Below are 264,019 nucleotides of genomic sequence, written 5' to 3'. Positions count from 1 at the left end.
ACGAAGGCTTTTACCTGTTCTTTTAAAGTAAAGTTGGTCAAAAGGATGTTAATATCCCTGTTGAAAAGACAAGCATTGCTGTTCACCAGATTATGTTGTGTTTTGGATGCTGATCTGGTGTTGGTGTCCTTTACCAGACTTCTTAAAAGGATAGTTCACCCATAAATGAAAATTCTGCCATCATTTACTCACCCTCATGCCATCCCAGATGTGTATGACTTTCTTTCTTCTGCTGAACACAAATGAAGATTTTTAGAAGAATATTTCAGCTCAGCATCTGTCATACAATGCAAGTGAATGGTGGCCAAAAAAACTGAAGCTCCAAAAGCACATAAAGGCAGCATAAAATGAATCCATACGACTCGAGTGGTTTAATCCATGTCGTCAGAAGTGATATGATAGTTGTGGGTGAGAAACAGATCAATATTTAAGTCCTTTTTTAATATCAATATCCACTTTCACGTTCTTTTTTTGTTTTTCTGATTCACATTCTTTGTGTATATCGCCACCTAATGGCCAGGTAGGACAATTTATAGTCAAATAAAGTACTTAAATCTCGATTTGTTTCTCACCCACACCTATCATATCGCTTCTGAAGATATGGATTTAACCACTGGAGTCGTATGGATTACTTTTATGCTGCTTTTATGTGCAGTTTGGAGTGTCAAAATGTTGGTCACCATTCACTTGCATTGGATGAACCTACAAGACTGGGATATTTTTCTAAACATTTTCATTTGTGTTCAGCAGAAGAATGAAAGTCATGCACATCTGGGATAACATGAGGGTGAGTAAATGATGGCAGAATTTTCATTTTTGGGTCAACTATCCCTTTAACTAGCAAGGCTTCAAAAGAAAGACCGTGCCAATCTAGGTTTGTACAATAAAAGTCTTTTGTTTTGCCAAACCATCCTCTGAAATCTGCCATCATCAAAGCCACAACAGATCATACGCTTATGCCCTGGTGTGTAAAATAAACATTTTTCTCAATTGGCTTGACATATTACTCTAATTTCAATACTGTCAAAACAATAAAACCAGCCATCAAAACAGATTTTAATTTACCCAAATATCAATACAAAATGTCTACTACATTTCAGAATATATCAGTTCTTTCTTACATAATTTAATCTTAAAAACATGATGCCATTATATATGATATTTATCTTGGAAATTAAGTCATAAAGGTTAACTGGCACTGGTGGAGAGATAACAATGAAGGCAAGAGATGCAATAGTGATTTAGCCAACCAGGGACTAAATAAATATAGGCAAATCCACTGCATGGCTTTGTGCCCACGAACCAGTGATTGCCTAGTAAACCCTTGGCTACAGACTGCAAAGTCTACTTGAAGTTCTGAGTTTGTGTGGGAGCAGACCACAGGTTGCAACAAAATCTGAAGTTTGCACATCATATTTGTGTTCAGGATATTTCTTTAAAATCCATTACACTCCGATTTCCTAATGCTTGCAATGTAGACAGTTTTATTGTTTACAATAGGAATCTAGTTTTGTCATGTAGACATGGTGTAATTCTAACAAAGTGAAATAAAGGTAAGGCAACTCTTGTGATGTAATAATGATAACAAGAGACTACAGGTGGTGCCGCTTAATTTAGAAAGAGAAGAATGAGCTCACCAGGGCTGGGCAGAATGCACAATAAAAAAATTGTCTCCCTTTCAATTCATGAGTTGGAATTTTAATTGTCCATGCCTCATAGAAATTTGAATTTGAATTGGCCCTGCCCACAGGAAGTTGAATTGGAATAGAATTAGCCACGTCCCACAGGAATTTGAATTAGAATTAATTTAGTCATGCCCCATAGAAAGTTGAAATGGAATTTGAATTTAATTGGCCACACGCCACAATAAATTGATGTGGAATTTGAATAGAATTAGCCATGCCCCACAGGAAGTTGAATAAGAATTTATTTAGTCATGTCCCATAGAAAGTTGAAATGGAATTTTAACTGAATTAACCATGCCCTACAGTAAGTTAAATTGGAATTCAGATTTAATTAACCACACTCCACAGCGGGTTGAATTGGAATTTTAATTTAATTAGCCATGTCCCATAGGAAGTTGAAATGGAATTCAACTGAATTAACCACGCCCCACAGGAAGTTCAATTGGAATTCGAATTTAATTAACCACACACTACAGGAAGTTGAATTGGAATTAGAATTTAATTAGCCATGTCACACAGTAAGTTAAATTGGAAATAAAATTAATTTAGCCATGTCCCATAGGAAGTTGAAATGGAATTTGAATTGAATTAACCACACCCCACAGGAAGATGAACTGAAATTAGAATTTAAATACTGTAGCCTTATCCCTCAAATAGGAATTTGAATTTAAATAGCCATGTCCCACAATAAGTTGAATTGGAATTTGATTTGAATTGGCCACGCCCCACAGGAGGTTGAATTGGAATAAGAATTTAATTAGCCGTGTCCCACAGTAGGTAAAATTAGAAATAAAATTAATTTAGCCATGTCCCATAGGAAGATGAAATGGAATTTAAATTGAATTAACCACGTCCCACAGGCAGCTCAATTGGAATTGGAATTTAACTAACCACACTCCACAGGAAGTTAAATTGGAATTAGAATTTAGTTTGCCATGCCCCACAGGAAGTTGAACTGGAATTAGAATGAATTTAGCCATGTTCCATAGAAAGTTGAAATGGAATTTGAAATGAATTGGCCACACAGCACAGGAGGTTAAATAGCAATTTGAATTGAATTGGCCATGCCCCACAGTAAGTTAAATTGGAATTTTAATTGAATTAACCACGTACCACAGGAAGTTGCATTGAACTTTGGATGGAATTAGCCACGCCCCACAGGAAGTTGATTTGGAATTAGAATTAATTTAGCCATGTCCCATAGAAAGTTTTATTGGATTTGAATTTAATTAACCACGCCCCACAGGACGTTCAATTTGAATCTGAATAGAATTAGTCATGCCTCACACGAAGTTGAGTAAACACCGTGAGGCTGAGTAAATGATGACAGAATTTTCATTTTTGCATGAACTGTTTAATATGCAAATAATAACCTTATGCAGAACTGTCTGTTTGCTTGCCACCCTCATTAGTTACTGTACATAGAGACTGTTGGCATCCAGACAGATCAGGAGGTTTGTGAGTTCTGTAGAAAATAACTACGTATAATTAGTTGTCTGATAAGTCTGCACATTTGTCTGCCAAGATGCCCAGTCATGTTGTCCCATTCCATGAGCAGAGCCTGATGGGAATGAGGTCACCATTAAAGTGGATGGAGAGATTGGCCAGGCTAGAGCAGCTGCCACAAGCCATTGTTCCTCCTCAATAAGATGTCACGGTAAGCGTTTTTTTTCACAATAATTTGGCAGGAGGTGCCAGAGGGCCCTGGCATGAAATCAAGAGCTTTGTGTTGGTTACATAACAGTGGCCTCTGATCAGGACGGATACAGCCAGAGGGCTACAAAATACTGAGGGCTCTCACAGCCTCTCGTATATTAAGGCCTCTGAAAGCAGCCAACTGTATGGAGCTAAATTCTTGACTAAAGTCTTTTAAGCGTAAAGGTATGTTGAATTGTTCTAATCGAAAAAAATAAATGCATTGTATTATCAGTGCTTGCATTTAAATGCGTTGAATTTACAGTGTTTGCATTTTGGGAGGCTGACATTTAACATGGTTGTATTTTTAAGCATTGAATATTTCATTTGGAAACTTTTCACAATTTCATTTTTAAAAATTCAACGATAAATATTCACCTTCCAAGATTTTTCGACAGGTAAAATTCAGCCCATTCTATTTCACTTAACAAAATTCGCTTCCTCAAATGGTTCAATTTGAGTTCAAATTGGGTTATAAATTCAACCTTCCACATCCAGGAACTGCTGGAAAATCAGCAAAGTACTGATGCACAATCTCAAACTGGTGCTATTCGGTGCTAGCTTTTTTTTGATAGTTTGTTTTTAAATTTGAAAAAAAAAAAAAGATCAAATTAAATAAATTAATATATTACAATAAAAATAATAAATGAATGAATGAAAAATTAATTAGGCCTAAATCAATAAACAATAGGCTTACTTTTGTGCATGATGCAAAGTGGGCGCATGATATATAATGTCAGTGTTATACTGTATCTACGGGGAAATTGTCTATCTTAACGTGTCTTCCCACATTTCCTCTCTTTACAAACTCTCATCTTCCTCTCTGACACCGAAGGGCACTGTCATGTGAACATTGTTATGCACTGATGATCAGTTTGGGTGCAAAGCACAGATCTCCTCTTAATCAGTTAATGTTTGTACATTAATGTAAATTAATGTTAGTGCTTCCACCGCCCTATTGTGCACATGAAACAGGCCTGCCCTCTTAAGAGCTAAGACCCATGGTTATCAGAAAAGCATGTATGCCTTTGATTCTTATGATCAACAGTGGTGCCTACAGCCGTACGGCTGTACACACTGTGCATACCATGAGCACTCTGACTGACCTGAGAAAAATTTACTCTCAGAATATTTAATCAATCATGAAATGTGTCCCGTATTTCTGTTGGCTGTTTAAAAGAAAAACTAGAAATGCCCAATTTGCGAATGCATAATTATTTTGAGTCGGTTCTTTTCAGTGAATTGGCCAAACGGGCTTGCAAAATGGTCTGAATTGATTCGTGATTCAGTACAATTCATTCAGAGCGCTCTCTCACTGAATCATTTGGAGTGGTTTCTCACACAGTAAAACAGTATCGGGATATTTACAAATACAGAGAATAAACAGCGCTGGATACAGTGTAAATTTACCTACAGTCAACTGAAACAAAAGGCTGTCTTTTTGAGAGGTAACTTTGAGAAACTTCAGCTAGTGCTGTGTCATGTGAACAAGGGACTGTTCAAACTGAACATCCGCTCGTGCTGTTTTTCAATCATTTTCCATGTAAACATTCACTATATAGATGTGTTTTGACAACTGCGTCACATTTCACTGTGTTTTTAGCATCTCTCATGGGAGCGCTGCATTTATAGACACTGTCAAGTTAAAAAAAACTTCTTCAATTGATAAAAACGCGTCTCAAGACACCTGTGTTCTGCTCTATTCGTTGTGGTGCGTTTTGCTTTTTTAGCATGAAAATGCTTCTTTCTGAACGGTTACTGGAAGAAATGCTGTAGCCATTAGTTACATGAGCGCTACTCATACTCAAATAATAGGTTTTATCACTTTATCAGATAACAAAATGTTGTTTAGAAGTTACCAGGCTACAACAATGAGCACTTCTGTGGAAGAACAAGTCGAAAACTACTTGACTTTTGATTAGATTTGCCAAAGCTTGCAAAAAACAAAAACAGAGGGCCTCTCAATGTCTAGAACAGGCCCTGAATCACTGATTGCTGTGTAGGTAGACATATGGATAATGAAGTAGGGTTTATTAACAGTTCATTAAATTAATATGCAAGATGCAATTATTCCTTTAATATGATTTGCTGGAACATATATATTTTTTTATTTAACACTGTACCATGGTGAAAACTGAGCCTTGTTTATTTATTTATTTGTGTTTCCTGAACTACGTCAATATCTGTGTATTAATGTCCGGTGCTGAAGTAAATAATTTTACACAGACTTCTACACAGTCGAGGATTTTTTCAATCAGAAATGTAATTGACATATATAAATTTTTTTATAAACATTCAATCTTATCTAGGCTAACAGTATATTAATTTCTAGCAGAGACATATCTGCCTATCTTCATTTGTAAAAGTCGAATCTCAGTTTTCAGCTTTTCTAATGTTAGATAAAAATAATAATAATAATAAAAAAACATGTTCCTAGTACCTTCGTGACCTTACATAGAATAAGTTGGAATAAATTAATGTGTATTTTTTATTTATTAATTAATTAATTAAAATTCGTCACGGGAGCTGTCCGGTCCAATGCTGAAACCTTGGCCAATATGTCCAGGAGTTTGTTTTCTAAACATGACAATAATGCGGAAATACTGACAAGCATGGAAATGATATGTAACCTTGTCGAGATGCCGAAAGTTAATGACGATCATAGCATTTATTTAGATAAATAATGATGACTTTGGTAAGATGGGGTTTCAGATTGATGCTCAACTTTATAGAGATTAATGATAGAAATGCATGTATGTGAATGCACACAATGTGAATAATAATAAGTGTCTCTAATGTTGCCAAAAGTATGTTTCTTTTGCTGGAAACTGAATGCACATGGTATTGTCATTTTTCTATTTCATAAATGCTTCACACATTTATTTAGTTTCCTAAATGAAGTGGTGTAGTACTTTTTGTCAGTTAGTGCAAATTGTCCCTTCATTTACCTGTGCATTTGTCTTCTGGATTTTGGAAAATAATTATGTAACATTCTAAAATAATTTAATCACATTTCATGACTAAATATTAAGCCTAATATTTGTGCCTCAGGAAACCCAGCCATGGACAAATAAATAAAATGAGACAAAAAATGTTTCCAATTCGGGACTGGTCACTCTGCTACATTATACGCAATGTCTACCTACACAGCAATCAGCTCTTCAAACGTCTGAGTTATGAAATAACCTGGACAATGTATAAGCAATCTTTTTATAAACATACTGGTCTGTGCTTCACTACAACGGTCCCTGACTAGTACGGTTTGTGTCACAGGCATTCCTTAGTCCAGTTGCTTAATGAGAGAGAAATAATATGTAGTTGCATTAAAGTTGAGCAGTGGTGGATAATTATTCTGTTGCACGGCATTGAGGAACTGATGATGACGCGGGCTGACCAATCAGTGGAAAGGTATGTTTCATGCCCACCCACATGTGCAAATCAAATATGTGTCTATTTTCTACCCATGAACAATTTTGAAAAACAAAATATCAAAATGTACATGCCGGTTCTCTTTACCTGTAGCTTTGGTCTTCAGCAGTCAACACCCAATTGCATTGCACCACCTACTGGTGAGAACGAATAGCACCAGGTTGAGATTGTGCATCTGTACTCTGCTGCTTTTCCTGCAGTTCCTGGATGTGGAAGGTTGAATTTCCAACCCAATTTGAACCATTGAATATGAGGAAGCGAATTTTGTTAAGCGAAATAGAGCGGGCTGAATTTTATCTGTCAAAAAATCTAGATGGTATTTTCAAATGAACTTAATATTTTGGAAATTAACTTTGGAAGGTGAATATTTATTGTTGAATTTTTAATAATGAAATTAATTGTGAAATGTTTCCAAATAAAATAGTCAATGCTTAAATATACAACCATGCTAAATTTCAGCCTCCCAAAATGCAAGCACTGTAAATTCAACACATTTAAATGGAAGCACTGATAATACAATGCATTTATTTTTTCGATTAGAGCAATTCAACATGCTTTTACGCTTCAAAGACTTTAGTCATGAATTTACTTCCATACAACTGATTCCAAACAAGAAGAGAAGCCTAATCAGACATTGAGTATATAAAGTTTATTACCACATGGTAAATAAATAAAATTTATTTTGTGTAGCTGTTTTTACGCAAAATACTCAAAGGTGGGTTATTTGTCTGTTATGTGTGTCCCCATGACTTATTACATATATTTAACAGGATACTGAGCTTAGTCACATTATTTAATAGATTTAACTAGGGCTGCACGATATATAGAATTTATCAAAATATCACAAATATAAATATCGTGATATGCATATCGCAAGGACTTGCGATAACGGAATGATATTTAATACAGGACAGATATTTTTATACAATAACGTTCAAGGCAACGCAGATAGCAGAGAACAGACTGGACACACGATTGTCACCTGGTGGCGCTGTCTCAAATGATGGACCGTGTCACAATTTGTACATACAGTATGTAGCTGTAACTTGCATTGTCTTGTGCTTTCACTCGTGTGTGTGTGTGCATATAATAATGAGACCAGACGCCAGTATACAAACTCAAACTTGGCTTGTTTATTGGCTGCTGTGATCTGTGTGTATATATCCTGGGTTTCAATTAATGGATTGTCCCGTGAAATCATTCCTCTCAATCTCAAGTTAAGCGCAGACTCACAACATGCACGTTAAACCAAAGTAGAAATTGAATGTCAGCGTTTCCAAGTATAGCTGAAGGCCAGAGACCTCCAAATGGGGGTGGAATCTCCAAAAGAGGGCAGTGTTACTCCAAAAGGGGGCAGGGTAACTCCAAAAGGGGGTTGTGCCAACTCCAAAAGCGTTAAGGTTAGGGAAAGGGTAAGGTTAGGGGCTCCCTACATCTTTTATTGTGATTTGCAGCTCACGCCCCATTTGGAGCAATTCCTATAGCTGTACCCAATAATTTTTCAAAATAAAAGTCGCACATTGACTGAACAAATTTTAAAATGAACAAGAACATGAATTACAGTGTTTAAATAAAATAAAATATTTAACAACAGACTCTTTTAGGATTTTTCACAATATGGTGAAATTTACTTTATATTCATATACTTAAAATATATATATATATATATATATTATTGAAGATTAATTTCAATATCTGTTCCATAGCTAATAAAACTGTACATGTTATACACAGTCTATATGCAATTTGGAATAAAAGACAACATTGTTGTGACCTCTGGGATAGATGGTCCTTTTTTATTTCAATAAACTTCAATTTATTTGGGCGGTTATTTTGGTGTAACCTTAAAACATGTAACATCTCAGATCATTTGGAGTACATTTCAGTCTGAGGATGACATATATGTTTATAATCCATCTGTAATCTTTGGGCACATTGATTTTTCTTTGAAATTCCTGCAACAAGCACCACTATTGATGTAAAAAAAAAAAAAAAAAAAAATGAGAGTCAGCACTGATTGGCCAAAACAACATCTAACTTGATGATCAGGGATAATGTTGGACAAATCGCAGAACAGAGTTAAAAGTCATATCACCTGATGAGGGTCTGGTGTCTGTCTGTGGGTGTATGTGTACCTTTCCTGCTGCTTACTGAAAGAGTCCACTAGTTCAAAGGCCTCCATTTGTTTAAATGAGGACAAAGGTTATGTGATAGGAAAGACCAAACACACTCAAAAATGTCATTTGTCAGTATAACGGAGCTCTTTTCTGTGACCTCAAGACTCTAAGGGGCCGTTTACACGACAAGGTTTTCATCTAAAAACTGAAAACTTTTTTATGCGTTTTGGCTGTTCGTTTACACGACAACGGCGTTTTGGGGCCTGAAAACGCAAACTTTTGAAAATGGGTTTCAAAGTGCAAGTTTTTGAAAACGATGCCATTATCGTCTCTGTGTAAACATACAAAAATGTGAATTTGTGAAAACGATGACGTCATGCGCACGCAAATTACGTGTTCAGTCTATAGGCATGCACGCGAGTACTTCAAAGCAACGCGCGAGACATTCAAAACTACAATGGCGGACTACAGGACTGTGTTTGTGCTGCTCAAGATTTTAAGTTTATTGACACATCTCCAGCAAAGTGTGGATTTACTGCATCACAATTACGACCAGCGATCCCCATCTTCATTGTTTGTATTCACCGCTCTGTGGAAGAATGCTTATGTGCGCAGGCACGTAGTGTTTCTTTACAAAGTGACATCACCATCTACTGGCCTGGCATGCATAATACAGCGTTTTTAGTCATTTTCGCGGATCCGTGTGAACGGGGATCATTTTGACAATGTTGTCGTCTGTACTCGAAACGTTTCAAAAACAGGAGAAGGAGAAATTTTTCCATTTTTAGTACGTCGTGTAAACGTACCCTCAATGTGCTGAATCTGCCTCTTAGAATAGCAGACAAGAGACATCTTGCATAAGTTTGTTTATCCCATAACAGTTAAATTATTGTTGGGTAAAAATTTAAGGAAGGTTCTCGGCTCTATACAAGTTAAGCTTTATCGAAGCATGCCACCGAGAATAATTTTGACTCGTCCCTCAGCTTGTAAAAACAAATAAAAAGTATGTCCCAGCAAACACAGTACGTTCTGATGACGTCGCCTGTTAGTTGTCTTTTCATCAGCGCGACATTACTTTATAACAATGTTGTGACAACGTGACACCATGGTCTCCAGATAATTTATACAATCACTTTGTTGAGGCATAGGCTATGATATTTGGACACCATATGGCAAATCTCTGCCAAAGGGAAATGTACTACATCTGCCATGCATTTTACTTAAATTAATTGACGTTCTCTTAATTGTTTTAATTTTGTGGAGACTTTCAACACTATAGACCATTTCAACAGACTCGTTTGAGATGCCAAACACTTTGCCTTGAAAGTAGACGAGAGCAGACAGCTGCAGTCAGAGGAGGAGTGAAATACATGTTGTCAAATCTCACATCTCGTAGTGGATCGGACACCTACGAGATCAAAGGCAGATATCGCGGGATTCATGTTCATGCGCTCTTGCTGATAAAGTTGCTATCATTTAAATTCTGTTGCATTAAATGAAAATAAACATGATGAAAAAGACACTCAATGTACCTGTTATTTAATTTCACCAATAAGACGTGTCTTACCATCCATTTTTAGTTTAATAAAGACACGTATTTTAGATATTTCAGAAATATGATAAAAATCACATATCCTATACAGAGATCACACAGTTAGAGTGTTGGGAATATTCACATATAATTTATACACATAAAACATGATATTAGAGATTAGAGAAAAGAACGAAACATCACATCATGATTTTTTTAAATGTATTTTTTTTTATTCATTCAATGCCATACAAAGAGGTATTTATACATAGTCACCATAACAATATAAGCTATATTGCCAGACACAATATTTTACATACATTTTAGTTCTTTTAAAACTTTACATGTTTTCAGTGCTTTTTTGTTATTTGTTTTTCATCACGGTTGTTTAAGCCAATGAGCATTAAGCTGTGTCATCAGCAAGTCATTTCCCATCATGCTTGCAGTTTGCACTGCTGGAAAAGTCAAACTGTGCCACCTTGATCTCAGGAGACTTTTTTGGCATACGTCACTATGACATCACAGCAAGTCAGACAGATTTGTAACTGGCATGCACCTGCCGCTGATCACCGGTGATCGGTTCTGCGCAGAAATTGCTCATCTCAGACGAGTCTAAGGACTGTTCGTTGGTGACGTCAAGTGACGTCACTGTCCCGTGAACATTTCCTGCTTGTCAAAACAGAGACCATTTAGCAGAGATGGGCCACTTCTATTAAAATGAATGGAAGAAACTGGAATGCCCAATAGCATCCAACGGTCAACAAAATAAATACAGCCTCATCACCGCTGCCCAAACTGCCCAAGAGCATTCCAAAAATGGCCGCTGGGTGGACGTGTTCCTTGCCACAGTCGACTTTGGCTTGCTCACTGGGGTTCTAAATACAATTATTATTTAATTATTTCATTTTATTTATTATGCTGTGGTCACTGCTCATATACGAGTTTTCAATCTTCACCATCACTGACCTAGAGAGGAGGATCAGCTGCTACCTAAGGAGATGGTTGGGGCTGCTGAGAAGCCTAAGCATCATTTCCCTGTATGGAAACACCTGCAAACTTAGACTCCCCTTGAAGACCACTGAGGAGGAGTTCAAGGTTTTGCGAACGAGGGAGGTGCTGCAATACCGAGAGTCAGCTGCCCCAAAAGTCTCTGGTGCAGGGGTAGCAGTCAAGACCAGCAGAATGTGGAGAGCAGAGGGAGCAGTGGATCAGGCAGAGTCACGACTACGCCATAGACTGCTGGTGGGGGTAGTGGCCAGGGGAAGAGCTGGACTGGGAACTTTTATAATTCCCTGTTATGACAAAGCGCAGGGAAAGGAAAGATGGAAACCCATCCAGGATGAGGTGAGAGCAGCAGTTTAAGAGGAGAGGGCCAGCAGAGTAGTGGGAATGTGACAGCAAGGCGCCTGGATGAGATGGGAACAAGTTGTGGAGAGAAAGATCACATGGTCTGACCTCTGGAGGACCGAACCACACCATATCAAGTTCCTGGTCCAGGCAGTCTACGATGTCTTCCCAAGTCAATCAAATCTGCACCAGTGGAACCTGGTGGATTCACCGCATTGCCCTCTTTGCCCAAGGAAGGGGACCCTTGAGCACATCCTGAGCTGTTGCCCAAGGGCACTCGGTGAAGGAAGGTATCGGTGGTGGCACGACCAGGTGCTCAAGACCATAGCAGAGGCCATCTGCAGTGCCATTACTAGCAGCTGGAAAGAGAATTCAGAAAAACCAGCAATCAGCTTTATCAAGGCTGAAGAGAAGCCGAGTAAAACATCTAAAGTGGCAGCAGGGCTTTTATACACAGCTCAGGACTGGCAGCTGATGGTGGACCTCTGAAGGCAACGTAAGTTCCCACAGCATGTCGCCAAACCACTCTCAGGCCTGACATTGTGCTGGTGTCGGAGGGAACCAAGAACACGGTTATGCTGGAGCTCACTGTGCCTTGGGAGGAGAATATGGAGGAGGCTTATGAAAGGAAGAAAAGTATGAGAGCCTAGTCAGCGATTGCCATAGACAAGGTTGGAGGGCAAGATGCTTCCCAGTAGAGCCCGGGTGCAGAGGTTTCGCTGGGAAGTTATTTTGGTATGTCGCCGCGACGAATATGGTTTCGTCTGTATACGTCTTCACAACGTAACTGTGTTTGCTGGGTTAACATATGTAGTATGTAATTTCTGCGCCACTACACGGAATTGCAAAAATAAACAATGTTTTCAAAACAGCTTTCTGAATACACCTCCCATCTGCAGATGTTCAAACAGTCAGATAGTCCTGCCCCCAACTCATGCCAGTGGTTGAGTAACATTGTTGGGGCGGGTCTAAGCGGATCACTCTAAACAAACAGGATTTTTATAGCGCCACAGAGACACAGTGTTTACAGTTTTTAAGAAAATTAACCTATGATTGGCTTAATAATAATTGTCTCTGCATATTAAGGGATAGAAGAAAGTATTTTAACAATGAAAAAGACAGACAAGGTAACTAAGTGACACTTATCACTTATCACACTATAGTCTCTTGTGAACATGTGCAATGTGTACGTCTTGTGGCTATGTGCATATTTTAATGTTTATTGTACTTCCATTTTATGGGCGTTACTGTAAACATGATTTTTGCTTACAAACTGATGGATGACTATTTTATGTGGTAATCAACAGTCACAGATGCAGTTAATTGAGCTTAACATGTATTGAACCCAGAACATTCCTTTACAACAAGCCCAGTATCAATTATTCAGAAAGAGACCAGATTCTGTCACAAGGTTATAATACAGTAGTTTTACATTTTTTATTTAGTTTTTATTTCCATTTCGTATTAAAATTTTTGCTCCAATTTAGTTTAGTTTCGTTTTGTTTGTTAGTTCTTTGTTAGTTTTCGTTTTTATCCTGTTGACGCTCATTGACCCCACCCATGGGCCTGACTTTAGTTTGCTTAAATGAGTTCACATTTACTATATAGTGTGCTGTTCAAAATTGTTCATAATGTTGACAAATTATACATCAACAGGTTTTTATATTTTATAGTTTTTATTTTAGTTTTTATATCAAGTAATACATATAGAATGGGGAAAAAAGGCATTTGTGCAACGTGGGTCGTGTAGCTGGACACCCAAATGTACAGTTTGTAAATAATACTTATAATATTAAAAATCTTCATTTTAATAAGACCAAATGAATTTCATTACTGATAATACAGTAGAGGAAAACACATAATTCCGATTTAAGAATGCTTCTTTTTTTATTTAACTTTAACCACAAAGTCCTCTTTAGTGCATTTGACATGAGAAAGTAAGTCTTATCGCAACTCTGAAAACTGAACATCAAACAAAACTCTATACCAATTCCAAATGAAATGAGTGAGAAAGTCCGAATAAATTACTGGATATTACATTGTTTCTGTTCTCTTTGATTTAACATCATCATTGGCAACACAACGAACAGTCATTCCAATAAAGGTTCAAATGTGTCATAATTGAAGTCCCAGACACGGCTAGGGTGTTTCCTATAAGGTGACCACATTTTGAAATTCTCAAACTGGGATACCTGGGGGGTTCGTGATACATGCATATGCAGCTCTTGAAAAAATTAAGAGACCACTGCAAAATTATCAGTTTCTCTGGATTTACTCTTTATAGGTATGTGTTCGAGTAAAATGAACATTTTTGTTTTATTCTATAAAGTACTGACAACATTTCTCCCAAATTCCAAATAAAAATATTGTCATTTAGAACATTTATTTGCAGAAAATGACAACTGGTCAAAATAACAAAAAAGATGCAGTGTTTTCAGATCTCAAACAATGCAAAGAAAACAAGTTCATATTCATTTTTAAACAACACAATACTAATGTTTTAACTTAGGAAGAGTTCAGAAATCAATATTTGATGGAATATTCCTGATTTTCAATCACAGCTTTCATGTATCTTGGCATGCTCTCTACCAGTCTTTCACACTGCTGTTGGGTGACATTATGCCACTCCTGGTGCAAAAATTCAAGCAGCTCAGCTTTGTTTTAATGGCTTGTGGCCATCCATCTTCCGCTTGCTCACATCCCAGGGGATTTCAATGGGGTTCAGGTCTGGAGATTGGGCTGACCATGACAGGGTCTTGATCCGATGGTCCTTCATCCACACCTTGATTGAGCTGGCTGTGTGGCATAGAGCATTGTCCTGCTGGAAAACCCAATCCTCAGAGTTGGAGAACATTGTCAGAGCAGAAGGAAGCAAGCTTTCTTCCAGGATAAACTTGTATGTGGCTTGATTCATGCATCCTTCACAAAGACGAATCTGCCTGATTCCAGCCTTGTTGAAGCATCCCCAGATCATCACCGATCCTCCACTTGGTCATCTAATGGTTAGACGGAGACCTGGAGAGGTCTTCAACTCACAGTGTCTCACACTGTAAGGGGGTTCAGTGGAAAGGAGGAGGCGAGAACCAGCTTGACAACTTAAATAACAATTTATTAACCAAAAAACCACAACCAAAACACACAACTAAAAACACAGCACAGCTGTCTGTAATTCTCTCTCTCTCGAACTGTCATCCCCGGCCGCCTTTATCCCTCGCGCGCCCCATCAGGCTGATTGGGACCGGGTGTGTCTCATTCCAGCCCGGCCCCGCCCTCCTCGGCTCTACACACACCCACTGTGAAATTTGGTGGTAGCGGCACGTCTCTGTCCGGCAAGTAGCAGGCTGTGGAACTCACGCCCTGTTCATCTTTCTTAGCCGTGTCAACTAACGTCCACACTGGCTGGAAGAGCATACTCAGCGCCAGGCCAAACTGGTTCAGTATTCCACGTGATGACGGTGCTCCAAGATTTCCAAGCTAAGTTCCTCAAACAAATGGATAAGCAAGGCTACGATCCAGAGACGTTAAAAGAGCTCCGCACCACTACAGACTTAGCGCTGCAAGCCACGAAAATCACTGCACAGGCCACTGGCAAGTCAATTAGCAACCTGGTGTTTTTGGATCGTCACATCTGGTTGACCCTCACAGAAATGCGTGCAGGAAAAGGCGCTTTATTTGATGCTTTTATCTGATGCTCAGCCGGCCTTTTCGGAGGCTCTGTGAATAGAATTGCTGAGTGCTACATCACGACTCAGCGACAATCACAGGCTATGAGACATTTCATGCTAAAACGGAGCAGTACTTCATCACAACCGGCTCGCTCCCGCTCAGTCTCAGCCCAGCGCCTGGCTAAAAAACCACACAACAGCTGCCTCAGCGGCGCCAAATGACGCCGCCAAGCCGCTTGTAAAGCCACGCAAGCCGTGGCCCAAATGAAGGCAGCCATCTCATTGCAAACCCCATGCAGATGGGAACCCCCCCCCATGTTTTTAATTACCTGAGCAATTGGTTATTACAAGCCAATCAGAGGCACTACTGAGCGAACACAGAGATTTGCTGCTTTGCCATATGGAAAATCTGGTCTAATGTCAACTGGCGAAAAGCACACTTTTCCCCAGCTAGTAAATCTCCTTTTTAGGAGTTCATGCGTGCACACCTCACAAATGAGCGCATACAGACCATTCTTCGGTGTCTGTTTCAGTTCAAACTGAAAAAACATTACCACTGAAGTCATTTCATTTTCATGTGCATTGTGGTAACTCACCACTGTCTGGCTGCTCTAGCACCATGGACAGTGCCAGCCTTCTACCAACAGGGTGTTATGCTGGGTCAAGTTTTCAGAAAGAAAGTGCTGACCACAAATACATCCAACACAGGCTGGTGTGCGGTGTGTAATGGACGCCTGACTTTCGACACCTGGAAACAAGTGTGAAACGGCCATGACATGTCAACCGCCTAAAGCTACTGGCTGTCTTTCTAGCTTTGAGAGCTTTTCTTTCCGATATTATGATTCACCACATTCTGATTAGTTCGGACAACACTACAATAGTGGTGTACATATGTCACCATGACACGCTGGCCCATGTATGACTGGCGAAACGCAAGGATGCACTTCCCCCGGTGCACTTCCTTCATTCTGTCATCAGCAAAGTCAGAGTTGACATGGAAACAGTTCTGTTAATTGTGTCAAAATGGCCCAATCAGCAATGGTTTCTGGAAATGAGAGAGATGTTATACAGCTCGTCATGGGAAATACCACTGAGGAGGGATCTCCTCTCTCAGGCGCAAGGCACAATCTGGTTTCTTCCCTCCTCCATTTATTTCAGATGAGGAACAGTCCTTCCATTTATTATGCCCTGTACGGGCACTACATGCATACATTGAGTGCACCCGCCAGCTCAGACTGTCTGATCAGCTCTTTGTGTGCAATGGAGGATGCATGAAAGGAATGTCCGTCTCCAAGCAAAGACTTTCTCACTGGATCATTGATGCGACTGCCCTGGCTTATGAGTCATAGGGTAAGATCTGCCCAATTGGTGTTAAAGCACACTCAACTAGGAGGGGTCACGTGACGCCATGCGAGAAGCAGACATGTGAGCGGTTAGTTCTTTGCACTTTGTTGGTTTTTTGCTGGTTTTTTGAATTTCATGTTATAACCGGTGAGATTTGATACACCCAGTTACATATTTGCTCTTTGAGGTAAACATGGCAAAAAAGTCAAAATCCTCAGACTCTGGAGACGTTAAAAGACACTTACGTGTTCAAGCTGCGGCCTCTAGTGGCCCTGCGAGCCGGGGCTCGATTTGTATGGCACGTCGGGAGATGAAATCCAGCGTCAACTGTCCAACATCTCGGTGATGCTGACGTAGGTTGTTGCTGACTTGGAGGATCTCGCTGTAATACGTAGATCGATTACGGTGATGGAAACAAAATTCTCTGAGCTCATCACAAGAGTAACAGATGTTGAGAAACTAATCGGTTATCTGGAATCATCAGAAAGGGAATTATCCGCTAATCCACCCGCATCCAAAACAGAATTGGAATTTATTTTGGAAAAACTGGAAGATCTTGAAAATAGGAATCGAAGGAACAATATTCGAATTGTTGGAATTCCTGAGCGTGAAGAGGACAGAGATATGGAGAAATTCCTGGACGAGCTCTTCCGGAGTCTGCTCGACATAACAGGCCACAAACTGGAAATCGAGCGAGCTCACAGATTACCGGCTTGCAGATCTGCTGAGGGAGACAGGCCCCGATCAATTCTGGCCAAATTTCTGAGATCATCAGATAAAGATCTCGTGTTGCGCCAGGCGATGAGCAAAGGAAAGCTTTCTTGGAAGAATCACAATATTTTCTTGTTCCCGGATTTTGCGAATTCGACAAGAGAGAAACGCGATCGGTCCAAGGAATGTAAGAAACTCTTACATCAATGGAAGATCGCTTTTGCACTGATGTTTCCGGGCCAAACTGAGAATAGACACCAAGGACGGCAGCAAAGTATTTTTATGGCCCAAAAAGGCACTGGCCTTCATACAAACTATGGGTGAGTAAACCATTGGGCATTTCTTATGTGAGTGGACTGACTCGCTGTTCAGTGTCTCGGCTGTCTGGGAAAATTGGCCGGCATTTTTTGTTTCTTTCTGCGTTGGCTCCGCCTGGCGGCTGGAGTTTGTTTTGTGGCATGACACTCCAAGAAACGTATGCATTGACGGAAGATCGCTTTTACACTGAAGTTCCAGGCCAGATTGAGAGTGGACGCTATGGATGACCGCAAAATATCTACATGCTCACATAAAGGACGTCTTTTATAAAGTTGACGGTCTGAGTAAGTCATGGTGTATTTTTTTTTTACGTGGCCTCCGAGTGAATTTGACTCGCTCAATACACACTTGATCATCCGAGGAACCAGGATGCCTGTTTTGTTTCTTGTGCTGGCTTCGCCTAGGGGCTGGAGTTTGTTTTGTTGAATAATAATCCTTCGGGTCAGCTGTGGATGAATCTGATCTTTCTTTGTGCTTACGCCTCCTGTTGGCTGGAGTTTGTTTTTGAGTATTTTTAAGGGACATTAGAATGATTACATCATCTGCTGCACTCATAACAGCTGGCTCACTGAACACTTGTCTGTCTGTCCAAGGAAACTGAACAGCTTTACATCAGCTGGAAGTTCTTTTGTGGAGGAACACACCTTCAAGACAGTTCTGTGAATGAATCTACATGTTCTTTGTGTTTATTCTGCCTGTTGGCTGGGGTCTGTTTTACAAAGTATTTTCTGTTATGTAATTTTGCCTCACAAAATTTGTGCAGTCGCACCGGACTTGAGCAATCCGACAGCAAAGTTGTCGTGGGGGCTCTTGTATGCGTTCATGGATCTTTTGAGTTTAGAGGGATTGACGCCGGTTGGCGCTGTCGTGCGCGGGTTAATGCACACGTTTTTCTTTTTTCTGTTTGTTTTGTTCGGGGGGAAGTTCGGGGTTTGATTGTTGCATTAATGGGGAATGTGGTCTGTATAATCTTGCTTTTGATACACAATTTTTTTATTATATCAATGTGTCAGTTGTTAATATGAGTGGATTATCTCTCTCCACATGAAATGTGAATGGGCTGGGGCACCCCATAAAAAGAAGGAAGGTTATTTCTTTTCTTAAGCGTAAAAAAATATGATATAGTGTTTCTTCAAGAAACGCATCTCTCCCTGCAGGAAGCTGAAAAATTTGGGAAGATATGGGGTGGACATGTTTAAGAGTAGGGGAGTCATTATACTGATTAATAAACATCTACAATTAAAATTTCTCAAACAGATTAAAGATAAAATAGGAAGAGTCATTATTGTTTTAGCAGACATTCAGGGGCAAAGGTTAATTTTGGCTAATATTTACGCACCTAATGCTGATGATCAGGGCTTTTTTATGGATCTTGAAGGGATGTTGCAAGCTGCTGGCACCCCTCATGATATAATATTGGGAGGAGACTTTAATTTTTCGATGGACTCAGTCCTTGATCATAGTGAAGCAAAAGTGTGCAAGCCCCCTAGAGCAACATTGATGCTTTACAGAATGTGTAAAATCTTGGTCTTGCAGATATCTGGTAACTTTTGAACCCGTCTGGTAGGGACTATAAATTTTTTTCATCAATTCATAAGATTTATTCTGGAGTTTTTTTTTTTTTTAATATCTAAATCCCTCATTTCATCTGTTGTTGACTGCTTAATTGGAAACATCTTAGTCTCAGATCACGCCCTGGTAAGTTTAGAGATGTTGCCACATATGGAGAAAAAGAAATCATATAGTTGGCGCTTTGATTTCAGTCTTTAGCATTTGTTGGAAATCAGGATTTTGCAAAAGGGATACATTAATGTTTATATGGAGACCAACTGGTCCTCAGTATCCTCTGTGGGCATGGTTTGTAAGGCACTTAAGGCAGTCCTTAGAGGCAGGATCATACAATATGTCTCATTCACCAAAAAATCCAAAGCACGTGAACTCGTGGTGTTGGAAGAGAATATTAAAAGTGCAGAGGCAGAGCTGAAGCACCAAATGTCGTCTGATGGCCTCAGAGAATTGACCCGATTGAAATACAGATATAATACTATTTTGTGGCAGAAAGTGGAGTTTTGGTTATTCAGGGCAAGATACAGTCTTACTTTGAGTCGGGCGACAAAGCAGGGAAGCCTCTGGCTAGATATATAAATCAGAGAGAGTTTTTTTCTACCATTCCCACAGTGAAATCTGCTGGTGGTGAAATATTTACCTCAGCCACTGATATTAATAATGCTTTTAAAGAATTCTATCTTGATCTTTATAGTTCCACATCTTCGTCTACTGATGAAGATATTAGAAAATTTGTGGAACCATTAGAACTCCCTAAATTGACGACTGAGCAAAAAAATAACCTTGGAGGAGCTTGATGAGGTAATTAAGGCCTTGCCTACAGGCAAGTCTCCAGGGCCAGATGGTTTTGCTGCTGAATTTTTTAGATCTTATGCTGCAGAACTGGCTCCACTTTTGTTAGAAGTTTATACGGAATCATTAAAAGATGGAAAGCTTCTGCCAACCACGACACAAGCCCGGATCAGTCTGATTCTTAAAAAGGACAAAGATCCAAGCGAGTGTAAGAGTTACCATCCAATTTCCCTGATCCAGCTAGATGTAAAAATATTGTCCAAAATTTTGGCTAATCGATTAAGTAAAGTTATGACATCTCTTATACATATAGATCAGGTGGGGTTTATTCGGGGTTGTAGCTCTTCTGACAACATTAGGCGTCTCATCAATATCATGTGGTCAATGGCAAATGATCAGTCTCCAGTCGCTGCCATCTCACTTGATGCCGAAAAGACATTTGATATGGTAGAATGGGATGATCTTTTTAAGATTTTGGAAATATACGGGTTTGGGAGTACATATATTGGTTGGATTAAGTTACTTTATAGACACCCAGTAGCGGCGGTACAAACAAATGGATTAATTTCAGATTATTTTTCTCTGGATAGGGGCACTCGGCAGGGTTGCCCTCTTTCCCCATTATTGTTCTGTCTTGCCCTGGAACCATTAGCAGCCGCAATAAGAAAGGAGGATGATTTTCCAGGGGTGGTGGCGGGAAGTATGGCACATAAGCTTTTGCTTTACGCAGATGATATTTTATTATTCGTCTCTGACCATACTAGATCTATGCCTTGCCTCCACAGAATTATTAATTCCTTTTTTACATTTTCAGGATACAAAGTTAATTGGTCTAAATCCAAAGCTTTGGCTTTGACAGCGTACTGCCCAGTAACGGCTTTCCAGCTGGGCACTTTCCAGTGGCCCAAACAGGGCATTAAGTATTTGGGCATTTTATTCCCAGCAAAATTGTGTGTTGTAGTTAGAGTAAATTTTAACCCCTTAATAAAACGGTTTTCGAGCGATGTGGACAGGTGGGCTTCATTGCATTTATCTATGATCTGGAAAGTTAATGTTATTAATATGAATTGTATTCCAAAATTCAATTACTTGCTGCAGTCTCTCCCTATAGATGTCCCCCTCTCTTATTTCAAGCAATTTGATAGCATAGTGAAGTCCTTCATTTGGAATGGTAAGCGTCCCAAATTACATTTCAATAAGTTACATAGGCCGATTGACAAAGGTGGGCTAGGCCTACACAAGATTTTATTTTATTATTATGCATTTGGTCTCAGACATTTGGCTCATTGGTCGCTTCCACCTGAGAGAGCCCCTCCCTGGTTCTGTATAGAACAGGAAGTTCTTGCCCCTATTTCACCATTGCAGAGCCTTTCTATCAAATTAATCGGAGAAGTTAAGTTACACCCCGTTATCTCGCATTTGCACGCGATATGGACAAAAGTGTCCAGAGTGTTTAATTCAGACATTTATTTAAATGTTGCCTCGAGCATATGGCTGAATCCCAAATTATGCATCAACAAGTCCCCTTTTTGCTGGTCAGAATGGATTGGGAGGGGGTTACTACACTCTGTGACCTATATGAGAGTGGAGCGTTGAGATCCTTTCAAAATTTGGTTCAGCTTCTTGGGATTCCCAGATCTCAGTTCTTTAAGTATTTACAGTTGCACCATCTGCTTTGTACTGTCTGGGAGTGGTGATTACTGCTTTTGGAAAAGGTCATGAGGCATCGATGTATTACTCCCTGTTAATTCAGAGTCTGGGGACGGAACTTCAGCTTCTCTTAAGAGATTATGGGAGAAAGATCTAAACTTGGTATTGGAGGAGGGAGTGTGCTAGGATTCTAAAAAACGTCAAATCTGCATCTAGAGATGCAAGGGTTCGCCTTATGCAATTTAAGATTTTACATAGAGTCTATTGGACCCCCTCTAGATTGCATAGGCTTGGTCTTAAAGACACACCCACCTGCTGGCGATGTCAATCAGAAGATGGAGACACAACCCCTGTCTTTTGGAGATGTGTTAAGATTCAAGAGTTCTGGTTGAGGATTCAGAGTTTTATGTGCGAGGTTTTGGCCTCTCAAATTTTATTCTGCCCCAGACTCTGTATCTTAGGAGATGGGGCAGTCATTAATTTGGAGAATAAGCATGTGAAAAACTGGGTCCTAACTAGTATTATGATTACCAGACAGATTATTTTAAGGAGTTGGAAGTCAGCTGGAGTGTTCAGAGGTGGCCAGAGTGGCAGCTCTTGAGGAGGGTATATCCAGAAGACTGGGGAGTCTAGACCTGTTTGGGGAGAAATGGGGCAAATATCTGTCTTTTTTGGAGGGCTCTCGGGGAGGGACAGTGGAGAGAGGTGTAGGGGATGTGTGTGATTAGTTTATTATTTATTATATATATATATATGTATACACACTTATTTTTGTGTGTGTCTGTAATTATGTCTGTAATGATGGGGGTCAGGTGGGGGATTGGGGGGGATAGTTAGGGTTAAATATTGATTCTGTATGTATATGTTTTGATGTTCCTTTCTAATAGATGAATCAATAAAATTGTTAATCGCAAAAAAAAAGCACACTCAACTAGAGACATGGCCTCGTCAAGGGCATGGACGAGCGGTGTGTCTTTAAAAGACATACCGTATGTTTTGCAAAAGAATGGTCTTCTCAAAACACATTCGAAAGGTTTTACAACCTAGATGTAACGTCTCTCTCTTCACAAGTCCACTCTGTTTAGAGTGCTTGCTATTTTGTTTGCCAAACATATACTTATGCCCCTCCCCTTAAGTACGGGCTCCCCATCATTTTACACAACCGCCTGCATCAGGCCATTGTAATTTACCAGAAAGTCACAAGCACTTTCATTATAAATAAACTCCCTTCCTGACTGGGGTCATGAAGAGGTTAATTCATACTGTATGACTATAGTTCTATAGCTCCCCTCCTGGCCCAACATAAGGGTCACTCAACTGTGGCATACTCATGTCAGTCGCCGTCCCGCGGGACTGCGACGTCATGTTTCCTCTCTGGAAGGTTATGTTGTGTAGTGCGGTGTGATGGGATTCTGTTCCCTATATGCATTAGCATTGTCAAGTGTACTGAGTCATAAGGGAACGTCTCGGTTACGTACGTAACCTCGGTTCCCTGGGATGAAGGGAACGATACATTGTGAATGCTGGCCGCACTACAAGACTCAGAGTTCTTCTGAGTTGCGAGCGATGTGCTCCTTGTCCCTCAGTCAGAAAATTCTGAGGAATGGTGTTTGTGCACCTGCTTTTATAGCGGACAGCTTCGAGCTCAAGAGGGCGGGGCTCAAACACCATAGCCAGTGTTGGAATATTGGTGTTATTGTAGAGAGGTTTCAACTAGGTCGTGTGGAAGGACACTCCCCATATGCGTTAGCACGCAATGTCTCGTTCCCTTCATCTCAGGGAACTGAGGTAATGTAGGTAACAGAGACGTTTTCTATCTGCTTTGCTACTCTCTATGATGTAATTCCCTCCTGCTCTGTCTTTGCTAATGTAATGAGGGCAATAGGCCATCTGCTAGTGCTATCGCCGCCTTCTGGCATCGTCATGTTAAAGTGATAGCGGGTTTAAAGATTTAAAAACCTATCGCAAACAAAAACTAAATATTTCTTAAGATTGTTTATTTTATTTTAGTTTAAGAAAATTGATTTTTTTTTACATTTAGTTTTAGTTTACGATAATAACCTTGGTCTGTCAATAAGAACTTGGAAATCAAAGCAGCGAGTGAATTAGCTGAAATTAGTTTTCTTGAATGCTGGTGGCTGAAAGGAAAACATTTTTATTTTTAAAGTTGGCACTCCTATCGTCTGAGATTTTAATTAAAAAAGTATAAAGTCAAGCCAAGTTATGTAAAAAATTTAAAAGCTTCTGATATGGATCACAAATGTAAAGATTTTTCCAGTTATGAGTTTGAGTCTAAGAAAAAAAGATCACTCTGCTATGTCTGAAAAGTTTGTGGATTTCATTTTGATAGCTTTACATACAGTATTTGCTGCCCCCTTCCTGTGAAACCTGTTTCTGAACAAGTCATTTCCTGTTTAGGCCTTCATTGGGTCAAGCTTGTGAAAACTGGCTCTTATTTAATGCCAAAGTTGGAAAGGTTTAAAGTTAAGCTAAGCTTTTTTAATATTTAATATTTAGTTAGTTAACAAAAATACCAATTCTCTCATCAATTACTCACCCTCATGCCAACCCAGATATGTATGACTTTCCTCAGCAGAACACAAATGGAGATTTTTATTAGAATATCTCAGCTCTGTTGGTCCACACAATGCAAGTGAATGGTGGCCAAAACATAAAAGCTCCAAAAAGCACATAAAGGCAGCATAAAAAATTACTTGAATATAGACGTTTTTCACCCGCAACTATCATATTGCTTCTGAAGACATGGATTTAAACACTGAGCTCATATGGATTACTTTTATGCTGCCGTTATGTTCTTTTTGGAGCTTCAAAGTTTTAGTCACCATACACCAATATTCCTCTAAAAATCTTAATTTGTGTTCTGCAGAAGAAAAAAAGTTGTTCACATCTGGGATGGCATGAGGGTGAGTAAATGATGAGAATTTTCATTTTTGGGTGAACTATCCCTTTAATGACATTACTTTCTAAATTAAGTAGTTTAATAAGTTAAAATAACCTTACTGTACATTCAATTAATTATTTCTGTCTAATTCATGCCTAACTAGTGCATTATTGTGGACCCTTAAAATAAATTACCAAGAATCCTAAAGGTCCTAAAATAGACTTTCCTTTTTGATTTTGGAGTGAAATATGACCCAGACATGAAATTCACCCACTATCCTTTTATCCTAGTACTCCATGTTGATTGACAGTCATCAAAAACAACACATACAATTCAAGTGGCATCATCATCACAAGTTTATTATGTGACTTTATACAATAAAAATGAAAAAATGAAAACAAAAAATTAGGCTTTTTTTTTTTTAATAAAAAGAATTTAAGAAGTACATGACTGAAAGCTAAATGTGGTATGGCGGGAGGCCAGCTCTGGGTGGGAACTCAGTGCCTAGATAGAGAAAAAAAAACAAAAAAAACAACATAACTGGCCAATAATGCCAGCTCACTGTCAGTAACATGAGAAAAAAAATGAACACCCAGTGGTCATCATTAGATGAGAACAAATCACTTTAAAAAAGCCTCATAATGCATCACAAATCCTCGTAGTATCTGCATAATCACGTCTCACAATGGAGGATTATCTGACATATCATGTGACAAATGATGTGCTACCTTGTAAAGGAACAGTTCACCCAAAAAGGAAAATTCTGCCATCATATATAACCGAATTTCTACTTGTTGGTGTACTATTCCTTTAATAACGATGTCTCAGTAAACGAACAGTAAACTGGAACATTAAATGAGAGAACAAAATAAACAAATATCACAAAACAAAAGTAACTGATGTTATGTTTCCTGAAGGTAAGGTCCATGGCTAAATAATTTAAATTACACAAACATTGGAAGAGCTTAACATTTCTGGAAGGGAAAAAGCCACAAAAACGTTGTTTAACAACAGAAATGCCTGAGGTAAGATTCAGCCTTTTATTGATGTGGTCATTCAATATGCAGTTGGAAAGCAGGAAGTGACCTCTGGATCTAAATACATTAAACAAATACAAATGAGAGGATGGGACTTGGTCGGCTTACAAAACAAATCCAAAGTGGTTATTCTTTCAAACAATATTGCATATCTCTGGGATGTTTTTTGTAATGTTTGAATTCATAGGTTATGTGAGCTACAGAGTATCTCAGTTTCTCAAGTCCAGCAAATGAATGTCTAAAGCCTTTAGATGTAGAAAAAGAATGCAATGGGCAGACAGGGTGAAGTGATTCCAGGTCAATGAGGTGTCCAGAGGTGTGTGACGCTCAAAGCTGTCCTCTCATATGCCAACAGGGAAAAAACAAGATTGAATAAACAAAAAAACAAGGGGCTGTATATAAATGTATGGGGTGTTTTTTTTGGTCGGCAGACAGACTGAGGGTCCAGACTGGTTGAATTGGTAACTAGAATGTGGTGATGGTCCCAGTGTTTTAAAATATCTTTTTCTTTTTGTTCTTTTCCAAGGTCCTTTTGGATTGAAGAGAAAATGAGAAAGAGAAAAATTAGTAGGAGAAAAAAATAAATAAATAGTCAATAGTCACATGTGTATTTGTGTGTGTGTGAAAGTCAGACAATGGCTCTGTTTGAAACCCTGTTGAGCTGCCTTACTGTATGATGTCTACATAGGCAGCTACCTTCAAAGGCAGCATCCTAACCCAAATGGAACCTCATTAGTGACTGAACGGAGACACTCGTCATAAACAGCAGTTCTATTGTTTCACTGTGTTTCACCTACATCTCCGTTCTAGCTCTTCCTTTTCTCAACAAGTTTGGAACTATGTAATGTGGCACAAGGGATGTTAATGAATAATCGATAATTCGTCATTAATAATTTGATCGATTAAGCTTATCGATCATCGATTAATCAATTTCAGCACAAATGTGTTCAGTAATCATGCCAGCAGATAGAGAAAAGACTGTCTATACAGTCATCCGCCACTAGCCCTTTTCCACCAAAATGGCGATGGTTCTCATGCCGAGGCTGTGCTCGGCTGGTTCACAGCTGGGGCAGTCTGGAGCGCATTGGCAGAGCGGAAGCTTCGCTTAGTAGTGTAAGACAACTTCCGCTGCAGTTTCAATGACAGTGCCCACAGCACGGAATTATTATGGACAATTTTATGTGCAATTCATCTCAAATACTTCATCTAAACAGACCTACCTCACCGCACAATCATTACTCAGGAATGACTAAGTCAAGAAAAAAGGTGTCATGTTTTTTTATTATTTTAAACAGGATGTGAGCAGGGAACACGTTATTCTATGCGGCATCCACGCACAACTCACCACGCACCCCACCGAGAGCGAACCACAACTTCTTGCCGTATCTCCTTGTAGACCTTTTTTCCTTTGCGATCTCTCCGGTTTATATCGCAAGTAGAGATCTCATTTTCTCATGTTTCCTGAACGCTTTTGACGTCTGACATTTTTGTGGGTTTTTTATTGTTGTTATAGAGTGAAAATGTACACCTTGCTGCAGACGGTAGCTACTGTACCTGGTGACCAAACATTATCCCTCCCTCTGCTCCCTGATGTAATCGGTTTCTGCATAGAGACCAGCAAGCTTTTGGCGCCAGTGCGCAACCTGATTTTCTAGTCCGGAATGGAAATGTGCGGAGCATTTAGAGAACTTACACCAGCCCAAGAACCTGCCCTCGAACAATGTAGGTGGAAAAGGCCTAACAGTGTGTTGAAGTACAACATGACAACAAGCAGTGTTGATCTGCTGTATCATCCACACCGACAATCAAGTCAGTTCTCACCAGGAGATCATAAGGTTCATTAGCCTGAAATCTCAGTCACCAGTATAGAGTAAAAAATGTAAAATATCCCACGATCTACAACGTGAAGCTTTAATGAACTTGAATCTGTATCTTCTATAGAAGTTATTATTAACAGTAATACATTAACGGTGCATTAACAATTCATAAATTCATTCTAAGACTGAATATATTAAAAATACACACTGAACTGAAAATAAAGGAAAACAGCAATACTCACATTTCTAAAAGCGGCACTACGTAAGATTTTTTTTAATTACAATTAACAAAAGTCTATAACTGAGTAAGTGCATAAAAATACACTGGTTTCAGCACAGACTCATAAAAGTCATTCGTTCGGGAATCGCACTACACTGGTCAGGCTGTATGTTTTGTGCTGCTGATTCAATAGCGGTGTTGCAATGCTGCTGAATGGTAGTGCAGGAAACACTTACTGTGTACTTTAGTACAAAGTTGCGTCTGCATCAACGGAAAAATGCACGATTGAGAACTGTTAATGGAACTGAAAATCATTCGGTTCTGGTATTTAAAAATAAAAAAAGAAAAGAAAAAAAGAACCGCTTCTGAATAAGAAATTACACACTTCAGCTTTAAGGCAGTGTAAATTTGCTGCTTTCTGTTTAAAAAAAGCCTTTCGCATCGGGAATGTGCCAATTATGCCTAAAAATGTTCCCTCGCTAGGCAGCTCACTAGGTTTTGGAACAGAACTGGTGTGTTTACCTGGAAGCGTCCAGTTTCTGCTGCTCCAGCAGGCGTTGTTGAGCCTCCCAGCTGATCTTCTCCTCCTCAAACTGACGTCTCTTCTCCTCAAGCTCCTTGTGCTGAGCCTCCAGATTCTTCTTCATCTGCTCATGACGACGCTGCAGCTAAAGAGAACAAAACAACACCAGAAGACTCAAACTCACCATGGAATACTAGAATACGTACTTATTTCCTACTGTGTAGAATATACTGTAAACTGCATACTTTGTTTTAAAAAGTAGTACGTAAAACAGTACATTATATGCACTTAGAATTGCAGGGGGTCAGGAATTGGCTTGTTAGCCCCTGCTGGTAGATGCTGGAACTACATCCTATGATGGGGAAAATCATGTTTCTCCGTTGAAAGCCATTTAAAAGTAGTTGTTTTTTGACAAAATGTTTTGTTTTCCAAAAAACCATTTGTCAGAATTATTAAATTCTACATTTTCCAGAGACAGATTGTTTTGAAGGGTTCTTAAAAGCTTGAAATGGACTTATAATTGTCCCTATCTGCTGCAATTGAAAAATGATGAGTCACGTGACAAACGATCCCGGAACTGAGCGCCCATGAGCGAAAACGGCAGCTGCCAGATTATGTACTTCCGTGGAACCCTGCGTTAGCAGAGCACTCCGATAGAGTTAAATTGGGATGCTAACAGATAGCTGTGCACAGTATAAAGTATTATGCCATTTCAAACATAGCCCAAGCTCAGACACATATGAGGTGTATAGATTTGCATAAATGATGACCAATAAGATGAATTATGACAGAAGTCATTTGTTGAGACAAATACTTGAAGGTTAAATAAATGTGAACCACCACAGCGGTTTCCACAACATGGTCAAGGATGATGTTTTAAGTGTTGGGTATGTGTGTGATATACCTCTGCCTCAGATTCTTTGAGTTTCTGGATCTTCTCTTTGACCTTCATCTCAAACACCTGCTCCATCTCCATCTCCATCTTCTTCATCTTTGTCACATGCTCTCTTCTTTCCTCCTCCATTTGTGCCAGGGGGCTCCTACATTCACGAACACATACACAAAGGTGTACAGGCAGATGCAAAACAAACACATTCATTAGATTGTCATAAAGAGCGACTTTAGAAACATAAATACACCTGTGAGGCAGGAAAGGAGCTTGAAGGAAAGAGGACACCCTGGTGTGAAAGGCTTTAGGACCCAGAGCAGTGGAACTGTCCGACGAGTGAGTGTTAGTGAAGCTGAATCGCAGCTGTGTTAGTGTGCAGCTGCAAGTTTAACACTGCTCAAGTAGCACAGGGACCCACAGAGCCCTGGGTTTCATTGGTTTTCATTCAATTAAACACTTATCATAACTAATTAATAAATACAGCTAATCTGGAGCTGGATTAATTAAGGCCTGTTCACACCAAATCAGATTTGAATAAATGGCACCACAGTTCTTAGATTATTTTTTGCACAAAAACTGTTTGCACACACTGAGTCCAATAAGTTTTTGTTTTCATTGAACACATACTTTAATAAAAAAAATCAACACAAAAACAAAACCAAACACACACACATGCAAAGCAAAGCAAAAAACAAACAAAAACACACACACACACACACACACACACACAATGCAAAATAACAAAACAACCAAACAAGAACACAAAAGCAAAAAAAAAAAAGTAAACCCACACACACAACAAAGCAAAACAAAAACACACACAGCAAAACACACACAAAGCTAAACAAAAAGACAAACAAGAACTCACATAAAGCAAAACCAAACGAAAACGCACACAAAGCAATTTAAAGACACAAAGCAAAACAAGCCAAACAAAAACACACAAGACAAAACTTCTGAAGAGGTTCTCAGAATAGCCATTTAATTATAAAATCTTGTCGTGCAGAAAACTTGTGCTGAAAATACGAACTTAGTGTGAACAGGCCTACACACATGCCAGGCAGCATCCAAAACAGATTACAATGGAAACCTGTCCTGAGTTGCTAATCCTGTTAGTAACATTTATTCACTTAAGAAACCCTTTCATGAGTGTCGTTAAATTTACTACATAAAGGAGGACATCTAAGGCATGTATAGAGAACTACACCACAGAACAGTGATTTGACAGAGTTCCTAACACTGGACACAAAGCTGGAACTGTAGTTTGAGACATTAAGGAACATCTGAAAAGATGCAGGACTCTGAATGTGGATAGACACAGAGGAGGAGGGAGAAACAGAACAGAGGAAAGTACGAGGCAAATGTGAACTTGTGCATGACACTTACATGCCTTCACCTGTGTCAAATCTAAAATCAAGAGAACACATACACTTAGCATGCTCACACTGTTCAATGTGTTAAAGAAAAACACAACGTTAGCAGCAGAATGTTTTTCTATAGTCCCCTTTGTGTTTGGTTAAAGGTGCTGTAAGTGATTTGTTTTATTAAATGACATTCAGAAAACATCCTTATTACCTGTCAGATATAATTGAAATGTGTCATGAAATATCACACCTGTCTCTGTAACAGCCCTAAGCTCGGTAAACAGTGAGGTTAAGATATCAGTTGGCCGCAGTCAGATCGTTTGTTTAGCCAATCAGAAGACTTTCTGCCTGTCAATCGTTCTGCGCATTAACAGGGCAGCCCATAGATGCTTGTATAAGTGCCGGTAAGCTGTCCCCCGCTCCATCTGTCCCAACACAATGGTTTCCAAGTGTGTCTGTGTGTGTGCGTCTTTGGAGTGCGGGTTTTGGAAAGAGGGGGCGTAGCTAAATCAACGGCTAAGTCTGGTGGAAATTCCAGAATGACTCAAATTGTTTAAAGCACCTTTAAGATGGGGACTCTTCAGATAGACACTCTTTAGATATACATACAGTATGTGAGGGGGAATGTGAACGGTTGGTTAGCGTGCGTTTGGACTATATTTGAGTGTACGGTTAGTAAGCTCTGTGCTAAGGGTGAACAGCTTCGCTGGCTTTAGTGTTTTAGTGTATGTCATTCTGGCTGTGGGGTTAGGGGTTACGACCTTGGCACTCTGATCCATTGCCTCCATATAACAAACACAGACATGAAAACATGATGATCTACTTCATGTATTGTTAACTGACATCAGAAACCAGAATTGGTAATGTTTGTGGATGCCTATTTACAGTATTTTCTTGGGTTTTGATTAAAGAAGGAACAGAATAAGACACACAAACAAACTCACTTCGTGAGCTGTCCTTTGCTCTTGTTGTTGTCTACCCCATTGTAGGTGACAGCAGCCAACTTCCTGCTGCGGTAGTTCTCATAATGCACATTGTTGGTCACGTCCTTCAGGTCCTGCATGTGAGTTCTGATGGGGTGGAAAAATAAATGGATAAGTAACAGATTCATACCTCAGCCTGTACACAAAGAGCCATTTATTGGAATTGTCTCTGTCAAATATGGATGCTGGGATGGTCTGAACAGGTAAATTGACTGATCAGGGGTCAGTTTGAAAGAGTTATGTGAATTTCAGCTCACTCATCTGGTATTAGTTTAGGTGATAAAACACAGTTACATACCTGATGAGCATGTTTCGAAGGATTGTGAAGTCACAGTGTTCGCCATTCTCCACTAGAAACAGAGATGATGATGATATTTACAGCATCACAAACAAAGTGTCTTAAGATGCAAAATGACTGTTTTTACACTACAATGTGCAGAAAACTTTCTTATCAGGAAGTTGTATCAAGCCAATATATATATGATGAACACCATTTTGAATATCATCCGTCCTATATAGTATGCTTAGGATTAGTATCCCAAATAATCGTACATTGACAATAACATGATGAAGGACCCTCAAGGTTTAATATTTCCAGTGGGGTTGCCACGGTGTACGGTTTTACTGGTTTTACTTGGTACAAGTGACAACACCGGTGTGAAATTTTATACCGGGTAAAAATGGGAAACATTATGAATGGAACTTCCAATATCAATACAATAGCCTAACGAATAGAATAGCCTTAAATAAAGAATAGTTACCTAATGAAGAGTTTACGACACATGATAGATGAACCTAAATAACGCATTGAAAGCCAAACGTTCTTAACCAACGTATCAAATTACATAGGAGGCAAAGTACGCACACTGACGGAAGACTTAAGACAGAAGTTTAATTGCAGGTAGTGAATATAATGTGCATGGCGAGTAACTGTAAGCCGTCTCGGATTTGGAATGACATAAAAAATGCTGTTAGACACACAGACACGTGCTTGAAGAAACACACTTTATTATATTTAGAACAGATAACAGAAAAGCCTTCTATACGCATGTCTGATGCGCTGTTTGTTCAGAGGCGTGCAGTCTCACTCTTTCTTTGTTTCAGTCTTCTGAAGTTTTTTTGCAAGAACAGTATCATCTATGAGTGCTGCAAATGACCTCAGACCATCTCAGCTCAAGAGGTGTTTTGAGTTCAGTTCACTTTATTTCCACAGAGCAGTTTATTGTGACCACAACTCTGCAGCCTATACATCTGTGATTAAAACATAAAATAATACAACACGTTCACCCCGAACCGTGATTATTATCATCATTATAATTATTATTTTTACATTTATAATTGTTTTTAGATCTTAATATGTATTAGTAATTTTCAGCCTGTTGTCATAGACGGATACTCGCTTGATGGTAAATGGAAAGGTGCTTATATATATATATATATATATATATATATATATATATATATATATATATATATATTTTTTTTTTACCACTTTGTGTTTATTGATCATTCATCCATCCTAACTACCCATCTACCTACCAATCCATTTACGAGGATTGTTTTGCAATGCTTCTTTAATGGTGTAACAAAACGCAATAGAAAGGCATTATATTTGTCTTAATCCATTCTTAGCACTATAGCGCTGCCATCATAGTATGCACTTTACATACTTCTATTGAGGCATTTATTAAGCAGTGCTCCGCTAACTGACATAGCAATACAAAAACCGTCCAGCAGGTGGCATCAGAGCTGGCACTGACTTGTGTCCCCTGCTGCGTATGCATCACTTATCAGATGAATGGAGCAGACCCAGCCCTTCTTCCTAACCACATGCAAACTGTGTGCTCATCCATCCATCCTTATTAAGTACCCATCTACCTAACAATCCATTTACTAATACATCTTTTTTTCTATCTACCCATCCATCTACCTTTCTACCTATCTATTTACCTATCTGTCTATTTTACCAATCCATCCATCCTTTCTAAATACCCATCTACCTAACAATCCATTTACTAATCCATCTGTTCATCTTTCTACCTATCCATCCATCTACCTCTCTACTCACCATTTACATATCCATCTACCTTTCTACTTACCTATCTGTCTATTTTACCGATCCATCCATCCATCAATCTATCCATCCATCCTTTCTAACTACCCATCTACCTACCAATCCATTTACTAATTCATCTGTTCATCATTCTATCTATCCATCCATTTCCCTATCCATCTACCTATCTGCCTATTTTACCAATCCATCCATCCATTTATTCATCCATCCTTTCTAGCTACCCATCTACCTACCAATCTATTTACTAATCCATCTGTTCATCTTTCTGTCTATCCATCCATCTCCCCCCATCCATTTACATATCCATCTACCTTTCTACCTATCTATTTACCATCTGCCTATTTTACCAATCCATCCATTTATCCATCCAACCATCCATCATTCCATCCATTTACTTACATTTCCATCCACATACATTTTTTTCTATCCATCCATCTACCTCTCTACCCATCCATTTACCTATCCATCTACATTTCTACCTATTTACCTATCTGCCTATTTTACCAATCCATCCATCCATTTATTCATCCATCCTTTCTAGCTATCCATCTACCTACCAATCCATTTACTAATCCATCTGTTCATCTTTCTATTTATCCATCCATCTCCCTCCCCATCCATTTACATATCCATCTACCTTTCTACCTATCTCTTTACCATCTGCCTATTTTACCAATCCATCATCCATCCTTTCTAACCCATATACCTTCCAATCTATTTACTAATCCATCTGTTCATCTCTCTATCCATCCATCCACCTCCCTACCCATCTATCTTTCTACCTATCTATTAACCTATCTTCCTTTTTTACCATTCTATCCATCCATCCATCATCCACCTCCCTACCCATCCATTTACCTATCCATCTATCTTTCTACTTATTTATTAACCTATCTTCCTTTTTTACCATTCTATCCATCCATCCATCCTTTCTAACCCATATACCTTCCAATCCATTTACTAATACATCTGTTCATCTTTCTATCTATCCATCCATCCACCTCCCTACCCATCCATTTACCTATCCATCTATCTTTCTACTTATTTATTAACCTATCTTCCTTTTTTACCATTCTATCCATCCATCCATCCTTTCTAACCCATATACCTTCCAATCCATTTACTAATACATCTGTTCATCTTTCTATCTGTCCATCCATCCACCTCCCTACCCATCCATTAACCTATCCATCTATCTTTCTACCTATCTATTAACCTATCTTCCTTTTTTACCATTCTATCCATCCATCCATCCATCCATCCTTTCTAACCCATATACCTTCCAATCCATTTACTAATACATCTGTTCATCTTTCTATCTATCCATCCATCCACCTCCCTACCCATCCATTAACCTATCCATCTATCTTTCTACCTATCTATTAACCTATCTTCCTTTTTTACCATTCTATCCATCCATCCATCCATCCATCCATCCTAACAACCCATATACCTTCCAATCCATTTACTAATCCATCTGTTCATCTTTCTATTGATCCATCCATCCACATTCCAACCTTTCTACTTTTCTGCCTACCTAACTTTCTACCTACCACTCTACCTATCTGACAAACACAGTGGCTACTATGACTCTAAACTTGGACACTGCACCCTGCTCTGAGTTCAGGTTACTGAGTAGATTAGGATGAAACAAGTCTGGTGTTATCACAGGTCAAGGGTTCCAGGAAAGAAGAGCAGATCTGGCCTGACATCAGCTCCAGACAATTCGTTTTAGTAAACCCTCTGGGTGCAACAGGAAAATTTACAAGAAGTGCAAACGTGATCTGACAGCTTTTACAGTGATTGGAATGGAGTGAGCAGAAGTTAATAGGCGTAACATCACAGCTAGCATCCTAAGCTTCTGCTTAAAGTGCATGAGTATCATATATCTGTGGACTTTAATCTTCAAGCTTAATTTATGGCTCCAGCAAAGCTCATATTTCAAACTGTATGTTTATGTGCGTCATGTGACAAGCCCTACAGGAAAAACATCAAAAGACACACACTTCCTGTTTGCAGGCTCACTAACCGCCCAACCCACTGCACACCCTAGAGTCATCATCACATGACCTTAAATACACTGTGAACACAATCACCTTATAATGCCTTTATAAATGTCTTAATGTTTTCTTTTGTGTCGAGCCCTTTATTTAAATCACTAGGACTTTAGTTTAGACCTGAAATCTTCCATTTCTTTATTACATCAAGAACAATCCCTTTTTTCCTTCCAGCTTGTTTTCATCAACAAACTTCTTGTGAGAATGCCAGCCATGCTATTTAAAGAGATACTTCAACCAAAAATGAAAATTATGAATTTTCATGTAAAGTTAAACTTTTTAATTAAGGAAAAATTACTGAGTGCACCTTTAACAATCATTTGGTTTTCCACTGTCACAAGTCTTTCCTGAATGGATTTACTGGAGGCTAAACATCATCTGGTGAATGTGTCACAAGTAAAGACTTCTAGTAAAGTCGTGATGACTCCAGCTTAGAATAAAGCTAAAATAAGATGTTTAACTTTGTTCTAGAGGAACACACATCACTTAGACTCTGCATCATTGTGGCATGGGAAAGATCTGCTGTGTAATAGAGTACAACAACACCCTAAGGGCCTGTATTAACCTACAAACACACTCAGTGACCTTTCACCCCTTACCTTCTGCCACGCCCCAGGGGTACTGCCTTCCCCGTACACGCTTCCCATTGACCTCTATGATGGTGTTGCTGCCCACCACAGCCAGAGGCAGACGGTCCTGAAGGGCACAAAATCACACAAATTCATATTTACATATGTAACATGCAAAGATGTTCAAAATCAGGCAGCTGATATTGACTCATAATCATAGTCTGTGTGTGTGTGTCAGTTTAACCTATTTTCCTCATGGGGCAAAATTTATGAGCCGATCTTTGATCAGTTAATGCTCTGCGAGTGTGGACTGCGTTTCAACTTTGAAAAAAACAAGTAAACTGCAAAATTTCAGAAGTGACAATCGCATTTAAACTTGGGAATGAATCCCCTAAATGACTGTTCCAAAAGTCACACCCAAATTTTTGCAATGGTTGACATAGCAACATTTATGTTTTGCGGCTATAAACAAGAAACATGAACAACAACAGTTAAACCTGTTTGCTGTGAAACTGTTGCCGCAATTTTTGACCAAAGGGTTGTTGACAAATAAAGTCGCCCAAGCTGATAAAACTAAGAACTCTAGCTTAAAACACGTCAAGTTCTTAGAAATTTACTCTTTGTTGATTACATACATTTTTGAAAATCATCTATAGCATTTTCTACACAAAAATGTAATCAAAGAATAATATAAAAAAAGTGATTTAAATTACTTGACTTTTGTCATGAATTTGAGTATATTAATATTCATACATTTTCTCAGGGTTACTCCTTTGACATTAACAAAATGTGCCTTTTCATTAAGTATTTGTTTCAGCAATGAGGCCCTTAAGGGATTCTCACTGTTTCATGTTCTTTTTGTCACATGACAACAGAATGGCTACCTGCATGTTGGTTACATAATATTTTAAAACAAAGCTTATTTTTGTAAAGAAATAATAATAAATGATTATTTAAAACTACTTATGACAACATTTTCTGGACGGTTATACCACTTTTACATTTTTTACATAGGCCCCAGAAGAAATATCAAAATAACCTTGAGCTCAGAAATTAAAACATGTTCATCATAGCAGATGTGTATTCAAGTAACTGTTTAGTGATAGTGGCACCTGGTGGCTGAGGTTGGTACCACATGCTAATTGTTAGCTTTTCTCTCATGTGTTGCCTCTTGAGGAAAATAAAATTCAGAAGAAAAAATATTTGAGATAGAAAAAAAAAAAATTCAGAGAGAAAGAAATAAACATTTTCAGAAAAAAAAAAAAAAAAACGTTTTGCCCAAGAGCAAAAAGAAAATTCAGAGAAAAAAAAGATTTCAGAGAGAGACAATTTTTTTTTCCAGAGAAAATAAATTTAATTTCAGATAAATTGTTTTTTTCTTTTTGTTTTAGGACAAAGGACACAGGAAGGCACTAAGAGACCTAAAAAATATGTTTCACCTACTGAATTTTTTTTTTTTTACCTTGCGGTTCAGGGCTTCCATACTAAATATATAGTCTGCATGTGCTGGGTGCTTCACATTGAATGTGTGCTCTGCTCTGTCATCTATTACAACAAATTCAGATGCTCATAATGTGGAGTTGTGCTTATGAGGATCGGCTAGCTTTATACATTTACTTAGAAGCATGCAGCACATGCAGACAGTTTATTTATGTAAATCACAGCCTCTCGTGGTTTATTAATCACATTAGGACATATCACGATTCATGTGTGAGCATTTAAAAAGCAGTCGTGTGTCAGTCAGACACTGTGCAGGTATCAATCCAGTCAGTGATTAGTACTACTGGTATTGCAGAAACACTGGTATTGTTACATCTTTTATATTTTACTATCAAATTGGTACCAAAGTACTGGTACTTTTGACATCCCTACTTTTGTCAGACCTTATTCACAGCAGAACCATCTTTGATTTTTGACAGGAACGACAACGAGGCTGTGAGGGATAGACTTAGTCTCTTCAATGGTTTGTACTGTTGTTAAAAATGTTTTTGTATTGTTCCACTGATGAAAAATTGAAAAAATATATTTCCTAGAAATTTCAATGAACAAAAAACTACAGACAATGATGAGCTGTGGAAAATAAGATGCAATTTAGGAACTTATTTATAGCTTTATACAGTGCATGTCATTGAAGAGACGGTAAGTCTATCCCCCACAGCCTCATTTTCGTTCCTGTCAAAAATCAAAGATGGCGCTATATTGTGAATAAGGTCTATTTGGCAGCATTTTGTTTTTGTTCTTTCAGCTGCTGTTTTTGAACAGCATTCTCTCTCTCTCAAGTGCTATGTTGCCCTGAGATCGCAGGGCTGGTGGGAGCAACTGGTAGCAAAAATTTGCAATGTTGACAAGACACAAGACACACATCTCAGATGAGCAGTCAGTCAGCATCTAAAAGAGAGGCATGACTGCAATAACAACCTGTTGTTTAGTACTCACTCCTGAACATAGAATTCAGTGTGTACAAAACAGGAATAAAAAGAGGACTTACAACTATATTTAGCTTATAATTGTCAGAACAGAGTAAATAATTCATCAACTGTGGAGAACACACACAAACCTTGATCTTCTTCACTAGCTTGCTCTCCTCCTCATCATCTGTCTCTGGGAACTCATAGATTTTGATCTTGTGTTCCTGGATCTCTCTCATTATCTGGGAAAAGAGGAAAACAAAAAGACAGAGTAAGGCATAAAGAATAAAAATTGTTCTGACAAGTAAAAAACAGATGGGTATAGCAGCTTGGTATCTCCCAGCAGACTCTATAGACTCTCAGTGTCACTGGTTTGGGATTGCACCTTTCATGTGAAGTGGAGATCTGCTCCCAAAATAGTCAGCGAACAGATTTATGTCCTCTTATAATGTGTTTTCACTACAGACAATGTCTTCAGCAACACTTAAACAATGTTATACGCAAACCAGTCTCTTCAGCTGTTTTGGAAATGTTAAACTATCCCACATGGATTGTTTTAAACAATGGGAATGCTTTTAGGATGGTGTGATGTGTGACATAACTCCAGAGTTTCAATGCAAGGTCAATCAATATCAAACTGAATGGAGAGTGAAAGCTTTTCATGCAACCACATTTGTAACAAATTTACCTTAAAGGTGACATATCATGGAAAACCAGTGTTTGGTCTTACTAAAATACACTAAAAGCCATTTTAATTGTAAGGGTCAGCGAGGATGAAATCCGGTCATGTAAAATTAAATTAGGACATTTTTTGTGGACCTCAGGGTACAAAAGGAAATGGAACAAAAGTGTGAAATATGGCCCCTTTAAACAAACTGAGAATTTATTTTCGCACATGAACACTCTCACCTGCTTCTTGAACTGTTGGCACTCCTCTGGAGTCATTGTATCTGCTTTAGCTATGAGCGGGATGATGTTCACTTTTTCATGTAACCGTTTCATGAACTCAATATCCAGTGGTTTCAGTCTGACAGAGACAGAGAGAGAGGGAATGCAAGGGTTTAAGGTTTCAAATTCAACTCGGAGCACGAGTCCAAAAACAGCCCCACAGGTCTCTACACCACAGTAGTGAGGTATCACATTCATACTGCTGTTTGGCAGCTTGGCTTGTAGTAAAGTTACATGTGCTGTGAAGAGCAATAAATAAATGGCAGGAAATTAATCTGTGCCTGTCCGCTCAGACAGTGTGACTTTAAAGGACTTATTCATTACACATAAATACACATATGCACACACATTGCATTCTTTTCAGCAGTTTCTTTTTGGTCTTCATCCAAATATAGGCAAATTAAGGGAATAATTATTCCAAACTGCATAATTTTTATTATTATTATTATTTATTTATTAAACACTCTTATTGTATTAGGGTTATTTTTGACCCCGGACAAGTAAAGAATACTTTATATTTTGCATTGGAACCAAAGACTGAACAAACCATTTTGTCAAGACCATCATAACAAACAAAATAAAAAAAGAAAATTCACTTTTGTAAATAACTGTTTAAGAGAAATAAAAAGTTAAATCAAACTCTTCCTTCCATTGTCTTAATGAGTCAATTTTGACCTGTATGGGAAGAAACAGTTGTGACCTTTTACCTTCTGACTTTCTGGATGTTACAGAGCTTTAAATAGTTTTTTGTACATCTATGAATCAAATTTAACCAATTGTTTTTTCAAATGTTCTCAAATTTAACCCATAGCCCCATACTGTTCTCTAGCTCCCCCACCTGCTCTACTGGGTACTGCATCTTTCCCACAAATTGCACACTTTCCTCCCAAACAGGGTTTGAGCACACATACTTGTCCACACACTGTATTTGTATTTTTTTTTTTTTTTTTTACAGTTTTGAACAGGTAATATGTTACATAATAAGTGTACTTACTTGATTTTATATAATAGGGTACAATGGGGCCAAAGGCCCCCAAATGGAAAAAGACCTACTAAATATAATTGTCACCTAAAACATTAGATGGAAAAAATAACTATTACAGCACCTTCCTAAACCCCTGTAACACTGCATCAAATTGTTTGACATTAGTGGAAGGCATGGATTTGTTGCAATGGACAGGCAAAGTGGGCCCATTTTGACTGCTGGAAAAATCAATAGAGATTCATTTACTTAAATTGCAACTATAAAATGTACAATTTTCTACAAGCAGAAAAAATCAGAAATTGTTGTTGTATAGTTAAGATATTATAAAATGACAAAAGTGATTGAAATAAATGTAAATTGAAACATCCTTGGACAATGTTTGCAAAGTTTTTAAACGTTTTTTTTATTATTTTTATTATTATTTAAAAATTATGTTACTCCATTAATATTCAGTGTTTTGGTAATGGTTTATCTTACGTCTGTTCTATCCAATACGTGAAACAGCCTACATCATGCGGGTATGCAAATTGAATTTGCTTTATTGCATATAAGCAGCCGGGTGTTGTACGATAAGTTCGGCTTAAACTGATGTGGAAAACGAGCGATGGAGGTTTGTGCTTCTATTAACATCTATGTGATTTAATATGAAATGTCCTTACACATTATTATGATTATATACAGTTAACTGATGAAGCACAATCCTCCATCACTCGTTTACCACGAGGATTCAGATAGATTATTGATTCAAGCTGCTCAGACTGATATGATCCTAACAGTCAGCGATCTGAATCCTAATGATAAACGAGTGATGGAGGTTTGTGCTTCTTCAATTAACATCTATATATTATGATTTAAGGTGCAACGTCCATGAAAACACATGATAATAATCACAGCTTGTTACAGTTTAGAAGCCTAATCATGCAACACCATATCGCCATTTTTAATGCAACTACATGGATAACTATGAAGCTAGAAAAAAAGTGAATTACAATTTTGTATCTTTGAATTTTAGGCATGTGGCATTTAACAAAATTGAATTATTTGAATTGTATTTTATAGATTTGCAATTTTTTATTTATTTTTTTCTCCCAATTTGGAATGCCCAATTCCCAATGTGCTTTTTTTAAGTCCTTGTGGTCACATAGTGATTCGCCTCAGTCCGGGTGGCGGAGGACGAATCCCAGTTGCCTCCACGTCTGAGACAGTCAACCCGCGCATCTTATCACGTGGCTTGTTGAGCGCATTGCCACGGAGACAGCAACCATGCTCAACTCACCATATGCCCCACTGAGAACGAACCACATTATAGCGACCACGAGGAGTTTACCCCATGTGACTCTACCCTCCCTAGCAACTGGGCCAATTTGGTTGCTTAGGAGACCTAGCTGGAGTCACTCAGCACGCCCTGGGATTCAAACTAGCACACTAGTGAACTCCAGGGGTGGTAGCCAGCGTATTTTACCACTGAACTACTCAGGCCCCATAGATTTGTATTTTTAAACAAATTTTGTGTTCTGAATTTTTTTAGAGGTGAAATTAGCTGTAAATATTCTGATTATAAAATTACAGCTGAAGAAGAAATTCAATATAGAATTCAATATTCTAAAATTCAAAACGCAGAAATTCAGATCTTACAGAAAGTAGGCCAGAGGTCAAGCTTCCGGGTTCCACAGGGAAAAGTAGAGGATTTCAGTCGAACGGAGCATGGCCAATCACAGAGCTACTACATGTTTCTGACCTCCGTGAAGTTGACACCCCAATAAATCATTACCAAAACTATAGGCTACCATTAGTTTGTGCTGCGTTTGTGCTGATTTGTGCTGGTTTGGTGTTTGAGATGCGTGATGTCACTTTCCACCCCATGTCGTCCAAATCGCTCCAAACTGGTGTCTTTAGTTTGTGCCGGTTTGTGCCATTTAAAAGAAATACAGTAACTATTTCCCTTTCTTAGATACAGCAGGAAAACTTTCTGGGAACAGAGACATCACTCTCAACCCCCTGTCGTCCAAATCGCTCCAAACCGGTGTCTTTCGTTTGTGCTCGATTTGTGCTGGTTTGTGCCGTTAAAAGAAACACTGTATCTATCTCCTCTTCTTAGAAATAACAGCTTGTATTCGGGAGCGGTGAGGTCACTCTCCACCCCAGTGTCTTTCATTTGTGCTGCTTTGTGCTGTTGAAAGAAACATCATAACATTTTCCTTTCTTTGTATTTAACAAGATCGCTTTTGGGAGCCGTGTGGTCATACAGGCTACACCCCATGTCAATCACTCCATCGTTTGTGCTTGCTTGGTGCTGGTTTGTGCCGTGTTTGGTATCGTTAAAGCATTTATTATTGGCAAACTTGAGTTTGTACCACAAATTATGGTTTGGTCATATGCTATATGTGACATTGCAGAACAAAATACATCATGTTTATAAAGACTAATTATTCAGAAGTTTTTTCACAAGTTAACAGTCACAGTATTCAGCTTTGAATTTGCTTTTATTCATTTTAGTTTTGCTAGAAGCTTGCCTGACTTGCGTTGACGGCGTTTGTATAATTTTATAGGCCTAAATGGCAGCTAATGTTCAAAGTATTTGTTTGAAATTTCAGCGCAATGTTTGATAACTTGTAAGGGGCCATTAACATGGGGAATGTGTTGGGAATGCGCTAAAATTAGATGCAGCGCTACGAAAAGAGCAAAACTTTTAACAGTTTAGGTTCTTTTTAACTTGACATAGCGTCTTAAAATGCAAACAAGCTGGTAAAGATGTCTGTCTAATGCACGTTTACATTGAAAAACAATTAGAAAATGGGTTCAATGTGAACAGCCCCTCAGTGTTAGACTAGAACAGTGCATGAACATGCCGTTTGTTTGTTGTATACATCGCTGAACCAAAGTAAGCCTACCTCATTTATTATTGGCAAAGACTTAATCTTTCACCCCATCAAACTCCAAATGCAATAATGATGTACACTGTTTGTACTGCAAAGGTTATTTATTTATTTTATTTTTTTTGCCTTTTGTGGATGGATGGTTTCAAATAACAGACAATCTATGAACTGAGATTTCCTCACTGACTTACAATATAGCACTGTAACTGCTCTTGTTTTTGTACTATGTAATTGGCTTGTATAAAAGTGCAGAATATGCCCATGTGAGGCATCTGAGTCTGAAACTTCATTTTCCCAATAAAAGGAATACAATGCATGAATGAATAATGTAAATAATCTCAAGATGTGTTGTCTATTTTCAACAGTTAATGTGTGTTTTTAGTACTGTCACGCCATTAAACTTGAAATCTACAGTGTTTACCTTGAGCACTGTGTTGTGGGAAACAGGACTGCCTGTCTGTGTTAAAAGGACCGTTAAACTGTGCTTGAGTTTACAGAAAAACATACTTAAAGAAATGGTAAGCATAGACATTAACATTTTTATTAGTATTTGGCATTACTTAACTGTAAAAAAACAAAAAAAAAAAACAAAAAAAAATCAACATATATGTAATTACCTAACATTATTTCAATCCTGCATTTATTCACTCATAGCACCCATTAGGAAAGACGGAGTCATTTCCACAGACAACCCAACTTGGAGTATGAACTGCTGCAAATACTAATTTCATTTGAAATTATTGTTTGTCAAAGAAAAAGACCAACAATAAAGCCCACTGTTCAGAGGCACATAGTTATTCTAGATTTATCTACAGCAATAGCAAGATACAATAAAAATGAAATTGATAAATAGTCAAAGTTAGTAAATAAAATTTATATAAAAAACATATAAATATAAAATAAATATAACCTTTACTACCAGCCTAAAGTCTGGACACTGACTAAGTTTTTTTCTCATAAGCTTAAAACCTTGTGATCTAAAGGCTTATGTTCAAATGTTTGGGATTAATCCTGTACACAAAATTAAATTGTGTATACAAACCAAATAAAAACAAATATAGCCAACAAGTGTCCAGCATACATGGGAAAACATTCAATACCGTTTAAAAGGAACCCAGGATTAAAAGTCGACTGATAGTGGATTTTGCAGATACCAATAACTAAGGTGGTGGAAAAGGCCCATAACCGATTCATTGGCAGATGGATTTTAAATTAGATTTAAAGAATGTTAAAAACAACTATTTCCTTACTATAACGGGCACAGACATAGAGGCTACAAGAGTCCAAAATTAACAAAATCCCAGATTATGTTTATTGTTCAACCAAAATGCCCAAAATAACCAGAAAAAAATTAATAAAAATACTATTTGGTGCATAATGTGGGACTTTTAGCTATAAACAATCCCAAAACACACAAGGAGCTCTTAATTTGAAATGACGGAGTCTTGGCTCTGTTACAAAGCTCTATATTTAAGAACTTAGCAAATTAAAATTTTTAGAGCTGATATATTCACCAGATGAAGAGTTTGTTTAAATATTTCACCAGATGAGGTTTAATTAGGAATATTTGAATATTACTCACAAGAATCAAGTTTCCATATTGTCGCATTTTTCTTTGCATGCCCTCATTTCAATTTAGATTACTTGATTATCTAATCAAAATAGTGCCGACTACAGAGGAACTCAATACAATTTAAAAAAAATCTATCAGCATAGATTTTTTGCCGATAACCGATAGTTCCAAAAAGCAACTATCAGCACAGATTAATCAGTCTACCTCTACCCAGGATGCACCTCATGAAGTGTGCAGAGCTAAAAACTAGACAAAAGGCTACATTGAAAAAGCTCAAATAAAAGATGGTTCTGATTTCATTTGTTTTGGTCACTGCATAATTTCCAAACTTCCATTTGTGTTCCTTTATAATTTTGATGACTTTATACTCTAAATTCTAAAATGTGCAGGAACAAATAATAAAGAATAGGTAATTGTGACCAAACTTTTAAAAACAGGTGCTGTATGGAAGTAATAGAAAAAAATAAATAACATAAATGAAGTTCACAGATGTTTGCTCTCTGGTCATGCCAGGCAGAGTGATGTACCCTTACAGTATTTATTACTAATATGGTTTGTTGCACCTTTATAAATCATAGTAAGAACAAGTTACAATCCCTCTATCGCGACGCATTAAGAAATATTCCCTGCCCCATTACTTAGCATACTGCTTTGTAAATCTCGCGAGTTCATAAAGGTAATTTTATGAGGTAGGCTTACTTTGATTCAGCAATGTACAATGACACAACAAACAAACAAACAGCATGTTCATGCACTGTTCTAGTCTAACACTGAGGGGCTGTTCACATTGAACCCATTTTCTAATTGTTTTTCAATGTAAACGTGCATTAGACAGACATCTTTGCCAGCTTGTTTGCATTTTAAGACGCTATGTCAAGTTAAAAAGAACCTAAACTGTTAAAAGTTTTGCTCTTTTCGTAGCGCTCCGTCTAATTTTAGCGCATTCCCAACACATTCCCCATGTTAATGGCCCCTTACAAGTTATCAAACATTGCGCTGAAATTTCAAACAAATACTTTGAACATTAGCTGCCATTTAGGCCTATAAAATTATACAAACGCCGTCAACGCAAGTCAGGCAAGCTTCTAGCAAAACTAAAATGAATAAAAGCAAATTCAAAGCTGAATACTGTGACTGTTAACTTGTGAAAAAACTTCTGAATAATTAGTCTTTATAAACATGATGTATTTTGTTCTGCAATGTCACATATAGCATATGACCAAACCATAATTTGTGGTACAAACTCAGACAACCCGTAAGCTTGACCTCTTACTTTCTGTAAGATCTGAATTTCTGCGTTTTGAATTTTAGAATATTGAATTCTATATTGAATTTTGAATACTGAATTTATTCTTCAGCTGTAATTTTATAATCAGAATATTTACAGCTAATTTCACCTCTAAAAAAATTCAGAACACAAAATTTATTTAAAAATACAAATCTATAAAATACAATTCAAATAATTCAATTGTATTAAATGCCACATGTCTAAAATTCAAATTCAAATCTTTTTGTCATTTTTCTAGCTTCACAGATACTGATGTCCCAGGTGTCAGTCTTCAAGGTTTAAAAGCGTTTTTAGATGGTTTCCCCCTCACCATGTAAGCGAACATAATACAGGGAGCACCAGAAAGGAGAAAGAGAAAAACGTGCCTTTTCAGCACGATGGATCGAATGTCCATTTGCGTGAATCTGCTCTGCATGAGAGAAAATTTAAGGTTACTGATGTTTATGATAGTGTTCTATATATAATGCTGAATATTATGTAAAATAATGCTATGGGGGAATATAATCCTAATGTCAAATGTCATGTCTGTTCATCAGTAAATCTAGGGCCTTCATTATTTAACTGGATAAGCATGCACTTCTATTAAAAATGTATTTTTGAAGAGAATATTTTAGATGTAATCAACACTATTTTAGAAATTTTCAATATTAATTTAAAATATTATAAATGTATTTAATCAGTGACAATGTGAAAGCATATGTAACATAATTCTGTATTTTCAGCTAAGAAGAATTTTGAATATTTCCATTTGGTGTCACCATTGCCCTGTGCTGGTCTGATTTTTTGTCCCAGTACATCTCTAATGGATCACTTAACACTTTAATGAACAGTACTTTTACTTGTTTTACTAGTAAAGGAACTATTTTGCAAATGTCTTAAAAGTAATAATAATAAAAATAAAAACTTCTTGATTCAGGCTTTGTTTAAAGTATTGTGAACCAAACTGAACAGTGAGATAAGTGAATCGTTACACCCCTAACCAGCACCACTCACATTTTCTTCAGAAAATATCAACACTTGTTCAAATAAACAATGCACAATATTATTATAACATTTTCCAATGGATACTGTACTCTGGATAATTATCATTACATTTCACCAGGCTGACATTCTGAGGAATTTGGGGGGGAAGAGTTTCAGAGGAAGGATTAGTGATTTTTGGCATTGCATACTCCGAGAAACACAAACAGACACACAAATGAAAATTACACTAATGTTTCGCCATCTTCTTAGTGTTTCTTGCTGCATGTGTTATAAATATAGATAAAGTTTAAGAGTTGGGAATTCATAAACAGGCACATGGCAAAAGACCCAAACTCTGTTTTAGGTCATGTTTTGTCTATTGACCGCTGGATGACTCTGAGATTTTACTTATAACAACGTAAGTAATCGGAGGATGCTTAAGACTTAAACTGTTGCTGACAGTTGCTGCAATAAATCCTGATGTACTTGGCATCACTTTAGAGTGTACAGAAACGCCTCCCACAGCAAAAAAATGCATGCCAGAACTGCAGAGAATTTGAGTGTGTGTGTTTATAAAGGGATAGTTCACCCAAAAATCCCCCTCATGTTGTTACAAACCCGTGTGACTTTCTTATCAGACAGAATGTTCAGTCTCAGCCACCATTCACTTTCTTTGCATGAAAGGATGCAATGAAAGTGAAAGGTGACTGAGGCTATCAGTCCCTAACATTGTCAAGTCATACAAAGTTTAGAACAACAAAGTGTATAAATGACGAAAGAATTTTCAATTTTTGGGTGATCTATCCCTTGAATGCTTGAACCGGAGTACCTACCCATGTCCAGAGGGGGCGATGAAATACAGACAGCAGTGTACTCTGCTGTCGGGCATCTGGCGTCTGTTCACGCGTGACTCTGCATTGAGGTAATCCTCAAACTTGCTGTCGATATGATCTGTGACAGGCTGCCAGCTGCAGAACACACCACCAACATTTAGTGTCAGTAACATGCTGTGAGAACTGTTATCTCACACACACCCACACACACACACAATGCAGAGATTCTATATAGAAAATACACAGTTCATACCAGTTGCTGTTATCCACGGCATCTCCGAACCCTGGCGTGTCCACTATGGTGAGCAGCAGTTGAACTCCGCCCTCTTTTATCAACACCTTAGACTGCTCCACCTGAGAAACCATGACAACAAATAGTAAGTCACATGAACACAATCCATCAGTACACAATGAAATAACTATTAGCTAATAACTATTAGTAAAATCATAAGGAATTTAATGATTCCAGTCCTTCTCGATTCTTTTAGTACTTTGGAGGAAGAAATATTTGGAAAAAAGAAATTCTTTTTGGATTTACTGCCCTCAGCAGTGTTGGTCTGATTCAGTCTGAAGGCCTCGATATACTTGCAGAGAAGTTCTTATTCGTTCAGGGATAAAAAGAAGTTCTAAACTGCCGAGCAACAGTATACTGTTTCTGAACATTCAGACACCCGCCACACCACTGTGGGAGGCGTTTAGAAGTACATTTAAATATGGAGGACGCTCAGTAAAACTTGAACTAATGCGACATTAAAATGTGTTATCAATAGCCTAGTTTCCATCCACTTTTCTCGCTATTTTGTTATCGACAAAGTGAAAATGCGTAAAAAATGTTTTGCAAAATTTGCCATCTTCTGCCTGTTTCCATTCAAGTGGCCTTTTATAGATAAAAATGGTGGGTATGATGACGTCATGCCTAAAAAAAACACATTGTCGCATAAGTTTTGGTTTAGCGCAAAAGAAATCTGCCCTTAAGCCGTTTCCATACAGAAATGTGTGTTTATCACTAATTCGCCTCCCAGATGTCCCTAATTTTTTTCCTCCCAAGTTTTGGTAAAATGGGGAGAGTATTGAGACAATTCATTGAAATTAGCCAGCTTACTGTCATTTTAATTTCACAAATAAATGCAATCAGAAGAGGAGGAATTGCGATTAAAGGGAGCAGTTGCCCTTCTGATAGGACTGTATTATTGGTCCTGATGTTGCGCCTATTGCAGGTTACCATCGGTTCCGACCCGAAAGCGAATCGTCATGGCCCTGTTCAAGCTGGAAACCTGCACCAAGTAGTGGGGGAAACTTTCGGTCTTAGTTTAAGGACCATCCATACATGTGTATATGCTGTGTGCACAGCTATTAAAGAAAAACCGATGTGGTGTAATATCACGGTTTACATATATGATACATTCCTGAAATTCAATAGGCTGTTTTGAACAATCATCTAATCTAAAGCATCACAACTGCATTATGTCCTGTATATTTATCCAACAACATTTAATGACCAACTGAATTTGATTATCATCCAAAATTAATTTAAATGTCATAATGCAAATGACATTTTCTGAAGTAGCTCGGCAAATGTGATCTGAGGTAAAGAGGGTTAGATTTAAAATATTTAACAGTTTTAAAATGCTCAAAAGCTCGTTTTCTGAAAGTGAACTCCGCATTGGACAAATAGTTCTGATAGTTTATAGTCTTGAAGTGTAGACTGTGATTCAGCTGACTTTATTCGTCTACAGAACAGAGTGTGGCTAATTTAAGTTTGTGTAAAGAAAAGGCATATATAGATCTAAAAACTTTGGTAATTTTCTTTTTTTTAATTTAATGTGTTTTTCGTTTGGTAATTTATTTAATACAGGGAATTTTGCCAGCATTTTTTCAAAAGCTAAACAATAATTTTACAGAATTGGGCTATAGTGTTAAAAAAAAAAAAAAAAAAAAAAAAAGCACACTGAAGCTTTCCTCCTAGTATTGTGTATTTATTTTTAATTTAAAACATCTTTGTGCACAGAAATGATATGTTTTTTTTGTATTGTGGGCTAATTCCGTGACTGCCGTCTATTATTTTGAATGGTGTGGAAAAGCAACTTCAATAAATAAATGGATGTCTACCTTGATTAAATTAATCACAAACAGTTGCCATTCATTTGTTCTCTGTGCACTTGTCAATGTGAATGATATGAGATATGTGTGTTGGCACTCCTGGAAGTGTCATGTTTGCAGTGATCGGATCTTTATGCCGTTAAGATCAATCCATAATCACGTACAATAAATTGGCTTTCAAGGATGTATACTGTCATTATGATTAACACAGGCTAACGATTGGGGCAAATTCTGTCATGTGAAACTACATTTTTGCATTAATGCCCAATTATCTCGACAAAAAATGTTTCCAAACCAGTTTTTCGTGACATCTGATGTATCAACATAGAGTTTATACGCTAGAGTTAAACGGAAAAATATTATGTCGACACTTGTGAAATTTTAGCGATAATTTGCGTTTCCATCAGCTTAATTTTTGATGTGCTAAAAATTTTTTGCTAACAATCCTTGGATGGAAACATAATGACTTTATGCCTCATTCTATGAGTAGACTTCACATGAGGTCAGTAAAAAAAAAAAAAGTTGTTTTAACCACTCTATGATGATTTTAAGAAATAGTTGTGCTCAAAAGTTTGCATACTCTGGAAGAAATTGTGAAATTTTGGCATTGATTTTGAAAATATGACTGATCATTTATTTAAGGATAGTGATCATATGAAGCCATTTATTATCACATAGTTGTTTGGCTCCTTTTTAAATCATAATGATAACAGAAATCACCCAAATGGCCCTGATCAAAAGTTTACATACCCTTGAATGTTTGGCCTTGTTACAGACACACAAGGTGACACACACAGGTTTAAATGGCAATTAAAGGTTAATTTCCCCACACCTGTGGCTTTTTAAATTGCAATTAGTGTCTGTGTATAAATAGTCAATGAGTTTGTTAGCTCTCACGTGGATGCACTGAGCAGGCTAGATACTGAGCCATGGGGAGCAGAAAAGAACTGTCAAAAGACCTGCGTAACAAGGTAATGGAACATTATAAAGATGGAAAAGGATATAAAAAGATATCCAAAGCCTTGAAAATGCCATTCAGTACTGTTCAATCACTTATTAAGAAGTGGAAAATTCAGGGATCTCTTGATACCAAGCCAAGGTCAGGTAGATCAAGAAAGATTTCAGCCACAACTGCCAGAAGAATTGTTCAGGATACAAAGAAAAACCCACAGGTAACCTCAGGAGAAATACAGGCTGCTCTGGAAAAAGACGGTGTGGTTGTTCGTTCTTCAATTTTGTATTAAGTATATATCTGGGCCTTGATTCTTGCAAATGGTGTTTTGATACAGACTTTTAAATTAAGTTATTTTATTCATTCATTTTTATAAAATACCACTAATTACAACTAAAGGTGTGTATCTTTAACTACACATTGTTATATCAGCAACGATTAAGTAATTATTCTGAATTCTTGGTTCATTTCAAGATGGAAATGATGAAGTGAATGACTCAGTGAGTACAGTTTAGTGAGTTTTTGAGTTACTAAAAAGAACCAGCTGGTAAGACTCATTTAGCAGGAAGGACTATATTTTTTTGCAATGTGAATTCAAAAGAGCGAGCGCATTAGAAATTATTTGTTTGGGGAATCGGGCTACGCTGCTCGCACTCTAAGTTTTGCACTGAGTATTTTAGCATGGTGTTGCGGCCACATCGGTGGAAAACTGCATGTTTGACAACTGTTAAAGGAAACCAAAATCTTGATCAAAAACTCCACAGATTTAATATTAGCAAACTATAGTTTTGGCAAGTCGTTTAGGATATCTACTTTGTGCATGACAAGTAATTTTTCCAACAATTGTTTACAGACAGATTGTTTCACATTTAATTGACTTAGACAATTAGCTTCTGACAGGAGGTGTACTGAATTGGAGGTGTACCTGAGGATGTATTTTAAGGCCTACCTTTAAACTCAGTGCCTCTTTGCTTGACATCATAGGAAAATAAAAAAAAATCAGCAAAGACCTCAGAAAAAAACATTTGTGGACCTCCACATGTCTGGTTCATCCTTGGGAGCAATTTCTAAATGGCTGAAGGTACCATGTTCATCTGTACAAACAATAGTACGCAAGAATAAACACCATGGGACCACGCGGCCATCATAACGCTCAGGAAGGAGACGCATTCTGTCTCCTACAGATGAATGTTGTTTGGTGCGAAAAGTGCAAATCAGTTCCAAAACAGCAAAGGACCTTGTGAAGATGCTGGTGGAAAGGTAGGCAAGTATCTATATCCACAGTAAAACAAGTCCTATATCAACATAACTTGAAAAGCTGCTCAGCAAGGAAGAAGCCACTGCTCCAAAACTGCCATAAAAAAAAGCTAGACTACAGTGTGCAAGTGCACATGGGGACAAAGATCTTACTTTTTGGAGAAACGTCTTCTGGTCTGATGAAATAAAAATTGAACTGTTTGGCCATAATGACCATTATTATGTTGGAGGAAAAAGGGTGAGGCTTGCAAGCCAAAGAACACCATCCCAATCGTGAAGCATGGTGGTGGCAGCAACATGTTGTGGGGGTGCTTTGCTGCAGGAGGGACTGGTGCACTTCACAAAATAGATGGCATCATGAGGAAGGAAAATTATGTGGATATATTGAAGCAACATCTCAAGACATCAGCCAGGAAGTTAAAGATTGGTCGCAAATGGGTTTTCCAAATGGACAATGACCCCAAACATACCTCCAAAATTGTGGCAAAATGGCTTAAGGACAACAAAGTCAAGGTATTGGAGTGGCCATCACAAAGCTCTGACCTCAATCTGATAAAACATTTCTGGGCAGAACTGAAAAAGTGTGTGCGAACAAGGAGGTCTTCAAACCTGACTCAGTTACACCAGTTCTGTCTGGAGAAATGGGCCAAAATTCCAGCAACTTATTGTGAGAAGCTTGTGGATGGCCCCCCAAAACATTTGACCCAAGTTAAACAATTTAAAGGCAATACTACCAAATACTAACAAAGTGTATGTAAACTTCTGACCCACTGGGAATGTGATGAAAGACATAAAAGCTGAAATAAATCATTCTCTCTACTATTATTCTGACATTTCACATTCTAAAAAAAAAGTAGCGATCCTATCTGTCCTAAGACAGGGAATGTTGTCTATGATTAAATGTCAGGAATTGTGAAAAACTGAGTTTAAATGTATTTGGCAAAGGTGTATGTAAACTTCTGACTTCAACTGTAGATACTGTATATATAAAACACATTCATATTTTACTGCCAATTGCTTGTCAAATCAGATCTTTCCTTTTTGCTTAATGGCTGCAACTATGGCTTACAGCCATTTTTTTTTTTTTTTTAAACTCGACCAAACAACAAACACAGTACAATTTTTTTAAACCTCGTGTGAAGCAGTTCATCATCTGTTTTTTGAAAACTTTGTCAAAAAGAAACTTTGTTTCTTTGAAAAAGAACATTCAGACTTGGTGTGAATAGGCCTTTAGCCTTTAATCATGATGCTAATGCTAAAGGACTAAACTAAGAACAGCATGACTGAAATATGACAAAAAATAAGAACATGCATGGGTAAAACATCAGATTTATATGAATAAGGCATTTTCAGATAACTGAGGAGCCCTTCTCAAGGAGATCTCAGTTTCAGACATGTGATATGCAATCAGCAAGAGGGCCAACTCTCATGATGAGCACATAGACTAAGGTTTTCATTCAATCATGAAGTCAACATCAGGGCCTGCAGGACTCAAAACAAGCATTCAGAGGTTCTCGTGTGCACATTACAGAGCAGCTCACTGGAAGGGCTTTGCATGAGGAAAAGCAAACATTTTCCTGCTCCTTGTATGAGCCAGAACAGTGAGTAATAGGGATGTCCCGATAATACGGTTTCACTATTAACCGCAATTAAAAATGTCATGTTAACTCAACCGTAAAATCAATGGTTAAAAACCCTGAAATGTTTTATTTAATTGTGAGAAAAATATTATTTAAAATAATAATAATAATAACAATCATTTACGTTTTTTCCAGTGTAAGCCTAAATGTGAACATTTCTTGTGCTTGTGCCTGGTTGGTAAGTGCAGCTGTTACTAAGGTACGAACAGTGTCCTCGTGGTTCTCGGCCAGGTATCGCGGACTGAACGTGAACTTTCAAATAATATGAAACGGGCTACGCATGAACTCCAAAATATACAGTTGTGCTCAAAAGTTTGCATACCCTTGGAGAATTGGTAATATATGTACATTTTTAAAGAAAACATGAGTGAGCAGGCAAAACACATTTCTTTTATTTCTTATGGGATTCATATTCAACTGTAGGTTATAACAGAATGGTGCAATCATAAAAAAAACATGGCAACAAAATAAAAAATGAAATGACCCCTGTTCAAAAGTCTGCATATCCTTAGTTCCCCTTTAGCATCAATGACAATGTGCAGTCTTTTGTAATAGTTGTCTATGAGGCCCCAAATTCTTGCAGGTTGTATAGCTGCCCATTCGTCTTGGCAAAATGCCTCCAGGTCATGCAAAGTCTTTGGTCGTCTTGCATGAACTGCACATTTGAGATCTTCCCAGAGTTCGATAATATTAAGGTCAGGAGACTGTGATGGCCACTCCAGAACCTTCATCTTTTTCTGCTGTAACCACTGGAGGGTCAACTTGGCCTTGTGCTTAGGGTCATTGTCATGCTGGAAAGTCCAAGAGCGTCCCATGGGAAGTTTTCGTGCAGAAGAATGCAAATTGTCTGCCAGTATTTTCTGATAACATGCTGCATTCACCTTGCCATCAATTTTCACAAGATTCCCTGTGCCTTTAGAGCTCACACACCCCCAAAACATCAGTGAGCCACCACCATGCTTCACAGTGGGGATGGTATTCTTTTTACTATAGGCCTTGTTGACCCCTCTCCAAACATAGCGCTTATGGTTGTGACCATAACATTCAAGGGTATGTAAACTTTTGATCAAGGCCATTTGGGGATGACTTATGTTATCATTATGATTTAAAAAGGAGCCAAACAACTACGTGATAATAAATGTCTTCATATGATCATTATCCTTAAATAAAAGACATGATCATGATTTTTTCCATGATCAGTCATATTTTCAAAATCAATGCCAAAATTTCACAATTTCTACCAGGGTATGCAAACTTTTAAGCACAACTGTAACAGAAGAAGACGATCTACCACACTCACATCCATCAAAAAAAAAAGCAACTTAAATCTGCTGTTTGGGAGCATTTGAATGACTGAGGGTTACTGAAGATGACAGATGTAAAATATTTAGAAGTCATATAAAAAGTTCAAATCCTAAAATGGGACAGGATGTTCCACTAGTCTTCCAACAACAAACTAGTAAGTTTAATATTTTTAGCTGTGGTGCTTTTAACCTTCCTAAATCGTTCGTTCATTTTTTACCAAATTTTTTTTCGATGTAATAAAATTGAATACATAAAATTTTATAAAATATAAAATTCGTAAAACCGGTTAGCCGCAAATTGTTCTCAGAAGGTAATCCCTACTGAGGACCTCATCACTTTTCCAATATGAATGTGGCACTGGAGTTGAATTCAAAAAGAGTGAACAGGTGTTTGGTTGAATATCTAATCCAATTATTAGTGGTGTTTGCTAAGGCAAGAAAATGGCCTTTTATGGCATTTTTAGTGTCCAAAATTTCAAGTAGGTATAGCTGCATGCCGGAGACCTCTAAATGAGGGTGGAATCTCCCAAAGAGGGCGGGGTTACTCCAAAAGGGGGTTGCGCCAACTCCAAAAGGGGGCGTCACTTCCACTCACGGTAAAGGTTAAGGAAAGGGTTAGGTTTGGGGCTCCCTATATCTTTAATGGCGATTTGGAGCTCACGCCCTTTTTTGGAGCTATGCCTGCAGCTATATCCTTCTCGAAAATTTGGTGCACCCCTAATGATTTTCTTTAATAATTAATAATAATTTCATCAAAGCCAGTTTGTGATGGCATTAAGATGGACTCAAAAGTAGGAGTAAGACTTGAAAGAAAAGACAATGAGGAGGCATATTTGTTTATGGGCATATAGTAACAGTTACATCACGACTTTGTATGGGCCAATCTATTTTAGCTATCCTATTAATGAAAACAGCTTTAAAATGGCATTTCACATTTTGAGACATTTCAAGAGGGTCAGCCCACATGTGTGTAACCTCAGCTAAAACAAGCTCAACCTTCACCTTCCATTTAAACTGTGACATATAACAGTTGTGGTCTGAGACTATGACTTCTGGGTTTGGGCTGTTCCGGGCTGCATTTTATGGTTTCCTCCTTAACAGCATTCCACAGCTCAGGCGGACACCACTAAACCCAGTGCAGGATATTTATTTCATAAATTACTCACCAGCCAAAAAAGAAACTTCGCCAGCTTCTTCTTCCAAACAGCTGGGATACAGGATCTACGCTCAGCCTGAACTGTGGCTGTTTTAAGACAGCTTGTATGTTTAAAATGATGACTAATCATTGTATTGAAAACAAGCTGATGTCAATTTGTGTGTCATTCATGGGGCTATTTACTGTGATACATATTCAGGCTGTTTTTTATATTTGGGAACATGTACTGTTCTATGTGTTAAAGGGATAGTTCACCCAGAAAATGAAATTTTGTCATGATTCTGTCATTCAGAAGACTTGAGAAAAAAAAAAAAATGTAACTTGAGACCACACCTGCAAGTCTTGCTACATAACTTCCATCTCAGAAGAGGTGCTGTTTTCAAAACCATTAGCACTAGCTAAGGAGAGGTCACGGCATGCCACAGGGATGTTTTGGAAACATGAGCCAGAGGATACTCAGAGGAATACGAGCAGTCACCACAGATCAGTCATTCAGTAAATTACACACAAACACAGGGAGAGGTGAAGGAAAAACAATGAGCAGAAAAACAGATGATTGAGGCCAAGAATCCAGGAGACACATGGAGAAATAACTCCATCAAGGGGTCATCAGCTCTGGAATGCAAACAGTCTCTTCCAGGCGAGCGTGACGATGCCTGCTGCCTCACACCTGTTGTTGGGCGTGTGGAGGATTGCTGTGCGTTTTATAGTTTTATGTTGAGCATGTGACCCCATATTCATTAAACTGTACCGCTGCAATGTACATTACACTCATGTTTCCCTATGACCTCCGTGAGCACTTACCAGCATACATCACGATGCACAAATCATTCTGCTGACCTCTGACCTTTAGTACTGACTACTGGCAAAAGTGTACAGACCACTAATCTAAATGGCAATAATAGCAGGTAAATCACATTCTGAAAGACATTTTGCATGTGAGTAACTAGTTTAACATAGTAATAGATTGCTATACCAGCCAGGCAGAGTAATCAGACAATCTTTGGGCATTTTGAGTAAGGATTGACCTACATATCAGCCAGGTTGGTTTAATCAGAAAATAACTGTCTAATTTGAGTACTGAGAGACCGATACATCTGCCAGGCTGATTTCATCATAAAATAAGTGACTATGTTGAGTACTGAGAGACCGAAATATCGGCCGGGCTGATTTAATCATAAAATAAGTGACTATGTTGAGTACTGAGAGACCGATACATCTGCCAGGCTGATTTCATCATAAAATAAGTGACTATGTTGAGTACTGAGAGACCGAAATATCGGCCGGGCTGATTTAATCATAAAATAAGTGACTATGTTGAGTACTGAGAGACCAATACATCTGCCAGGCTGATTTCATCATAAAATAAGTGACTATGTTGAGTACTGAGAGACCGAAATATCGGCCGGGCTGATTTAATCATAAAATAAGTGACTATGTTGAGTACTGAGAGACCGATACATCTGCCAGGCTGATTTCATCATAAAATAAGTGACTATGTTGAGTACTGAGAGACCAATATATCGGCCAGGCTGATTTCATCAAAAAAGTATTGGCCATTTTGAGTAGCAAAAGACAGATATATTGGCACGGCTGATTTAATAGGAAAATAACTGTCCAATATGAGTACAACATGACCGATATATCGGTCAGGCTGACTTGATAAATCAAAAAATAATTTAACACTTTGAGTACTGAGAGACCGATATATCGGCCAGGCTGCATTATTTAGAACATTACTGGCCATTTTGATTACTGCTAGATCAATTTATCTGCCAGGCTGATTTAATCATAAAATAATTGACCATGTTGAGTACTGAGAGACCAATATATTGGCCAGGCGGATTTTATAAAAAAAAATCATTGGCCATTTTGAGTACCAAAAGACAGATATATTGGCAAGGCTGTTTTAATAGGAAAATAACCATCCAATTTGAGTACTGAGTGACCGATATATCGGCCAGGCTGATTTAATAGGAAAATAACCATCCAATTTGAGTACTGAGTGACCAGTGTATTGGCCAGGTTGGTTTAATCAGAAAATAATTTACCATTTTGAGTACTGAGAGACCGATACATTGGCTAGGCTGATTTAATCAGAAAATAACTGGCCATTTTGAGTACCAAAAGAATGATACATCGGCAAAGCTACTTAAATCAGAAAAAAAAAATCCAATTTTGTGTACTGAGAGTGCTGGAGAGTCTCCAGGAATGGTTCGAAAACCCCTGCGATAAACTGCTATATTACCTAGGCTGAATAATCGGCCGCTATTTGGCCAATCTGAGTAAGTGATAGACTGATATTTAATCTTATTAATCAGCCAATATTTGTACAACTCTTGCAAGTTGCATAAACTGTCAGTTTAAGAATTAAAAATTCAGTTTAAAAATTGTACCTTTAAGGGTACAACATCCTGTCATGGGGGCAATACCATCAAAGGTACACCCACTGTACCCTTTACATGAATCGGAATGCATTTGTACTGTCTGATCCGAAAGGGTACATATTAGTACAACAAGTGTTTTATCTGTCCCTAAAGGACACATATTAGTACCTTAATGTGTAAAGAAGGTACATTGGGTATACATTTAAGAGTACTGCCCCTGTGACAGGATGTTGTGCCCTTAAAGGTACAGTTTTAAAACTGAATTTTTAATTCTTAAACTGACAGTTTATGCAGCTTGCAAAAGTCAGGGTGTGCAGACTTTAAACATGTTAGCAGGCAGATACAATGAGCAAATAAACTAGTTGCTGAATTTGACAAAGTTTGTGAAGACATTCAAGACATCCTTCAGTATCATGACATATTGCCCTGTAATGCACTGCCAATTTCCATGGGCAATGATCCCAAGCATCAAAGGGGAAGCTGTGGTTCTGAATTTAGTTCTAGCCAGCTTCTGTACATCATTTCAAAAAGGGTTCACTTCCCTGAAAACAGTCTAATTCCGCTCAATAAAATTTGCCAACATTACTCACTTCAAAAGAGGCTCGCTATTTTGGTTGAAGTAATGTCCTCATATGCACTCCGTCCTACATTCGCTATGGCAGGTTACAATAGACTTTGGTAACTTGCAGAATGGGTTCCGCTGAATACAAATAAACCCCTTTTCTGCCACAGTGGTGCTGGCTCATGTACCGGAGCCGGTGCTCACTGGAGGGAACTATGGACCGCTCTCAGAACTGGTCCACGTTGCCACTAGTCTTGGGATCGATGCCGATTTCACTTATCGATTATCTATATACAGTACATCAGAATTGTCTTTTCAAACATTTCTCAACACAACTTTGGTAAAGTTACCCTGCCGCTCACAAGTTCACACACAGCGCGGACTTGCCGTCTCCAGAGGCTGTTAAAAATTTTGCAGCGCCACGGAGCTCAACTCCCCTAGTTTTCCACGGAATTCGATCAAAATCATTATCAAACGACAGATTATTTACTCTAGCCATCACTGGATGATATATTGTGTATAAGTATCTTTCATATAGCTTACACAATGTATTTTTAGTTACAAGTATGTCTTTTTGTGCTTTGACAGCTTAAATGAAAGACCTATTCAAGGCTACATACAGAGAAATTGCATAATAAATGTTGCAATTTCTAATTGTTCAGTTTGCGCAGTTGCATCAGTTTCATACAATAACCTGCAAACTCATCAACGTCACTTTGTCCATTCTTGAAGTAGTACAAAAACCTCTGTAACTTTGGACTGCCATTAGCTCCTAATGTGTGTGATATTTGTGCCTTGTCCATGCCGTGACCAGCTTCAGTAAATGTTATGTCGGCCCCTTGTGGTCTCACAACACGTCAGACTACATTGAACGGAAGGCAACTGGCAGTGAATTGAAAGCACACATATTAGGCATCTAATTTAAATTTATAAAATAATGTGCCGATCAATAATCAATATATCGATATTTTATGACATCCCTAATTTCCACTGACTTGAGAGCCGATCAGTGACGTAACTGACTGTCGTTACTACACAACCTGCCTGCAAACAGACATAGTGCATTGAGGTCTTTGAATGTTAAAATGTTTTCAAAACATGTAAACAAAGTAATTTTTTTTTTCAGCATCTTTAACACAAGCTGCTTTTGATGCAACTGTCATTTTTTACAGTGATTTGTATATACACACCGAATATACACAGGCGGCCAAAGGTTTGGAATAATGTACAGATTTTGCTCTTTTGGAAGGAAATTGGTACTTTAATTCACCAAAGTGGCATTCAACTGATCACAAAGTATAGTCAGGACATTACTGATGTAAAACAACACCATCACTATTTGAAAAAAGTCATTTTTGATCAATTCTAGAAAGGCACCATTTCCAGCAGCCATCACTCCAACACCTTATCCTTGCGTAATCATGCTACATTGCTAATTTGGTACAAGAAAATTACTTGCCATTATATCAAACACAGCTTAACATTGTCTTTGTGTTTGTTTTTGAGTTGCCAAGATTTCATACAAAGGTGTACACTACAGTCTTCAAAGACAAAGGAGAACTGGCTCTAACAAGGACAGAAAGAGATGTGGAAGGCCAGATGTACAACTAAACAACTAAACTAGAGTCTCTAGTTTGAGAAATAGACACCTCACATGTACTCAGCTGACAGCTTCATTGAATTCTACCCGCTCAACATCAGTTTCATGTACAACAGTAAAGAGAAGACTCAGGGGTGCAGGCCTTATGGGAAGAATTGCAAATAAAAAGCCACTTTTGAAACAGAAAAACAAAAATAAAAGGTTAGAGTGGGCAAAGAAACAGACACTGGACAACAGATAATTGGAAGAGTTTTATGGATCTTAACCCCATTGAGCTTTTGTGGGATCAGCTAGACTGTAAGATGTGTGAGAAGTGCCCGACAAGACAGCCACATCTAGGGCAAGTGCTACAGGACGTGTGGGGTGAAATGTCACCTGAGAATCTGGACAAACTGACAGCTAGAATGCCAAGGATCTGCAAAGCTGTCATTGCTGCACGTGGAGGATTTTTTGATGAGAACTCTTTGAAGTAGTTTGTTCAAATTGTAGTAGTAATTTTTCATGTTATTAATGTCCTGACTATACATTGTGATCAGTTGAATGCCACTTTGGTGAATAAAAGTACCAATTTCTTTCCATAAGAGCAAACTCTTTACATTATTCCAAACTTTTGGCCACCAGTGTATAACACAACACATAAAAAATTCAAAAGAACTGTCTCATGGGAACAATCCGTTCGAAAATCGAACTACACTGGTTACGATTTGAGTAATAGATTCAGTAGAGTAACAGCGCAGCAAAAACACTGTCAAAGTATTTCAATACGGTGTTCCATCAGCATTGTCGCAACAAATGGATCTCCCAAGGAGTTAAATAGAACCAAAAGTCATGAAAATCATTCAGTTCCAGTATGTTTTTAGAAAAATGGAACCGGCTCCGAATAAGAACTGGTTCTCAGTTCCCAACCCTACATGGTGCGGACAAGAACTCCCTTTTTCTGCTGTGGAAACACGTGGAACGGATATTGGGCACTGGCACTCTGGCGGTGGACAAGGGGCATTTGAAATGATCCAGACCTTGAAAAAAATAAAATAAATGTGCTTCAGTATAAGAAAGAGACGTACGGAACATGTAGTGACATGTAAATGCTGGAGCACCGCTGTTATCCGGCTATGCTGAGAAACCTGAAAGACAGCATTTTCTCAACAGACTCCATCCCTTCCACATATAGATAAGTTAAGAAACACGCTGCAGGCAACAAATAAAAAACATTTGGCTCGGCTTGACACTGTGGAACACTCAGACAGAATAACTGTGGTGCTGTGATGTCTTTTTAAACATGAGCCGCTGTTTGGTTTTGATTATCCATTTGTTAAGACTTCAAATGTTCATTCATATGAGAATGTTTAGAAAGGGACATATATCACAAATAACTGATTGGGGGCAATATACACCTTGCCATGTCATAACCTGCCTTTGCCAAGAAACCGCAAGACTAGCAGAGTCAAAGGTACTTCCTCATACCACTTCCTGTGTGATTTTACCTCTGAAAGCTGCCCGTCTACAGACTTGCTAGCCTGAAATAACACTCAGAATAACTCCAGAAAGCAGCTGGTTTGACTCTGTGAAGCTCTCTTTAAAATTATACTTTCAAAAACAGAAGTAACCAATTCAGTGAAGTTTTACTGTAAACATCCCAGTCTATTACCACACCATTTCTTAACACAAGTCAAACTAAGCAATATAACCCACTATTAATAACTATAAATAATGCACTGCTCTTTCTGTCTTGCACCTGTCTATTGTAGGCAAAATACAATACAATAAGGTATTTAGACTTTGTTTGGCTTGTCATTCTTTGGTACATTTATGCAAACATCAGAATGTTATGTTAGACTTATGTGGCATGATTGTGATAGCTCCAGTTTTTTTATTTCCATTTTAAGACACTGTTGTTTCAGGCAGTTGCTTTAACAGTGCTGGGAATCTGGGACACATTTTTTTTTTTATGAGTTTTAAGTAATGGGGGGTGTGAGCACCAAGCCCTTATCTTGACTCACTAAACAATTCCACATCGATGACACCATCATTATATGGCCACGCCAGCATAATCACTATGCAACCATGCTGTCATTCTGTACAGCATAACAAACATTTCTAGGAACATACTGAATTTAACCGTATAAAATTCCATTCATGACTTGACTCTGCAGTGAGGTGGGAAACCAAACCAAGTCATGATTTACTGGTTTTGATTGGTCTATCACTTTTTCCATTCACATAGGCAGTGATTTGTTTCTGGTATTCAGCAGCAGGTATAGCTGTCCGTACCTGATGCACTGAAGGAAGGAGGTGAGATGATCTGCTTGAATAACTGAAGTGATGGGCTATTAGAAAATGGCATGTAAAATTATGTGGGCAACTGCAACCAAGCAACTCTCAACAAATTTGATCAGGATGAGTTCAAATAAAGTTATTAATTTGGGACATGTTTTAAAACAACATGAAACAGCATTGACAACACATTTAACTTCAACTGTAATGTGACACACTGATGAGCCAAAACATTATGACCACCTGCCTAATATGCTGTTGATCCTCCGCCTGCCGCCTTAACAGCGCCAACCTGCCGAGGCATGGACTCTACAAGACCCCTGAAGGTGTCCTGTGGTATCTGGCACCAAGACATTAGCAGCAGGTGGAGCCACCATAGATCAGATTTGTTGGCCCAGCACATACCTCAGATACTCAATCGGATTGAGATCTGGAGAATTTGGAGGCCAGGGCAACACCTTGAACTCTTCATCATGTTCCTCAAACCATTCCCAAACAATGTGTGCAGGGTGGCAGGGCGCATTATCCCGCTGAAAGAGGCCACTGCCATCAGGGAATACCATTGCCATGAAGGGGTGTACCTGGACTGCAACAATGTTTAAGTAGGTGGCACGTGTCAAATTGACGTCCACATGAATGGCCGGACCCAGGGTTTCCCAACAGAACATTACCCAGAGCATCACACTCCTTCCATCGGCTTGTCGTCTTCCCACAGTGCATTCTGGTACCATCACTTTCCCAGGTAGATGGCGCACATGTGCATGGCCTTTCACGTTATGTAAAAGAAAATGGGACTCATCGGACCAGGCAACCTTCTTCCACTGCTTCAAGGTCCAGTTCTGATGCTCATGTGCCCATTGTAGGCACTTTCGATGGTGGACAGGGGTCATCATGGGCACTCTGACTGGTCTGTGGCTACGCAGCCCCATTCGCATCAGTCTAAGTGTTGACACACATTCCTCCCGTATCAATCATTAAAATTTCTTGCGATTTGTACCATAGTAGACCTTCTGTTGGTATGGACCAGACGGGAAAGACTTCATTGCCCCTGCGCAACGATGAGACTTGCTGGTTTGTGGTTTATCCCTTCTCAGACCACTGTCGGTAGGTATTCTACCACTGCTAACCTGACTGGGAACACCCCACAAGCCTTGCCGTTTCAGAGATGCTCTGACCCAGCCATCTGGCCATAACAATTTGGCCTTTGTCAAAGTCGCTCAGGTCTTTACTTCTGACCATTTCTCCTACATTTAACACGTTGACTACGAGAACCGATTGTTCGCTTACTATCAAATCTACCCAGACCTTGACATGTGCCCTTGTTAGGAGATGATCAACGTTATTCGCTTCACCTGTGAGTGGTCATAATGATTTTGCTCATCTGTGTATCTGTATGTATAGTGTCAAATAATGCATTGGCAATGTACACTTAAGTTTCTCTTGCCAATAAAACTTGATACAAATTAAATCTGCCCATATGATCCTATTATTAAAGTCCGCTGGAAAATGCCAGAAGATTTTTCCTGGATTCACTCACCGGAGAATCTGACATTTTTTAGCATTGACATACTGCTTTGATTTAGTACAAACTGACAAATTGTTGTATTGAGGGAGTGAAACACACACACTTCTTTAATCCTGTCATAATTTATTCACATCTCAATCACACACACACACAGAGTTAGAGGGCTGCCAACTTCAAATGACTCACATAAACAACAATTACTCTCAATGAGCATTCCCAAACAAGTACACACACACACAAACACACACACACGCAGGCCTGAAATAGTCAGGGCACTGGAGCCAGGCCACAGAGTGGATGGTTAGTGTGTGCAATTCTCCATATCATAATCAAAGCACTTCCACACACACACACACACAGGCCTGAAATAGTCAGGGCACTGGAGCCAGACCACAGAGTGGATGGTTAGTGTGTGCAATTCTCCATATCATAATCAAAGCACTTCCACACACACACACACACACACACACACACTCCAACACTGTCAAAATACACACTCCCACTCTGCCCCACCCACACCCAAATCCTATGCAGTTTACTCCAAAAAAAAAAAAAAAAAAGTGATGTAAACTCAATCTTGGACGTGATCAAGATTTCTCTTTTTCCTCCTCAAACACAAACCACTGTGTAACATAGTGACTCTCTGATTCACTTTCCAGAATCTGGCAAGCACACACATATTCTTTGTTATTGTGCAGGACAGAACAGAGACCAGAGAGATATGATCAGTCTGATCTGACAGCAGAGACTTCAGATTCTTTGCACAGTATTTCATCAGAGCCTATAAACTCAAAGACATGTTATACATTCGTCATCGACTTCCAATCAGAGTACAGACATTGGAGCTCATATGATTCACCTTCTGATTAGGGCTGAGTGAAAATATCGATTTTCCAATGCATCACAAACTTCATTTGAATGATCCTGATATACATTTTTAAATCCCAAGATCGGGGCCTGGGTAGCTCAGTGGTAAAATACGCTGGTTACCACCCCTGGAGTTCGCTAGTTCGCTAGTTTGAATCCCAGGGCGTGTTGAGTGACTCCAGCCAGGTCTCCTAAGCAACCAAATTGGCCCGGTTTCTAGGGAGGGTAGAGTCACATGGGGTAACCTCCTCGTGTTCGCTATAATGTGGTTTGTTCTCGGTGGGGCGCATGGTGAATTGAGCGTGGTTGTCGCGGTGAGTGGCATGAAGCCTCCACACGCGCTATGTCTCCGTGGCAATGCGCTCAACAAGCCACGTGATAAGATGCGCGGGTTGACTGTCTCAGACGCGGACGCAACTGGGGTTCGTCCTCCGCCACCCGGACTGAGGCGAATCACTATGTGACCACGAGGACTTAGAGCGCATTGGGAATTGGGCATTCCAAATTGGGAGAAAAAGGGGAAAAATCCCCCCCCCCAAAAAAATCCCAAGATCGATCATTAATTCTATGTGCAATCTACAATGCAAGTAAATAATTTGCATATGCAACCACATTTCACGCTTTGGGCTAAAAATGTCTGTGATTATAGCCACTGGCTGGTTCATTTTCAGATTTCAATATAAATTAGTATAATAAAGTATTTTAGCAAAGCAGTTCAGCACAGAGATCCTTTCACTGTGTATTGAGAGTAAAAGTTTGGTTTGACTTGCTCTGTGTAATCCGTGCCCAAAGATGAGATCCACGCAATACATTTGTCACTGAATAATGTCAAATCAGTCAGTTGTTGATCAAAAACAACAAAAATAGAAATATTTAATTCTAATCAGACATAGCACTGATTCGGTAAAGAAACCGTGCGACTCCTCTCTCATTGAACAATCTGTGCTCAACCAAAAAACACTGATGCTCATGGAACTGCCAGTATTCTTAAAGAGAAAGTACCGTTTTAGCACTTGTTCTATACATATCAATGTGAATACTTGTAAATGAATCATGCCCTCGGACCGTTATAAGGAATATTCCTGCCATTGTAGCATTTCAAGCTTGAAGTACCATTTTCATGTTTTCAGCAGGGGGCAACAAGCACAAATCCTAGCCGTAGGGTTGTCCCGATACCAAAATTTCAGTAGTTGGTACCAGAGTTTGTGAGCAGAGTGGAGTGGAGGCGGAGTAAGGAGCAGCATGATTTTGCCTGGGAAGGAAATCTGAGCGTCATTGTTTCTCCATGAACGCTCCATAATGAGTGTATCACCTGTTAATGGCCCATAATGCAGCATGAATTCACCATGTGTTAAACAGTGTTACACACTATTGACATGAAACAAAGATTGTAATCATATTACAATCTTTTTGTAATTTGTAATTGTAATTACATTACAGCCTGTTGTGGTCTGTGTCGACGCGACGCGCAGATACATATTTGAAGAGTTGCACGTCAAGCTTTGAACTGTGCAGCAGTGGTCTTTGCCTGGAGAGAGATGGATTTTTAAACCCATTTACAGTACTTCACAACATCCACTTCTCATCTGCCTTGGATCCTAGATAGAATTAAGGCCTATTCTCGCAAAGTCTGAATTATCGACATGAGAAACATGCACGACTTTAAATTTAAAATGAAACAACGGATCACTTTGAACTTCTTCACATCAGGTCCAAAATATCATATTGGAATGATCCGAAAAAATTTTTCTTTCATTCTAAGTCAACTGTTCTGATGCAGAACAATTCAGGTATCTTAGCCTTTTCCCAGATAATGGTAAAAACAGCATGGGATCTAAATAGTTTTGGTGCAAAAAAGCAAAAGACTTCAGTGTTGTTTGGTTGCATCGACAGACTTCATTTGACCAGGCCTTTCCTGTTTATCCAGTGCATTCAGATCACCCTCTATGACAGACTTGTGATAACATACTTACGTAATGTATCATCAACGAAAGCATCTGAATCCAGATAACACAATGGTCTGCACAATAACATAGCGGGTGCACAATGCAGTGTTCCACACAGACATACCAATTTATCACATCTCAGATACGCAACTACCTCTTTAAAGTGAACTGCTCAACCACAAAACTGGATCATTAATTGTTGACTGTAAAAGCACCATGCAGCCTGTGTGAAAAAATTGGTGCTAAAATCGTTGTAATTTACGGTGGATGACGTACCACATACCATAAAGCCTGAGATGAGGTGTGCTGGGCTACACCTGTGTCTGATGCTACTACTGACAGTGACTGACAACGCCTGTCAATCCAGTTCTAACAGTGGCTTGATTGGCAGGTGTTGACAGACACAGTTTGGTTATTCAGCTGCAAGCCAAGTCACAACAAGCCCTTTTATTCAGATCAGGGTAACTCAATTTTAGATATCTCAGGGACCCTTTTACAAATGTATAAAAAGAAAAAAAAATTGCGACGTGGATATACTACAGTATAAACGTTGTAGCCAAATCTCTACCGGTTGACACATTTACAACCCTGCTCTTTATTAAAAAGATAAGACATGTTTGTGATTACTGCAGTAGTGGTTGCACGATGACAATCACCACAAAAAAAAACTAAACAAAAAAAACCTGTCTATAAGTAGCACTGCTTTCGATAAATGAGAAGTAGTCTTCAGCATGAGTGTTACTGGCCTTCTAAATAAACTTTTTGATATTAGGCCAATACTGGAATACTGCTGACTCTTCAAGAGATCGAACTTACAGGGGTCTGGGTAGATCAGTAGTAAAAAGACACTGGCTACCACCTCTGGAGTTCGCTAGTTCGAATCCCAGGGTGTGCTGAGTGACTCCAGCCAGGTCTCCTAAGCAACCAAATTGGCCCGGTTGCTAGGGAGGGTAGAGTCACATGGGGTAACCTCCTCGTGGTCACTATAATGTGGTTCGTTCTCGGTGGGGCACATGGTGAGTTGAGCGTGGATGCCGCGGTGGATGGCATGAAGCCTCCACACGCGCTATGTCTCCGTGGCAACGCGCTCAACAAGCCACGTGATTAGATGCGTGGGTTGATGGTCTCAGATGCGGAGGCAACTGGGATTCATCCTCCACCACCCGGACTGAGGCGAATCACTATGCGACTAAGAGGACTTAAGCGCATTGGGAATTGGGCATTCCAAATTGGGTAAAAAAAAAAAAAAAAAAGATCGAACTTACTTGTGGCAAACTAAAGCATATGTGATCCAGCTGCTACAAACCAAGCTTTAAAAACCTCTATTGTGAACATACAGTAACGTAAGAAACAAATACATCCCTAAGAGGAGCTGATCTTACCTGAACAGTCTTCTTGATTCTGTGAGAGGGTCCGGGATACTCTGGAGAATACAAGTCTGTCAGGAACAAAGAGTTGATGAGTGTCGACTTCCCCAAACCTGATTCCCCTGCAGAATAAAGATGGAGAGATTACGTCAGAGATTTCAAGACATGTCTCACTTATAAGGTCTGTTGGCGTCTTGTGATTAGGCCTACACAGAATGTGCAGAAAGCTCTAATTTATAAAGTCCTACACATTCCCCACTCCTTGCATGTTTGTTTTTTTTAATATTTTGGCTAACTGGTGATCAATATTACTATGTATTTCTCAATCCTACGACACCAGTTGTGCTATGGACATGAATAGCCACGTTTCCACTATCAGGCCAGAGCGAGCCAGGGCTATAAACTGGTCAGCCGGGGCCAATAGCCTTGGACCTTGAGCCACGAGACCAAAATCGATCTCCACTCCTCCCATCGGGCCAATAGTCCCACAGTGTTGGCCTAAAACCTGCCCTGAATACGCCACCCTGGTGCCAACGTCACACACCCCACCCATTTCAGAAGCAAGAGGGAAGCTCAAGCTGAGGTATCAGACTCTGGAGACTAGCTAGCCCTCCAAATGAACACAAATTTGTACCGTGTACACAATTTTTTCTGTGTACAACTGTACCGTTGTCCGCTGGATACACAACTTGGCAAGTTCGGCGACAACATAATTACTCGCGTCTTCGTTTTCGGCAGTCGCTATCGCTCTGACGTTGAGCATTTTCATCAAATATTCAGAAGAGCCCTGATTTTGTCTACTGACCAGTACTGACGAGTCTCCATTCTCTGTTGATCTATTGAGGTAAGCTGGTAGCTAGATATGAAAAATTGGGAAATGAGTATCTTGGTGCTGAAACCTCTGACCTGACTCAGTGAAACTCCACTTTGACACTGACCCTGCCTCAATCCCCAGTTGTTCTTCTCTGGCTTGGCCCCGAAGAAGCACCGAGGATGCATGATGGTGTCCCGGAAGTGACAATGGGAACACAACTGGCCCTGGCACACAGTAGCATGCCCACATTTGGCCCGATAGGGGAAACGCGGCTAATGATACCTCAAATTATGTGGCTTGTAGGGGAAAGATGTGCTATAACCATACTTTTCTAAGACATCTTACTTGCGTTTTATGCCTTGCAAAAATAAAAAATAATAATAATAATTTTAAAAATCCCACAGACTTACACTGGAGGGGCCAAAGCCATCTCAATGGTATAGAATATCATGGAGACTTGGGGAGGGGCTCTTTTGATTTGGATCAGCAAGAAACTGTATTGTAACCACTCAGCAACACACTAGTATCGTGGCAGTGAGTTTTGGATGGGCAAGCACCACTCACATTTTCTTTAGAAAATGTAAAAATTTCTATTCCGCAGATTTCCCCTCACAATTAGCACAGAAAATGTGCATAAAAGTGGGCTGATTCTGCATGGGCCTACTTATCACTGCAGATCTATCAAACTCTCAATGCCTGAAGGAATTTTCCAGGTTAAATGTAAGTGAAGCCAAATCGACAGCATTTGTGGTATAATGATGGTTATCAAAAAAAAAATAAAAAAAAATAATTTTGATTTGTCCCTCTTACATAAAAAAAAAAAAGCAAAAACTGGGTTACAGTAGCCACTTTTCCACTATCGGGCCAGTGTGAGCCAGGGCTATCATCTGGCCAGCCGGGGCCAATAGCTTCGGAGCTCGAGCCGCTTTTCCACCATCATGCCAATAACCCTGCAGTGTTGCCCTAAAAACCAGCTTTAACACACCACCATGGTGCCAACATCACACACTCTGCCCACAAGCATGTTCACTAGTTAACTAGAATATAGACTTTACATTGTTTGTAAACATTAGCTAGCAAGATAAGTTAGTGTTGACAACTCAGCGACTGTAACTGCCATGGTGTCCTGAGTGGTCTCTCCACTAACAGTGGAACGATGTCTCAGCACACAGTCCATGATCTCGAACCATGGGAAGTTCTTTCTTTGGGACCGCTTTGACCATTGTGCGTTTTAACAAATTTGTACTGTACCCGCAATTTTGTAATTTTTCCCGATCCTGTACTGTTGTGCGCTGTATACACAACCTGGCAAGTTCAACGAAACTCCGACTTTGACATTGACACCGCCTCAATTTCCAGTTGGCCTTGTTTGGCCCAAGGGCCCCGAGAAAGCCCTGAGGTGGCACGATGAAGCCCCGGAAGAGACAGTGTGAAAGCAACTAGCACTGGAAACACGGCCAGTCAGGCAAATTACAATGGAATTGAATGGGGCCAATCTGTAAAAGATAAAATACTCACCGTTTCAAAAGTATAGCCACAAGATGTAAACAATGTGTGCTAACATTTTAGTGTGATAAAATCACTTACTAACCTTTTCTGTGTAAAGTTATATCCATTTTTACAACTTTGCTGCCATGACTACGTAACGCCATCAACCCTAAAAATTACTATTTAAACAACTTTACAGCTGAAATAACACTCAACTTTTAACAGAACAATTAATGTAACTGCATTTAAACCCCCCAAAAATGGGCCCCATTCACTTCATTGCAAGTGTCTCACTGTAACCTCTATATTTGCTTCTTATTTATTTTTTTAAAAGGAGAGACAAGTCAAAATTATTTTTTGTGGTAATTAACATTATAACACAAATGCTGTCAATTGAGCATAACTTGTATTGGACCCAGAAGTTTCCTATAACTTAACTCAGAAAACAGGAAATCAGCCTGAAGGAGTGGCCTAATTTGACCAGCTTTGACATGAACTTATATGGGGTCGTTCCCTGCCTGCATGCTAGGCAATTGTAGCTGGCATCTAAAAAATATTAGGTAACTTATTAGAATAATATTATTTGCTCCCAGTTCATACTAAACAAAAGTATTGCTGACATTTGATTTCCACAAACTTCCAATGCTCTCCCACAATGCATGTCTCCAACAAACAACAAGTGACATTTTCACAGAACAATTCCTCCAAGCATCCGAGAGCGATCTGTCAACTGGATGTTAGGCAAAGTGGTTTCTGTAAGACCTGAAACAAAGAGGACAGTGTGAAGGAAACTGGGTGCATGCTGGCACAGAGCAGCGCTAGGCTTCTCTCCTGACCTTTAACAAGTGCCCAACCCTGTGCCACTTACACAGCCAGCTGAAGAACCAGCCACTGCACACTTCAAAACAGGGAGAGAACCTTTCAACAAAGAAAACTCTCTTTCAAATCCTAAATATTTTTCAAAGGGTAGAACAACACTGACCTCACCATCGCAACAGAAACCTTTCCACTTTTTTTTTGGTCTGTTTCTCACACAATGCTAACATATGGCTTCAGAATACTTGGAATACTGCACAAAAGTCAGATGGACTACAATTATGTCTTTTTTTTTTGTCGTTTTTGGAGCTCAGCAGTGTCTGCAATCATTTGCTTTCATTATATGGAAAAGAGCAATGTGAATATACTAATAATAAGACTAATTTATGTCTCCCAAAATGAACACTCGCCAAGCACTAAATGTGTTCTCCGCGTCTTGCGGGTTATTCCAGGATTTTTGCAGAAAGCGCCGTTTGCTTAATGTGGCCAAGTAAACACATAAGTGGCATTCTAACAGATTTTTGAAGAGTGCGCATGTGCGTGAACAGACCGGAGCTCAACAACAAGTAAACAAAGTGGAAAAGAATTCAACATTTCTGAGAGTTCAGTGGGAAAAGCACATACACATTTATAAACACCTATGTAAAATATAGACAGTCCCTCACGTTCAGGTATGTGCGCTCGTACATTGGGGGAATCCCGGAATTTTATGTAAGAGGGGAAATCCTACTATTGCAGCGCAATTCCGCTGCATATCGCGATGGAAAGTTAAGGAAACAAACACAGCAACAACTCTGGAGTATCTGAAAATAAAGCAAAGCATCTGGGAATAAAAAATACCGTGTACCGGATATCATGTTTGTTATTTACACAAGCACTGTGGGTAAATTACATTGCTGTGGAGAAAGCTGCTTACTGACCGAGCTGCATGCATACAGGAGTAAAGTGTACGCCGCTGATACAATGCATGTAAATCAGAACACTGATTTCTCATAGTATGCCACTTTCTCGCAATAAGCGGCATTCTGGTGTCCATGTAAATGTAGTCACTGTTAGACATTGTTAGTAGAAATAGAGGGTGGAGTGTGAAAAAAGTTTAAATGAGACTTAACTTACTAGAAATCTACAGTGCTAAAAGGGCCCAAAGTTAAAGAAACACCCGTACATAATTATAATTCTCTAAAATATTTATTTTTATCTCCAGAACTCCATGTGGCACCACATAAGTAGAATATTCCTTGCATTCATCCACTAAAATACAACATGGGGAACACAATGATTCTTTCAAATCCTAAATATTTTCCATGAGGGCAGATTAACAGTGACCTCACTATCACAACAAAAACGTCTTCCACTCATGGCCTGGAGAGATGCAAAACCTTTTCTTTGAGTCAAAGAAAATGCGGCTCACAGAATGTGTTCTTTGAAAACAGGGGGCAAAATACAGTCTTCTTAAAAGTGTCATTATGAATTAGGGAAACAATAAAAGTAGACAGCAAGTGGCAAGCTGTGCTGCCTTTCTGCTGCGTCTTTGAAGTGAAACCAGTGCAGCTGAGTGACTCATGATGGTTGAGTTGCTGCAGTATGACACATGATACTGAATGCAGGTCGACCAGAGAGAATTTCATTGCTGCATAAAATTCACATATAATGCAGAAGCACCGTAACTTGCAGCTGTGCGAGGAAACTCATTTGTATAAACTGGAATAGTTCACCCAAAAATGAAAATTCTTTCATCATTTACTCACATCATTCCAAACCTGTATAACTTCTTCCGTGAAAAACAAAAAAGGAGAAGTATAGCAGATTGTTCATGCTGCTCTTTGTCTTATGAAAGTAAATGGTGATTTCATGTCTTCCAACTATGCGTGAGAAACAGACTAAGATTTATGCTTTTCAGTCTTTCGGTATTTGCTGAAAATCTTAAGCACAGTGGGTCAAATAGCTTTTGTAAGCAATTTGGAATGCCCAATTCCCACTACATAGTAGGTCCTCGTGGTGGCGCAGTTACTCACCTCAATCCGGGTGGCGGAGGACAAGTCTCAGTTGCCTCCGCTTCTGAGACAGTCAATCTGCGCATCTTATCACATGGCTCGTTGTGCATGACACCACAGAGACTCACAGCATGTGGAGGCTCAGGTTACTCTCCGCAATCCATGCACAACTTACCATGCACCCCATTGAGAATGAGAACCACTAATCGCGACCAGAAGGAGGTTACCCCATGTGACTCTACCCTCCCAAGCAACCGGGCCAATTTGGTTGCTTAGGAGAACTGGCTAGAGTCACTCAACACACCCTGGATTCTAACTCGCGACTCTAGGGGTGGTAGTCAGTGTCAATACTCGCTGAGCTACCCAGGCCCCCACTTTTGTACATTTTTAAAACATCCAATTCCTAATCAAAACAATAATCTGATGGCAAAATATGGTGGGTGTGTGGCAAAATAGCTATACATGTACAGTGGCAAGAACAAGAATGTGAACCCATTGTAATTAGCTAGTTTTTTGCATTAATTGGACTAAGACAATATGCTTAAGCTAAAAACACACAAACAATTATAATCTTTCATGTCTTTATTAAACATCCTGTTAAACATCCCATTAAACATTCAAAGCACTGTGGAAAAAGTAAGAGAACCCTTGGATTTAATAATTGGATGATCCTTTGGCAGGAATAATCTCAAACAAGCATTTCCGGGAGCTGTGGATTAGATTTGCACAATGTTCAGAAGGAATTTTGGACCATTCTTCCTTACAGAACTGCTTCAGCTCAGCCATATTCTTGGGATGTCTGGTGTGAACGGCTCTCAAGGTCATTCCAGAGCATCTCTATTAGGTTTTGGTCTGGGCTCTGACTGGGCCACTCCAAAAGGTGGAATTTCTTTTTTTTTAAGCCATTCTGTAGTGGATTTACTTCAATGTTTAGGGTCATTGTCCTGCTGCATCACGCAACTTCTACTGAGCTTCAGCTGGCACACAGCCACCCTGACATTATCCTGTAGGATATCTTGATAAACTTGGGAATTCATTTTTCCCTCGATGATGACAAGTGGTCCAGGCCCCGAAGCAGCGAAACAGCAAAGCAGCCCCAAATCAAGATGCTACCTCCACCATACTTCACCGCTGGGAGGATATTTTCAAGTTGGTATGTGGTGCCATTTTTTACACCATACATAGTGCTGCGTGTTCTTCCCAAATGATTCAACCTTAGTTGAATAGTTCAACCAGAAGTGTAGTGGAGTGTCAAGGTGGTCTTTGGCAAACTTCAGGTGCGCAGCAATGTTTTTGTTGGAAAGCAGTGGCTTCCTTCGTGGTGTCCTGCTATGTCTTCCATATAGTAGACTCATGAACAGAGATGTTAACCAGTTCCAATGATTCCTTCCTTGAAGTCTTTAGCTGCCACTCTACTTCTTTCGTACCTTATTCAGCATTCTGTGGTGTACCTTTTGAGTCATCTTGGCTGGACAGCCACTTCTAGGGAGAGTAGCCACAGTACTAAATCGTCACCATTTATAGACAATTTGTCTGACTGTGGACAGATGAATATTTAAGCTCTTCGAGATAACTTTTTCCAGCATTATGCAAAGCAACAGTTCTTGATCGTAGGTCTTCTGAGATCTCTTTTTTGTGAGGCATGGTTTACGTCAGCAGATGCTTCTTGTGAATAGCAAACTCAAAATGTCTGAGTGCTTTTTATAAGTCAAAGTAGCTCTAACGCATACCTCCAATTTCATTAAATTATTATAATTTTTTTTTGGATTTTCTCCTGTTTTCTCCCTAATCTGGCATGCCCAGTTCCCAGTGCGCTCTAAGTCCTCGTGGTGGCGGAGAACGAATCTCAGTTGCCTCCGCGTCTGAGACCGTCAATCCACGCATCTTATCACGTGGCTTGTTGAGCGCATTACTGCGGAGACCTAGCGCATGTGGAGGCTTCACGCTATTCTCCGTGGCATCCACGCACAACTCACCACGTGCCCCACCGAGAGCGAGAACCACATTATAGCAACCACGAGGAGGTTAACCCAACGTGACTCTACCCACCCTAGCAACCGGGCCAACTGGTTGCTTAGGAAACCTGACTGGAGTCACTCAGCACGCCCTGGATTCGAACTTGGACTCCAGGTGTGGTAGTCAGCGTCTTTACTTACTGAGCTACCCAGGCCTCCCCCAAAATCTCGTTTCATTAATTGGATGTCAGGTTTGCCAACTCCTGATTCTAATTAGCTTTTGTTGACGTCATTAGCCTAGGGGTTCACACACTTTTTCCAACCTACACTGTGAATGTTTGAATGATGTATTCATTATGTACAAGAACAATGCAATAATTTGTGTTATTAGTTAAACAGATTGTGTTTGTTCATTATTGTAACTTAGATGAAGATCAAACTAGATTTTAAGACAAATTTATACATAAACGCAGGTGATTCCAAAGGGTTCACATACTTTTTCTTGCCACTGTATGTATATTTTTTTTGGTTAATCCATATTGGCCAAAAATCTGCATGCCTTCTTTTGTGTCACTTTTAGAGAATCACAGCCCCAGACCACATTATGAAAGAGCACTCTGGATATTTAACAATATTTCTTCTTTAGTGTTCCACAGAACAAATAAAGCCGTTGGAATGGCATTAGAGTGAGTAAATAATGACAGAATTGCATTTGTTTTGTGAACTATCCCTAGAAGTAGTGAGGCTCTGAATCACAACTGTGAGCAAGAGTTTTATAGAGTCCTTCATTTAATTCTGCCAGTTTCAGCAATGATGACAGATCATGGCTTTCCTGTCAGCTGCCCAAAAATGCAAAACAGTGGTATCTGCAACCCGCCCTGTCTCATTGCATTACGAAACTCAGACTCACTGTTTGTTCGGTTTCAAATCCTTTGTTTAAAAAAAAAAAAAAAAAAAAAAAAACACATTACACACAACAAGCATCCATTTAACCTTCAGTATTTCACAACAGACCTGCTCAAAACACAGTAAAATACTACTATGCTGTTGCAATCAAACCAAGTGCAAGTCACTGCCAGTGGAGCACAGCCGCCCCGCTCAGAACAAACCACAGCAGGCGGATCGGTGAGAGTCCAGCTCACTTCCTTTAAAGGAAATATCCCACAGCTGTTTAAACCATCGCATGATTGGGGTGGGGGGGAGCTGGAAGCAGGAAAAGCTCGGGCCTTTGCAGGGAGGGAGAGAGAATTTACCACAAACTCATCCGAAGAACTTTCACTTGCATGGATATAAACAGAACGTGGGAAAGAGAGTGGGCCAGTTGGAAGATGGAGAACTGTATGTCGACTTCTCCTTTAACTGAATCTAAAGCTCAACTGCAAGGCATTGTTTGCTGCAGAATTTTCCCCCTACCCCCAAAATTGGTCATAACTACAAAACTAAACAAGCAAACAAAAAATGTTGTAGCAATGTTTTATTGAATTATAATACCATTCATTACAACAAAATTATTTTGTGAAAGTGTATTTTACACAATATGCTATTTAAACATCTAGTCAATGGTTGAGTAAATATTAGGAAATAAGTATTGCCATTCTTATTGGATTTACTGCCCTCAGCAACCTTTAATCAAATTATGATTTATCATTTCATTATTTTAACAGAACAGATTGTTGGAAATGGTCCTTTTCCAAAGACTTTTTATTAAGATATTTTATCATTAATTTGTATACATTTCCACTAAATACATCAAAACTCATAATGTGATTGTGTATCTTTAACTACACATTGTCATATCAACAACCATCCACGTATAACTCTGAAATCAAAAGTTCATTTCAAGACGGACATGACTAAATAAATAACTTGCGATACAGTAAGTTTTTCATCCACTAAAAAGATTGGGAGTCATTCCTTCAGGAGGAAGCGGTGTATGTTTTGCGGTGTAGATAAAAAAAAAAAAACAGCTCATAAGAGTCATTCATTTGGGAATCAGACTACACCGGTCACGCTGTATGTTTCACGTAGTAGATTCAATAGAACTGGCTCACAAAAGTCATTCTTTTGGGGATCAGACAACACTGGCTGCGCTATTTAGTTTTGTGCAGTAGAATTAAAAGAACCGGTTCATAGGAGTCATTCATACGGGAATCAGCAACACTGGTCACGTTGTATGTTTTCCGCAGTAGATTCAAAAGAACCAGCTCACAAGAGTCATTCATTGGGGAATCAGAATACACTGGTCGCGCTGTATGTTTCACGATGTAGATTCAAAAGAACCAACTCACAAGAGTCATTCATTTGGGAATCAGGCTACACTGGTTGCGCTGTATGTTTCATGCTGTAGATTCAAAAGAACCAACTCACAAGAGTCATTCTTTTGGGAATCAGACTACACTGGTCGCGCTGTATGTTTCATGCTGTAGATTCAAAAGAACCAACTCACAAGAGTCAATCATTTGGGAATCAGACTACACTGGTCGCGCTGTATGTTTCATGCTGTAGATTCAAAAGAACCAACTCACAAGAGTCAATCATTTGGGAATCAGACTACACTGGCCGCGTTGTATGTTTTGTGCTGCTGATTCAGTAGTGGTGTTACAGTGCCACTGAACGGTAGCAGGAAACACTGTCAGCATGGTTGAATGCACATTCAAGAACCGTTAACGGTACCGAAAGTCAAATTGCTTAATGTTGCAGATTGTTTGGGGAGTGTAAACTCCCTTTTTATCAGCCAAAAGCTCAAAAAAGATAGAGAGAGCTGGTTATGTTTGACAGTCGCTGCACTTTTTCAATTACTCTGTGATTCTTATTACATGCTGTATAGAAAATTGGCATCTAAAAGCCAGTTTCCTGCCTAACATGAAGCAGAGTGGGGAAACTCCAGGGCGTAGCAACACAAACACTCCTCCCAAACCCTGTGGAGCTGGAACTGTGGAATACTGACATTTCAGTCCTTCCCAATGCAGCTTCTGCTCTGGATTACATCTGGAGTGTGCAGGACACAAGGTGACCCCAGTAGGTGTCAGATTCAGGTTATGTTGTGGTTGGAATGTGTGTAGGGCTGAAAGTGGAGGTAGATACGAGCCTTCAGGACAAGCTGAATGAATGAGATTACAGGAAACTTCCTACCCGCTAGGCCAGCGTTAGGACACACACACACACATTCCAAAGGAGGGGGAAAAACCCCGGCTCCGTCAAGAAATGGGAAGCACATTTGTTTTAAAAGTGCGTTTCTTCGAGCTCTGCTCCCTCGCTCTGTTCTGCTCTGTGAAATCCATCGCTAATGCATTTTAGCAGACAGCTGCCAGTGCCTGGCATGAAGCTGTCCGTGTGAAACTCTATACTGCTAGACACATGAGAGTGTATAATCCACATACCGCTACATGTTGGGTCACCCCCCCCACCCCCCGACCCCCACCATCCCTAAACATAGCACTTTCATCAACATTTTACTCTCAAGCTTTGCTCCATATGTTGCAAAATTCAAGAGACAATATGTTTTTAAAGGAATAGTTCACACAAATGAAAATGTTTTCTTCATTTACTCACCCTCATTCTGTTCCAAACACACATGACTTTCTTCCGTGGAACAATAAAGATGCTTAGCAGAATATCTACAGAATATTTTTCAACATACAACAGAAATAAAAATGGGGTGTCAAGCTCCAAAAATGCAATAAACACAAGTACAAAAGTGAATAAAGTGCAGAAGTCAAATGGACTACTTTTATGATACTTTATGGTGCATTTTATTGTTACATTTAGGAGCTTGACAACCCAACTCCCCCTTTTTTTTTTTCTATGAAATGATTCTTTGATTCTTCAACAGGTGGGTCATTGACAAATTAGGTTGTCCAAGGTGATAAAAAATTAGAAATCTAGTTTAAAACATGCAGTTTTAAGTTCACAGAAATAACATTTTTGAGTCAATGTTGGTTTCACAAATTTCTGAGAAACATTTATATCTTTTTCTACAAAAAATAACAAATAGTGTTAATGACTTAAATGTCATGTGGTATAACCATTAAGTATAAATGTATTAAATACTTTCCTTGCACATTGAAAATATGTGCAATGTGCACATATGAAGAGTGAGCTTCATTAATTTCAAGAAAGTTTTCAAACATATTTTTCAAGGTGAAATTTATTTATTTTTTTCACAAATATCATGAATGTTTGAGTCAAGAATATCAAGATGTTGTTTCAGGGTTACACCAAAAGACCTGAACAAAACGTGCATTTTCAAACAATGTCTGTATGACTTTTAAATAAAAATATATATTTTTTAAACTTCACAGTCTTGGGGGTCTAAAGAGATCATCTCTGTTTTGTTGTTGTTGTTTTTTGTCATATGAAAACAAAATGGAATTAGTTGAAAAACTATTCCTTTAAAATGTCTATCAAAAGTTAGACAAAAAAAAAGTTTGAGCTTCCAAAAGGCTTGTTTAAGGCTATTTGGTTATCAGTCCTGCAAATGACAAATGAGCTGGTATTTGCCAGAGGGAAAGAGAGGAATTCAGTGGGCAGCAGTGGAATAAACATGATAGAAGTTACTCACCAACAACCATAAGAGTAAACTCGAAGCCTCTCTTCACAGACTTTCTGTACACTTGGTTGGGGAGGTTGGCGAACCCCACGTACCCCTCAAGGTTCTTCTGTTGCTGTAGACCAAAACCAAACACAGTCAATGACTTTAGCATCTGGCACGTCTGTCTGACAAAACACTACAAATGAGAAACATGTAGGTGGCCATGCTCCATGACTAGACGAACATACTGTTAAAAGAAAAGCCTTTGAAAACAGAGAAAACATTTTCAAACTAATGCATAGTAACCTGGTTAGACTAAAGCAATTGGCAACTGCACCCCTCTCCTTCAATATTAGTCTAAATGCGAACAGAGCGGGATGAGTAACATACAGAAGTTTGATCATTTCTAAACCTATACCTATATTAGGTGCAACAAAAGTCATAAAAATGCTGTTGAGGTGTTTGAAATGATTGCATGCATACTTACTGCTACTTTGGAGAGCATTCAGGTTATGTTGTTCCACAGATGAATAGATGGACAGTGATGAAGAGATGACCAGATTCCACCAGGCAACAGATGCAACCAGAACCAAAAGAGAAAGAGAATGAGATTAGGATATCAGCTCAAGTTCATGAAGAGCTTTACTTCTATAATTGTTTCCTTGTGATCCTCAAAGATTTTCACTAAGGCGACGGGATCTGACCGCTCAATCTCAGCTGTCAATCAAACCCACAATGATAACACAATGAGCAACTGCACGGTCTTTGATAGTTATTGCATTCTCCAAATCTGTGAGGCCACAAGTGACTCTCCAGCCTGGTTTACACCTGGTATTAACATCCGTCTCAGTCCGAGTCAGAAACTAGAAATGACACACGTCTCTCTCACACACAAGGCTCTGTTAATATCAACCTGCTTTTGTCCCCATAAATACAAAAATGCACTGCCTGTAGTGTTTGTCAAATGCTGCACAACATTGTCAGAAATGAACTTATTCTTTAATAAGGGGCCATTTTTTGCTACATTTTAGTAAGGACACATTTTAGATACAGTAATTATCCATTCCCCCTGTTAGATTATACAGGTCTCTGCTATCTACCATCATAATTTTGATATATTTGAGCCCAACAATATGAAAGTAAAAAAATCTAAATTTAATTTTCCATAGGCGAATTGATATTTAAGTATTATGAACCTTTATATACAGACCTAAGCTCAAATCATGAGCTTTTCCCGACATCAGCCATATTGCCTCTATGCCATTTTAAATTCTATTCAAAAGTAATGTATCTTTTGAATGCTTTGTATGATTAAAAAAAAAATTGGCATGCATCATCGACATCATGTTCCACAATTTTGTGTGCCGACTCTAAACTTGGCATGTCTCTTTGCCATCAGTGAGACATGTCAACTGAGTGGTGCAGTGTGTACATTTCTGGACAATAGTTCCAAAGGTTCGGGGTTTGATCCCCATGTAGCCAAGTCTTACAGTTGAATTTTTGTTGTACTGAAGCTTTTTGTATTGTGCTTACTGAATAGTTGCAGGGCTTGTCCCTGATCACTGCTGCTTGCAAGTAGCCTATTCTTATTGGTCATCTTCCTCTTTTTCCCCAACAGGAGTTTAAGGTAGCACTATGAACCTTACATAGGAAAATGATGTTATTTGGCACACTGATAGGGGCTGGAACTAATAGCCCCTTGACCAAGTTTGGGGTCCCTGGCCAAACTCCATAGCGCCACCACCAGTTCAAACATTCACTTTACTGTTGCACATAACATTTGAACTGTTTGGTCCACAGAAAAAATTCTTGCTTCCTCTGATGATTGGAATGGTACTCTTCTATGATGATTGCAATGTTCCCCTTACATTAAAACGGCCTATTACGGTGCCGGTTACTTTGGATTGTGACATTGATTGTTTTTTAGCTACTTCAACAAAAAATGTCTCAGATGAACTTCAGAACAAGCCGTACAGAAATGACATGGAATTCCAATTTTCATCTTTGTTGCAAAGTTACATTAGCTAATTAGGGATGTGCAAAACCACCAATTTTCTTAATCAACTAGTCGGTCGGTTGTATTAAATGAAATAAATTTAATATACTAACCTTCTGGAATTATAAAAGTCTGCTTTTCACTTCAAAATGTATTGTTAATCACCATAGTAACTTCAAAAGGTCACACGATGACTTGAAGCTTATCAAGAGTGGCCCTTCCAGGAGCAATAATTAATACACATGTAGAGACAGTGTGTATATAATAATAATAATAATAATGATTTTATTTATATAGGTGCTTCACAAAACATAAAATCAAAAACACATACAATAAAACCCAACAAATTCATATAGTAATAAAAGCCAGTCTATACAAATGAGTTTTAAACGAGACTTAAAAACAGTCACAGATTCAGCAGATCTAATGTCCATGGGCAGGCTGTTCCATAATCCTTGGGCCTTCACTACAAACGCTCTATCACCTAATGACAAGAAGATCTAAGAGGCCTAACTGTTTCATAAGGTCTTAAAAGTTCTGCTAAATATTCAGGCGACAACCCAAGTAATGCCTAGGGCTGGGCGATATGACGTTATAAATCGTAGTTACGATATAAAGTGTCAACCGATAGAGATTTTGCTATATCATGTATATTGCAGTATGTAAATATCCATGTATGCAGCGTGGGCTTTATCTATCAGTGAGCATGGCTTCACGTGAGACTGAGAATTGAAGAAACACTGACAGGGTTTTCTGGCATCGAACATTTTTCTGTGACCACCCAAGCAAATTTAATGATCTTCATTGTGCATTTGGTGCTTTAAAGGTGCTAATTATTCTTCTCATCTGACACGCGAATGCTTCACATGACTGTGGCACCCTCTTTCTTTGGCGCTCCGAAGTGCACACGAATCCAGCAGGATTTCTGATATTTCTGCTCCAGAGACGGGAGAGCTCAGAGCGGGATCACTCATGCTACTCAATCATTTTTGACCCAGGAAAACCCCAAATGGAGAACGAAATCTCCACAGAATGGGACGATTTTACATGTCATCAAATTTATATGGGAAATTACATGCCAACCAATTTATATCTGCTATGCACTCTTAAAGAACATTTCAATTACTCAGATCATTGGGATTGAACAACAAATACAACTGCAGGTCATCTGCATAGCAATGAAAATTAACCAAGCAGTAGCATATATTGTGAAAACAATTTTGGCCCTAACAGGGATCCTTGCGGGACACCACAATTCATTTTTGAAGAGGAGGACATCTCATCTTCAACAGACACTACACATTTCCTATTTGTCAAGTAGGAAACAAACCAGTCTAAAACCACCCCAGATATTCCCACCCATCTCTTTAATGTTTTGATTACAACTGAATGATCAACTGTACCAAACGCTGCAGTTAAATCAAGCAACACTAAAATGGAGCATTCTCCAGCATCTTCCACCATCAAGAAATCATTGGTCACCCTAAAGGCCAAAGTATACTTCGGGTGTCCGCGTTAAGTATCACTCCGTGCACAGTATGTGTGATGCACAGATTTTCTTGACCCGCGCATGCGGTCCTCAGCTGTGCACGTCGCTGATGCATGCGCCTGCTATTGACTGTACTAAAAGTTCATCAAAAAGAAGTTGTAGTGGGCATGCATCAAACGCGTTCGTATTCACTCGCAGCCAGAAGAGTATACTCACAAACACAACGCAGTCGACCAGGCATGAGCTGATCTGGAATGCGCAAATCGAAGTATACCTGGGCCATAAGAAGGGCAGTTTCTGTACAGTGATATTCTCTAAAACCTTAAACTTATCCTTCACTACCTCCAACAGTTGATTATCTACTGCTTTCTCTATTATTTTAGAGATGAAAGGTAATTTTGAGATTGGTCTATAGTTATTTGTAACCAAAGGGTTTAATGAGGGTTTCTTCAGAAGCAGTTTAACTCCTCTGGGACACAACCTGACACAAGCAAACTATTTACTCTAGACAAAAAAAGAAGGACCTAAAGTCCCAATAACTTCCTTGAAAAGTCTTAAAGGAACATCTGTATGACAACTAGATTGTTTCAACTGTTGTACAATTTTATATAGATAATGCTCTGAAATAGGTGACAAAGAATCCAACAAACTGTCCCTACAAGCCGATTTTCCACACATGGTAAAAGAGGAATAACTGATGCCCTTATGTTAGAGACATTATTAACAAAAAAAGACAAAAGCGTGTCTATCGGACAACAAGCAGCACTAGACACGGGGTTGATCAAATTATTAATTGTGTTAAATAAAAACCTAGCGTTATGGCAGTTATCAGTTATTAGTGGAGAAAAATACACAGTTCTAGCAGCTTTAACTGTCTTACTGTAGAGGACTAAGAGATCCTGAAGTTTACTTGATTTCCCAGCATGTTTTGCTTCCTGCACTTTTTCCTTAAAATGTGAATATCATCGTTTATCCAAGGTGATTTATTCTGCTCTAGTTCTTGTTTTGACAGGGGCAACTGAGTCTAATATTGACACACACACAAATTATTGAAATCTTTTAACTGATCAGCATCATGAGCCCAGTTATTAGATGAAGCCGAAAAAATGGCTTATTGAGTTATTCAACCCCAATTCCAAAAAAGTTGGGACAGTATAATATTCACCCATTGCTATATTGAAAGCTCTATAACTACACATAATATGATGTTTTACCTTGTGAATTTCATTGTTTTTTTGTTGTTGTTTTTTTATATACAGTCATTTCAAATCAGATGATTACAACACGCTCAAAAAAAAAGTTGGGACAGTTGAGTGTTTACCACTGTGAATCATCACCATTTCTTCTAATAACACTTATTAAGCATTTAGGCACTGAAGACACAAGTTTGTTAAGTTTAAAAAATGGAATTTTCCCCCATTCATCCATTATGCAGGTCTTCAGCTGCACAATTGTACGGGGTCTTCATTGCCGGATGGTGTGCTTCATAATGCGCCACACATTCTCAATTGGAGATGGTCAGGACTGCAGGCAGGCCAATCTAGCACCCGCAATCTCTGCTTACACAGCCATGCACTTGTAATCTGGGCAGTATGTGGTTTGGTGTTGTCCTGCTGGAAAATGCAGGGACATCCCTGGAAAAGACAGTGCTGGATGGCAGTATATGTTGCTCCAAAATTTGTACAAATCTGTCTGCATTCATGGTGTTCTCACAGCTGGCCGAGTTACCCATGTCATGGACACTGACACACTCCAGACACTGGCTTTTGGACCTGACACTTATAACAGCTTGGATGGTCCTTTTCCACTTTGGCCAGGATAACATGATGGCTGTGATTTTCAAAAACTTTTTGAAATGTGGACTCTTCGGACCAAAAAACACAGTTCCACTGTTCTACTTTCCATCTAAGATGAGACCGAGCCCAGAGAAGTCGGCAACACTTCTGGACAGTGTTGATGTAGGGCTTCTGCTTTGCACAGTAAAGTCTTAACCTGCATCTGTGGATGCAGCAGCGAATGGTGTTGACTAACAAAGGTTTACTAAAGTAATCCCAAGCCCATGTTCATGATATCCATTACAGATAAATGCCTGTTTTTTAAGACAGTGATGTCTGAGGGATCAGAGATAACGTGCATTCAGAAGTGGTTTTCATCTTGCCCTTTACGCACCGAGATTTAACCATATTCCTTGAATCTTTTAACTATATTGTGTACTGTAAATGGTGAAATGCCCAAAATCCTTCCAATTTGTCTTTGGGGAACATTGTTCTCAAAGTGCTGGATTATTTGCTGAAGCATCTGTTAGCAAATTGACAAGTCTTGAACAATCCTTGCTCTTGAAAGACTAGGCTGTTTTTGGAGGCTCCTTATACAGTATACAGGACACAATTGCCTCACCAGTTTAACTTCTCCCATTTCACATCACCTTGTTATTTTAACTCGTCAAATTGTTATTAGTCTTAAACTGCCCCAGTCTCAACTTTTTTGGAGCGTGTTGCAATCATCTGATTTGAAATTACTGTACATTTTCAAAAAAACAATGAAATTCACAGGGTAAAACATCATATAACGTTTAGTTGTGGTGCTTTCAATATAGCAAAGGGTGAACATAATTCACAAATCACAACTTTTTGTTTTTATTAGCATTTTTCATATTGTCCCAACTTTTTTTGAATTGGGGTTGTAGTTCGAGAACAATAGGAGCAACTTGTCCTACTTTTATCTGTAGTTAATACTATGTCAAAATAAATGCTATTATTAAACACATGAACACAAAACATCAGAGTAACACATGTGACACTAAAATAATGCAATAAACATTAACTAAACTACATAAAATATAACACAAAATCCCACAATATACATAACTGATATTAAAAATAAGAAGAGAAATATTCCCTTAAAATAGTGAAATGAGATGGGTCATGCAGGGACTTCTGGAAATGCCCGATTATTGTTTTAAACCGTTCTGTAAACAATAGTTTACAGAAAAAAGTGCATTTATTCTCTTGTTAAATATCCTAGGCCTATACATTTTTACCAATAATTATCCTGTAAAATTATACTTTTTACACCTAAAAAAATGTATTGTAAAATATTTTACAGTAAATTTACATGTATTTTCTTGTTAAACATTATTATTTTTATAGTTAAAATACTGACATTTTTTAACAGTGTAGATAGACAACGTCAAGACAGCAAATAAAAGTACGTTGTCACTAAACCCATAACTAGATAGACCCAGAATGGAATATGAGATTAAAAGCTAATAACAGACAACAGGTGAAAAACTGGAATTTACACACTGGTATTCAAAATATCTGAGGCATATTTTTTACTTTAGGTGCCATTTTAGATCTGAGCTCCGGTTAAATTCTGACCCTGCTGCAGAACCGAACCACTTCTTTAAACATACAGAATAACAGGAAGGTCAGAAATGGTGCTTCATTACACTTCCAGTAAAACTGACAACTTTATTAAAAAATCCTCTCACTGAATAAATCAGGCCTTTCCCTGAATACCATTTCATTCAAAGCACTGATCTGTGATTGCAGCCCATAATAAACTGATTTGACTCTCAAAACAATCACACTGTTCCGCTCACCCTAGAAGGGGAAATGGTCTGGAGGAACATGAATCCAGCTGGATAGACACAAGTTTGTGATGATAAAAAAAAAAAAAAAAAAAAATATTGAATCAACAGCCTCATTTGTGATGAGAAAACCAAACAGGTGCTCATATTAATGAGTCATTAGGACTCTGTTGAAAGTATTTCTCTATTTTCCACCACCCACACACAGACTAAGCAATGCTTTTCATTCTTTAAACTATAAATGAAAGTCTGTAACAAATATTCTCCACCACTTCCTGCTGCTGTTATTGACTGGCTGTTCTTCTAGAGGACAGGCACACACAGGGGAAAGTCTGACCTAACTGACATGAGAAGCTGAGAGGACCTGAATGCTCCTACTTCCGGGCTAAAAGCCTCCAAACACAAAACACTCAGCATATTTGAAGGGGAACATCAGAATGCGGGAATACTGTAAATGCCCTGATGCAAACAACACCAGAGACAGATTTAGAGTACGTTTACACGACAACAATGTACTAAAAATGGAAACGTTTTTTCTTTGCGTTTTTGAAAAGTTTCGCGTACAGACGACAACATTGTCAAAACGATCCCCGTTCACACGGATCCGCGAAAACAACTAAAAACGCTGTATTATGCATGCCAGGCCAGTAGTTGGTGATGTCACTTTGTAAAGAAACACTACGCGCCTGCGCACATAAGCATTCTTCCACAGAGTGGTGAATACAAACAATGAAGATGGCGAAAGCATCGAGCAATTTTGTCTGGACAAAATCTTGAGCAGCACAAACACAGTCCTGCAGTCCGCCATTGTAGTTTTGAATGTCTCGCGCATTGTTTTGAAGTACTTACGCGCATGCCTATAGACTGAACACATAATACGCGTGCGCATGACGTCATCTTTTTCACAAATTCACGTGAAAAAACATCCCTATGCTCTATTCCCTTCTAAGACAATCACCATCCACAATGAGAGCTGTGAGGTCTGAAAGGTGATAATGGATATTCACAACTCACTTTTTATGTGATTCTTATTGCGTGGATTGTGCTCCTTTTGAAGTGCCCTGTGAAGGCATCACGTAGTATTTGATTGATCTCGTCTTTGGACAAACATCACACGGAACAACTTTTACTCTCAACACGCAATGAAAGGATCTCGCTGCTGAATACTCCACCACTAAACTACACAATTCATTCACTGGTGAGTGAAATCTAAACATTTACCAGCCAGTTGCCATATATGTACATTTTTAGTTGCACAGCGCGAAATTTGATCTCATATGTGAGTGATTTCCTCTCACTGTAGTGGAGGGTTGTGCATAGAGTTAAAGACTGATCTTGGGATTTAAGAATCAATATCGTTCAAATTAAGATTGCGATGCATCGGAAAATCAATATTTTTACCCACCCCTAATCATTTTTACAGTCATTTTATACTGTAAAAAAAAATTTCAGTTAAATTTACAGTAAAAAACTGGCAGCTGTGTTTGCCAGAAATGATAACCACGCTTCAGGCTTTACGGGATGTAACTTTGATGCCTGTATATTTTACGGTGCATTACCGTTTATATTATTAAATGATCAAACCTTAATATTTTAACCTTCTGAAACTGTAAAAATCTGTTTTTCACTTTATAATGTATTGTTACTCACCGTAGTATTTACAGAAAGGCACATCAGAAGTTCATCAATAGCAGCTCTTCCAGAAGCAATGACCAATAAACATGTAGAGACAGTGTGAGCAGTGTCACTCACACAAACACTAAACACCATCAGGGTAACACATGTGAAATTAAAATTATGCAATATACATTAAACTACATTAAATATAACACAGAACACCCCAAAGTACATAACTGATATTAAAAATAAGAAGAAACAACCATATTCTCATAAAATATAATGAAATGTGATGGGTCACGCAGGGAATTGTGGGAACGCCCGATTATTGTGGTTTTACCATAGCTTTAACAATAATTTACCATAAACAGTACATGTACTCTCGTTAAACATAATATACATTTTTACAGTTAATTATACGGTAAAAAAATCATACTTTTTACATCTAAAAAAGGTCATTTTTATAACATTTTACCATAAAATTACATGTATTGTCTTTTTAAATATATTACCATTTTTTACCGTAAATTTTAAGGTAACTGTCCGTTAACCAACGAAGTTGTAAAATTAGATATAACTTTACACAGAAAAGGTTAGTAAGCGACTTTATCACTAAAATCATGTTAACGCACATATTGTTTACGTCTTGTGACTATACCTTTGAAACAGTGAGTAGTTTAATGTTTACTGACTGGCCCCATTCACTTCCATTGTAAGTGCCTCACTGTAACACAGATTTGTGCTTTTTTTTTTTTTTTTTTAAAGGAGGGACAAGATGACATACATTTTTGTGGTAATCAATATTATTATATAATATTGTATTTATTATACAATACTGTTGATTGATCTTAACTTGCACTGAGCCCGGAATATTCCTTTAAGATTTGATCATATGAACTGGCCAGATCTTTTGACATATGCCGTATGCCCTCCTATCTTTCTAAGGATTTTGGGTATGTTCACCAATAACGAATGATGATGATACAAATGTTCGCCAGAATAACAAGTAGGCTTTTAACTTTTGTATCTACTAAGGCATATGCCGCAGCACCGTTGAGTGAGGCGGGAGCACTGACCTGAGTGAAATAGACAGTCCGACTTTAGCTGAGCAACCAATCAGAACTTTCGTTTCTGCAGCGATGGGAAATTTACTAACTAGTCATAATTTGAGTTACAGTAGAGGCGGGACATTTTAGCATCTTCAGTGAAATCTAAAATTTGCAGCAAATTTGCCACTCGTTATTTTCACATGCAAATGAGCTTTTGATTCACTGCAAATGTTTGCCAGAAGTTTGCAGCTCTTCGCCGGTACACATGAACCTCCGGCAAAACTTTGGCAACAATGGACAATTTGCCGCAAACTCATTTTCACGTGAAAATTATCAGTGGTGAATTTGCGGCAAATTTGCCATGAACTCTAGACTGTTTGTAAGGGTGCTGATGTGCCAGCAGTGCAAGAGTTATCATAATTTGCACTTTACTTTGCTGCTAAACTTGAACATATTTATGCATTTAAATATAACTTATACTATTAAACTTTTAAAAATACTGACTGCCCCCTTTCTAGTATTTGATTATCTTCACAGATGCTGGCCAAGTTATCGGAGTTTTACAGTAACATTAAATGTCTTTTTTTTTCTGCCTTTTACTTCGGTAAGTGGAGCCTTTTGTATCATGAGATGAAATCATTTTAATTGATTTTTCTTAGTAAGAAAACAATTTCACTATACACAGACAAGCACATTATAATACACAAAATAAATTAACAGTATGCCCACCTCTTCAGTCACTACACTACACCAATGCCCTACATGAAATAATGTAATAATTTGTAATATATTTGAATTAGCGCTGTCAAAATTAACGCGATTAACGCATTTACCATTAATTCAGCATAAACACTGGTTGGGAGGGCAGAAACTTTGCGATGTGTCTGCCCAGAGTCAATAAAATGATGCACACTACACAACACACACAACAGCCGTATCAGTGATTAAATGATGCTATTAACGCTATTTGATGTACAAAACAAGAAATCAAGTATTTTTCAGCCTAAGCAAGGTGGATTTTAATGACCTCAGAAGCACGTCAAGTCTTAACTATCCAAAACACAGAATGAGCCGTTTTTATCTGCAAGCGCTTTTCATGGTGAGTTCAAAGCAAAGCTGACACGAATCATGACGCAGCTTCATGATTGCTGTAGGACAGTGGATAGCCACAGTCTACTGGCAGATGAATATTGTGGTTGATGAGAGTTTAAGAGATTTAAAGCCCATTGCAATGAAAATGCAACCTATGTGGAGACTAGTTCTTTCAATTAGTCAAACTCCCACTTAGACTTTGGGAAATGTTTAATGTTACTTGAATTGGTGCTATTTTAGTGCATTTCTATCTTTATACTGTGGAAGGCTTTGTTTGTAAAATGTCAATAAAGCATTATAGTGTTACATATAGTTCTGTTTTCTTTCCTATGAAAGAAAGAAATGCATTTTGCAAAAAAAAAAAAACAACAAAAAAAAAGTAGTATATATATAAGTGTTTCAGGAATTTCAAAATCTGCAATTAATCATGATTAACTGTGAAAAATAATACGATTAATCACTATTTAAAATTTACGAACCAAAACCATTACCTTCCACCAGAGACCTAAAGACCCTGTTTCCACCTGGTATTAAGATGCATCTTCAGTGATGCGATCACATGTGGTCAGGCGAGACACCTGGTTGCTTCAACGTTTCTCCTGTGACCAGGACCTAATGTATATTAACCTGAGCTTCAGATGTTTGTGCTTCTTATCTGTGTTACTGCATGCTGATTCAGAAGATCCGTGAAGTACTCGTGTTTGTGCATGTATTCGCCTTTTCAAATTTTTGTCCCGCTCGTAGCCGGCAAAGTTGAAAGGTGAGCGGTGGTGCTTCGCTGTTTCCAGGACACATTCAGGACAGATAGTGTTTACACCTCAAGTGCGATGTGGTCACATTATTTTTAGACTACCTACAAAAGTGGTTTTGTGGTTCGATCACAAACTGTTTTAGATGCTTTTTAGACCTGTATTTAGCACTGACCACATGTGATCTAATCCCCCAAAATGCATCTTAATACCAGGTGTAAACGGGGGCAAAGGGACAGCGGAAACAGTAGTAGAGCAGGAGAGAGAGAGAGAGAGCTGCACTGCAGTACTGAAAGCAGTAAGATGTTTTTGTGTGTGGCTTAACTGCCGGAAGAGATGTGGTAGCCTAAAAGTCAAGCAGTAAAAAAAAAAGAGTGAGAGAGAGAGAGAGAGAGAGAGAATCAATGATAATGAGAAAATGGTTTGAGTTGCTATGAAATCCCTTTTTAGAAATAACACTTTTTTTTAACCAGAGATTTTCAGGACATGATTGACTCGTAAGTGTCAGACAGTGTCCAAAATTTACTTTTTGTCTCAAAAACATTTAGTGGCCATAAATGTCTCTTACAATGAAACCCCATGACAAAAAACATTTAGCTCTCATACAGGAACAGGTTATATAGGCCTATAAGGTCTGGCCATTCAGTGACATGCCAGTTTGCCAGACAGTTACACAACATGACCAAAAGTTTGTGGACACCCCCTTTTAATTGACAGGTTTGGCTCTTCCATTAATTCCAGTGAAGACAAATCTTAATGCTTTTTAGTGGCATTCTTAAGAATTGTGTGCTTCCAACTTTGTGACAAAAGTTTGGGGAGAGGCCTCTTCTGTTTCAACACGATGTTATAGCAGCAAAGAGGATTAACCGCTATGGTTTTGAAATCAAATGTTCAACAAGCACATATGAATAACTGTGTTCAGTAGTCCACAAACTTTTGGCCATATAGTATGTGGGTAGCCAAAAACAGAGATCTTGTTTCTTAAAGGAATAGCTCACCCAAAAATGATCATTCTCTCATCATTTACTCAACCTTATGTTATCTTAAACTCATTTGACTTACTTTCTTTAAAAAAAGTAATACAAAAAGGACATGGGTAGGGTTAGGGTTGGGTTAAAGATTCTTCGACCAATCGGGTATCGCTTTCCTCATGAATCTGTATAGACCCATCCCCTTGCCAGCCTACATCTCGGACATTCGACCCTGCGCACTGTCTGATGCCTTGTTTCTCTGTGCGTGCTTGTGTGTGTGTGGTAAGAGCACACTTTTGATCTTATTTTATTACTGAAATAGGGAATCTCTTTCAAAACTCACTTTATGTCCACACAATCTCGCTACGAGGTCCTCCTATCAGCTCATTACCTGACACGCACTGATGGGAAACAATGTTGTTGTTTAGAACATCAGAGAGCATTCCCTGCCATCGGTGTCCCGTCATTCCAGGCTAACCCATGGAAAACCACACGGTCACATGTGAGCAAACAGACGGGCCAAATTCAAGCATTAGCCATGTGATACAAACATGATACCAATGAATAAAGCACTGTGCAAGAATTATTATGAGATCTACAGTAAGGAGACAATGCAGATCTCATGGATGACGAGCTGTGTGTTGCAATCACACATATTTCTTCTCATACTCTTCTATAAAGAGATCTTGCAAAATGTTACATTGCTCAAAAGGAAAGGTAAAATCAGATAACACCATGTGACATCTAAACAATGAACAAGACAAGTACAAACCCAAATACTTGGTAAGTGTGTGTGACTTTCAGTGGAGTACAAGAGGACAGACACGTTCATAGTGGAGGTACCTAATCATCACCAAATGGCATTTGACAAACCGAGTTAACATGTCATAACAGATCTGAGATCTCACAACTGTTTATTATTGCCAGCCATAACTGTGACCAGTTCTTTCCAATATTGATCTGTCCGTCAATGTAGACTCTTAGACTCTTTGATTAATGTGACTATTAATCATTTAGTTTCCCACAAACATGTTTGAGTCTCAGACACTCAATTCACATAGATTTGATTCACATCCTTCAACACTGCTGAGACTGAAAGAGACAGAAGGTGTTTCAACAAGCGCTGCTGTTCATTCACTAAGCCCACCCTAACCAGTACTGTAGTATTTTCATGGTTTTTAGGACATGGTACCACTGTAACACCATGTTCCTTGGACATATATCATGGTGATACTATGGTTTTATTTCAAATACCACAGCACATGAATATGGTAATCATTCTGTCCCATCATATCCTATCACTGTAACGTCATGGTACCGCCAAAGCACTTCCTCATAAGTGTAACCATTCAGTTAAAGTGATTTACATGAAGTGAGACACAACTATTGTCAATATAATTACATAAAGAGCGAAGAAAAGAGAGCTCGTGCAGATCTGTTGAACAAACACACACTCAGGAAACGGACCTACCGCGCGCGAGCATTCAAAATACCACCATTTTAAACACACTACGCATCAAACCAACATATCTACATACAAACAAGTCTCATAAACCACATCGACGGACTATGAGTTTAATAAAGCAACAGGGACTGAATACTCACCCATTGTGTTGACGCTCCCGGCCGCCTCTATAAACGATTTCTCACCGATCGACATTCCCTTTCTCCAGCACACGGTACAGCCCACAGGCGTACGTCACATTTCTTGCGTAGTCTCCCTTGACAACCATAAGAGTGACGGCCTTGGCGTATCTTTGGTGAATAGCGTCAGCGCAAATCTCGCGATAGTTCATTCAAGCGACACCTTTTATGATTCAAATGTGGCGTGAATATTAAAAATAAGTTTGTTATTGCATTTGCAAATATGTACGATGCTGCTTGGACACTAGTTTTGGAATGGTTGACTTTGTAGACAATAATTAAAATATAGTAGGCTATAGCCAAATAAATAAAACAAACAGACAACACTAAAGCAAAGAACAAGGTATTGTTAATGCAGAATTTACCGAGAAAAATAGTTTTGGTCATTTAAAGGGATAGTTCACCCAAATATGAAAATTATCTCATCATTTACTCACCCTCATGACATCCCAGATGTGTGTGACTTACTTTCATCTGCTGAACACAAACAAAGGTTTTTAGAAGAATATTTCTGCTGTGTTGGTCCATACAATGCAAGTGAATGGTGACCAAAACTTTGAAGCTCCAAAAAGAACATAAAGTCAGCATAAAAGTAATCCATAAGACTCCAGTGGTTTAATCCATGTTATCAGAAGTGATATGATAAATGTGGGTGAGAAACAGATCAATGGCTGTGTCTCGTTTGGAAGGCTGCGTCCTCCGGAGGTCGCATTTGTCGGCCAAGGCTGTCTCGTTTCAGAAAAGCCAGTAGACACTTCAAATGCAGCCTTCGAATGCGACCTACTTTCACGGGATTTCGGAGGATGCATGAGGTGTATCCTTTGTGGGCACTCACAACCCACAATTCTTTGCTTCAACGGAAATGTCTAAAAAAATAAATAACGCAAATTTGCCCGTAAATATGATGTTCAAACGCAAGGAATGTTAATTCCCAAGTTGAAGTACCTCAGTAGATGGGTGCAGAGTATATAATATGTGTAATTATATTAATATATAATTAAAATAAAGTATTAGACTAAAAGTACAACTGTAAAATCTATTTTCTTTTCTCTACATCATTATAACTCTCCTAAAATTTACCTCATACATTCCCTTCTAAAGGGACTTTGTTACCTTCTCACTCAAAGTGCTGGCGCTTGTTAAAGAGTGGCATGCTGTCATAGCAACCACGTTACGTTACGTTCCCGTTCATCCTACGAAGGCCATCTCGTTTAAACGAGACTTGTTTAAAGGAGGACACTCTGTATACTGCAGCCTTCAAAGGATGCGTCCTACCTAGCATACAGCCTTCGAAATGAGACAGACAATATTTAAGTACTTTTTTATCATAAACTCTCCTCCCTGCCCAGTAGGTGGCAATATGCACAAAGAATGCAAATTACTGAAAACAAAAGAATGTGAATGTGAAAGTGGAGATTGATAGTAAAAAAGGACCTAAATATTGATCTGTTTCTCACCCACACTTATCATATGACTTCTGAAGAAATGGATTTAACAACTGGAGTCATATGGATTATTTTATGCTGCCTCAATGTGAATTTTGGAGCTTCAAAATGTTGGTCACCATTCACTTGAATTGTATGAACCTACAAGACTGAGATATTCTTCTAAAAATTTTCATTTGTGTTCAGCAGAAGAAAGTAAGCCATACATGTCTGGGATGGCATGAGGGTGAGTAAATGATGAGAGAATATTCCTTTTCATCATATGCCCGTTCTCTGCACTTGTTCAAACCATAGATATACACATAGGTAGATGCCTCATTCGGCTGGTTCAGATACGTCAACCGTGGCGCCATCTTGGAATAGTCAACAAGGAGAGCTGTTTGAATGTAAAAGAATGCAGGAGAAGCCTCAGACCGCTGCATAAACTGCTTTTGTGTGGAAACAGTTCATCAAGTAATGAACTGACTGACTGGGTGTTATTTTCAGTATGTTTGAATTGATATATTCATTTGTAGAGGACTTAATTTGCAGTTTGCTACAGGGAAAAAAACTGCATCTGAAATATTGCCCAATGTTTGTGGAAAATCAGATAATCTGAAAGTTGGCTGGAAAAGACAATAGACTTTTGTAGACCGTATCTGTCAGTTTACATTCATGTGTTGACGGACTGCTCTTGACCTATCCAATATGGTGGCCGTGTAGACATATCGCGGACCATAGAAACAGCTGCTAATAAGGTATCTATATATAGATATCTATAGTTCAAAGCCCCCAGCTCATACCACTGGTCAAGTAACATTGTTGGGGCGGGTCTAAGCAGGTTGCTCAAAACAGAAATTTTATAGCACCACAGAGACACAGTGTTTTCCGTTTTCGAGAAAATTAACCTATGAATGGCTAATTTATAGTTGTCTCTGCATATTAAGCTGAGATAGAAGAAACTATTTTAACACCCAATAAGTTACATACTTCAGTTTTACATTCTACACAAACAAGTTGACAAATAAAATGTCACTTGAAAATTGATCTGACATTATAGGGAAGTCTTTTCCAGTGTCAAGGGCCCCCAATGTAAAGGCTTTTCTTTAGTTTTACATCTAGATCATCATCAGACAGCATTCAGAGATGATCTAAATAAGAGGTCTGGCAGTTTGGTGAGATCTTAGCAGTTCTGTTACAGTTCTAGGGCGTTTTCCAAACGGCATTTTTGCGAGAAGAGGACGCCACTCAAAGTATCATTCCAAACGAAAGTAAGAAAATGATTGATTTTTTCGAAAGGCCCTTGCACAAGACTGTTAGCAAAGGGTACATTCCTACAGTAATGTCATGCTCCCTTAAGACTGCCCACAACATGAGCTTTGTCCTTCGGAGTGAGTAGGGAATAGAGATGATCACTTGCTATTGGAATTTGCCCCTGTCTACCTTAGCATATATTTTTTGGAGCCATACCATACAATGCGTTAATTAATGCTGTAAATAATATCTAAATGTAATCTAGCTAAATAATAATAATAATAATAATAATAAAAGATTGCGTTGATTTAACTACTGTGCTTTATTTACAGAAATACTGCCAGAGCTATTTGACCTGAATGGCAACAGAGAAACAAGGCTTCCACCTGCTGGTCACAACAGGTGGTGAGCTTATTTTTAAAGGAATAATTAGAAAATCATGTGTTTCACTTAAAATTTGACTTGATGTGGATGTACAAGGGCATGCACAAAATGCTTATTTTCACAAAAGTCATCTTCTTGTGTTAAGTCAGGTCTTTGTTATTACAATATGTAACAAAGAACACTCTTTTAGGCCCAAGAGGTATTTAAGATTGAAAGTAAAAATGGATTTAAATATTGATCTGTTTCTCACCCACAACTATCATATCACTTCTGAAGACATGGAGTAAACCACTGGAGTCTTATGGGTTACTTTTATGCTGTCTTTATAGCATTTAGGAGCTTCAAAGTTCTGGTCACCTTTCACTTGCATTGTATGGACCTACAGAGCTGAAATATTCTTCAAAAGTCTTTGTGTTCTGCAGAAGAAAGAAAGTCATACACATCTGGGGTGGCATGAGGGTGAGTAAATTATGAAATAATTTTATTTTTGGGTGAACTAACCCTTTAATTTCTTACCCTGAGACCAACTTCTTTTCTTTTTGGGGCATGTAAAAATAATAATAATAGCCTAATTCTGAAATCAACTTCTTATTTTCCATTCAAACTCTTTTAATATGTTCTCCTGACCTGATCGACACCAAACATATCTCGAGGTAATGTAACAATTTCCATGAATGATTTTTGAAACTCTTAACATTATAGGAAAAGTCCACATTAGATACATTTTAACTATTAGATGTGGCTATCAATTAACACATTAAAATAGATTTAAATGAGCTCTTACCATGGCAGTCAGATCTTGAGCCGCTATTGACTCGAATCCTGCCATGAGTTTTGTTGAGTTGACTTTACTTTGATTGTGTGTGTGTTAGTTTCCAGCTGCAAGCAACATCTGAACTAAACCCGTATCAGTGTATAAGATAAGGGTTGTGTGTTTTATCTCAAAGATTATCGATTATGTTCATGATTCTACAAGAATACTGAAACTTTTCAGTCTCATTGATTGAAAAGTTTGCCTCCTCTTTCGTGTGTAGGTGGCACCCGTATCCACATTTAAACCTTTTAGTAGCAGAGAAAATTAGTTTAAGATTCGCATTTGCAGTGCATTGCTAGATAAATAAATATATATATATATATATATATATATATATATATATATATACAATTTTGGGAGGAGACTTTAATTTATTGATGGATTCAGTCCTTGATCATAGTGAAGCAAAAGTGTGTAAGCCTCCTAGAGCAAATATCTTGGTCTTGTAGATATCTAGTGACTTTTGAACCCATCTGGTAGGGACTATACATTTTTTTTCATCAGTCCATAAGATTTATTCTAGTATATATATATATATATATATATATATATATATATATATATATATATATATATATATTATAACTAAGTCCCTCATTTCATCTGTTGTTGACTGCTCAGTTGGAAACATTTTAGTCTCAGATCACGCCCTGTTGAGTTTAGAGATGTTGCCACATACGGAGAAAAATAAATCCTACAAAATCCTGAATTTCAACAAATGTTAAAGGCTGAAATCAATGTTTATATGGAGACCAACTGGTCCTCAGTATCCTCTATGGGTTGGGAGGCACTTAAGGCAGTTCTTAGAGGTCGGATCATACAGTATGCCTCATTCATCAAAAAATCCAAAGCACGAGAACTCATGGAGTTGGAAGGGAACATTAAAAGTGCCGAGGCAGTGCTGAAGCACAGAATGTTGTCTGATGGCCTCAGAGAATTGACTTGATTGAAATACAGATATAATACTATTTTGTCACAGAAGTTGGAGTTTTGGTTATTCAGGGCAAGACAGTCATACTTTGAGTCGGGTGACAAAGCAGGGAAGCTTTTTGCTAGATTTATAAAGCAGAGAGAGTCTCTTTCTACCATTCCCTCAGTGAAATCTGCTGGTGGTGAAATATTTACCTCAGCCATTGATATTAATAATGCCTTTAAAGAGTCCTATCTTGATCTTTATAGTTCCATGTCTTCGTCTACTGATGAAGCTATTAGAAATTTTGTGGAACCATTAGAACTCCTTAAATTGACGATGGAGCAAAAAAATTCTCTTGATTCTGAGATAAACTTGGAGGAGCTTGACGAGGTAATTAAGTCCTTACCTACAGGCAAGGCTCCCGGGCCAGACGGCTTTGCTGCTAAATTTTTTTGATCTTTTGCTACAGAACTGGCTCCACATTTGTTAGAAGTTTATACTGAATCATTAAAGGATGGAAAGCTTCCCCCAACCATGACACAAGCCTGGATCAGTCTGATTCTTAAAAAGGACAAAGATCCAAGCGAGTGTAAGAGTTACCGTCCAATTTCCCTGATCCAGCTAGATGTAAAAATGTTGGCAAAAATTCTGGCTAACTGATTAAGTAAAGTTAGGACATCTCTTATACATATAGATCAGGTGGGGTTTATTCTGGGCCGTAGCTCTTCTGACAACATTAGGCGTCTAATTAGTATCATGTGGTCAGTGGCGAATGATCAATCTCCGGTCGCTGCCATCTCAATTGATGCCGAAAATGCGTTTGATATGGTAGAATGGGATTATCTTTTTAAGATATTGGAAATATATGGGTTCGGGAATACTTTTATTGGATGGATTAAATTACTTTATAAACACCCTGTAGCAGCGGTACAAACAAATGGATTAATTTTAGATTATTTTATTCTGAATAGGGGCACTCGACAGGGTTGCCCTCTTTCCCCATTATTGTTCTGTCTTGCCCTGGAACCATTAGCAGCCGCGAGAAGAAAGGTGGATGATTTTCCAGGGGTGGTTGCGGGAGGTGTGGCGCATAAGCTTTTGCTTTTTGGCAGATGATATTTTATTATTTGTCTCCGATCCCACTAGATCTATGCCTTGCCTCCACAGAATTATCAATTCCTTTTCTAAATTTTTAGGATACAGAGTCAGTTGGTCTAAATACGAAGCTTTAGCTCTGACAGCGTACTGTCCAGTAACGGCTTTTCAGCCGGGCGCCTTCCAGTGGCCCAAACAGGGCATTAAGTATTTGGTTATTTTATTCCCAGCAGATTTATGTGATTTAGTCAGAGTTAATTTTGACCCTTTAATAAAAAGGTTTTCGAGTGATGTGGGCAGGTGGGCTTCATTACATTTATCTGTGATTGGGAAGGTTAATGTTATTAAAATGAGTTGCATTCCAAAATGTAACTACCTGCTACAATCTCTCCCTGTAGATGTCCCCCTCTCTTATTTCAAACAATTTGATAGCATAGTGAAGTCCTTTATTAGAATGGTAAGCATCCCTGGTTACATTTCAACAAGACACATAGGCCGATTGACAAAGATGGACTAGGCCTACACAAGTTTTTGTTTTATTATTATGCATTTGGTCTCAGACATTTGGCTCATTGGTCGCTCCCACCTGAGAGAGCCCCTCCCTGGTTTTGTATTGAACAGGAAGTTCTTGCCCCAATTTTGCCATTGCAAAGCCTTTCTGTCAAACTAACCGTAGAAGTTAAGTCACACCCCATTATCTCACATCTGCACCTGGTTTGGACGAAAGTGTCCAGAGTTTTTAATTTGGACATTTATTTAAGTGTTGTCTCAAGCATATGGCTGAACCCTAAATTATGTATCAACAAGTCCCCTTTCTGTCGGTCAGAGTGGATTGGGAGGGGGGTTGCTACACTCAGCGACCTGTATGAGAGTGGAGTATTGAGATCTATTGATAATTTGGTTCAACATTTTAAGATTCCTAGATCCCAGTTCTTTAGGTATTTACAGCTGCGCCACTTGCTCTGTACTATTTTTGGGAGTAGTGTACACCCCCCCTAAAGTGGCAGATACTCTGGAAATGGTGATTACTGCTTTTGGGAAAGGTCATGAAGCATCTGTGTATTACTCCCTGTTGGTTCAGAGTCTGGGGGATGGAGCTTTGTCTTCTCTCAAGAGATTATGGGAGAAGGATTTAAATCTGGTATTGGAGGAGGGAGTGTGGGCCAGGATCCTAAAAAGCATCAAGTCTGCATCTAGAGATGCAAGGGTCCATCTGATGCAATTTAAGATTTTGCATTGGTTCTACTGGACCACCTCTAGATTGTATAGGTTGGGTCTTAAAGACACACCCACCTGCTGGTGGTGCCAATCAGAAGACGGGGACACAATACATGTATTTTGGGGATGTGTAAAGATCCAAGAATTTTGGTTGAGGGTTCAGAAATTTATGAGTGAGGTGTTGAACATTGAACTTTAATTTAGCCCCAGACTCTGTATCCTGGGTGATGGATGACTCTGGACATTGGGGACAGTTATTTAAAAAGTTGGGTCCTAGCCGGAGTCATGATTGGTAAAAAAAAATTATCCTCAGGGGATGGAAGTCGGCTGGGGCACCCTCATTTAGGGAATGGTGCGGGGAAATGGGCGAGGTGGCGGGGTTTGAGGAGATGTTTTTTAGAAGGCTGGGGAAATGGGATTTGTTCGTGGCCATTTTTCTCATGTTTAGCCTATGGAGCAAATACATGTTTTTTTTCCTATTTTCTGTATGCTGTATTATAAAGCACTGCAGGCCAATTTAATAAATGATGCAGCTAAACTTGTGTGGGTGTGTTGGTATGGATGTCAGAGTGTGTTTTGGATGTGTGTACTGAGAAATGTGTGTGTGTGTGTGTGTGTGTGTGTGTGTGTGTCTGTGTGTGTAAACAACAGCAGTGGCATTATGTAAACAAACTGGCATTTAAAGGGTTAAAATCCTGAAAATGAATGAATATTTGGTAGTTATGATCAGGACTGATGCTGGTTAAAAAATCTATGTCAGTGAAAGTGGAAAATAATATTAATATATAATATTTTTATGGTAGTTTTTTGACGCCGACATTTTTGTCCTCTAAGGTCCTGAGTGTGAGTTAGCTTTTTTTCTTTTTTCTTTTTTTTAATCTGACATGGTACAAAAAATAATAATGCATCAAAATCAATGTTGTTGCTAATCACTGACATATCCCAGACTGTGATAATCCAAAAAATAAATAAATAAAAAATAAATAAAATAATATGTATATATATATATATATATATATATATATATATATATATATATATATATATATATATATATATAATAATAATAATAATAATAACAATAAAAATCCCCTTAGCATTTAGTATATGGAAAATAATTAATTTTTTGTGTGTGTGTGTGTTTTTTTTCTTCATAAAAAACAACAGTGGCATTAAATAAACAAACTGGCATTTAAAGGGTTAAAATCCTGAAAATAAATGAATATTTGGTAGTTATGATCAGGACTGATGTTCGTAAAAAACAAAATTAATAAATAAATAAATAATTGAAAGTGGAAAATAATATTAATATATAATATTATTATATTTTTTGACGCAAACATTTTTGTCCTCTTAGGTCCTCTGAGTAACTTTTTTTTTATTGACGGGTTAAACGACAAAAATCTTCTGTCATAAGGATAAAATGAGGCCAGGTATGTGTCTACTTGTATGATGTATATAAGACTCACACTCTGAAATACTGAAACGTTGTTGTTAATCAGTTATCATTTGTCAAAACTTTTATTTTTGGTTTTCCATGTTCGTTTCTCGTTTGAGCCAAACAGTCGCTCTTGGACCTCACCGCTCATGAATATGTAATTAGCGCATCGTTACGTAGTAGCAAGGCGGAAGTGAGCATTAGTCAGCTGTAGCAGAGAGGATCACAGCGCCTTTACAATGTTTAACAGCAGTCTATTTATCATTTCGGGGACAACAAGACAAAAGGAATACATAATCTGACGTGGACCCACGCAGAGGACCCGTTCCCATCGATTTAACAAGTATGTATTTCCAAGAAAAATGAAGCACTTGAATAAATAGCCTCCAATGAGTTAGTGACTGGGACAATGAAAGTATATTTACTCTCTGTATTCATAATTTGCTCAGTTATCTTCGAGAGAAGAAGTTGAATATGTGGAAGTCACTTTTAAAGCACAAATGGTTGAAGTTTTATTTAATTAGTTAATGAGTTGTATTTAGCTCTTCATTTGCATTGATAAAGGACAATTACATCATTAAAAGATGGATGACGAGATATTGGATCAAAGCATGCATGTTGTTCATCAACTGGTGTCTTGGATCGCATCTGTCGCCATCATATTTGGAGGAGTTGTGCCATACATCCCTCAGTACAGGGATATTCGCAGGACTCAGAATGCTGAAGGATTCTCCACCTATGTTTGCCTGGTACTGCTGGTTGCCAACATCTTAAGAATACTGTTTAGGTGAGTTATTCTTTAACCATCATGCCTGTGGCCATAACGACTTTCAGTAAGACAGCTGCTATATGAGGGAACAATGTAAACCCATGATGACATATGTCACTATAATGTGTGGACAAAGAGGCATTGGATGATTGACATGTGAATGGTGACCATGTCATATAAAGCAAATCAGTAATGTGGTCATTTTGGATGTTTATAACATTTTTCAGGCTGTACATGATAATTATAAAAAGTGTTATAGGGACAGTTCACCAAATATTAAACATACTGTTGTCAGTTGTCATCACCCTCATGTTGTTCCAAACCTGTTTGACCTGGTTTTTTTCTTCTGCAGAACAGAAGAGATGTAATGAAAGTGAATAGTGACTGAGGCTGTCAGTCCTTAACATTATTTCTAACATTTATTTTTATGTTCCACATAAGAAAGAAAGCCACATGGTTTTTGAACAACTTGAGGGAGAGTAAATGATGACAGAATCTTCATTTTGTGGTGAATTATCCCACTAATCAACCGTTTCTCCAATCAAAGATGTTAACCTAAGGGTTGCCACGGTCTGGGAATTTTTACATTGTGATTTCCAGGCCTGAAAAAGTCATGGCAATTCTAAAATGTATATAAATGTTTGTGCTATTATTTTTCAAAAATATTTCATTGGCTAGATATTGCGCTCTGAGCAATTCCCACACTGAACCGCGTCTTTGGTCTTACTGAAAACATTTGGTATAATAATAAGAACTGTTTAAGAATTGTTTAAATCAGTTTTTCCAAGGACAGGTTTCACTCAAATGGTAATCTACCCCAGAAATACCTAATTAAAGAATTGGGGTCATTCTTTGTCAAATCAACCAGAGGTCCCAGGCTCAACTTTATTTTTGATCATTTTTTTTTTTACCGGTGTAAGATAAACATAAATGATGATGAAAGCCAAAATATTAAATGCCATTGATCAAAATGTACTGAGTAATCCATTATTTTGTAATCCATTATCTTTCTAACCGTAGAAAGATGGCAGCATCATTATTCAATTTTTACACAGTGACGATCTATTCAAGGTATAGTTCATCCAAAAATGAAAATTCAGTCATTGTTTACTCACTCCTGTGTTGTTATAAAACCAAATGAAATTTCACAAGAAATTGTGAAAAAGTGTTGTTATCAGTGATGTCATACAATGGCAGTTTATGGTGACCACATCTTCAAGCTTCAAAAGTATAATTCAGAAGTCTAATAAATTATTCCATGAGACTTGTGATTTTTATGAAAGCATATGAAAAGGTTTGGTGAGAAATGAACCGAAATCTAATGTATTTTTTAGTAAAAATGTTCACAGACTGTTGATCTCCTGTGCGCGTTCATGAGAGCAACAGTTCACGCAGTCCCCTTTCGACATTGGGGCGTTCAAGAGAAAACTTGTTTGTTTATCTAAAAACAGGTCCTCCACAGCGATAGCAACAACAGAACACAACACAGCTGCACACAAACAGAGAACAGAACTTACTAAACATGTCTGTTTGTAGTCGAAGAATTGATGCATTTCTATGCCCAGCCTTATTTTTTTTTGAAAGTTTTTAGACCGGCGCCAGTTCACAGTGAATGGTTACACGCGCAGTGCCGAAAATAGAAATCAAGCCATCGATAGAATGCACCGCCGCTTGTCACTGCTTGTTAGGACAAAAACTAAACCAATAGAACTCTAAATACCATAGAAAAGAGACCTTTTATCGCATGTCGTTTGCTGTCAGGTTAGGACACAGTGTGACTGTGGCTGCCTGTAGCCTCCTCTATGTTTCTGTTTGATTTCCGAGTACTTTGTTCAAAAAAATAAGGCTGGGCATAGAAATGCATCAGTTCTTTGAATACAAACTCTTCAGACAAAGTTCAGAAGTTCTGTTCTCTGTTTAGTGTGCAGCTGTTTTGTGTTCTGTTGTCACAATCGCTGTGGCAGACTTGTTTTTAGATAAATGAGTTTTTGCTTGAATGCCACAATGTTGCGAGGAGGCTTCGTGAACTGTTGCTCTCATGCCCAATCGTGAAGATCAACGGTCAGTGAACATTTTTGTTTCGCACCAAACCTTATCGTATGCTTTCATAACAATCATGTAATAATTTATTAGACTTCTGAATTATACTTTTGCGTTCTTTTGAAGCTTGAAGAGGTGGTCACCATAAACTACAATTATATGACATCACTGAGCACAACATTTTTTCACAATTTTTCACTGTTAAGAAAAAGAAAGTCATATGGGGTGAGTAAACAATGACTGAATTTTCATTTTTGGGTGAACTAATCCTTAAATATTATCTGTTCTATATGCCAATGGTGTGAGTCCAGAAATGGAGAAAAAAAGCACTTTTTTGTTTTATTTGTCCAAAGTTGGAATGCCCATAACTCCAGAAGTGTTAAATATATCTTAATATCCTTTTAGATTCTGGTTCAGAATAAACTTTTATTTTTGCATATTTAAGGCTGCATATGGTTAAATCCCAGAGATATGGGGCTCTCGATGTGACTTGATGCTTAAATTGTAATATTTGACCTATTTTAAATGGTCAAAAACCAAATGTGGGTCACATGGAAAGAAGCTAGTTTTTCTTGTCCAACAAGACAAAGGTCTGAAGTAAAAATCATGTTAAAACTACAGTAGATTATAATAATAAAAAAAACTTTAATTGTTATTTATTTACTTAATTATTTTAGTTGATTTGACATGGAGCAACCTGTTGGTCAAAAGTTGTGGGAACTCTGCATCCTAGAATACAGGATATTTTGCCTTTGATTGTTCTCAGATCAGTTTATATGTGTTTCTGTTTGTTTGTTTGTTTTGCAGGTTTGGACATTACTTTGAGACTCCTTTGCTTTGGCAGAGTATAATCATGATCATCACCATGTTAATCATGCTGAATCTGTGCACCAATGTCCACGTGGCCACTGAACTCAACACCAAACGCCGCTCGTTCACAGGTGTGAATCTATAATCTCTTTGACACTTTATTACACATCCTCATTGTCCCATTGAGTGATTGCGAGACTGTTTCCAGCAATATATCAGAGGGAGTATTTGAGTGTTTATGCAATAAAATAATGTGATTAGATTACTTCCTGTTTTTAGCAAGATATTTGCCGTCTGCCTCAAATGTTTGAAGTTGTTCTTGATCTCAATTAGTTGAGAACTGACTGTGTGATTGCAAATCAAACTTATTGAATTACAATAAATGATACAGTCACATGGTCAGGGTCTTCCTTTGGGCCTCTGAAGTGGATGAGCCATGCGAGTCAAAGCTTCATTGGTTTATTTACCCTCAGTGTTTGTTACAAAGTTGATGTTGATCTCTTAAACTGCCATCAAGTATCCAGATAATGCTGAACTTTTAAACACTGGAATAAGCATGTATTGTATACCACATACTGATTTTAAAAATTAGTATATTAAACAGTATCTCAATATCATTTGACCAGAGAACTATAAACCAATTTGCAAGGCCAGAAACGTTCTCTTCTAGTGTTCAATACTTTTATTACAGACTTATATAGGTACATGCATACTCCGGTTTACACTCCTTGGACAAAGTTGATCGAACCTTAAACTAATAGTGTCCACCTTATTCTGTTTGTACAGAAGTGAAGGATCCTGTTTTAAAGGCGGTTGTTACTGCTTAGGGCAGTAAATGTGATGTCATTCTCTACATGGAGTAAAAATTGATATTGTATGGCAGTCCACAAAAGGTCTGAGGGGTTTTAATTATGACATCAAAAAGAGTTAAATTCACAGAGTTAACTTCTGTACATAACACAGCCGTGTCGCTTGCAAACTCTACAGCAGGACATAACAGATTGGGAATGTTCAGCCCAGAAAAGGTAGGCTACTCTGTAAATGGGCAAAGGAAGTTCTTTCCTTCTCTATGTTGAAGGAATATTACTGATTCAATACAAGTTAAGCTCAATCAACAGCATTTGTGGCATAATGTTGATTACCACATAAAATGATTTTGTCTCATCCCTATTTTATTAAACAAGAGTGTTTACAGTTAAACATTTACAATGGAAGTAAATGGGGCCAGTCCACAAACACTAAAGTACACATCGTTTTAAAAGTATAGCCACAATACGTAAGCATTATATGTAAAATCACTTACTAACCTTATCTGAAGTTATATACCAGGATTTCAGAGTTTCACTGTCATTGCAACAAAGTGTTAATATTGGATGCAGCTTTACACAGATAAGGTTAGTAAGTGATTTTATCACACTCAAATCATGTTAACACTTATAATTTTACATCTGGTGGCTATACTTTTAAAACAGTGTGTATTTTAATGTTTATAGACTGGCCCCATTCACTTCCATTGGAAGTGCTTTACTGTAACCATAAATCGTGCTTTAAATAAATAAATAAATAAAGGAGGGATGAGTCAAAAATATGTTTTGTGGAATCAACATTATGTGTGAATAGAAAGCCACTCAGTTGTTATTTCTATAAAATAGCCAAGCATTTTAAGCATTAGTTCACCCAGAAATGTCAGATGTGTATGACTTTCTTTCACATCTGGAAGATTTTTAGAAGAATATCTCAGCTCTGTATGTCCATACAATGCCAGTGAATGGTGACTAAAACTTTCAAGCTCCAAAAAGCACAAAGGCAGCATAAAAGTCATCCAAACGACTCCTGTGGTTTAATAAATGTCTTCTGCAGCGATCCAGTTGGATTTGGGTGAGAACAGGCAAAAATATAACTCCTTTTTTACTGTATATCTTGACAGCAGTTTCTAGGCACAATCATGATTTCAAGCTCAATTACACTTCATAGTGCTTGACGCACGCTCATAGCGCTAGATGGCGCTAGGAAGTGTAATCGAGCTTGAAGTCATGATTGCCAAGGAGACTGTTGATGTCAAGATTTATAGTGAAATAGGAGTTTTGGGCCCCATTTCCACCTGGTATTGAGATGTGTTTCGGGTGATCTGATCACATGTGGTCAGGTGAGACACATGGCTGTTTACACCTGGGTGTTTAAATGCGTCTCCTGTGACCACTTGTGATTGGATTTGGAGAGGAGGGTCTCTGTTTCATGACAACATACATCAGTCACTATGTCAGTGTGTTACTGCGTGATATTAAAACACAACAAATTCAGAAAAGACAAAAAACAGCTGACAAAAAAACAGTGCACTGTTTCTCCTAGATGCAGTAGAAATTTAATCTAAGCAGAATTATCCGTTATTTTAGTGGATTACCTGTATTAAAGGATATTCAGGTGTTCGTGCATTTCATCTGTGTTGATATCAGATACACCAAAGAAGATCTGTGAAGCTCTCATGACTGTGTATGTATTGTGTACATTTTCCGATCGGACGGTTTATAGCCAAAGTTTAAATTCTTGTTTTAGTGCAGCGGTTTATTGACAGGTGAGGGGTGGTGCTTCGCTGCGGCCGGGACACATACAGCACGGAGCGTTTACACCTCAAATGTGATCCGATTAAAAAAAAATTCGACCCCATTTAGACCTGTATTTAGGGTTGACCACATGTGATCGGATCACCCAAAACACATCTTATTACCAGGCGGAAACGGGGTCTCGGTCTGTTCTCACCCAAAACCAACTGGATCGCTTCAGAAGACATGGATTAAATCACTTGAGTCGAATGGATTACTTGTATGCTGCCTTTATGTGCTTTTTGGAACTTCAAAGTTCTGGTCACCATTCACTTGCATTATATGGACCAACAGTGCTGAAATATTCTTCAAAAAATCTTGTGTTCTGCAGAAGAAAGAAAGTCATACACATCTGGGATGGCATGAGGGTGAGTAAAAGACTAGAGAATTTTCATTTTTGGGGTGAACTATCCCTTCATAATTTCTGCTTTTGTGTTCCATTGAAGAAATGAAGTTGGGTTTGAAACCGCATGACAGTAAGTAAATGATGACAGAAGGTTCGTTTTTGCAGGAACTACTACTTTAATGTACAGTGGTGTGAAAAAGTGTTTGCCCCTTCCTGATTTCTTATTTTTGTCACACTTAAATGTTTCAGATCATCAAACAAGTTTAAATATTAGTCAAAGATAACACAAGTAAACACAAAATGCAGTTTTTAAATGAAGGTTGTTATTATTAAGGGAAAACAAAATCCAAACCTACATGGCCCTGTGTGAAAAAGTGATTGCCCCCTAAACCTAATAACTGGTTGGGCCACCCTTAGCAGCAATAACTGCAATCAAGCGTTTGCGATAACTTGCAATGAGTCTTTTACAGCGCTGTGGAGGAATTTTGGAGGGTTTTCGAGCATGAATTGCCTTTTTAAGGTCATGCCACAGCATCTCAATAGGATTCAGGTCAGGACTTTGACTAGGCCACTCCAAAGTCTTCATTTTGTTTTTCTTCAGTCATTCAGAGGTGGACTTGCTGGTGTGTTTTGGATCATTGTCCTGCTGCAGAACCCAAGTTCGCTTCAGCTTGAGGTCACGAACAGATGGCCGGACATTCTCCTTCAGGATTTTTTGGTAGACAGCAGAATTCATGGTTCCATTTATCACAGCAAGTCTTCCAGGTCCTGAAGCAGCAAAACAGCCCCAGACCATTACACTACCACCACCATATTTTACTGTTGGTATGATGTTCTTATTCTGAAATGCGGTGTTACTTTTACACCAGATGTAATGGGACACACATCTTCCAAAAAGTTCAACTTTTGTCTCGTCAGTCCACAGAGTATTTTCCCAAAAGTCTTGGGGATCATCAAGATGTTTTCTGGCAAAAATGAGACGATCCTTAATGTTCTTTTTGCTCAGCAGTGGTTTTCGTCTTGGAATTCTGCCATGCACGCCATTTTTGCCCAGTCTCTTTCTTATGGTGGAGTCATGAACACTGACCTTAACTGAGGCAAGTGAGGCCTGCAGCTCTTTAGATGTTGTTGTGGGATCTTTTGTGACCTCTTGGATGAGTCGTCGCTGCGCTCTTGGGGTAATTTTGGTCGGCCGGCCACTCCTGGGAAGGTTCACCACTGTTCCATGTTTTCGCCATTTGTGGATAATGGCTCTCACTGTGGTTCTCTGGAGTCCCAAAGCTTTAGAAATGGCTTTATAACCTTTTCCAGACTGATAGATCTCAATTACTTTCTTTCTCATTTGTTCCTGAATTTCTTTGGATCTCGGCATGATGTCTAGCTTTTGAAGATCTTTTGATCTACTTCACTTTGTCAGGCAGGTCCTATTTAAGTGATTTCTTGATTGAGAACAGGTGTGGCAGTAATAAGGCCTGGGTGTGGCTAGAGAAATTGAACTCAGGTGTGATAAACCACAGTTAAGTTATGTTTTAACAGGTGGGGCAATCACTTTTTCACACAGGGCCATGTAGGTTTGGATTTTGTTTTCCCTTAATAACAACAACCTTCATTTAAAAACTGCATTTTGTGTTTACTTGTGTTATCTTTGACTAATATTTAAACTTGTTTGATGATCTGAAACATTTAAGTGTGACAAACATGCAAAAAAATAAGAAATCAGGAAGGGGGCAAACACTTTTTCACACCACTGTATCTGTTTTTATAAGGTGTTTTGCCTAGACTTACAGACAAGTGACTCAAGATATCAATTCAAGTGAATCCTATTCTCAAATTCAAATCTAAAGGCTCCCATGATTTTCTTGACAACACAAATTTTTTGGTAAATGTGTAAAAATTACCATCAAATGTAACTTTACTTGTTCCAGAACAAGGTGAGATCAAATCTATTTTTCTCTCTCTTTTTACTGTTCTTATTGTTTATTTTTTATTTGTCTGAAGCAACAGACAGTAAGGACGAGGAAATCAAAGTTCCTAAAAGGCTCTTTGTGGGTATGTACTTATATAATGAGCACAAAACACTCATCATCCATCCCACTCATTTTCCTCCTTTAGCACTTTGGCTAATATCATCAGCCCTAACCCGGGTCGAACCGCAGACTCCTCTAATCCTGCCATAAATCTCTCTATTAACCCTGAAATTTAATTTGCATATGTCTTGACATATGTATATGCCAAGAATGAATTAGAAATGCATGCTCACGTTAGCATGTCATTTTGCATGTTTTGCATGAGGAAATTGCAGTGTTGCATGCTAATAGATGATCATTAATTGCTTTTTTAAATGAGATCTGTTTGTGTAAGGCTCACATGAACTGTTCAAAGGAAAATGCATGTCTTACAATGTCCTAACAGTGCTTAATGTCCTAAAAACGGATTATTTTTACAATTCCGTTTGGTGATGTTAGTGGCGCAGAAATTACACACTTCAGCTTCAAAAGAATATTTTAGACTATTGGATTATGTACAACATTTTAATGCTGACTTCAACTGTTACTAACTTGCTTTCATTATGATCTAACTCTGACAAGTGATGCATGGCTTTGGGTACTGCACTGATTTATGATTGCAATGACAGATAACAGTCTGCTAATAGTTAACTCTGAGACACACACACGCATACACGCATACATATTATTCTTGCACTGGCATTTAAGAAAAAAAAATTCTTTAACCCAATTAGTTTAATATAATCTTTGACATTGTTTTCCTGGTTGGTGTTGCTGTTGCTCTGCATGAACAGCAGGTGGCGTTAGTAATGCACTTAAATCTGAGCTGCTGTTTTACAGTCTGATTGTTCCTACTGTATTAAATCTGAGTTTTTGTACATGTCCCTAAATGTTACGCTGTACTGTATATAGATCCTGCACCTGAGAGTATATGAAGATTTTAGTGTTTCATTTTGGTCAGTAGATTTTGTATATTCATTGAATTGGTTATTTATCATTGATTTTCAAAAAAATATCATGTCAGAGTTTTGCAGCACTTGTGCTCAGTCAGGGATGTTTTTATTTTAGCCTGATCATCAGATCCAGTTGTCAAGCTGTCCCATCTCTTCTGAGCTCAGTGGACCATTCGTGAGTGCTGCCTTACATTTATTCGTTTGGTAGACATGACAAAGGTGCATCCAAGTAATATATTTTATTAGTTTGTGTGTTCCCAGGGAATCAAACCTACTTGCTGCTAGTAAACCAGGCACTCACATAGTTCAATAGAACCTGACCAGCTCTGTGGAATTAAAAAAAAAAAACAGACATAATGCAAAGTGGACAAATAGTATTGACCCTAACTAGAATATATTGGAGAGCTTCAGCTAGATTACTAGAGGTCAACTGGTCAACTCAAGAGTTACCACTGCCTTTTAAAACCAGTTTGGACCAGTTTATTTTGGGATGGTGTAGTTAGTAATGGAATAATTTACTCACCCTCATGTCATTCCATACCCGTAAGACTTTCTTATGGGAGCACAAAAGCTTACTAACTCACTTTTAAAGCTATAAAGAAATCCATGCGTCATATTCCAAGTCTTCTGAAGGCATACAATAGGTTTTGGTGAGAAACAACCCAAATAGTAATTTTTCAGAGAAAATCTTTACGTTTGTTGCACGTTTATGAGAGCTATGAGAGAAGCTTGAACATAGTAGCTCACATGTTTACACAAGATCTTGTGTTGTTTTCGTATGAACACTGTAAGTCACTATAAAGGTGTTTGCTAAATGACTAATTACTTTTTTTAGGCCCAGTGGTAATTTTTAAAATTTGTATTTTTAGTCATTCATTTATTTTTTGCATCTTACGAAAATAACTTGTAAATAGGGATGCTCCGATCAGGATTTTTACAGTCGATACCGATCACCGATCTTTTTTTTCACGATCGGCCAATACCGATCATTTTCACCTCTTATCAGGATCTCTAACTATCTCATAACTGGTTATATGTAAGCTTTATGCACTCTGTCACTATTTATTGAATTTTCCTCTTCCCAGTATTGTCACTTTGCCTAGATATTGCTGAGCAAAAAAAAGGTTAAAAGGCTTTTTTTATTTATTTTTTTATTTTTTTATTAAGACTTTTAAAAAAGTATAGGCTAACAAAATATTCTTTATATTAAGATAAATAAAAAAAAAATTAAACTTCGATTTAAACTGAAGACAAACTGATGACCCATAGGTGCAGTTAAACTTAATGTGACATTGTTGGTTATTGATTCATTGTCATATAATTATTATTATTCCTCAATTTATTTCTATTTTATTTTTGCATTATATTCAGTACATTATATAATAGTATCTTAATATTGTATAAAGAATTATTATATTTATAAATTCTTTCCCTGTCTTTTCATTTAGTTGGATGATTGTATTAATAGTACATTTTTCACTTGTTGCTGCTTGAACTTTAATGAGGGGAACACACACTCTCTCATGAGGGCAAGAGATGAAAGGAAAGCAGAGAAAGAGCGCATTTTTCTGGACTCTACAGGTGCTGTATTGTTAATGTTGTGTAATAGAGAGATATTTAATATGTTACCACATCTTGTAATTCTCGTTATTACTGAGATGCCTATGCCCGCCGGAGACTGAGAAGCTGTTGCCATGAACAATAATAAGGACCTTTTTACAGCTCGCCTCTGTTTTCAAGTCTTAAAGGAGCCACGTGTCTTTTGCTACATAAGCGATCGGTTTATGCGATCGGCCATATTACCGACCACCGATCGAGTCATAGGATGTGAATATCGGCCGATACAGATTGGTGGCTGATAGATTGGAGCATCCCTACTATGAATAGCATATAATGAATGGAAGTAAACAGAAGTACAGTTTTAGCTGATACTGAAAACAGCTAATAATTCACAATAGAAAGGTTGCAGAAATGCTGCGAATACAATGCGTACTTGTGTTATTGGACTGCAACACCTCAATCGAACTTGAGTTGCTTGTTTGCATTCTTGCACTTGTGTACTGTAGATGTTTTGGACCATTTAGGGTAAAATAAATTTAAATCTGTTTTCTGCTAGAGCTACTTTTTTTCTCTTCTTGCTGTAGATTTTTCTTATAGAACAGTAGATTTTTTTGGGCTTTTTTCTCGCATTGTTCACACTATTGACCACGTATGCCTGACAGCCCTCTCACGCCTCATTAGAAGTGTGTTCATTAGAAGCTGAGAGGTGTTTTGCTAATTGCTGCTTTGCTTGCGAGCTCATTGATCGAATGGACCTGAAAAAATGAAGTTGTGCTCTAATCTATCCCAGGGTCAAAGGTCGAGTTGGAATGGGCTGTTCGCTTGTTGGGGGCAGAACAAATAGAGTTGTCACTTTGCTCTTCGTCCTAAGTGATGTCCAAACACTCAATAAATCAGAGCTTGTATTGCAGTGCTGCTGACTGCCAAACGTGCTTTCAGATTAACCTTTGTGTCCCATATTGGTCACACTGGTGCCATTATGTCCGTCATTCAAGCTTGAAGCAGGTGGCAGTTTGTCACCGCTAATGGTTCTATTCACTATTATTCTGTCTAGGTGCGGACAGATATTTATAAATGTATTTTGTGTAGGGCAAGACTGCTGGGGTCTTTGTGGTTGTACAGTAATGGATGTAAATGGGTGGCCCCTCCTACATGGAGTCTCGGCTCTGCTACTTTATCCCTACAGGCGATCGCAGCAGCCTCAATTAGCATCTGATCACTACTCTATCAGAGAATGGGGCCTTTCAAATAAATTGAGAGTATTTTTCCTTAAACATTCCAAAGAACGTGACTGGAATGTGTTCTTATATTGCTAACAGCGAGACAGACTAAGGACCAAACTTTGGTGACAGATACAAACATGGGTCTTGAACATTGTGGGGTAAATTATTCAAAAAAGTAATCCACTACAAATTACTAATCACTTCTGTAAAACGGTAGCAGATTACTTAAATTATTACTTAATCGAAAAAGTAATCACATTACCTATTACTTTTTGTTACTTTCTAAAACACTGTTTTCCACTCAATGAATTCAAAATAATGTCTAAATTTCCTCCTTGTTCATTGTCGCATACAAGTCATACACTCAGCACCACTCGTTTCTTCCTTACAGTGACTTGTTGGGGGGGCACGCCCCTCAGCTTTCACAAAAACGCAAACAGACATACAGTTGAACATAATTCATGTTTTAAATGTTTTCTACATAAATAATATTGTTTAACCCAAAATAATATGTTAGACTACTTTTGACTAAAGTAATTAAAATACAGTCATTAATTACTTTGTAATTAGATTACCCCCAACACAGGTCTGAAATATTTACATTTACTTTTAGTCATTTAGCAGATGCTTTTATCCAACGTGACTTACAAATGAGGAACATAGCAAGCAATTTGTTCAACAACATCTACAGTGTTGTACTGCCAAGCTCTCAAGGTGGCTGGAGTAGTATAGGTGCTAGTGCAGAAGAAAGAGACAAAAGTATTTTTTTTATTAATGTTTTTTGTGTATAGTAAGTGCAATCAGTGTGGACTGGTTAAGTGCTCGTGCAACAGATGTGTTTTCAGCTGGTTCTTGAATGTTGAGATGGTATCACTGATCGTGTGGATGTTGGAAGCTCATTCTACCACAGTGTAACAGAGAAAGTGAAAGATAGAGAAATAGACTTTGAGCCTATTTGTGATGGGACCACCAGGCACCGCTCGATCATAGATCGCAGAGAGTGAGTTGGAGCATTGACCTGGAGAAGTAAGAGGGTGCGGTTCCATTGGCTGTCCTGAAGGCCAGTGTCAAATCCTTGAATTTGATGTGGGCAGCTAATGGTTGCCAGTGAAGTGAAATCAAAAGTGGGGTGACATGAGCCCTTTTTAGCTGATTTGAATACCAGACGTGCTGCTGCATTCTGGTCAATCTGCAGTGGCTTAATTGTGTTAGCTGGGAGGCCAGCCAACAAAGCATTACTGTAGTCCAGTCTTGAAATGACCAGAGCTTGGACCAAGAGCTGTGCAGCATATATGACAGAAAAGGTCTGATTTTACTGATGTTGTAGAGAGGAGGAATCTGCAAGACCGGTCGGTTGATGAGATGTGGATGGTAAAATTAAGCTGGTCATCTACCACCACTCCCAGGTTCCGAGCTGTTCTGGTTGGTGTTAGTGTAGTTGAACCAATATGAATAGTGAAGTTGTGGTCAACAGATGGGTTGACTGGGATCACGAGGAGTTCTGTTTTGGCAAGGTTGAGCTGAAGGTGTCGTTTCTTCATCCAGGCCGAAATGTCCGAGAGGCAGGCAGAGATACGAGCTGAGACAGTAGGGTCATCAGGCTGGAACAACAGGTAGAGCTGCGTGTCATCTGTGTAGCAGTGGTAGGAAAAGACATGTGCCTCAATGATCGGTCTGAATGATGTTGTGTATATTGAGAAGAGGAGGGGTCCAAGCACTGATCCTTGAGGAACACCAGTGGTCAGCTGGTGTGACTTGGACACCTATCCTTTCCAGGAGACCTTGAAAGATCTGTCAATGAGGTATGATTCAACCCAGCCAAGTGCAGTTCCTGTGATTCCCAGGTCAGAGAGGGTGGACAGGAGAATCTTGTGGTTTACTGTGTCAAAAGCAGCAGACAAGTCAAGGAGGATGAGGATGGATGATTTGGAGTTAGCTCTTGCCAATCACAGGGTTTCATTTACTGACAACAGGGCAGTGCATATCAAAGCATATATTTTAGCATAACTTAAATATAAAACTTTAACCAGATTATCAAAAGATTCATAACTCCAAGCATGTAAAAACAATTTTTTTTGGCTCACACAAACCGTATTGAGAGGTTAGTGATATGATATTTTGATGTGTTTTGAAATCGCTGTATCAAACCGAAAGCATGGTCACACACAGATGAAGTTTTGTTTTCCGTTTTGGCATGTGAATTCAGTCTGGCATGTACAGCAACGATAGCATCTTAATCAAGCGTTTGATGCAGACCGCCTTTAGCTACTGTTGACGGTCTTGCAGATTGGGCGGCAGTCCGTACTGGAAAGACTTTCGATTGAACAGATTGTGTTGATCTGGATGAAGACCAGCACAATCAGAACTGTCATTAATTTTTTAACTGTTCAAAAGCCTCTTTCACAAATCATTCCATTTCACTTAGTTGTAATTGGAGCAGGGAACTGACAAATCTTTTGGCGTGTAGGCTGAAGCCATGCTGAAAGAAGAAACGGGTTGCCAGTGATGCCATTCTGTTAGCATGTCAATCATTCTCAGCCCCCAGCCTGAACAGCTTTTTTCTCCAGTATAAATGGAGGGAGTGAATGTACACAAAGTGGTTCTGAGGGAGGAAAGAGGGAAAGACCCTGGGGAAAATGGAGTGATTTTAGGAAGATTTCATTTGTTGCTTTTAGAAGCTCATTCTGTAGAAAGTGTGCAGCCATTTGGAATAATGTATTGCTTTGTAACTTAAGGGGATGAATAGTCTTCTGCCATCAACCACATTCATCTGTACAAACAATAGTAAGCAAGTATAAACACCATGGGACCATGCAGCCATTATACCACTTAGGAAGGAGATGCATTCTGTCTTCTAGAGATGAACGTAGTTTGGTGCTAAAGTGCAAATTAATCCCAGAACAACAGCAAAGGACCTTGTGAAGATGCTGGAGGAAACACAAGGGGACAAAGATCTTACTATTTGGAGAAATGTCCTCTGGTCTAATGAAACAAAAATTGAACTGTTTGGCCATAATGACCATTGTTATGTTTGGAGGAAAAAGGGTGAGGCTTGCAAGCCGAAGAACTTCATCCCAACCGTGATGCATGGTGGTGGAAGCATCATGTTGTGGGGGTGCTTTGCTGCAGGAGGGACTGGTGCAATTCACAAAATAGATTGCATCATGAGTAAGGAAAATTATGTGGATATATTGAAGCAACATCTCAAGACATCAGACAGGAAGTTAAAGCTCGGTCTCAAATGGGTCTTCCAAATGGACAGTGACCCCAAGCATACCTCCAAAGTTGTAGCAAAATGGCTTAAGGACAACAAAGTCAAGGAATTGGAGTGGCCATCACAAAGCCCTGACCTCAATCTGATAGAAAATTGTGGGCAGAACTGAAAAAGCGTGTGCGAGCAAGGAGGCCTTCAAACCTGACTCAGTTACACCAGTTCTGTCTGGAGGAATGGGCCAAAATTCCAGCAACTTATTGTGAGAAGCTTGTGGAAAGCTACCCAAATGTTTGACCCAAGTTAAACAATTTAAAGGCAATGCTATCAAATAGTAACAAAGTGTATGTAAACTTCTGACCCACTGGGAATGTGATGAAAGAAATAAAAGCTGAAATAAATAATTCTCTCTACTATTATTCTGACATTTCACATTCTTAAAATAAAGTAGTGATCCTAACTGACCTAAGACAGGGAATGTTTTCTACGATTAAATGTCAGGAATTGTGTTTAAATGTATTTGTCTAAGGTGTATTTAAACTTCTGACTTCAACTGTATATTTCAATCGTGAAACTTTTAGAATGTATTTTCAAGTATTAAAATGGATAAGACAAGTTAGTAGGTTTGGTCTTGGTGGACTAATTCTGCATACTCTGCTGCTGCACAATTAGACATAAGACATACTGCATCAAGCAAGTAAAATATGCTGCTGCACAATTAGAAGTATAAACAATCCCCTTAAAGCAGATCTAGACAGGTGTTGCAGGGGATGAGGAGGTTTTCTGAGAGAGAACTCGTAGCTTGCTGCAGTAAAGCTGGCTTACCTGCAAAAAACTGAGTGCAACAAAGTTGGCAACTCAATTAGCTAACCAGTTACATGTTCAAAAGACCTACAGTAGGTAGGAAAAAAATTACCCTTACCGCTATGTGTATACTCTTAGAAAAAAGGTACCATTTATGGTACAATGGCCTTGGTGGTATCCTAAAAGGGACCTTTTTTGTACCTCTAGTTAAAATGTGTAGCTCGATTTGGGTACTTAATTGTATCCTAAGGACCTACTGTATACCTTTAACCTCTTCACCTCTGCGAACCCGTCGGCGAGTCCAAAAGGGGGCGCTATTTGGCGAAAAAATTTACACTAGTCTCAGAATACATAAGTCAGACGTGTGGTATCGTTTGAAAGCTCAGAATCTGAACTTTTCATAGATAGCCATCACTTCTGCATTTGTAGCATAACACAATGAAATAAGGCCTGAAAAATTTTGTGTCACAAATCAGCACCACCAAGAGGTCATGTGGTAGAATTATTAATATGAATATAAAAGTCTTTCAAATAGCACTTAAATCATATATCAAATTAAAGCTCTCATTCTCAGGAATGCGACTGCACATTTTTTGTTGCCCTCGTACCATAGTTCGAAAGATTTTCAAAAGAATCATAAAGCGTCTCTTATGCGCCAGTCATTGCTGCTGTATGCTCCAAATACCTAAAAACTTTATATCTGCTTTTACCTTAGGCAGTTTTCAAAAAAAGTTGCCATTTTTTACTTGTCTGTGAGCTTACTTGTGTGAATAATCTTAAATGTCCAGAACAAAATATGCGGTACAGCAAGAAAAGCATGCAAAAAAAAATATATATATATAAATAATTGGAAATATATATTATCGACTATGGATGATAAACTGTTATACATCATCACAAAGGGGAGGATCTCAGCATTCTAATGACACCTAGATTGAGCTTCTGGTCCACTCAAAGGCCGAGATATTTGATGAAACAACATGTGTGGTGCTTGAACTGAAAATTATACTGAATGTCTATGGACGAGCACATCTGTGAGAGCTAAAATGCATTAGAGTGTCACCTACATTCCAGATCGGCATTTTGTGATGGAAGTTGATAGAGGAAAAAATCTTTTTTCTAGTACTTGCTGCCATCTAGTGGAATAAAATAATACTTTTTTTTTTGTAGGGAGAAGGAGTGAACAGAACCATAAAGACATCCTTACATATTTAGGAGAAAAAAAAAAATCTATCATAAGATTGTAAACATATACAATATTATTTATGAATAATTGGAGTCTTTTTTTAAATTATTTGTGGGGGTTGGGGATGAGACCTATTTTTGGCAATTAGTCCACAAATGGTCACGCAAATGGTGAGCTTTTAAATTTGAGTGTGAAAAATTGCAGGTGGCAGTGCTCAATATTTGAAGAGGTTAAAAGTTAATTTTATGTTTATGTTTTAAATTTTCCTTTTTGTCTCTTTAAGAGTACAAATATGTACCCAAAACAAGGGTAAAGCCCAGTTTCTGCTTTGTACCTTAAACTGTAAATTTGTTCTGATAGTCTGCCACCGCAGTAAAACTAAATTCAAGTCAAACAAGTCTTGTTTGCAAAATCAGGAGGTACAAAGGGTGACTTTTGCACCTTTGTTGAGTGTGAAGAAAGTGAGAGTTTTCACTTTTATGAACAAATATTATTGTTTTGTTTTTTTATATGTACATTATTTGTACATTTTGATTTGTGAATGTTCATCAAACATTGCAATGAATTAATTTTTGCATTCAATTAAAACTTATGAACTGAATGTTGGCACAGTATAATTTGGAAAAAATCAAAAAACATTTCAATAAATGCAAACTGTTTTGTCATAGGTATTGGTTAATGGTACCATCTTCTTGAAAATACCTTGTGAACAATCATAATTAGATTTTTATTTTTAGCTATATTAAAATAACAATTATTCATCAAATTAAAGGAATATTCCGGGTTCAATACAAGTTAAGCTCAATCAACAGCATTTGTGGCATAATGTTGATTACAACAAAAATACATTTTGACTTCTCGCTCCTTTTAAAAAATAAATAAATAAGAAAAAAGAAGTGAATGGGGCCATTCCATAAATGTTAAAATACTCTTTCAAAAAGTATAGCCACAAGATGTAAAAAGTATGTGTTAACATGATTTTAGTGTGATAAAATCACTTACTAACCTTTTCTGTGTAAAGTTATATCAAATTTTACAACTTTGTTGCCATGATGAAGTAACGCCAAAAACAAGCATAAAAATGATGATTTAAACAACTTTACAGCTTAAATAATACACGATTTTTAACAGAATAATTGCTTTTAGTGATTATATAATGTGCTTTTATAAAAAATGTTCCCTATTCCCTATATTTTCCCCATTCACTTACATTGTAAGTTCCTCACTATAACACATGTAGTATTTATTTATAAAAAAAATTAAGAAAAGGTGGGACGATTCAATTGTTTTTGTGGTAATCAACATTTTGCCACAAATTCTGTCGATTGCGCTTAACTTGTATTGAACCTGGAATATTCCTTTAATGGTGGCATTATCTCCTGTTATAACTGACCTGATGAGTCACTAGTTGTAGACTAACATAGCATGGTTTAATTGAAACCCTGCTTATAAGCGTAATGAAATGTTCATTTATTTTTGTTGGTATTGTGTGTGTGACATGCATTTTAAGTTAGCTGTATCAGCTTGTTCCATTTAGAGTTTCATGATTGAATTTAAAGTCATTGTCATATCAGGGTAAGATAGGATAATAACTATTACAGATCTAGTTGAAGAATACTTTCGTCTGTAAAAATAAACCCAAAACCACTCAAATTTGAGTGCTTGGTTAAACGAAAGCTTCATTTTTAACCAGATTTGCCTGAGAACGCATCAAAATTTGGCTTCACTTGTGGCAGAAAATTCAGAGTAATTTGCAACGCTCTCCTCTATTTGCTGCACCGTATCTGCGTGTTGCAGTTGTCGCTGTGTGTGTAAGACTGTGGGTGTGAGCTGAAAAAGAGGATGAGTTTGCTGGGGTTGCTGTTTAAAAGCCGTTGCAGTCTTTCCCACACACTGCCCTGCTGGCAGCAGCGATACACACATGCACATGTACAGCACTGGCACAGGGCTCAATAGACACGATATAGTGTGGCACGCACAACTGCCACTTTGATACGGCCCTCTCCACACACACTGCCTCCAGCGCTACAGAGCCCTTTACCTGAGCCCTGCGCAGGCACAAACACATAGAGGCTTTGCATATGACTGTGTGTGTGTGTGTGTGTGTGTGTGTGCATGGCTTTTTGTGCATTTTGTCTTTATCTGAAGATGCATTGCACCATTCTTCCAGCTCTGCTGTGAATAGTGGCTTAGACTGGCATATATGGATTTGTGTACATGTGTTATTTTTGTCTAAAAGCTGCCAACCATTTTTATACAGAAAACCCACAATACATTAACATGTATTGTAACTGAGTTATAGAGTTTGTAACAGAATAGAATGAAATGTGTCCAACTTCAAAAGTCTGCAGCTAATCTTTGCGCATAAATGGTCCCTTTTTGGTATTCTAGCATGCATAGTGTAAAAGATACTGGGTTTACCAACTTTACATACTCATGACAGGAGTTGAAATATTGGATCTAACATTAGTAATGTAAACTAAGTTAGAAATGATTTATCACACTAGTCTCATGTAAACGTATATAATGGCGATTGGACGATGTAATTGGATATCAACAATATCTGACAAATATCACGATGCTGATTGCGACACTCATTGACAAACGATTCAAAACCATGAAGCTGGGAAGTTACCAAATATATTAAACAGCAGCACAGGGAATTAAATTGGCACCCGCCAAATGCGGATCTCAGGAGGTGCTCGAAGCTTAGTTCGCTTTATTTCTGCATTGTGAACGCAACTCTACAGGTTCACTTTATAGCCTATACATGTGTATACAACCTACGCAAATTCACCTTAAACCTAAAATGTATTTAAATTTAAATTATTATGATCATTATTATTATTATTATGTTTAAATTTATAATTGTCTTTAGATCTTAATTTTCCACCTGTTGTAGACAGATAGTTGCGTGACGGCAAATGGAAGGGTGGTTATATACGATTGTTTGACCACTTCGCTATTGTAATTGCTTTTCATTTAGTTTGAAGTGCAATTTGAATTTAGAAATATCTTTTGGTTTAAGTTTTTGATGTTTCAATAAATGAAAATCATTAAAGCAAGAATATTCAATGATCCCTCGGCAAGGGGGTTGACGATGTAATCGGATATCATGATATTTTTTTTTATAAAAATATCATAAACATATTTCTTTGATATAGGCCAGCCCTAGTGTGTATTTTATAGCCTGATCTCATTAAAATGACGTGACTGTGGCGACAATTTTGCAAAGTGCAATCATTTCTTTATACGCATCTCAGCAGTTCTGAGGTGAAATGTCCACTGTGTGGCGCTAAAAGCGTGTTAAATGTTCTCCCAAACAGATGAGGTTTTTAAGGTTAATGCTCTATGAAGTTTTAATCAGCAAAATCAACCTCTTTATGCCCTGTCTACACCAGCTTGCCTATTGACGAGATGCGGCCACGCAAATGTTCTAAATTATTTATTTGACTTGTTGTCAGTGCAAAATGGAACGTTTACTGTCTGTGCAACGCGCCATTCCCCAACGGACGCTTCCAGTGTAGACAGCTTCTTTGATTATAATGGGATCTATTTGCTTTGGACTGGACACGTCACTCTCGTCCAGTGTAGACAGGGTGTTAGCCTAAACTGGGGGTTTTCAAAGTCTTAAACCGTTAGACCCCCTCAGACCAACTTTACAAGACTGCACCACCCCTTCCTCCAAAAACAGCAGTACATTGTGGACACTTATTTGAAGTTTTATCAGGTATTTTCCTCTAGTGTTATATTATAAAATTTTTCACCTATATGTGTGATAAACTAGCATCACATGAGCCAGTCTTCATCCCTATGTGTAACTGCGCTTGTCACACACACATAAGGACATGTCGACCCAATATCATGTTGAACTCTTAATAATGGACATGTCGTGACGAATAAACAGAGGCAGAACATTATGGCTTTATAATTGAGTGAGAGCATGGAGATTTCATAGAGCAGCGTATATTTGAGAGCGCACGTCCAGTTTTGGAGAGAGCGAAGAAAAAGATTTGCACAACTGGTGCATGCATGCGCTCTCACATGATATGCATGTGCTCTCGACATTTAACAATATTATAACGTCTTAGAGCTATGGTCTAATAAGCTTACTGTCCTTTAAGCTATTCATTTTTATTTATCTTCACAATACATTTTTATTGTATTTATCTATCTTTTTGATTTTACCTGGTGAATTTATCATCAATCTCTGCACCTCCCTGACATTCTCTGGTGCCCCCCTGGGGAGGCGCACTTTCCAGTTTTGAAAACCATGGGTCTAAACCTTAAAGGTGCACTCAGTAACTTTTGCCTTTGTGTCATCTTGGACTTGGACACTGACACCTAGCGGCTTGGCAGCATCATTTAAAATCAACAGTTTTCAATTTCAGATGTCATTGTAGACATTTAGTATTCACAGTCAACCATGATTACTTTAATCAATGAGTGAAAGTGACAAATAACAGGATGGTTACTGAGATTAAGAGAGTAGTATTTGGCTGGTCATGTGATTCTAACATGGCATCCCCCATGTGCGGACCCTTTCCGTGTAGAATAAAACAGCTTTATAAGGTTACAGATATGACTGGAGTCTTCATAATAATGTGAGTGGTCATGATTTCCTACTTGATTTCATTTAATGTCTTTAGGAGTTATACTTTATTGATGAGGAACAAATTACTGAGTGCAACTTTAAATCTAACCCTAACTGATAGTGTCCAAAAAAAAAAAAAAAAGAAGCAAATGAGAGATGAAAAATGCAGTTGTTGAAGTAATCACTTTCGGCTCACATTTCGACTCTTGTGCTCTTCAGGGGCCAGTTGCACCAGCCATGTGTTAGGTACAACTAGTTAGTACAAATAATGCACTACTAAATATGTGATCGTTGCACCATTACATTTAGGTGAAACATAACCCAATGTGTAAACTAAATATTTAAGGAAGCCTCTGACCAGGAGTAACTGTTGGAATGAAAATGCTAACTTATTAAATTACATCAATTACAATATTGAATCAATCCTCTCAGGACCAGATCAGGTAGTGTGTCTAAGCCTAGCAGTGTTTTTGAATGCTGAATGTAGTACTGGCCATTTTAGGCCTGCTGATTGGCATGTGGTCATGGCGTAGCTTGTATCACAGACCTCCCGTTGATTCGAAGCCCTCTTCTTCTGCAGGTTGTTTCTGTTATCTGTGTTTTCCAGATGGCCCTGGTTCCTACAGTGATGCCTGCCACATAGAATGCTATTTACAGTCCATAATTCCTTACTCACACGTGTGCCCACCGATGGGTGCGAGACAGGGCTGTGATGCGTGTTCTCTTTATGATGAGCCATGAGACTGGACAAGGTTCATGCTAGATACCACAACAGATCTGATACGGTCACAACACACTTGTCACTTTTGAAGGATGTCTATAAATATCCTGCCAAAGGTTTTTTTTTTTTTTTTGTAGTAGAGGTATAAAAGAAAAGGTTAGCAGCTTTTGTGAAAGGACAGTGTGAAATGGTCAGCTAGAGATGGTACATTGACTTTCTCGACTAGCCAAAAATGGGTTGCAGGTCTGATCGACTGATTGAGGACGATTGATCTCATTCAAATTACGTGACTGTGGCAACATTTTTGCTAAATTAAATTATGTGGTTCATTTTATGTATCACTGCAATTTCAGCGTAAAATGTCCACTGAGGGGCGCTAAAAGTGAGTTACATTTTCCGATGTTTTTAAAGTTAATGCTCTTTTAAATTCCCCTGACCTAAACCTTTAACAGAAACCTAATCAATAGTGTAATAAAAAGCGACTGAGTGCGGATAGAGCATTAACCTTAAAACTTTCATCTGTTTTTGTAGTTTGAAATAAACAAAACCAACGTCCCTACCTAAATTCTTCATCATAACCTAGCTTAACCGATAGTGTCATAAAGCAAACATGAGGTGAACAAAACGGACCTCTCTACCCTAAAGCCATTGTTGAAAACCATTGATTGCTCTTGGCTGGATAACTTTAGTAGCTTTAAAAAGTACTGATGTATTTTAAACATACAGTGAAGACCTGTACTTTTTCAATTTCTCAATTTTTACCTTAAAACTTGATACTGCTGTTAGAAACTTAATTTGTTTCTTTGTTCTTATTATATAACTAACTGTTTCCTTGTCTTGAATAATTACTTGATGACTTGAAACAATGTTAACCTAATTAACAAATGAGTTTGTATTAGTTTTAACATCAAAAACCCTTTAAATATATTGACTTATGTGTTGTTTGGCCATTTATCAGACACACTCTTATTACTGATAACTTCAATGATGTGCTGTATTTGAAAAGCTTTCAATTTAGAAAAAAGACTTTCAATTAAAATATCATACAAGTCATATTCTTTAGTTTTCTCATTTTCTTATGCAAAATTTCCTTTGCTCTTTTGTAATCTTTCCATCAAACACCTGTCTCCTCCAGTCAAGCTGCAGACAAAAGCAAAGTAATTGATCTGATTTTCAAATGTCATCTGAAATGTCACTGTCATTAATTTTCAATACTTCAATAAATCCTTTTGAAATGTCATAAACTGGTCATCATTCTCCTCTGATGGTGCTTTAGATAACCGCCTGCCAGGTCGGAATCAATGTCTCTCAAGTCGTCATAGTGAGTAAGCCAGTACAATAACATTTTACATTTATGTATTTTTCAGACGCTTTTATCCAAAGCGACTTACAGTGCCCTTATTACAGGGAAAATCCCCCCGGAGCAACCTAGAGATTAAGCGCCTTGCTCAAGGACACAATTGTGGTGGTTGTGTGGATAGAACCGGCAACCTTCTGCTTACCAGTTCTGTGCTTTAGCCCACTACGCCACCACCACTGGCATAGTGGTGTTTTATGGTGGTAATAACACTGCTAGTTTCATCGCAATGTAATCTCAGACCTTAACAGGTCAATCCAAGTCATATTTCACCCCAAAATTAAAATAAATTATAATTTAAATAAAATGTAGACTATTTTTAGGAACATTTAAGATTTTTTGCATTGTGACATTATTGTGACAGCTTATTTTCTCCAAAAATTTTCTTTTACTGTAACTGTGAAAAATAAATCTCATTCTCATACTGTAATTAAAAAAGAAAGAAAAAAAAAGGTATACTAGTCACTTTCCCCACATAAAGTCCAAGTACTTTTAGGACCTTTCTAGAAAAGAACTCTAAAGAGGAGTTGCACACCCTAAGAGAATTTTCCCTCTTGCATTCGCACACAAAAGCAACCCCCATAGTGACATCATCTAGTGTCGACCTTTTTTCTTGTGACGTTGTTTGCACACGTGATTTTGTAGCAACAACAAAGGGTGTGTTCCATTCAGAAGTGATTATCCCTATGCCCTAAAAGACTTTACCATCCACTGTGAGAGCTTTGGAAGGCTGAAAGGTGAGGGGCTCAATAATAACATTTATTCTGAACTTTCCTTTTGAGTCATTTTTATTGGAAATTCAGTTTAAAGCAATCTCACAGCATGGCAATCATGATTGTTCTCTCTTCTAAGTGCCCTTTGGAGGCTGATTTAGCCAATATGGAACGCAGGGAAAATCAACAATGCCGATAGAGGATTCCAGAATCGAAGCTACACTTTTGTTACGGCTGTTTTACACAAACTGTGTCTTCAGGTTACAATCTTTTAGGCATGTCATATAATGATGATATATCGATTATTGATCGGCATGTTTCGAAAAAATTACATTTTTAAGGCATCAATATGTTAATATAAGCCGACATTTAAATTTGAAGCCTAATTTGCATGCTTTCCAATTCACTGTCGGTTGGCCTTCTGTTTAATGTAGTCTGGTGTAATAGCGTTGGGAGAGTATAACATTTACTGAAGCCGGACATGGGTAGGACAAGGCACAGATATCTCACACACACATGATGCGACAATACGGCAGGTGGCAGTTGTTAAAATAGTCAACATACACACAAAAGTTACGAAGGTTTTTGTTCTTCAAGAATGAAATTGACTGAGTTTTTAACTGCAGGTTAGTGTATGAAACTGGTGTAACTGCGCAAACATAAAGATTAGAAACGGTTAGGCTTATTATGCAATTTCTCTATATGAATAGGTTTCATACAAGCTGTCAAACCACAAAAAGACGTACTTGTAACTGAAAATACATTGTGTAGGCTATATGAAAGATACATATATACAATAGATCATCCAGTGATGGCTAGAGTAAATAATCTTTGTCCTTTTGATAATGATTTGAGTCAAATTTAATGGAAAACTACAAGTTTCTCTCCATAGCGCTACAGAATTTTGAGCTGAAGCTGGCCGCTGCTGACAAACGACAAGCTGCGGTGTGCGTACCTTCAAAGAAAATTATTGTTTTGAATTTTAGAAGCACACAGCACACACTGAACTCAACAGAAAACATTGAAAATCCACTGTTAACCTATTTATCAACAAAATCTTTTACAATTAAGGCTTTTAATGACTCAACAAAAAATACTGTTCTGAACTGCAAGTAACAGGCACACTTTCCTCTTGTAGATTAGATTTCATGACAGTTAAGTTTAAAATATTAGAGATTTCAAATACCCACTCTCGATAAACATCTTATTATTTATGTCCGTTATCCCAGGAAAAATTAAATGTAGTAATCCAGAAATCACTTTATTTTCTGAATAGTCACACAGTACAAACAGTACAGATGCGATAAACTCAAACCGCTTCTCCTGTTACGCAGCAGCTCCTCACACACACAATATATAAAACAGGCGATACTCTTTGGATACTGTTTAATGGTTTTACGTTATTTCTGTTAATGGAATTGGAAAATTAGTGCAATCCTAGTAGCAGCAGGCTAGCTACAAGTTTGTTTACTCATGGTGGCTGTCGACTCTTCGCATTTCTCATTGTTTTGTGCATCATATGTGTTTGACCAATCACAGGCTGCAGCATCTCCCACAGTCCCACTTCTCCCAAAAAGTACCTACCCTGGGGTAGGAGCAAAAAAGGTCACAATGGAAAATGTTTGTTCCGAGCAGGGACCAAAACGAAATGTTTTTCATTTTGGTTCGTTCTGAGCAAAAACTGTTTTTTTTTTTTTTTTTTGTTCCGGTTCAAAAGTTCCGCAGCCTCCTTTCCAAATAGTTACCGGTTAGAACAAAATAAAAGAACCGTTAATAACTTTCTTTTTAAAATGACAGTATTCTGCGCTAATGGGTGGGTGAAATACCAATTGTAGTGTTGCCAGATCTCACAAGAGAAACAAATAATCTATTCTGGAAAAAAAAAAACTCAAAATAAGCCACTTGCCTCAAAATAAAAATAAAAATAGCGATTTATCTCAGTAGAAATCATAACAAGCATACAGTTAATTGTATCTGGATTAGCCGTGCATGTATATGTAGTAATTATACATAGTTGTTAAAAATACGACATCCACAACGGACAATTAGATAAAGAAATGTGTGATGCAACAGTTTCTTTCGGGATCAAAGCACGTTTCATTTTTTATGTTTTGCTAAAAATTTTGCTTGTTTTCATTTTCGTTCCTTGAAATGTTTTTAGTCCCTGTTCCGAGTAAAAGTACTTTAAATGGGCTTTAGTTCCTGCTGTGGGAAAGGGACTATTATTAGGCCCTTTCCCACTTACAGTCCTGGTACTTTTCCTTTAGTAACTTTCTAGATGAGATCTCTTACGAGGAGAGGAGAACACCCGAGGAGACTTTGCATTCGCCTTCACAAAAGTAACCACCGTAGTGACGTCATCAAGTGTCAGCCATTTGTCTTCTGACATGGTTGGCACATGCGATTCAATAGCAACAACAACGAACTCAACACCAATGGAGGACGCCGGGATCAGATCTACATTATACACTTTTGTTAGGGCTGTTTTACACAAGCTTTGGCTGCATCCGAAAATGTAGGCAGCTGCCTAATCAGTTAATGGTTTAAACGACAGCATTTTTGGATGAATGGAACTCTTAAGGGAACTGGTCACAGAACACAAAAAGCACCTTATTTCATCCTAACTCCTTATACAGCCCCCAAAGGCAGCATTTTCCAGTTTTCAGATGCAGTCCATGTCTTCAGGTTACAGTTATAGACTGGGCACGAGAGCTGTGCATGTGGAGCTCTGTGCTGCTATAGCCGGAGTGAGAGATGAGACGAGCGGTCAGACCACCACGCAGCATTTACTGAATTTAGTGGGCAACGTTAAAAAATTCACTATAAACCTATTTATCAACACAATCTTTTACAATAAAAGCTTGTATGACTCAACGTAAATTTAAAAAAACATACTCATTTACTTAAAGATGTCTTGATGCAAATTACCACACAGTAACAGGCATGCAGTACTTCCCTCATGAAAACTAGATTTCATGAGGGTTTAGTGTAGAATAGAGTTCAGTGTGTCTCCCGATGAAGTTACACACACACACATACACACGCATATACACGCATATGTGAAATGGGTGATTTAAGTTTTTATTTTATTTATTTTTTTAATCCCCTTTTTCTCCCCAATTTGGAATGCCCAATTCCCACTACTTAGTAGGTCCTTGTGGTGTGGTTTACTCACCTCAATCTGGGTGGCGGAGGACAAGTCTCAGTTGCCTCCGCTTCTGAGACAGTCAGTCTGTGCATCATATCACGTGACTCATTGTGCATGACACCGGAGACACACAGCATCTGGAGGCTCATGCTACTCTGCGCAATCCACGCACAACTTAGCACACGCCCCATTGAGAGTGAGAACCACTAATCGTGACCATAAGGAGGTTACCCCATGTGACTCTTCCCTCCCTAGCTGGAGTCACTCAGCACACCCTGGATTCGAACTCGCGACTCCAGGGGTGGTAGTCAGCGTCATTACTCGCTGAGCTACCCAGGCCCCCGTGTTATTTATGCTAAGGGAATTGTCAAATTAGCACAATCCTCTGAGTAGCAGGTTAGCAGCTAAAAGTTAGTTTACAAATGGTGGCTGCGGACTATTTGTGTGTGATAGGTATTTGACCAATCACAGGCTGCAGCACCTCCCACAGTACCTACTCTGGAGTAGGAGCTAAAAATCCACCTAAAACGGCTCCGAGGAACTATAGTTCCTCAGTTGTGAAAGCGATGAAAGGTACTAGTCCGGGGAGAAGTACCTAAAACGGGCTTTAGCACTGCCAGTGGGAAAGTGCTTATTATTGAACTTGTAGAGTACTTTCTTATACATCAGTTTAGTACTTTAATTCAGGATGCTTTTTTTTTTTTTTTTTTAAATCACTGTAGTATAAAAAAACCAAATTCCTCTAATTTTTTTTCTGTCACTTAAAAAAAAAAACTGTATTTACATGAATAAGAATCAAATTAGAATTATCATTGAGAAAAATTAAAATAAATAAATAAATAAATAAAACATCCGGAGACATTAAAGTAGTGAGAATTGTGCTCCATTGTTTTGAAAATGTTACAATGCAACTATCTATATAAAAGGTAATATTAGTACACTTTTTGAACTCTGTAACTTAAAAAAAAAAAAAAAAAAAAAAAAAGGGTAAACCAGACTTTCATATATGCTCTGGTCAAGCTTAGTCACTTAAACTTTTATTAATTAGCTTGATTTACTTATTTCCACAAAGGCAAGAACTCATAGGATTCCTGACAGAATGGAAACAATAAGCTTAAGTTAGCCATTTCTCAGTAAGGCATTATGAATCGTCTTTCTTAATGTCAAATTGTGATAATTTTGTAGCAATATTTTGTAATTTTGGATATTGTTTTTATCAACTTATGTAATTTTATCAAACAGGATGGAATTTTTAGAATGAAACACAATTTTATTACACAAATCGTCAGAATTCTTTTAAAAAACATTGTAAATACTTACTGATGTTTGTGTGGTTGTTTTTCCACCAACGAGTATGTCACAAATTAAAAAAAGACTGACAGGATGAAAAGTTATAATGAAGGCTTAATTTTACTTATGCAAAATATATTTTTTATAGTCTTTTTTTTGTTTTGTTTTGATTTTGGGATGAAATTTGTCCCGGATGTGTTTTTTTGAGATTCACTGTCATAGAGCTTCTTTGTGATGACATGATCGAAAAGAGATTTTTGCAGTTCTTTGACTCTAATGACAGTAAATTGCAGAGTGATGAGACCGTTGCAATATTTCTCTCCTGACCTGACCAGCTCAAATCTCATCTTTTAAACTAAGTGTGAATAAATTCAGAATCTCAGTTTTGCTTGAAAATGTTATGAAATGCTGTAGATATCCCTTTTAACGTTGAAAATGCCATTTCCTTGTAGTGGTGATCAAATTGGCTTCTTCTGTTACCCATAATGTGTATTGAGTTTCTCTTCCATTATCCACTTATTATCTGCATCAAATATAACAAATGTTTTTCATTGTTGCTTTGTGGGAATTAATGGCAAGTTGATTTTCCAGAACTGGTTTGGAAGAACAGTAAAGATAATAACTCATTGTACAGTAACTTGTTTGGAAATCTTGGCAATGCGCTGTCTGTGCTCAGCAGTCACGCTGTTGTCTGTGTGGGTTGTGATGACTCGACCGGCGCACTGAGAATCCCACTCTGGCCACAGTCATTAGTGTAATCCGGCTGACCTCGTACTCAATGTGAGGACAATTAGTCATTCATGCCTTTTCTAAATGTGGTCCTACAAGTTCACTTGTTCACTTTTGCCTTGCTGAACTTTTGCTATAAGTGATTGATTTTTTTAACTCTCCTCCTAAAAGTAGATATTTACATTTTCTGATGAAAATGTGAGTGCTGTATGTTTGCTCATGCAAACCTCACTGCTAGACGCTAGGGCGTTGTGGGAGGTTGCTAACTGGCCCAAGTTCAAAAAGCCCACCCCTAAATCTGGCTTTGTTCACACTGCACAATCTGCGATTTGTTTTTCAAAGCTATAAGGCTGACTGTCGCCACTGTCATTTTGCGGGAAATGAGATGCTCATTTATTCTTTACACTTCAAGGCAGTGCAACATAAGTGGCAAAGGTATTTTGCAGACCTGCTCAAAGCCTATAATATTCTAGTTCCACTAAAAAAATGGCTCTCTGGCTGAACTTGATTTAATCGTGGACAGTAGTTCCACATGTTTGAATGGAGTTTTCTTAAATTAAATGTACTATGTTATCTCAACACAAACACTGCGTAGAAAGAACCTAGTTGAGTTGGGTAAACCCAACAAAATTAGCCATGTCAATGTAACTCAAATAAATCTTATTTCTTTATGTACTAACTAGTGAAAGTGAATGTTAGCGTGCTAAATACATGCTGGTTGGAAGCACTACAGAGTGTAGTTTAGTAACTATGCTATATGGTTAGCACATCATTTGCTTAACGAAGCGAGCAATCAATCTCATGTGTGACATCTACCTGTCCTCATTGTTAGCTCAGGCTTCACCATAATGGTAACCCCCAAAACCTCAAAATAACAGAAACTCTTCTAAATATCAACATAACAAAACATTAAACACTAACAAGTATCCCCCTTTATATTCATCTTGCACAAAAACACAGAAAATAACAGTTAATTTTAATTTTTACCCTCCATATCGAGTCCCATGCAATGTATGCTGTGAAACAGAAATCCGCTGCATCAATGCTTCATTAACACCACAAAAACTATTCTTGTAGTCCCAACGCAAATGGTTTAAGTAAACTTCCATTTTACCAATTTAAATGGATAGAACACAATGAAATCCAGTTGTGACAAAATGTTTTGCTTTATTTTAATTGAGTAAATTGAACAGGCAGCTAAAATTATTGTTTTGAGGGTATGACTCCTTCTGTGTAAATCTGCCAAGCAAAAAGCCTGGTCGCTTTGAAAGTCAACTTGCTGCCCAATTTGAGTTACCTTTCATATACATAGCACAATATGTTTTCCTGGCTTCAGTCCAGCCTAGACCAATGATAGTAATGCTTTGGCCTCTGTTCATTTGTGTCAATGTTCTCTTTCAGCTTTGTCCCTTATTCCCTGACATTTCCTCATGCCACCATGACATGGCCCTTGTAATGCAGTTTCAGCCCCTGCTTGTCCTTTGTTGCTTTGACATTTCCATTGCCGTTTATGAGAATAACCATTGTGGAAGCTCCCAGTGTCCTTTGATTTTAAATGCCGTTCTCTTCCACCAGCAGACAGGCAGAGAGCTGACTTGCAGGCTTATGAGCTCGCAGAGTTCAGACTAAATCCACCTGAGGTCAGAAATAATTGGGAAAAGTGGATTATTTTGGGTCAGAATCATCCATCCTGAGTTTCTGGAGTTCTGAAAACTGAATGATCATTTCAAAGCTCTTGCATCAGTTCCTGTGTTGGAGATCTAAGTGGGGTTTCACACTAGAGCTTTTGGTGCAGACCCGAGTCTGTTTTATATCAAAATTAATTTTGTTTGTTTGGTATAAACATGGTTTTCCGAATTCAGATACACATCACAAGCTGCACCGAGTCCGCTTGAAAAGGTGGCCTTCATTTGAACTTCAGTGCATTTTGCTATTGGTATTGTGGAAGTGAACCGCTATTGACTATATATAATTTGCATCTTTGCATGCTCCTGGTCATGCTTATTATTATATAATGCATTTCTAGCTAGTACCTAGTAGTGTATCACCCCCTTGAGTTCAGAGGTTTGTTAATGCCACAGTAACACATGTTAAATATGTACAATGTGACCCAGCGTCCCATTGCATTTGCAGTGCATTGGCCAAGTGCTTGCGTTTCTGTTTGTATGATTGCATAAAGTGTGTTTTTGGTCTGAGGATGCAAATGCTCTGCAGTTTAGACATACATAGCACAATTAGTATGTTTACATTCACCGTTATAATCACACTTAAGCAGGATTTTGCGTAGTCAAGCCACAGCCTTCATTTGTCTGTCCAAGTATACTACATGACACAAAACATAATAGAATATTTAATGGAACGCAGGCAAAAACAACATGTGTTAATGTGAGTCACAGTGGTGTAACTTGGATCTTGTGGGCCCCAGTGCAAAAAAAACGTGATGGGGCCCCTTGCCACCCCCACCCACTCGTAGCCTACAAGAATTAACTTAATATATGACATTATAATGTAATTTTTTTGTTTGCGCAATATTGTCACTAAATGTCTCAATAGATTTGATCCTCTTAAGGCACCTTTTCAGAAATTATGAGAAATATCTTATTTATCTTAATGTTTTTCTTAAATTATTAAAATGGAATTCCACAAATGAGTTGTGCTATTTATTCTGAAAGGCTACATTTGACTTTAAAAAAAAAAACAAAGAAAAAAAAGCTACATTTAAAATAAAAACAATTATACCAGTAATCCATCTGATCATAGTCATGTTTTTGGAACTAAAATAATTTACTCTCAGTTTCTTTATGACACTATTATCAGCTTTCTACTGAACAAAACGACAGGATACTTCAAGTTTACTTGACATCACAGACATGGTTTGCTTGATCAACTGAACTTTCATGCTGGAGATGCCCAATAATAGTTTCACTGATGCTTCATGCTCTTTCTCAGCACAACTCTTTCTGCTTTATAATATCATTAAATATATTATGTCTTTGACCGTGACACTGCATCATCGATACTCTGCAGCTCTTTAGCGACTTAATGCAGGGTAGAGATGACGGTTTCTCATGGAAGAAGAAACGAGTTTGGGACTGCAGAGAAAAAAATTTAGCGGTAGCCGTAAAAGCTCAGGGATGACGCTTCGTTCGCACTGAGTAATGATGTCAGACGCACCACACTGGCTCAGTAAGATTTCCCAGGAATCCATACGATGTCAAACAAAAAATGCAGAGAATCGTTCAATGTATTGCTTAAAATTAGTAATTTCAAATTAAATATTCTAATTAGTGTTAGAGTAAGATGTTAAATACAAAGCAGTTCCATCTGAATATCTTTGGTAATTGCATGCGTTGTATGCTGACGAAGGTGTAATCAGTTAAACTGTGCAGACATTTTAACTTTTTAAGGTAGGGCCCTGTCATCACGGGCCCCCTTAGACCTTGGGCCCCATTGCGGCTGCCCCGCCCGCATTGCCGGCAGTTATGCCACTGGCGAGGCACCTCTGTCTAATGTGACTGTTATCTAAGTTTGTCACCTAAGCGTTTACATGACATTTTAAAAAGACAGAAATCATATGGTTAAAAATGCTTGTAAATTAACTAAATTTCAAATGAGACCTGCAGGGGGTGGGGGTAGATTCAAACTCTGGTTCGAAACCAGCCTTAGAGAGTCTTTGGTCTAATGTCTACTATCTGACATTGTTTCAACTAGGGGTGGGTAAAAATATAGATTTTCTGATGCATCGCGATCTTCGTTTGAACAATCTCAGTATCGATTCTTGTTTCATTTTCTCCCCAATTTGGAATGCCCAGTTCCCAATGCACTCCAAGTCCTCTTGGTGGTGTAGTGATTCGCCTCAATCTGGGTGGCGGAGGACGAATCTCAGTTGTCTCCACGTCTGAGACAGTCAATCCGCTCATCTTATCACGTGGCTTGTTGAGCGCGTTACCGCGGAGACGTAGCGCATGTGGAGGCTTCACGCTATTCTCCGTGGCATCCACGCACAACTCACCACGCGCCCTACCGAGAGCGAACCACATTATAGTGACCACAAGGAGGTTACCCCATGTGACTCTACCCTCCCTAGCAACCGGGCCAATTTGGTTGCTTAGGAGACCTGGCTGGAGTCAAAAATCGATTCTTAAATCCCAAGATTGATCTTTCACTTTGTGGCAACCCTCTATAATTCATATAAATCACTTGCATGTGCGACAAAATCTTGATATAAATGTAAATACTTCTAAAAAGTACAAATTATGCAAGTAAACAATATAAATTTGACAAAAATATACAGTATATGCAACATAATGTATGCAATTTCAAGACATTAATTGATAGAATAGTTAAAATATGACCAATTTGATGAAAAACCAATGATAAAATATAATTTATGAAATTAATGTTTTGAAATTGTACCAAGAAGGGTTGCCAAGAAGGTACCTTTTATAATTAAGAGCACTGGCTGAGAGAGAATTTCTTTCATATGTTAGCAAAATGGACATTGTAATAGAAATGTACCCATATGAATCTGATTGTGAATTGTGAATCGGAATTGAATCGGGAAACCAGTATCAATACCCAGCCCTAGTTTCAACCCTCCATCCATACTTAATATACTGTTGAACATTATCCATGCATATATATGTGAAATGTTTTCAGTTTTCTAAGAAGCCAATTGTTGAAAGGAGTGACTTGAAAAAGATGGGCAAGAAGCTTGGTTTAACATGTTAATTAAAGTGTAATGAGAAATTGCCTCTAATATCATTACTTCCCAAAAGTGCCTCTGATTGTTAAGTTAACTCCATTCAACAAAGAAAAATTGAAGTTTTTTATTCAAATATTACTTTTAACACTCTCTTTCTGAATCACAGACTTTGACTGGAACTACTTCTGGTCTTGGAGTCGATTTGTGGATTACCTGCAGTGTGTTCTGGCTTTCACGGTGCTGGCAGTCTACGTGACGTATCTGATGCTGGACTCTGTTCTGTTCGTAGAGTCCCTGGGCTTCCTGGCCGTGTTCACTGAAGCCATGCTGGGAACTCCACAGCTCTACTGCAACTACCAGAACAAATCTACGGAAGGCATGAGGTTAGAACTACAGATGTTCTAGTAAATGGTCACTAAAAGGGAAAGGGAAATGTGGCCTGAAAAAAAAAAAAAAACACATTACACCATGGAAAGTGATGATGTAATTTGGTAATACCAAAGACTTTCTAGCAAGGCAGTCCACTGGTGGCCATCTTTGGAATGCTCCTGGGAAGCTATTTCCAGTCATGTAAGTGCAGCTCCTATCTACTTGAATGGGGGAACACTGAAATCTCAAAAACGGTTGGTCAAGATTAAGATTAAAGAACATATTTCAAATCAGCAGCAAAATGTGACAACACTGGAATCATAAATTGTGCTTCTTTACCTCAGATTACAAAAAAAAAAAAAACACTTTCCTGGCTTTTATAGCTAATGCGCATGCTCGTTCTCAAGTTGATGGACAGGCGAGGTCTGTATCTAAAATGTGATTGGCTCTTTTAAATGAACGTTAGGCGTTCCAATTTCTCCCATTCATTTTAATAGATGTGGCCGGTCTCTGCTAAATAGTCTTTGGTAATACCATTTTATTTTGAGATATACAGCACTGAATGATTGCCATATTCATATGCTGTGGTATTCACATGGTACACCAAGATACTTCAAAGAATACATGTCCATATACCATGGTATTGCCATGGTACATGTTGAAATAAAATCATAGTTTTGGTACTTTTTGTGTATGCATGTGCATAGGCACAAACCTGGCAGAATAAAATCTTGTAGGCATAATATGTTATTACTGGTTGGAGCTGTGGCCTAGCAGTAAGCCTAGATGCTCCAGACACATTAAGCCTTAGTGCTCATGTGGGTAAAGCAGTTTTGAGTACGGCCCACATTCCACACTCTTCTCTCATCATTTTTAATCATCTCTTTACTTTGTCTTTGAATTGGCAAAAAAGTCTTACTTTTATGCTTTTATAAATTTCTTTTACAATTTAAAAATATATGTTTTTAAAATGTTAACAATAATAAAAATTACATGAAAAAAAAAATACAGATTTTTGCTTTATTGTTAATGATGAGCTCTTGACTCATTCATGTTCAGTAAAGTCATGGGGCATTTTTTTAAACTGCATTTTTGCGCCCTTGAAGGTCACTTTGGGAAGGGGACGCCACTCGAAGGTTCGTTCCAAACAAAAGTAAGAAAGTTAATTTTTTCACAAAGGGCCCTTTTACAAGTGAAGGCAACATTTTAAACTGTAATGTCATGCTCCCTTCAGAGTGCCCACATAAAGAGCTCTGTCTTTCATAGTGAGTAGGGCATAGGGATGATCACTTTCCACTGGATTTCGCCCATGGTTAGAAATTGGTTCTCCATGTGGTGACATATAGAAATGTATATGGATTTTGTTAAACTGATGGTGGAAATGATCCACAATGTAATGAGCTCTATTCATATATGGGTGCTCAATGTGTTCAGAAAGCTTTGTGTCAGTTTGGGAGAATTTTCCTCTACCAAACAGCTTTTAGCATAATGTATATTTAAGCATGTAAATGTTTTTAATTTTAACATGTTTCTTGATGCATGCTTGAAAATGAATCCATCCCAGACTGGCATTGAGAAATGAGCTCAATGAAAAGCATGCGTATTCCACCAATTATTCATGCGTTGCTTTCATTTACTGCAGGTTATTATTGATGCAGAAGTTATCAACCATAACACCACCAGCATGTGGCCTCCATGAGCAAAGAAACTCCCTGTCTAAGATGCTAAAACGTTTACAGGCTTCATTGTGTGTATTAACTCTGCCTGGGAACAGATAAAGGGATAGGAAGCTGGTACATTATGGGTAATGTGCATCTGGTTTGAGAGTATTTTGACTAGTTATGAAGGGGAGTGATGAAGCAGAACTGTCCTTATGAAAGACACTGACATGTTAATGAAGCATTCCTTTTGGCTCTTTGGAGATGCTCTGACATCTTTGTATGTCATTGCGGTTTCAGGCCTTTTACCTCAGGTTTGGTTTAAAACGTCTGATTCAGAGGAATGTGTGGAGAAGCAACGTACATCTGAAAGGTGTGCATTAGTTTGGGTTGAGACTTACCCTTTTCAGTAATGGTAATTGCGATGTTGGGAAACCATAGAAAGTTCCACTTAGGGTGGAACATGTTTTTAAAGGTCAAATGATACGAAATCACATTTACCTTGATCATTTGAAATAAGATTGTACTATGAAAACTTATTGTAACTTTCAGAAATTCTGCAAGACACACATTAGCAAAAAAAATAAAAATAAAAAATAAAATGAGAGATGAAGGAACTCTCCTGTGGTCTAGTGCCTTTACTGATTAACATAGGAAGTGATATATGGCAGTATAAAGCCAGTCACTCCTTGATGTTTGCTTGTCAGACTTCCTGCTCAACTGGTTTATGAAACACTGTTGCTAAGCTACAGGGATCAGATATAAATTCATTAGATTTACTGTATGGTCACCAACTGATATTGTAATTTTATGATTGATACGGATTATTTTTGTCCTGAGAGGCTGAACCGATTTGTATTTGTTTTTATTTCTGCTTTTAGACACTTTGATAACAATATCATTCATCACTAGTTAACTGACCGATACTGTTTTTTATTATTGATACTGATTATTAGTTTATATCCGGTAACCAATATGCAGAACCAATTTTTAATTGTTTTATTTCTGGTTTTAGACACGATAATAAATAAATATTGTTTTTTTTATGATTTGAAATTATAACAATAATTTTTATATGTCTGATAACCGATATGCAAAACAACAGATTTTAAATTATTTTTTCATATCTGCTTTTAGACACGATAATAACTAAATAATATGACACTAATTAACCGACCAATGTTGTTATGATTAAAACGGATTATTCTCATTTGTTCAATAACCGATGTGCAAAACTGATTTTTGATTATTTAATTTTGGCTTTTAGGTACATAACTAAATCTTTCATCACTTGTTAACCAATCAATATATTTTAATTGGTACTGATTATTTTTATATGTTCGATAACCGATATGCAGAACTGATTTTTTCATGTCTTTTTTTCTGCTTTTAAACACAATAATTAAATCATTCATCATTTAAACTTTATGATTTATACTGAAACTGATTATTTTTATATGTCTGATAACCAATATGCAGAACTGATTTTTAATTATTGTTCTGCTACAATAATACAAATCATTCATCACTAACCAAAGGCGAAAAGCCTGCTTTGTGAGACTCATATTGCACATAGGCAGCAAGTAATTCATTTAACCTGTTTTACTGACAATATACACATGTTCAAGGCTCTTCATATAAATGTAACTTAAAATTGTCTTTTGCTGTATAAGACTTTACCTTCCACTATGGGAGTTTAGCTTTGTTTTGGATATGTCTAACCAATTAAAGGGATAGTTCAACCACAATAAATGCAGCATAAAAGTAATCCATATGACTCGAGTGGTTTAATCTATATCTTCTGAAGTGATATGATAGGTGTGGGTCAGAAACAGATCAATATTTAAGTCCTTTTTTACTATAAATTCTCCTCCTTGACCAGTAGGTGGCGATATACACAAATAATGCGAATCGCCAAAAACAAAAGTAGTATAAAGCGAAAGTGGAGATTTATGGTTAAAAAAAAAAAAAAAAAAAGGACTTAAATATTGATCTGTTCCTCACCCACACCTATCATATCACTTCTGAAGATATAGATTAAACCACTGGAGTCTAATGGATTACTTTTATGCTGCATTTATGTGCTTTTTTGGGGTCTCAAAGGTCTGGCACCATTCACTTGCACTGTATGGACCTACAGAGCTGAAATATTCTTCTAAAAATCTAAATCTAAATTTGTGTTCTGCAGAAGAAAGAAAGTCATACACATCTGGGATGACATGAGGGTGAGTAAATGATGAGAGAATTTCTATTTTTGGGTGAACTATCCCTTTAAGGGGAAATTGTAAATATCAGTTAAAAATATTGGTCTAATTATCGCTCTCTAATGTTAACTTAATTGGTTTAGTGGACTCTTAATTTTGCCTTCACGAGGCTTATGGTGGAACCACAAATTAGTAATTAGGTAATTTTTCATAGTGTCTATTTAATTGCTAGAGCCACAGTGTGTGTGCTGTAAAGACACATCTTGTCAGTGTGAGTTAGTGTGTTTGGTAGCATTGCACAGTGTGAGGTGTCATCCTGTTCTCTGTTTTCCTGTGTGTTTGTTTGTGAGTGGTGTGTGTGTGTGTGTGTGTGTGTGTGTGTGTGGGCAGGTTTAAGTGGTTTACAAGGACATTTTTTTAGGTTACAAACTGGCAATTACAAGAGTATTATGCTATAAATGTGGTTTATGAGGACATTATTCAATAATAATTATAGTCCCCATAATTCAAATTGCTTTAAAAAACATACTAAATTATGTTTTTCTGAAAATGTAAAAATACAGAAAGATTTTGTGGAGGGTTAGGTTTAGGGGATAGAAGCTATAGTTCATACAGTATAAAAATCATTATGTCTATGGAAAGTCCTCATAAGGATAGCCGCACGTGTGTGTGTGTGTGTGTGTGTGTGTGTGTGTGTGTGTGTGTGTGTGTGTGTGTGTGTGTGTGTGTGTGTGTGTCAGTTCACCCTTACTATAATTTGATGGCACAGGCAGGAAGCAACCACTGGCACTGGGGTAACTTGACAAGATAATGGCTGCTGCCTCCTGTACCACTGTGTGTGTGTGTGTGTGTGTGTTTACACATCTGTGCAAATCTGCTGATAGAACCTGTATTGCTTATATATGCATGTATCTGTGTGTATGCAAACCATAATGTTTGTATATGGGCCATTCTACCGAATTGAACAATAAAAAGAACTATTAAAAAAATATAAATTCCAATATTAGATATGTCATAAGAATATGTTATGATTTATTAAAACCCAAGGCATTAATTAAGATAATAATAAGCTAAATATATTTTGCATTTAGTCTCACTGGTTTGTGATTGAGTGTGTGCATTGGTTTAGCTGTGGGGGTGTTTTAGATTGGGAATGTGAAAGAGGTGAAACTGAGGGAGGTAGAAAAATATATATATATATAAAAAAACAAAACACACATAGAACTGCCACACATTGGATGTTTTTTGTTTTTGGCTCCATTCTGAGTAAATTCTAGAGACTGATGTGTGTGAAAATCCCAGAAGATCAGCAGTTACAGAAATACTCAAACCAGCCCATCTGGCACCAACAATCATGCCACAGTCTAAATCACTGAGATCACATTTTTTCCCCATTCTTATGGTTGATGTGAAGATTAACTGAAGCTCCTGACCCTTACCTGCATGATTGTATGCCACACGATTGGTTGATCAGATAATCCAATGAATAAGTAGATAAAGTGGCCAGTAGTGTATATACAGTGAAGTCCATAAGTCTGAGACCACATTGAAAATCTGGTATTTCAAATCTGATATTTTAAGCCTGGAGATAAAGTAAAAAAATCGCAATTTTCTTTTTTGTTTTTATTATTATTTATTTATTTATTTATTTATTATGTTAATGTTATTTTAACTAAAATTTCAATATCTCTGTATTTCTCTAATTGTATTTTCTGATTTTTGTAACCCCATTGGCATACATTCAAGGAAGGGTCAACTATATCATGAAGGTAGATATTAATCGAAAATTTAAACTTTGTTCTCAGTGGCAAGGGTATTGTTCATAAATGTAAATAAACTGACTTAAAATAAGATTAAAACTACCCTGAGAAATATTCACTTGAGTAAAAAGTCTGACAACTAGCCCTGTTCTCCCATATATATCTATATTGTTATATAGATTCAATGCTTTTCACTTGTTGCTGTATGCTCACTTTCCCTGAATGCCAGATTGGTCCTAGACTCATTTTACATAACCTGCATGGCATAGTAAACAGTCTGCCTTATCTGATTAAAATCTACACAGCTCCACTGCAACAAGAGATGATTTTTCTCCATAAGACGGCCTTGTATTAAAAGATAAAAAAAAATGTTTTTCTTTCTACACCCATCAAAACATTTTGTTCATCCACATCATATTAAATAACTTGTCATGTTTTTCCCAGGAATCTGTTTGTTCATTCATGCATTTATAATTTTTTATGCAAGTTATGCAGTGGCTGGTAGTTAAAGTGAGTTGTTTGCTTGGTAACTGTTGCTTTGATAAAGACCCTCTGGCCACGAGCGACTCTACTTCATTGTCCATCAGTAGAATGCTAATGAATCACATTGGGAGGGAAACCAGTGACCCCCACAGCTCGCCTTATAAGGTTCAATGCCTGAGTGCTGTTAGTCAGAGTTAGAGAACCATCAGTGCCTTATTTAGCCGTCTGAATTATCTCATGAACGCTCTGCAATTGCACCCAACTCTCACTTTATATATGTGTTTACTGAGCAGTGTGCTGTTTTGTATCCACAGGCTGCAAACAAACCATTCATTAAGTTGCATTCCTGCAGATTTGAGCCATGAGACAGTTGCTGGGCAGATCGAGTGCTCCCTCAAAAGGAAGTTACCCTTTGTGCTCCTGTCAAGTGAAGCTGAGCAGGACGGCAGTATTTCACAGCAGTGTGTTGATGTTGACTACTTCATGCCAAGCACCCTGTTTCTCTAGCTGAGAGGATGTTAGTTGTCAATGGCATGTACACCCCACCAGCAGTCATAGATGCTCAGACAGCACCTCTGATTGCCTTCTTTGGTACACTCTGCTACTGCTTTTGATTTCTCACTATCCCGGACCTTTGACAATAAAGCATATAACATAAACTTTGTTTGTTTTTTTGCTTTTATTTGTGTGCAGTAGAAGGTTAATTTGTACTCAAGTCAGATTGAAATTATTGTAATACATAGAGGTTTACTAGCTACTTACTAGCTATTTCATAGATTTATTAGATTAATTAAAGTGTCTTTAGCTAAATTGCAAGACTGCCAAAAATCTGTATCTGGTGAATAAATAATCATCATGAGACTTTGTAGATATCTAAAATTGTTTCTTCAGAGTTTGCTTAAACTAAGTTTGAACTTAACTAGCTAGCCACTAGGCTTGGGGTCGATGCATTTTTCATAGATAATCTGAAGATTTTCCCGATGATTATCGATATACTATATCTGGATTTTTTTCAGATAGAAATTAGGCTGCTCGTTGCAATATAGTCTTTGTCTTTTCAAAGCTATTTCTCAACACAACTTTGGTAACGTGTGAGCGGCATAGTAGACTAAAGTGGGTCGCGCACCAGACTCGTTTGGCGGACAACATGGCGCATTCTAAAATTCGGAACAATTATTTTCTACAAAGGTACTTTAACACCGCCAACGCTCAGTGTCAAATTTCTGCAGTGCTTCGACGTGCAACTCGCATAGTTTTCCATTGAATTCAACCCAAATCATTATCAAAGGACAAAGATTATTTACTCTAGCCATCACTGGATGATATATTGTGTATAAGTATCTTTCATAGAACCTACACAATGTATTTTCAGTTAAAAGTATGTCGGTTTGTCAGCTTGAATGAACCTATCAAGGCTACATACAGAGAAATTGCATAATAAACAGCCATTTTTAATTGTTTAGTTTGCACAGTTACACCAGTTTCATATACTAACCTGCAAACTCATCATTGTCACTTTTTTCATTCTTGAAGTGCAAAACAATTCATAACTTTGGACTGCAATCTGCTGCGTCGCATTAGATCTTCCTCTGTGTGTGATACCTATGCCTTTCCGCAACCGGCTTCAGTAAATGTTATATCACTTTCTTGTGGTCTCCCAACGCTATTACACCACACTGTTAAACAATGCCAACTGAGTGAATTGGAAAGCACACAAATTAGGCTTCTAATTTAAATGTCGGCTAATTTTAATATATTGATGCCTAAAAAATATATCAATAAAATAACGTGCTTATCTATAATCGATATATCAATATTTTATGATATCCCTACTAGCCACTTAATCCTGCTTTGTCAAGTCATTTTTATTTGTATAGTGCTTTTCACAACACACATTGTTTCAAAGCAGTTTTACAGAAAATCATGCTTTAACAGACAATGAAACTTCAGCAAGAGTCAGCATTGTGTAATTTGATTTAATATGATTGTAAATTGTGTATAAAAAAAAAAAGATAATTGTATTTATAACCCCAGTGAGCAAGCCGAAGGCGACTGTGGCAAGGAACTCAAAACTCCATAAGATGTTGGTTAATGGAGAAAAATAACAGTGCAAGTTATGGTTTAAAATTTGTAAACTAAGTAAGTGTTAAGGTCCAGTGTTTTAACAAAGATTTTGTATGAACTGTAAGATTAATGACTAATGTCTTTGAAGTCCATCCTGGATTAACTGCAGAAGTTCACATAGATGCATTGTCCTTTGTTAGTTGGCTGATGAAGGCTTTTGTTGGCAATTGATAGTCTATGTATTCCATTTCAAGAGTGTAGTCCATCAATAGACAAAGGTGATGCAGGCAGAGATCAGTGAGGTGCATCTCAGTTCAACCAGCAGGTCATTTTAGTGAGGTTCGGTGGGGTCCATCCTAAATCCAAGTTTCAGGCAGTGGCATATGAAGTATCCGATGTCTTACAGTTGGAGTTGGCATCAGTTTATCCTCTGAAGTCCATCATAAAAGACTGAAGTGATGTTTGGCTAGCACTGGCTGTAGTTTGTCGTCATCACATATAGCAGTGGAGTCCGACACCAAGCAGGAACGGAGCTGGATCTGGCCGGCTCTGGTAACCTCGGGATATGAATCCCGGGATTGAGACAGGGAAACAAATAGAATAATATTAATGTAGATGCCATTCAGTTTGTTGCAGAGTTATAGATTATGGGAAATGTTTCTGAGAAATGTTTCTGGTTCCGGCAGCCTAATTGTGAGTTGATGGGTAAATTAGGTGTATACCTGGCTAAATAGATGAGTCTTTAGTCTAGATTTAAACTGAGTGAGTGTGTCTGCATCCCGAACAGTGTTAGGGAGACTATTCCATAGTTTAGGAGCCAAATAGGTAAAGCATCTACCTCTTTTTGTGGATTTTGATATTCTAGGAACTATTAACAGGCCAGAATTTTGTGATTGTAATGAACGTGATTGAATATAGCATGACAGAAGGTCACTTAAGTATTGTGGAGCTAGACCATTCAAAGCTTTGTATGTACTTAACAAAATGTTAAAATTAATACGAAATTTAACAGTTAGCCAACGTAACGACGATAGAATGGGGCTAATATCATCATATTTCTCGATTCTAGTCAGCACTCTGGCAGCTGCATTTTAACCAATTGAAGTTTATTTATTGAACTTGCAGAACGACCTCCCAGTAATGCATTACAATAATCTAGTCTTGAGGTCATGAACGCATTAATTTGTTTTTCAGCATCAGCAACAGAGAGCATGTGTTGTAACTTAGCAATATTTCTGAGGTGGAAGAATGCTGTTCTACAAACACTGGAATTTTGATTTTCAAAGGACAGATTGTATCAAATATAAAACCTAAGTTCTTCACTGTAGAAGATGACTGTGGGGATGGGGGCATGGTCATGTTTCTGTTTGTGGGAGAGAGGGAGTAGTGTGGCTCGTCAAGATGGTTGGCATAATTTCTAACAGCTGTTACTTGTTACAGTGATAGCGGGGAGAGACATTAAAAGCAGCTAAAACACGCCAGAGAGCTGAGAGAGAACGGCACGAGAGTGCAGTGACTGGCATGCCTTATTGTGTATTTTACTAGGAAGCTGAAGAGTTTGAGAAGTTTTGTTAACTGAGAGTTTTGTTACATTGAACTGACTGACATAAGAAAAGCCCTGAGAAGGCTGCACTCAAAGAGACTGATGGCAGAAAATAAAAAGCCTACCTGAAGTGTGCCACTGCTCCCCATCTCCTCCTCCCATACCCGAAAGTTTAACGTGTTACAACGATGCCAAATTATATTTTAGCTGCTTATTTTTTTTTAGGTTTTTGGTCCAATAATTAGTACCTCTGTTTTGTCGGAATTGAGATGGAAATTCCTGGCCATCCAGTCTTTGATTTCATTGACACACTCTGCTAATTTGAAGAATTGTGAAATTTCGTTGGGTTTAGAAGAAATATAATGTTGGGTATCGTCGGCATAAGAGTGGAAACTTATTCCATGATTCCTGATAATATTTCTCAAGGGAAGCATATATAAGGAGAAAAGCAGAGGCCCTAAAACTGATACCTGTGGCACACCATACTTTTGTTTGATTTGACAATTCCTCGTTTACATACCGTATACATGGTAGCGGTCTGATAAATAGGACCTAAACCATGCTAATGCTAGTCCACTAATGCCAACATAATTCTCCAGCCTATTTAAGAGAATGTCGGGATCTATTGTGTCGAAGGAAGCACTAAGATCTAAAAGCATTAGAAGAGAAGTGCAGCCACGATCAGATGATAAGAGCAAGTAATTTGTAACTCTGTTAAGTGCAGTCTCTGAACCTGACTGAAATTGTTCATATATACCATTTCTCTGTTAAATGAATATTGTTGTAGTGACACTTCCTTTTCTAGTATTTTCAACATAAATGGGAGATTTTAAGTCTATAATTCTCCAATTCTCCAGGATCAAGCTGTGGCTTCTTAATAAGCGGTTTGATAACTGCCATTTTAAAGTTTCTTGGGATATGTCCTAAGGATAGCAAGGAGTTAATAATATTAAGAAGAGGTTCTGAGATTACAGGGAATACCTCTTTTAAGAGCTTAGTTGGTATTGGATCTAACATTCATGTTGTGGCTTTTGATTAAGTTTTGTTAGCTCTTCATGACCTATGACAGCGAAGGATTGAAGTTGCTTGTGAGGAAATTTATGAGACTGTTTTCTGAGGTGCAGTGACAGATGATTGCATAATTCCAATTTTATTTCTGATGATTTCTATTTTATCAGTAAAAAAAATTCATGAAGCCATTACTATAATGCTGCGATGGAATATCTGGTTCAGTCGATGCTTTATTCCTAACCAATTTAGCCACAGTACTGAATAAACACTTAGGATTGTTGTGGTTATTTTCTATGAGTTTGCTGAAATATGCTGACCTGGCAGCTTTTAGTGCCTGTCTGTAGCTACAGATACTATCCTTCCATGCACTGTGAAATACCTCTAATTTTGTATTCTTCCACTTGCACTCCATTTTAAGAGCTGCTCTCTTGAGAGCATGAGTGTGATCATTGTACCACGGTGCAAGGCTTTTTTCTTTAATTTTCTTTAATTGAAGGGGGGCGACACTATCAAGAGTGCTAGAGAAACTATTTATATTTTCTGTTATTACATCAAGTTCTTCTAGACTTCTTGGCTTACTGAGTATGTGAGACGATTCTGGAAGATTATTAGTGAAGCTATCTTTAGTGGTCGAAAGAATAGTTCTACCTGAATGATAGCATGGTGTAGATTGAGTGACATTAGCTGATCGCAGCAAACAAGAGAAGAGGTAATGATCTGAGATGTCATCGCTCTGCGGTAGAATTTCTATAGTATCAACATCCACTCCATTTGACAGAATTAAATCTAGCGTATGATTATGGTGATGAGTTGGTCCTATCACATTTTGTCTGACTCCAAGAGAGTTGAGAATATCAATAAATGCTAATCCCAATGTGTCATTTTCGGTATCTATGTTAATGTTGAAGTCACCAACAATTAAAGCTCTAACTACAAGATCTGATAGAAAATTAGCAAATTCACCAAGGAAATCTGAGTACGGCCCGGGTGATCTATATACTGTAGTAAGGGCAAAAGACGACAGAAATTTTTTATTTATATCTGACAGTGTCACATTAAGCATTATTAGTTAAAAAGACTTAAACTTATATCCTGTCTTCTGAGTAACACCAAAAACTTCACTGTAAATTGTAGAAACACCTCCTCGACCCTTCAGATGAGGCTCATGTTTATAACAATAACCTGGAGGAGTAGATTCATTTAAACTAATATATTCATCCGGTTTAAGCCAGGTTTCAGTCAAGCAGAGCGCATCCGAACTATGATCTGTAATAATTTCATTTACAATTAGTGCTTTGGTTGAAAGAGATCTAATGTTTAGTAGCCCTACCTTTATATGATGTTTATAATAATGTATTTTCTTTGTTGTTGTTGTTGTTTTTTTCAAGTTTGATCTTAATCAATTTTTTTCTAAATGATTTAGTGAGGGGTTTGTGTTTGGTAGTTCAAGGAACAGACACAGTCTCTATATGATATCTAGGTGATACAGTCTTTATATGTTGTAGTTTATGTGACCTGTGTGATGTCTCAAGGCAGCTAGCAGATGTTTGGATTAATCAGTTTGTCTGCTTCCTGACCTGGGCCTCAGTTAGTCAAATACTATCACTGTTAAGACTATGAGCCAAATTACTAGAGAGTAGAGGGGCACCTCCCTGGAAGGATGGAGTCTGTCTCTCTTTAGCAGGTCAGGTTTACCCTAAAAACTCTTCCAGTTGTCAGTGCTATTCTCCAGACACCACTCAGACATCCAGCCATTCAGTGACACTAATCTACTATAAACCTCATCACCACGATGAGCAGGGAGGGGGCCCGAGTATATTACAGTGTCTGACATAGTTTTTGCAAGATCACACACTTCTTTAACATTATATTTACTGATTTCCGACTGGCGAAGCCGGACATCGTTAGTGCCAACATGAATAACAATTTTAGAAAATCTACATTTAGCATTAGCCAGCACTTGTAAATTTGATCTGATGTCAGACGCTTGAGCCCCGGAAATGCATTTAACAATAGTGGCTAGATTCTCTAGTTCCACGTTCCTTACAATAGATCACCTATGACCAAGGCTCTTTCAAAATGATTCTCAGTAGTACCATCAATGAGTGGGGAGAATTGATTGGAAACCCTAACAGGAACGGGAGAGTGGTGTCACTTTGAGCGAACTACCATACCATACTACCATACTTTGGTATGCCGCAAAGATGTCACCCAAACGCCCTGCTGCTGGGGCTCTACAGCCGGAACCAAAGTGTGTGTGTTGCTCGCTGTACTACTTGCATCTAAACAGTATCTACCAGCTTCTCTTTCTCACTGACCTCTACTAGCGTTCGGATGCGTGTCTCTAATTCATTAAGCTTCTCCGTCAGCCTGACTAATTCCTTACATTTATCACATGTAAATCCCTCACTGCTGATGGAAGAAGTTATAGTAAACATGTGGAAGAAATAACATGAGCGGATGCCATGACTTACCGCAATTGTTTGTTGTTGTTGTTATGGTTGTTTTTGAGTGGTGAGGGTTTGAGATCGATGTGGTTAGATGCGGTTCCTGATCAGCAGAGGTTTGAGATTAATGCAATAATCCGTGTTAAACACAGTGGAGAAAATGAATCCACGCAGTCGAGATGCGAGGTGTAGACAAGCGGAGAAAAGAAAGAAAAAAAGAGAGAAAACAGTTGTGCACGTTAAAATAAAATCGGAAAAAAACGAAGCACGTGGTAAAATGGCAAAAGAGAAAATGATGAACATATAATAAGAATAAGCAATGCTAAGCAGGCAAGAAAGCTACAAACAGACTTGTGCAGTGTGCCGGCAGCAACTGGCTTTGTGATATAGGCCACAAATCTGCTGTTTGATAGTGTGAGTATATCGAATGAAAAGATATTACCTCTAGGGATAACGTACAATCAGATAATATCATTATCATAAAATAAACCCTTTTAGGGTGATACAATACCCTTCAGTTCTAATCAGGGTTTTTATCACCCTGTCAGTGTTTATCTTGTGATAATGACCCACTGACTGTACATTATCACGTTTATCACACGGTTACTTTTAAAATGCATAATTAAACAGACATGAAATATTTAATTTAAACAGATGATAGCTCTACCTGTCGTTCCAGCCTGATGACCCCACCGTCTCAGCTCAATGACCCAGTCATTGGAAAAATCAGACCTTGCCTGTCTGAATATGCTTCACAGCTCCTCATCCAAGCTCTGGACTTCTCAATGCTGGACTAATGTAGTGCCCTGTTGGCCGGTCTCCCAGCTAGCACGATTAAGCCACTGCAGATGATCCCGAACACTGCAGCATATCTGGTCTTCAATTAGCCAAAGAGGGCTCACATTACCCCAATCTTGATTTCACTCCACTAGCTGCCAGTAGCTGTTGGCAGCAAATTCATTGCTTTGACTCTGGCCTTTAGGACAGCTAATGGAACAGCTCCCTCTTACTTCAATTCACTCCTCCAGGTCTATATCCCAACTCACTCTCTGCGGTCAGTGAACGAGCAGCCCTTGGTGGTTCCATCGCAAAGAGGCACAAAGTCTATTTCACGATCATTCACTCTCTCTGGTCCTATGTGGTGGATACCATCTCAGCATTCACGAATCAGCTGAAAACATATCTGTTCCACGAGGACTTAACCAATCAACACTAAATGCTCATACGTTTTAAAAACAACAAAAAAATCTTTGTCTCTTTCTTTTGCGCTAGCATCTTTACTACTACATCCACTGTGAGAACTTGGCAGTGCGTTACTGAAGATATTGTTGACTTTTGTATGACAAATTGCTTGTTTTGTTCCTCATTTGTAAGTCGCTTTGGATAAAAGCATCTGCTTAATGACTAAATGTAAAATGTAAATGTATTATTTCAGAAGGACACTTGTGGAATAATATGAGAGACATGAAAGTAGCACATCTATATAGGAAATCAGTTGCCTAGTACAACGTTATACAGTTTCGCTGTATACAAAATTATTAGACCACAGAATGCTGTGATTTGGACAACCAGAATTAAGTATTCCAAAAACTACAGATTTCTATTTTGCTGTATTTGGAGTGGTTAGAATTTTCTCTTTTTCTTTTTTTTTAAGGATGAACCTCACGAGAAACTCTACTAATGCTTGTAGCCGATCATAACATTAACATGTAGCTAAACTAATGATTCAGTACTCTAACAAGCACAAAAACACTTTGCATACAGGGCTCCAGACTAACTTTTTAGAGCGGTGGCACCAGTGCCATCAAGTCCTACAGTTGGTGGCACCAGCACCTCATTTGGTAGCACTGATGCGGGGTGAGGGTCTCCGGCCTATAAAATAAAAAATGTAAAGGCAGAAACTAATAATAAAAGTGATATTGATATTACAAAAATAAGTGCAATTACCAATAATATTGCATATTTTGCCAGACTTAAATGCTCATGGTAAGGCACTGATTTTGATCTGGTATGCAGATGTAAATTTACTGGCAAAACAAGTTTGTGCGACCTACACTACCGGTCAAAAGTTTTGAAACACTTGACCGAAATGTTTCTCATGATCTTAAAAATCTTTTGATCTGAAGGCGTATGCTTAAATGTTTGAAATCAGTTTTGTAGATAAAAATATAATTGTGCCACCATATTAATTTATTTCATAACAAAACTAAAATTGTATTTAAAAAAAAAATTTTTTTGAAATTGATGACTTGGAACAAATAATAAAGAAAAGCAGCCAATAAGTGCCCAACATAGATGGGAACTCCTTCAATACTGTTTAAAAAGCATCCCAGGGTGATACCTCAAGAAGTTGGTTGAGAAAATGTCAAGAGTTCATGTCTGCAAATTCTAGGCAAAGGGTGACTACTTTGAAGATGCTCAAATATAACACAGTTTTGATTTATTTTGGATTTTGTTTAGTCACAACATAATTCCCATAGTTCCATTTATGTTATTCCATAGTTTTGATGACTTTACTATTATTCTAAAATGTGAAAAAAATTATAATAAAGAATGAGTAAGTGTTTCAAAACTTTTGACCAGTAGTGTATAACAAAACTTAGTCGCACTAGCAGGAAAAACTGTCGCAAAATGTGACCATTTAGTCGCAGACTGGAGCCCTGGCATACAAATATTGCATGAAATAATGCATTTTGATTAGTTTACATTATTTTATATAAGAATTTTGCTGTCTACAATTTGATGCAGGCTTTGTCAGGATCTAGTTCAGTTGCTTTTGAGACTCTGTGGCTAAAGGTGCAATAAGCATGGATGATGAACTCCAACCACTGCCTCCAGTGAGGTCAGCATAAGCTGGGTAATGAAGCCCTTCCTGAGTCTGGAATTAACCAGAGCATGTGAGTGAAACGGAGCGGTGTGACACTCAAACTCAGTTCCTGGAGGGCCGCAGCCCTGCAGAGTTTAGTTCCAGCCCTGCTCCAAAATGCCTCCTTGTAATCTTCAAGCACTCCTGAAGACCTTGATTAGCTGCTTCAGGTGTGTTTAATTAGGGTTGGAGCTAAACTCTGCTAGACTGTGGCCCTCCAGGAACCGAGTTTGACACCCCTGATATACATGGTCATGAGCGATTGAAGCTCTGGCTTATCGCGCTGAACCTGGATATCAGTACACCCCTACATTCTCTCAAATATTGGAGGGTGTGCAGTGAATATTTTATCCCTGAGGATTTCAGACCATCGAAAGAAACAAAGGGTCGATATCTGAATTCATCGGCTGTGCCCGTGCTGTTTTTCCAGCGAACTCAAGTATGTGTGAAAACTTTGTCATTGTCATGCCTCTCTCGGGCTCTGCACCTCCCTCAGCGCTCCGCTCCTCATCACCCGATTTTTAATTCACCGCACCTGCACTCAGTTCACTCGCTCATCACTGCCTACATAAATAACTCACCTTCACGCCACTTCACTGTCACTTCACTGACTGCGCTGCTCTCGCACAGTGTTTATTTACCTGTCTGTATTTGCTCTTGATCTTCATCGATATCTGTTTAGTGCTTACCCTGCTGTTTTGCCTGTTACCTCTTCTTTAGTTTGTGAAGCTTCTCTTCTGTGTGATATCACCTGTACCATTGATCTCACTGTGTAAACCCTGTAAATCCTGTGAATCACAGTAAACGCTCTCGCACTTGGTTTCACTAACAACAACAACTTGTGTGGCTTGAATTCCTGACAGTCATATAGCCTGTATATTTCTGCTAATCAAGTAGATAATGCAACGGCATTGCTCTGAAATAAAGGATGGTTATTTACTGCAGTAATGTTTTATTATTTGGAAATTATTTTTTATTTGTATTTTATATTGTTTTGAAATTTTTTTTGGACTGTTTTGGTTTGTGAACGGCACTTGGTCTGTGGTCTGTGCAAGTTTCTCTTGTAAACAGTGACGTGCTTCCTGCCTCCTCCTCAACGTGACGCATGACCTTACCAATGAGCTTACCTCATATGGAACGCCAAGAGGGTAAGAATTCATGTGTTTTGTATCGCTGTATTAAGCTTTGAAACTGCGTTTTCTAAACGGCGTAAGGCGTTACATAAACGCCGTACGCCATCACGCGTTAAGTTAATGCGGGTTATTTTTGTGCCTCACGTAACTTAATTAGCACATTCATTTGCTTATGTACATAACTCCTCCTCTATCGCGTTTGAGGTATCTACGGCAAGTCCGAGGATTCAAATCATTAACGGCAACGATTTATTTTGTTTCACAGTGCAAACGCACATTAAATGACTGCACCTGACTTTTGACCTGATGTCCTTCTGTCATCACTTAATAGGTAAGGATTTTGTCTCTGCTGTCCAAAACTGTTTATTCAACTACTCACACAGAATTTGACTCAGGGCTTGAGTTCAGGTTTAACAGCTAGGTGACTAACTAAGCTGGCTATTGGTTTTCACAAACTTTTTCAAAACGTGAAAAAACATTCTTAATGATTCCAAAATATTTAGTTATGCAGTTATTTTGTTTTGTGTAATATACAGTAGGTAATATCTGTCAATGCTTCATCAGGGCAGTAATAGGCAAAATGCAAATTTTAAGATTGCGCTTTTTAAATGATTTTACTAGAGAAATGTAAACTTTTGTTTTATTTCAATTTTATGTGATGCAAAAACTAAATATTCAAGTGTGTGAATCAAATTAGAGGACCGGAACTAGCTGTTGTGTAAATATTTTTTTTACTGACAAAAAATTGTTAACCTAAAATGTGTGCATGTAGTAAAATGAAAATTAATTCATTTTATTAAACTCAAAAATATGACTTAACATCACTGAATCAGCCTCAATACATTAGGTTACACCAACAGAACTAATTTTATGAGTTAGATCATGAATATAGAGCAAGTAAACATTGCAGGTTACCACTTTTTACAGTGTATGAAATACAAACACAACTTACCTAAATCGTCTTTTGATTATAGATAAAGATGTGTGGAGAATATCTGCCACCTGTGGTACTGTAAAACTTCAAGACCTCTGAAATGACAGCTGACTCCGAGTAATGGCATAAGATGGTGCACCTTGTGATCCACTACTATCCAATGGCGGTCGATACCCAGATCCATCTGAACTGGATGATTTTTTAATGATATTATGATTGTCTCAATAATTACTATTCAGAACAACCTCGACAAGAAAAGCTTCTTTATTTTAATCTTTGAATGAGTTTCATTTCAGTGTGATTAGCGTTTAGAAAACGGCATTTCAAAGCTTAATGCGCTGATACAAAACACGTGAATTCTGACCCTCTTGGCTTTCCATAACCTCATCCCTCTCATGTGCGTGCCTCACAGAAATGTACGGAAGCGAACATTTGTATTTAAAAAGTATATGAGTATTGTGTTGTTTATAGGAGGAGGCCTGAAATGAAATCCTAAAAATCTTAAATTCTGTTTTGATGAAGAAAGAAACTCAGTTACATCTTGGATGGCCTGAGGGTGAGTAAATTATCAGCAAATTTTCATTTTTGGGTGAACTATTCCTTTAAGGTGTGGATTTGGCTTTGGGAAACTGACCAGCAGTTATGTGCAATTTATCCCGAAGCAGAAACTGAAAGGAACAGGCGATCGATTAAGTACGATCATTCCACTATGAAATTCTCTATGCGAGAGCGGAAATCTTAATCAATCAAATGCTCAGTTGTACAATGAATGCATGAAAGCAGAATGCTGCGCCTGCAAATTAGGACACACTGATCTGCAAGATCACACGTTTATTAGTTTTTATGCAGGGATTTCTTGTGTGTGTTCGTAATATGCTTTGCCAATATACAGTATTATCAAGCTTACATATTCAATTGAGGGTGCTATAATGTTCGCACCCCCCCAGAACCGGACCTGCATCTAGCTGGCAGTTGCACTGTCATGATTGCAAAACAACAAGATACCTTACTATCTACTTATCTATTAATTTAATATTGAATGGTAGTGTAGCCTACTTGCTCACCTTTTGCTGCACTCTACCATGTTGGCGTAGCTCATCCTCGTGCTTTCTAGCAATGTGATGTACGATTCCAAAAGGAATATTTGCTAATTCCTACGGTCTCTCCACACTCCCTTGCAATTTCCTCATTCTTAACTTTGATTTATACTTTGCATTTATGTAGGCTATAAGGTGTGCAACTTCACTAAAACAATGTTTGAACTCCCTCAGGTCTATTGCTTATTTTGAAGGTTCCCAAACCAGCATAACACAAAGCGCATTCTGGGTTGAGCGAGTAGCACTGAGCAAACGCATTGGAATCTTCAAAAGGCGCTCTCCGCTCAGGTGGAATTATCACTGCTCTGCTCCGCTCACATGCTCTGGAATTAACTGAGCTGGTGTTGCTCCCCTAGAAGACCACAGCCAAACACAATGCCCACTTTTAACTACTTGGCAATCCAGTCTAGACTGCTTTTTAAATGGCCTCCCAGGACTAGACCATCCCGACACTGTCTCCCTGGATGGTGACTGCTTTTTGGCTGAATTTAAGGGCCAGTAAATAAGAGCAACTGGCCTGTTTTCTCTTGAAGTGTTGGGTCGGCGCATTTTTGACATAAGAACTGTGTAAGAATTTTTCCAGAGTTGAGGAAACTTAATGCAACTTCAGACAAACTTTGTTGAGAAAAGTAATCAAACTTTCAGAAAAAGTTATTGCTACACACCACTTCTGTTGTTGTTAACTGTGTTTGTGGTGATTTATATTTCACTTTTAAACCAAATAAGATATGCATACAATTGCTAATGGCAGCACTGGAAGTAAAAATTCTCTAAATGGCTTATGTGGTTGGTATAATCTCCAGAACTAAAGGGCTCTGCACACTGACAGAAATTTACAGCAAATTTATTTCTGATGCGAGTTGACAGTTTGAGGCAGCATGAGGGATAGCATGTGTTTTTGATGCAGCAACTTGAATTTACCTTTAAGCAAATGAGCAGTGATGTGTAATGCGTTAGCTACCAATGAAAATACCTACAGCCTACAGAGTTCGCGTGACCTGCCTCCCGATGCAGTTAATATGCAGTCCAGTAGGAACATCTACTAGCATTCAAAAGTACAGAATGTCAACTTCTGGCTCAACCAGTGGCGTAAGTATAGATTGGGACTACCTGTTTGGCCAATTTGTCTCTTTCTTTTGCACTAGCATTTTTACTACTACATCCACTGTGAGAACTTGGCAGTTATTTGAACAATGGTAAATGTCAGCAGGCCAAAAAGGGGCGGTAGGAGTGTTTGGGAAACCAGTTTGAAACCTTTGCAATTCCGTTTTGCTGGTGCTAGTGGTGCAGAAATTTCACACTTCACCTACAATGATCTAACAGGTTGGGACCCTGTCTTCATTGTTACTCATACTCATTAAACTTAACTGTTGTGTGGAGTGTCGAGTGGTTTATTGCTCTGTCACAGAGGCTGATCGGTGTGACCCAGCGGCACTGAGAATGGTCTTTCATCTCCCTCTCTGCTTTAGGACAAGCTGCTCTAATAAGCTCATAGAGGGCTGTGGATCAGGCCTGCCATTGGCTCTTTTTTTGAGAGTGTAGTGCAGAGTTTGCCAAACAGAGACCGTATTTACCACAGGTCACTTCAAAGAACCCCTCCTGACTCCATTTCTTTTGGACAATAAGATATATGTTTAGTCTATTTGTTCTGTCTTTTCAAACCCAGCTGTTTAGTTTACTCACCCTTTTGAGATAGCCGTTGGAAAGACACAATGCACCAGAATAATCTCAATCATCGTGTTGCCATAACACATCCGGTGTATACAACTCACATCACTTTCCGCAATATCAAACCTTTCTGAAATAAGATCATTTTAGACTGCTGAAGGATGTCTGGATTTGTGTGTGGTCACGTGCTTTTTAAAGGCAGATGCTATTTGCACCCTAATTAAATATTAACATACAGTATAGGAGCATCACTGCAGTGTGTTTCGTATGTTTATTAAGAGTACCACATACACCCTATACCAACCCCTAACCCTAACCTTCCTGTACAAAAATTAACCATGGTTTTACTACAGTAACCAAAGTATCCCCATGGTTTTTTTGTAGTAAAATCATAGTAACCACAAAATGAAACAAGGTTACTATATTATCACCTTATTGCTGTTGGTTAATTGCATTGCATGTATAATTGCATTAAAACTATGGTTTCTGCCTAAAAACATGGTTATTACAATATTGCTATAGTAAAACCATGGGTAATTTCACCTGGATCAAACCTTTCTCTCAATTCCCCAACCTTCACTGTGACCTAATCACTGTGAGGACATAAATCTTTATATTTTTCTTTATATTTTTATTATTTATTTTAAGTAGTATTAAAGGAAATATTAATAGTGGAGACAGGACACAGGATGGGGAAAAGTGGTACAAAAGGCGGATCGAACCCAGGTTGAACCCAGCATATCCACTTGCTTTATCCTATATCCAAGCTACATCCACATCCTTTTGTTTTTACACACCACACCACTATAGCAACACAGGGTGGCGCAGTTTCTCTTCAATTTCTGTATTTCTATCAGACTGTTGGAGTGCAAATAGCCGCACTGTGTGGCATGTGCTGTATTACACATAATGCAAATAATCACGTTTTCTGTAACATTTCAAATTCTATTTTGTTTCATTGTGCATATACAGTATTTATAATTTGCCAAGTCTACCAAGTAGAATTGGCCAAGGAGGGTGTCTTCCTGGATCAACATCTTTTAATGGCTTTGGAATAACCTTCCTGTCCAACAAACATTAGTCCCTTACCATAAACTACCACTAAAATCAGATGCAAATGAAAGATTGATAAGTATGTTGTGCAAGCCTCAACCGCAACTAAACCCAACCCTCGATTTCCAACCCTAAATCTTAACTAGCCCCCAATTCTGCACTCTTAACCCTGACACCCACCCATTTACCTAACCCTAATCCCTCACCGCCCCTTCTGACCTTAACCCCTAACTTTCAATTCTAAATCCTAACTCCAACACTTTGTTGTAACCCTAACTCTTAGTTTTCTATTCTACATCTTGTCCCTGACTTCCCAGTTCTTTACCCAACCCCGATCCCAGTGTCCAGCCCTTATTCATTATTCAGACCCTGAATTTACAAGCTTTAATTCAAATCCTAATCCCTACCTCTAACCCTAAACCCTAATCTCCAAGCCTTAACCCTACCCTAGACCTCCCACTTATTCACCTAACCCCTGTCCCTAACTCCTATACCTTATACCAACCCCATGATTTCTAATCTTCATAATCTTCAGCCTTTAACCCTGCCCTGGACCTCCCACTTCTTCACTTAAGCCACATCCATAACTCCTATACCTTATCCCAACCCCTGATTTCTAATCTTGGTAATCTTTGACTGTTAACCCTGTCCTGGACCTTCCAGTTTTTCACCTAACCCTTGTCCCTAACTCCTATACCTTATCCCAACCACTGATTTCTAATTTTCGTAATCTTCGACCATTAACCCTGCCCTGGACCTCCCACTTCTTCATTAACCACCATCCTAACTCCTATACCTTATCTCAACCCCTTGATAATCATCACCCATTAGCCCTGAACCTCCCAACCCTTCACCTAACTACCATCCCTAACTCCTAAACCTTACGCCATGCTCTCAATATATGTCAGTCAGACAACCTGAATCGCTGTACTGCTCACATTACACTACAAGGTTTCTTGTCGTCTGTCACAGACGAGGTACACAAACTACAAAATCTTTGGCCAAGAGTCATCCATGGCCAACAGCAAAAAAAATCTAGATTTTTCAAGAAATAGATGGTCATGATCAGCTTGCTTGTCTGCATACTGATTTTATTTTATTATTGGTTCACAGTTGTCACTGCATCGCTCATACTAAAAGATTATGTGGCGATAATATCATGCTTGAAATAACATGTTTGAAAGTGTGACAGCTGAAGACTAGTTTAGATCCCATTCCTAAACTGCTCATATCTAACGAGCATCGGCGACCGTAGCAAGCACTGATTTGGCTGCGATCTGGGTGTTTTGTCGCAGACCCCAGAAATCTTTTTGCGATAGCAAAATCCGACCAAAAATCGTGTAGTGAGGGCACAGGTTTATCCCAACCCCTAATTTATCTTCAACCCTTGAAGTGCCCTGGACATCCCACCTCTTCACCCAACTGATGACCCCAATCTCCTACTCCTTACTCTTACCCGAAATCCTAATACATACCCCCACTCCTTTTTCTAATGTAAACTCCTAATCACAGTGTTTGAAAAATCATACATTTTGCCAGAGCTGGTCCTAATTTGTTGATCTGGAGTCTCAGTTCAGAAACCTAACCCTAAAATCGTATTTGTCGATAGGAATGCTGTTCCAGGACCAACAAGGATGTTGTTCCTTCTTGGCCAAATCACGGTCATTATAATTATTCATTGGACACTAATGTAAATATCAACACATCAGTTTCATACTGATGCTGTTCTGTTCCATTTCTTTAAGGTGGTTTCTCTTACTGCAGCGTAATTTGATCATTTGTTTACATATACAGTTCATGGTGGAAAGTAATTTGGTACATCAAAAAATGCCAAATCCAAAAATATTAGTGTAGTGAGGAGGGCTGTATTCTGGGAAATCTAAAATGAAAATGCAAGCCTTGAATGATGTATTTGTCTATAAAAAACATTCGTGTAAGCTTTTTCCCTGATGCAGTCTAACATAATGCATGGATGAACACATTTTAATTTCCCTCTTTCATTCTGCTAGTGGAAATGAAAGACCGCTACATGGTTCTGAGTGAAGTTTCTGATGCACCACATATGGCAGTACATAGTTTGTTTATCTGCCTCCTTTAAAATGTTAGCTGTTCATGGGGCTTGAATAGGCTAGCAGAGAATATTTCTCCCAATAATGGTCAACATTTACTCACCCTCACGTAATTAAAAACTTACTTTCTTCTGGAACTCAAAAGGAGAAATTTGAAAAATGCTTTTGTTGTCCAAACAATGACAGTAGACCAGGGGCTATCAAGCTCTTAAAAGTACCATAAAAGCACCATTTAAAGTAGTCCACGCAGATTGTGTGATCTTGGTGTATTGCATTTGTTGAGAAGATACGCAACAACAGGTGGCCCCAAGTTGCACAAATGAGATTTGAGAGCTGCTGTGGACATGAAGATTTTCAGCAAATAATGACCTGGTTTTTTTGGACAGGCTGAACAGATTGACCAATACTATAAGAACTCTGCAGCTGTAAGGCCTCAATGTTATGTCTGTCCTTTTCCAACAAAAGATGGATGTTTTGAAAGGCTTCATTTTCTCTTTAACATTTAAGAGAGGCATTATAAAAACCAAACCTCCACTGACAATCTAATGAGCCCAAACATATTTGTTATGCAGAAATAGCATCAGTGATCATATTGCTATTACTTTTGCTCATACTTTGGCCCTGTGAGGACAACTACCACAAAGCTTTTATTTCCTCTCTCCATTTGTATTTTCTTTTTATTGAGATTCTGGTTTCTCTCTGTTTCACCACTCTTGTGGTGATTTTTATCAATTTGTCTCCCTTTCTCCTGTCTCCAGACTTTAATAACACACACTCGCTCTCTCACTTCCTGTCCCTCCAGCATTAAGATGGTGTTGATGTGGACCAGTGGAGACTCCTTCAAGACAGTTTACTTCCTGTTGACTCAGGCTCCCATGCAGTTCTGGATCTGTGGTCTACTCCAGGTGTGCGTGGACATCGCCATCCTCTTCCAAGTGTACTACTACAGCCGTTACCCGCAGAAACCCATCTCGCACACCACACACACCACCAGCGCCAAGGCCCTCTAAGACACACACACACACTCTCACACATATTAACAAACTGACACAGTGGACATGGGCATACAAATGAGAAACAACTTGCATTCAAGTGTCAGTGGATCAGTGGACAGCTTTTACCTGGAATACTTGTAGCTTTTGTGAAGAGCTGCCACTCTTTGGATTGGCATACAGTATGATGTATGCTGTACATGGGTATGTACAGTATATGTATGCTGATATGACGGGTATTGTGCTCATATATATATATATCTATATATACAGTATATATTAAAAAATACATCTGCACAGGGCATACATATGATCACTAATAGAATACAGAGTGGCCCTATAAATTATTTCTACACTTCAGCCACGCTTAAAGGGATAGTTCAACCTAAAATGATAATAAATAATAATGTTTAAAGTGTCCAAACTGTGGTTTATCAAAGCATAGGAAACCAAGCAAACCATTTAAAAAAGAAGTTGACATTTTAAATGATTATACAATAGATTAAACTGTTTGAAATAAATAAAAAAGGTATTAACACAATACCAGATACTTCAGTTGATCTAGAATCTCTATGATCATATATATGCGTACATGCTTTATTTCAATTTTTGGACCATACATAATTCTCATTATTTCCACAGCCACACTAATACGTTTTCAGTTGAAAACGCATTGATTTTGCTTTACCTTTGCATACTTTGGATCATGATGTTAGAAAACTGATTGGTGTGAGCGTGGCCATAGTTTTGATGACTTTACTATTATTCTAATCTAAAATATTGAATAATAAGTAAGTGGTAGGCGTGTTCAAGCTTGGTTTGAAATTTTGTCATGTAATGCAGTGACATCAAGTGTGCCCTCAGTGTCCAAATACTTTTTGGGGTCACTGTGTATATATATATATATATATATATATATATATATATATATATATAGAATATAATAGAATAATATATATATATTACCTACTACAGTACATAATGCATACATGCAGTATCATAAAGAAATGCAGTGATATATGCAGACTCAAACACACACACACACATACAGGCCAGCCCAGGACAATCATTGTGGTAATGAAAACTTTTGCCTTACAGACTCATAAAAAGAAATGTATCTCACATCATCTAGATGAATGTACAAAGCTTTTCTTATAAGAGATTAATGCAGTTTTATTTTATTTTACATGCTATTGAGAAGATAAGGCATGTTTTATCTTGCTGTCTTTACCTCAATCGGCTGCTGTAGTGTTTCACAGTGAAGGCCAAATGAAGATCACAGGAAGAGCCCTGTGTCATCCTGAACCAAAAATCAACCCTCTGCGTTTTCTAGTGTAGCTTGTATCAGTTGTAGGAAACAATCATCACATAATCTCTCAAAACTAGTTTAGAAATTTTTTTAATAATTGTCTAGCAATCATTCCCTCGATCAGGTTTGTTGAATTGGGCAATCGTTTCTGCTAGTGTGACTGAAAAATTATCATTAACATTGGATTCTTTGACTGATTGTTGACCCTTAAATGAATAGTTCACCCAAAAAAGAAAATTGTCAACTTTTCAATCAAACCCATTTGACTTCCTAACTTTCAAGGACAGAATGTCTTGACCACTCTTTTCCATAAAATGAAACTGTGGCTGTTTTGCCCCAGAAAGACAGAAAAAAATGCACCATAAAAGTTGTCCATACGATAACACTATTGTCCTAATAACGTGCCCGATGTGGTCTTCTGCTGTTGTAGCCCATCCGCCTCAGGGTTTGACGTGTTGTGCATTCTGAGATGCTGTTCTGCTTACTATAATTGTACAGGGCGGTTATCTGAGTTACTGTAGCCTTTCTGTCAGCTCAAACCAGTCTGGCCATTCTCCGTTGACCTCTCTCATCAACAAGGCATTTCCGTCCACAGAACTGCCACTCATTGGATGTTTTATTTTGACACCATTGTGAGTAAATTCTAGAGACTGTTGTGCGTGAAAATCCCAGGAGATCAGCAGTTACAGAAATACTCAAACCAGCCCATCTGGCACCAACAATCAGGCCACGGTCTAAATCACTGAGATCACATTTTGTCACCATTCTGATGGTTGATGTGAACATTAACTGAAGCTCCTGACCTGTATCTGCATGATTTTTTGCATTGCGCTGCTGCCACATGATTGGCTGATTAGATCATCGCATGAATAAGTAGGTGTACAGGTCTACCTAATAAAGTGCTCAGTGAGTGTATATTTCAGTTCTTTTAAAGCCAAATGATAGCTTTGTGTGAGGAAAAGACCCAAATTTAATTAGTAATTCATTGAAAATCTTATTTGTGTTTACGTACATTCAAATATGACACCTCAGGACATGCTGCATCAGGTTTGGAATGACATGAGAGTGAGTAAATGATGACAATTTTAATTTTGGGGTAAATTATTCCTCTAAAGACAACAAACCTTGTATAATTTGACTAGGAAAGTATCAGGCCATAAATTGATAGTTTTATCTAATTTAAAGGCCAAGTGTTCAGTCAAACATGAGCCGTAATATGATGTTGGTAGCGGTCCAATAGCTGCTGTCAGGAATGTTACACACCAGTCAAGGAAATGTTTTCTTATGTTATGAATAAGGTGCTGCTTATAAATGTGCTATATATGTAAAGAGAGAGCTCAGAATTGTCTAACAAGGAACAATTTAAGGTCATTGAGTAATGTCATTTTTGTAAAGACATTTTCCACTCTTACTTTGCCTAAATGTCATAATGTTCTTTTCATCAACACTTCAAAATTCCGGGACCATGTGAAATGGATCTCGTCAGCCTGACTGCATTTGTTAAAAACTCAACTATCCCTATTCAGATTAGAAAGACTCTTTTTAAAGAACAACTTCCTTTGTATTCCTTTGTATTACTAGCGCTGTTATTTATTTCTATTTCCAAACATATTCTGTTGTTTTTTTTTTCTTCTTTCTCAGGTTGATCCGGAGATGATATATATTTGATCTGAACCTCATTCAAATGCGTGATGTTTCTCTTTTGGGCTTTTACGGTTTTGTTACGATAACTGTTTGATTATGTTTTTATGTATTGCCTTCATTTTAAGCATCTTCTATTAAATATTCTTGCCATTTATTGAATGAAAGTAACTGATGTAGAGTTGAACGCTCCTGTTCCTATATCATTTAGTAATGTTACTCAGTATTGACATTCACATGGGTTATTGTTCATATTTTGTTATGTTGCGTTCAGCCAAATGTTTCTATTCTTGTTAATTTGGATACCATTGTTCACTCCACTTATTTTTAATGCTACTTTTTATAGCAAGTTTTATGAATAAACCTTAAAAAAAAATCTTTTTTTTTTTTTTACTTTGTCATATATATTTGTTGATAGATGTTCAGAATTTTCATCAAGGCTTTTTTCTAATCAAATTCCATCTATAGTTGCATTTGATGTTCCCTGATCAAACATCTGTACATCCACACATAGACTAGTTTGAGAGTATTTATCCTCCTGAGACCCCGTGTCCACATGTGTGGACATTGTTTTGGCTTCGCTATGGGCTATGCATGATTAATTTCATTTAAACTGACTGATTCAGTTCAGAAGACTCTGTGCTGTCATTAAAGGGTTAAACATTCGACACCGAGTTATGTGACAAAACTACATCTGGAAAGAAGCCTCATTACGTTTTTGCAAAGAGGCACTGAGTTTGAAGGTAGGCCTTAAAATACATCCACAGGTACACCACCAATTCAGTACACCTCCTATCAGAAGCTAATTGGCTAATTGTCTTAAGGCTTGACATCATTTTCTGGAATTTTCCAAGCTGCTTAAAGGCACAGTTAACTTAGTGTATGTAAAATTCTGACCCACTGGAATTGTGATATAGTCAATTAAAAGTGAAACAACCTGTCTGTAAACAATTGTTGGAAAAATTACTCATGTCATGCACAAAGTCGATGTCCTAAATGACTTGCCAAAAATATAGTTTGCTAATATTAAATATATGGAGTGGTTAAAAAATGAGTTTTAATGATTTCAACCTAAGTGTATGTAAACTTCTGACTTCAACTGTAAATATACAGTTGACCAGTTTTGTGAAATTAATCCAAGCATTTTTTCATTATTAAAAAAGGTAGCTGTAGTGTACAATCATTTTAGCTTAATTGCTCTATTGCAATGTACGTAGTCACACATGCTGGACCGTTCAGTGTATTTGGAATAACCTGTATGATTGTTTGTATTAAATAGGAACCTAAGAGTGCAATCATTTTGTCTGTGTCATTATAGCAGTGTTTGTATTGGCAGTACACATGGCCTCAATCTTTTAAGAGCACTCTCAGTGGAATCAGTGTGGGCATATCTATCACTGCTCACTGGTAAGAGACCTTCACTGACATTTAACACCAGCTAAAACAATATGACCTTCTATATTCACACATCTCTAATCGCTAGAATCGATGTCTTTTTGAACAGAACTCAATATAGTTTATAGTTTATATATAATCATATAGTTTATAGAATATATTTAATTCATTTTGTTACTGTTTTTACTTTTTGGTATTCAGAGCCTACAAACCAGCTAACACTTGAGACTATTAGAAAGTATGAAACTTTTATTCTTTTAAAGGGTATTTCATTGTTTATTACAAGCAGATCCTGAGACTATGGAATCTAAAAGCAGAACTGTACACAGAAATGTATTTCATAAACTTCTTATTGCAAATAAGCTATATAGGATCATCAATGAAAGTTCATAAAAGCATCTTTTAAACAGCGTAACAGACTCCATATCCTGTCACCAGAGAAGACCTCTTTAAAGGTGGATGCAAAATAAAATGGCAATCTTCACAGTCATCCAGTTTTCACAGGTAGGAGCATCCCTCTACCAGGAACACCTGCTTAAAGGAACAGTTCACGCAAAAGTGAAAATTCTGTCATCACATACTCACATTCACGATGTTCCAAACCCATACAAATAGTTTTTATCTGTGGAACACAACATCAGACTGTTCAAAAGCAGCTGGGAAAACCAAATCATTTATGTGAATTTGTTCTTTCAGACAATTAATTTAAGGCTAGGGCTGGGCGATATGACGATATACTGTATATTCTGGCAACAATATAGTGTCAATCAATAGAGATTTTGCCATATGGTGTATATCGCGATATGTACATTTCCATATAAAATTCAATGACATTCAAAATCGCTAAATATGCTTCTCATCTGCCGCGCGCATCTGTATTTCACGTGAATGTGGCGTGTGCTATCTCTGGAGCACACGTGCGTGCAACTCCAGCAGGCTTCCTGATATTTGTGCTCCACAGACAGGAGAGTGCAGAGCCGGATAACTTGTGCTACTCAATTATTTTTGATCCAGTAAAAACCCTAATGGAGAGACAACTACACAGAACAGGACGACTTCCAAACAAGTCATGAAAATGAAGAGGAACGCATTAGTAAAACAGGTGTGACATCTGTGCTGTGGGTTCTCAGAAGGCGACACAGAGCAGAAAGATGTAATCTGCAAACTGTGTTACACGATGATAATCACTCGTAATAGAAGTCATATGTTTTAGCATCTCAAAATGAAGCACGATAAAGAATATTATGAAAGCCAAAAGATGCACTCTGCATTAATTCGGTCAAAATTGTTTTTTATTTTTTTATTTTTTTATTTACTTATGTATTATTTTCTTTGTTGCATTGCATTGAAGGTCTTGAGTTTACAACATCATACCGATATGTGGCATAATGTGAAATGTAGCTTTTTGGTAAGGTTGAGTTTTAAAAGCAAGCTGAGTTTTTACTTTGACTATATTTGCATTTGAAGTTTCTAAATGTAGGCATTACAATATTGTTATTTAATATATAAACCAATTTTAATAGATTGTCCAGAACACTTTTACTATATCGTGATATGTATCGTTAACGTGATGTAAAATTACTCATATCTTGATATAAGATTTTGGTCATATCGCCCACCCCTATTTAAGGCATATAAATGAACCAGTTAAAATAAACGATTACCTTATATTTAGCGTTAGGAACTCATATTCATTATAGTAAATCGGTTCTTTCGGACAGTTCATGTAAATGAACTAGTTCACATAAATGATTCACTTGAGCCCCTGCGCAGCCTTACACTCAAAAAAATATATATATTCTTGCAAGTAATTTATTTAATTAAAATGAACGAAAGCAACACAATTCTAGAACATTTTATCACATCTTGATTTCATTGCATTCTATCCATTTAAATTTGGGACTACATGAATAGTTTTTGTGGTGTTAATTTATTATTGATGAGGCTGGTGGCTATTTGATGGTCCAAAAGTCATCTTTAGGCAAATCTATAAGTTGGTGTAAGAAACAAATCGATAATTAAAATTTGATTAACTTCCTGACAGCAATCGACCCATCATGGAGCTGTTGTGTGACGTAAGCGCAATGGCGCGTTCCCGCGAGAAGTCGGAAGCGTGCGCTTTGTATACAACAGAGGAACGAACGTCATGCAAGAGTTCGGTCATTTCAAACATCAATCCAGCACTGGTCAGAAGTAACTATTTAAAGTTAAAAAAGTTTTAATTATCGATTTGTTACACCAACTTATAGATTTGCTTCAGAAGACATCCACTGATCGACTGGAGTCGTGTGGATTACTTTTATGCTGCCTAAATATGTCTTTTGGACCATCAAATAGCCAGCAGTCTGATGGTACCCGTTTACTTGCATTGTATGGACAAACAGAGCTGAAATGTGCTTATAAAAATCTTCAATTCGGTTCTGCTGAAGAAGGAAAGTCATACACATTCAAAGATGGTTTAAAGGTGAGTCAATCATGAGAGGATTTTCATTTTTGGGTGAACTAACCCTTTAATTTTGTGTTTTTTTAAAGAGTAGCTTGAATGCTGTTTAACTACTTAAATTTATGAGTAGCTTGGGAAGCTACAGTTTCAAAGTAGCTTTCCCAACACTGGTTACAACACGCAACCACTATTGGCTTATCATTGACATCAAACCTGGCGTAACACGTCTTTGTGGGCCATATTTGAATACACGACCACGAATGAGATGTCATAGAGTAGCTACAGTAATGAGAGCTGCTGCAGAGGAAAGATTTTCAGTGAATAACAACTTACATTTTGGTGTGTTCCTCACGCAAAGCTATTTCATATTTTCTTAAGGCTTTTTTTGGTGATTTTTGGAGCTTGAGCCCTTTCACTTTTATTGTATGGAAAAGAGCAGCATGAACAATCTGCCCAACAGCTCCATTTGTGTTCCACGCAAAATTATACAGGTTTGGACAACATGTGGGTGAGTAAATGCTGAGAGAATTTACATAATTGTGCTTTGGACATACACACCTGTCCATCATAACGCCCCCTTCCAATGTCTGCACACATACTACATATGGCAGCTCATCTGTCACACATTTTTGTAAGTGTTATTTCTTCAAGAAGAGTCTTGCAGTCAGCTGTGTGCGTTAAGACTTCAGTGATCTCCTGACCTGTGGGACTACTTTACTTGCCGTAACAACAGATCTGCGGTGGTGTGCACTGATGGCTGCCGTAGGTTCCGTGATTGCATGTATGGAACTATCTGTGTCCTGGGAATCTTCACTGTTCTGGGATTTAGTGCTGTCCTGGAAATCGGGCTTGTGTCTGGAGGCCCGACTCTGTTCCTCTTTAAGCTCCACGTAGGAGCGCGAGAAAGTGTGAAATATAGATGTGACTGGGAATGCCATGAGCAGGATTCCGCTCAAGATGCTGCTGAGTGCAACCACCTGACCCGGAATACTGCGAGGAACCATGTCCCCATATCCAACTGTCGTCATGGAGATCACAGCCCACCAGTAACTCCCGGGGATACTGGTGAACTCCTGCTTGGCGCCCATCTCGCTCTCTGCCAGGAAGACCAGTGGCGAGAACAACGCCATGGCCACGCACAGGAAAAGCAGAAGCAATCCGAACTCACGAGTGCAGCGGCGTACCGTCAGTCCCAGCGTCTGCAGGCCTAAAGAGTGCCGGGCTAAACGCATTACGTAGAAGATTCGCAATGCTCGAAGAACTCTCAGGACCAATCCGACCTTCTCCAGGTAGTTGTTCCCTGAGCCAGTGGGCCGGTCGTTGACAGACAGTGAGTCTACGATCAGGGTGATGTAGTAGGGCAGGATGGCCACCACGTCAATGATGTTGAGGGGTGTGCGCAAGAAAGTGCACTTGCTCTCCGTCTGGATGAACCGTAGCAGGAACTCCAGGGAGAACCAGCCCACACAAACTGTTTCCAGCACAAAGATGTTGTAGCACCTCTGCGAGCACTCACCCTGTAGGAGAAAACACGCATAGGTCAAGGTCAACGTATGGATCCCTTACAGACTGTTTCACATTTTATTGCACCTTTGAAGTAATCAACTCTATTCTCCAAATTTGTACAGCTGAAATATTGCACTTGATTTTAGAGTAAATGCACTTATGTCTGGGCACATCTTCATTGTCTAGGCAATGCAACATCATAAAGATAAAGAAATGTTCCATGAATGTTGGAAACAAGGTTCATGGGAGACAAGTCAGGGCATATTATCGCAAGCTCTTTCGACATTTAATCATGTGCAGGATATGAGTAACAGACATCTATAATTCAGTTTTCACTAGTTTAAATGATCATTTTTGATAACAGCAATGGAATTTTTACTAGTGAAAATGCTCATCATATCAGTAATTAGATTTGCCACTAGTAAAAACATTTATTCTTGATCTCGAAAATGGCATCATTACTTACGTAAATATCCACTGATATACAAAAGTAACTTGTAAAAAACATAGTAATCAATAATTGTATTTTTTTACCAGTAGAATTTCACAATGATCTGTTATTCAATCCTGTTCAAAATGTAATAACAGATATTTATAATTAATTTCTTAGTTGAAATTCCAAATACACATATCAACCATGTACTTCTTACCAGTAAAAATGATCTTTTTTGAATGAATATTTAATATGAATAATTACATTGTAACAAGGGCAAATGTCTATTCCTGATGTCAACAACTGAATTACAACTAGTAAAAATGCAAATTTTTTATGATGTAATTTGGTTTTCACAAGTGGCAATGTTAATTCCAGATATAAATAATGTGACTGTAACTAGTTAGTAATTTAATTCAGATATCCGAAATTAACATTTTGAGTGGAGAATTAGTGGAGAAATGTTTTTTTTTCTTTTTTCTTTTTTTTTCAGCATTTCAAAAATTATAATTTTTACTAGTTATAATTACATTTTCATATCAGGAATAGATATTTCTACTAGTAACAATGTAATTACTGATATCAAAAGTGATAATTTTTACTATGAAGAAAGAAGAAACTGCTGATATGTATATTTGGAACAAATACAAAATTGTAACTGCATTTTCAACAGGAGTGTTCTACTAGTGAAAATGCAGTTACAGATATAAAAAAAAATACAGCTTCTGTACAGCTACAATTAAAATTCCATTTTTTATATAAAAAATAGGTATTTCTGCAAATTACGTAATTTTTTATATCAGGGATTTTCATTTTTAGAAGCGCAAATGTAATTACTGATATAAAGATTAGCATTTTTACTTATAGTAATTCCATTGTTGAGCTCAAGAATGCGCATTTAAAGGGATAGTTAACCCGACAGTGAAAATTCTCTTATCATTTACTCACCCTCATGCCATCCCAGACTTTCTTTTTCAGCAGAACACATTTGAAGAAAAACAGAAAAATATCTCATCTCAGATAGTCCTTAAAATGCAAGTGGATGGTGATCCAACCTTTGAATCTCCTAAAAGAACAAACAATCAGCATAAACATCTATATGACTCCACTGGTTAAATGAATGTCTTCTAAAGTGAAACGATTGCTTTTGCTGTGAAAAAGATCAATATTTAATTACCTTTTAACTATAAATTATCGTTTCCGGTCAGCAGCCGTAATCACATTCACAAAAGGGGGAGAAGTTCACGTGCACTCGAGTGATGTATTCGCGTTGGCATGTTATGAATGTAATCTCATGTTTTTTAATCGGTTTAGACATCCAGGATGAGCAAACAAACACCCCATTCTTCCGGGTGTGTCGCATGTGCGTCTGTTCTCGCGTGAATGTGCCAACACTATTTCGTCACACAAGCGTACTGCTGCTGACCGGAAGCAATGATTTATAGTTAAAAGGTCATTAAATATTGATCCTTTTCGCAGCAAAAGCGATTGTTTCACTTTAGAAGACATTAATTTAACAAGTGGAGTCATATAGATGTTTATGCTGACTGTCTGTTCTTTTTGGGGCTTCAAAGATCTAATCACCATCCACTTGCATTTTAAGGACCTACAGAGCTATTTTTCTATTTCTTCAAATGTGCTCTGATGAAGACAGAAAGTCATACACATCTGGGATGGCATGATGGTGAGTAAATGATGAGAGAATTTTCCTTTTTGGGTGAACTAATCTTTTAACTAGTGAAAATTGAATTATAGATATCTATATAACATATCCTGCACATGATTAACTTCTAAAGGGCTCGCGATACACAGTAACTACACATTTTGTCCAAATTAAAGCTGAAGTATGTAATTTCTGCAACACTACTGAAAAAACACACACAAAAAAACAATGTTTTCAAAACAGCTCGATGAATACATCCTTGCCTGCATTTGTTTAAACAGTCAGTCAGTCCCGCCCCCAACTCATGCCATTGGCTGAATAACGTTGTTGGGTCACTCAAAACAAACACAGGATTTTTTTAAGATGCAGTGTTCACAATTTTCAAGAACATTAACCTACAGTATGTATGGCTTAATTATAGTTGTCTCTGCATATTAAGCTGGGATAGGAGAAAATATTATAACACTGAAAAAGTTACATACTTCAGCTTTAATTATGACCATAATCAAATCTCTTTGACTGTTGATCTGTCCTGTGTCAGACGAGTGTGCCTCAACTATGCTCAGATTCAGAGAAAATAGAGTGAGACTTTTGTAAAATCCACATCAGACAGGGCAATCTCTCTCTCTCTCTCTCTCTCTCTCTCTCTCTATATATTTATTGTTGTCGTAGTTACTGTGTTTTGGCTTTGCAGAGCAGTATATGTCCATTTAATTTAAAAAACATTGATATTAATAGGGAGTTTGTTCTCCCTAACAGCTTGCAATATTTTTTTAAGGCAACTCTAAAGGAGTTATAATTGTGCAACTATACAGGAGGCAACAATGAATGCACACTTTAGAAATGTGGCCTGAATAGAAGGCTAGAAAGAGAAAAGCTTTTAAGCCTCGAGTTTGCTCAAAGGCATCTTAGAGACTCAAGAGTATAGATGGAGATTCTGTAGTCTGGGCATCAGTGCTATAAACACTATGTTTTGAGCAAACCTAACACAGCTCAATGCATTGAGAATACCCCCGCAGTGAGAAGCAGTGGTAGCAGCATCATACTTTGGAGATTTTAGTTTACTGCGGCAGACAAAGATGAGACACTGATCCAATTGAGCATCTGTGGAATGACTTAAAAAGTGCTGTTCCAACTTCATGACTTACCCAAAGCAGTTCACAACTGCAACTGTTGCCAATTGGTCAACCAATCAAATAGTAATATATTTGGTAACACTTTACATTAATGCTCCCTTTGTTGAGGGTTTATAAAGGGGTTCATTAATGACTTATAATTCATTTACAAATGCATTATAAATATTTGATACGCATTTATAAAAACATGCATAAAAATGGTGAATTTCATGCAATACCTGCCAAATAGTGAGCCATTTTACCTCATGTTTTAAATGCTTAACACTTATTTACCTTAATGTAAAGTAGACACATATGAAGCATTTATCAAGGAAATGCAAACATTAGAAATCCATGTACATAAAGTTCAGTTTGGTTTAATGGTTATCGAGCTTTATTATATGATTTATGCTATGAATGAGCATGAAGAGTTGAAAAGTGTTTTTGCAGAGGACTTTAGGTAACAAAGACTAGACACCACACCACTTTCAGTAGACACCTTTCTTTTGACAACAGCATGACAAGGAAAGTGACAACACAAGTGAGTCAAGATATTACAGTAATGAATATAAACACAAAGCAATCTTTAGCTAAATGGCATAATCCCTCTTTATAATCTCACTATAATAATCTATTTTTGCTGTATTGTGACAGAAAATCATGAATTAGGGCACTTTATGTTTTAAATACAAGTATGAATAAGTGTATTTATTAAGCATTTATAACATGTAAATTAAAACTCACTATTTGGCAAGTATTGGATGAAAGTTGCCATTTTTAATATAAATATAAATAAATAATGAAATATTAATATGTAAATAATTTATAATGCATTTATAATTGAGTTATTACTCATTAATGAATGACTTTAAAAACACAACAAATTAATGTAAAGTGTTACGATATATTGCTTTAAGGTGAAGGGTGTAATTTTTAGTAATTTGGTAAAAGTGTCTTTTTTACACATTGCAACATGGCAAATTAGAAAATGTTCAAATTGCACAAACAAAATTTGAGAGCTATGGTGGAGGGGAAGATTTTTCAGTGAATGCTGACTTTTCAAACAAGTGACTTTTCAGTCTGCTCAATACACAAAGCTATCGATTGACTTTGGAAGGCTTGAAATATAACACACAATCATATGGAATACTGTTATGGTGCTTTTGCCTGATATCTCCCGTTGTTATTCATGGAAGAAAGAAAGTCATACGGGTTTGGAACAACACAAGGGTGAGTAAATGATGACAGGATTTTTATCTTATGGTGAAATATCCCTTTAATACATTATCACCAAGGCAGAACAATTATAAATGCAAAGCTGCAAACTGATTAGATCAAACTGCCATTTCTGCTTAATGGGAATGTCAAGAATTCCTCATCGGAATTTCAAGTCATACTTGAGCTGTTTGACACATCATACTGTTTCTGAGGGAATAGACTTGTACAACCCTGCAGGTCATATTTAATTAACAAATACTTTGGGGGCAAAAATAATCAATCCACTCTGCCTTGAGTGAAACTTATTAATGAGCTTCATCCAGACAAATATGTTTTTCCTTCACAGATCAGACAGGCAGTTAGAAAACAATGTCTAATTTATAAAAAGCTTCATTTTCCTTATGAAACCTACATGAACCCCAGCTTCTTCTGAAATAATAAATTTTTCTGCAAGCAATTAATGAATTCATTAATATTTTAAGGTATAATTACATGTGGTTATTGCCTCATAATGAAACAACAGCTATCTGATTGAATGGATTTTTTTGCTGTTATTTGTGAAGTCTTTAATTGCGAGCCAAAATGCATACATTTAAAGGCAGAGATTACCCAAAAAGAAACTTCTGTCATGATTTATTCACCCTCATGGCATTTTTCCCTCTGAGTAATATAAAAGGAGATGTTTAGCAGAATGTCCTAGCTGATCTTTTCCATAAAATGAAAGTGAATGGGGACTCACACTGTCAAGTTCCAAAAAGGACAATACAGCACAATACTTGGCATGGCATGAATTAGTTTTACATGTTACATATTTTTGCGGTTTCTGAGAAAATGTTATCATACAAACAGATCAACAGTTATTTCCTCTGACCTTTCTACAGACACATTTGGCGCAAGGTAACATGGAAACAATCAGCTAGACATCGGCATCATGTTTGTGTGTTTGAGCTATATAAACAGCATGGTTGTGCACCATTTAGAATTGAATTAAGAATGCCTTTAAAGGAGTCGCGTTGTGCCATGCGAGGGACGGATGTGTGAACGGCGAGCTCTGCGGACTTTGCTAGTTTGAATACTTTTTGTGTCATAAACCGGTGAGATTCAATAACCGATGTGACCCTGTTCCATAACTGTTCTAAGATGACAATATGTCAAAGAATTCAAAATCCTCGGGCTCTGGAGACATTAAAAGACACTTACGTGCTCAAGCTGACACCCCTGACAGGGCCACAGACCGGGGACTCAGTTTGGACAGTGCGGCGGCAAAGATTCAGTGCCAACTGTCGAGCATGTCGACAATGCTGGCGAAGGTCGTTGCTGACTTGGAGGATCTTGCTGTAATACGTTGATCGATTATCTGGAGTCATCAGAGAGGGAATTAGCTGCTAACCTGCTAGTGACCAAGACAGACTTGAAGCGCGTTTGGGAAAAGTTGGAAGACTTTGAGAATCGTAACCGGTGAAACAATGTCCGAATTGTTGGAATTCCTGAGCATGAAGAAGGTTGCGATATGGTGAAATTCCTAGATGAGCTCTTCCCGAGTCTGCTCGACATAACAGGCCATAAGCTGGAAATCGAGCGAGCTCACAAAGTTCGCTCGGAGATCCACTGAGGGAGACAGGCCCCAATCATTTCTGGCCAAATTTCTGAGATCATCAGATAAAGATTTTGTGTTACGTGAGGCGAGGAGTAAAGGAAAGCTTTCTTGGAAAAAACGCAGCATTTTTTTGTTCCCAGACTTTATGAATTCGACAAGAGAGAAACGTGATCCATTCAAGGAATGCAAGAAACTCTTACATCAACAGAAGGTCGCTTTTGCACTGATGTTAACAGCCACACTGAGAATAGATACTAAGGATGGCCGCAGAATATTTACATGCCTACAGCAAGCGATGTCCTTCATAAAGTCAATGGAATGAGTAAGTTATTGTGTGACACTGTCTATGCAACCGAGTGGACCTGACTCACTGAATATTCACTTGACCGTCAGAGGAAACTGGGTGCCTTCTTTGTTTCTTTTTGTGCTGGTTCCGCCTAGCAGCTGGGGTTTGTTTTGTGGAATAACACTCCTTCGGGACAGTTTGTGGATGTATCTGCATGTTCTTTGTGCTTTGTGGGGAGTCATTACATTGATAAGTAAGAATCTACAATTCAAATGTCTCAAACAGACCAAAGATAAATTAGGAAGAGTCATTATTGTTTTAGCAGAATTTCAGGGGCAAAGGTTGATTTTGGCTAATATTTACGCACCTAATGCTGATGATCAGGGCTTTTTTATAGATCTTGAAGGGATGTTGCAAGCCGCTGGCACCCCTCATGATATAATATTGGGAGGAGACTTTAATCTTTTGATGGACTCAGTCCTTGATCATAGTGAAGCAAAAGTGTGTAAGCCCCCTAGAGCAACATTGACGCTTCACAGGATGTGTAAAAATCTTGGGCTTACAGATATTTGGAGATTTTTGAAGCCATCTGGTAGGGACTATACATTTTTTTCATCAGTCCATATGATTTATTGTAGAATAGATTTTATATTGATATCTAAGTCCCTCATTTCTTCTGTTGTTGACTGCACAATTGGAAACATTTTAGGATGTGTTCACACTTGGCAGGTTTGGTTTGATTAAAACGAACTCTGGTGCGATTGCTCTGTTAGTGCGGTTCATTTGAACAAGTGTGAACGCTGCCATCCAAACCTTGGTGCGCACCAAACAAGCGGACTGAGACCGCCTGAATAGTGGGTCTCGGTCCGCTTCCAAATGAACTCTGGTGTGGTTCGATTGATATATGAACGTAACATGGACCAAAGATGTCTAAACAGACCAAAAATAGGAAGTAATTTGCTTAATACTGACCTCAAGCATACCTGGTTCTTCTCATCATAGGAGCTATGTTGCCCATTACAGCTCGGTACAGGCGTCGAACCGCTATAAGCCGTCCTTGCAGCATATCTTTGTTTGTGTGTGCAACAGAGGAATTCCTGGTGCTGCTTTGACTCCTTTACACATTTTATTAGCTCTTCATTTGTTCTCAGCTGGTAAAAATACCAACATAAATACATATATAAATTTAACGAGCGCATTTCACCCAGCAGCCAGCATTGTTTTGGATGTTCGGCAAGTTCCGTCACAAAATATACGTCATAAAATCTGTCCAATCAGGTTGTGATTTTTTCCTGATGCCATTTGTTTTGTAGCTTTAGGTTCTGTGTTAAAAAATGCCAGTGTGAACGATAAGCGAACCAGGACTAAATGTATCGTTTTCTTTTTTGGTCCAGACCAAGAGGACCAAGAGAACCGAACTACAAGTGTGAACACACCCTAAGTCTCAGATCACGCCCTGGTGAGTTTAAAGGTGTTGCCACATATGGAGAAAAATAAATCATATACTTGGCAATTTAACGTATCCCTTTTGCAAAATCCTGAATTTCAACAAATGTTAACGGCCGAAATCAATGTTTATATGGAGACCAACTGGTCCTCAGTATCCTCTGTGGGTGTGGCTTGGGAGGTACTTAAGGTGGTTCTTAGGGGCCAGATCATGCAGTATGCCTCATTCATCAAAAAATCCAAAGCACGAGAACTCGTGGAGTTGGAAGGGAATATTAAAAGTGCTGAGGCAGAGCTGAAGCGCAGAATATCATCTGATGGCCTAAGAGAATTAGCCCAATTGAAATACAGATATATTACTATTTTGTCACGGAAGGTGGAGTTTTGTCTATTAAGGGCATGATGGGGTGGGGGGGCACATAAATGTTAAAATTTATTCCGTGTATTCTTGTGCTGTTTGTTCAAATTTTTATATGGAACCAATAAAAAAATTGTTAATAACAAAAAGAATGCCTTTAAAATTACAACTCCTGAATTTGAATTGATGTCGAATTGACGTAGCAAACAGGATTAAGAATTGTGATTCGAATTTGAATTAAAGGAAGTAGAATTAAAATGAAATTAAATTTAAAGAGATTCACATACAGTGGCAAGAAAAAGTATGTGAACCCTTTGGAATTACCTGCATTTACAGTATGTATAAATTTGTCTTAAAATCTGGTTTGATCTGTGGGCCTGGGTAGCTAAGCGAGTAAAGACGCTGACTATCACCCCTGGAGTCGCAAGTTCGAATCCAGGGCATGCTGAGTGACTCCAGCCAGGTCTCCTAAGCAACCAAACTGGCCCGGTTGCTAGGGAGGGTAGAGTCACATGGGGTAACCTCCTCGTGGTCGCTATAATGTGGTTCTCGCTCTCGGTGGGGCGTGTGGTGAGTTGTGTGTGGATGCCGTGGAGAATAGCATGAAGCCTCCACACACGCTATGTCTCCGTGGTAACGCGCTCAACAAGCTAGGTGATAAGATGCGCGCATTGATGGTCTCAGACACTAAGGCAACTGAGATTCGTCCTCCGCCACCTGGATTGAGGTGAGTCACTACGCCACTACAAGGACTTAGAGCGCATTGGGAATTGGGCATTCCAAATTGGGGAGAAAAGGGTAGAAAAAATCTGGTTTGATCTTCATTTAAGTTACAATAATGAACAAACACAATCTGTTTGAACTAATTACACACAATTTTTGTTATTATTATTCTTGTACATATTGAATACATCATTCAAATATTCACAGTGTAGGTTGGAAAAAGTATGTGAACCTCTAGGCTAATGTTGTTGTAAAGTCAACAAAAGCTAATTAGAGTCAGGAGTTGGCAGTCAATTAATGAAACAAGATTGGAGGTGTAGGTTAGAGTGACTTTGACTCATAAAAAGCACTCAAACATTCTGAGTTTGCTATTCACAAGAAGCATCTGACCCTGACGTGGTTCATGCATCGCAAAAAAGAGATCTCAGAATACCTACGTTCAAGAATTGTTGCTTTTCATAAAGCTGGAAAGAGTAACAAAGTTATCTTGAAGAGCTTAGATATTCATCTGACCACAGTTAGACAAACTGTCTATAAATGGAGACAATTTAGTACTGTGGCTACTCTCCCTAGAAGTGGCCATCCAGCCAAGATGACTCAAAGGGCACACCACAGAATTCTCAATGAGGTAATAAGAACCCTAGAGTGATATCTAAAGATTTGAAGGTATCATTGGAACTGGTTAACATTTCTGTTCAAGAGTCTACTATACAGAAAATATTAAACAGGCATGGTGTCCATGGCAGGCCACCATGAAGGAAGCCACTGCTTTCCAACAAAAACATTCCTGTGCACCTGAAGTTTGCCAAAGACCACCTTGACACTCCACATGCAATTGGGAAAATGTATTGTGGACTGATGAAACTAAGGTTGAATTGTTTGGGAAGAACACGCAGCACGCAGGTTAAATCACTTACTTTTTCGGGCCTGGGTAGCTCAGTGGTAAAAAACGCTGGCTAGCACCCCTGGAGTTCGCTAGTTCGAATCCCAGGGCATGCTGAGTGACTCCAGACAGGTCTCCTAATAACCAAATTGGCCCGGTTGCTAGGGAGGGTAGAGTCACATGGGGTAACCTCCTCTTGGTCACTATAATGTGGTTCGTTCTCAGTGGGGTGCGTGGTGAGTTGAGCGTGGTTGCCGCGGTGGATGGCGTGAAGCCTCCACACATGCTTTGTCTCCATGCCAACATGCTCAACAAGCCACGTGATAAGATGCACGGGTTGATGGTCTCAGACTTGGAGGCAACTGGGATTCATCCTCCGCCACCCGGATTGAGGCGAATCACTACACGACTACGAGGACTTAAGTTCTTCATTTCTGAATTTTTCCCAAACCTGGTCTTATGTGTGCATGCATATGTGTATGTATGAGTGCATTAAAGAGGAAATGCATTTGTAATCCATTAGATCCATTCTCTTAAAATGCTCTTGTTGTGGTTTTATTGTTGTGCTTTGATCAAAGCTTTTTGGACGAGGCTTATTTTTTTCACTCTCCCTCTCTTGCAAAGTAACACTGATCAAATTAAAACCAGACAATTACCCATCTGGGCAAACATGGGCTCCTGATCCTCACTGATCCCAAAACATTGCTTAATCACACTGCTGGATGAACTGAAGTGTGCGCATGAGTGGCCATAATCAGGGATGGGCTGGAAGTAAAAATTGGCCATGGAAAAATCAAGGGGGGTTGTTAATATTGAATTGCAAATGCTGTTAACAGTATTAATATTGCATATTTCTTGTTACACAGAATGCACATCTGAGAGTAAAGCATTAATTTTGAGTTGGAATGCAGATGTAAATGTACTGATATAAACAACGTTTAGCTATATTTAAACATTCTGCACAGTTTAATCAGGTAGCGCCGTTTTGTCACACTTTTTACGTTTTGGTGTTTCACATGTGCAGCAGAAAATGGCAGCGCTTAATAAATAAGAGTGTGGCAAGGATCTGACCCTTGATCATTTCACGATCCGATGGGGGTAGGGTGGCCCAGTGCTCACGTTGGCCAGTCTATCCCTGGCGATAATTAAGCATAACTGATTGGATTTGCTGATCCAGCATTTTCCCTCACAAACACAGAGAGAGAGAGAGGCCTGTAATGCATTTACTCAATATTATTTAGCATATGTTCAGTTAACTCACTTCACTACGCATTAAAAGAGATGACATGTCTCTTTCTCCTTATCTCTCCTCTTTATATACCAGGTCAAAATTAAGCATCAAACCAAAACAAGCACATTGCATCCCAAATAAGGAGATGCATCACAAAAAAGGATGCTGGGCACAAACAGGCACCAGCACAGCTCTACATTTATTAGTCCTTAAAAGGAGTCAACAAATACTTTTAAAGGTATATTCCTTCCATATAAAATTATTTTGATGGACCCAATTTATATTAGGTGTCTTTAACTACTATGTACTTATGCATTTGATACAATCAGGGTTGGGGAGTATTGGAATACTTGTAATGGGATTAAACATTTAAAATACTAAATATTAGTTGTATTCCACTACAGGAATATTAACTGTATTCCACTACAGTTACAATTTAAAATATTAATAATTTAAAAATTATATTGATTACTGAAGTGATTACTTTGCATTTTATTGTCATTTGTTTCATTTAATATTTAGACTATTCAGTTGGAAAACATTTATACATATAAATGATGCTATCCAAAGTGCATTTGAACAGCAGTGAAACACTTTCTTATGATGTGTTACATTCATACAAGTTAATACTTTTGTGAGTGAAACGGTAGATATGATGTTATTGAGGAACTTTCCCTTTGGGAGCTTAATAGAGAATCTACATAATGTTTCTACAGCTTAACAAAAAATAGTTTGACAGATGAAACATAAATCCAATAAATACACAATTACATGCCTTGTCAATGTTTTTTTTTTATTTTTATTTATTTATTTTTTTTATGCAGTTAGGGTATTTTTACAAGAAATGCTAACCAATGTAGACTTTAACAACATATAGAAAGCTACAAATAATATATTTTCTGCCTCATTCTATGAACAGAATCCACATACGATCAGAAAATGATGTCGTAGTGTTCACTCTGTGGGGTTTTGAAGTTTGGAGCAGCAGATATTGTTAACCATGTGAACATTTAGCTTCATGCTAAGCTAAAATTCTATTTCTTGCATTTACATGCATCTGTTATCAGACACGATTATATTTCATAATGAATTCTATGCCGAAAATTCACATTGGAGCATAACTTTTTTCTCTAGTAAGACCTTTGATATTAGAGCAAAGATGTACTGCAAAAAGTTTATTCTTAATGAGAATATTGTTTTTTTCTGTAAAAATATAAAAAAAATCCTTAAAACAAGGCACATTAAGAGTAGCAAAACTGCATTAGGTATTTAAGCTTTTTTCAGATATTTTTTTTAATATATATATATATATATTTATATATATGTGTGTGTATTTTCTTACTTTTTTTTACTTGTTTATAGTCAAAACAAATGAAAAAATCTACCAGTGCTGAAGAAGAAATCCAAAGTATTTAGAATACATTACTGACCTTGAGTAATCTAACGGAATACGTTACACATGACATTTTACAGCATGTATTCTGTAATCTGTAGTGGAATACTTTTTAAAAGTAACCCTCCCAACCCTGGATACAATGTACTCATCATGTACATATGTGTAGCATTGTACTTACATTTAAAGTACCTGCATTTAATTACATTTGTAGTTACACTGTTAACCTTACTCCTAATCCTTGCTTTGAATAAAGACTTGCGGCTTTTGAATAGACTCTCAGTGCAGTCTAACTGCAGTCTTGACCAACACAAAATAGGTTTTCGTTTGAAAGCTTAGAAGCTCTACTTTCCAATTCATGCAGGTATTATGAATTAAATTTTCAGACAAATCAGAAGTGTTCCGTTTTGATAATTTATTTAATAAAATTTTGCACTGTATATACAGTATTATTGCAGTCTTAAAAATATCAAACTGATCAAATAGCCATGTGTCATATGTTGATGGAAAGCTCTCAAAGAGTAGAATACAACCAGCCTACTTTTTTACTCACAGACAAAAATATAGCGAGTAATAGCTAAGTATATTTCTTTGACAATTATGTTGGTGTTGCTTGTATGCTGCGTTTTCCCTTATTACGTCATGAAAAATAAACAGAACATAAAATATAACATACCAGAGGAGGTGATTTATCATTCAAACGACCCCTCACACAAGGTAATCGGATGCATAGATCATTAGATAATCCACACGAAGCACATTGTTACATATGGCCACCAGGAGATGGTGCCAAGTAAATGACACAAACTCAGTGATGCAGACTCATTGAGTCAAAAGGCACTCATTCTGTGAAATCTACTAAATACTAAAATCATGTCTTAATGCTGTGCATACCTTTAGCCTTTGTTGTGTTTACATGTGTAATTAGTTTTTTATTTATTTACAATTATTATGTTTTATTTGTTTGGAGAGGCTTTTGGACACAAGGGGATGTTTTGGGATAAGTAATTTTTTGATCGCTTTGTTGAATCAACACAAAATTTTAATCAGATAAAGTTGACATGATTGGGAACAAAACAAAAGCAGTTTTTCGGAGCCACCTTATTTTGGCTCAGTTTTTTTGTGATTTTTCAGCAGTTTCTTAGGTTGAGAGTCCCAGAATGTATCATAATCTATATCATTAAAAAAAGTTTTCTCTACAATGATACTAAACACTTGACCCTCCTTTTTTACTTTTTGTCAAGTTATAAGCCTTTAATTTTGGGTGTGCCACTGAAACAAGAAATCTTTAAAAACACCCTCAGAGCTTAAGTATGCATGTGGATGTGCAGAGAGATGCTGATATGGTTCCTATATCTATCATATACTTATTGAATAACAGTACTATGCAAAAGTCTTAGGCACATTAGATGTTTCACATAAACATTTATCTTCTGTGTTTGTGTGTCAATAGAAAATATAAATTTTAGACTTCCAAACATTCCTTTTGCACATAGAATAGACATAGAAAAAGGAGTCCTGCAACAGATGGTATGGCCCCCACAGAGCCCAGATCTCAACATCATTGAGTCAGTCTGGGATTACATGGAGAGACAGAAGCAATTGAGACAGCATAAATAGATAGAACTGTGGCAAGTTCTCTAAGATGCTTGAAAGCTGCCGACAAACCTTGACAGTAGGAGAATTGGTGATGTTTTGAAGGCAAAGGTGATCACACCAAATATTGATTTAGTTTTTTATGTTTGCTACACTTTGTATCCACAATATTCCATGATGCTTTGTGGGCATGTGGTTGGAACTTCTGGTTAAGCATAAACAATCATTATGTCATGTACTAGCAGCATTAAAAATGACAGAAACTTGAGAACAAATAATCACAGAATTATAGCAAGGTGATATTGTTCTTCCCCACCTATCTGTTGGATGATGGCCAAGTATCGCAAATAAAAGCAGTTATTTTGTTGAGTCTTTATCCATCGATGGAAGGACCTGAGCAGACTAACCTGAAAAGCTATGTAGCCTATTAGCACCTTCACAGCTGTAAAGTTGGACATGTTTTGAGAAATAATCTGTAGATAATTATGTTTATTTCAAAGCATATTTTGAGTCTAGTCAGAACCTGAAGAGTTTGATGTACCGAGATGATGTACTTACTGCAGATACAGGGAGGTCCAGACAGTAGGATGCTCATGTATTACAGGACTCAGGTGATGAGACTGTCATGCTGCCGTTTTTCGGATAAAATACAAATATTTTGTGGGAGATGATTGTGTAGTAACAAGCTCAATCTAGCTTTATAATTGTTAGTTTACATACATAATCTCCATATCTAAATGCTTGTGACAAGGAGGAGGGTGGGGCTGGGCTGTGAGGACACACGCCCGGCCCTGAATCGGGCTAATCAGCGGGGAGGGGGATAAAGACGAGGCAGAGGCACCAGTTCAAGAGAGAGTGAGAGACAAACAAGACAGCTGTGCGTGTGTGTCTATTTGTTTGTTTACATTGATTTAAGTTGATTTATGTTATTAAAAGTTATGTTTACACATCTGGTTCCCACTTCCTCCTTGCCCTTCTTACCCCATTACATTGGTGCCGAAAATCCGGGAAGGAGGAGGGATGCGCTGTCGCGGAGTCCTCGCTGCTGCCATCCTCCAGGGGAGCAGCCACGGCCGTCTGCCTGGGGACGGAAGGATCGCTGCCGGCCGGCGAGAGTCGGAGGAACCGCTGTCGTCCGGCGAGAAAGGGGAGGAGCTGTTCCGTCTACCAGGGGTCGGAGGACTCGCTGCCATCTGCCAGAGGTCAGAGGAGTGGCAGAGGACCAGGCGACGGTGTGTCCGGGGACCGGCGAGCCAGTTTTCTTTCTCTTTCCTCTATCTCTCTCTCTCTCTGTTGCTCTGCCTCACACTTTCCCTCTCCCCTTTCCCTCCCCTCGTCTCTCCCAGGGCTTCAGAAAGGCGGGAAAGACCTGCCGGCAGGCACGGTTGGAGTCGGGCGATGGAGGAGTGTGATGAGGAGGAGGGCAGATCAGGGCTAATCAGCCGGGAGGTGGATAAAGACGAGCCGGAGGTGCCAGTTAAAGAGACAGAGAGATACATGTGGCCGCTGTGCGTGTGTTTCTATGTGTTTGTGTTTACGTTGATTTAAGTTCGTTTATGTTATAAAAGTTACATTTACTGTTCAGCCGGTTCCTGCCTCCTTACCCCGTTACAATGCTATAACCTACATGAAATGCTTTAGTGTTGACTGAACAACTGATCCTGTAGATAGTTGGAATTTATTGTTTGTGTAGGAAATAACGATGTATTAGCAGCCACACAATAAACTGTACTGTACAAAAAGAACTACATGCAATATAAAACAGTATGTATTATTAAAAGCACTATTCAAATAAATTGTATTGATACTGAATTAATGTCCACACTGTTTTCCAAATCACCCTTTTCCCTTAAGGGAAGACAAGCACATTCTGCAAAAACACTCAAAAGAAAGTGAATTGCTGGCAGGTAAAATGCAGGAAAGAGGAAAATCATAATACAATTAATTTCAAACGTGATAAAACATCTCACTACTTTACATGTCTCATCTAATAATTATGGTCTTCCACTGTAGAATTTGTCCATTCAGCATCACAGCATGAAAACAATTGAAAACATCGTCACTGCTCACAGACAGTTCAGGAAAAACACTGTTCCTTTTTATACTCAGTAATACAATTATTGCTCTGTTAGCACAATAATGCTACCGTTTATGTAATTCATTGCACTCCGTTTCTGAACATCTATTGTAGCCGGACCGTAATGGTGGATAATATAAGTAATCCCCGCTGCTGACTTCTTGCCAATAAAGTGAAAAGAGCACACAAACGAATTATTCCAAGCTTTTTCAAAAGACAATCCTTCTGTGGGCAGCCAATGGAAGAAGCAGCATCTGGGACTGGAGCGCTTTGCTTTGCAAGTGGTTACTGATCATAACATTGCTGTTTTAGATAAAACTTTAGTTTTGCTTGATTATTAGGATAACCATTAACTGTACACATTGTCCGGGAAATTTTTAAGACATCTTACAAAATTTAAAAAGCAAGAATCTAACTGCATTGCACGCAAGCAAGCAGAGACCGGCTACACACAAAACGGCAACCAATCGCACTTCCGCTAGCCAACCGGAAATTCCACCCACCTTGCGAAATACAGTGGACTCACTGAGAATATTGTGGATAAAGTTAAATGTGCACTCAAGAACTTTTGTCTATGTGTCATCTTGTACTTACACTGACATCTAGAGGCTTGGATGCAGCATCACTTAAAATCAATAGTTTTCAGTTTCAGATGCCATTGTTTTTGATTTTATCCCATTTTCTCCCAATTTGGAATGCCCAATTCCCACTACTTAGTAGGTCCTCATGGTGGTGCGGTTACTCACCTCAGTCCAGGTGACAGAGGACAAGTCTCAGTTGCCTCCGCTTCTGAGACAGTCAATCCGCGCATCTTATCACGTGGCTCGTTGTGCATGACACCGCGGAGATTCCCAGCATGTGGAGGCTCATGCTACCCTCCACGATCCACGCACAAATTACCACGTGCCCCATTGAGAGCGAGAACCACTAATCGTGACCACGAGGAGGTTACCCCATGTGACTCTACCCTCCCTAGCAACCGGGCCAATTTGGCTGCTTAGGGGACCTGGCTAGAGTCACTCAGCACGCCCTGATTCGAACTCACGACTCCAGGGGTGGTAGTCAGCGTTAATACTTGCTGAGCTACCCAGGCCCCCCTCAGATGCCATTGTTGAAATTAAGTATTCACAGTCAGCCATGATTACTTTAATCAATGAGTGAAAGTGTCAAATAACAGGACGGTTACTGAGATTAAGCGAGTAGTATAGATTAAGCTACTGTTTACAAACAAATGCTCTGCCCAGCCACTTCCGGGTTCTTTTGGTAGCCCAGAAAAGAACTCCTGTCTATGGGAGCTTCGCTCAAATTGCACTGAAACTGCCCAAAAAGTGCTGTTTGTGGGGTTTAAACACACCGTTTCCCACAGATTACTGGAGATTAGGTCTTTTTTTAAATTTCCACCAGAACGTTGCATCAGGAAAAACTCAGATTTTATATAAATGATGATATTTCACAGGTCACCGTCATTGTTATCGCATCTGCTCTATTAGACCAGAGATTATTTACTAGAGATGGGCAACTTCTATTAAAAAGGAATGGGAGAAATTGGAACGCTCAACCACGGAGCTCTGAACGGTCAACAGATGTAGAAAGGAAGTCCCGCCTAACAGTTAAAAGAGCCAATCATCTTTTAGATACAGACATCACCTGTCAATCAACTCTAGAACACGCATGCGCATTAGCAATACAAGTTGGGGAAATTGCGTGTTTTAGCGTAATATGAGGTAAAGAAGCACAATTTATGAAACCAGTATTGTCAGATTTTATTGCTGATTTGAAATATGTTCTTTGATCGTAATCTTGACCAACCGTTTTTGAGATTTTGGTCTTTCTCCATTCAAGTAGATAGGAGCTGCACTGGCATGACTGGAAATAGCCTCCTGAGAGCGTTTCAAACATGGCCGACAGTGAACTGACTTTCTAGAAAGACTTTGATTAGACACAATTGACCCGCAGCAGCTATTGGTGGATATGAACTTTTTTTTACGAAGAAATCGGGCAAACTCTGATCGCAAATGGCTGTCTTTAATTTCCAAAGAGCTGTCGCTTTGACAGATATGAGATCAAATATGATCTAATGATAATCTTATATGATCAAGACCACCATATACGATACAACGGGAGGAACGGACCCGTGAAAATTATTGCATTTATTTTGAATGCAGTAAAAAATATCGTTCTATCGAAAACGGCTTAAGTTTTAATATGGAATATGATCATATTGAAGTCAAATATTTTTATTTATTGCATGTGGGTTAATAATTTAAGCAGTTAAGACATTTTATGTCTGATGGTAGTTTTCGTTTCTAAGTACCCAAATTCTTAATCTTTAGAGGTGTGTTAAACATTTGAGGATGTGTATTCATCAACCTGCTACATGTCTGACATAATCATACAGGCTCATTGATCCAAGTTTAAACTTGTTTTGCTGATATTTCAGAAAAGAACCAACATCATTTCTTCACTGTAAACCATAGATATTCCTTTTATAATAACTTTTATTCACATTAACAGACATTATTACATTCTATAAAGCTTAAAAGAGTATTAAACTGCAGCGCTGCCTATTTCAACCATTGAAATCTGATGAAAAAAGTAATGGTGTCTGGACAGGATGATTTTACTTTCTATAGAGTAATGATAAAACTAATATTTTTTTGCAGACTAATCACACTTTTTGCAGACGCAAATGTTCAGCGTCTGCATACAGTCTACTTCATATAACTGCTATGAGATACTGGACTTTCTCTTCAGGAGTTTAGACACATAAAGATGTCTTTATATTCCTTCAGACTCGAGTTATACAAATGCAGGTATCTCCTGACCTCCTCACATGCATTCTCTTGACTTGCACATCCACTGTTTTTACCTTCATCTCCTGATGTTTAGCGGCGATTACATCTTCTATCACTTCTTCGTGACAGCAACAGCTCAAAATGTGAGTGTTGCCACCTTGTGGACCCACTAATTAGTCCAAATAACTCCAGTCGCATGCGCATTCTGCGAGATGAAAGACGCGCGGTTAGAAAGATGGGGCTGCGCACATTCAATGCTCGTGCACTGTGCTGATGATGAGATTTGCGTCATGCGTTCAGCATTCACGTCTGTGCAAAGCCTACTTTGGGCTTAATTGCAGTTTAGCAAGAGTAGGTCAAAAGTTTTTAAACTTAAATCGGTCTGTGCTTACCGAAATTCACATCAATGCCCCCAGTGGCCGAATCTGGCAGTATTGCTGAATGTATGGGCATGTGTGAGCTCCAGTTTCTGTGTAAAAGGTGCACAGGGTGGCGCCAAAAGTAAGTTATATTTTTAGTTGTAAATGATCCAATACAGTCAGCAGGAATGCATGTTGTATTAACTCTAGCCCCAAACCCAAACACCAATCCTAAACCTAACCGTCAGTGGGGTAAAAAAAAATTATTTTAAGAGTGAAAATGCATCCTCCAAATCACACTAACTGTTGTTTATGTGAACACAATTACTTCTAGGTCCCTATGGGACCAGAATCTGTGGTTTTAAAGCTGCTCGTGCAACATGCTATCAGTAGTACCAGAGGGAAAGGCAAACACATTTGAATTGATGCAAATTGTCTGATGGGGGATGGCGCTTGTTAGTATTTCAGCAGAATGGGGTCGAAAGCAACATGTCGATTTCCTATGAGATCATGTTGTTTTTTGACATTACATTTAAGAGACTTTGGGGGTAAGTCAGGCTTACTTTCCATGAAAATATTGCAATGCGAAAAAAGCTTGCAATCTTGAGCCAAGTTGTACAAAATCTTGATGGTCCTTAAATAGGCTTTATTTTCTTTATGCTGATTTTATTATTATTATTATTATTATTATTATTATTATTATGGGGTTGAATATGACTTAAGAATTTCTTTTTGAGATTCACCGGTGTGGACATTGAGGGTTATTGAACTTCGTTTTGTCACATTCACAATTCAAAAGGCACAGTTTTGCAGTAAACGCATTTGACTGTCCTGGTCTTGTTTAGGTACTGGCTGTTTGTTGTGTTGTGTAACTGTTCATAGGATAAACTGTCTTGTGTCCATCATCACTCTTTTCTTTCCCTCTAAATTGGGGATCAATTTGGCACTCATCTTTGACACAGCTTTCTCATCTGTCTCTTGATTTCTCTCATTCTCCCTGTCGGGGTCAAATCTTTCTTGACTTGTGTGTGGACATGTCTGAGTGAATCGGCTGTATTTTTGTAATTCAGTGCCCATCAAAACAATTACTCTGTTCTGTGCTCACTTATGGCTTTGATATAAACACTATATAGAGGAGCGGATTACATGTTTCAATATTTTTAAAGGAACAGTTCTCCCAAAAATCTAAATGCTGTCATTATTATCTTACCCTCTTCATACTGAACACGTATGCTGTTATTTGGAACTCAAAAGGAAAGTTTTTTAAAGAATAGTTATTCAGTTCTTGCCATACAATGACAGCTCATAGTGATTATGTCTGTCAAGCCTCCAAAAGGACAACAACCCCCACAAAAGCCCATAAAATTAGTCAATATGGCTTGTGTGCTATATTACAAATTTCTGAAACCATATCATAGCTTTTGTGAAGAATAGACACTAATAGAAATCTAAGTCATTATTCACTGATTAACTTAATCTTCACAAAAGATTACATCTAGCCCGTGTTCGCATCCAGACTTAACGTCATTGACAGCATAAATTCTCACGTCTATTGAAACTGAAGTGACACACTATAATTTAATTCTAGATGCAAACTAAGGGGGCCTGGGTAGCTCAGCAAGTAAAGACAGTGACTACCACACTTGGAGTCGCAAGTTCAAATCCGGGGCGTGCTGAGTGACTCCAGTCAGGCTTCCTAAGCAACCAATTGGCCCGGCTGCTAGGGTGGGTAGAGTCACATTGGGTTAACCTCCTTATGGTAGCCATAATGTGGTTCTCGCTCTCAGTGGGGTGCATGGTGAGTTGCGCGTGGATGCCACAGAGAATAGTGTGAAGCCTCCACATGCACTAGGTCTCCACAGTAATGAGCTCAACAAGCCACGTGATAAGATGCACAGATTGATTTGTCCTCTGCCACCCGGATTGAGGCGAGTCACTACACCACCACAAGGACTTAGAGTGCGTTGGGAATTGGGCATTCCAAATTGGGGAGAAAAGGGGAGAGAAAAAAAACATTCTAGATGCAAGCAAGGGCTAGATATGAACTTTGGGGGAACAGGAGATTACTAGTTAATAATCTTGGCCTTGACATTCCATTTTTCACCTGAACGCAAGCATGATGAAGATTTGAGGGTTATGGCAGTGGAAGATTTTTACAAAATCCCAAACTTTTAACAAACTTCAATTTCTGTCTGTCATATAGACTACTTCAATGGTAATTTCATGGTGCTTTTTGGATGTTTTTATTTTTAGGACCTTGACAGCCTTGTTACCATGAATTGTAATTGTTTAGTAAGAAATCAAATCATTTCTCCTTTTGAGGTCCACCGAAAAGGTTACTGCATACAGGTTTGGAGTAAATGATGACATAATTTAAATTTTTGTGTAAACTATTACTTTACTATTCATCATCAGTCTATCAGTATGTTTACAATTACAGGAGAACAAAATATTTTGTTGTTGTGTGCATGAATCTGCTGTCCATCTTTACTCCCACTGTACCCTCTGTCCATCTGTTCCTGGGGCTGCTTAAGACACCATTACTCAGGGTCAAGCCCTCCCTAAATAGACTGACAAGTATGATATTGCTCTCTCTGTCAGAGCTCATCTAGTCTCACAGAGGGGCTTTTAAGCTCTGATGGATGGGACCAGTTGCACTGGATATAGGGTGTGTGTGTTTGAGTGCAAAATCGTTAACTGTTTAGAGTTCTAATAAAATGAACACTTTTAACCTCTTGAGATCCCATGTCCACATGCATGGACATTACGTTTTGGCTTCGATGTAGGCTATGCAAACTTAATTTTATTTAAATCAACTGATCTCAGTTCAGGAGACTCTGTACTGTCAGTAAAGGGTTAAACTTTCGATGCACGGAGTCATGTGACAAAACAACATGGTGCCAACCACAGCGGAGTTTGTGTTTGGGAGAAATGCCAATAAAACTACATCTGGTAAGAATTCTCATTAAGTTTTTATATTAAAACCTGTTTTAAGTCAGAAGAGTACAGTCTCTAGTTTCATCCGATATGCCATTTTTAAAATTGTATCGATATATCGTGGCACACTGTTAAACACAATAACCATGTATGTGGACTATAGGCTAATTTCCTCAAAATATCCTATATTCACTGTGCATTGTCACATTGGGAATCAGTGGATGCATTCAAAAACTGGAAAATATTTTTGTAAGCCAAAACATTCAAGAATAGCAGAAAACATGGCTTGAAAATATTAATCATCGGGATGCCTCGTCTAATATGCGCGAGAAGCAATTTACGACACTCGTCGAGTGTTTCCTCTCTCCTGCCTATCTCTGAGCTTCTCAAACAAATTTTATAATTGAGCCATTTGAGTGCATCACAAACTCATTACTGACACCAGCAGGTTTCCTCAGAGGCCTCTGATAATGTGTCTAGTGTGATAATGTAATTGTTTTCTGTTGTATATAATGAATGTACTGAGAGTTAGGTCAGGGTTTGAGTTGAGTTTGTGTTTGTTGAGTTATTGTAGCATTAGCGTATAGGGAAGTGTAGCATAGTAGGCTAAAGACTCAGCCTTAGATGGTAGGCCCACCACACGTCCTTCATGGACCATTTGATGGTATATAGCACACAAAATTAGCAAAAGCTTTTCCAAAATCACAAACTCTAATCTGATTTGTTGGCTTTACAGAATGTCAGTGAGTCAGCAGGCGCAATTTTTTATCAGTTCGCCAGGAAACAAAGTTCTGTTTAGAAGTTCCCAGACTGCTACAATAAGCATTTTTAGGAAGAACTACAGTAGTTGCTGAATTGCCAAAGTTAGTGGCATCAGATCTATCTGAAAGATATCAAAAGTTTGGACTTAGGCACTTAAAGGCAAGTAAGATATCCTTAACCTCAACAGTATTCTGCTTTGTTTGCGGAGTTATGTCTGTGAAATAATCAACGCGTCTCATGACAAATCGTAATAAAAGTACGAGCTGATGAAATTGTAAGAAATCGAAAGAGTTGACTCATACAAAAATGTACAACTTTTACTCCTATAGAGAAAAATAAATGAACCAATGAACAATGTTTTTACAATTTTTAACCCCAAACCCAAACCTAACTGTAAACTGTAACCCCTTATCCAAACCCCAAACATTACCATGATTTTAATAGGAAATGCATAAATAAAAATTGAATGAGTAACAAAAGTTCTTCACAGACATTTCCTTTCATAAAATAATGTGTTGGATAGGAGATTTGATGGCTGTTTTGTATCGATTTGAAATTCAGTTTGTTCATTGTTAGTCTTCATGGGAATCAACATGATTACACATTAAGTCTGCATTTTGTTTCTGAGAGTTCCGTAGCCTAGGATCTGCGACATTATGCCGACTCACTCTCCCATTAGACGTTTGCAGCGGCTCGACTGCATTTACCTTCCTTAGTGGCTCGCTTTTAGCACATTTCTCCTGCAAAATGGAGCTCACACGTGCCTATATGCCCAACAACATTTACCGCTTTGGCCACTGGGAGCAGTGTTTTGAATTTCGTTCAGCATTTTAGCTAAAGTCAACCTACTGTTTCCGATTTCAGTGTGAGATCAGTCTGGAATAAAAGTTTTATCTTTTCATATGAGCCAAGTTGTACAATATCTTAATATCGTCATCTCATATAAATCATCATGAGTTGTCATGAGACAACTGAGTGTTGGAAGTAACTGATACTTACTTCTTTTGGACTAACAGAAATTCTGACCAAAGTCTACACACATTTTCTCTAACTTCTTCAGTGTTGTATGTACAGACAATCATGGACTGACACTGCTGCACAGTTAATTGAATCTTTTTTTTTCCACGGCAGTCTTTTATAGTGGTATCAATTATTTCAGATGTACCCACCAAGGCAGTTCTTGGCCAGAATTAGCTGCAAAGTGGACTAGACTTGATCCTGATTTTTTTTTTCAGACTAACATTTTTATTTGTTGATTCTCATACATAACACAGAACAAAGCAAAATATATGCACAGAGTCAACCATTATCCCTCTTAACCCCCATTAATGATGCAAAATCGTACACTGAATAAGGCATCCCTAGACATATTTTTAACAGTTTTAAATATTCTTTCCCACTCCCCATTCTCCAATACCAGGTTAAAATCTCTTTCCCATAACCTCTTAAGAGATGTTAAGGCCCCATTTACCATGACTCTGAATCAATGAGAAATAATATACTGATGCTTCATGCCCCTTTCCAAAGGCTGTGAGCACCATACAGAGGTTGTCTGCAGCTTTAGGGGGCTGTGTACTGCCACAGAAAATAGTACAAAGTAAATGGTGAAACTGTAAACACTTGAAATACTGAGACCTAGAAATCCCACATTGCTGTGTTATATTTTCAAATGATCTAGGTTCCGTTTTCATAAAGGTCAACAAGTTTATCAATACCCCTTTCAATCCATTCTTTCCAGCAAAAGGGGGACTTGTTAATACACCATTTGGGGTTCAGCCATATGCTTGAGGAAACATTTAGGTAAATATCAAAATTGAACAAATGGGAAACCTTTGTCTATACTGAATATAAGTGTGAAATAATGGGATGCATTTTTACTTCTCCAGGCAGTTTGACAGAAAGACTTTACAATGGTGAGATTGGGGCATGGACCGCTTGTTCAATGAAACCCAGGGAGGGGCTCTCTCAGGTGGAAGAGACCAATGGGCCAAATGTCTAAGATTAAAAGCATAGTAAAAAAAATTTTTGGGGAGGCCTAAACCTCCTTTGTCAATTGGTCTATGTAACATACTGAAATGCAACCAGGGTCGTTTACCATTCCAAATAAAGGACTTAGATATTCTATCAAATTGTTTAAAATAGGAAAGAGGAACTTCTAAGAGGAGAGACTGTAGTAGATAATTGAATATTGGGATTCAATTCATTTTTTATAACACTGACCTTCCCAGCCCTAGACAAATGTAGTGAAGCCCACCTATCCACATCACACGAGAACCTTTTCATTAATGGGTCAAAATTAACTAACTAAATCTCTCAAATTTGCTTAAAATAAAATTCCTAAATACTTAATGCCTTGATTGGGCCACTGAAAGATGCCAGGTTGGAAAGCCATGGCAGGGCAATATGCTGTTAGAGCAAAAGCTTCCGATATATACCAGTTCACCCTGTATCCTGAAAATTTGGAGAAGGTAGTAATCATTTTATGGAGGCTAGGCATAGATATACTAGAGTTGAAGACAAATAATAATATATAATCTGCATAGAGTAGAGGTTTATGCACCACACCTCATGCTACAACACCAGGAAAATCATCCTCTTTTCTTATTGTGGCTGACAGAGCAATAAAAGGGAGAGAGGATAGCTTTGCTGAGTTCCCCTTCCAAAAGAAAAAAAGTCTGAAATTAATCCATTAGTTTGCACTGCTACTAACAGTTGTTTATAAAGTAACTTAATCCACCCAATAAAAGTGTTCCCAAACCCCTAAATTTCCAAAATCTTAAAAAGATAGTCCCCTTCTCGGCGTCAAGTGAGATCAAGGTCTGATCATTCACTACTGACCATATAATATTTAGAAAACATCTAATATTATCAGATTAACTAAGACCATGAATAAACCCCACTTGATCTATTTGTATAACAGATGTAATTACCCTACTTAATCGATTAGCCAGAATTTTAGACAATATTTTTACATCTAACTGGATCAGGGAAATTGGACAATAACTTTTACATTCATTTGGGTCCTTATCTTTTTTAAGAATGAGACTGATCAGGGCTTGCGTCATGGTTGGCAGTAGTTCACCTTTCTTTAATGACTCTGTGTAAACTTCCATCATAAGTGGAGCCAGTTCTGTGACATAAGATCTAAAAAATGCAGCAAAACCATCTGGCCCCAGTGCCTTACCTGTTGGCAAGGCTTTAATTACCTCAACAAGCTCCTCCAAAGTAATATCTGAGTCAAGAAAGTTTTCATGATCACTCATCAATTTAGGAAGTTTTAAAGGCTCAATGAAGTTGTTAAAATCCTTATCAGTAAACGAAGACATGGAGTAGTGGAAAAAAACTCTCTGTTTTATGTATCTGGCAGGGGGTTTCCTCCCTTTGTCCCCAGACTCAAAATATGTCTGTCTTGCCCTGCATAACCAAAACTCAACCTTCTTTGACAGAATAGTATTGTACTTACAGTATATTTTAGCTGGGTCAACTCTCTAAGTCCATTGGATGACATTCGGCGCTTCAACTCTGTTTAAGCACTTTTAATACTGTGAATGAATTCTCAATGAATTCTTGTGCTTTGATCTTTTTAATGAATGAGGCTTATTGTATGATCTGCCCTCTAAGAACTGCCTTAAGCGCCTCCCATGCCATGCCCACACTGGACACTGAGGACCAGTTGGTTTCTACATAAACATTGACTTCTGTCTTTAACATTTTTTGAAATTCAGGGTCTTGTAGAAGGGATGTATTAAAGCACCATCTATATGATTTTCTTTTCTCTATATGCGGCAACATCTCTAAACACACCAAAGCATGATCTGAAACGAAAATGTTCCCAATTGAGCATTCAGTGGTAGATGGAATAAGTGACTTAGATATAAAAAAAAATAAAATAATCTATTCTAGAGTAAATCTTATGAACTGATGAAAAAAAGGTGTAGTCCCTCACAGATGGATGCAGAAGTCTCCAAATGTCTGTAAGACCAAGATTTTTACACATCCTCTGAGGTGTCAACATTGCTCTAAAGGGTCTACACACTTTTGCATCACTATGAACAGGACTGGATCCATTAAAAAATTGGAGTCTCCACTCAAAACCATATCATGCACAGCTTGTAGCTTTCCCTCAAGATATATTAAAATATTCTGATCATCAGCGTTGGGTGCATAAATATTAGCTAAAATAAGGTTTTGCCCCTGTATTTCAGCCAAAACAATAATGACTCTTCCTAAATTTTCTTTGATCTGTTTGATACATTTGAATTGTAAATGCTTACTTATCAATGTGATGACTCCCCTGCTCTTACTCGAAGCAGCACTGCAAAACACATGCCCACTCCATGTCCTACCAAGTTTTTCAGCTTCTTGTGAAGAAAGGTGTGTTTCTTGAAGGAACACTATATCATATTTTTTACGCTTAAGGAAAGATACAACCTTCCTTCTTTTTGGGTGGACCAGCCCATTAACATTCTATGTGGAGAGAAACATTTTACCTATATTAAAGTGTGACATACTGACATGTAAAGATAAACTGTGTACCCAAGGCAAAATTATATAGACCATTTTCCAACACTGATGTAACAATCAAATCCTGAACAAGCCACAGTACAGAAAAAAAATGCACTTCAACCCCGCGCACAACAGTCTCAACTGGCATCCAGCCCCCGGAAATCCGACGGACCATGCACGCTCACAAGATTTTTTGCAGTAGAGCAAGAGTCAGTGGGCAGCCAACAGAATAACATACCTGCTCAGGCTGTATTGTTGACAAAGTGCAGGCAAAATCACCCACTCACACCATTGATTTAATGAAGGCCATAGCTTGTCATGTGCATGTAAATGTCTTGCGACCACCCTTGGCATCAATTCTCAGCTTAGCAGAAAAAAGCAGGCGAAACCCACCTTCTGTTGGTGAAGCAATTTTTTACACTCTTTGAATCCGTCACGCTTCGCATGAGTCGATCTAGCAAAGTCTGTAAAAACCATGATGTTGTGTTCCTCCCAGCACAACTTGCCTTTATTCCTCACCGCTCGTAGAACAAAGTCTCTGTTAGCCGACCGCACAAATCTTGCCAGGATAGATCGGGGTCTGTCACCCGCCACGGGAAGCTGACTGAAAACTCTGTGGATGCACTCAATTTCGAGCCCATCCAAAAACTTCACCATATCTTGACCTTCCTTTCCCTCTGGGATTTCAATGAAATGAACATATTACGCCTGCTTTGATTTTCCATATCCTTTAGTTTTTTCCACACACGTTCCACATCAGCTTTGGTAACAGGCGGATTAGCATGTAGCTCTCTTTTGGCCGACTCCAGAAACTCGACCCGTTTTTCGTCCATTCTTGTGATCAGGGTGGAAAGTTTCACCTCCAAAGATGTGATCGCTCTACGTATTTCTGCAAGGCCCTCCAAGTCACTCGAGATTTTCATCAGTGCTGCATAAATGTCCGAGATATCTTGACCTACTTCACGAAGCTCGCTGCCACCATCGACTGGACCTCCGCCATCCTGATCCTGCGAGGTGTCCGACACGTGAGAACATAAGTGCTTTTTAATGTCCCCACAGGCTGACGATTTCCAGTTTTTCTACATCCTGCCCTTCCAGCACAGTTTTACAAACAAAACTATTACAGTTCTCACCGGTTAATATTGCTTAAAAGGTTAATTGTAGCAAAGTTTAAGCAGAGCTCGCCTTTAAGTGACCAAACTTCGCATAGCATCACGTGACTCACTCTAGCTTATTTTTTATAATTGATTGTCCCCATCAGGGCATGCTGTCTCCCAAAGATGCATTTTAAATTGACTTACAGTAAGTGTCCCTTACAGTATGTATGTGTGTGTGTTCCAGGTTTTGAGACCTAGATCACAAAAACTGGTCTTTTCAGTCGGGGAACATAGTGTATTTACACCAAGCTACAGGTGATAATTACCTCAACCAAAGGTCAGCACAGTATTTTCACCATTACAGAGAATTCACAAGATTTTCATGCCTTTAAATAGCTACTTTAACATTGTGGTTTATTAAAATGGACAACATGGATCTTGGACTGACAGGTCATGGTTTGGATTTGGGCCTGGAGGGGTTTCGTCTGGGTCTTGGAGGGTCTGGTCTTGACTCCAACTCTGCTGTATGTGCATGTGTGTGCACATGGATATTCATAATGTGTGTGTGTTAGAGAAAGAGAGAGAGAGAGAGAGAGAGAGAGAGAGAGAGAGAGAGAGAGAGAGTGAGAGAAAGAGAAAGCTGTGTTCCGCTCACAGTGATTGATTCTCTCTTTGAAGATAAAGAGCCTTCTGTTGTTCACTGTGACTCTTTGATTGTGGAAGACACCTCGCTATTTCTTTTCACTTTAATCTTCACCGTCTTTATTGATGTGATGCAGAGGGCTGTGTTCAAGTACACAAACGCTCCTTAGTCACAACTCTTAAAGCATCTGAGATGGGCCCTGGGCACAGATTGTATTGGTGGTTGGGTTTTCCCTCCATCACATCTGATGCCTGTATTATCAATAATGTTCAAGGAGTGTCAGATAGGGTCCAATAACTTTTTATAACATAGCATTTTATATTTGAAGTGTGCTTGAAGTTCACTGCTTCAAGAGCACCAGAGACAAGGGTTATGGTTAGATTAAATTCCCTTCTACTGATTCCTTTGTAACGTGTTAAATATTCAAACTGCTTAGGAAATTATGCCACTTGTGTTATTGACTGAAAATGCAAAAATGAAAAATCTAATTAGTCAAATTAGTGAGTGAGTGAGTGATCAGATTTTGTCTACATTGTGAGAAACAAATGTCTTAAGATTAAACATTATTCAAGCCTAGTACTAAACAAAATGTAGTATGTTTCCTTCGCCATGAGGAAAATGGGCTTTTTAAACATACTTAAAATAATGTTTTAATTACAGTAAATCAAAAAATTTAGGTTTAGGGTTATAGGTGGGGTTAGGGGATAAAAAATATAATTAGCTTAGTATAAAACAAGAGAAGGCAAAGAGAAATCTCCCCTATGATAGAAAACAAATGTGTGTGAATATCAGTGAATACCTTGTTTTGCTAAACTTGTGAGGGCAAACAATGTGTTTACAAATACTGTGGAAAACTGACTTGTGAGGATATTTTAAGTGGTCCACACTAGAGTTAGACCGATTAATCGGTACTTATAGTTGCTTTTTGGAACTATTGTTTATCGTCAAAAATCTATGCTGATAATTGCCGATATTTTTATTTATTTATTTTTTTTACTCTTTGGTCGGCGCTGGAGGAATCTAGAGTATAACAGACAAAACAAATAAAGACAATGACTGACACCTTGTGGGGATTTTCTGTATCTAAATCTTTTAATATTGATAATATTCATCCATATTTTTATTCTCACTTTAATGCATATTTTGTTATTTTGATTAGAAAATCAGGTATTCTAAATTGAAGCAAGGGCATGTAAAGAAATCTGTATATGGAAACATGCCCTATCAGCACATACATTGTGTCTTCTTTGAATACTAATAAACCATATTCCTCATTATTCCTTATTCCTCATATACATACATACATATACTGTGTGTATATATATATATATATATATATATATATATATATATATATATATATATATATATACACACAGCCCTTCATCTGGTGAATACATAGGATATGAAAAAGCTAAAATATCTTAAATATAGAGCACTCTAATGCAGCCAAGTCTCCGTCATTTCAAAATAAGAGTCCCTGGTTTGTTGTCCTGCATTATGCACCAAAGCTTCAGTTTTTCTGGTAATTATTGGGATTTTTGGTTGAACAATAATCTACATCTGGGATTTAATTCATTTTGGACTCTTGTAGCCTCTATGTCTGTGCCAGTTATAGTAAGAAAAGAATAAGAAAAGTTTTAAATATTCTGTTAATCGATTTCAAAAACTATAGGCCGATTAATCGTTTATCGGCCCTATCCATCACATTAGTTATCATATTGGCAAAATCCACTATTGGTCGACCTCTAGTCCATACTAGTACAAAAAAAAAGATTTACAAATGGACCAAATAATCCATCCATCCACCCATTCTCTATAGCAGCTTATCCTAGGGTCGTGGGTAGAGCTGGAGCCTATCCCAGCTGTCTCGGGTTGAAGGCAGGGAAACACCCTGGACAGGTGGCCCGTCCATCATAGGACCAAATAATGTCTTAATCAAAATCTGAAAATGCCAAAGGGTTTCTGTAAGGGGTAGGTTTAGGAGTAGAGGTAGGGTTAGGGTATAGCAAATATAACTAGAAAATGGATTCCATTTTCTGAGGAAAATGTGAGAGATGCTTGCTGTGGCAAAACTCGTCACCACAATGTCCAACCAAGTGCCTCAATTCACTGCTTCAAGTATCTACGACCTTCTGGTGTCGATATATGGCTCAGTAGTTGCCAGGGTGCCAGTCTCCTTGGCACATTCATGAGAAGCTTGTTCACGCTTCCTCATGCTTGATGCATGCGTTCTTGACGCATGGCTACAGAAGACATAGATTAAGCCATTCAAATTGTATGGAATACCTTTTTGCTGCCTTTATGTCCTTTTGGAGCTTGGAAGTTTTGGACACCATTGACTTGCATTGTATAGAAAAAAACACTGTATATCCTTTAAAATATCTTGGTGTTCCACAGTCATAGGAGTTTAAGATGGCATAAAGTTGAGTAAATAATTAGAGAATTATCATTTTTGGATTAACTATTAGACTGCTTGCTTGTTCGAGTCAAATGAGCTCACCCCTAAGTCTCTATGTCATTAAGATCTGTAAGTCTGATCACTCTGATAACTTTTCAATGTTACGATTATGGGATTTTTTTCACCTGTTTTTAGTCTGCCAGACAACGTATATCCAATCGCTTATAAAAGTCATAGCATACCTTTCCTCAATAAGCCACATGGTTTGAGCCAGTATTCATGTCTGTAGCACAAACGGTGTGGGACGAGTTACATGAAGACATTTTGTCCGAAAGAAGCAGTTTAGGGTTAGGGATTTTAGAAAATCCCTAAACAACAGTCAGAGCAAAGAGTAATAGTGACCAACTTATTACTATGGAGGCGCACCACAAGCACCACTAATTAGCTTAATATTTGCTATATACCCAAACCTACCATTACACCTTCATGTAAAGACAACAAAAGTCAATGAAATGTCCTCAGAAATGTAGTGAAACAAACCTGTGGGTGGGTGGGCACATGTTTGTGTGATAAAGGAACAGCTGCCAGGCTTTTACAATAGCTGTGTGGAATATGGCTAATCTGGTATTCATGAGATCGGCCCTGGACTTGAGATGCCGTCCCCGAGGCTGTCATGCCGGTTTCTGTCTGAAAAATATCCCCACACAGTACATAGTCTAACTGCCGACACAATATCACACACAAACACACATATGCACATACACTCTGCACGTACAATCACATCTTGCACAAACATCTTATCTGTGTGAATTGTTTGCACAGAAAATTATTAACAGCATAATGCGCTGAGAGATGATAGAGTACTCAGCTTTTGTCAAATGCCAAACTGAGGGACAGTTTTATGCCCAGAAGTGCTTTAAGTGGCTATAAGCTCCTTGACTCATTTTGGCTTTGCATTTTATGGGTCCTAAAAAGGTTTTGGTGCAGTTTTTAAGTAAACATCAAACGTTAGTTTAGTGGTGTCTCTACATTAGGGGCAAGTGGTGCTGAGCCCCAACAGATGTGGTGCTGTGCAAAATGCATGGCATAATAAAAAAGTATTTTTAAGAAAAAATATATTAAACTATCTTAAACTTGTTTTATGTCCAATATACAAGACAACAGTAGATATTCTTTTGAGAAATTGTATTATTATTAAGGTATGTTGCGTTAAAGACATTTAATAATTCTCATTTGCAATTTGTTGTGCTAATCGGTTGCCATCAGTGTTATTCTTGGAGATCTGGAGAACATAATGTGCATGTGCAATGAGCGTTCAATGATAGCCTGAGGGGCACATTTGCCTTTGCCCCTTAGCCAATCAAAAGCTTTGAACATATGTATGTCAAGCTGACAGGTCCTTGGAAATGGACCGCTCGAGTACAGACCTGCGTAGTGATGTTCATTGGTAAATTTTAAAAGCAAATTTTATTTTTACGTGTTGCTGGTTGGATTAGTTAAAGTACACCACTCATCATTTCAATGAATTGTATGCCATTGCTTTGATGTGATGCTGATCCATTGGTTTGTATTAGATTACAATAATCTTTCATTTTTTAATAGTTTTGTAATGTTGTTCATGCGAGTAAGTGACATACAGTTGTGCTCAAAAGTTTGCATACCCTTTGAGAATTGGTAATATATGTACCATTTTTAAAGAAAACATGAGTGAGCAGGCAAAACACATTTCTTTTATTTCTTATGAGATTCATATTCAACTGTAGGTTATAACAGAATGGCACAATCATAAAACAAAACATGGTAACAAAGAAAAAAAATGAAATTACCCCTGTTCAAAAGTCTGCATACCCTTAGTTCTTAATACTGTGTATTGCCCCCTTTAGCATCAACGACAGCGTGCAGTCTTTTGTAATAGTTGTCTATGAGGCCCCAAATTCTTGCAGGTGGTATAGCTGCCCATTCGTCTTGGCAAAATGCCTCCAGGTCATGAAAAGTCTTTGGTCGTCTTGCATGAACTGCACATTTGAGATCTCCCCAGAGTGGCTCGATGAAATAGATGATGATGATATTAAGGTCAGGAGACTGTGATGGCCACTCCAGAACCTTCATCTTTTTCTGCTGTAACCACTGGAGGGTCAACTTGCCCTTGTGCTTAGGGTCATTGTCGTGCTGGAAAGTCCAAGAGTGTCCCATGCGCAGTTTTCGTGCAGAAGAATGCATATTGTCTGCCAGTATTTTCTGATAACATGCTGCATTTATCTTGCCATCAATTTTCACAAGATTCCCTGTGCCTTTAGAGCTCACACACCCCCAAAACATCAGTGAGCCACCACCATGCTTCACAGTGGGGATGGTATTCTTTTCACTATAGGCCTTGTTGACCCCTCTCCAAACATATTGTTGTGACCATAAAGCTCTATTTTGGTCTCGTCACTCCAAATTACAGTGTGCCAGAAGCTGTGAGGCATGTCAAGGTGTTGTCGGGCATATTGTAACCAGGCTTTTTTGTGGCATTGGTGCAGTAAAGGCTTCTTTCTGGCAACTCGACCATGCAGCTCATTTTTGTTCAAGTATCGTTGTATTGTGCTCCTTGAAACAACCACACCGTCTTTTTCCAGAGCAGCCTGTATTTCTCCTGAGGTTACCTGTGGGTTTTTCTTTGTATCCCGAATAATTCTTCTGGCAGTTGTGGGTGAAATCTTTCTTGGTCTACCGGACCTTGGCTTGGTATCGAGAGATCCCTGAATTTTCCACTTCTTAAGTGATTGAACAGTACTGACTGGCATTTTCAAGGCTTTGGATATCTTTTTATATCCTTTTCCATCTTTATAAAGTTCCATTACCTTGTTACGCAGGTCTTTTGACAGTTCTTTTCTGCTCCCCATGGCTCAGTATCTAGCCTGCTCAGTGCATCCACGTGAGAGCTAACAAACTCATTGATTATTTTTACACAGACACTAATTGCAATTTAAAAAGCCACAGGTGTGGGAAATTAACCTTTAATTGCCATTTAAACCTGCGTGTGTCACCTCGTGTGTCTGTAACAAGGCCAAACATTCAAGGGTATGTAAACTTTTGATCAGGGCCATCTGGGTGATTTCTGTTATCATTATGATTTAAAAAGGAGCCAAACAACTATGTGATAATAAATGGCTTCATATGATCACTATCCTTAAATAAAAGACAGTTTTTTTGCATGATCAGTCATATTTTCAAATCAATGCCAAAATGTCACAATTTCCGCCAGGGTATGCAAACTTTTAAGCACAACTGTATTATGCTCTTTGATGATTTGCCTATATCTGGTTTGCTTTGTCACTTGAGCTTTTTGAAGTGGATGTGTATGTTTTAGTGGTGTTTTGTGCTGAGATGAAATTATTAGAGATGTTTGTGAGTGGCATCATGTTCGGAGTTTGCGCTAGAAAAAAATCTTTATCCATTACTGACTGAAAATAAAATTTCCGTCATGATCTATTTTAATCTGTCATACTGTTTTCAATTTATAAGTACTAGGGTGACATTCAAGGCTGTAGCATCTATTATAATGTCATATACATAACAGTGGATAATCCTATAGGATATATATTTCTCATCAACCACCCGGTCATGCAGATTCGCGCTCTACAACATCAGGAAAATCAGACCTTTTCTGTCTGAATATGCTGCACAGCTCCTGGTCCAAACTCTGGTCATATCAAGACTGGACTTCTGTAATGCTTTGTTGGTGGCCTCCCAGCTAACACAATTAACCACTGCATATGGTCCAGAATGCAGCAGCATGTCTGGTCTTCAATCAGCCAAAAAGGGCTCATGTCACCCCACTCTTGATTTCACTTCACTGGCTACCAGTAGCTGCCCGCATCAAATTCAAGGCTCTGACTCTGGCCTTTAGGACAGCCAATGGAACCGCACCCTCTTACTTCTCCAGGTCTATGCTCCAACTCGCTCTCTGCGGTCTATGATCGAGCGGCGCCTGGTGGTCCCATCACAAAGAGGTACACCGCAACACTAAAACAAGTTTTTTAAGCTTTGCCGATTAAAGTGCTTACATACATGCACAAGTTCATGGAACTTTTTCAGTGGGCCTGATATCAACATAAAGTGTCACAGATGAGAAGCACACACATCTCTGAAGCTCAGTTAATACATTTACTCGCGGTGTGCCTTCTTTTTTGTTATTATTATTTTTTCACTTTATTATCATGCATTAACACACTGATGTAATGATTGCTGTATGCAGTCATGAAATCAGATCATTTCTCCTCGAAATTCGAACACAAGTATTCAAAAGAGACGTATATTACCAGGTGTAAATGCCGATGGTGCCAGTTAATATGCATCTTAATGCATCTTAATACCACGGAATACACAGGGCACACAGACACACAGCGAGAGTGTGTAAGAGAGAGCGTAAAGTAAAAACTGATGTACTAGGTAAACATTTTTTTCTTGTTTCTTTTTTATCTGTCAAAATGAATTATCCATCAATGTTTCAAAAATCAGTAATGACTGAGAATGTTCGGTTAATGCAACCACTGACATGTTGGGTTAAGTGATTGTTTGTGCCTCACCTGAAATTATGAGCCTGAGATGCCACAGCTTCAGTTTACTGAAGTTTACAAAAATCTTTGCATCATGACTTGCTGTATTTATCTCATATGGGCATCTTAATTGTTTACTCATTGGATCCCATTATCAGATGCATGGTGACTGTCTTCTTGCAGATAGTGCCTGGAGAAGGGGTTGTACTGACTAAGTGATTAGTTCTGCCCAGGGATTAAATTGGATGTTTGTTGGTGGGGGAAACCTAAAATCTGGTACAGACTACATTAATATGCTAGTGGTGGGGAATTTGACTCATCCCAGTGATTTAAGCCTTTAGAATCTGTTCACCAAAAAGATTCGTTCAGATTAATTGACTGATTCATTCAGTGACCAAAAACACAAATTCTTTCATGAACGAAACATCACAATATCACACAAATGAGATAGAATGGTGATTTAATGTTACAAAAGCCCCTTTCACACAGAGATTCCAGAAAGAATCAATGAAAAGCACTGTTCTGGCACTGCAAGATTTGGTTCATTGACACTAAACGAGTTTTTCCATAATCTGTGCTCACATTCACACACATCCCGGAAAAATCCTGTAAAAGACAAGTCACATCACGATATGACGTCTAATGTAAAGCGTCTTGGGTTTACAGAATAACGTGTGTCTTTTCTCTCAAGAAGCCTACTCTTTCATCCTATTGACAAACAAATCATTTGCGAAGACAGTGGTTTTCATGTTAACAGTGCCCTCATGTGTACAGAGTATGCCCTACGTGATAATCCCATCAAATTACCTCTCTGTTGTTTCTTTAATTAACCTCTCAGTTCATTTTTAACTGATAGTATAAGTCGAACAAATTGTTAATGCCAGTCAACTGGTTAACCGTTTACATCCCTAGTTAGGCACAGGGCAAAGGTTAGGTGTAGATTTTCTGTGGGACTATCAACACTGTGTTTAAATGTCGCATGCGACTCTCACAGCACACAGTTCCGTTTTAGACACAACCGTAGTAATGGAAGTCCTGCTGACATGCCTTAAAGGGACTTTGGCAGTACTCACTCTCAAACTGGCTGTCAGATTCCCGATTTTGTATGGTGTGTCATTTACATAAAATAATCATTGACTAGTTGTCTACTTTGTCTACTAGTTGACTAGTTGTCTACGTTGTGACTAGTTGTCTACTTGTCTACTTTATCTGAGGCTACGTCTACATTATTCCGGATACATTTGAAAATGGCGTTTTCGTTTCAAAATGCTCTCCGTCCACACAAGCGTTTTCAAGCGTTTTACAAAAGTTGCTCATCCACACTGAAATGTCTGAAAACGCTTACGTCCCTGAACTGCGCATGATTAAAACATAATACGCTTCGACATGCGTCATTTCCGTCAGGCGTTTATTTACTTTCCTCCTCTTTGAAACGTCGCGGCAATGTATGGTCTGAAACGCAACAGTCCTCGTGTTCCACCGCTGAACAACAGCTGTGAGTAAACATCCCGTCTCCTTTGAAGAAATGTAAGCTGAAGTATGTACAAACTGACATTAATCTTTAACAACGCAATCAAACTGGAGAGTAGCCAAAACAACTGTGATACAACGTCATCCACCATCTTGTTTTCAAACGAAAACGTATTAGTGTGGACAAGGCCTGAATTTGAGACTAAAATTAAAGGAAAAGAAATTAAATAATGATTTGGATCATTTCATGTTATCAGACAATCATGTTATCATGCTTTTTCAATTCACTGAAGTCTGCTCTTAATACCTATTCTCCTGATTTTTACGATATTTTATTCTTTTTATTTTATTTTTATATAACTATTTCTTATTTCATGTTCTTAATTGGTTTTTATTTTTTTTATGTATCTTGTATTTTCTTTAAAATCTATAAGTAAAGCACTTTGAATTGCCATTGTGTATGAAATGTGCTATATAAATAAACTTGCCTTGCCTTGCCTACTTTCCTGGAAGACTAGACAAATAGTAAAAATGGCCAGTATTGCTAAGTGTACACTCACCCTCTCCTCCTCCTCCCTCATGTCCGGCATGGTGCTGACACACAATGTAACTGCCGTAATGGCCACAAAAACTACAGAGAGGCAGGCAAATATCTTCCCAGCAATCCCCGAGTGGGGATTCTCCACCATTTCTCTGAGGCTGTGCATGCACCCAGCATAACGCCCCTCTTCTGGGCTCACAACCCCTGGCGCCTCCTCATACGACTGATGTGAAGTAAGCTCGGCCTCCTCCTCCTCCTGCCGGAATCTTTCCCGCTGCTCCTCCTGCCGAAGACGCAACTTTCTTAAACAACACCACTCCAGACTTGCCTCCTCTACACCCCAGTAAAGCAACTCCTCCTGAAAGGAAAGCGCACACATCTCCCGCAAGAGACGAAGCTTTCCGGCCGCCAGGAACGTGACAATGGAACGGAAAGCGCTGGGGCTTCGGTCGAAGAAAAATTCATTGCAGTGAGCATCATAGTCATCACACAAGTCAAGGATCTCCTCGTCATTGCTGCAGCTCCGTAACTTCCCCAGGCGCGTCAACGGGAACTCCTCGAGAGTGGACCACGGTATGCGATAACGGATGCCGCCTACGTTAATGATGGCGGCACGATCAACTGCACCACCCTCATCCATGCCACCTGCACGATGCCGGCTAACCTCATCCTCCTTTCTAGGCTTGCGCTGCAGTTGTGCTCGTTTGTAGAACACGCCCTTTTTGCTGCAGATCTCATGAGGGTTCTTCAAAGGGTTGGAGAGGTGGAAGGTGGTAAACTGATGATCAGTGCTGCCGGCTAGGAAGGCGACTTCCTGGTACATCTCTGCTGCTTGGCTGTGCGAGTGTATACTCCACAGATTCAAAGTTTACCAGGTCACATTGGCCACCCCACCACGTGTATGGCTGGGTTCTGGGAGACAAGAGACAAAGATTTTAATTTAGATTTTCTCTACAGTTCGTGCTTTAGGTTGCTAGTTCTGGCAGCAAAACTCAACGAAATTAGCAAAGCAAACAATGGTCCACAACACAGCAGAAAGCCACAAGAAAACCAAATTAAGTCTGCTTTTGTTAATTCTGCTGTGGCTTCATTCTGTTAGGGGTTAATTTTGTCATCATTTACTCATTCCAACCCAGTATTATTTGGCTGAATGTCAGAACTGTTCTTTTCCAAATAAAGTAAATGGATAGTGATTATACATCCAAGCTCCTAAAAGGACAAAGAGCACCATGAAAGTATCATAAAAGTACTTATTACAACTTGTGCACTATATTTTACGTGTTCTGAAGTTACAGTATATGATAGCTTTGTGCTCTGTAAAAATTAGTTGCCTGCAATTGTTATCTTAAAGAGATTTTTCTACCTGATCTAACCCTTAAAATGTTTTTGTTGGTGAAAGTTAGGTATATTCAGGCATGTTAAATTATTTTACTTCAAAATCAAACTAGTTAATTTAGGGTTGTTCCTTAATGTGAGTTCTTTTGTGTTCTTACGTTCTCATGGACTTGTTCGACGTCATCATCCACTTCTGAAATTCAATTACAATACTCAAGAACACAAGAACTGAGACTGCATAAAATAACTTGGATGTGTTCTCAATCAGTGCGAATATCGAGGATGCATCGGATGGTGACTTGTGGGCAAGAACCCGGTACTACGGTGGCAGACGAAGGACATTTATCATTGTGATTTCCCTCAAGAGTTTCTCGCTGTAAGCTCGCGAAAGTCTGAATGCTCGTGAGAGTTGTTATACTCCGTCAAAATGTATTGTTTTGTTGGGCATCATTTTAATATAGTCATAAACACATGGAGGAAACGAGTGTTGTCATTGATTTGATAATGCCAGTAATTCTCTCACTGGCTACAAATGTGCTGTGATGGTTATTTGCACAACAGGAGGATCGCTGCACATCTCAAAGCTCGCAATAGATGCCTTCTACATCCTCCTGTCCTTCCAAGTTCATTTTTCTAAGGTAGCTAGGCAAGACTGGTCTTCATAAGAACACAAGTCTGTTTTCTGCATTCTTTGCATTGAGAAATAACATAGATGTTACCACATGAAGCATATTTTTAGGTTAACATTTTTTTCAGTGTGCACATTTTATTTTTCAAATTTGCTTGCCGCATTGTGATTGTTCATGTGACAAATAAGAACCAATGGTGTTTGGTATCAATGTCATCAAGCCTGTTGCGATGTGTCTGAAGGCATATTTTAATTGAACACAAGAGTGAATAAGATTTATATAGCGCACAAGTCCTATGGACTACATTTAATTTGTTTTTTTGCCCTTTTTGGAACTTTGCAGAAAAAATCAACATCCACTTTTGGGTGATGGACATGAGGGTGATGATGTGGACTATTTCTGCTATCATTTTGTTGGCTTTTGCTAATTTTGTTTTGTTGGGCCCCCTGGGCCCCCGTAGCTGGGCACAATTCAATTCTACCTCTAAATTACTCCTCAATTCACCCTCTGTTTGGCTAAAGATTGAGTGAAAATGAGTACACATTTGCACTTTGCAATTTAACCTTTGCAATCCATAATTGACAAGATCTGGATCCAGAATTTTTATATAATTAACTTCAGCACACGTCGACTATCTTGAGGCCAATAATACTTATCGGAAATAAGTAATGAACTCATTACAGCTGTCAATCTTCAACCCTAATCCCACAAAATGTATACTAATATATACTTCTCAGTCTCCTTATCCTACATTGCATTCTCCTGACACCATATTTGCATACTTTTTGGAAACAGAAGTGAAAATATGTTCTTTCATGACTTTGAAAGTCCTAATTGCTCACAAATCTCGTGATGCCACTAACTCATGTCAAAACACAAGTTAATTCCCAAAGCGGAGGATTTAATTATATTTTCTATTCTCTTCATGGCTAAGTATCTAAATGAGCTGTGTACTCTACACAATGGCTATGTAAGGTCCAGTGCTCTCAAATAAATATCAGTGTAATTACTGTGATTGCAATATGAGATATAAGAATGCAATTTGAGACTGTCATCTGTCTCAAGTCGCCTTTGCAACCAAATCAAATTAAGTTTGCGAATTTTCCTCTACTTAACTCCAATTTATACTATATATGTCATAGCTATTAGATTGATTTATTTAGGTACAATATAAGAAGCAATTAACATTTATGCATTTGGCAGATGCTTTTATACAAAGCAACTTACAGTGCAGTTATTACAGAGACAATCCCCCTGGAGCAACCTGGAGTTAAGTGCCTTGCTCAAGGACGCAATGGTGATGGCTGTGGGGATTGAACCAGTGAATACCAGTTATGTGCTTTAGCCCACTACACCACCACTACTGCAATTAAAGAGGTTTAAATTTAAATTAATTTATGCTGTATCATGAAAGTCTTTTCCAATTAAATGTGTGATAAAGTGTTTTTTCAAACTATTTTAAAGTTAATTATGACTGCAACCAAGGAACGAATTGGGACAGTCATATTTTGGGGTTGCAGACAGTGAAAAAGGCTAGTCAGCCTTTGTGAAAACAAAGTGAAGTAATGTACTAATAGGACATATTTTTTCAGAGGGGTGTTTGTCACACTGTCAAAAGTGCTATCATAATGGCAGTGGTAACTTCACAGGAAGCACAGCTTCCTCTAAAATTTCATAAAAAATGCAATCACATGTGTAAAACATACAAATCTATAGATATATTACATCACTCTTGGTGCATTTCAATATTCAAGTGAATGTAAGTGTAAAATACCCACAATATCACTATTGTGCTGTTCGTTCAAGTAACAATCTGATTTTTTCTATAAGGACATGTCCATAGAATTTAGTGGATGCTTGGCCCCTATAGTGCCATAAAATCTTTTTCATCCTAAATTTCCCTCCACTTAAAGGTACTGTAAGTGATTTTTTCATGGAAAGGTATGCAAAAAAATGTCCTACTCCATGAAAGATATGAATGAAATAAGTGTTGTGTTATATCTCACCGGTCTCTGTAACAGCTCTAGACTCTGTAAACAGCGAACAAATATGTGTTCGCAGTCTGCGACAATGACACTTACTGCCTGTCAATCATTTTGCACGTTCTCATCGTATTGTAGTTGCAGCGATTTATTGAGGCATAATACATTTTTATACCATGTTGTTCAAAACAGTTGTCAGTTGAGGGTGCTATTTTACTATTGTTGTTTTTAACAACCATTTCTGCTCTCAATAAAGTTAATTTTGGTATTTTGGAGTGCTGGGATTTGGAATGAGGGGGCGTGGCTAGTCCAATGGCTCAGTCTCGTGGAAGTAGAATGGCTGAAATCGTTTACAGCACCTTTAACTCCAATTTCTATTACAAATGATATCACAATTAGAGTGAGTTCTCTAGGTACAGTATAACATAGGTAAAAAAAAAACAAAAAACATTTAAATATTATACAAGATGCAACTTCTGTTCACTATCGGCTTTAATTAAATTTCTTAACATGTTGCCTGGAGCCTCTGAGAGAGTAATGACTCACTGTAGACTGTCTAACTGAAAGAGACCTAAAGAAAGATGCCATAAATTACAGCTCAATCTATGAGTCAAAATATGACCCAGCATTTCCCAGCGTGAACTCGCACATAATGTGTTAGTTAAAGAAGATGCCAAGACGCTTTAAAATTTCAAACAAGGCAGACTATTCTCCTTTGTAGAGAGGACACTAGGTAGCAATGCCTATGACAATGATAAATCATTTTTATACACTCTACCACGCTTGAGTAAAACAGACAAATTTAGATGGATGATAAGAATGATGGACCTCACCAACATACCATGGTATAATGATTATTTTTTGGACATAGTACCATGGTAATAATATGTTTTTTTGACATGTTATACAGTATGATATACTGTATACTGTTTATAATGGGTGTCAACATTTTGAATCCATGTTAAACATCTGGAATTAAAAATCTAACTTCAACCTGTTTCGAAATTAGCCTTTCACTTAAAATGTTATGCTGATGATATAATTGGTAATGAAAAAAACTTTATTAAATTAGAAAAAATTTCACAAGCTCATTGCATATGGTACATGAATATGTTAATCATTCAGTACCATGATCAAAGTTTCGCCATCATCACATTTCGATATCATCACGGTACATAAGGGAAGTTCATTATAAACATCTTTTTTTTTTCCTTTTAGTTTTTCTGAAAGGTTAACTAAAGTGAGGTCTGTAGATTTATTTGGGAAAAGAGAGTGGTCAAAGGGAGAATCTAAGTAATATTCTTCTTCATAATGCCAGCTATATTGCTCAAGAGAAGTGCTGCAATCCGCAGTGGCCTTGTATACAAAGAAAAGCTTTACGTTTTTTTTTTTTTTAAGATCAGACTGTTATGTCATCAAGCTATTTTGAGTTTTATGCAACTCTCTCTCTCCAGACAGACCTGATTTTTAGTCATTGTGTCTTTTCAGGTCATTAATAGATTATTGTACAAGGAGATGAAGGAGAGGAATTGGAAAGGCATGTAGTCAGTGTATCTACAAGAGCTGACCAAATAGCAGGTGCGTTATACATCTGTGAGGGCTTAGCATTGGCATACAGAAGCAAACAGATTAATTCTAGTCAATAATGTGCAAACACGTAAACATAAACATGTAACTACAAGAGGAGTGGAGACATTTAGATAAACTTCTCTAAAGAGTGTAAGAATGCATATGAACTGAGACAGTGTGGGCAGAACTGTGCCTGCAAGTTCCTTCCTTCTACTTCCTTTATTTCTTACTTCACTCTTTACTTCTTCCTTCATCATTTTCTTTTTTTCTTGCTTCCTTCCAGTCTTTCCTCTTTCTTTCTTTTCTTCCTTCCTTCCTTTCTTCCTTCTTTGTTTCCTTACCTTTTCATTTTATCCTTCCTTCTTTCCTTTCCATTACTTATTTTCTCCCCATTGCTTCATTGCTTCCTTCCTTTTCCTTTCTTTCTTCCTTATTCCTTCCTTTCTTCTTTTCTTTTCCTTCTTTTTAGTCCTTCCTTCCTGCCTTCCTTTTTTCTTTCCTTTTCATTCCTTATTCCCTCCCTCCTTTCCTTCCATCTCTCTTTCTTTCTTCCTTCTTTCATTTCCTTTCCATTTCTTCCTTCCTGCCTGCCTGCCTTTCTTCCTTCCTTCCTTCCTTCATTCCTTCCTTCCTTTTACTTTCCTCCTTCTTCCTTCATTTCTTGTTTTCTTTTCCTTCTTTTTATTCCTTCCTGCCATCCTTGCCTTTTCATTCCTCATTTCCAATATCCCTTCCTTCTTTCCATTCTTTATTTCTTTCTTCCTCCTTTCCAAACACTCTTTTCTTCTTCCATCCTCCTTTTCTTTTTTCTGTCTTCCTTCCTGTTTAGTTTCCTTCATTTATTCTTTTTTATTGCTTCCTTCTTTTCTGTCCGTCTTTCCTGGCTTTCTTCCTTCTTTCATTTCCTTTCAGTTCCTTCCTTCTTTCCTTTCCATTACTTGTTTCCTCCCCCTTCCTTCTTTCTTCCTTCTTTTCTTTCTTCCTTCCTGCCTTCCTTCTTTTTTCCTTTTCAATCCTTATTTCCTCTCTATCTCCCTTCCTTCTTTCCATTCTTTCTTTCTTCCTCCTTCCTTCCCTCTTTTCTTCTTCCTTCTTCCTTCATCCTTTTCTTTTTTCTTGCTTCCTTCCAGCCTTTCTTCTTTCTTTCTTGTCTTCCTTCCTTTCTTTGTTTCCTTTCCTTTTCATTTCATCCTTCCTTCTTTCCTTTCAATTTCTTATCTTCTCCATATTCCTTCCTTGCTTCCTTCCTTTTACTTTCTTTCTTCCTTATCCCTTCCTTTCTTCTTTTCTTTTCTTCTTTTCTTTCTTTGCCTTCTTTTTCTTCCTTCCTGCCTTCTTTCTTTCCTTTTCAATCTTTATTTCCTCTCTATCTCCCTTCCTTCTTTCCATTTTTCTTTCTTTGTTCCTCCTTCCTTCCCTCTTTTCTTCTTCCTTCATCCTTTTCTTTTTTCCAGCCTTTCTTCTTTCTTTCTTGTCTTCCTTCCTTTCTTCCTTGTTTCCTTTTCATTTCATCCTTCCTTCTTTCCATTTCTTATTTTCTCCCTATTCCTTCCTTTTACTTTCTTCCTTATCCCTTCCTTTTTTCTTTTCTATTCTTTTCTTTCTTTTCCTTCTTTTTATTCCTTCCTGCCTTCCTTCCTTCTTTCCTTTTCATTCCTTATTTCCTCCCTTCCTTCCATCTCGCTTTCTTTCTTTCTTTCTTTCTTCCTCCTTCCTTCCTCCTTTTCTTTTTTCTTGCTTCCTTCCAGCCTTTCTTTTCTTTCCTTTTCATTCCTTATTTCCTCCCTCCCTCCCTTCCATCTCCCTTCCTTTCATCCTTCATTCAATTTTTTCTTGCTTCTTTCCAGCCTTTCTTCTTTCTTTCTTTTCTTCACTTCCTTCATGTCTTTCTTTCTTCCTTCTTTCATTTCCTTTCCATACTTTCCTTTCTGTTTCCTCCTTCCTTCCTGCCTGCCTTTCTTCCTTCCTTTTACTTTCTTCCTTCTTCCTTCATTTCTTCTTTTCCTTTCCTTCTTTTTATTCCTTCCTGCCTTCCTTGCCTTTTCATTTCTCATTTCCACTACCCCTTCCTTCTTGCCATCCATCCTTTCTTTATTTCTTTCTTCTTTCTCCTTCCTTCCCTGTTTTCTTCTTCCTTCCTTCCTTTTACTTTCTTTTTTCTTCCTTCATTTCTTCTTTTCTTTTCTTTCTTTTTATTCCTTTTTGCCTTCCTTACCTTTTCATTCCTCATTTCCACTATGCCTTCCTTCTTTCCATTCTTTCTTTCTTTCATTATTTCTTCTTCCTCCTTCCTTCACTCTTTTCTTCTTCCTTCCTCTTTTTCTTTTTTCTTGCTTCTTTCCTTCCTTCCAGCCTTCCTTCTTTCTTCCTTCATTTTTTATTGCTTCCTTCCTTCTTGTCTGTCCTTACTTCCTGCCATTCTTTCTCTTTTCAATTCATTTCCTTTCCTTTCCATTTTTTCCTTCCTATTTTCCTTCCTTCCTGCCAGTCTTTCTTCCTTCTTTCCTTTTCATTACTTATTTCCTCCCCATTCCTTCCTTCCTTCCTTCCTTATACCTTAGTTTCATATTTTCTTTTTATTCCTTCCTTCCTTCCATCTCCTTTTCTTTATTTATTCCTTCCTTCCTCCTTTTCCTTTTTCTTGCTTCCTTCAAGCCTTTCTTCTTTCTTTTTTCTTTGTTCCTTTCTTCCTTCTTTGTTTGCTTCATTTTTATTTTTTCTCGATTCCTTCCCTCTTTTCTGTCATTCCTTCCTACATTTCTTCCTTCTTTCATTTGCTTTCCTTTCCTTACCTTTCTTTCCTTTCCATTTCTTCCTTCCTTTTTTCGTTCCTGCTTTTCTTCCTTATTTCCTTTCCATTAATTATTTCCTCCCCCTTCCTTGCTTCCTTCCTTCTTTCCATCTCCCTTTCTTCTTTCTTTCTTTTCTTTCTTTGTTCCTTTCTTCATTCTTTCCTTCCTTCCTGCCTGCCTGCCTTCATTCCCTTATTACCTCCCTCCCTTCTTTCATTATTTTCTTCTTCCTTCCTTCTTTGTTACTTTTTCTTTCTTTCTTTCTGTATTTATTTTATTTTATTTTATTGATTATTCTTTATTTCTCTCTCTCTTTTCTCTTTCACTCCTGCTCACTCAATTCACGCAGAGCTCACAGTCACTGAGAAACCTATTCCTTCAGTCTGTATTGAGATCTATGAAAACAATGTTTAAAGACCTTGGAGGCTGTCACCACTATTAGCAATCAGCACAGATCCATACCAAGTTGGCTGCAACATTGATTTCTCTTTCCTGAACATCATAACAGCACACAGGGGGCTGGAGGTCACAGTATAGACATATTAAACCACAGCGGCACAAACTCTTCAGAAAAGACAGACAACAGTTTCATATGAACAGGCAGCGGAGGTCCTATGGAGCAGTGACTAACAGTGACAGATTAAAAAGAACATGTTCTGCTGCTGTACAGGGGTGTGTATGATTGATGGTGCAGCTGATGAGCACTGAGGTGCCATGCATCTCCTGGGGAAGATGAAAATCAATAGTGCTGATGGGGGATTTCTGCAATGGCACTTTGAGTTAGAGTCTTATAAAGGGATTCATGAATCAATATGAGGTATATTTGCTTGTTCTAATACAGTAGATGTTGGCATAATTCATGCCACTGTGGTGTACAATAAATGGGAAAACTATAAGTGCATTGTTTTTTCTGTCACTCAGAGTTTTGTTTTATGTATGCAGTGATTGTTTATGCTGCTAGGCAACCCTGAAAGTTTGTGATAAAACTGCACATCCTCTTAATAATTTAACTGAGCAAAGTTGAAACATTTTAAATTTTACAACAACACATTTGGATTAATTTCAGTGTCATTGTTTCACAATCAAAAAACATTTTTTTTTTTCATGTTTTCTTGATTACAATCTCTTGTAAAGAAAGTTGTGCACATCACGCCCCATTTAAAATGTCAATTTAGACAATATAAATCAAGGGTCTTTGACAGGGGGTCCACGACATTACTGCAGCTGGTATATACTGTAAATATACAATAAACCAAAATGCACTTTTACACTTTTAAAGTGAATAATATTTATCTTAAACCAAAGCATAAGTCAAAAAGCTAAATGTTTCATTTCTCCCTGCCTCATTAGAATTGATTTGTAAAATTAAAATAGTATATCACTCTGTACCAGCATCAAAAATTAACAGGCTTGGGGCAAAATTGCCACCAAATGTTACAAAAATTACCCCAAAATTTATGAAGGGTAGTGCAAAAAATAAAAAAATGAATAAAGCTCCATAATAAATTCTTCTTTCTTATTTGTAGCATCTGATATATTTAGAAATATTGTATTGTAGGCTATACATATTATTGCATAAAACATATAATATAATTACTCAGATAGAGAATACATCTTAATAAATAAGTTCAATTGAAGTATTTGACATATTTTTTATGTGTTTTGAAAACATGGCCTCATAAAGGTTAAAAATGGCCCTGAAAATCAAATCCAGGGGGCAAATATTGCCCCTCAATGGAAAAGATAAATTCTGACTCTGCTCTGTACATCAATAGTGATTAATTTAATGGCTTTACAATGTAAGCATCATGAGAAAGTACGTTGATACAATAATATGCTGCTATACACAATAGATTCAATCAATTTTATACAATGTAACGGGGCCCTTCAGCCAGAAAAAAGGTTGAAGACCCCTGCTATAAACCGATTAAGTAAAAATATTCATCAATTACTTTCAATTATTGATAACTGTAACATGTTTTGGGTCCATTTCATTTTTAATTAAGGGGTCTTTTCTCTCTGCAGCAAACAAAACTGTAAATTTCTCAGAATTAAAAACAAATGTATGGAAGAACGAAATAAATGAAGTTGGACAAAAGAACCAAGAGGGTGTCAGGTAGTTTGATTTAAAGTTTGATTTTGACAAGAACAAGTATGTGGCCTTTTACTTCATTTTCATAGTTGTTTAATACACTGCTGGGGTAATTCAGGTAGTGTATTTTTCATGTTGTGTCCCGTCAACTGACATGTCAGTCACAGGTCAACACTGATCATTCAGTAAGATTTAAGGGCGCTTAAAAGGACTTGCTTTCTACTTTCAGCTCACAAATGTTGACATGTTTTAAAGCAGAGCACTGCAGAGATACACGTCCACACTTCTGTAAAAGTGGCTGTGAAGTGTTTGGTAAATATCTGTAAAAGACACTGGAGTAATGGCTTTATATCAAATGTGATTTGCTGTGCTGGTGCACTAGACCTTTGCTAAATATTATTCCCACTGCGAAGCTGTTGTGTCACCTGCACAGCAAAATGATAAAAGTGCCTTTAAAAACCTGACATAGAAGTGTTTCAACTTTTACTATCCAACCTACCTCAAATAACCCTGTTAGAATGTATGATATCAGTTAGTTGGTTAAATGTCTTATGCGAGGTCAGTGGTCTTTTTACATGTCACAGCAGGTTTGCAGAGACATCTCTCTCCCCTTTACCAAACACACAGATGTGTTGTTTTTGTCCACTTTCAAGTGATTACTTTCTCTTTATATTTCACTGCACTTTTTAATAATAATTTTCTTTATTTAGACATTAAAAAACATTATTACTTCAAAGACCAGTTTGTGCATTCAAATATAGGCTACATAAAAGTCTATGAATCAAAGTTTCAAGGCATTTCTAACATCTTGAATATATAAATAATGATCTGTTAAGCATTATATAATGTTTATTATACTATTATAAAGCGTTAATAAACCATACACAGTGTAAAGTTATAGTCCTCTGGGTTAGCCTACTATTTCTCAGCTTTAATAACATTAGTACTTTTTAAATAGCATCTAAATTGGGATTTATTTTTCAGTTATGCCACTTTATAATCGTTTGTCATTTTTAAGATGACATTAGATCCGCCTGAAATGTCCCCCTACAACAGGACTTTCAAAAACATTGAATTAGTAAGAATTCAAACGTCTGTCCGTCTGTCCATGATATCATTTCAACTACAGTACAACAGCAGAAGAAGAATAAAAGTGAAATGGGCACGAAATGATGCTGTATCTCGACACCTACGACAACATTTCTAGAAGGCGCCTGTGATCCCACGCGCGTTTACAGAAGCCTTTGCCACAAAATGCGGTCTAGTTAGGTAGCTCCTAATGTTTTAAGACAGAGCAAACGTGTTTTGTTTAGCTACCTGATGCGGTTTGGTTACGATAACGCGCGCAGCATCAAACATGGAAGATCGAGATCTAAACAGAGTTATTAAAAACCAATCCAAACTAAAAAGGCAATCGACTTACCCGTTCTGACTGAGTTAACGCCATTGGTTTAGAGCTGACACGCTCATTTTCAGGTTGAAAATATAAGTTGTGCTGTGGAGCAGTCACACGGTTACTTTTATTCCTTTATCCGCATTTCTGGCTGATTTGATTCCAGCATCATTGCGAGTTTGAGCGCATGTGTGCAGCATCAGAGCCGGACTCAAACTACTGAAGTTCCTGTCAGCGTGTGGATGGGTGTTTCTGTTGCTGCTCCACACGCGCACACTGCCGTCCCAATCTCAGCTCGCGCCTGTTTGCTTATGCGAGCACATTACCACCATTCCTCATGCAAAAATAAATAAAGAGCACTTTCCCTTCTAATCTCACAACCCATTATGCAGAACAGCTCATTTGCGCATGAATGCATGTGGAGTTTAAGGCAGTACAATTATTTATAAGTGTAATTTTTTATGTTACTATTCATGTTTATTACACACGTCACGTCTTAATTGTGTAAATTAGTCTTACAATTTGTGTGTGTATATATATATATATATATATATATATATATATATATATATATATATATATATATATATATATATAATTTAAAATAATATATGATATTATATGTATCAGATATATAAAAATATCAATTATTCTTATTATTGTCATTATTATACATTTTAAATAGTGCAAACAATTATTGTAAATGAAACAGCCCAGCTATTCTTGAAAAACTGAACTGCAGTTCCTTTAAGAAAACTGTTTTGAAATATATAGATTGCACAAATTAGAATGCATAAACATAAATATTTATATACATAGCTACATCATCCTTCTCTCTTTTTCATATTTTTCTAATATCTTCTGACGTGGACACACACTGGTTTGGCCACTGAGGGGAGACAGAGAAGTCTATTCCTCTTATCAGAGGGATAGTCCATTTGTCCCCCTCAAGTTCACATCCCTCATTTTGTGTCAAATCAATTAAAAATAACCTGGGCATGGTGTAAATATGGGTTTTTGCTTGTAATAGCGTATAATGCGTTGAAAAAAAAAATGCAATCGTGAAATAATGATTCCCATGATCAAATCAGGTTACATTGTGTATTGCTTGTTTACAATCATGCTGTTTTGCCCTGAGAGAAATTGAAATTAAATATGCATCCAGAGAGTTTTGTAATTAAAGGCTGAGAGCTGATGTGTGGAAAAACTTCAGATGCTCAGCGTCATGCTGCTACAACATTAATTTTTGTTTGATATCTGCATAACAAACAAAAAGAGTGAAATATTATGTAAATTGATTCAGTTTAAAAAGTTTTAAACTGTGTATCTCAGTTGCACTAGTTTATGCTTGTCTGTTATGTTCAGTGTTAGGTGTAATCCAATTACAAAGTAATTAGTTACTGTAACCTAATTACTTTTTAGTAAAAAAAAAAGAGTAGTGTAATGCATTACATTTTAAATTCTTGTAATCAGATTACAGTTACTGACTTTCAATTCATTTAATTACTTTTAAGTACATTATAGGGTTATGCTTATTTCTAATATATTATGTAGAACACATGAATTATGGCCCCGTAACGAGTGATTGTGAAGGAGAAATGTGAGGTGCTGACTGTATGACTTGTGTGTAAACAATGAACAATAAAGAAAAATAGACATTATTTTGAATTTGTTGAGTGGAAAAATGTTTTAGAAAGTAACTTGAAAGTAATTAGTACTGTGATTACTTTTTAAATGAAGTCATTAGTGAAGTAATCTGATTAAAATTTTACAGAAATAATTAGTTATTTGTAGTAGATTACTATTTTTAAGTAATTTACCCAACACTGGTTATGTTTTGTGTCAAACATTAAAGGTGCACCCAGTCATTTTTTCCTTATCTAAAAATGTTTTACTCCTAAAAAAATTACTAGTCATTTTGAAACACGTATAAAATCATGAGCAATCTCATGAGATGAAGATTCCAGTCATATCTGTAATGTTATAAAAGCTGTTTTATTCTACATGGAGAGGGTCCCCTCATGGGGGCTGCCATGTTGGAATCACATGACCAGCCGAATACTACTCACTTAATCTCAGTAACCACCTTGAATTTGGACACTTTCACTCTTGGATTAAATAATCATGGAGCAGTGCAGTACATAAAATGTGATCTCAGTAATTTCGACCTTGTCATGATTGTTGGTGCCAGACAGGCTGGTTTGAGAATTTCTGTAACTGCTGACCTCATGTATTTTAATCCACACTGACAATATTTTTGTGGGCTTTGAAATAAATAAGAAACTAGAGTTCAGAGTTTGAAATGTTCGAACAGAAGTTGTCTTGTAAGTTTTTGCATTAACACATGTACAGGCTCAGCTAAAGTGTTGTTTTGGAAGCTATATGGCAGTAACCCACACAAACTCAAATGGCTCAAATGTAGTATTCTCTCCAGAGTGCTTCTCCAGAGGGTCAGACAGCGATAGTTCCAATTGAAAGTTGTTATAATGATGAGCAGTGCTGTGGGAGGGATTCACTCATGTCAGATACACAAGATAACACATGGAGGTAGCAAGTGTAAAACTCATAAAGCAACTCATAAAGCAATACAGCCAAACTGCACTGTTCTATAGCTTTCTTATGATCTTCACAGGCATGGTGAGAGAAGATAATGGTGTATGTTTATGCATGTGAAACAGAAAGAGTCAGTTGGGCATTTTTATATTTGTGCGTGTGTGCGTAAGTGTGTTAGAACTGTATGTCTCTGTTCAGGTGATCTCCAGCCAAACATGTGATGGTTAGGCACCCATGCCTTCAAGTAAACATGATTACACACATGATTACACACAGTAATAGATCTGCCTTGATATTCAGCTCTGTCCTCTTGCTGTTGAAAGGCATTCCTGTTTAAATGCCTGAAACCTGTAAGTACAGCACAGTGGCATTTCTGAGAACTTCTTTAGAATGTAAAGCCAAATGAAAAAGGCATTAAAGCCTAACAGCAGAAGGCATTCTAGCTCTTGCTAGAATGATTTACAGGTTGCATGTCTGTTTAATTACAGTTCCATAGATTTTTTCATGCTGGATTTGGAAACACAGAACACAAATTAGTATAACATGTAAAGTATAGGGTGGCATGGTGTGGTGTAGTATGAAATGGTCAGGGTTGGGGAGTAGTGGAATAAATGTAATGGGATTATGTATTTAAGATACTAAATATTAGTAACTGTATTCCACTACAGTTACAATTTAAATCGTTGGTAATCAGAATGCAGTTACATTTAAAAATTATACTGATTACTGAAGAGATTACTTTGTATTTTATTGTCATTTGTTTTATTTAATATTTAGACTATTCAGTCGGAAAACACTTATACATATAAATGATGCTATCCAAAGTGCATTTGAACAGCGGTGAAACACTTTCTTATGATGTGTTACATTCATACAAGTTAATACTTTTGTGAGTGAAACGGTAGATATGATGTTATTGAGGAACTTTCCCTTTGGGAGCTTAATAGAGAATCTACATAATGTTTCTACAGCTTAACAAAAAATAGTTTGACAGATGAAACATAAATCCAATAAATACACAATTACATGCCTTGTCAATGTTTTTTTTTTATTTTTATTTATTTATTTTTTTTATGCAGTTAGGGTATTTTTACAAGAAATGCTAACCAATGTAGACTTTAACAACATATAGAAAGCTACATATAATATATTTTCTGCCTCATTCTATGAACAGAATCCACATACGATCAGAAAATGATGTCGTAGTGTTCACTCTGTGGGGTTTTGAAGTTTGGAGCAGCAGATATTGTTAACCATGTGAACATTTAGCTTCATGCTAAGCTAAAATGCTATTTCTTGCATTTACATGCATCTGTTATCAGACACGATTATATTTCATAATGAATTCTATGCCGAAAATTCACATTGGAGCATAACTTTTTTCTCTAGTAAGACCTTTGATATTAGAGCAAAGATTTACTGCAAAAATTTTATTATTAATGAGAATATAATATTGTTTTTTTCTGTAAAAATATAAAAAAAATCCTTAAAACAAGATAAATTGTCTTAAGTAGCAAACTGCATAAGATATTTAGGCTTTTTTCTGAGAATGTTTTTTTTTTTTTTTTGTAAAGTGTATTTTCTTACTTTATTTACTTGTAGTCAAGTGAACAAATTTGCCAGTGCTGAAGTAATCCAAAGTATTTAGATTATGTTACTGACCTTGAGTAATCTAACGAAATACGTTACAAATTACATTTTACAGCATGTATTCTGTAATCTGTAGTGGAATACATTTCAAAAGTAACCCTCCCAACCCTGGAAATTGTAGTACGGGATGGTACGATATGGTCAGGGTTGGGGAGTAACGGAATACATGTAACAGGATTACGTATTTAAAATACAAAATATAAGTAACTGTATTCCACTACAGTTACAATTTAAATCATTGGTATTTAGAATACAGTTACATTCAAAAAGTATTTTGATTACAGAAGAGATTACTTTGCATTTTATTGTCATTTTTTTCATTTAATATTTAGTCCTTTCAGATGGAAAACATTTATACATATAAATGATGCAATCAAAAGTGCAATTTAACAGCGGTGAAACACTTTCTTATGATGTGTTACATTCATACGAGCAGACAGAGAAGTAAGTTTGGAGCAGAAGAAATAGAAATAAACCTTGTGTAAATTGTCAGCTTTACCCTAAGCTAAAATGCTATTTCTAGCCATTTTTCATGCACGTTACCAGGCACGATCATATTTTTTTATCAAGAAAATTCACGTTGGATCATAATTTCTTTTTTTCTAGTAAGACCTTTGATATTAGGGCAAAAATCTTATTCTTGATAATAATTTTTGTATTGTTTTCCTGTAAAAATATCTAAAAATCATTAAAACAAGATCAATTTGATTTATCTTGTTTTAGAAACAACACTGCATAAAATATTTAGGTTTTTCATAGAATGTATTTTTAACATGTGTATTTTGTCTTACTGTACTGGCAGAGTTTTTATAGTCAAAACAAGTGAAAAAATCTACCAGTGCTGAAGAAGTAATCCAAAGTATTTAGAATACGTTACTGACCTTGAGAAATCTAACGGAATATGTTACAAATTACATTTTACAGCATGTATTTTGTAATCTGTAGTGGAATACATTTCAGAAGTAACCCTCCCAACCCTGGATATGGTATAGTAAAGTAAGGTACGGTATGGTGCTTTACATTATGGTATGGTATTAAAGTACGGTACAGTATGATATTGGAGGATCTAATGATCTCATCTGAATTTTTAATGGAAACCTGAGTGTGTGTGTGGCTTCAAGAGAGCAAGTTGTGCTATATGTTGCATTATTAATTCCTGGTTACAATGCAGGATCCAAAAACCAGGTCTCCCACGGTATGTTATCGTATCTATTGTATGATATGTGTGGTATGGTTCGGAATATATGGTATGGTATGGTATGGCATGGTACTATATCTATTGTATTGTATGTATGGCATGATACAGTATGCATGGTTTGGTATGGTATGGTATTATATGGTACGGTATGATAAGTTTAGTATCTATCATATTATATGTGTGGTATTATATGTTATAATATGGTTGTGCAGGCAAACTGTGTGAAACACACTTAGAGAGAAAAATAAACCAGCAATAGTCCCATAACAGATGGTGTGCGATAGTAAATGTGAATGAGCTCTAGGTGGGGGACTGAACACAATAAATGTGAGTGGTTTATGCTGACTCATATATAGCTGATTACATTCATATCTGTGAAACATGAGCGGACTGTCACATTACAATAAGAATATGTGATTGGTTCAGGGCTGTAATCTTGTTCAAATAAAATGAACCCAGACACTCATCTTATTACTTTTTAAACCAAACAAACAATTAAAAGGAAATAATTCAGAATCTGTGATAAATTTTTAGCCATATTTTTTTGGAAAAACAAAACAATATGCTTAAGGTAAGTATTGTCATTGTCATAGAACATTTTGTCAGCCCAGAATTAATCAAACATCAATGCCTTTTGTAGCAAGCTGTGGACGCACAGCTTCTATTCCAGGTTTTGGTTGTTCTAAATTGCTTTATTTTAAGCAAACAAATGAAAATGTATTTTACTTGATAGAAACATGGGCAAGGTTTTTCACAGTGGCAAAATCAAAGTCAGTGTAAAACGTATGCCAAGTGTAAAAGTTCCAAATTTTTTTTTTTATTTTGTTTTTTTATCAGTTTAGCATGCCAATTAAAATGTTTTGTTCTTCTTGCAGTTTCAAATATGTTTAATCTACTTCAACCACTGCCATAGTTCCTACCAACTTGGCTTGCAGTTTTGGTGGGTTTCTTAAGTCTTGACAGTGTTTTTAACTTCTTGTGCTTGAGTACACCAAAATTGTTTAGTGGTTCTCTTTTTAACATCAGGTAGGTTTTATGGTTTGTCACATGTTCTTTACTCATGCCTTCAGAGTGTATTTCATGAGCTAAACAAAATGCTTAGCATGATAACCATTAGTTACAGGGCAGTATTGTGCAGATAGATAGATGGATGGATGGATGGACGGTAGATAGATAGATGGCAGGAAACCACGAAGGAAGCCACTGCTTTCTGACAAAAACATTGCTGCACACCTGAAGTTTGCCAAAGTCCACCCTGACACTCCACAATGCTACTGGGAAAATGTTTTTGTGGATTGATGAAACTAAGGTTGAATTGAGGGAGTGGAGGGAGCATCATGATTTGGGGCTGCTTCATGGCCTGGACTGCTTGCCATCATCCAGGGAAAATGAATTCCCAAGTTTATTAAAATATCCTACAGTATAAGGTCAGGGTGACTGTGCGCCAGCTGAAGCTCAGTAGAACTTGGGTGATGCAGCAGGACAATTACCCTAAACATTGAAGCAAATCCATTACAGAATGACTTAAAAAAAAAAGAATTTAAAAAAATGAGGAAATCCACCTTTTGGAGTGGCCCAGTCAGAGCCCAGAACTTAACCTAATAGAGATGCTGTGGAATGACCTCAAGAGAGCCGTTCACACCAGACATCCTAAGATTATGGTGGAGCTGAAGCAGTTCTGTAAGGAAGAATGATCTAAAATTCCTTCTGAATGTTGGGCAGGTTTAATCTGTAGCTAAGGGAAACACTTGTTTGAGATTATTGCTGCCAAAGAAGGATCAACTAATTATTAAATCCAAGGGTTCACTTACTTTTCCACAGGACTGTGAATGTTTAATCGGATGTGTTCAATAAAGATTATAATTGTTTGTGTGTTGTTATCCTCATCACACTGTGTTTCTCTATACTTGTGACTTTGATGAAGATGTCACATTTTATGACCAATTAATGCAGAAAACCAGCTATTTCCAAAAGATTCAAAAACTTTTTCTTGCCACTGTAGATAGATAGATAGATAGATAGATAGATAGATAGATAGACAGACAGACGGACAGTTGGATGGACAAACAGATGGACAGACAGACAGACAGATAAATTAAATGAGATTGAATTCCAGATAGGTGGAGAAATTGTATAAAAAAAACCAAAAGCAGTCATTTCTCAGGACACAGGCTGACCTGACAGCAGAAACTGACCTCCACCAATTTAGAGGAACTCAGTGTGGTGGACTGTAAAAGATTTGACAGTCTACTCCCAAATATCAGCTCATGTTAAAAGTGTCTCTGTGTTGTCATGTTTACTTCCACGGAAAGAGTCCACTCAAATCACTAGGGCAAATAACCATCGATTTATTTGAAGAAATTGATTTTGGTACTGTAATTAATGTCACTTGCTAAGTCTAGCATCAAGAGGATGAGAAATTGAGAGCCACTAACGTAGTCTTTAGTAGTGACTGGTCACAGTGCTGACTCCTCAGTTAAAGCATCAATCTGGCACTATATCGTTTCATACATGTGGGTGGGTTACAAATTAATATACTTGTGTGTGTTGTCTCTTGGCATATTTACACTCATTCATCAGGACTGTCAAACTAAGATTTTGCTTAAGTTTAATTCTAGGGTCATTTTTATGTTATTCCAGATCTTTTATTAGGGAATACATGCTTCACTGAAAAAAAAAAGATGCCTTCATTAATAACCTAGACACCCTATGCAACAAGCTTTTGATTTATTTTAAAAACATGGCAAATGTAATCTAAAAAGAAAATTTGTAACGTTTTACATTTACTGTTTACAAACAAATGCTTGGTGGTGGAACTTCCGGGTTCTTTTGGCACTCCAGAAAATAACTGCTCTTAATGGGCATTTTGTCCAGACTGTGCTGAAAATGCTCAAAAAGTGCTGTTTGTAGAGTTGAAACAACCCGTTTCCAAAAGATTACTGGAGATTTGGGCTTTTTAAAATTTCAATGAGGATCAGTGAATCAGGATAAACTCAGATATTTCTTCTGATATTCCAAGGATAACTGATATTTCACTATTGGTTATTGCGTCGGCTCTAGTAAGACCCACTTGCCTGCTGTTGTTGGTAGATTTGAACAAACGGCTGTTTTTTAAATTCCAAAGTGCAATTGATGTGAGAGATACAATGACCACGTTTACATGCACTTAAGAAAACGGTTTATTCCAGGGTTTTTGCATAAAGCGGCATTCTGAAACATCATGTAAACAAGAATGGCAATTTCCTTACGCCGTTTAAGGGATTAAGAGAAAGCGGTTTACCACATCCAGGTTTCAGTAACAGTAACTTGTTCAGTCTAAATCAGCTTGTGGTGATGGGGGCATGGCCGAGCGACGTCTGTAGATAGCGAGGCCAGGAGAGGAAAAATGGTAAGGATTGACACCAGTGGGAAATTATCTCCAACAGCTGTTCTGTGTTGCAGTGAGAGGAGAGAGAGAGATCTGCATGCAGCAGTGTGGATGCATGCATTTCTTTATGTGTTACACTGAAAAGCCAACCTGTGTTAAAAATAAAAAGATTTACGTTGACTCTTCAACTGGCCCTCGCTTCCTCCTTCAAAGAGAGTTTATGACTTGTCACAGTGGTGCCGAAACCTGGGAATTAAGAGGAAGAAACACCATCATGGTGTCCTCGCCACTAGCCGAAGTCATCAAGACTCTTGCCGGAGTGACTCCAGCCAGGTCTCCTAAGCAACCAAATTGGCCCGGTTACTAGGGAGGGTAGAGTCACATGGGGTAACCTCCTCGTGGTTGCTATAATGTGGTTCGTCACTATGCCACCACAAGGACTTAGGGTGCATTGGGAATTGGGCATTCCAAATTGGGGAGAAAAAGGGGAGAAAAAAAAAAGACTCTTGCTGGCATCCACCAGACCCAACATCAAGCCCTCCTGGATTTACGTGTGGAGCAGGAGCAGCATGTCCAGGTCCTGCTCCAAGCCCAGGCGGAGGATCGACAGGTACTGCAGAGCTTGTTGGCCCAGGGGAGTACTCCAGCCACAAGACAATCCAGAGGCCTTCATCGAGCTCTTCGAGCAGGCGGCTGAAGCATGGGGCTGGCACAACACCCAGTGGGCAGTCCAACTGCTGCCCTTGGGGAAGCCCAGCTCGTGGCCCAACAACGCAAATGTTATGGAGTACACAGACTGAAGGGCCAGCCATAATCCCAAACAACACCAGCAGCACTTCCATATGCTGCCGTACAGTGAACGTGGTCACCCATTTGTCTTCACCCAACAGCTTTGCGATGCCTGTTGCAGGTGGCTGCTGGCAGAGGATCGCGACACCGAAGCTGTCATCGACCTCGTGGTACTGGAGCAGTTCGTCGGCCGGTTACCGAAAGGCTGACTGGGTCCAGTGCCACCACCCAGCATCACTGGCGGAGGCAATCCAGCTGGCTGAGGACTATTTGCCAGTGTATTCAGGGGCCGGCGAGCCCTATTCTTCACTCTCTCTCCTCCCTCCCCCTCTCCTCCCCGCATCCTGTTCCTATTCCCCGGAAACAGGGAATTCTGACCCCAAAACCGGTTCCTCGGTCCCGTGGACCTTTCAACCCGATGGGTTTCCTAACCCTCTCCACTCTCCCCCATAGGCTGGTGAATCCGCTGCCACGGGTGTGGGCGTGAAGTCTGCGCCGGTCTGCTGGAGCTGCGGGGAACCTTGGCATTTCCAGGACCGTTGCCCAACGATGGAGGTGGAGACATTTGTCCGGATCCCAGACGCACCACAGGACGCCCCGATCATGCAGGAGCATACCGGATACTTGTGAGTATTAAGGGGGGTACATAACAAGCCTTGGTGGATTCAGGTTGTAATCAAACCTCCATTCACCAAAGCTTGGTTCAGTCTGAGGCTTTGGATATGAGCCGGCGGGTGAAGGAAAGGTGTGTGCACGGGGATGTTCAAAGTTACCCTGTAGTGATGGTCATTATTCAATTTCAGTGACAAAAGAATTGTGTCGAGGCTGCGGTTAGTCCCCGACTCACCCATCCACTAATCTTGGGTATGAATTGGCCTGCATTTACTACTTTATTGAAAGGAATTTGTGTGGATGGTTCCTGTAACAAACTGTCTCGGTGTGTGGTTTGTGATTCGCTGGCTGGGGAGGTGGAGCCGGGGCCATCTATGTCAGATCCGCATCAGGATTACGTAAGGGAGGGGGAAGTCTCGGTTTCCCCAGCCCTTAGAGGATTCCCTGCAGGGGATTTCCCTCTGGTATAGATGCGAGACCCTTAGGCATGCCTTCGACCAAGTGAAAGTGATTGATGGTCAACGACTCCAACCAGACATTGCACTCTCATACCCATATTTTTCGATTATCATGGATAGGTTGTATCGAGTGACGCAGGACACTCAGGCAAAATAGGGTACAACCCTCTTGTTAATACCGCTGAGCCATCGGGAAATGTTATTCCTTTGCCATTTTACTGCATGCTTCGAGTTTTTACGCTTTTCTACTGTTTCATCTGTGTGTATTATGTAGCGCAAGTGGAAGAATACAAAATTAGAGGTAATTCGTGGTGCATGGAAGGATAGTGTCTGTAGTTACAGACAAGCATTAAAAGCTGCCAAGTCAGCATATTTTAGCAAACTCATAGAAAATAACCACAACAATCCTAGGTGTTTATTCAGTACTGTGGCTAAATTGTTTTGGAATAAAGCATCGACTGAACCAGATATTCTGTCGCAACACAATAGTAATGACTTCATGAATTTCTTTACTGATAAAACTGAAATAATCAGAAATAAAATTGGAACTATGCAATCAACTGTCACAGCACCTCAGAAAAAAGTATCTCATAATTTTGCTCACTAGCAACTTCAATCCTTCACTGTCATAGGTCATGAAGAGTTAACAAAACGTATCGAAAGATCAAAAGCCACAACATGTATGTTAGATCCAATACCAACTAAGCTCTTAGAAGAGGTATTCCCGGTAATCTCAGAACCTCTTCTTAATATTATTAACTCCTCGCTATCCTTAGCACATGTCCAAGAAACTTTAAAATGGCAGTGTGACTAGGAGGAGGGCGGGGCCGGGCCGTGAGCGCACAGGCCGGCCCCCAATTGGGCTAATCAGCCGAGGAGAGGGATAAAGCCGAGCCGGATGTGGCAGTTTGAGGGAGAGAGAGCCACACACAGCTGCCGTGTGTGTTTATTTTTATGTCTTTTTAAGTTTTCATTAAACGTTACTTTGACTGTTCAGCTGGTTCCCGACTCCTCCTTGCCCATTTTACCCCTGTTACAGGCAGTTATCAAACCGCCTATTAAGAAGCCACAGCTTGATCCTAGAGAATTGGCTAATTAAAGACCGATTTCAAATCTACCATTTATGTCGAAAATACTAGAAAAAGTAGTGTCATCCCAACTATGTTAATTTCTACAGAGAAATTGAATATCTGAACAATTTCTGTCAGGATTTAGGCCCCATCACAGTACAGAGACTGCAGTTATCAAAGTTACAAATGACTTGCTCTTATCATCTGATCGCGGCTGCAATTCTCTTCTAGTGTTTTTAGACCTTAGTACTTCCTTCAACACGATAGATCACAACATACTCTTGAATAGGCTGGAGAATTATGTTGGAATTAGTGGACTTGCATTAGCATGGTTTAGGTCCTATTTATCAGACTGCTACCACTTTGTATGTGTAAAAGAGGAATTGTCAAATCAAACAAAAGTTAAGTATGGATTGCCACAGGGATCGGTTTTAGGACCTCTGCTTTTCTCCTTATACATGCTTCCCCTGGGAGATATTATCAGGAATCATGGAATAAGTTTCCACAGTTATGCCAATGATACCCAACTTTATATTTCTTCTAAACCCAACGAAAATTCACAATTTTCCAAATTAGCAGAGTGTATCAATGAAATCAAAGATTGGATGGCCAGAAATTTCCTTCTACTCAATTCCGACAAAACAGAGGTACTAATGATTGGACCAAAAACCTCTAAAAATAAGCCGCTAAAATATAATTTGACTCTCGATGGATGTACTGTTACATCGTCTTCTACAGCAAAGAACTTAGGTGTTATATTTGATACCAGTCTGTCCTTTGAAAATCAAATTTCCAATGTTTGTAGAACAGCATTCTTCCACCTGAGAAATATTGCTAAATTACAGCACATGCTCTCTGTTGCTGATGCTGAAAAATTCATTCACACGTTCATGACCACAAGACTAGATTATTGTAATGCATTACTGGGCGGATGTCTAGCAAGTTCAATAAATACATTTCAATTGGTTCAAAATGCAGCTGCTAGAGTGCTGACTAGAACTAAGAAATATGATCATATTAGCCCAATTTTATCGTTGTTACATTGGCTACCTGTTAAATTTTGTATTCATTTTAAAATTCTGTTTACTACATACAAAGCTTTGAATGGTCTAGCTCCACAGTACTTCTAACATGCTATATTCCGTCTTGTTTGTTACGACCACAAAATTCTGGCTTGTTAATAATCCTTTTCATACTTGGCTCCTAAACCATGGAATAGTCTCCCTAACACTGTTCGGGATGCAGACACATTCACTCAGTTTAAGTCTAGACTAAAGACTCATCTATATAGCCAGGCATACACCTAATTTATCCTTCAACTCACAATTAGGCTGCTTTAGTTATGTCTGCCGGAACCAGAAACATCCATCATGATCTATAACTCTGCATATAATTGAATGGCATTTACTCTAATATTATTTTATTTGTTTCCATGTCTCAACCGCAGGAATCATATCCTGAGGGTTACCAGAGCCTGCCAGATCCAGCTCCGTTCATGCTTGGTGTCGGACTCCACTGCTATGTGTCGCTGAGTGATAACGACAAACTACAGCCGGTGCTAGCCAGATATCACTTCACTTCACTGATATATATATATATATATATATATATATATATATATATATATATATATATATATCCCATCTTATCACGTGGCTTGTTGAGCGCATTACCGCTGAGACTTAGTTCGTGTTGAGGCTTCACGCTATTCTCCGCGGCATTCACTCACAACTCACCACACGCCCCACGGAGAGCGAGAACCACACATTATAGCAGCCACGAGGAGGTTACCCCATGTGACTCTACCCTCCCTAGCAACCGGGCCAATTTGGCTGGCTGGAGTCACTCAGCATGCCCTGGATTTGAACTCTCGACTCCAGGGGTGGTAGTCAGCGTCTTTATTCGCTGAGCTACCCAGGCCCCCCGCTCTCCTACATTTTAAGTTCAAGGTGGTCCACAGGCCGGGGGCGCAGATGGCTGTTGCGGATTTCCTCTCCAAAAATGGGGGGTTGGAGGGGTGGGGAGTAAGTGACAGGCCTGATGGCTCCCCGGCCTGAGTTGGGAAATGCGGGTATTTGGTGATGGGGCCGTGGCCGAGCGACATCTGTAGAGAGTGAGGACGGGAGAGGAAGAACGGTAAGGATTGACACCTGTGGGAAATTATCTCTAACAGCTGTTCTGTGTTGCAGTGAGAGCTGGAGAGGGATAAAAGAGGCAATCCAGGCTGCCAGAGGAGAGAGAGAGAGAATAGCACACAGCAGTGTGGATGTGTAGATTTATTTATGTGTGATATGCTGAAAAGCCAACCTGTGTTAAAAATAAAAAGAATTTTGTTGACTGTTCACCTGGCCCTCGTGACTTGTCACACAGCTGTTTGTATATTGAAAACTGAATGTTATTATTTATTGTATGTGGACCAATATTTTAAGCAGTAAAGACGCATATTGTATGTTTGATGATAGTTTTAATTTTTATATGCCACATTTCTCCAGCCTTAGAAGTGTTTAATGTGTATTCACCCAGGGCCGGCCCGTGGATTTGTGGGGCCCTAGGCAAAATCATGAAAATGGGCCCCCCGGTGTGAAAATTGTCATAATTTTAAAACATCCATAGAACCACTGCAAACGCGATGAGCAGATTTTTTTAATAGAAAGCACTAAAAAAGAAGCACTATACTGTATAGCTTGGTAGATGTAAATTAACGTGTCAAGTAGCTTTTTTTTTACCAACATGAAGATGTTAGGTTAAAATGTACATGCACTGTATGCATAAGAGTATATGTGTATTTTAGGTTCTGTGACAAGTCACCATTTTATCACCTTATTTTGATTATCTTTCAATTTTTTTCTAGAAGTACAAATAAACCAGAGTCTCAATTAATGTGAGGTCATGAAAACTGCAGTTATGATAATTACTAGGTAACATTTTACAATAAGGTTAGCATTAGGTATCACTAAGAATATATAATACAATATTCCAGCATTTATTAATCTTGGCTAATGTCAATTTATAAAAATACAGTTGTTTATTTTTTGTTCATGTTAATTCATATTGAATTAACTAATGTTAGCTTATACAATTTGTAATGTTTACAATGGACAAGTATATGTACAAATTAACATTAACCAAGATTATTAAGTATTATTTATTGTTACACACACTAATGTTAACAAATACAACCATAAGTGTTACCTATTAAAGTAACACAAAAGAAGAAAATGCTGTTTAAAATAGTTTTAGATAGTTTTTATAGTATAGGACACTGCTGGCAATGCTTGAAATTCCATTTCAACTACCCACATAATTATGTGTAAATGTTTTTTTAGAGCAACAAAATCAATGAAAACAAAAAGTTGAACAGAATGTGTGCAAAAGTGAATAAAATTTGAAAAATCAGGGGAAATCAGGTAACTACAGAAATAAAACTAGATATTTTAAATAGGGCCTATAAACACAACACCTCAAAATATGTATTTGTAAAGAAATGTAAAGAATAAACACATACCTCTTAGAGAGCAGAGACCTTTGTAGATAGGATGGTTTGGTTAATTTCCAGATTAATTGCTCATATTTTCACTCTGTTATTTGTTTGTGTCTTTATATCGGCAGTGTCTGAATTCCTTCCCCAGCAGATTATTCTTGAAAAAACTTGAAAAGCCCTAACGATTTGTCAAGCACTGTTTCTAGTATCCTTTACACAAAATAAGCCTCAAAGACTCAAATAGCCACAAAGCAATATTTTTCATAACTTATTTCCTGTGTTTCTGTCAGGTGTGCGCATTATTCAGCAAGGTGTGTGATCTGTGTCTAGTAATAAAAGTCATTGATGTTTCTTACTCTTATGACTTGGTCATTTACTTCGCACGTTTGAGGCCCCCCGGCACATCGGGGCCCTAGGTGGCTGCCTGTTTCGCCTGTAGGACAGGCTGGCTCTCACCAACCTCTTACTTGTCTGACAAAATCATGCAGGCCTTTTGAAACTAGATAAAACTGCTTTTGTTGTCAGTTCAAAAAGAACCTACGTATATTTCTTCACTATAAACCATAGATATTCCTTATAATAATAAGTAAGCCCCATGAATAACTGACAAGATCAGACCTTGTCTTTATGTATTGCTGACTCCATAATGTAAAATTATGCAGATTTAATAAAACCACAGAGACAAAATGTATAGAGCAAATTGGACCAATTACTGTAATCTTCTGCCATAGGACACAATGTACTCAGCTCTATTTTGTTTGTGGCCCTGAACTTACCAAATGATCAAATTAGCCCCATAATTGGAGTGCACTTTACCTAAACAAGCACAAATTAATAATTAACCTTAATTTATGTAACCACATTGGTTGTTTTTCTGTTGGGCTGCGCTATTATAATAGGTTAGATGTCTAGAGCGTTTTTGCCTGATAACGTTATTGTGGATTCCTGTAGGGCAGATAAGCATACACATGTACAAATGTAACATGCATTTGACCATAATGATGATAACACTTTTCCAAATGATGAGCCCCCTATGGCCACACAAAACAAATACAAACACACAAAAAACAACCAAGATCATTCTATTTGCTGAATTTCCTCTTTTAGTAGAATAGAATAGCACATCGTGAGATTTCCAGAACTTGTAAAAATTGTTTTAACATTTGTCATTAATCATCATAATGTAAATAAATGCAACACAATGGCCATTTAGACCTCGCCATGTGATATTGTTTAAAATCCAGAACATTTCTTTCCTTTTCATTCTCTCTTTAGAAATGTCATATTCTTAATGGCTTGGTGCTTGAGTGCTTTCATGAGGCTGTTTTGTAGTCTTTGTCAGAGATCTTGAGGACAAGCTGAGGGCTGATTTCTGTTCTTTAGTAGATGTCTTGATGGAGATAATTTGAGAGGGTGGAGGATGGAAAGGTAAAATGACTGACACTGTATAAAGTCATAAAGCGCATGAGTTAGCCTACTTCAACTGTTCACTCACCAGATGTCTGAAAGATAAACAGTAGTGTGAATGGTAGCTATTTAATGAAAGTTAGCTATTTTTCTGTACAATTACACACAAAAATCGCTCAAATGGTAAATGATAATGCATTACATTGTTATTACATTGTTACTATAATGTTACTACATTGTTATGATATTGTAATCAACAAAATTGTCTAAATGAGTGTTAGATCATGATTTTATTTCAGATTTATCTAGTTTTAGTTCATTCTAACACACTGGTGTTGTACATGATTATAAATACTTGAATTTTAAACTCAGGCAGAGTTTGTTCTTGTGGCTTTTGAATGAGACTTTAGTGCTGAACTATTATTCCATTACATTAAGCACAGCAAATGGAACATGTGCTCATTATACAAGCATGACTGAACAGGTTAACACCACTGTTAGAGTTTCTTTGCCCTGTTATAGTAGCCTGACCATACAGATGTCTAGGGTGGGTGGGAGACTTCAATGAAACCTAGATGTAATTATTCTGATTTAAAGTATAATATGCAGTCAAATTGTGGCTCAGCCAAAGGAGTGTTCAGTGTTAATTTTCACAAATTGTTTTATTTATTATTTTAGGCATATTTTTTGTCTTTTGATGAAAATGTACTTTAAATTGTTTCATATTCATTAATTTGAGTCAATTTTACTAAAATGGCAAATAAATTTAGATGACAAAAATAAACTTGAGTTGACAATAATGTGCAAAATTACAAAAACATCAAACTATAACAGAACAAACTTGAACCAAAAATGCATAAAATTTGGATATTTGCAATTATTTAAACATGTATCAAACATATTAAAGATTAATATGTTTAATATTTAATATAAAAAAATCAAGAGAACACTGTCAGGAAAACCTGAGCTCCTAAAATAAAAGCATTTAATTAATTTTGTGACATATTTTTAGAAGTTACTCTGTTGTGAATTCCTCATGTTTAGACAGTTTAGGACATTGCATTATGTTTCCCGTATTTTTAAGGAAACTGTATATTCACAACGCAAGTTACGCATTCTGACTTGCACGTAACTATGTTCACATTCACCTGTTCATTCAGTTAATTGTCTGTGCAGGTTAAGTTGTAATATTATGCTTATGTTGTGGATATTATCATTAACATATTTTCATCAATAGAATGTTTTAATTAAAACTGTTTGATTATCGCCATGATGCTTTTTTAGATTAACATTTTTGGCAGTAATTTTGTTTATGAGATAAACACTGCGTGAGCTTGGGAAAGGGATTACCTGTTAGTCCAAACAATGGTGTTCACCAACAGTGATGGGCAGTGGCTTCGCTTCAAATAGTGAAGCTATCAGCTTAACGACATTTCTGAGTAGCGAGGTGGTAGCTTGACTAGTTTTTAAATCAAGTAGCTTTTCAGTAGCGAAGCTATATTTTTCAATAGGTAGCACGTAGCTTTGACAAAAGCTTCACTGCTACATCATACATCACATTTTGAATCAGAACTAAAGATGTCCGACTCATAAATGATTCGCTCATCTGAGTTGGTTCTTAACAATGAATTGGTCAGATGTTATAGCAAAGCAGTTGGAATCGATTTGCGATTCAATCTTAATGAATCAGAAAGCTCACACTCATGCTGCTGAATCATTCGGTGCGCGCTCTTACTTGCCAACACGCAGTGCTTGAATTAAGGGGGGGCTGGGGGGATCCAGGACCCCCCCATAAGGCATTAGGGACCCCCATAAGAAGTAAAAAATAGACTTGGGGTGTCCCCAAGATACTTATATTTTAGTAAAAATAATAATGACAAATCTGATTAAATTCGTGCAGTGGATACGGTAAATTTCATGAATTAATTATTTACAATAATTTATATCAAGTTTGTTTATAGGCTAGTTGTTATGTCTCTTTAAAATGTAAATGCCCCACCCCACATCTAAAGACCGCTAAGCGTATGACATCGTTGACATGACTGCTTGCTTGGCGCCACTCCGTTGAAGCTAACTTTAGCTAAAAAATGGAGAATAATAAACCTCCACTCGCAGTCGGGAAGAGAAAGCTTCTTACTGACTTTTTTGAGGGGTAATTTTCTCTCTCTCTCTATCTTTCTACTATCTGTCCACTCCATGTCAGGGCTTTTGTATTCCTTGTATAATTTGGAAACATTTAGGCTTACTCATTTTTCATTATTAATAGGCCTGGTTCTACAGGGGTGCTAGAGATTGTGATGAAGATGAGTGACAGCTTTTTAATGATTATAAAGGGAGCGCTCGTTGTGCGCTTTCTATGCTATATATAGTCCATTCAGAATTTGTATAAAGCTTGTTTTTCATGCTGCTAAGAGGAGGACCAACGGCCACGTACACGCTGTAAAGTTTCGGGAATTACATCCACATATAAATGTGGGATTCACTCTTGAAATAGCAATGACTGACATATTGATTACCATAGCATTGTTTGTTCCTGAATAAAGCAGCCTTTTTGACTGAAATGGTTGAATAGTCTGCTCTTTCTGAGACATTATGAAATAATTATTCCTGTGCCACTGCTGAATCTGACAGTGATATCATCCAGTGAGTCTGGAAGCCCTCTACTGTTTTTGAGACATTTCAATGTATTTTGAAGTCACATGCTTTACAGGTCTTCAAGTGCCTTTACTCGGACTACATCCCTGGTATATTTGCTATAGTTGCCCTTTTGGGTCTGCTGCTTTGTCACCCTCTAAATCCAGTATTACTTGGAGTAAGCCATTTAAAAGAAGAATAGTAGCTTATCTCTCTTTGTTATATAACATTGGACTGAAAATCTATATATTTTTGTATTCTTTATCAACACAAAAGCCTGTTCTTTTATGTAAGCCTGTTTTTTTGTTTTTTTTTTCTCATTTAAAAAGTTTTACTTATTTTTTTTATTTTTATGATTAACATTTTTTTTTTTATTAAAACACAGAAAAACAAAACAAAATTATAAATACACAAAATCAACTTTTAACACCCACTACCACCCATCCTCCTCCCCAACCCCACCCCAAACCCCAACAAACATCCCTGTGGTCTTAGATGAACACATAAAAGAATACAAAAACATAAACCAAACAACTAAAAGATAAAAAATAAATAAATACATATATATACAAATATAAAAATCACACACACTGACAATTACCCCTCTCTCTCCAATATTCCACCCGAGAACCCTCCAAGAATGCCGGACAAATATCCACCCCATTTTCTTACAAACAAATCCAGATTCCCTAGTCTTCTATAAGACCCCTCTTCTAAGGCTGCCACTCTCCCCATCTCCGAGCACCACTCCTGAAACCGGGGTGCTCCAACTGACTTCCAACCTCTCAAAATCACCTGCCTGGCGACCATAACACAGGTTAGGACCCAATCCTCCACATGTTTATTCTCCACATTGATTTCTGCCCCATCTCCCAAAATACAGAGTCTGGGGCAAAACGAAACCTGAGTGCCCAAGACATCACATACAAAATTCTGAATTCTCAACCAAAACCCTTGGATCTTAACACACCCCCAAAAACATGGGTTATATCTCCATCCTCAGATTGGCATCGCCAGCAGGTAGGTGTGTCTTTAAGACCAAGCCTATACAGTCTAGAGGGGGTCCAATAGAATCTAGATAAAATCTTGAACTGAATGAGATGGACCCTTGTATCTCTAGATACAGACTTGACATTTTTTAGAATCCTACCCCACACTCCTTCCTCCAATACCAAGTTTAAATCTTTCTCTCATAATCTCTTCAGAGAAGTTGAAGCTCCGTCCCCCAAACTCTGAATTAACAGGGAGTAATTCACTGATGCCTCATAACCTTTTCCAAAAGCAGTAATCACCTCTCCCAAAGCATCTGCCGCTTGGGGGGGGGTGCTAATCCCAAAAACAGTACAGAGCAGGTGGCACAGCTGTAAATACCTAACAAACTGAGATCTGGGAATTCCAAAATGATGACCCAAATTCTCAAAAGATCTCAACACTCCACTCTCATACAGGTCGCTGAGTGTAGTAACCCCCCTCACAATCCACTCTGATCAACAGAAAGGGGACTTGTTGATACATAATTTGGGGTTCAGCCATATGCTTGATGCAACATTTAAATAAATGTCCGAATTAAACACTTTGGCCACTCTTGTCCAAATCACGTGCAAATGTGAAATAAAGGGGTGTGAATTAATTTCTCTGATTAGTTTGATAGAAAGGCTTTGCAGTGGCGAAATAGGGGCAAGAACTTCCTGTTCAACAGAAAACCAGGGAGGGGTTCTCTCAGGTGGAAGCGACCAATGGGCCAAATGTCTGAGACCGAATGCATAATAATAAAACAAAATCTTGGGTAGGCCTAGTCCATCTTTGTCAATCGGCCTATGTAATATTTTGAAATGTAGTCTGGGACGTTTACTATTCCAAATGAAGGACTTCGCTATGCTATAAAATTGCTTGAAATAAGAGAGGGGGACATATATAGGGAGAGATTGTAACAGGTAGTTGAATTTTGGAATACAATTCATTTTAATAACATTAACCTTCCCTATCATTGATAAATGTAATGAAGTCCACCTGTCCACATCACTCGAAAACCTTTTTATTAAAGGGTCAAAATTAACTTGAACTAAATCAGACAAATTTGCTGGGAATAAAATTCCCAAATACTTAATGCCCTGTTTGGGCCACTGGAAGGAGCCCGGCTGAAAGGCCGTCACTGGACAGTATGCTGTCAAAGCCAAAGCCTCAGATTTAGACCAATTGACTTTGGATCCTGAGAACTTGGAAAAGGAATGAATAATTCTGTGGAGGCAAGGCATAGATCTAGTAGGGTCAGAGACGAATAATAAAATATCATCCACGTAAAGCAGAAGCTTATGTGCCACACCTCCCGCCACCACCCCTGGAAAATCATCCTCCTTTCTTATCGCGGCTGCTAATGGTTCTAGGGCAAGACAGAACAATAATGGGGAAAGAGGAGAACCCTGCCGAGTGCCCCTATTCAGAGTAAAATAATCTGAAATTAATCCATTTGTTAGTACCGCTGCTACTGGGTGTCTATAAAGTAATTTAATCCAACCAATAAATGTACTCCCGAACCCATACATTTCCAAAATCTTAAATAGATAATCCCGTTCTACCATATCAAATGCCTTTTCGGTGTCAAGTGAGATGGCAGTGACTGGAGACTGGTCATTCGCCACTGACCACATGATATTGATGAAACGCCTAATGTTGTCAGAAGAGCTGCGGCCCCTAATAAACCCCACCTGATCTATATGTATAAGAGATGTCATAACTTTGCTTAATCGATTAGCCAAAATTTTTGACAATATTTTTTACATCTAGCTGGATCAGGGAAATTGGACGATAACTTTTACCTCGCTTAGATCTTTGTCCTTTTTAAGAATCAGACTGATCCGGGCTTGTGTCATGGTTGGCGGAAGCTTTCCATTCTTTAATGATTCGGTATAAACTTAGAACAAAAGTGGAGCCAGTTCTGTATCATAAGATCTAAAAAATTCAGCGCCATCTGGCCCCGGAGCCTTGCCTAAGGCAAATTACCTCGTCAAGCTCCTCCAATCTCAGAATCAAGATAATTTTTTTGTTAAGTTGTCAATTTAGGGAGATCTAATGGTTCCACAAAGTTCATAATATCTTCATCGGTAGACGAAGATGTGGAACTATAAAGATCAAGATAGAATTCTTTAAAAGCATTATTAATATCAGTGGCTGAGATAAATATTTCACCACCAGCAGATTTCTCTGAGGGAATGGTAGAAAAAGACTCTCTCTGTTTTATATATCTAGTGTAACGTATGCTGGAACTGGCAATGATGGCAATGACGAAGACGATGATGAAGATGAGAACCCAAGTGCAGTTTATTTACAGAAGTGAATCCAAAACCCTAATTATAAACATGATTTAACAAAAACATGAACTTGACATAAACTAGACTTGACTATGGCTTGGCATGACTTGACTTGACAACAAAACAACATTCACATCCATCACATTCAATACTTGACAACTACACAATGGAAAACATGAGGCTTAAATACATGGACATGGGGGAACATAAACCAATGAACAAACAGAACTGATAACAAGATAATTAAACAATAAACCAATGAAAACATGACACATGAACATGGAGGGAAAACAGGAATCAGATGACAAGGGAAACAGGAACTAAACATTTCAAAATAAAAGACATGAATCAACAGAATACACAAGACATATTCCCCCCACTAAGGGGTGGCTCCTGACACACCAACACATAAACAAAACACGTAAAACATGACATAAATTCAAAGTTCTGTAGGGAGCGGGGGGTTGTCTTGAGGCGTGGGGCGTGGCGTGGCAAGAAAGGGCGAGGGGCATGGGACCAGAGCAAAGTCCGTGGGGGGTGAAGCCATGAGAGGCTCGAGGGGCGGAGCCATGGAAGGTGGAGCCGTCAGAGGCTCGAGGGGCAGAGCCATGGAAGGTGGAGCCCGGAGAGTAGCCGAAGACTCGAAGGGCCAGGGTGGAGCCGATGGCAGGGAGGACCAAGGCGGTGCTGGAGGCTCGGAGGAGCAAGGCGGAGCTGAGGGATCGGAAGACTGAGGTGGAGCCGGTGGGACTGAGGACCAAGGTGGAGCCGTAGGGAAGGAGGTCCCCGGTGAAGCTGACAGATCGGAGGGACAAGGCGCAGCCAGAGGATTGGAGAGCCAAAGCGGAGCCAGGTGACCGACAGACCAAGGAGGAGCCGGAGGGATGAGGGACTCCGGCAAAGCCAACAGGCTGAAGGACCGTAGTGGAGCCGAGGGAACGCCGAGCTGAGGCAATGTTGAGGGACCGACAGGCCAAGGCGAAGTCCAGGGCTCGGAGGGTCCAGGCGGGATTGGAGGGCCGAAAGTTCCCCTTGCCTGCTCAGGAGAACTAAGGGTGGGTATAAGGGTGGGGAAACATCTCCAGGTCCCACTGCTTAGGTGTGGCTGTGACATGGCATGGAGCAGGCTGAGGCGTTGCGGTGACGTGGCATGGAGCAGGCTGAGGCGTTGCTGTGACGTGGCATGGAGCAGGCTGAGGCGTTGCTGTGACGTGGCATGGAGCAGGCTGAGGCGTTGCTGTGACGTGGCATGGAGCAGGTTGAGGCGTTGCTGTGACGTGGCATGGAGCAGGCTGAGGCATTGCTGTGACGTGGCATGGAGCAGGCTGAGGCGTTGCTGTGACGTGGCACTCTGGCTCGGCGGCGGCCGTGACGTGGAACTCTGGCTCGGCGGCGGCCTTGACATGGAACTCTGGCTCGGCGGCGGCCATGACGTGGAACTCTGGCTCGGCGGCGGCCATGTCGTGGAACTCTGGCTCGGCGGCGGCCATGACGTGGAATTCTGGCTCAGCATCCGCCTCCCCCACAGTGAACGTGGAACCAATGATCCGTAGGGTGAGGTCGATATATTGAACCAGGCTGAGGGAACTGCGACCGCCAGACATCAAAAAAGAAATGGACTCATTCAATCCAAATCTGAAACAGTCTTTGAGGGCAACCTCATTAAAGTCCACCTGGCAGGCTAGACCGCAGGAGTCCTCGACATAGTCCTCCAGGGGACGATTGCCCTGACGAAGGCGCAGAAGTAAAACTGCTGGGTTCATGGGTGGTCAAGTATTCCGTAACGTATGCTGGAATGGCAATGATGGCAATGACAAAGACGATGATGAAGATGAGAACCCAAGTGCAGTTTATTTACAAAAGTGAATCCAAAACCCTAACTATAAACGTGATTTAACAAAAACATGAACTTGACATAAACTAGACTTGACTATGGCTTGGCTTGACTTGACAACAAAACATTCACATCCATCACATTCAATACTTGACAACTGCACAAAGGAAAACATGAGGCTTAAATACATGGACATGGGGGAACATAAACCAATGAACAAACAGAACTGATAACAAGATAATTAAACAATAAACCAATAAAAACATGACACATGAACATGGAGGGAAAACAGGAATCACATGACAAGGGAAACAGGAACTAAACATTTCAAAATAAAAGACATGAATCAACAGAATACACATGACAATCTAGCCAGAAGTTTTCCTGCTTTGTTACCTGACTCAAATTATGACTGTCTTGCCCTAAATAACCAAAACTCCACTTTCCGTTACAAAATAGTATTATATCTGTATTTCAAACGAGTCAATTCTCTGAGGCCATCAGATGACATTCGGTGTTTCAGCACTGCCTTGGCACTTTTAATATTCTCTTCCAACTCCATGAGTTCTCAGTATGATCCGACCCCTAAGAACTGCCTTAAGTGCCTCCCAAGCCACGCCCACAGAGGATACTGAGGACCAATTGGTCTCCATGTAGACATTGATTTCAGTCTTTAACATTTGTTGGAATTCAGGATTTTGCAAAAGGAATACATTAAAGCGCCAAATATATGATTTATTTTTCTCTGTATGTGGCAACATCTCTAAACTCACCAGGGTGTGATCTGAGACTAAAATGTTTCCAACTGAGCAGTCAACAACAGATGATATGAGAGATTTAGATATAAAAAATATATATATATATATTCTAGAATAAATCTTATGGACTGATGAAAAAAATGTATAAGTCCCTCCCAGATGGGTTCAAAAGTCTCCAAATATCTGTATGGCCAAGATTTTTACACATCCTGTGAAGCGTCAGTGTTGCTCTAGTGGGCTTACACACTTTTGCTTCACTATGATCAAGGACTGAGTCCATCAAAAGATTGAAGTCTCCTCTCAATATTATATCATGAGGGGTGCCAGTGGCTTGCAACATCCCTTCAAGATCTATAAAAAAGCCCTGATCATCAGCATTAGGTGCGTAGATATTAGACAAAATCAGACTTTGCCCCTGAATTTCAGCTAAAACAATAATGACTCCTCCTAATTTATCTTTAATCTGTTTGAGACATTTGAATTGTAGATGTTTATTTATCAGTATAATGACTCCCCTACTCTTACTCGAGCTAGCACTAAAGAAGACATGTCCACCCTATATCTTCCCAAATTTTTCAGCTTCCTGCGGAGAAAGGTGCATTTCTTGAAGAAACAAAATATCATAGTTCTTATGCTTAAGAAAAGAAATAACCTTCCTTCTTTTTATGGGGTGCCCCAACCCATTCACATTCCATGTGGAGAGAGATAACCCACTTTTACTAACATTTGACATTTTGTTATAATAAAAAAAAAACTGTGTGTCAAAAACAAGATTATACAGACCACATTCCCCATTAGTGCAACAATCAAACCCCGAACCTCCCCCCGAACAAAACAAACAGAAAAAAGAAAAATTTGCGCATTAACCCCACGCACGACAGCGAAAGGTCCATGTACGCATGTGAGAGTCCCCGCGACATCTTTGCCGTCGGATTGCTCAAGTCCGGTGCTTCTGCACAAATTTTGTGAGGCAAAATTACATAACAGAAAATACTTTGTAAAACAAACCCCTGCCAACAAGCAGAACAAACACATATAACATTTGTCTTGAAGGTGTGTTCCTCCACAAAACAAATTCCAGCTGATATAAAGCTGTTCAGTTTCCTCGGACAGATAAACAAGTGTTCAGTGAACTGGCTGTTATTAGTGCAGCAGATGATGAAATCATTCTAATGTCCCTTAAAAATACTCCACAAAAACAAACACCAGCCAACAGGGGGCATAAGCACAAAGAACAAACAGATCCATCCACAACTGTCCCAAAGAAGTGTTATTCTACAAAACAAACTCCAGCCACTAGGCAGAACCCGCATGAAAAGAAACAAAACAAGCATCCCGGTTCCTCGGATGATCAAGTGTGTATTAAGGGAGTCAAATTCACTCGGAGGCCGTGTAAAAAAAAATACACCATGACTTAGTCTGTCGACTTTATAAAAGACGTCCTTTATGTGAGCATGTATATATTTTACGGTCATCCATAGTGTCCATTCTCAATCTGTCCGAGAACTTCAGTGTAAAAAACGATCTTATGTCAATGCAAATGTTTCTTGAAGGAAGTGTCATTCTACAAAACTCCAGCCGCTAGGCGGAGCCAACGCAAAAAGAAACAAAAAATGGCGCCAAGCTTCCTCAGAAAATCGAGTCACTGAACAGCGAGTCAGTCCACTAATATAAGAAACATCAAATGGCTTACTCCAATGTATTTATGAAGGAGAGTGCCTGTTTTGGACATGTAATTACTTTGCGATCATCCTTCGTTCTATTCTCAGTTTGGCCGGAAACATCAATGCAAAAGTGATCTTCAGTTGATGTAAATTTTTCTTATATTCCTTGATCCGATCGCGTTTCTCTCTTGTCGAATTCGCAAAGTCCATTAGCAAGAAAATATTGTGATTCTTCCAAGAAAGCTTTCCTTTGCTTCTCACCTGGCGCAACACGAGATCTTTATCGGATGATCTAAGAAATTTGGCCAGGATTGATCGGGGCCTGTCTCCCTCAGCAGATCTGCGAGCCGGGTCTCTGTGAGCTCGCTCAATTTCCAGTTTATGGCCTGTTATGTCGAGCAGACTCGGGAAGAGCTCGTCCAGGAATTTCACCATATCTCTGCCCTCTTCATGCTCAGGAATTCCAACAATTCGTATGTTATTCCTTTGGTTCATATTTTCAAGATATTCCAGTTTTTCAAAAATGTTTTCCATGTCTGTTTTGGATGCAGGCGGATTAGCGGATAATTCCCTTTCCGTTGACTCCAAATAATCGATTAGTTTCTCAACATTTGCGACTCTTGTGACCAACTCAGGGAATTTTGTTTCCATCGCCATAATCGATTGACGTATTACAGCGAGATCCTCCAAGTCAGCAACAACCTTCGTCAGCATCACCGAGATGTTGGACAGCTAACGCTGGATTTCTTCTCCCGACGTGCTGTCCAAATCGAGTCCCTGGCTTGCAGTTCCGTCAGAGGCCTCTGCTTGAGCGGGTAAGTGTCTTCTAATGTCTCCAGAGTCTGAGGATTCTGACTTCTTTGCCATGTTTACCTCAAAGAGCAAATATGTAATTGGATGTATCGAATCTCACCGGATTATAACATGAAAATAACAAAAAAACGAGCAAAGTGCGCAGAGCTCGTGATTCACACGTCTGCTTCTCACATGGCGTCACGTGATCCCTCTGTAAGCCTGTTTTTAATAAATAGTATATAGTTATGCATATCATGATCAAATAAATATATTGTATATTTTGTAGAAAATGTATATTGCGATTGCACCATGTTAAAACAATGGTATACAAATAATGTGGTCATATAGTGAAGTGCCATAGTAGTACCATGGTATTCTTTGATTTACCTTGAAGCACCATGTTCATTCATTTGTATATGAATGGGGTAATCATATTTCAAATTACCATGGTAGTAACATGGTATTCTTTGAAGTACTTTGAAGCACCATGTACATACAGAATAGTACATAAATATGGTAACTGTTTCTCAAAGTACCATGGTATTACTATCTGATACCTTCAGATGTCACATTGTTATTGCCCAGATGTGCGCTCTCTCTCTCTCTCACACACACACGCTCTCAAACACACACTCTCTCTCTCTCTCTCTCACACACACACACACACACACACACACTCAAACACGCTCTCAAACACTCTCTCTCTCTCTCTCTCTCACACACACACACACACACACTCAAACACACTCTCAAACACACACTCTCTCTCACACACACACACACACACTCTCTCAAACACACTCTCTCTCTCTGACACACACACACATATACTTTTCATATTGAACACATGGATTTGTAGAGGTAGAAATAAAAATATGAAAAATAAAATGTAAAACATTTAGATTTTTCATTTTGCACTCATGGGATTGTAGGGGTAGATTGCATGCATAAATATAATTTTTATTTTTATTTTTACAATTCCATTTGGTAGTGCAAGAGCTGAAGATATTAGACATTTTCTTGCAAATAGCTCCGTGAAGAATATTTGGATGACTCTATCAAGAGGGTTTTATGAGCAACAAACAGCACCTGCTGAAGCAGAGTAAGTACTGAAATCAGGACAAGACTGTGCCAGAGCCGAGCAGATTTTAATTTGTGTTCCTGCAGCTAGTAAGAACAGATATACAGTAGGAACATGATGATTTAAGGATAAAGTCGCATTAAAATCTAGCTGAGAGAAACGCACAGAGACAATTTAGACCTGTTGCTGACTCTCAAGGTTGAACATAAAAGCCACATACATATTTCAAAAGCCCTTTATGCATAGGAGGGTTTTTCCAGGAACTGAGAATAGAAGAGTGATGTAATGAGGAGCTTCAGCACTGGATCTTCTCACTCATTTAGCACTTTCATGTCCATCTTTATATCTAGCCCAAATCTATTTTTTTGAAATTGTTTGTATTTAAATGCTGTCTACTTTTGTAGCATATGTGGCGAAAAAAGAAAAAGAAGAATCAAAAATTGTGTGTACATTACAGCATTTTTTAAATGGAAGTAAATGCCACAAATTCACAAAACATTTAAATACACACTGTTTCAAAAGTGTAGCCTCAACATAAACATAACACGTGTTTACATTGCTCAAGTACAATCGCTTAGTAACCTTGTCTGTGTAAAGTTATGTCCAATATTACAATTTTGTTGTCATGACAATGTAACGACAGTAAGCCCTGTAATCCCAGTGACTTTTACACAATGTCCACACAAGGATAACTAAGAAGGGTGACTTCCTTGTTTACATGGAGCTGATTTGGCAAGATAAAATATTTTGCAAGAATACAAACTTGTCTCCTTCCTGTTGTTCATGATGTCAGACAATGAAAAACAGCCAGAAACTCTATATTTAAATCAAAGTTGAATGCTTTGTTAATACACAGGGATTACATTGGCGAGGAATAACTAGATGTTCATCCACCTTGAACAGTAGTTCCACTGCAAAAATGCTGATTTAGACCACTTTACAGGTCAAATAAGACAAGTTTTGGAACAATGGGCATTGATTATTTTCAGTTTCCATTTGTTCTGTAATTAAATATACTGTATGTTAAATACCATGTTCGCATTCATATTTATGTGTTGTATGCAAGTATAACAATTTGTCATTCAGCCAATGCTTTTATTCAAAGTGCATGACATTATACAGTACAGTACCTATTATAGGAACAGTCCTCATGGAGCCAGTGGCTGTTCTAGAGGGGGGGTTAATTTTCCTTGAAATAAGTACTTTTATAAAGAATAAGCATCTAGATTTCACCTGGATCTTTTTCGATCCACATATGCATTTGAGGGGTAAAGTTGCACATGTATTCTAAGGTTAAAATGAAATAGTGTATCTTCAGAATTAACAAAAAAGTACTCAAATTGATAATTGTCAAAGAGATGTTTTGACAACCTAAACTTAAGGATTTGAACAACCACCTAGCCCGGCGTAATAAAAGAATATCCCTCAAAAATGTACTTACCCTCATGTCGTTCGAAACACATATGACTTTGTATGATGAATAGACCATCATTTAAGTTGTCATTCACTCTCAAATCATATCATTAATAAAGTCCATAAACAGTTCTGAAATCCAATATGGCAGCCAATGAGAACCAATGAGGACATGACGTGATGACATTTGGTCACGAGATGTGTAAGAACCAGTGAGGTTTGCTGTTATCGACGTAGCCACCATGTTTGAGTTCAGCGACAATGATGGCAAATGATGACAATTATCATTTTTGGGTGAACTATTCTGTTAAACTTTTGCACGACTCATCATGTACATATAACTAAAATGATCATTTGGTTTGTCAAGGTATGCTATTACTTTCCTAAATTATCAGACTTGCAATTTTCACCTGGTGAATGATAAAACGGGTCAGTACACTAGGATAAAGACGGTCTCAAATCTCAAAGACATGGGCTGAAAGCCACAAAAGTCCTTTTAAAGAGAACTTTTAGTTTTAGTTTGTTGAAGTTAGTGTATTAAGTGGAAATATTTCAAAAGAAGTAAATTGCAGTTTGACCTCCGATACTCTAAATCACAGATTTGCTTTGAGTAAGAGACCAGGGCCACATCTAGAGATGAGAATTTCATAAAGATTTTTGACTTGGGCCACAAGCAACCACACAGAACACCACATGAAACATGGTAAAAACCATTCAGAACCCAGTAATTAATAGCAACACCCTAGCAACCACTCAAAAACATTGTGGCATTGAGTTTTACTTGGGCAAACACCACCAGGCCTGGCTCCAGCTCTAAGATCCAAGATGGGTCTCTTAGGGTGGGCCATACAGTTAGCACTAACAAAAAGAATTATATTTAAAAAATAAATAAATAAAAAATGGTATTAGCCAGTTTTTTTATTTTAATTTTTTTATATGGTACCATGGTAATACCATGGTATTCTTTAAAGCATCTTGGAGTACTTTGTAACTATCATGGTACATGAATAATTCAGTAGCTTGTTATATACTGTAGCAGTGGAATTTAATTAAAGTTATAAAAGGTCTGGTCTCCACATTTTCTTCCCAGAAAATTTTTTCATAATTTACATGATTCAGTAGCCAATATGGCTTGTACGGCTATGAAATAATCTAAGCAATGTGCATTTTCTGTCATTTCTTTCTAGTAAATTTTCAAGATGGCAGCAACATTTCTTTGTAAAAGAAAGAAACATGAAATCCTAAATAGTCAAAATAGTCTCTTCAGAACTGCTGCTTTGTCCAGTGTAAACCAGAGGCTTAACTACAAGAAAGTAGACCCAGAGACACGGGTGGGGTCTGAATAAAAGAATAAAAGATTTCATTTGAGTTTATGAATATAATGCACTTTGATATGAATATTAATGGAAGATCAAAGAGCAGTGCAGTATTTGTCTTTGAGTGCATTTAAAAGAAGACATTGTTCAGACACCATATTTTTACATTTGGATAATGTATGGGGCATAGGAGGCCTTGTGGATGAGGAAAGATACTGTATGGGGCATCCCCAGTGATTAAAATAGAAAATGTGAGTTTAAAATATAGCTGCAAGCAGCAATGATCGTGGTTCAAGCAGCATAGGGCTTTTAAGTGCATGTGTCACAATGTTAAAGCATTATTCAGATAGCTTGTAAGCACCTAAAATAGAGCTAAAGCAATATACTTTTATTTGTTTATTTTAATTTATTTTATCGCAGCACCAGAACCCGCACCAGTCTACTTCATGATAGCTTCTTCCCCCAAGCAATCAGACTTTTTAACTCTTGATCTCTCATGATCAACATATATCAGCACTGCACTTTATTAATCTCACACTGGACTGTCATAAATTATATTTCTCTTAACAACACACTGGCAACTGACTATCAACCGACAGCCTGAATATCAATACAACCACTATACAACCTTACTGCACATTTATATATATTATTTTTATTGTATACTGCGTATACTATATTGTATGTATTGTATACTGTACATTGTATATTATTATTTGTATATTGTGCTGTGAGTAATTATGTGTATATTAGTTTCATGAATTGTGTTGTGTAAATCTGATGTTTACTGTAAATTGGTATATGTCTCATCACTGTCATAACTGCTATGTTGCTCAGAACTGCACCCAAGACTTTTACCTACTGTTGCACTTGTGTATATAGTTGAGTGACAATAAAGTGATTTGATTTTGATTGATTTGATTTGGGGGCACTGGTGGATTCAGAGAAGCTACAGATTTTTATTGTAGCTTATACAGTTCCGGAGTTATTAGTAAAAACGTGAATTAGCGAATTATAGCGCCACCGTGTGGTCGATTGTCACAAAATTTTATATGCGGCTTCTGCTTGCGTATAGTAATTTCCATAACCCTCGGTCATTCCAATACAAGTTATAAGGTGCTGTAATTTGATTGGCCATTGGTGGCCATTATTGTTAATTTGTTGAATCAATTTTTTAAGAACTTTTTAGCATTTGAACCAAAGAAGTTGCATATTTAATTTGAACTTAGTCGCTCAAACCGCTGCAAAGTTATGACAGTTTTTTAGTTGTAGCACCCCTTAGGGGCGGAATTGTACTAAACTTTTCTGACATCTTCTAAATGCCCTGTTGCCTATGTATAACCGGTTTGGTTATATTTGGAGTTTGCTTTGAGTAGATATTGATCAATTACTCAAATTGCGTTAAACCAAAGGAATTGTATCATTAATATCTTCAGAACGATTTTACGTATCAAAATTCTTTTGATACGTTTTTGTCAGGGGGGTCTGTTGATGATGTATAACAAATTTTGTGACAATCAGACTAACGGTCTAGGAATAGTTAAAAAAAAGTAGGTTTTCCAAAAAATTCAAAATGGCGGAAAACAATTATAGACGGATATGAAATCGAAGATATAGGTTTTGTAGGGCTTGAACCCATAATGAACGATTTTTATATTTTCTTAAGGTGAGGATCAACCAACAACAAACCAGCATGTGAAGACAGTTTCACTTTGCTTCATTTTCGATCACTGGAGTGTGTTTAAGCGAAAAATGCCGGTATCATCTCTATTGCTGCTTGTTGTGCATCTCCGCTATGGTCTATTGCCATTAAATAATCATGTCAGCAGCTACGTATTCTCATTAATGTAGGGAGAGAGTAGCACATTGAGCAAGAAACGGCATAAATAAAGTGGGTTCGGTGCTATAGAAATATATATATATATAATATATATATATATGGAGATATATACAGTTGTGCTCAAAAGTTTGCATACCCTGGCAGAAAATATGACTGATCATGCAAAAAAACTGTCTTTATTTAAGGATAGTGATCATATGAATCCATTTATTATCACATAGTTGTTTGGCTCCTTTTTAAATCATAATGATAACAGAAATCACCCAAATGGCCCTGATCAAAAGTTTACATACCCTTGAATGTTTGGCCTTGTTACAAACACACAAGGTGACACACACAGGTTTAAATGGCAATTAAAGATTAATTTCCCACACCTGTGGCTTTTTAAATTGCAATTAAAATCTGTGTATAAATAGTCAATGAGTTTGTTAGCTCTCACGTGGATGCACTGAGCAGGCTAGATACTGAGCCATGGGGAGCAGAAAAGAACTGTCAAAAGACCTGTGTAACAAGGTAATGGAACTTTATAAAGATGGAAAAGGATATAAAAAGATATCCAAAGCCTTGAAAATGCCAGTCAGTACTGTTCAATCACTTATTAAGAAGTGGAAAATTCAGGGATCTCTTGATACCAAGCCAAGGTCCGGTAGACCAAGAAAGATTTCACCCACAACTGCCAGAAGAATTATTCGGGATACAAAGAAAAACCCACAGGTAACCTCAGGAGAAATACAGGCTGCTCTGGAAAAAGACAGTGTGGTTGTTTCAAGGAGCACAATACGACGATACTTGAACAAAAATGAGCTGCATGATCGAGTTGCCAGAAAGAAGCCTTTACTGCGACAATGCCACAAAAAAGCCAGGTTACAATATGCACTGACAACACCTTGAAATGCCTCACAGCTTCTGGCACACTGTAATTTGGAGTGATGAGACCAAAATAGAGCTTTATGGTTACAACCATATGCGCTAGGTTTTGGAGATAATACCATCCCCACTGTGAAGCATGGTGGTGGCTCACTGATGTTTTGGGGGTGTGAGACCTCTAAAGGCACAGGGAATCTTGTGAAAATTGATGGCAAGATGAATGCAGCATGTTATCAGAAAATACTGGCAGACAATTTGCATTCTTTGCACGAAAGCTGCACATGGAACACTCTTGGACTTTCCAGCACAACAATGACCTTAAGCACAAGACCAAGTTGACCCTCCAGTGGTTACAGAAGAAAAAGTTGAAGGTTCTGGAGTGGCCATCACAGTCTCCTGACCTTAATATCTTCGAACCACTCTGGGGAGATCACAAACGTGCGGTTCATGCAAGACGACCAAAGACTTTGCATGACCTGGAGGCATTTTGCCAAGACGAATGGGCAGCTATACCACCTGTAAGAATTTGGGACCTCATAGACAACTATTACAACTGTGTATATACAGTTGTGCTCAAAAGTTTGCATACCCTTGGAGAATTGGTAATATATGTACAATGTTTAAAGAAAACATGAGTGAGCAGGCAAAACACATTTTTTTATTTCTTATGGGATTCATATTCAACTGTAGGTTATAACAGAATGGCATAATCATAAAACAAAACATGGCAACAAAGAAAAAATGAAATGACCCCTGTTCAAAAGTCTGTATACCCTTAGTTCTTAATACTGTGTATTGCCCCCTTTAGCATCAATGACAGCGTGAAGTCTTTTGTAATAGTTGTCTATGAGGCCCCAAATTCTTGCAGGTTGTATAGCTGCCCATTCGTCTTGGTTAGGCCCACCCTGGCACCCCTGTGGAGCTGAGCCTGAACGCACCTCACATCTTCTTCAGCAAATACACAAATCTATTTTTGTTGGCTTGAAAAAATCAGCATACCTTTCTACACTTTGTGCTAATTACTTCAAATAACTTCTTTTTCAAGCTTTCAAGCTACAGCATATCCACATAACTTGGCACAGACCTTCAGACTGTTCTAGAATAGTGTGCTATGACTTTTTCTTTTTTATTGAAGAAATATATACAGTACAGATAACTTAACAGAATCGAGTCAGAAGATCCTCTGTATTTTCCTTATACATTAAATCTAACAAAAAAATTATAGTTCCTTCTGCAGTTATTAACTATATATATATATATATATATATATATATATATATACAGGTGCATCTCAATAAATTAGAATGTCGTGGAAAAGTTCATTTATTTCAGTAATTCAACTCAAATTGTGAAACTCGTGTATTAAATAAATTCAATGCACACAGACTGAAGTAGTTTAAGTCTTTGGTTCTTTTAATTGTGATGATTTTGGCTCACATTTAACAAAAACCCACCAATTCACTATCTCAAAAAATTAGAATACATCATAAGACCAATAAAAAAAACATTTTTAGTGAATTGTTGGCCTTCTGGAAAGTATGTTCATTTACTGTATATGTACTCAATACTTGGTAAGGGCTCCTTTTGCTTTAATTACTGCCTCAATTTGGTGTGGCATGGAGGTGATCAGTTTGTGGCACTGCCGAGGTGGTATGGAAGCCCAGGTTTCTTTGACAGTGGCCTTCAGCTCATCTGCATTTTTTGGTCTCTTGTTTCTCATTTTCCTCTTGACAATACCCAATAGATTCTCTATGGGGTTCAGGTCTGGTGAGTTTGCTGGCCAGTCAAGCACACCAACACCATGGTCATTTAACCAACTTTTGGTGCTTTTGGCAGTGTGGGCAGGTGCCAAATCCTGCTGGAAAATGAAATCAGCATCTTTAAAAAGCTGGTCAGCAGAAGGAAGCATGAAGTGCTCCAAAATTTCTTGGTAAATGGGTGCAGTGACTTTGGTTTTCAAAAAACACAATGGACCAACACCAGCAGATGACATTGCACCCCAAATCATCACAGACTGTGGAAACTTAACACTGGACTTCAAGCAACTTGGGCTATGAGCTTCTCCACCCTTCCTCCAGACTCTAGGACCTTGGTTTCCAAATGAAATACAAAACTTGCTCTCATCTGAAAAGAGGACTTTGGACCACTGGGCAACAGTCCAGTTCTTCTTCTCCTTAGCCCAGGTAAGACACCTCTGACGTTGTCTGTGGTTCAGGAGTGGCTTAACAAGAGGAATACGACAACTGTAGCCAAATTCCTTGACACGTCTATGTGTGGTGGCTCTTGATGCCTTGACCCCAGCCTCAGTCCATTCCTTGTGAAGTTCACCCAAATTCTTGAATCGATTTTGCTTGACAATCATAAGGCTGCTGTTCTCTCGGTTGGTTGTGCATCTTTTTCTTCCACACTTTTTCCTTCCATTCAACTTTCTGTTAACATGCTTGGATACAGCACTCTGTGAACAGCCAGCTTCTTTGGCAATGAATGTTTGTGGCTTACCCTCCTTGTGAAGGGTGTCAATGATTGTCTTCTGGACAACTGTCAGATCAGCAGTCTTCCCCATGACTGTGTAGCCTAGTGAACCAAACTGAGAGACCATTTTGAAGGCTCAGGAAACCTTTGCAGGTGTTTTGAGTTGATTAGCTGATTGGCATGTCACCATATTCTAATTTTTTGAGATAGTGAATTGGTGGGTTTTTGTTAAATGTGAGCCAAAATCATCACAATTAAAAGAACCAAAGACTTAAACTACTTCAGTCTGTGTGCATTGAATTTATTTAATACACGAGTTTCACAATTTGAGTTGAATTACTGAAATAAATGAACTTTTCCACGACATTCTAATTTATTGAGATGCACCTGTATATATATATATATATATATATATATATTTATGCATACATATGTACGGACATGCTTACACAGATATACTTAACATATCTATACATGCACACAAACATATGCATAAATTCCGACATACAGAAAACTCATAAAACAAAACCACTCTCCACCCACCCGCCAACCACTCTCCGTCTGCCTGATACGCACCGTATGGGGAGGAATGCTAAAAACAGCCAACAGTGCAATGGATCTTAGGTCCAACTCAAACTGAGTCAGCATCCCTTTCCTCCAAGTCTCCTCTGCCTCCTCCCCCTAAGTACCTTATAAAGGGTTCCCATGTTTTAGCAAACTGTTGTCTCTTATTCCTTAGAAAGAGCCGTATACGTTCCAGGTGAAGTGTATTTATGAGTTCGTCGAGCCAAAGCTGGAAAGGGGGAGGCAGTTTATTTTTCCAGAATGTTAAAATAAGATTTTTGGCCGTTAAAAGTCCATAGGAAAAAAAATTGTTGTTGAGAATTGGACAAACAGAGCTCCTGTCTTGAAACCCCAAACACAATTAAAAACTCACCCGGTTCAATAGGTTGATTAGTGATTTCAGAGATGACACTGAAAATCTTGCACCAAAAGTCTTGAAGACTGGGACATAACACATAAATGTGAAGCAGGGTCGCATCAGCCATCCTGCATTTGTCACATTTTGGAGAGACACCTGGAAATATTCTGGATAATTTTGTTTTAGAGTAGTGTAATCTATGCAAGATTTTGAACTAGATGAGGCTGTGCTATGACTTTTGTTACAGATCGGAGATACGGTTTTTCGCACAGCGGACAATCAAAGTTTGGAAAAATCCCATAGACTTAGAAAGAATGAATGAATGAATAAGTCTGTCTGTCTGTCTGTCTGTCTATCTATCTATCTATCTATCTATCTGTCTGTCTGTCTGTCTGTCTATCTTCCCTAGCAACTTGCCTAAACACCCTAGCAATCAGCTAGAACAGCCTAGCATGCCTAGAAATGGGGCTTTCACGATTATGAAATTTGCCTGACGATTAATTGTGAAATAAATAATTGCGATTATGACGATTAATTGTCTGTTTTAGGGCTCTCACGATTATGACAATTAATTGTCATACAAATTGTTATGCTTTTGTCATAGGTGTATGTGTGCTTCATAAACCTTATCAAGTAATTTATTCATATTTAACTTTTACATTATTTCCTTTAAGGCTTTAAAAACTAATGACATAAAAAATATAAAAACATTTCAAAATACTTAAAATATCTGTTCTCTTTTCAGTCAACTTTAGTCTTGGTCCATTTTGCATACACTGTTGATTTTGGAACCCAGCCAACCTGATCTGATTATATATTATATTATATTATATTATATTATATTATATTATGTATGGAATAGTAAAATATTTCTATCCAAAATGGTCAGTGTAATGCTTTACAATTCATTTTTCAGACCATACCATTCCAAATGCAAAAATAGAAAAACGGTTTGAAACTTCTATTTTTCATTTTTTCTGGTTACCAAGAATGGATAATTGAAGTGTCAAGTGGCGCCATGTGGGGGTCAGACGTGTGAACGACGAGTTCTGCGCACTTTGCTAGATTTTAAAAAATGTTGTGTCTTAAGATTCGATTCACCCTGCTACATAACTGTTCTATGAAGTCAACATGTCAAAGAATTCAAAATCCTCGTGCTCTGGAGATATTAAAAAACACTTACGTGCTCAAGCTGATACCCCTGACAAGGCCGCAGTTTGGACGGTGCGGTGGGAAAGATTCAACGTCAACTGTCCAGCATGCCTTTAATGCTGGCGAAGGTCGTGGCAGACTTGGAGGATCTTGCTGTAATACGTTGACCGATCACTGCGATGGAGACTAAATTCTCTGAGTTGGTTACAAGAATCGGGGACGTCAAGAAACAGATAGATTATCTGGAGTCATCAGAGAGGGAATTAGCTGCTAATCCGCTAGTGACCAAAGTAGATTTGGAACGCATTTGGGAAAAGCTGGAAGACCATGAGAATCATAATCGGTGAAACAACGTCTGAATTCCTGAGTACGAGGAAGGCTGAGATATGGTAAAATTCCTGCTCAACATAACAGGCCATAAGCTGGAAATGGAGCAAGCTCACAGGGTCCCGGCTCGGAGATCTGCTGAGGGAGACAGGCCCCGATCAATTCTGGCCAAACTTCTGAGATCATCCGATAAAGATCTTGTGTTAAGCGAGGCGAGGAGTAAAGGAAGGCTTTCTTGGAAGAGCCACAACATTTCTTGTTCCCAGACTTTGCAAATTTGACAAGAGAGAAATGTGATTGATTCAAATGCAAGAAATTCTTACATCAATGGAAGATTGCTTTTGCACTGATGTTTGCACCTAGATACTAAGGATGGCCGTAAAATATTTACATGCCCACAGCAAGCATGACAATGGGGTGAGTAAGCCCTTTGATGATTTTCATGTTGCCCCCAAGTGAGCTTAACTCACTGAACATATACTTGACTGTCTGAGGAAGCTGGGCACCTTTTTGTTTCTTTTTGTGTTGGTTCCACCTAGTGGCTGGAGTTTGTTTTGTGGAATGACACTCCTTCAAGAAACGTATGCATCGACGGAATGCAAGAAACTCTTACATCAACAGAAGGTCGCTTTTGCACTGATGTTCCCGGCAAAATTGAGAATACTAAGGATGGCCACAAAATATTTACATGCCCACAACAAGCGATGTCTTTCATAAAATCAATGGACTGAGGAAGTCATGGTGTGTTTCTCATGTTACCCCCAAGTGAGCTTGGCTCACTGAACATAAACTTGACTGTCTGAGGAAGCTGGGCGCCTTTTTTGTTTCTTTTTGTGCTGGTTCCGCCTAGCAGTTGGAGTTTGTTTTGTGGAATAACACTCCTTTGGGACAGTTGTGGATGAATCTGCATGTTCCTTGAGTTTATGCCTCCTATTGGCTGGAGTTTGTTTTGTGGAGTATTTTTTTGCAGGACATTGGAAGGATTAGGTAATCTGCTGCACTCATGCATAGCCGGCTCACTGAACATTCGTTTGACTGTCCGAGGAAACTGAACTGATTTTTTTTGTGTGTGTGTTTTTTTGTTGACTTTTTTGTGCTGGTTCTGCTAGAGGCTGGAGTTTGTTTTGTGGAGGAACACACCTTCGAGACAGTTTTGTGAATAAATCTACATGTTCTTTGTGTTTATTCTGTCTATTGGCTGGAGTTTGTTTTATAGATTATTTTCTGTTAAGTAATTTTGTCTCACAAAATTTGTATAGAAACACCGGACTTGAGCAATCCGATGGCAAAGTTGTTGAGAGGGCTCTTGTAGGTGTACATGGACTGTTTGAGTTTAGAGGGATGGACATACACTCCGGTTGGCACTGTTGTGCATGGGGTTAATGCTGTTTGACTGTTGCACTAATGTTGGAATGTGGTCTTTATAATTTTATATTTGACACAATCTAATTTAATGTTAAAATGAGTGGATTATCTTTCTCCACGTGGAATGTGAATGGGTTGGGGCACCCCATAAAAAGAAGGAAGGTTATTTCTTTTCTTAAACGTAAGAAATATAATATAGTGTTTATTCAAGAAACGAATCTTTCCCTGCAGGAAGCTGAAAGATTTGGGAAGATATGGGGTGGACATGTTTTCTTTAGTGCTGGCTCAAGTAAGAGCAGGGGAGTCATTACATTGATAAGTAAACATCTACATTTGAAATTTCTCAAACAGATTAAAGATAAATTAGGAAGAGTCAATATTGCTTCAGCAGAAATTTAGGGGCAAAGGTTGATATTGGCTAATATCTACACACCTAACGCTGATGATCAGGGCTTTTTTATAGATTTGAAGGGATGTTGCAAGTTGTTGGCTCCCCTCATGATATAATATTGGGAGGAGACTTTAATCTGTTGATGGACTCAGTCCTTGATCATAGTGAAGCAAAAGTGTGTAAGCCCCCTAGAGCAACACTGATGCTTCACAGGATGTGTAAAAATCTTGGTCTTACACATATTTGGAGACTTTTAAACCCATCTGGGAGGGACTATAAATCTTTTTCATCAGTCCATAAGATTTATTCTAGAATATATTTTTTTTTTTATATCTAAGTCCCTCATTTCATCTGTTGTTGATTGTTCAGTTGGAAACATCTTAGTCTCAGATCACGGCCTGGTGAATATAGAGGTGTTGCCACATATGGAGAAAAAGAAATCATATAGTTAGTGCTTTAATGTATCCCTTTTGCAAAATCCTGATTTCCAACAAATGTTAAAGGCTGAAATCAATGCTTATATGGAGACCAACTGGTCCTTAGTATCCTCTGTGGGCGTGGCTTGGGAGGCACTTAAGGCAGTTCTTAGGGGTCAGATCATACAGTATGCCTCATTCATCAAAAAATCCAAAGCACGAGAACTCGTGGAGTTGGAAGGGAATATTAAAAGTGCTGAGACAGAGCTGAAGCGCTGAATGTCGTCTGATGGCCTCAGAGAATTGACCCGACTGAAATACAGATATAATACTATTTTGTTGCACAAGTTGGAGTTTTGGTTATTCAGGGCAAGACAGTCATACTTTGAGTCAGGGGACAAAGCAGGGAAGCTTTTGGCTAGATATATAAAACAGAGAGAGTCTTTTTCTACCATTCCCCCAGTGAAATCTGCTGGTGATGAAATTTTTACCTCGGCCACTGATATTAATAATGCTTTTAAAGAGTTCTATCTTGATCTTTATAGTTCTATGTCTTCGTCTACTGATGAAGATATTAGAAACTTTGTGGAACCATTAGATCTTCCTAAACTGAAGACTGAGCAAAAAAATTATCTTGATTCTGAAATAACCTTGGAGGAACTTGACGAGGTAATTAAGGCCTTACCTACAGGCAAAGCTCCAGGGCCAGATGGTTTTGCTGCTGAATTTTTTAGATCTTATGCTACAGAACTGGCTCCACATTTGTTAGAAGTTTATATGGAATCATTAAAGAATGGAAAGTTTCCTCAAACTATGACACAAGCCCGGATCAATTTGATTCTTAAAAAGGACAAAGATCCAAGTGTGCGTAAAAGTTACCTTCCAATTTCCCTGATCCAGCTAGATGTAAAAATTTTGTCCAAAATTTTGGCTAATAAATTAAGGTTATGACATCTCTTATACATATAGATCAGGTGGGGTTTATTCGGGGCCGCAGCTCTTCTGATAACATTAGGCATTTCATTAATATCATGTGGTCAGTAGCAAATGATCAGTCTCCAGTCGTTGCCATTTCACTTGACACCGAAAAGGCATTTGATATGGTAGAATGGGATTATCTATTTAAGATTTTGGAAATGTATGGGTTCGGGAGTACATTTATTGGTTGGATTA

General features: G+C 38.2%; 3 protein-coding genes across 9 annotated transcripts; 1 reads left to right on the top strand and 2 right to left on the bottom strand.

Annotated features, from left to right (window-relative positions):
* Positions 1 to 25,090: 25,090 nt before the first annotated feature.
* On the bottom strand, positions 25,091 to 209,827 carry LOC127424846 (septin-7). Of its 3 annotated transcripts, none has more exons than XM_051670331.1 (14): positions 209,823 to 209,827; positions 80,725 to 80,827; positions 69,112 to 69,218; positions 48,413 to 48,513; positions 48,160 to 48,294; positions 39,603 to 39,720; positions 38,843 to 38,935; positions 36,316 to 36,412; positions 31,884 to 31,935; positions 31,547 to 31,672; positions 30,625 to 30,645; positions 29,254 to 29,389; positions 28,349 to 28,494; positions 25,091 to 26,318 (listed from the first exon to the last, which is right to left on the bottom strand). In XM_051670331.1, exons 2-14 carry the CDS (start codon positions 80,732 to 80,734, stop codon positions 26,282 to 26,284), a joined length of 1,179 nt encoding a protein of 392 aa, XP_051526291.1. In that variant the 5' UTR covers positions 80,735 to 80,827; positions 209,823 to 209,827; the 3' UTR covers positions 25,091 to 26,281. The 3 variants fall into 3 exon arrangements, with proteins under 3 accessions (XP_051526291.1, XP_051526289.1, XP_051526290.1); XM_051670329.1 differs by lacking the exon at positions 209,823 to 209,827 and adding an exon at positions 81,182 to 81,214; XM_051670330.1 differs by lacking the exons at positions 30,625 to 30,645; positions 209,823 to 209,827 and adding an exon at positions 81,182 to 81,214.
* On the top strand, positions 103,633 to 167,786 carry LOC127424854 (solute carrier family 66 member 2-like). 5 transcript variants are annotated; one of them, XM_051670348.1, is made up of 6 exons: positions 103,633 to 103,776; positions 103,998 to 104,220; positions 107,050 to 107,183; positions 112,003 to 112,047; positions 138,365 to 138,581; positions 163,360 to 167,786. In XM_051670348.1, the coding sequence occupies exons 2-6, from the start codon at positions 104,018 to 104,020 to the stop codon at positions 163,565 to 163,567; spliced, it is 807 nt and encodes a 268-aa protein (XP_051526308.1). In that variant the 5' UTR covers positions 103,633 to 103,776; positions 103,998 to 104,017; the 3' UTR covers positions 163,568 to 167,786. The 5 variants fall into 5 exon arrangements, with proteins under 5 accessions (XP_051526308.1, XP_051526312.1, XP_051526307.1 ...); XM_051670352.1 differs by having other exon boundaries at positions 111,997 to 112,047; positions 138,488 to 138,581; XM_051670347.1 differs by having other exon boundaries at positions 111,997 to 112,047.
* On the bottom strand, positions 170,804 to 221,896 carry LOC127424842 (potassium voltage-gated channel subfamily G member 2-like). Its single transcript, XM_051670318.1, has 3 exons — positions 221,737 to 221,896; positions 209,934 to 210,826; positions 170,804 to 171,854 (listed from the first exon to the last, which is right to left on the bottom strand). The coding sequence occupies exons 2-3, from the start codon at positions 210,735 to 210,737 to the stop codon at positions 171,015 to 171,017; spliced, it is 1,644 nt and encodes a 547-aa protein (XP_051526278.1). The 5' UTR covers positions 210,738 to 210,826; positions 221,737 to 221,896; the 3' UTR covers positions 170,804 to 171,014.
* Positions 221,897 to 264,019: the final 42,123 nt, after the last annotated feature.

Source organism: Myxocyprinus asiaticus, chromosome 34 (assembly GCF_019703515.2).
Source record: "Myxocyprinus asiaticus isolate MX2 ecotype Aquarium Trade chromosome 34, UBuf_Myxa_2, whole genome shotgun sequence".
Taxonomy (NCBI): Eukaryota; Metazoa; Chordata; class Actinopteri; order Cypriniformes; family Catostomidae; genus Myxocyprinus; species Myxocyprinus asiaticus.
This window is presented reverse-complemented; position numbering and strand designations above follow the sequence as displayed.

What these genes read in the sequence shown, in the direction of transcription:
- LOC127424854 (XM_051670347.1), top strand. Translation starts at nt 104,018, where the DNA reads ATGGATGACGAGATATTGGATCAAAGCATGCATGTTGTTCATCAACTG. An exon ending in ATCTTAAGAATACTGTTTAG is followed by an intron (nt 104,221 to 107,049) that starts GTGAGTTATTCT and finishes TTTGTTTTGCAG; the next exon opens with GTTTGGACATTACTTTGAGA. An exon ending in AAATCTACGGAAGGCATGAG is followed by an intron (nt 138,582 to 163,359) that starts GTTAGAACTACA and finishes CTGTCCCTCCAG; the next exon opens with CATTAAGATGGTGTTGATGT.
- LOC127424846 (XM_051670329.1), bottom strand. An exon ending in CCCCTGGGGCGTGGCAGAAG is followed by an intron (nt 31,936 to 36,315) that starts GTAAGGGGTGAA and finishes CTCTGTTTCTAG; the next exon opens with TGGAGAATGGCGAACACTGT. An exon ending in TTTGACACAGGTGAAGGCAT is followed by an intron (nt 29,390 to 30,624) that starts GTAAGTGTCATG and finishes TCGTGAATGTAG; the next exon opens with GAGCCCCCTGGCACAAATGG.
- LOC127424842 (XM_051670318.1), bottom strand. Translation starts at nt 210,737, where the DNA reads ATGTACCAGGAAGTCGCCTTCCTAGCCGGCAGCACTGATCATCAGTTT. An exon ending in TGAGGGAGGAGGAGGAGAGG is followed by an intron (nt 171,855 to 209,933) that starts GTGAGTGTACAC and finishes TTTCTCCTACAG; the next exon opens with GGTGAGTGCTCGCAGAGGTG.